The sequence below is a fragment of the Drosophila albomicans genome, chromosome X (assembly GCF_009650485.2).
Source record: "Drosophila albomicans strain 15112-1751.03 chromosome X, ASM965048v2, whole genome shotgun sequence".
Lineage (NCBI taxonomy): Eukaryota > Metazoa > Arthropoda > Insecta > Diptera > Drosophilidae > Drosophila > Drosophila albomicans.
In genome coordinates this window covers 4,842,850-5,088,194 of record NC_047627.2, presented here as the reverse complement: position 1 = coordinate 5,088,194, position 245,345 = coordinate 4,842,850, and the positions used below count along the sequence as shown (strand labels likewise).

The window sequence follows — 245,345 nt, the reverse complement described above, 5'->3', positions numbered from 1 at the left end:
TGTCGTACAAGTCATGTATGTCATACATGTCACTTTAGTTATTTAATAATACTTCAATTATTATATTCATATATTTTAAAAATTTAACATAAGTTGCGTTTTCAAACAATATTAACATAAGTTGCGTTTTCAAACATTTTCTCGCCGCGGTATGACATACATGACATGTATGACATACATGACCTGTATGAAAAAAGTTCAAACCTTAGTTATTTAATAATACTTCAATTATTATATTCAAATATTTTAAAAATATAACATAAGTTGTGTTTTCAAACATTTTCTCGCCCCGCGATTGATATGCTTGCGATTCGCCTGCGATTCGCCTGCGATTCGCCTGCGATTTTTGAAAAAAAGTTCAAACCTTAGTTATTTAATAATACTTCAATTATTATATTCAAATATTTTAAAAATATAAACATAAGTTGTGTTTTCAAACATTTTCTCGCCCCGCGATTTATTCGCGATTCGCCTGCGATTCGCTGATTTTTGAAAAAAATTCATGTATAGTTATGACATGTATTACATAATAATACTATATGACATACATGACTTGTATGACGTGTACACATATGACGTGTAACATACATGACATGTAACATACATGACGTGTACGAAATACATGCATGTATGACATACGTGACGTGTATGACGTGCACGACATACAGGTCATGTGTGTCATACTGCGATTTACGTGTATATCATACATGTCGAAAAAAATGTTCAAAACCTTAGTTATTTAATGAAATACTTCAATTATATTATATTCAAATATTTTAAAAATACATATAATAAGTTGCGTATTATTCGACCTTAACTTTTAATAATACTTCAATTATTATATTCAAAATATGACATACATGACATGCGATCGCCTGCGAATCGCGAGCGAATTGCAAGCGAATAAATCGCGAGCGTATAAATCGCCCCGCGATTTATGTTATGTTATATTTTTAAAATATTTGAATATAATAATTGAAGTATTATTAAATAACTAAGGTTTGAACTTTTTTTAAAAAATCGCAGGCGAATCGCAGGCGAATCGCAGGCGAATCGCAAGCAAATCGCTAATCGCGGGGCGAGAAAATAGCGTTGAAAACACAACTTATGTTAATTTTGAAAACACAACTTATGTTATATTTAAAATATTTGAATATAATAATTGAAGTAGTATTAAATAACTAAGGTTTGAACTTTTTTTCAAAAATCGCAGGTCAATACAGGTCATGTATGTCATACATGTCATGTATGTCATACACGTCACGTATGTCATACATGTCATGTATGTCGTACACGCCATGTATGTCATACATGTCATGTATGTCGTACAAGTCATGTATGTATGACATACATAACGTGTATGACATACATGACTTGTACGACATACATGACTTGTACGACATACATGTCATGTATGACATACATGACGTGTACGACATACATGACATGTATGACATACGTGACGTGTATGACATACATGACATGTATGACATACATGACCTGTATGACAAAAGTTCGTGTATGACTTAGTTATTTACGAATACATGAATTATACGACATTCATGACATGTTATGACATACATAACGTTACGTTTTCATGACATTTTCTGACATACGCGATGTATTCGCATGCGATGACATTCGTGACTGCGATTTTTGACAAACATGTCAAACCTTATTTATCATTAATAATACGTCATGTATGTTATACACGCGTATGTCGCAGGCGTATCGCACGCGTATCGCAAGCATCATGTCATGTGTATGTCATGGGCGAGAAATGTTTGAAAACACAACTTATGTTATATTTTTAAAATATTTGAATATAATAATTGAAGTAGTATTAAATAACTAAGGTTTGAACTTTTTTTCAAAAATCGCAGGTCATACAGGTCATGTATGTCATACATGTCATGTATGTCATACACGTCACGTATGTCATGTATGTCATACACGTCATGTATGTATGTATGACATACATAACGTGTATGACATACATGACATGTACGATATACATGACTTGTACGACATACATGTCATGTATGACATACATGTCATGTATGACATACATGACGTGTACGACATACATGACATGTATGACATACGTGACGTGTATGACATACAAGACATGTATGACATACATGACCTGTATGAAAAAAGTTCAAACCTTAGTTATTTAATAATACTTCAATTATTATATTCAAATATTTTAAAAATATAACATAAGTTGTGTTTTCAAACATTTTCTCGCCCCGCGATTGATGCTTGCGATTCGCCTGCGATTCGCTTGCGATTTTTGAAAAAAAGTTCAAACCTTAGTTATTTAATAATACTTCAATTATTATATTCAAACATGTTAATAAATCGCTCGCGATTCGCCTGCGACCTTAGTTGTTTAATAATACTTCAATTATTATATTCAAATATTTTAAATCGCAAGCGAATCGCGAGCGAATTGCAAGCGAATAAATCGCGAGCGAATCGCGCGCGAATAAATCGCGGTTCGCATGGCGGACACAGCGGACATGGCGGACATGGCGGACATGGCGGACATAGCGGACATGGCGGACACAGCGGACATGGCGGACACAGCGGACATGGCGGACATGGCGGACATGGCGGACATAGCGGACATGGCGGACACAGCGGACATAGCGGACATGGCGGACATAGCGGACATAGCGGACATGGCGGACATATCGGACATGGCGGACACAGCGGACATGGCGGACATGGCGGACATAGCGGACATGGCGGACATAGCGGACATGGCGGACATGGCGGACATAGCGGACACAGCGGACATGACGGACATGGCGGACACAGCGGACATGACGGACATGACGGACATGGCGGACATGGCGGACACAGCGGACATGACGGACATTGCGGACACAGCGGACATGGCGGACATGGCGGACATGGCGGACATAGCGGACATGACGGACATAGCGGACACAGCGGACATGGCGGATATGGCGGACATGGCGGATATGGCGGACATGGCGGACATAGCGGACATGACGGACATGGCGGACATAGCGGACATGGCGGACATGACGGACATAGCGGACATGGCGGACATAGCGGACATGGCGGACATGGCGGACATGACGGACATAGCGGACATGGCGGACATAGCGGACATGGCGGACATAGCGGACATAGCGGATACAGCGGACATGGCGGACATAGCGGACACAGCGGACATGGCGGACACAGCGGACATGGCGGACATGGCGGACATAGCGGACATGACGGACATGGCGGACATAGCGGACATGGCGGACATGGCGGACATAGCGGACATGGCGGACACAGCGGACATGGCGGACACAGCGGACATGGCGGACATAGCGGACATGGCGGACATGGCGGACACAGCGGACATAGCGGACATAGCGGACACAGCGGACATGGCGGACATAGCGGACACAGCGGACAAAGCGGACATGGCGGACATAGCGGACATGGCGGACATAGCGGACATGACGGACATGGCGGACACAGCGGACATGGCGGACATAGCGGACATGGCGGACACAGCGGACATGACGGACATAGCGGACACAGCGGACATGGCGGACATAGCGGACATAGCGGACATAGCGGCCATGGCGGACATAGCGGACATGGCGGACATAGCGGACATGGCGGACATAGCGGACATGACGGACATGGCGGACACAGCGGACATGGCGGACATAGCGGACATGACGGACATGGCGGACACAGCGGACACAGCGGACACAGCGGACATAGCGGACATGGCGGACATGGCGGACACAGCGGACATGGCGGACATAGCGGACATGGCGGACATAGCGGACATAGCGGACATAGCGGACATGGCGGACATAGCGGACATGACGGACATGGCGGACATGGCGGACATAGCGGACATGGCGGACACGGCGGACATAGCGGACACAGCGGACAAAGCGGACATAGCGGACATGGCGGACATGGCGGACACAGCGGACATAGCGGACATGGCGGACAAAGCGGACAGAGCGGACACAGCGGACATGGCGGACAAAACGGACACAGCGGACATGGCGGACAAAGCGGATACAGCGGACATGGCGGACATGGCGGACACAGCGGACATAGCGGACATGGCGGACACAGCGGACATGGCGGACATAGCGGACATGGCGGACATGGCGGACATAGCGGACATAGCGGACATGGCGGACACAGCGGACATGGCGGACACAGCGGACATGGCGGACAAAGCGGACAGAGCGGATACAGCGGACAGAGCGGACATGGCGGACAAAGCGGATACAGCGGACATGGCGGACATAGCGGACATGGCGGACATAGCGGACATGGCGGACATAGCGGACACAGCGGACATAGCGGACATGGCGGACATGGCGGACATAGCGGACACAGCGGACATGGCGGACATGGCGGACAGAGCGGACATGGCGGACATAGCGGACACAGCGGACATGGCGGACATAGCGGACATGGCGGACATAGCGGACATGGCGGACATGGCGGACATAGCGGACACAGCGGACATGGCGGACATACATGGCGGACATAGCGGACATGGCGGACATAGCGGACATGGCGGACATAGCGGACATGACGGACATGGCGGACACAGCGGACATGGCGGACATAGCGGACATGGCGGACACAGCGGACATGACGGACATAGCGGACACAGCGGACATGGCGGACATAGCGGACATAGCGGCCATGGCGGACATAGCGGACATGGCGGACATAGCGGACATAGCGGACATAGCGGACATAGCGGACATGGCGGACAGAGCGGATACAGCGGACATGGCGGACATGGCGGACACAGCGGACAGAGCGGACATAGCGGACATGGCGGACATAGCGGACATGGGGGACACAGCGGAAACAGCGGACATAGCGGACATGGCGGACATGGCGGACATAGCGGACATGACGGACATAGCGGACACAGCGGACATGACGGACATAGCGGACATAGCGGACATGGCGGACATAGCGGACACAGCGGACATGGCGGACACAGTGGACATAGCGGACATAGCGGACATGGCGGACACAGCGGACATGGCGGACATGGCGGACACAGCGGACACAGCGGACACAGCGGACATGGCGGACATGGCGGACACAGCGGACATAGCGGACATGGCGGACACAGCGGACATGGCGGACACAGCGGACAGAGCGGACATAGCGGACATGGCGGACATAGCGGACATGGGGGACACAGCGGAAACAGCGGACATAGCGGACATGGCGGACATAGCGGACATGGGGGACACAGCGGAAACAGCGGACATAGCGGACACAGCCAGTGTTGCCAAAGTTTGTTGAGAAAAAAAGCTGTTTTTGACGGGAAGAACGATGCAAAAAAGCTGAAAAATTAGGGAAAAAAAAAAGCTATAAAAAAACTGATTTTTGAATTCATTGGATTTTCTATATTTTGAAACATATTTATGGAATTTGTACAGCAGCTGCTCTAATATTCACAATAACATATTTGGAGAATTTCATTAAAACTATTCTCATTCTCCTAATTTTTATTGTCATATGTTCATCCAGTTCCTATCATTTTTAGGAATTTATTAGGAAGGTTATACTATATCTATAGCAGCATTTGTCAAGTCTGTGCAAGCCATAACTGTAAATGCATGATTTAGAATAAAATGTATTTCCATTTTAAGTAGAAAACAACGAGTAGAAAAACGAATAGCGCTGTCGTCTTCAAAGTATTTAACTTTTGCTTTTTGGTCAAAATCAAATCAGAGAGTTGTGTGGTGATAGTATATTTGTAGTAACTGTCTTCCGTGTCGTCCGATATTTTTGTTTTTTAATACAATTAAAACACACTGATCTTAAGATCAATTCACTTTCGCCTTTAGTGACGCTACGATAAGAATTGGCGCGTTCTTAACAACACTGTACAATCGATTTGACACTAAAAATGTTGGCAAGCATCGACAGAACAGCTACAGCAAATATTGTCCCATAATTTTGGGCAAATAGAAAAAAAATCTAAAAAAAGCATTTAAGTAAAAAAAAGCCAGAATTCCCGCTGCCCGTTTGCTTTTTTTTTCAAGTAAATGGTATTTGAAAAAAGCCAGTATTGACGGGAAAAAAGCGACTCTGGCAACACTGGACACAGCGGACACTTTTGGTACAAATGTACCAAAACTGGTACATTTTTTATGCGTTGGTACATTGGATCACTTTTTTACATTTTGGTACATTTTTAATATGCCTGTTTTAGTATTTAAATTTTTCATAAAATTTTATGTTCACATATATTATTTTAACAAATGGCTCTGTTCCACCAGACACAAATTTTGTATCAGTTAGAAATTGAACTATGACTAACACTGGAAAATATCGCATACAGTCGATTTGCGATGACAATTGACAGGATAATTGAGAAAATATGTATGCGCCAATGTAAGGCCCACTACGTAAACAGTTATTTATTGTGAATCACAATTTGTGAAATATAAAAAATCTTTCGTGTGGTACATTTTTGTGAAATACAAAAAAACTTTCGTGAAAAATGTTTGGTACATTTTTGCTAAAATTGGTACATTTTTTTCAAATTTTTGGTCCAAAAATTTTTTTTGGAATAGCAACCGTGGTGGTAAGTTATCAAATGAAAAGTTTTTTTTATAAAGCAAAACAATAATACAATTTAATACATAAAAATACAAATTTGAAATATGCATACTTAACTTAAGTCATTAAGGAATATAAACATAAAATCCGTTATAAAGTTTAACGTCTGTTGCACTGTTATTTTAAAGAACACAGCTGTAGTTTCTTGATTGCTGCCATTTGTAATGAAATACTTAGACAACAAACTCGAACTTAATGACCACTTAAAGTTTATGTTAAGTTGTTAATTCAATGATTGAGTAAATCATTTCAATAGTGTGGCTCCCTCTACAGTGCAATCAATGCTCTCAATTTTAAGTCTGCTCATTAGCGCCATCTGCCGTGGAAGTAGCCGAAGCTTAAGCAAAGCTTTAGTTGAAAGCACTAATCAACGATTTTAAACAAATCTGGCAACGCTAAAAAAGCTAAAAGACATTTGCCGCTTGGATTCAAATCATTTATTCGGTTATCAAGCTCATTTTACATTTTCGCTGTTTGCATACAAAGTATGCTACACTTAATCGTTCCACCAGCCAGCACCACCACGAGAGCCACCGGCACCGGCACCACCATGGTTCACAGTGTAATCGAACTGGGCCGGTGGACCCCAGGCATTAGCGCCAGCGCCAGCACCAGCTCCAGCTCCCTGCCAGCCGCCAGCACTGCGTCCAGCACCAGCACCGCCTTGCCAGCCACCAGCACCGCCACCGCCATAGGCACCAGCACCGCCGCCATAGCTGCCAGAGCCGCCAGCGCCAGCTCCTTGCCAGCCACCAGCACCGCCGCCGCCATAGCCGCCAGCACCTCCAGCTCCTGCGCCTTGCCAGCCGCCAGCACCGCGTCCACCGCCAGCACCTCCCTGCCAGCCACTAGCTCCTCCAGCACCACCATAGGCACCAGCACCGCCGCCATAGCTGCCAGCACCAGCACCGCCGCCTCCAATGTGAACCTTGGTGTTGCCATGGGCCTGAGAGACATGAGAGACGAGGCCAGCGCCAATGCGAGAGCCACCGCCAAAGCCACCGCCAGGCAAGTAGCCGCCACCGCCAGCACCACCGCGTTGTCCAGCACTAGCCATGGCCAAGGTAGCGAGCAGACAGACAAAGACCTGCGGAAGAAGGATGAAAGGATTAAATTCGTGGCTTGCAAACTTCAAACTCTTTAATCCCTAAATTACCTTCATGTTGATGTAAAGTTCTTGATTGAAGTTTTGAGTTGGTTGTGTTTTGTTTTGTTTTGGTTGCTATCGGGGCGCAGCTCCAATTGCTTGTGATGCTTCTGGTCTGCCACACAGCACAATTTATAGCTGAAGAATTTCAGCCACTTTTCGCTAATGATCTGTTGACTCTCGAAGTGAAGAAGCGAAGCAATAACAAAAAACACAAAAAACCTAAAATCCAAAACCAAAAACAAAATAATTTAATAACTTTAAACTAAAAAATTAATAAATGAAAAACACGAAAAACATTAACATTTATTTTGTTATTGTTTCGTTGCTTAACGCTTCATTAGATTCTGTGCGCACGCCACGGCTAAAGCAGATGATAAAGCTCAAGCAGTCAGACAGACAGGCAGCCAATCGAACAGGTATTTCCGAGTGCCTTTTGCGTTGCCTTTAATTAAAATGCGAAATCAAATTAATAAATTAATTGCAAGCAATTATACGTGGCAATTTGCCTGCGGCACGCTTAGCTCTTTGTTTAAAAGCGACAACGTGTGGACGCATTGCGTCCAGTTCAACGCTGCTGTCGCCAGCGAGCGCAAAGTTCCGGCTTCGCGCACATTGCGCATACGTCGTGTGGGCCGTAGACAAACAGCTGAGCTGCCCATATTTTTTTTGTTTTTTTTTTTTTTATTTTTTTTTATAGTTATACCCAGTTTTTTTTTTATAACAAATCGTACTAAGAATTGCTATGTGTGAAGCTGCCTTTCACACTCACAAAATGTGCAAGTTTTGTAGGCCCAAAAGCTTGGGTATCTTGTAGCCAAGCCCTATAAGCTAGACCTACTTTTTACTCACTATTTTTTTTTATTTATTTTGAAAGTGAACTCATCACAATGGCAGCAAACAGTCTGCGCCTGGTTTATGCAATTAAAACTTACGCAACGAAGTGTTTAAATTTGTAACACCATCAACACATCAAGAGCGAATGCAGCGAAGGTTGCTCAGCATATCCCTAGTCTGAGATGGTTGAAGCACAGTCAGGTGCCAGGTGCCAGGTGCCAGGTGCAACGGCCAACCTGCCACTCCTTCAACAACTGGACAAACAAAGAATGTGCAATTCGAAAGTAATAAACTAAATGCTGCCCTAAAGCTATGTTAGGTTTGTTGTTTCCAGTTTTGAGTAAAGATGACTCTTTATTTTTTTAAATGGTAAACGAATTCAATACAAATATTTTAAACATAGTGAATGAGACAAGTAATTATTATTTGATAATTTATTACCATCAAATTATTATTTTATTGAAATAGCGAATACAATTCCCTATTGGAATAAGATGAGCTAAGACGACTAAGGCCTTCAAGCTGTAATTTATATTTTATTATATAAAATATATTTATTATATAAAATATGAAGAACATTTTACCAAAATTCAAAATAAATTATGATCTCACTTTTAAGCTAAACTTAACAGATTGCTTAATAAGCTAACCATAAACCAATTAGCTCATTTATTAATTAATCAATAATACATACTTCAAAGACACCTAAAAATACGTTTTTTAATAGCAAACTACAAATTTGAAAAGTATATACATACATAATAAAAAATGATAAAATAAATAAAGGAGAATTAAATAAGTGACAAAATAAATACATCAAAAATTAAATAAATATATATAAATGAAGAAAATAAGTTTACTAAATAATAAATTTACTCAGAAAGAAAAAACATTCTAAAATCAAGAATAAAATCTTGAATCGTAATAATACATATGATGTAGAAATTGAACCAGATTCAAGATCAAAATTTAACAAAAAATCTAGGTTGCCCATTCTTAAAAATTCTAGATTATAATCTTGTGTTTCAAATGTTGAAAAATTTCCAAATTCAAAGTTAAACCAAGAAGCAAAATCTTAAATAAAGATCGAGACCGACTAGAGTTTAAACCCAAGACCAACGGCCACACACATAAATTGATTTACGAAATCTTTAATTACTGAACTAACAGCAACAATACCAAAGATTAAGTTCTTATTTTAAAGAAAGTGAATGCCAACATTTTAACAAAAATGTACAAAATACTTTCTTTTTAGGATCGAAAAGCTTTTCTTCTTGCTCGCAATATTCATTCATATTGAATCAAGATATTAATCTTGAAATAAGATGTTTTTATTCTTAAAAGGCAAATTTAATATAAAAATCATAATTCATTTTTTTAAACTAAAAATCTTATTTGAATACTTGTTTTTAAGATCGAAAAATCGACTTTTCATTCTAAATATTTTATTTTTGTGTATAAATAAATTGAGAAGAAATGTCAATCTGTTATGCCAATAAAAATGAACAAAAATAGTTGGGAAACATCAAATACATAAATAAAATAAGTTTACTGAATGAAAAAACTACAAATCAATGGGGTGAATTGCTAAGCTTATACGCAGACAATCCGTTAGCAAAAGACTTATGGTGTACAAATGAAAATAAGTGCAAATTGTAATACTGCACAAATTAGCTAAGAGTTTGTCTCCATTAAAGTTTGGCTAATGATTGTGAATTGCGACGAGTAAATGCATTGATATATGAGCAGAAAGTTGCCGAAAGCAGATCAACTAAATTAAAACTGTGTTTCTTATCAGCCAGGCAAATATCAATCGTATCTCTCTAATGGAACAAGTGCCGAGACTGATGAAACCGAAATGCAAACAGTAGCAGACAGATCTAGCATCGATCTAAATTGTAATGGGGTGCGAGTTGTGAGCAGACTTCGACTTCGACTTCGTCGCTCATCTCTCGACTTTCATGCACAGCAGAGCTGGAGAGAGAAAGAGAGTGAAAGACACTCTCTCAATCTTTTGGTTGCACCTGAGCCATGCAAAGCCGGCTTTATGCTCTTTCTCTCCAGCTGACAATTTCTCTCTTTCCTCTCTCTATCTGAGCTGCGTTTGCCTTCGCTGTCGGTGGCAGCTTCAGAGCTGCTGCTGCAGATTTGGCCAAATCATTCCGTTGGGAAGTTGTAACTGGGAAACGTGTTTGACGGATCGCTAACCGTTCACCGGCTTCGCGTTATCGTCGCTACTCGTCCGCCTCGTGCTATCGCCCAAACTTTAATCTTCAATCTCTAATCTCCATCTTCAACTTCATTACAAGCGCGCGCATTTTACACATTTGCATGTTGTGCGCGTTAACAAGTTAACGCCGTTTATCCACAACCGACAACCGACAACCGAACGAATCCTTGAACCCAAAACCGTGTCTGTGCGTGTTTACCATTTTATTGGATTTTTGTTTTTTTTGCTGTTGTTTTTTTTCGTTATTTCTCTGATGCTGCAACATCATTTTTCATCTTTCGAATATTTTGCGAAAAATCTGTAAAAATTGTTGTGTTTTGTTTTTTGTGTGTGCGCTCACTCAAAATAGTTGTTGAGCAACCAAAAAAAAAAAAAATAAAAAATATAAAAGAAATACGAAAAAACGAAAAACGACGACAAGGCAACGACCATTAAAAGCAGTAATTAATTTATTATTTGCAAACATTTGACGCAGCTCAAATTAAACGTCGAAAAGTTTAGTTAATCACAGCATAAATAGTTATTGTTCAAGTGGTGAGTGCTAAAAATAATTCTATACTAAGTTTAATTGTCCCCAAATGATTCTATTTAGCCTGGCAAATGATTAAGTGATTAGCCCAGATCTCTGTGGATCTGACATTAATATGTATTATGATAATAAATTAAGCTCGAAAATTGTGAGAGCGTCTAGCTAGCGTCGTGTTCATGGTCTATTAATTGTGCATTTTCTTTTTATTATAACTTATATTGGGCTCAGTGCAGCATATATATATATACACATATATTTCGTATATATCGGGCAAGTCAACAGAAGCAATTACAAACTGAAAACGAAAATCGTAAATTGAATTCAGTGTTTGCTGCAAATTCTTGGCAATAATTTCACACATTCAACGCGTTCATGTTGTCAGTTACAGTTTCCAGTCGCTTGTCTTGTTATTGTTTGTTGAATGTGGTTTTATTTTGCGCGTTTTACCGCATGCAGAACAAAAGACTTAGGCAACGAACTTGAACTAGCATGCAGCTCGCTTGGTACGTTGCGCTTGCGGTTTTTTGGGCAAACATTACACACATTACATTGCGTGGCTTTCTCTCCCTGACAAAACCAATTCTAAGTGCCATCGCTAATAAGCCAAACAGCAGCAGCCACCAACAACAGCAACAATGTTGTTGCAGGGCTCTAGATGAAGTTGACTGAAGTTTGCTCACTTGGAAAAGAGTTGACTGCGTCGCCTGCGAAACTAACTGAAATGGTATTAATTGCCACACACACACACACACACGCACGCATACACAATACTTGACTTTCATTGTCTTTGGCGTTTGCGGTTCGCCGTTTGTTGTTGTTGTTGTTGTGAGCTTATTATGCCGTATGCTTTATGTCTAATGCTTGAATGCTTTTGTCTTTGCTGCCGCTGTCGACGATGTCTTTGTCTTTGTCTCTTTTGGCTCGCAGTTTTACATACGCGTCGAGTTAATCACACTTTTAACTCCATTTCACATAATACTAATTTCATAATTTGCACTTCCATCGCCATCGCCAACGCCACCCAACGCATTTTCAAACAGCTTACTCGCTCGCCTGCTCGCTCGCATTTTCACTTTTTGCTCCACAATGTCGACGACAATGATTAAAATAAATCTCCGCCGTATCAAGCGCACATTTAATTTAGCCAAAGCAAAGTGCCCCCAAGTGCATGTTATTTGATACAACTTCATATAGACTTTTGCTCGTCTCAAATATATTTCTGCGCTTTTCCCAAAGCAGTTTCTATACCCGCTTTCCATAGGGTAGAAGGGCTTGCTTTGTGTCTGCAGTTAATATAACATAATATAAAAAAGGATCCGACCCCAGATAAAAATTGTAGAAGTTATATAAATATACAAAATATAGCCTTTGGTATTTTGTTTTGGTATTTTACGGTATATTAGTTTAGATATAAAATGTTGATATTACTATAAACCAAATATAGCCGTTGTTATATTTTAGAAGTTATATCAATATACCAAATGGTATTTGGTATTTTTTTGGTATTTTACGGTATATTAGTTTAAATAAAAATTGTTGATATAACTTCTAAAATATAGCCGTTGATATATTTTAGAAGGTATACCAATATACCAAATATAGCCTTTGGTATATTTTAGAAGTTATATCAATATACCAAATATAGCCTTTGGCATACTATAGAAGTCATATTTATATACCAAATGTAGCTTTCGGTATATTTTTTGGTTTATATCAATATGCCATAGCCTTGATATATATTTTTTTAGTATTTTACGGTATATTAATTTAGATCAAAATTGTTGATATTATTAGATCAATAAACAAAATATAGTCGCTAGTATATTTTAGAAGTTATATCAATATACAAAATATATACTTTAGTATATTATAGAAGCCATATCAACATACCAAATATATCATTTGGTATATTTTAGAAGTTATATAAATGTACCAAGAATAGCCTGTGGTATGTATTAGTATTTTTCCAATATTATTTTGGGTAAGTTTTAAGAATAATACCGAATTATATTGCGCTTATTCAAAATGGTTATCGGGTATCTCACAGTCGAGCACACTCGACTGTAGTTTCTTTCATCTTATTTTCGTTGTTGTTGTTTTCTGTTTTCTGTCTCTGTTGATGTGAAAACACTTTGGGGGCGGCTGCTGCGAGAACATTGCAAGCTTTCTGAGGCCCCTTCCTGGGCGTACAAATTGCCCCAATGCGCTGAGCAGCGAACTGACATCCAAAAGCTAACGGATCGTCATAATTGCAGAGCACCCATGCCAACTATCGTGTAACCATAATCGACATCACATTCAGTTCTGTCTTCTAAGCTCGAGGGTATCACGATTCTGGTAAGCGCTAGAAAACAGTCTGAAATATCTACTTTGCCTTTGTTTTATTTTATTAATTTCAGAGGAAATGTAGTAAATTCCTTAATTTTACTTTAATCTATCGCCTCTAAGATTAGCGACTTATAGTTCAGAATAAAAAAAGAATTTCTATGTTATATGCACATATTTACATATTTAATCCTAAGGTAAATGCTGCTAAATATCTGCATATATTAAATTGCTTTTATAATGACAAAATTTATGCTTCTACTTCAATTGCTTGACATTCTTCCGGCCCTTAAATAAATTTCAAAAATTAAATAACACAAAAGTTGAAGCATTTTAAGTGCAAAAAAGACTAACCAATAAAAATAATAAGAAATAATCGGGCAAAAGTGGATACTTTCAATATTTTTAAATACAAAATATAAACAACAAACTGTTTGAATATTTGTTCCTCTTATGGAGTGTAGAAATTAATAAAGATTATTGGAAAAAAAAAATTAAAAGGATTAATATATTCAGAAGTGACAAACATGTATTTATATATTCTTAGATTTCTTCGGTATTTGTTATGTGTTAAAGAATTAATAATAATAAAATTGTTATTTAATGCATTTCACAAAAATATAATAATAAATGTTAAAAAGTTATATGTTATTTACCTCAATTATTTTTTTGTTAGTAAAGACTAATATTTATAAATTCTATTTATTTATTTATTCATAATGGTTAGCTACAATTTAAATTGGCTATAATAATAATTTGCAAAAGTTTTTTTTTTTTTATTCTATTTACAAACTATCTATCTAAAGATAATAAGTAAATTCTATGACGAAGAGAATGACACAAGAATTGCAAAAGATGTAGCTCGTAATTTTATAAACGAAAATTATTTTAATAATTTAAATAAATAGAATTTTCTAATAAATACCAACTTTAAATATAAATTTTAAATAAAATTTTAAATACTTTCAAAAATAAATATAAACATTCAGAAATAGAATAAATATAAATATGAAATACAAATTTAGGCATTCCAATAAATACTTAGAAATATTCTTAAAGTTTTCTTTGCTGCTGCAAGGTATTAACGCTTCGGTGTTTGCTCGTTGTGTCACTTGTGAGGTTGAGATGTCTGTTGTTGTTATTTTGTTGTTCTTGTTGTCGCCGTGACTGTGACTGTGATTGTGTTGTACGTACGTGCGCACAACTGACAGCAAATGAAACAGTATCTACCATATAATCAGAGCGCTGTGGCAACCCAAAAAGCCAACAACAAATGACAACAAGCAGCAAGTGTTGAGGCAACGTTACAAAAAGGTATCTTTATCAGAGAGAGAGAGAGAGAGAGAGAGAGAGAGAGAGAGAGAGAGAGAGAAAGAAAGAGATACCAAGAATGAAAGTTAGTTAGTTACTCTTGTTGTTTCTGTTGTGAGTACACACAAAACGCAAACTAAACAATATTTGTCACTTTTTTTTTTTTTTTTTGAGTAGAATAGACTTTCATCATTCGGCACCCGTTTCAGTTTCAAAATAGATACTGTTTTTCTTCTTTTTTATTTTTGTGTGTGTGAAAAGCAATGCGACAATTTATTTATTGCTGCACATTTGTCCAATCCACACCTCGAGTTGAGTCGCAGCCCTTTTCATAATATGTATTCAACAATTCGGCCAGGCAATTAACATAATTATCAATGCTCCACTGCATTTCTCACTCTTTTTTCGTTTCGTTCAGTCTTTGCATTTGTCACACAAATTATGCATAAAATATAATAATAATAGTCATAGCTTCGTCTCTGTCTCTGTCTCGCTTTCGAATCGCATTCGAATCGAAATTGAAGCTGAAGTTGACATTTTCTAGACAAATGCCTCAATCTGAATTGTCTGTTGGCCGCCTTTTTGTTACCATTTCAACATCGCAACAATTCTTGATGCCCCTTTTGTAGTCCTCCCTTCACCTGTGCCAGAAGAATGAATATGCGTGGAGGCTTGATCATCATTATCATTTTGGGAATTTTTTAGTTGGAGCACAATAACAAATCGATGGCGGGCAACAAATAAATATTGTGCCACAAATTTATACACACCAAAAAATTTGTATCGTATTTTGTTGTTTATTTTTGTATTGTAACTGAAGATCGCGCAGACGCGCAGATCGAAAGTGAAATTTCTGGCTGCCATTGGAATATATCGCATTGTGTTCAGCCGAAAAGCAGAAAAAAAAGCGAAGAAATAATCATAATAATAATAAATAAATAAGCTGCGGCCCAATAAGTCAGCACAATGCCAAAAACTGATGCGAGCTGCGCTCAACCAGACTGAAAACTGGAGGTGGAGGAGGAGGAGGAGGTGGAGAGCTTAGGTCTCTTAGAGTAGGTATTAAACCTTGGCTTATTATTTAAAAAACGCGGCATCAACTTTCCAACTATAAAAATCACACACACACACAAACCGCAAGCCCATTAAATCAGGGCCAAAGAGACGCACTCAACCTGATGAGGGATTTGTTTGCCAAGCATAACCTTTCGATTTTCGAACACTAGTCAAGCCATTAGATAATAAATCTCACCAACTGATTGCAGAGAAGAAAATACAAATCTGATTAAATCCAGATTGAGACTAAATCGCATATGAAATAAATAATAAACTAATAAGCATTTGTATGGAAAAAGAACACAGAGAAGTTTGTCTGAGGTACAAATTTATGTTCGAATATATTAAGTTATTTTTCCAGGCTTACTTTCAGCCTCGCAGAAGATTCGTTTCCTCACAATCATTTTAAAAGTTGTAAGCTAAAGTTACTATTGACGTATAATTAAAATGATGCATCGAATTCACATGCATAAACCCGTTCACCAATCCTTAAAAAACAATTAAGAAATTTACAGTCGAGTGCTCGATTGTGAGTAGTAAATTTACAATATGCTTTATGTATCACTGAAGGCTATATTGATATATCTTGTAGTACATTCTAGTACATTCAAAATATATTATAGAGTACTAAACACACCAGATTTTCAGTCAGAGCAGCTAAGACTCTACTGCTGTGGACGTAATTTGCCATACAGAAGTATTTCTTAAAAAAGTTATCATATTTATTTCATAATAAAAACCTGTAAAGCTTTGATGAGATTCATTTTGGACACAATTGATGCACAGTGACAAAGCGGGCTGCTGTTAATTGTCGAATAATCTTATCTATGTTATATAATATATTCTTGAAAGTGAAAAATATGTACCAAAGCATTTTTTTATTTTTAGTAAAGATAAATCTTATAGCTCTTGATTAGCACTTTAATAAGAGCTAAGAATGATTTTGGTATTATTTCTCTGTTTAAGATAATTGCTAAAATGAACAAATTCGCACGAAAACCAAAAAAATAGTCGAATTTATATGTATATATATTTTATAGTAAAACATAAAAGTTCCTAAAATGAATCTTAGCTTTAAATCTAGTACCAATTCAAAGACCTATAGCTTTACATATTTCTAAATTAGTTTCTGATTATGTAACTTGTTTACTGCCAGAGAATTACTCAATTGCAAAGCTTAGACTACAAACATCTGGTAATCGATTTGCTTAAAATTATATAAAAATGGGTTGCTAAAAATTTGGCTTTGTGTATTAAATTTGTATGGGTATGTTTTTAGAATGAACGAATGTGCAAAGTAGTCATGGAAGGTAGTAGAGATTAACAAAGAGTGACAAGTTTTCTAGGGTGTGTGTTTAGGGCTCTTTAAGTCAACGGTTGCTAAACAGTTGTGGCTATTACTGAACACTTGTGCTGATGATACTAGATTTAAGTGAATGACTGAAAAAGCCCTTGCCAAAAATTTGTACGTATGTCCCTCAAATGTTGTCTGTGTGTTTGACTAGGCGGCGGACCGAGATAATAGCAAAGAAGGATCTGCTAAGTGGGCGTGGTTAAGCAGACGAGCCTTATTAAGATTTTCCAGCTTGCTTAATGTACATTTGATGAACTGTTGCTCAACAGTTGTGCAGAACTGCAACACGTATGTAGATACTGGCTTAGCCCAGCAAAAAGTGATTGCCAAAAATTTGTCTCGATCTGTTTCATATTTTGTAGGTGTATTTGACTAGGCAGCGGACCAAGATTATAGTAAGCGCCAATCGGCCAAATGGGCGTGGTCAGGCAGGCGAGCTTCACAAACACTCCTCAACTTGCATGTGCATGTATTTGTGTGTATGTGTGTTCTTCTGCTTGACTTCTTCTATGAAAATCAGTTCAATAGGAATGCCAAAAACACGCATACACACACACACATGCACATCTAACCCAGCTGAACTTTTCTGAACCCCTTCTGTTTGACCACGCCCACTTATCCAGTACGCCTTCTCTAATGTCTCGGTCCGCCGCCTAGTCAAAGGCATCCACATACATTTGGTTCACATATTGAGAAATTTTTGGCAACCACTTTTTCACACTTTGCTCAGCTTTGTGAACTTGTTGCGATTCTGCACAACTGTTGAGTAACTGTTGTTCAAAAGCGCACCTAGGCAGGTTTGATAATCTTTGTGAAGCTCGAATGTCTGACCACGCCCACTAAGCCGGTCCCCCTTTACAATTTTCTCAGTCCGTTGCCTAAACTAAGGCACACGCCGCATAGAAAATAGATCTAGAACACATTTTTGGCAATCACTTTTTTACACTTGTTGATTACCTATCTCTAATCTGTCTCTGCTTTGAAATTTCTCAAATCCATATCAGAAGAGGCGATTGGTACAGCGTACAGCAATCATAATTTCAAAGCCAAGTATAGAAAAATTAACAAATCAAATCGAGGCAACTGAAATCAAACTTTGTATAAAAAAAAGGGTGACGCAACTGGGCAAACTATTCAAGTAGTAGATTTTATACTAAATAGAACAACATCAGCTCAAAAGTAAATATCGCAAAAAATAAGACAGTGCTTTAGAATAACACGTTAATATTAATTTAAATAATATTTAGCCTTTTTAAATAAATCCCCAAATATTTAAATATTTCTGAGTTTTATAGCTCTTAAATTCAATTTATAGTATATAACAATTTTTTTATTGAATGATAAGATTTTTGTGATTTATAGTTCGTATGTTATGTTAAATTCATAGTATACAGATTTTAGATAAACACTCAACATACTTTCAAGTAAATAGCACAACCTATTTTCCTCTTTTATAATTAGAATTTTCCAGTACTTGCAGATTCAAAGTAAAAGTGTAATTAAATATTAATTAACAACCAAATTAAGCAGTTGCCAAAAGAAGCTTTTGACGTTCTTGCTATGCTAAGCAGAGGATAATTCTGAAGAAGGAAAAACTAATCTCAGTTTCTTAGTCTTCCTCCGTCTCTTTCTCTCTGTTTTTAACTATGTGCTACTCAGTGTTTTGTTGGCCAAGTCTTAGTTGACTTTAATCTAACACATTTATCATGTGGTGGCTTTAATGGTTGCTTCATTCATCACTTGCCCCTCTGGCAAAGCCTGACTGATGTCTGGGCTACTCTTGCAACTGTTAATTAAAAGCGATGTGCTGAAGAGGTCAGCATCAGTGAGTTGATTGCGACTATGATATCATATTTATACACATTATATACGAGTATGTTATATAGTGTGTGTGTGTGTTTGCTTGAACTCTGAGATGCAGCTGCCAAAGTGGACGAAGATTTTGCTTTGTGGGTTGTGGACCCAAAAAAAAAAAAAGATAAACTTATAATAGTGTTACATAATGACGATTTGATTTGATTTGTTGCCCACTGCCAAAACGGAAAAGAAAAGAAAATAAAAGAAACATAAAATACACAATTTTTACAGTTGCTCTTTTGGCATTTTAATGGCCATTCGATTTTGCGACTAAACACAAAATAACAACTAACAAAACATCAACAAAAATTTCGCTGTCAGCAAAACGAGGCAACAAAACGACTGCGAATAAAATGGAAGACCCAATAATGTTACGATCGATTTATATCTACTTATGCATAAATAATTTGCTTATTGATTGATCGTTATGCGACAGCAGCAGCTTCCGCAGAGGCGCCCCAAAATACATCTCTCTCTCTCTCTCTCTCTGTATTTGTGACGTGTTGCGGGTCATCGGCGTCAGAGATCTCTTGCGCAATGTGAAAAGCCTTGGCTTGACTTTCCGGTCATTTCCGGCTCCTGCTGTCATTGGCCAAATACGTGAACGTTTATGCTTCCATCCAAGTCAGCCAAGTCAAGCACGCTAAGGCGATTGCCAGTTACGGACTTACCACACACTTGTCTCGCATCGTGTCGTCTCGTCTCGTCTCTTGTCTCGTGTCGTGCTGTGACTTGTTTGCTTGCCATCTCGCTCTACTTTTTTGTGCTTTTACTTTCGGCCAGATATTTGGCCAATGTGGTAAGTGGCAAGCGCGCGAGCAGCTCGCACAATGCTCAGCTGCTTCACTTTTACCGCTGTCCAAAAGCCTTTCGTCATGCGCCAACGAAAGCAAACAGCCAAACACTTTAACAAGGCCCAAAAAAAAAAATAACAGAAGAAAAATACATACAAGTGGCAACTGCTCTCTCATGCTCATGCTGCAGAGGGCAACAAGTCGAAAGCCCTTTTCACGGTATTGTTTGGTGATTTTTACTATCTACAAACATGGAAACTCGTGATGGGGAAAATGTTTAGCGTTTTCAGTTGCTGCATTGATAACATCTTGTTGGAAATAGTCACTTGAATTCTAATTCAAATTATATTTTAAATATTTGGAACAATATCTAAAATGTATTTAATAACATAAACCAATGTATTTGAAATATTCATAATAACTATATTTATTATTAATTTATATTCAATAAAAATATTTAGAGTCGATTTTTTAATGTTTCCGTGATCTATAGCTATTGTAATGGTTTCAAATATTTTTATTGCTCCTTTCGAAATATATATTTAAGAATTTTCTCATTTAATATAATGCATCCGAAATCTTTTAATAACTTCGTTATGGTTAAAAAGAATATATGTCTTCTTCATTCACACTTTATAGGAACTAATCTTTACTTTAAAATCGTTCGTTAAGGCAATAATTTATACGCAATAACGATTGCCAAGCAACACTATTAGCATCATCTGTTTTTATAAATATATGTAACTTATAGTTCCTATATATCAGAATATATAGTTCCTATATATCCTATATATCACATCAAGCTATTGCCTCATTGAAGTAACGAAATTAAGACTTAGACAGATATAGAATTTTTTTTAATAATAACAATTTATTTAGTAGTATAAGAATTTATTTGAAATGTAATAATCACTACAATTGTTATTAATTACCTTTCAAATTTATTAACATCTTTGAAGAGTTTTTACTATTCCATTATAATTTCATTTAATTTACACTCTTCTTAAATTATACCCAAGCCAACGCTCTGTTTATGCAATTTAATATTTAATTTATGCAAATTTATCTAGCACAATCCATTTTTTTGACATGTAAACTCTTTTTAATAATTTAATATTACAATAAAAAAGGTAAAATAAATAAAAAGTAAAATAATATTACAATTTAAATAATATATTTTTATATAATATTGGAATGCAATTATAATTTTATTCAAATGACACTATGCTTAAATTATATTCGTAGCATTGAGTGTAATTCACTTATTAATAATTTTTTAATTTAAATATAAAAATAAAATTAATAAATAAATACAACTTCAATTTATTTATAATATAAAATGAATACAGAAAATTGTAATTATAATATATTATTATTATTATTATATATTATTATTATTTTTGTATAATTTTCGAGTGCTTGCTTAATGAATATAAAAACAGTTTAAAGACTGCAAATTTAGTATTAAAAATGCCAAAAACAAAACAAAAAACACATCACTAATTGTGTGGCAATCTTTGAGTTTAATTATATTGTGCATATTGTGGTTTAAATTATACATTTTGTACAATCAAAACATCATTTGAGTATGCGAAAATATTACTTTAGCATCAGCTAAGTACAACTAGTGGTATACGTTATATGCAAACGATGCAAGTTTGCTTGATTATATTCAGTAAATGCATAAACATAAGAGTCATGAATATTCGCATTTACTTTGAAGCGCATTTAAAATGATTTCTTCTGGAAATTCAGAGAGTCTTGTGGAAATAGATCAGCGTTCGCTTTACGCCATTGTATTATACTCGTAGCTTAGATCATGGGCATGTTAATGAGTGGCTGAGACTCAGCCTCACACTCAGAGTTAGAGTTAGACACACACCATGATTCACAAGTATGTGAGTGTAATGAATCGCAGCAGAAGTTTCGACAGCGTGTTCATGGAACGCATAATCGTTGAAAATGCTTTTAATGACATAATTAGGCGTTGCTTTTGGAGGCAGTCTGCGAAATGGGGAAAAATGACTCAAAAATGATGTATGAAAAATTAATTAGCCGGCAGTCACATCAAGAAAAAAGTAAAACGCAACGCAACGAAACGATAAAAACAACAAACAAAACAATATGAAATCAAATGAAAAATAACTTATGAGGGAAAAATGAACGAACAACTTTTGGCATTTGGCCAGGTCGCCGCCCAGGCTGATTGATTTGACCCAGCCAAGACTTTCACCGTTGCACGATGCTTTGACTTCAACTTCGACTTCGACTTGGAGTTCGACTTTTTTATTTTTGCTGGGCATTTGCTCTTAATGCAACAACCGCAGGCACGTTGCTTATGTGTTTGGTTGGCGTGACAGACAGATAGAAAGACAGGCACAGGGTAAGCCTCTCGCTCTGTGGCTTGGCCAGGCCATTGTCTGCTGTCTGTCTGCTGTCCGTCCTCAGTCTCATAGTTGCGCCTGTTCATAACTTACTAAGTAAGTATTATGATTATTTTCAATTTTTGGAATTACCAAAACGCATTTCGTGCTGCAGCTTGCCACTTGCCACTTGCCACTTGTCGCTCTTCTCTCTGCTCCTCTATCTTTTTTCTCCATCTGCTGCCTGATGTCATCATCTTTGGTGATGGCAAAGACACCCGATTTTTTGGGAGCAACTCAGCACCGCGGGCCTGTGAAATCAATTTTAGTAATTATGTAACTGTAACTGCTGCTCCAAGCCACACACACACACACACACACACACACACACCAACACACACACTCTTGAGGCATATTTTCACACATACAGCTGTCCATCAATCAATTATTGTTGTCGTTGGCTCATCAACTTTAGTTGCTTCATTAACACACACACACACACACACACCAACACACATATAGTATACATATTTCTATATTCATTTTCTTTTGCATCCGCAGAGTTTACAAAATATAGTTTGAGCAGAACTGTGATGAATACACTCATTCTGCTATTCGCATGATTTGTTGCAGTTGCCAATTGCAAAATTCTTTTCTTTTGCAGCACAACTTCTACACTAGTTAACAAAATTTTGTTTCATTTCATATATTTTATTATTTAGTATTCGAATATTCAAAATGAAGCAATATAATGGCTTAAATTTAATTGAAATCGAAAACTAAAACTAAAACTAAATATTATCTTTTCCAATTAAATATGGAACAACGTAGAAAATCAATATTGTGCTGAGTGAAAAATACATCTTGCTTCATTTTACTTTTATTTGCTTTGTGTAATGTAAGTAGAACAATTTTTATACCATACCCATACCATAGGAAAAAAGATATTATAATGGCAAACAGGCAAAAGAAAGCATATATATATATTCTTGATCAGAGTCAACAGTCGAGACGATATATCCATGTCCGTCTGTCTGTCCGTCCCTCCGTAGGAACACAGAGATCTCGAAGACAATAAGAAAGAGAGATATCATTTTTCTTTATAGCACTTGTTATGTTTGCACGCAGATCAAGTTTGTTTTAAATTTTCGCCACGCACGAATAACAAGCTTAATTTTGAAACTGGAGACTTTTGGTTGACAATATGGTATTTTGAGTATGGTATATTTCGAATATAGTACTTCATCGATTTACCAAATATGATCTTCGGTATATATGTAGTTTTTTATGGTATATTTTAAGAATAATACCGCACTGATTTGCATTTATTCAAAATGGATAACGGGTATCTCATAATCGAGCACACTCGACTTCAGCTTTCATACTTGTTAATACTCATTTTGCAAATAAAATAAATTATTTTAAAGAGATGAAATGAATTCCAAACTGAATTTAATTTAAATGCAGAAAAATGGGGTAACAAGTAGTCAACATTCTAGTAAAATAAATTTGAATTCTAAGTTAACTTAAATTTAATAAATAGCTGGAAATAAATTGAATATCGTTGGTAATCAGCACAAATACATTTTGGAATCGAATACAGAACTGTTTAAAATGTTTGCAGAGTTGTGTAGACAGCACACAATAATACGCTGGCTGTGGCTTGTTCTTGGCATTATAATTTCATGGCCAAGAGGCCTCGTCGGTGAGCCTCGTCATTGGGACTGGCTCGAATCGGAGGCACATGCGACTACAGTTAGCTGGCGGCTCTCTGCAATTTCGGCACGGCTAACAGCCAATAAGAAACCGAAGCTGAAGGTGAAGCCGCAGACGCAGTCGGAGTCGGAGTTAGAGTTGGAGTCGGAGACGAAACGAAAAAGCGAAACCACAAAAACCAATACGCAATTGAGGCATGCGTCCATCATAGCAAAAGATTGATGATTGTCAAGAAGGAGGAGAAGGAGGCAATAGAATAGTAGACTTGGCCTAGAAGCTGGCCTGGTGTCTTGGCCATGGCCATTACACGTCAATCTGCTGGCTGAACATCATCAATTTGCCGCGTTTGCAATGAGTGTCAATTGTGGGTAATTGAACCGAGGCGAGAGTTCAAAATCAAAGTCAATTGCAAAATGCCGGCATTTATTCGCACAACACTCGGGCATGGCATTCACAAGCACTCATCTCCGTGCATTCGAAGAGCACTCAATTGAGCAGTCAATCGCAATAAGCAACATCAACAACAACAACAGACAACAAAAACAGACAACGGCGAGAAATTTGAATGAAATGCAAGGCGCGCACTAATGGCTGGACAATAAACTTGGCTAACAAGTGGAAATGGTAACCGGCATTTTCTGTTTACCAGTTGCCGGCTTGAGTTGAATGAACCACTTGAACCACTCGAACCACACCACAAACAGCATCCATCGTTATTCAGTTATGCAGTTGTGGGTCAGCTGCGGTGACAGCGAACGGACAACAACCAAATGAACCATGAACGTAACGAGTCTTATCGCAGATTCAATACCAAATCTATTATTACTTACTGTTCACTTGAACTAGTGCGGGAAGAACCAGTTTGACAAAGTTACATTCGCTGTTTTTGATTAATAATCGATTCATTAGAAAGTACATTAGTAGAGTACTTTACCTACTATAAGTTAGCGTGGAACTAGTTCTAGTTCCAGTTCGTGATTGAACTGAATTATTTGATAATTATGTATATACAGGCATGCTTAAGTACTAAAGGATGTATTGAAAATTATCACATCCTTCCTCTGTAATTCTCAAATTGTTAACTTTGTCAATTCATTTACCAAATGGAACTGGAACTGAAAACTATTATTACTTACTGTTCATTTGAACTAGTGCAGAAAGAACCAGTTCGTCAAAGTTACACTCGCTGTTTTGATTAATAATTGATGCATTAGAAAGTACATTAGTAAAGTACTTTACCTACTTTAAGTAAGCGTGGAACTAGTTCTAGTTCCAGTTCGTGGTTGAACCGAATTATATGATAAGTATATATTAATATACTTATCATATAATTCGGTTCAGGCACTCTTAAGTACTATAGAATGTATTAAAAATTATCACGTCTCTCCTCTGTGGTTCTCAAATTGTTAACTTTGTCAATTCATTTACCAATTGGAACTGGAACTCAAAACTGTTATTACTAACTGTTCACTTGAACTAGTGCAGAAAGAACCAGTTCGTCAAAGTTACGCTGTTTTGATTAATAATCGATTCATTAGAAAGTACATTAGTAGAGTACTTTACCTACTTCAAGTTAGCGTGGAACTAGTTCTGGTTCCAGTTCGTGATTGAACTGAATTATTTGATAATTATGTATATACAGGCATGCTTAAGTACTAAAGGATGTATTGAAAATTATCACATCCTTCCTCTGTAATTCTCAAATTGTTAACTTTGTCAATTCATTTACCAAATGGAACTGGAACTGAAAACTATCATTACTTACTGTTCATTTGAACTAGTGCAGAAAGAACCAGTTCGTCAAAGTTACGCTGTTTTGATTAATAATCGATTCATTAGAAAGTACATTAGTAGAGTACTTTACCTACTTCAAGTTAGCGTGGAACTAGTTCTGATTCCAGTTCGTGATTGAACCAAATTATATGATAACTATATACAGGCACTCTTAAGTACTTAAGAATGTATTGAAAATGATCACGTCTCTCCACTGTGGTTCTCAAATTGTTAACTGAGAATTTTTATTACTTACTTTTCACTTGAACTAATAATCGATGCATTAGTAAAGTACTTTACCTGATTAAGATCAGTGTGGAACTAGGTCTAGTTCCAGTTCGTGATTGAACCAAATTATATGATAAGTATATACAGACACTCTTAAAAACTAGAGGATGTATTGAAAATGATCACGTCTCTCTTCTGTGATTCTGAAATTGTTTACTGAAAACTATTATTATTTAATGTTCACTTGAACTAGTGCACAAAAAACCAATTCGTCAAAGAAACATAAGCTCGCTGCTTTTGATTAATATTCGAAGCATTAGAAAGTACTTAGTAAAGTACTTTACCTACTCGTAGTCAGTATTCTGGATACAGTTCGTGATTGATTGAATCTTAAATTGTTAACTTCGTAAATGAATTTTCTAAATGGAATTGGCACTGAAAATTGGAATTGATTAGCGACTTTTAGAGGCTCTTCTCGGCGATTCTCAAATTACTTTTCTCATATATGAGAAGTTTTTTTAGCTGTTACTTTCAAAGTCACTCATCAAATATATATTACAGACTTTAAATGTAAAAAAGTTTAAATATTTCCTATAGCTTTAAATTCAATTATTTCTGAATTCTAATAAAGTACTTTACCTACTACGTACTATGTGATTATTTGATAACGATCACGTCTCTGCGATTCTCAAATGGCTAACTTCGTAAATTAATTTACAAAACTTAAAAGGTAAATGGCTTTAAACATTTCCTAATTTCTTTGCTTTGCTTATATATGTTTTATTTATAAATACTTGTTTTTTTTTTGTCGGTTACATGTATATAATAGTTTAAAGAAATTAAAAGAATTAATTTCATTGACAGAACCTTGATGGCTTCACACTATTGAAGCTTACGATGAAGTTGTCTTCAAAGTTCATATCAAGTTCATATTAGATTCTGTTCACTGATAGTCACTAATGAAGAATATACTATACAATATACAATATATCCGGTAAAAAAATCTAAACATATCATCCCAAATTAAGTATGTAAACTTTCCAGTGGTTCTTAATTGTGTAAAATATACTTTAATAAAAAAGAAATATGTCCTCATGATATGAGCTTGAGGCTTTAATAAGTTGCGCTAAAGTCTGTTGTCATGTTGCTGCACTGGTTGCTTAATAAATCTAAAAGTTAAAAAAAAGAAAACCTGATATAACAAATTTAATATTGCAGATTGGCAGTTCAATTGCTTTACAGCTAGTTCGAGGTCTTATGATCAAATCACCCGATCGATACCAAAGAGTGAGAGAGAGGGGGAGTGGGTGTGTGAGAAAGAGAGAGAGAGAGAGAGAGAGTGAGAGAGTTGGACTGAGCTGATATCAAAGACAGTTGAAAGGCGCTGGCAAAGCTGAACTAAACAATGGCAATGATTGCCCATATCTAAGTAGAGCAATACTTGTGGGTACTTTGGAAACCTGCAACCTGCAACCTGCCACTTCAACTGCCACTTGTTGCTCGCAACTGAAAGACAGAGAGAAGCAACAACAACGATCAACAACAGCAGCAGCAGCAGCAACAGAAAACAAGTAACAAATTAATTTCACTTTCTTTGCTGCTGTTGCACGTTGTCTTTATGCATCACACACAAAATTGCCTGTCTTGCCATTGTTAAGAGATCAGCTAGAGTGAGAGAGAGACCGAACGAGACAGAGAGAGAGGGAGAGGGAGAGGGAGGGAACGAGAGTCGCAGGTTTATTGACTGCGCGCATGCGGCAAACGTTGCAACGTCGCCTCTATGCAATTAACTCCGTTGTACTCCGCATATATATGTACATACTATATATAGAGTCTGTACAATAAATGTATACAACTATTTTAATATTTGCTATGCGCCTCAATGGGCTGCACTTGGCCCTGGAGGCGTCCAAAGCATGCGGCACAATGCCAGCTCTCTGTGGCACTTGTGGCACACATATTTTCACCCAAGAGATAAAAAGAAATAAAGTACACTTAAATATGTCCAGTGCTTTAAGCACTCGTTTATTACATGGTAACTAACATCGAGAGTTTGCCAATGACAACACGATCGATCCTCACACACACATACATACATACGTAGTATAATACTCCAAGTCTTTTCGTCAGCCTCCATTTAGATCGCAAGTGACAGCACAGATACATAAATATTATATACTACAACTACTTTATTTACATCAATATACAGTGGATCACAGATTATTTAAAAACAATACCAACAGACAACTTTGAATAATTATGCTGACTAAACTACGAAAGATATTGAATTTATATAAACGCAGCATTTTAGTTTAATGTTTTCACATAAAATGTACTATATCATTTATTTATCAAATATAATAAATAATTGAAATAAGCTGTGATCCACTATATATATATTTGATCTTGTTGTCTTTTCTTTCACAAATGCTGTGCAATAAATAAAAAAAAAAAATGTACATATATGACTCGAATTTTTGTTATCACAAAGGAGTACTACACATAATATATAGTATATAGTATAATAAAGTAATTTCCAATACTAAAATCCTGAACAGCCATAGATTTCTTTGGATTAATACTAGAGTATTAATTGTACTTAGAATACACTCTCTTTCTATATATATAGTATACATGAAATATGTTGAGTTTTGTTGTACATTCATTTTCAAATTCATTGAGTATTTCTCTTGATAGATGGTTTCTTCACTCCACAGCATAATAAATCTCTTCTAGTCTAATCTAATATTCAATTATCAGTTGTGTACATAATATTTTCACACAATACTACTTACAACCCAATATCCTTTGAAGACAGACCCGAACTGCTCGCATTTAGTTCGAGCAGCGTCTTCACATGCTCCGCGCTGGGACAGCGATCGACGATCATGAGACGCCCCTCGACCATGTCCATAAACTCACCGGCCAAATGTTGGCGCAAGCTCATTAGCTTTTGCCCCAATTTGCTGTCGACCAGCACACGTATCCACGAATCGATGTACAGCAGCGATTTCTCAACGCGTTCCTTCGGCTTTTCTTCCGCGTCCGCGTCCGCCTCCGTCTCTGCCTCATCATCGTCGCCATCTTCTTCTTCGTCAGATTCATCTGTTTCCACTATCAGCGGATTAACGACCTCCAATCTGGCCACCTTGCCACACTGCAGTGCCACCATCAGAGTACTGATCAAGGTGACCTGATCAATGTTCGTAATATGACCGCCATTGCGCGACTTCTCGTCAAAGATCAGCCAATCGGACAGATCGCATTTCGGCTTCTTGTCAAAGCACAACGTCATGCCCGAGTTGCGGGACAGCTGCACCAGGGGATCGCCCTCGGCGATGAAGCGACGACGGCCATTAAACGGACGATCGATGTAGCAGATCTTCGGATACAAACCGGCAGCCAAACACATGCGCAGCACATTCATGTCGCGATCGTTGCGCGAGACGAGTCCCATATCGTGGCATTTAATGGCGCGACGCAATGAATTGCGCACCGTTTGCACCGTGGCCACAAACAAGTCCATCAGCTTGTAGGACACATAATGCTGATCGCAATAATCCTCAGCGGCGCGTATGCCCATCGACCGATGATGCACATACTCCGTGTAGAGCTGAAGCATGCCCAGCGAATCGCTGCAGCCATCGAGTGAGAAGAGCTTGCGTGCCTTGCGCTGTTCGTTGCGTGCCCCACGATCGACGGGCAACACAAATGGATCGCGTACAGAGTAGAAGGCAGCAATGATGCACATGCTGCCGGCACAGCGATAATAGACGCTGTACACCAGACACTTGGCCAGCGACACATTCAACGGCAGCTCGGCAATGATGCGTCCCAGCTCCGTGACACTTTCGTCCTCGTTGAGCACATGCAACAGCTTTAGGTTCGCACAACTCTTGGCCACCGCAGCCGTATCGGGAGGATCGAGTGCGAGTGCCAAGAACTGCTCCAAGCGTCGCTGTGGCATCGCAATCTTGGCCAGCAGACAGATCTCGTCGAGGGTGGTGCGCAGCATTTCGGGCACAATGAAGCGTGTGAAGCTGTTGAACTGCTCGCTGCTATACAGACGATAGCAGATGCCATTCGTGCGACGTCCGACGCGTCCGGTGCGCTGCATTGCATCCGCTTGGGAGATCCACGCACAATCCAGCTGCGAGGCGCCCGTCTGCACATCGTAGTTCTTCATCTTGGAGCGTCCCGTATCGATGACATACAACAGATCCGCAATCGTAATCGACGTCTGTCCAATGTTCGTGCTGAGCACAATTTTCAGCTGCAAATCGGGATGAACGCGAAACACTTCGCTCTGCATGCTGCCTTCGATTTGGCTGTGCAGCAGCAGCACTTTGATCAGATGCGACGGCAAAGTTTCCTTCAGCTGATCGCGCAGCATTGTCAAATCCTGATAGCCAGGCAAATAGACAATCACAGCACCCTTGACGCCCTGATGCAACAGCATCTCGAGCAGCGACACAATCAACGCATTGTCAATGTTCGCCTCCTGTTTGAGCTGAGTGCTCAAATACGCATCGAGCAGCTGCTCCTGTGTCGGCTGCTCAACGTGCGCCAGCAGCTGCAGCATTTGCGGTGTGCGATAGCCCGTCTCGTGGAGTATGTGCTCCAGGGAATAGACCTGCACATTGAAGCTACGTCCCTCGACATAAAGCACCGGGGCACCATTGAAATAGTTGGACAATGCCTGCAGATCCATGGTAGCGGACATCAGTATGACTTTGAGGCGCCGATTGCGCTCCAACTCCAGCTTGACGGCGAGCAGTAGAAAGTCTGTGTTGAGATCACGATCGTGCACCTCATCGATGATCAGATGCGTGGTGTTTGCAAAGAACTCGTTGCCATTCATGGCCAACGAACGCAGCAAGCAGCCGCTGGTGGTCAACGATAGCACAGTATTGTTGCTGTGCTGGCCTGCAAAAAAGAGAGAGAGTATTTCAGCATTCGTTGTGGAAATTTTAAGAGATTTACTACTCACTCTCCATGCGTATGATGTAGCCCACAGTGTCGCCCAGCGACTCGCCGCGTTCCTCGGCAATGCGACCCGAGACACTCACAGCGGCAATGCGACGTGGCTGACTGACCACAATGCGCACCGGCTGGCCACGATCTGTGGCATGCTGCAGTAGGAACTGTGGCACTTGCGTCGACTTGCCGGAGCCAGTTGCGCCATTGATGATGATGACCTGTAACAAAAGGCGACATCATATATCTAGTTATAGTATCGATAGTTGCAACTACATTTAAATGCACACCACAGATAATTGACTAACTTACCATTCAAACAAATTCTACACAAATTTAATTACAATTAAATTTCATTACTCATTACAGTTTGTATTTGAGATTCATGTGTAGTTTGCAGCATTTTCTTGTACCTGCGATTTGCAGCTAAATGCAACATATTTTAACATATATTTTTGTATAGCTAACTGCTGTTGTGCACTTAAATGCAAAAACCAAAAATTCAATCGTTCCATATTTTAGTCTATTAAGTAGCGTCTTTAAACACCAATTATGCGCTTAATTGCAAATCGTATTTCAATCATATCAACTGCAGTTCGTATGTATAATTAATTTATGTGCAGAACGGCATTTGTGCGCTTAATTGCAAATTGTATTTCGCACAAACGAACTGTATTTTGTATATTTATTTTATGTGCCATGAAATATGGTTACACTTATCGACAGTATAATTATTATCTTGGATGCTACTTTATAAATACAATTGCAATGTATCTATCATATATCATTCTATATCTTAGAATGATATCGTTTCGTATCGTATTTTTCTGCATATCACATCTTTATATTTACCTGCTGCGATTGGAGTAGCTGCATCAACTCGTCCCGCTTGCCGTAGACGGGCAGCTGCCGCTGCTCGGCGGCCATGGCGCGATTGGGACGTGGTTGGCGCGGCACACGTGGACGGGCCACCAGGCCGCCACCTGGCAGAGAGAATTCGCCCTTGTGGCGCGAGATAGGTGCCAGCTGGCGACGGTCGAGATCCTGGAGGGATTGCTGCAGCGTCACTTGAAGGAGTGGCGACACTTGCAGCTTAACCATGACCGCCAAGTGGCGCATTTCGGCGCCGTAGCCACTGGCGTCCTTGCGACTGATTGTGAGCACACGGTCGCCGTTGGTGCTGCGACTGCGCGTCTTGAGGCCGTGCTGGCGGGCAAAGAGATGGATCTCTTTGCGCTGGGCATTGGTGAGGCCGGTGAACTCTTCGGTGAGCGCGTCGCCCTTGAGAAACTCGAGAACACGATCCTGCATTACAATTTGTTCGCTAAACGTCAGTTTGCTTTTCTCGTTGCTAGCCTTTGATTTGGTTTTTGGTTTTGCTTTGGCAACTGTTGAAGTTGACAGCAGTTGTGCGGCGCCTTCGTCGTTTTTCTTGTTACGGCGCTTACGTCCGCTGCGTTGTTTGCCGTTTGCCATTTTATTTTGTTTTAATTCAAGTTTTTGTTCGTAAACATGCACAATTCAACAAATTTTGCGAACGACGCTAAACACAGCCAGCCAACAGCTTAATGTTGTTAAATGTGTGCAGAGTGACGTATCAGTTAGCTTTAGGATAGCTTCAAAGCGATTATATATATTCGATTACGCTCAACAGCAATTTCACCATCATTTTAAATTCAAAGCTCTGAGCTTTGCGAAAGCTTGCGTGCGATAGCGTTTGTTTATTTTTTACCGCTGCTGATAATCGTTTTGAAATGAAAGAAGTCAGTTTACGATATTCAAAAAAAAATATATGTATTAATATATTAACTAGTGTATATGTAAACAAATAAAGCGAAGATGGGTGTTATTTTTTCGCAGGCAGATCTTTTGTTTTCACTTTGCTAGCCACATCACTGTCGGTGTCGTCGGAATCTAGTTCCGAATCATCGTCATCGTCATCATCCTCCTCGTCATCGTCATCAAACTCATCGTCGTCATCGAACTCATCGTCATCGTTGCCCTCTTCAGCTAGATTCAACTGCTTAATCTTCTCGAGCAACTCTTCTCGCGTGTGACGTACTCGCGTCGCCTTCTCTTGTGCCTCTTTCGCTTCCTCGTCCAGCGGCTCCTCTGCCTCAGCTGCCTCTTGTTTGCGACCCTTCTCCATAAAGCGTAAAAACGCACGACGTTTGCGCTCCGAAAACGATTTAATCAAACGATCCATCTCCACCTGCAACTGTTGCTCCTCCTGCGGTGTTGGCTCCGGCGCCTCAATCGCCACCTCGTCGGCGCTCTTCAGGCACTTCGCGCACACATGATCCTTGACCGCGCAGTCGCGACAGATGACATGATACGCCTTGCGAACCGTGCGTTGTTGACAGCGAGCGCAGGTCTTGGCCTGTGTGAGGGGCTTGTACTTCTTGTATTTGATCTTCCACTCGATGACCTCCTTACAGCGCTGGCACACCGTCGAAACATGCATCTTGTTGAGGCGCATTTGCTGTGGCGTCTTGTCGTGCAAATCGTTCTTGAATACATGACGATTCTTGTGTTTTTGCGCACGTGTGCGACTCGCGTTTCCACGCTGCGTGCTCATTTTCCCCGTCTGTGTGTGTGTATAGTGCTGCAAGGCAAACTGTGAGTGCAAGCACATGTATAAGTTTATTTTATTATACTAACCTTTTTAACAATAACAAATTAATTGCTCGCTGTCTGTTCAGAAAAATAAAGATGTTGCCAAACAGCAACTCGGTTGGAAATGAATGGCAAATTTATCGATAACTGTTTTACTCAATTTGGTCAACATGTGCGTGGCTGCGTCTGAAAGCTGCTTGCTATGTGAGCATGTTATATACCTTAAAATGCCAAATGTGTACTTTGCTGTAGCACACGCTAATAAACAATTGAGAAGTTTTATTTTTTATTAATTTTATATTTGTATAAATTTATGAAATTTAAACTTGTCATCGATAACACTGCTGAAAGCAATATTCAGAAAAGTACTCATACACAAGCTGCCTGCTATGTGCGCATGACAAACAGCTGACGCTGTGTTGAAAATTAAATGGCGAGCAACGACTGTGGTGTGTTTTTAATTTAAAAATACTATACAATTATTAACTTTTATTAATTGTTGTTAAAAATTTGTGTGCTTACAGATAAGGCGCTGATGCAGTCGCCATGCGCGATCTCAAGCAGCGCTTGTTCGATCTGTTGCGTTCTGGCGGCATTTCCGTTGGCGACAACAACAATGCCGGCGGCAACAGCAGCAGCAATAATAACAACAACAACAACAATGGCATCTCTCACCCTCAGCTGCTGCAGCAACAACAACATCAGCAGCAGCAACAGATGATTTATTCACCTCTGCAGCCGATGCCCAAGCCCAAGAAACTACATGAATACACGGCCGCCGACTGCAATGCGGCATTTCTTCGCAAATATCACGATCTGAGCATTAGCAGAGAGCGCGACAGAGACAGAGATAGAGATGCCGACAGGTTGTTGCGCGAACGAGATGGAGAGATGGAGCGTGGACAGCGGGAACTCAACAACGGGGCTGCCAACGTGATTTATTTCAACGAAAACTTATCGATGACCAGCAAATACAATGTACGGCAATTTCCCCTCACACGCTACCCCTCCTGCCCACTGAGCAGCTTCGGCATTTCGCCCCATCGCCAAGGGGGAGAGGGGGGCAGTGCGGGCAGCAGTTTGGCTGAAGAGGACACGGAAAGTGACCGTTATAATTTTTGCTCGGACGAGGATCAAAGCAGCAATGCACAAACGCTCAAGCTGCGTTGCCACAAACTGTTGCATCTGGACACCGAACCCGACGACGATGATGACGAAGATCGGATGCCGGATCATGATGGATGTGAAGGGCATAACGAGCGGAACTTGCAGCACATCGATGACGATGAGCAGCCCGAATCCGAGTCGCAACTCGACTCCTTTTGCACACTCTGCACCTCGACGTTCAGCTACAACAAATGTTGTCGCTTCTGCGACAATTCGCTGTGCGGTTCCAAGTGCAACTCGGAACGTGGTTCGCATGCCAGTCGCCTTAGCTGCAATCTGAATGGATCGCAATATCCTGGCGGCGACAACAACGAACTCGATTGCAATCCCCAGCAGTTGCAGTTGCAGTATCATCATCAGCAGTTGCAGCTGCAACATCAGCAGCTCCAACAACAGCAGCAACGTTTTGGCGGCAGCATGAGACTTTTGACTGCTCAGCAGCAGCAGCAGCCCAAAATCGCCGCATCGGCAGCTATCAGGTATGTTATTTACTATATCTTGCAGTTATATCTCGGACGCCTTCATTTTTATACCCGCTACCCATAGGGTAGAAGGGTATTATAACTTTGTGCCGGCAGGAAATGTATGTAACAGGTAGAAGGAGGCATCTCCGACCCTATAAAGTATATATATTCTTGATCAGCTTTAACAGCCGAGACGATCTAGCCATGTCCGTCTGTCCGTCTGTGTGTCTGTGTGTCTGTGTGTCTGTCCGTCCGTCCGTATGAACACCTAGATCTCAGAGACTATAAGAGATAGAGCTATATTTTTTTTTCGACAGCATTTGTTATGTTTGCACGCAGATCAAGTTTGTTTCAAATTTTTGCCACGCCCACTTCCGCCCCCGCAAATCAAAAAAAATCGAATAACAAGCGTAATTTTAAAGTTAGAGTTGCGAATTTTGGTATATATAATAATAACTATAGTAGTTATGATTCCTGAAAATTTGGTTGCGATCAGATGAAAATTGTCAAAGTTATTAAAGAAATACTTTTGTATGGGCAAACACGCCTACTTACTAGGGGTCTTAGTTGCTTTAGATGACAATCTGGTATATTGTGCCGTCTATGGTATATTTTGAATGCGGTACTATATCAATATACCAAATATACTATTTGGTATATTTTTAGTATTTTTGCAGTATATTCGGTATATTTTGAGAAAATTATCGCAAAATATATTTCTTTTATTCAAAATGGGTAGCGGGTATCTCACAGTCGAGTGCACTCGACTGTAGCTTTCTTACTTGTTATACCCGTCGCCAACATTGTGCCTGCAGGAATAGCAAGCGTAATTTTGACTATCTGGTATATTTTGTACTCTATAGTATATTTTGAATGTGTCCATACACCAAATACAGTCTTCGGTATATTTTAGTATTTTTATACCCGCTACCCATAGGGGAGAAGGGTATTATAACTTTGTGCCGACAGGAAATGTATGTAACAGGAAGAAGGAGACATCTCCGACCCTATAACGTATATATATTCTTGATCAGCGTCAACAGCCGAGACGATCTAGCCATGTCCGTCTGTCCGTCTGTGTGTCTGTCCGTCCGTCCGTATGAACACCTAGATCTCAGAGACTATAAGAGATAGAGCTATAATTTTTTTTCGACAGCATTTGTTATGTTTGCACGCAGATCAAGTTTGTTTCAAATTTTTGCCACGCCTACTTCCGCCCCCGCAAATAAAAAAAAAAATCGAATAACAAGCGTAATTTTAAAGCTAAAGTTGCAAATTTTGGTATATATAATATTAACTACTGTAGTTATGATTCCTGAAAATTTGGTTGCGATCAGATAAAAATTGTCGAAGTTATTAAAGAAATACTTTTGTATGGGAAAAAACGCCTACTTACTAGGGGTCTTAGTTGCTTTGCCTGACAATCTGGTATATTGAGCCGTCTATGGTATATTTTCAATGCGGTTCTATATCAATATACCACATATACCATTTGGTATATTTTTAGTATTTTTGCAGTATATTTGGTATATTTTGAGATTAATACCGCAAAATATATTGTTTTTATTCAAAATCGAGTGCACTCGACTGTAGCTTTCTTACTTGTTCATTTTTATACCCGTCGCCCATTGGGTAGAAGGGTATTCCAACATTGTTGGAATAGAAAGCGTAATTTTGACTATCTGGTATATTTTGTACTCTATGGTATATTTTGAATGTGTCCATACACCAAATACAGTCTTCGGTATATTTTAGTATTTTGGCTGCATATTTTTGGTATATTTGCATAATATGATTTTATTAATAATGGATAGCGGGTATCTTGAAGTCGAGCACACTCGGAGTTTTCTTACTCTTTCTTTTTTTATTAAACAGCAATACCGCCAACAATATCTTATGTATCTGTCCGTCTCTCTATCGCTTTTAACATCTATATCTTAGAGATACAACATTCAAGTTTGTTGGTAAAAAAACAGAAAAAGTGTATTTTAGAATTAAATCATCCGATTTCCATGCGAAGTTCGATTTCCATAATCAATTTTGTGATTTGTTTTCAAACAATTGCATGATTTTCTTGCATGCTAGATTATAACGTAAATTTCTCTCACTAAAAAATTGGCAATATTTAATTGCAGTAATTTTAAGTGTAAGCAATTTTCAATCTTGTAAAAATCGCCCCAAAAATAGTTGCCAAATGGTATTGCGATATTTTTATTAGGTTTTTGGGTAATTTCTCTCGATGATTGTTTTCAAAATTTGAGTCAGTCACGTGCTCCAATGATCGAAAGAGACGCTGCCAATGACCAATAATAAGATACGAGTTAAAAAGTTTTTCATCATCATCATCGATAATGGCGTTGCTAATGAAGTGTTTTCATAACTCTATTCAATCAAATATGCGACTAATTAGCTGCACTCTTGATTGATGGCATTTAAATGAGCTTTTCTCGGTGTCAATGCACAGAAAGCTTAGTTCAACTTGACGAATCTCAACTGAACTGCGCTGAACTCAACGCAAAGCAACTGAATTAAAGCCAAAGCTATAATCATGCATAAGTATCTTAAGCTGACCAATATGCGACTTAAGAGTACATTCACATACACACACACTCGCACAGTATGTGTGTGTGTGTGTGTGTAGTAAAAGAAAAAACGTCATTACCGTTAGAAACCTCAGCGAACAAAAGCTGCTGCCTAGAAGCGCATGACGCGGCAGCCATAAAAACATCAACAAACACAAGCTCGATTGAATAAAATTAAGTAAAAAATAAAAAAATCTGACTCAAGATAAGAAAACGGCAAAAAATATGTGTAAAAAAGGGAACGAATATTCCCCGACCATCGTATACTCTTTCCATTAAGTGAACTAATTACAGGAGAAACTAAATTTATAGTAAATGGACTAAGAGGGAATGTAAACTATATATGTATATGTTTAAAAACTTCAACATGTATAATTTTTGCTTTATTTACTTATGCAATTTTATGTCACTTAAAATGTTAATTAATGAAAATGAAGCTGTATTTATTTATGCAATTTAATATCACTTGAAATGTTTAACTACTTTTTGAATAGTTAGACCCTAAACTTATTCTTATTTCAACCGCAAGGAACAAGAATAATTGAGGACTGCAGAAAAAAGAAAGAGTATAGGCGATACAAAACGTTAAGAGCGAGCGAGCCAGAGAAAGAATTCAGCAATGCGCAAAAAGCGCATCGGAAATCAACCACGCACTCACACACATACATACACACAAGCAGAAAATAGAAACAGAAGACAGCAGTAGCAACAACAACAACAACAGCAACAACAGAAGCAACTCGCATGTAAACAAATAGGCAAAAGCTTAAAGCTTTCTCGTCGCTAAATCGCTGCTGATGGCTTTGCGCTTTTGAGCGCGCCAACCAACCAACGAACGGTAAGCAGCGACGTCAGCAGCAGCAGCGACTGCGGACTGCGGACTGCGGCTTTAACATTTCTTTGGCGACCGGTGGCCAAGCAAAGTCGAAGTCCGAGACTCGAAGACCGCAGACTGAAAGAGTTGCGGCTCAAACAAGCGTCGACCATTGTTCGTGTAGCACGTGCCACACACCAGCCGCCTGTTGGTTGTGAATTTTCTGCGATTCTTGCGCTAAAGAACAACTACAAAAACAACAACAATAAACACAAATTAACTGTTGTTTTACATTGTGCACAAAGCTTGAGCAACACACTTGTAGTTTTAAGTTGTGCTTTTTTTTCTTGTGACTTCTTGTACTCGAGTTTGTAATCAGCACAATCGATAACGACGATAACGATAACAATGTGTGCGTGTGTGTAGTGTTCGTGTTGATTTTAAAGTTAAAGGAAATGCTTAATGCATAAATCTCGATTGCAGTGCGCCATTGGATATAACATACTATCTGTAAAAGTGTAAGTTATAAATTAAGAGTTTGGATATTTGATATTCGGAGACAATTGCAAAATAGCAGACTTCTTTTACTTTCTTTCCCTTCTCTTTCACCCACTCACCTCACCTTTCTCATCTTCCTATCAAGTTAATAACGAAAGTTTGCTTTGAAATAATTTCTCAATTAAAACAATTCAAATTATTAAATTATTTGATGATTTCTATATTAAGGGTGTCGAATTGAGAGATTTCTTCATGAGTTATACAATCCAAAATGAATTTGATTAGGCTGCTTGCTGCGATAAATGCAACCGACACAAGAAGATAAGCATGAAGGAGATGGTGAGAGTTGCAATTAATAATTAATTATTTACAATTTCGGGGCAGAGCAACGGTCGTCGTAATGTGTTGTAATGCACACTATATAATATTATACTAGGCTTACTTACGGTATTGCGGGAGATACCAGACCTGGTCTATATGGTCTATACCACTCCATTCCATTTTGACTATAATAAACGAACGAACAACGGGCAGCTATCCATATCCATGCTTACTGATGTGATCACAGTTTGTGGCTCTTGTAGAATTTGAGAAGCGCATTAAATTGTACGAGTATTTGGTTTCGGTGTTGCACACACCTCTTTTTCATACCCCTTTCCATCGTCTCCTCTCCCCTCCCCTCCGGCTAGATAGCTGGCGATTATTGCCTTAGACGTTGCTATAATTATACTATTTCTTTGCATTTCTGTTTCTCTTTCGGTTTCTCCTCTTTATCGCACTCCCTCTTCAACTTGTGCTTCTTTTCTTTTTTTTCTTTTTGTTTCTGCAGCAGATTTTCATATTGTTGTTAGCACAAGTCGCTGAAATCTAGAAAAATTACACTAACATATAATAATTAAGTTTTATTAGCTAACATATGTTTCAAATTTATAAACCTTTAGAGATAAGAATTTAAATATCGGTTAAATTTGGAAAACCACGTTTCATTGACTTACATAGATCTAAAATTCTATTATGCAAAAGTTTTTGGAGTCATAGTTAAAGTTGATTAACTTATCAGAGCTTTAACAACATGTTTTTTTAGATAATACTTAAAGTTGATTAACTTATGAGAGCTTTGCTAAAAGTTTTTTTTTTAGATAATTGTTAATGTTGATGAGCTTATCAGATTAAAAATTAAAAATTTTTAAAGTAATAGTTTATGTTGATTAATTCAATAGAGATTTCACTTTATATGATAAAAGTTCTTTTAGTAAGAATTAAAGTTGGTCAGAGCTTTCATTGTGGTTTATGTGATTTACAAATCTTTAGAGATAACAATTTAAATGTCGGTTTAATTTGAATGAGCACGTTTTCGTTGATTTAGAATCAAAATTATATGAAACAAAAGTTGTTTAGGTAAAGTTCATGTTGATTTACTTATCAAAGTTCTGGCATACGTTTTTGAATTAAGAGTTAAAATTGATTAACTTATCAGAGCTTTGATTGCATATGCCAAAAGTTCTTTAAGTAATAGTTAAAGTTGATTAACTTATTAGAGCTTTGACAAATATTTTTGAATTAAGAATTAAAGTTGATTAAGTTATCAGAGCTTTGATTGTATATGACCAAAATTAATTAAGTAATAGTTAAAGTTGATTAACTTATTAGAGCTTTGGCAAACGTTTTTTTTAGATAATAGTTAAGGTTGATTAACTTAATAGAGATTTCATTTTATATGATAAAAGTTCTTTAAGTAATAGTTAAAGTTGTTCAGAGCTTTTATTGTAATTTATTTCATTCATGTTGAACATGTTCTTGATTTCTAAGATTAAGTTGAAATACGTTTGTATTCGCTTTTAAAAAGCAGCGAAAGGCAGCAGAAACATAAAGAATGAAACAAAAGATAATGCAGTCGGGTTAGATAAGATGCTGATCATGTTGCATGTTGCATGCTCTGCATCGAAAGTCGCAAGATCTTGCAACTCAGTGGCATCGCGTGGCATTGCGTCGCCGTACATTCAACTCGCGTGTCTGCAACAGCCAAAAAAAAAAACAGAAAAAAAGAAGGAAAACAAAACTAGAGAAGAAAAAAAAAGAGAGAAAATAAATGAGATGAGGATTAAGCAAACCGCAAAGATAAATGGCCAAAATCGCCCAAAATGACCAAATGCAATTGCGGCTAATACGAGGTATTTATTCGTATGTATGTGTGTGTGTGCTTAAGTATTTATTTTTATTTCTATTTATCTATTTATTTTGTTGATTTCGCATTACCTGTTTGCCTTTTGCCTCTTTACGTTAATTAGCGACGCTTTCTGCTCGAAATCTTTGTTGGCATTTTAGAAATGAATGAATCTTACAAACAACTCAATATGTTTGTGCGCAAGAAAACAAAAATAAAAAAAAATTAAGTTTGCTCGCAAGTTGCGAAATGCGCAAAAGAAAAAGTGAAATTTCTGGTTGGCCAATTGAGGCGGCAACTTGCAACTTGCAGCTGCAGCAACACGTTTCCCATGGCCGCGACGAACCAAAAATCAACAGAAACGAATTGAACAAGCCCAAAATACAAGCCGCTGTTTAATCTCCAGCACGAGACCGATCCCTGGTCCACTGTCATCCTTTTGCTTTCGTTGAGACTTTGCGAAGGCGATGCCGATGGCTATTAGCGGTGTTAACCATGGTTAACAAATCTCTCGGTCAACAACCGGCCCAGCTTTGCTGCTGCTGTTGCTGCTGCTGTTGCAGTTGCAATTGCAGTTGTTGTGGCAGTTGTTGCCGCTGCAACTTTCCACCAATGTCAATTAAGTATTAAAGGCAAAGCGTTTACATACGACATTTTTAACTCGACACTTGACTAGAAATCGACGCGACGAGACGAGACGTCAGACTTTTTGATTTTCATTTTCCATATTGAAGCGCAGCTCAGATGCTCAACTGGTTTTTCCAATCTCGCCGCCGCTCTTTTGTTATTGCTTTTGCCGTTAATTGGCCATTTGTTCAGTTGGTCTTCATAATCTCCCACTGAACGACTTCGGATCTGTCCATTTGTTGTGACTGATATGAAATGACAGTGTCAAAGCTGTATAAATTTAATTAATAACAATCAATATTGGATATTACAAATCATAATAGTAATAAGAATTGTTTTTCCAAACAGCAATTAAATTCTTCTCAAATATATACGCAAAGTTTTCATAAGATTTATAATTGCATGTCATTAGTGAAAAACTAAAATAATAATTACTTAAAAATACGTTGCAATCTGACTGGTTACATAATGTTTACAAAATTCACTTGTATTATTACAATTATTAGCAATTACTTGCGTGCGAAATATCAATTGAAATGAGACTATCATCAAAATTGTTTCAACTCTAATTACGTATACGTGATTAATGTCAATTGCAGCAAACCTTGCTGCTTCCTTTCCCCTCTTAATGTTCAGCTTGTTTGAGAGCCAGGATATAACATTTTAAATAATAGCCAAAATATTATTATATTAATTATACAGAAAGTAAACTTTAACTATCGGATGTTGGGGAGAAGAGTATTATGAAGTAGAAACCGCAAATCGAAAAAAAATTGGATACGTAAAAATTGTAGAAGTTATTTAAGACATACTTTTGTATGGCAATAAGTTGCTTAAGTATATTTTTACTCTATGGTATATTTTGACTGTATAACAACATATACCAAATATAGCCTTTGGTATATTTTAGTATTTTTGTGTTTAAAAATATGTAGTATCTCACAGTAGAGCATGCTCGACTGTAGCTTTCTAACTCTTTGGTTTTCATTTTTTACAACTTTTAAATAATTTCTCAATAATGTTTTCTTACAGTAAGGACAAAAAATGTATGATTAGTTTAACTAATCTAATACCCCATGAAAGCTAGTGCATAAAAACTAAATATTTTTGTTCATTAAGGGAATAAATAAAATAAAAGAGATTCTTATAAACATCACACATAATCATTTTTATTTTAAATTTTTATATATTTATCAAAAGTTATGATTATTTATAAAATTGCTTCAAACTAATCGTTATTAATGAAGAAAAATTAATACATAATCATCATACCATAAATTTAAAAATAAAACCTATAATGATTACGATCTTTGCATTCTATTTTTAAAATTTGAAGCTGTTTCGTAGCAATCTTTTCTGTTTTTCATGAATTTTGATTGGATGTTGATATTTTCATTTCAATTCGCATGCAATGAGGACTTGTTTATAAAGATTTTCGTAAACTGGGTCTCCGAACTTTGTTTACATAGAAATGTTGCCGCAACTCGTGGAACTCGCTGTGTCACATTCAACAAGTGCCACCTATTGTTGCACGTTGCACGTTGCCAGTTGTTTGTTGCAGTCTTTGCGGCATCTTCGCTTATCTTATCCACATTTGAGAGCTGTGCGATTCTGCCGAGTATATCAAGAGAGCGCTTGTTAGTCTTGATGTTGTTGTTAGACAAATGTTTTGTTTGCTTTGAACTTTCACGGCATTTGATGGATGAACTGATTGAATAAATGAATGCATATACATATGAATGATGAGTGCTTGACTTGGGCTGGCTTATTTGCAAGCGATTGGTCAAAAGCTTTTGGCCCGAGCTTTCGTGAGAGCGGAAGCGTTAACTGTTTTCAATGGAGAGAGAAAGAGAGCGAGTCAAAAAGAGATAAAGACTCGAGTCTGTTTAAAATTTGGCGCATTTTCATTGACGAAAACTTCTCGTTAATCAATCAATCACTTCCTCCCCGTTGTGCGTACACAAAAAAAAGTTCAGTTTCTTTCACTTTTGCTTTCTTTTTGTATGCGGAAAGTGAAAATTTCCAACCCAAAAATACAAAATACGAAAAAAACCTAAAAACGTAAAAATCAAAGAGCCACACACACAAAAAAAAAGAAGAAAAAAATGCTACTCGATTCTAAGAGCTAATTTGAATGTGAATGCCAGACGCGGATGGAAGAAGATGGATGGGGAGAGCAAAGAAGAAAGATGGTAACTCTATTGCTGTTGCTGACATTACCGTTAGACAGCTGGCCATGCAAGCTATGTAGCTAGCGGTGTTCTGCTTTTGATAACAAAGCAAAAAGTAAAAGTGTTGAAGAGAGAAGTGCAAAAGTCTCAGCCATTGTTGACGATCGAATCACAAATGGAGAAAATCGTAGATATTTTTAACTATAATATTTCTTATATTTTTTTTATTGATATTGCGCGCTAAATAATCTTAATTCTTAATTTAATTCATATGATATTTAATTAAATGGCATTACTGCAAGATCTTGCTATCTCGCTCTCGCTCTCGTATACGATTTTAACGACTTTGGTCAAGTTTTGGAGCGCTCAGTTTTTTACGAGCATCTTCATCAGTCAGCAAAAAAAAGTTGTAATAAAACCATTTCCAAAACAGTTAAAGAAATTACTCGTCTATCTCTGTGTGTTGCTGCACCCAAAATCACTGAAGCATTTGATATTGTTGTTGTTGTTGTTGCTACTTTACTTTTATAATGATCTTGTTAGGGTTTCGTTTTCTAACAGTTGCAGTTTAATAAGATTACGGGATATTGGGCTTATTTGGGTAAAGAGATTTGCAGTTGATAAAGCTTTAAACCATGTTAAGAACGAAAGATTAACTATCGTATGCACTATCGATAGTATTACTGGTAATAAATATACATTATTTTTAGTTTAAACTACATAAACAAAGTTTAGATCTCATTCGAAATTTAGTTTTACCGAAGATATAAAATGTGTTATATATTTTGAAAAACGTGATCTTATTTTGGAACATGGTATCGATAACAAATTTTGAGATAATAGAAAAGCACCTTAATTACATCAACTAATTCATATTTATGGTTATTTTATAAGAATAATTTTTATCCTTATCTAACTAATCACAGTTTAGCATGTTATATTTTTTTTAATGAAATGGTCTTACTATCGATTGTGCTATCGATAATAAATGTATAATTAAATTACTATTATTGTTAGCTTTTATCTTAATATAAACAAACTTCTAATGAAAATGAAGAATTTATAAAATGTTATATATATATTTTCATATTTTTAATAACGTCTGCTTACTATCGAGCAATATTATTATCGATACATTTAGAGCGAATATGTAAGAAACTCGATTGCATCATCCATTATTCATGTAATTACGCATAGTTTAACATATTTGTATATTGTTCTGAAATATGTAATATATACATATTTCAAAAGAAGCGATTTTACTATCGATCATACTATCGATAATACATTTAAAATCAATTATTATTATTGTTAGATTACATATTAATCTAAATCAACTTCTATTGAACCATATTTCTATATGAATGCAGTATTTAAAATATGATATAACGTCTGCTTACTATCGAACAATGTTATTATCGATACATTTAGAGCGAATATCTAAGAAACTCGATTGCATCATCTATTATTCATGTAATTAAATACGGATTAACATATTTGTTTATCGTTCGGAAATACGTAATATATATTTTAAATGAAGCGATTTTACTATCGATCATACTATCGATAATACATTTAAAATCAATTATTGTTAGATTACATCTTAATCTAAATCAACTTCTATTGAACTATATTTCTATATGAATATATTTATATTTACATATTATATATACTCGTATATATTTACATATTTTGAATAACGTCTGCTTACTATCGAACAATGTTATTATCGATACATTTAGAGCGAATATGTAAGAAACTCCATTGCATCACCTAAACGATTGTTGCACAAGAGAGTTTCTCTAAACTTTAAAATGTTGCTGCAACTGCTATGAGTTTGTACTTATCAAATAATAGACATAGCTTCCACTCATCAATTATTCATGTAATTACACACAGAGAGGCATATGGAAAATGTATAAATATACAAGCATTGTATACTATGTTATATAGTAACGAAGTATCAACCCTTGATCAAGTTGCAGAACTTTTGCATGTCGCTCAACTCAAGCGAAACGCGAGTTCTTCTTCTACATACTTGAACAGAAGAAGAAGCAGACAGCGAGACATTTAGACAGTCAGTTAGTTAGTTAGCTAGTCAGTTGGTCAGTTACTTAGTCAGTCATTTAGTTAGTTAGTCGCTGGAAAGAAAAGCGAGCCTCAAGTGTGTTCCCATTGACTGAGCTGGTTCAGAGAGTTAGTTAGTTGGTTAGGTGCAATGGTCTTGAGCTGATTTCGCGCCTGTGCCTCATAAATAGGCCCGGAACTTGTTCCCTTCTACAATTCCCTCCTCCTCGAACGTGAGTCATGCTCAAGCAGCGTAAAGAGTTTTCGTGATTTCTGGTTCAATGGCGCTCGGTGAATGTCACCGCCCGCATTTCGAGCCCTGACGAAACTTCCGCTTTGGCTTTTCATCTGCATATTATACATATATAAAACTATATATACACTTTATACTATGTATGTATGTAGATCTGTGTGACAGTCCTCGACCTTCGGTGGCTTGACAATCGTTTCATCTCATTTTCATCGCTTGCATTTCATAATCGTTGACTCATCTCGACCCCCAAAATAAAACACTGAAAATGAAAATGGAAATGAAAATGAAAATGAAACTCATATTCATACAAAACAGAAAATGTCAAAGATGACGTCCATTAGTTTTTAGGCAATCTGTTGACACTTGAGGTCTGCAATTAAGGTCTGAGCTTAGAAAGGCGACCATAAATGTATAATGCAAATACATATATGTATCTATAACAAAGTCTATTATACTTAATAGATTTGTTTTGATTTCGTCGTTGTCGCGTCTACCGCATTTCACATATTTCTTTTATATTCAAATCAACTCGATCTCGAAGGTTGTCAAAATCATCATCAACAGCATCAGCATCTCGCTTGCAGAAATCGAATCCGATTTCAATCCAATTCACATGCTATACAAATCACATATTCACACTTGTGACACACATAAAACACACACTAAAAACATGGCATCAATCACCTATTGAATATAACTCGCAAAATATAGCTAAAAATAAAGATCACAATATCGTTTATTGCTCCTCTCTCTCTCTATCTCTCGTAACTAACTATTTAGTCAATGTAACTAGCTGTGATCATTGAAATAGCAGTCTTTGTATGCAGCATTTCAACTATTTTCACGTTGGCAAGCATTTTACTTAACAAGATGTTGAAGACTAAGCTCAGTTTAATACAATGATGATGTCAATGTTTTTGATAATAATATGTGCAAGTTAAATTGCAAAATTGAACTATACTTGTATTATATTTTTGTATCCAAAAGTTTTCTTTTAATATTGAGTGCTTTTTTATTTGTGGCATAAAATATTGTCGCAACGTATTGTATTAGTTTTCGGTAATGTTAAGTTAAATTGCAAATTAGAGCGACTACATTATCAAAAAGAATTCAAGTACACTATGTGCTTAATATAATAATAATTTGAATATTAATAAGTACAAGTAAGTAAGGTGCAGTCTAGTGTGTTTGACTGTGAAATACCCGCTAACCACTGTGAATAAAAGCAAATATACCAAATTAATATACCGAAAAATACTATACAAATATTTGGTATATTGTTATATGATAGTTCTGCATTAAAAATATACCGGATTATTAGCCACAGCAACTAAGACATGGGTCTTATAAAGTAGACGTTTTTGCCCATTCAAACGGACATAACTATATCATATTGAATGTTCACGCTGATCAGGAATATATACACTTTATGGGGTCTGAGATGCCTCTTTCTGTCTGTTACACACAAAGTTATAATACCCTTCTACACTATATGGAAAGCGCGTATGAAAAATATCGCAAAATAATGTTGTAGATGGAAAAATACTTTGATCATATTATAATATATAATTTTAATCATTCTTATTACTTTAACAAATTTTGAATTATTTGTTGTTCATTAATCTATTTAAAATGTAATACTTAATGAGTCTTAATGAATTTGTTACTTGTGTCAATAAACTGCTGTAAAAATTTTAAGAATATAGTGAATTGAGCTCATAATATTATTTAAATCTTTTTGAAATTGTATTTATTTATTTATTACTATTTATTAACTATTATTTATTATTTTTAATACTTATTTATTTATTATTGAAATATTATTTATTGATAAACCAATGATGGAAGTCTATGAAGTCTTATCTAAGGCTAAGGCTTTTTTGGCAATTAAAAAATTTGTAAATTTACAAGGGAAAATGTTGTTTCTAGATATTACGAGTATATGCAGCTGATGCCATATAGATGTATAGTGTGTGTGTGTGTGTGTATGTGTGTGTGTAGTTTGTAATGCGATTGGCTGAACATTTCAATGGGCAGCGAGCTGTCAATTAGCTGAGAATAGAACTGTGAACTGTGAATTTTTGAATGGGGCATGCAACAACAGCAGCAACAACAGCAGCAACAACAACAACAACAACAGCAGCAGAAGTAACAACAACAATGTTAATCGGCCCCCAACTGCGGCCCTCATTGAGAGTTGTTATTGTTATTGTTGACGCGTGCGCAGCCAAGTGAAACATTTGAAACGAGGCAGCGCAGTCGCAGTTGGCGTCGCAGCTGGCGTCGCAGTCGAGAGCGTTGGTCTGGTGACATGGCAGTAAGCGTGAAAATAAATAAATAACAATAAAAGCGCATAAAATACTCTGATGTTGCTGCTCCAATGTTGAGCAAACATGACAACAACAAAAGCAACAATAATAATAATGTTTTTGTTGCTGTTGTTGTTGTATAAACTCAGCTCAAGTCAGCGCCGCTTACATACATTTAATCATCGCAGTCGACGTCGCCGTCGCCGTTTTGCATAGGGCATTCCCTTCAGCTCACTCCACTTCACTCCGCTTGCCTCAGACTCGTGAAGTCGCAGAGAGTCGCAGACTCAGAGTTGGGAGTTAGATTTGAATTTGAATTTGGCCAGCAGCATTTGCGGCGACGGCGTCACGGCGCGCAGACGTCGACGGCAGACGACGGGGCGACAAAACGAAAAACGCGACGCGAAAAACGGAAACCGGAAAATATAATATTAAAAAGCAATCAGCGAATAACAAATTTCGTGGCAAATAACACTAGAGAACACTAGAACGAACTCGACTAGAAAAGTTCGCCAGCAATTATGCCCAGCGGCGAGTCACTGTCCGCGGATCTGTTGACGCGACCGGTCATCGTGTGGAACGGCGCACAGTTTAACGCGAGCAGCAGGGAGCTGGAGCTGGAGTTGTTGCGACGCGATTACGGTCTGGATGAGCGCATGCTGGAGGCGACTCTGGTGCCGCGTTACAAGCGCCACAAGCCGCAGGCCAGCGCCCGCAACGCGCACGTGCGTCAAGCGAGTGTTGCACGTGCCACATCACAAGTGCATGTCACCGTCTCCCCCTCCGTTGCCACCAACTCCTCTTCTTCCGATTGGATTCTGCGGCAAGGCAACAGCGGCGTCTCTCAGGTGAATTTCCATCCCTGGACTGAGTTGGGCGAACGCAAGTTCTCTCACTTTGATCTCGTTCCCTGGCGACGCACACGCAGCGCCTTGGATCTTAGCTCAGCAGTGGATTACAGCGGCAGCAACAATAACTCAGGAGCTTCAGCAGCTGAGAAATCGCTGCGCGGCCTCGAGAAACTCGAGTTGCGACACAATCGTCGCCGTTTGCAGCGTGCACGCTCCACGTTGCAGCAACAGGGATTGCGGCGTCTGGTGCGTGTGCGTCTCATCTTCTCCATCGAGTTGCGGCACAAACGCATGGAGCTGTTGCGTCAGAGTGCGCTGCCCATGCGCGTCTTCGAGCAGCGTTTCGCACTCAGCGAGAACGAAAGCGCCGCCTACGAACGGATTCTGCTCGATGCGAATGCTGGCGTCGAACAGCACGTCGGATACTTTAGCAGGCGACAGTGCGGCGGATCCACGGGTCAAGAGGATGATGAGCAACTGGTTGTGGATTTTGCCAGCGAAACGGAGGATTTAGAAACTGAATTACCAGAGGCAGAAGCCGAAGCACAATATGCCACAATTGTGACGGGGACACAAGAAGAGACAGCTGAAAAAGTAACCGAAGAGGAAAATGTGACAGCCAAGAAAAGTGCAGCTGAAACGGGGGAAGCAAACACTGAAGTGCCATGCGTCAAGTGCCGCGAAGTTGCCATCAAACTGAGGTAAACAATCGTCATCAGGCAGCGGCAGCGATAACCCGCCAACTATTTTTTATTTTTTTTGTTATTGTGTGTGTGTGTAGAAAAGTGAAGCAAAAGTTTCAAGAGTGCTGCGCAAATAATTGTGTTGTTATCACTTTAATTACTATCAATGTAATTGATAATGATTTGTGGACACAGCTCGACAATTTGATTAGGTTTGTCTTTGTGTCAATTGCTGGTGAACACTTAAAGTCTCAACTCCTTGATATCACCACAAAAATGTCGTTTACTTAGTCGCAAATTGTTGTTAGGTCGCGAACTTTATGTAGTTAACAAAACCCATTAACAAATTTATAGCAGAGAAATTGTTGAAATATGTTAGTTAACATATTCGTATAATAACATGCCATTTATTTTGTTGGCAATAGAATTTGCACAACTGAATCTGCATTCTATTGATAAACTGAAAGTAAAAACTTGCTTAAATCAAGAATAGCATCTTGAAGCAGGTTTATTCTTAAAGCAAGATCAAAATTCTACTAAAATTTTAGATACCCCAATCTTTAAATTCAAGATTATAATCTTGTTTCAAGAATGGAAAAATCTAAAAATTTAACCAAGAAGGAAAAATCTTAAATCCAGATCGAAAAGCTTTTAAATCAAGATATGTAATATTCTTTTTAATCTGTAATAAAACATTCTTGAAGCAAGATTAAAATCTTCAAATAAAATGTTTTTAATCTTAAAATTTAAATTTAGGATGCAAATTTTGGTTTAACATATTTTCAACCCATAAATCTTATTTCAAGACTTTTTAAGATCGAACAAATCTGAAATCAAAATATGCAATCTACTTTTTAATTTAGATTTTACTCTATCTGTGTAGGAAACTGTATTAAGTACATATAATATCAGAGATATAGAATGTACTTTATAGTGATGATCATATCAATCTTTACAATGCAATTTTGACTTGCTTATGAACTAAGTTGAACTACAGTTCTCAGTTTACTTTTCAGTCTAATCATAACAATCTTTAATATTGAGTTTCGTTTTGCTTTAGAGCAAAGTTGAACTATAACTTTCAGCCTATTCCCAAAAAATTGCTTAGCTATCGTTCAAGAAGTCACAGCTGTTCATAACCTAGGATATCAGCTAGTCGGGCAGTGTGCGTTACAAATGTTGTCACTTTTTTGTGAGTAGGTTTATTATGGTGATTTTTGCACAAAAATGTCAGCTACGTTTTATGTGACAAACTGACCAACTGGCCCCCATTCAAGTGCCCAAATTGCGTTCTCAGCACCTCTTGAAATGTGTGCAGCACTCGCACAACGCCCTCTTGCTCGGCACCTGCTACAAGCACCTCATTTCGGGTAAACTAATTTCAGCGCGTTGACGCAATAAATTTAAAGAAAGTGGCTGTGGCATTTTAGTTGCTTTCTGTCTTCTTTAAAGCTGTTTGTCAGAAGCGCGCAGACAAAACAGACCAAGAAAACACATCAAAAAAGCAGCAGCTAAAAGTCAAGTTTGTCGGTTTGTCAGTTGCGTCGCTTTGGCCTTTCTTCTTCCCCCTCTCCGCACTCTTCCACCACTCACACTCTTCCGACCCAACGCTTTCCTCACTTTGTTATTCAATTAATTTGTCGTCGCCAGTTTACAATGTGAAGAGTCCAACTTTATGAGTTTTGCTCGACTTTTGTGTGTTTGCGGAAGCGGCGCCCGAATTCCACATATGTATGTGTGAATGTTCGTGTGTGTGTGTGTTTACCACATGGGGCAAGTGCCGCAGTTTGATGTTGATGATGTTGATGATGTGAGTCAGCAGCTGCTTATGGACCTGACCCGGTTAACAGCAGCCAAGGGCCAAATTAACCTAGCGAAATTCAGAGATTTTCACAACAAGCCACATTTGTGTGTGTGTGAGTGTGTGTGCGTGTGAATTTATCGTTTATAACTTCCATTTTTGTGAAATAATTAACAACCGCAACGCAAGCGAAAAGTGTTGTCTACTTCAGCAGGTTCGTGTCTTAAGTCTTTCGTTTGTGGCTCCTCAAAGGCTGCTATACTTTTTTGGACTTAAGCTTTAAATTGGGCGCGCAAAAGTATGCAACGATATTTTAAGAAATATTATGCGGATGAAACTGCAAAATTTGAGCACTAACCAAAGTATACAAATAAGATTAAGTTAAATAATGTAACTCTAAAATGAATTGAAACATTATTAGCTAATTATGAATGAAATTTTTATTTTTTCTCAATTTTTATTTACAATCTGTCTTGTGACAATAAGTAAATTTTATGACTAATATTTACATTTCCAGTGAAACCTGATATTAAATATATATAACTTTTCGTTTACTTAAATTTACCTTTCAGGGAGATCAAGAATGTGAAATCTTTTGAGTCTTCTATATGTTGAGCTATTGTCTAATATACCTAGGGCTAAATTATTTACATATTTCTTACTATCTTTGTTTATCTCTTCTTTTATAGTTGGAATATATTAATGAAATTGATTTAATTTATTTGCAGAACCATTAACGACTATGCGCTCAACTCGAATCTGCACTTGAAGCACAACAACCACAACAACAACAACAACAATAACAAATTGAACAAGCTGTACAACAAAACGAACAATAAGATAAACAACAACATTAACAATTCGAACAACAACAACATTAAGAACAATCACAACATACAGAACAGAATGCACGCCCATCAGCTGGACTCGTATCTGGCCGGGATACCGATGACCATGAACATGGGTGGCCCAATGCATCCGGGCAACATTTCTGGCAACGAAAGGCCCAATGGAGGAGCATTGGCATTGCATTATGCCGCTGCCAGAGGCTGTTTGGATTGTGTTCAGCTGCTGGTTGCCGCGTCTGTTGACATTTGGTAAGTGCAACTCGATTTTGCTTCTTGTTTACAACTGAAACCAAAAACCTCAATAAATTAAAAGCAAAAGTCGCACAGCATTCGCATCTGGGGTGAAAGCTTTGTTCTTTATCACTTTACCGCGATTTGCGAAAACGTTTCAGGGGGCGGTGGGAAATGCGAGGGCGACAGAGATAGAGAGAGAGAGAGAGACAGAGAGAGGAATTAAGTGGTCCAGTCCGGTGGAACGGTGCTCATTTAAATGATTGCGACAAGTGTCGACACGAAATCAGAGCGACTTCTCTCCCCATTTTGCTTGGCTGGCTGTCTAGCGGCAGCAGTTGGCTGTTGGCAGTTAGCAGTTAGCGTGATTTGCAGCTCTTTAATGCAATTTTATTGCATTCACTTGCCCCACATCATTATCATCATCGACAAACAGTTGACATTTCTCAATTGGCCATTAGCTGGAAATACTGGCTCAAAAGGCGGAAAAAGCTCAATTGCATATCCAGTCTTCACTTGCTTTCAATATCATCCATTCATTCACATCCAAAATGCAGAGACATGCCATTAACCTTACAGATAAGCAAATCACAAATCATCGATATCAATGACAGGTTAAATCTCAACAACAAAAATGCATAAAAAACAAGTACGAAAGATAGTCGAGTGAGCTCGACTGTGAGATACTCGCTACTCATTTTGAATAAAAGCAAATAGTGCGGTAAAATATACTAAACTATACCTAAGACTTTATTTGGTGTATAGAAAAAGTATTACTTTCGAAACATACCAACAGGCACAAAGTTCAAATACCCTTCTACTTTATTGGATGCGGGTATAAAAATAGAGAAACTATTCGCAATGACAAAAATCAAAGGAAACTTTGTGAACTCTCTTGCTGAAATCTGTAGTAATAAATGAATTAATAAATTTTTAAATGTACAGTAGCTTAGTCGCTTAGTTTTTAGTTTTTTAATGTGGAAAGTTAAAATAAAATAAATCTTTAATGTTGAGTTTATTTTAATAATTGTCAAGAAACTAATTCATACAATTTGCTTAGCGAAGTTCATTTAATTTTAATTTGTTTATTTGTTTCTTTAAAATCGTAAAAAGCATATCAATCATGAATCAGATACAGCTAGAGAATACTTTAGTATTGAATTATAGAAAGCGAGGAATATAAACCTTGAAATTAGGTTCACGAAATTGAATTCCATAATTTGTACATAAAACTAACCAAAATGCCAATATTTACATTAATTGTGTGCTTCGTGTTGATTTAAACCTGCTGAGATTGATTGATTGACGACCTGAGCTTGGATTCAACTCTCCACACTTTGCGTTTATGATAAAGACATTAACCCGGTTCCGCCTCTCATTAAAAGTTGTTAAATTTATAAAATCGCGACTGGCGGCAATCTCTCAAAAGACATATACAAGATCGAGATCGAGATCTCTCTCTCTCTTATAGTCGAGTGGCGTTTAATGAGCATTGGCCGACTTCATCGATTGCTGCGGTCGTGGCAATTAAATGTGGCAATTAAAACTGATGAGATCATAATTAGAACTGCAAAACAATGGGAGATCCAGAGAGAACAAGAGATTGCCATCTGCCATCTGCGGTGGCAAATGATCCACATGCTGCAAACTTCAGCTTCAGCTTCAGCGATTGAGATCGCTTTCCAGCCCACCTGCTGAGCAGCCTTAGTTGGCGCTAGCTGCCAGCTGTGTGCTCGAGTTGGCAGCTGCTTGGAGTCACCTAAATACCACAAAGGAGAGCACGCGTTCATTGCGCATTGATTCATGCGCCAAGGCTAGCGAGAACCTAGACCCTGAGCCAAAGTCAGAATCAGAATCAGAATCAGAGTCAGGCATCAAGTTTGCCTGGTAACCAGCTAAGCATATAACCAGATACTTAGATAGCCATGTGGTTGGTATGAAGCATCCAGGCGTGCTATTTTTATTCGATTGCCAGCAGGAGGAAAAGCAAGTTGCAAGCTGCTTGCGATTCCAGCACAAAGCACCGTTGCAACGAGTTGCAATTGCAAGTGGAGCAACTGCTGTTGCTGTCGAAGGAGTCCAGCAACCTGGACTGGCCTCGTCTTTGGTCTGGTTTGGCCAGCTCTTTGACTTCAGCTAAAGTTCTGGCTGTGATTCTACTTCTGCATCTGCTTCTGCTTCTGGTTCTTGTGGCTCTCTGTGGCTTGCTTGAATTCTCTTCTTCAATTCATATTTATTAAACACGCCAGTTCAATTGCCATGACAACTGACACAGTAACAACAACAGCAACAACAACAGTAGAGTGCAATACGAGAGTTGTTTAATAAATGTGCAAAAGTCTAAATGCAATGATTTCTCTGTTGCATAATTTATAAATATAAGCAAATCAAATTAGCGTGAATAAAGTTAAATAAAATATAATGGAATAAAATAAAATAAATAAATAAGAATAACAGAAAATAATATAAAATAAAAGAAAATAAAGAAAGAAATAAAATATAATGAAAAAAAAAATAAAATAAAACAAAAAAATAAAATTAAATTAAATAAAATGATATAAATATAATATACAATACAATAGAAAATAAAATAAAATAAAATAAAATAAAATATAATAAAAGAAGATGAAATGAAATGGAATGAAATAAAATGAAATGAAATGAAATTAATCGACTTGATTTGAAAATAAACTACATGCAATGAAATAAAGTTAATGAAATTAACTTAAATTTATTAAAACAAAATGCAACGAAATAGAATGAAATTACATAAAATTAAATTAAATGAAACGATACGAAATGAAATGAAATTAAATGAATTGGAATATAATTCTTTTTGCACCAAACCCCAACTTACTTACTTAGTGTCTTCGATCAACAGAAATATTTATTGAACATCTCAATCGATAGTAATATAATAATATGTACATACATTTTAATATATAATTATAATAATAATACTAATATAATCTATGTTTCTAAGCAACTTTCTTCAGCTGATCAATTTATCACTGAGCATTGTCAAAGTGAATATGAAAATGTAATTCAGATAGAATACTATCTAAATATTAGATAATTTTTTGTTTGGTTACAACTATTTTAACTGCCCAAAAAGTTAATTGTTGTTTTGATAAATCCCAACATTTATTTTTAGCCCTCAAACCTTAATGTGTTGTTGTTGTTGGTAGGTGACAATATGTCAAAATTTCAAGCTCTGTTTATGGCAAATTAGCTGTTGGGTTATTCTCCATGGAGTGTAAGTTAACCGTAAAGTTGATGATCGGGGAATTCGTAGCTTGGTCGAGCAACCCATGCCATGAAAAAGAAGGAGAGGGAGAAGAAGCAGAAGCAGAAGCAACAACAGAATCATTGGATAATATCGTATATATGAGTATACAAAACATTTGATGATAGGGGCTACACACAACTTGTGCAAGAGAGCTGAGCTGGTTTCTTAGCTAGCTTTTGCTTCTTGTCGTTTTCCTCGTTTGTTGTTGCTGCTCATGTAGTCGTCTGTTTGGTTGTTGGCTGTTGGTTGTTGGCTGTTGGTTAGCCGCTGGTCGCGTTCGCGTTCGCTTCTATTCGCGTTTGGCTACTCGAAGCGAACGGTGCTTTCGTCGTCATCGTCGTTGTTGACTTCGTCTTCGTCTTCGTCTGGCATCAGCTGCAACAGTGTCGTGTCGGCATCTTTATCCATTACCAACGCCAAAGCATTTCCATCTTCATTTCCATTTCCAACGCGGACTGGGCAGAAGCGTTGTTACCGTTTTTTTTTTTGTATGTTTGTTGTTGTGTTTCTTTTTTTTGCCGTAGCGCGCTGACCGATCGCATAACCGTTATACCGAAGCAACAACAACAACAATGGCAGACGAATTTGAATTTTTGAATTTGTTTTGATTTTGTGTTTCGTTCGTGAAGTTTTAACGCTCAAATGCAACATCAGCAACACCAGCAACAGCAATTGCCGTGTTGCCGTTGTTGCCGTGCAGCCACGCCCACGCCGCCTCCATGCCGTTGAAAGCCTGCGCCGCGCCACGTTGGTCAGCAGACACCAACAACAACAACAACAACAGCAACAGCAACAACAAACAAAATTTCGCGCTTCAAAGTGTTTCGAATGCAGTTAACGAATCGGAACGCGAATTAATTAACAGTTTCAGTGTACCAAAGAACTGCAAGCCACAACAATAACAACAGCAACAACAACAGCAACACCAACAACAATAATAACAATTGCAGACGGTAGCAGCAACAATCTGTGTGCTGCTCAAGCCGCAACCATGAAAAGGTAGCCTAGCCCCACATCAGTTACAATAATCAATTGGCCAAGCGAAGGCAACCGAAGAACCGAGCCAGCCAGCCACCGCAATTACAACCGCACTTGGAATCACTTTTTTGTGCTTTGTTTTCCCTTTACAATTATATACACTCTATGTACTTTTTTTTGTTACCTTTTTTTACGGTGTTAACTGTGTGTGAGTGTGTGTGGGTGTGTTGAGAGGTCACACCTCCAAAAAAAGAAAAAAGAAAAAAACAAACGCATTAAACGCTAAAGAATAATCCAAATAGAATGTGTTAAGTGTGATCAATTCAAGTGTCAAACTGTGTGAATACGCTGCGAAAATACTGTGCATGGATTAACGAAGAAAAACCCCGGAAATAATATAAATATAAATCTTGAAACTAGTTGAAAATAATATAAGATCGAACTGATAACACAAAAATATAATCAATGACGGCTTGGCGACTAAAATTGTATTAGAGTGATGAATGAAATGTATTTAATTTTGAAATGTATTTATTATAGAGGGTAATAAGAAATATGGTAAACACTTTATTCTGGCATAGAAGATGAATGAAATGTATTTAATTTGGAAAAGTTACGAAATTATATTAAATATATTAATAATAAGGGAAGAGATTAATTGAGAAGAATAAGTACAGAAAATTTGATTAAATTACTATATGAAAAGTACGTTGCAGTAGAGTAAAAAACTTGCACCATAAACTGTTAGAGAAATCGGCGAAAATCTTGTCAGAAATAAGATCAGTTTAAAGAGCTTCTTTATAGTCTTCTGAAATCAATGTGATTTTCTTGCTCATCACAAAAGTGGATGCCACAAATAAATGATAGAAAAAAGCGCATTGGAGAAGTCAAACTCATTAGAGAAAAGTTATTGAAATGCTTTGCAAATCTAATCGCATATTTATGCTAGTTATAATTGGAGTAAGAGGCATCTAATTGGTGGCGAGAAAGCAACAAGAAGACGCGATTCTTGAATTGTTGGCGTATTTGTGTCGACAGTGGGGCATTAATTTGGACTGCTAAGACTGCGACTGACGACTGCGACACGCAAATGTTCAATTAAAAGAAAAACAAGAAAAAGAAATATCAAGATCATGGCATTCTCATAACGATCGCGACGACGATAAAAAGATAAACTGGCATAACTGTCAACAGCGATCGCAGCAGACGCAGTTGAAGTTGGAGTTGAAGTTGGAGTAACGAGGCTGCTCTCTACAATTATCGGTCGGTGTTTTGAGATTTTGCTTTTGTGCTAAGCAGCCAAATGGATATTAAAAAAAGAAAAACAAAAAGTATTAAACAAAAAGAAGAAAAAAATATAATTATTAAATTGCAATTACAAAATGGGCACAACAAAATTGGGTATACGTACTCGCGATTTACAGTATTTTCACCTACAAAGCCAACTTCAGAGCTAAGCTGAAGACGCTCCGAAGCTGAAGCCGAAGCCGTCGAGGCGAATAAAAAAACACGCGACTCGCAAATCGACAGACGGGGGTTGTCCACAGTTTATAGCAAAGATAGTGGCGGGAGGGGGGAGGAGCAGGTGGGCATCTAGTGGGGCAGACAGGTGTGCTATAAACTTTACGAGTGCTAAGCAAGCAAAAAAAGAAGTTGCTGTAGAAACATGAAGATGAAAAATCAACTTTAATTGGTTTACAATTCATTTCTGCAGCGAAAAGCTGGAAAATGTAGCAAGTCGTCAAGTCGTCAAGTCGCCCAACAAAGAAAGCAACTGGAGCGCCAGCTTCATTCCTCGATCTGGCCGAGACTCTCAAGATCGAGTCTTGAGACGAGACTAATGCTGGAGATTGCAGAGTGTGTGTGTGTGTGTTGTGTATGTGTGTGTGTGTGTGTCTGGTGTGCAATATCCATGAAGTGGCCGCCACTCACTGAGCAGCTTAGTCAAAGCGCGATGCCAACGCCAGCGCCGCCAACGTGAATTAGGGAAAGCACAGTGGTGCAAGAGCGAGCATAACTGAGTCAAATATTTCGAGAATTATTTTTCCATTCAAGTGGCTGCAACTGACAACAAAAATACAGAAAAATTAAGCAAGTTCAATAATCATTTTCGTTCAAGAATTGTATTGAATCAGTTGAAAATGTTTTTTATATAGATTTTTGTTTTCAAATAGAAATAGTTTTTTCATAGTTGATATAATATATTTCACAGTATATTTTAAACAGAAATAAATAATAAGTATGCTTAGAATTGCAATTACAAAACAGAAAAATATATAGATATATTTATATTTCTAAAAATATTGTTTTTTTTTTTATTTATTCCTACAAATGCAATGATCCCTTAAATTATTGAAAACTGAAATTTGTTTTATGATTTCATTGGCTTTTTCAACAGTGCAATTTGTAATGTAATTTCTTAGGCTAGACTAGAATTGATATGATAAAAAATCAAATATACTATATTATTTCGATCTATATAAATTTCAATTTTTGTTGGCTGAGCAAATTTCGATATAATTACAAAATTCATGAAAATAGATTCTTAAACTAAGTTTGAGGTTAGATCAGAATTAATAAAATAGAAATCTCAAATATATTTTTGTCGAAATATATTTTAATTTTCTTTGGCTGAATTGATATAAATTTTTCAAATATTAATATATAACAAATTTCGATTTAATTACAAAATTAATGAACATAGATTCCTAAACTAACTTTGAGGTTAGATCTGAATTAATAAAATAGAAAAGTCAAATATATTTTGAATAGATTGCAATTTCTTTTAGTATTTTTGGTGCAACATTTCAAACAAACTCCTCTATATTTCTGTATAGACCGTAGGTTAGTTTCCAATGTTTTTGTTTTTAATGACTACCTTGCTTTTGAACCACTGTGCGATTGATGCTTACAAATGCAGAGTGATGCCCGCGGCATAGACCAGCGAGACAAGAGCTGGCCGGGCGTAACACACAGAGAGAAACGTCTCCCGTTTGTTGTGCTGCGAAGATCTGCTCTGCATTTGCAGTGTTTTTGTTTCTTCGTGCATTTTGTTGCTAATTTCACCCCGAAAAAAAAAAACGACAACACGAAAGAAAACAAAACGTGTGAAATAGACGGAAAATGCGCTAGAAGTTTGCCGAGTCTGAATGAAGTCGCAAGCAAACAGATTGCAGAAGAGATACTTTAATCGCGTGGCGGCCACTTGGCGAAACAGTTGCAGACGCACTGCGTCCAGTTGCCCCAAAACAAGGTGTCACTTTCCTGGACTTTCGGTTTCGGTTCGAGAGAGAGAGAGAGAGAGAGAGAGAGAAAAAGAGAGGGAGTGCGAGAAGTCGATTGATTTAGATTTATGTGTGTGCTCGGGATCATTTGAAAAGACAAACTTGATATGCAAATAAACGGAAGCATTAAACAGTAAACGAAAATCGAAAATGAACGAAAACCAAAACGAAAACTATTTTGGAATATTAAAGTGATTTGGTTTCTTCGTTTTATTTTTATAACAGTTGCGTGTGTGTGAGTGTGAGTGTACATTAACGGTATTGGGGAAAAGCAGACCAAAGAAACGTTGAAGTGGATTCTATAAACTGTATTATCGCATTGTGATAACCCGAAAAAAAAAACAAACTCGAAATCGAAAGTCGTATACGTAATCCGTAGGTAAGCGAAGGGAGCCAAGCATCATTTCAAACTAGCACAACAAACTGCACTCTGTAGCACACACACACATACTTAAATGTATATCGTATATTTGGTTTAGTTATTATACATACCACTTCCCCCGATACCTCCTACTACTGTTTGGCATTTTAGTCTGTCGTCTCGTGTCGCAGCAGCGTCTCTTCTCCGTGCACAGTAAATCACGTCGTACACAGCGTCACACTTGTCCAATCACAACAAAACACAACCACACACACACACAATCAAACCTTCCCCCAAAGAATACCCACGAAAAAAACAAAAAACAAAAAACGAATATCCATTCCCAACTGTAGCTACTTTTCGACCATCAACGTTAAGAAGGGCCTGCTGGGCCGCATGACCACAAGTCTGACTTCGTACCGTCGCAGCAAGCAGAAGAGCAAGTCGAACAATGACATTCACACCATCATCGCGACGGAGGTGAATTGTGTGACCACAGCCATTCTGAGCAGCAGTCATCGCAGCCGAAGCCGGAGCAGAAGCAGAAGCAACAGCAGTGCCAGCAGCAGCAACAGTCACGATCCGGATGCAGTTGAGCACGTGGCAGACACAGCCGCAATCGCAAACGCAATCGAACACCACCAAAATCACAATCACAATCACAATCAAAATCAAAGCCAAATCAACAACAGTAACAACAACGTCAACGTCAACAGCAGCAGCTGCAGCAATAGCAAAAAGGATCACAAAGAGGAGCTGAGCCATCTCAGTGAGCGCATGATGGAGGCACATCAGCGCAAAGTCTCCGCCGCAGTTGCCGAGTCAGTGCAGCTCCATGGTGACTCCAACGATGATGATGAGCCCACCACAATGATGGCCAGCGGGACTGGCGGTCAGGGTCGCAAGGAGCAAAACAATCGACGCAGCGTCGTTAGGTGAGACAGCTGTGCTGTGAGCAACTTCTGTTTCTCTGTCTCTCTATTCAAGATGAGCTTCCTATTTTCTTTTGTATTTTGTTTATAAACTGTTGATAACTGCGAATAGTTTTTCTGTTTTCTGACTCCACTCTATGATATATTTTGTAGTACTGTATAATGCTCTATATAAATATACCAAATAATGTAAATAATATCAACTTGGTATTTTAAGAACTGTTTGCTTTTACTCCAAATGGTCAGCGGGTATCTCACAGTCGAGCACACTCGACAGTAGATTTCTTACATGTCTTTAGTTACTTGTTTTCCACTTGTTTTCATTTAGTGTGAAAATGAGTTTATTTATATCAAATATGCTCTGTTATTACCGAAAATATTTCGACATATTGGTGAATATCTTCTGTGATTTCTAAGTACGTTAAGTCTCTGTATGTCGAATGTTGTTTGTTTTAATTGAATATCAAACTTATGATTTGCTATCCGACTACAAATTTCCACTACGTTCTGCAGGTTTTTCTCAACTAACATTACTATTAAATGTTATCTTTTTACACTCTTGGCCAAATATTTACCGGGGTCAATAATAGCAACAAGAAATAATATAAAAAATAATTATGTTAATACAACTTAGGATTTTTGTACAATAAATATATTTGATTTCTAAGTTCAAGCAAACTATTTTTGAAATAATCACGCAGTATCATTTATTTATTTATTTTATTTAAAAAGGTTAAATATTAATAAAATGAACACTAACTTATTTCTAAAGCACTGGCTGCAAAGGCTTTCGGCTTATGGTATCAATTATTTTTATTGAATTCTATTGAAACAGATAGTTATAATACATTTAAGTATTAGACTAGTCCATCAAAATAAATAATTTTTGTATTATTATTTATTATTATGTTATTGAAATATCAAATTGCCATGAGATGAACCTTATTATCCTTATTGCAATCAGGCAAAATTCAGGCTTCAGGCACAATAAATAATTAAACACTTTGGTACTTTAGTTTTTTATGTTCTTCTTTATTGTCGTCACTCATTATAAGATCACTTTACTTACTTTCTTAAAGTCGATATCAGTTCCGAGTTATCATTAATCGATATGAAATCATATGATTGTGACTTTTGCTAAGCAATTTCCAACAAATTCTTTGTAAACGTAGTGGAAGCAATACAGTTATAGGACATTTTTTCATTGTGAAATCATTGTAAAATCAATATCAAAATCAATGAGTAATAAATTTATTGATTTGGAACTACCAAAATATGCACAAACTTATTATGAACTAAATTAAAGTTGTGCGTTCAATGATTTAATGTCTTTAATTAAATTATGAAACATGAATTGCTATTATACATTTCTAACATTTATTTTTAAAATAAATATCTTAGAGTGATTTAATTTCGTTTATTACAGTATTATAAAATCGAACTTCTATCGCTAAATAGCTTATACAAATTTAATAAATAATAATGTGGATTCAATATTTCTATTTTCCAGTTGCAATAACACAAACTGCATAAACAAAACTCATCTTCATTTCAAGTTTAAGTTCTAGAAAAATGCACAGAAAGTGTCAGCTTGATATCGAGTCTTCTCGATATGGAAGTGTTTAGTCTAGAATGCTGAAGATTTGTGTTTTTCATGCTGTGATGTGATATTAGAGAAGGAAGGGGGTGTTGAAAAACAAGTTGGCTAATGGAGAGTTGCGGCCCTAACGCAATCTGTCAACTTGTTTTCTGTTTTCTTTTTGTTTCTCCACATGTTTTTTGTTGCTGTTGTTGTGCTGTGTTTTCACGCTGGCATTGATGATACTTTAATTAGTATCCACATATCTTTATATCTTTATATGGTAGCCATTAGCATTTTTTGTTTTTGTTTTTGTTTTTTTCCTTTTGTCTTGTATATTAGTGCGTTTGTTTGTCTTACAAAATCGTTTTCACAACTGCAATGCGATGCGATTCGAATGTTATGTGGTCGCTGCTGTGTTGACTTTTTGCTCATTAACCCACAACACTTTGACTAAATTGGTGGCTTCAATTAAACAAAAAAAAAAGGCAACTCTTTTATACATTTTACCTTAAACTAAAACAAATACTAATTGAATGACTTTGCGTTGTGGCTTGTTCTATGTGCTCCTTTCATATTTGCAGCGCCAATACGCAAATGGACAATGATGTCACGCCCGTTTATCTTGCCGCCCAGGAGGGGCACTTGGAGGTGCTCAAGTTTCTGGTGCTTGAAGCCGGCGGCTCGCTTTATGTTCGCGCACGCGACGGCATGGCACCGATCCATGCCGCTTCACAAATGGGCTGCTTGGATTGCCTCAAATGGATGGTGAGTACACGCTCAGGGTTGCCAACTATTCACTAGAAATTAAAAAGCAAAGTTGCAAAAAAAAAAAACAAATCTTACAAAAACTTGATTCAAGAATAGGTACAGATTGGATGTGTGTAATGCTTAAATACATGAAATTATTTGAAAGTTTTAATTTGTTTAAAGACCGAAGAAAATTCGGAATCTTAATAGATAGAATATAGAAAAACTTAATTCAAGAATAAGTACAGATTTGATGTGTGTAATGCTTTGAAAGAAATAACTAAATACAATAAATGATTTTAATTTATTTAAAGACCGAAGAAAATTCGGAATCTTAATTGAACATAAGTACATATTTTATTAGATAGGATTTGAGTATTTTTGAAAGGCGAATAATAAATTTGTTAATTATAGTTAAGAGAGACTAAAGGAAATTCGAAAGCCAACGAAACAAAATATAATTTGTATGCACTTAAAAGTTTATTTAATTATGCAAAATATTTGAGTGTCAACATCCGTTTCCAAACAAAGTACACAACCTCGATTTAGTTTTAAATATATATAATGAATTGATGCTGCGTCTAATCACACCGAATGAACAGCCAAAAAGACAGTTAAGATCAAGTGTGACCATACACAATTGTGAAGGATATTTAATACTAAATATGGACACGTTTGTTATGCTAATTATTATACAAGTATATATAATATGGGCCCATTTACAACACAAAACAATTACATCAATTGATTGTTTTCCATTTCTTTTTACTAATGCTTAAGGCGAGCATTTTAACTCGATTTTAACTTAAAGTATAAAGTAATAGAAACTAGACCTGAAGCTTAAATTAATCTGCCTGAAAATTCTCGCTATTGATTCAAATTCAATTGTCGATTTGCTAAAGAGTTAAAACTAGAATTTTCTACAATAAATGTAGATTAACTAGTAATAAACCAGCTAAGCAACTGCTTGTGCCCCAAACTTTTGTTTGGATTCATTGTTTGGCTCAGTCTCCAATTAAAGGTAATATCTATGGCCAAAATGTAACAGAATTTGCCGAATTGCTGAATCGCTGAAACTAGGCCAATGTGAGGTCGACAACAGCAACAACATCGCGTTGCATCGAGTGTTGAACTTGTTTTAACCGCAAGGAGCTTGGCACTCGGCTTCTGAATGTTATTGTCCTGGTTTTTGACTCCAAACACCAACGTCGTCATGGTTGCTCTAACGGTGCACAGTCTTTCGACCAGTTTGTCGCATGGACTATGCAATTTATCAAGCGGATTAAAATTCTCCTCAGCTGCAGTCTCAGTGCCAAGGCAATCGTGGAGAGTCAACAATGTTCTATATACTCAGAATTGATGAAGTGGTTTTCTTGGCATAGGCTCGAGATTCCATCTCGCTCTCTTTCGCTCTCTGTCTTCTTTCTCTGTTACGTCTTCTGTGGCTGTTGCATTAGGCGAACGCTAAGACATTAACTGGACATTGTGGCAGGCCGACTTTGGGTGCCAGTTGAAAATCACCTTTCTAAATTGAACTAAATAGTTTTGCATTGCCGATGTCGATGTTCAATCTCAAGCTGCAGCTTCAGTTACAGCTCCAGCTCCAGCAGGCCACTTTCCACACACAAGAGAGAAAGAAAGAGAGAGAGAGAGAGAGAGACAGAGAGAAGTGGCCACTTAGCTGGCTATGCAACAGCAACCAAGTCAGGCAACAATGTTGACAGATCACGCTTGACACTTTACAGTTGCAACTCGAATCCTTGTAGAGCATGTGAAAACGAACTCTCATTTCATGTCAACGCGTCACAGAGAAAAGCTGACAGTCCATAAAAACTGGCTAATAGATTTGCCTTTGTCTCTTCACTCCACGACAACCACGACAGCACGTGACGACTACACTGCTTCAACAAAAGCCAATTCACTGTTTAATATCAAAATTGCAAAATAATTGAAGCTGTATTTAGTTAAAAGTATTTTAATTCCAAATAATGTAAAATAACATAAGAGTTTTCTTCTTACTATATATCTATTTATGAGATTAGATTATTTAGATACTTTAAGATATTATAAATATATTATGAGTTAAATTACGTATAATTTGCATTCATTAAAGTGATTCTAGTCAGAGTCATTTATTTACAATTTTTCTTATTTTTACATATAATTTTCCCATTTTATTTATTCAATTAAGCATTTTTAGTATTATTAAATGAAACATCAATTTATTTACGTATTTTAAATTTCCAAATTAAATTCTCAATCTATGTTATTAATTTAAATTTTTATCTATTTTTTAAAGTGTTTCCAAATTTAATATTTAATCTGCAAGCTATTATTATACATTTTTATTTATGTATGAAAGTCTTTCTGGTGTTATTTAATTATTGAACTATTTATTGAAGTTTTTCTTATTTTCAATTTAATCTTGATTTTATTATTCCTAAAAATTAATTTTTTAAAGTTATTATTTTTATACCCGCTACCCATAGGGTAGAAGGGTATTATAACATTGTGCCGACAGGAAATGTATGTAACAGGTAGAAGGAGGCATCTCCGACCCTATAAAGTATATATATATTCTTGATCAGCGTCAACAGCCGAGACGATATAGCCATGTCCGTCTGTCTGTCTGTCCGTCTGTCCATATGAACACCTAGATCTCAGAGACTATAAGAGATAGAGCTATAATTTTTTTTCGTCAGCATTTGTTATGTTTGCACGCAGATCAAGTTTGTTTAAAATTTTTGCCACGCCCACTTCCGCCCCCGCAAATCAAAAAAATCGAATAACAAGTGTAATTTTAAAGCTAGAGCTACGAGTTTTGGTATATACATTAAATACTGTAGTAGTTATGACCTGAAAATTTGGTTGCGATCAGATAAAAATTGTCGAAGTTATTAAGGAAATACTTTTGTATGGGCAAAAACGCCTACTTACTAAGGCTCTTAGTTGCCTTGGCTGACAATCTGGTACATTGTGCCGTCTATGGTATATTTTGAATGGTGTACTATATCGATATACCAAACATACCATTTGGTATATTTGTAGTATTTTTTAAGTATTTTCAGTATATTTTTAAAATGATACCGCAATATTTTGCCTTTATTAAAAATGGGTAGCGGGTATCTCACAGTCGAGCACACTCGACTGTAACTTTCTTACTTGTTTTAAGTTATTCCTATTTTCAACATTTTATTTCAAGTTTTATTTAATTTTCAATTTCAATTAAATGCTTAATTTTATATAAGCTTTAGTAAAACAAAATTAAACTTGAATTATCAATTAATAATTTATAATATTTATATTAATTATTGAAATAAATATGTTTTAATAATTTATAACGATTCCTAGATTTAAATTTGATCAGATATTTTAGTTTTTTAAATCTACTTTTAAATGTGTAGAAAGTATATTTTGAATGCAAAACAATCTTACACAAAATTAGAATAAATGTTAATCACATGAGTATTGAATATTTAAATATTAATCACATATACAACAATTAATATTCACAGGTGCAAGACCAGGGCGTGGACCCCAATTTGAGGGATGGCGACGGGGCAACACCACTGCACTTTGCCGCCTCGCGTGGCCATCTGTCGGTGGTGCGTTGGCTGCTCAATCACGGGGCCAAATTGTCGCTGGACAAATACGGCAAATCGCCCATTAACGATGCGGCCGAGAATCAACAAGTTGAGGTGAGTTGAAATTTTAAAGATCGAATAGCGAATCACTTTGATTGCAAACTGATTTGTGTTCGTTTGATGTTGTTATCGACAGTGTCTCAATGTGCTGGTGCAACATGGCACCACAGTGGACTACAACAACAAGAATAACGCACAGCGTCACAAGTCACAGCAGCATTTGCAACACCAGCAACAGCAACAGCAGCAGCAGCAGCAACACTTGAGCAGCAGCTGCAACTCGAATACGAATTCGAGCAAACAGACAAGCCGCAGCAACACGATCAAATCGAAATCATCCTCCACGCTCAGCTCCGATGTGGAGCCCTTCTATCTGCATCCGCCCGCAGTCACAGCGGCTGCTGCTGCCGCTGGCGTTGGCATCTCGCGTAAGAACAGCGATGCCTTGTACTCGCAGCAATCGCGCAGCTCATCGGAGAAGCTCTATGGTGCAAATGGCGGTGGCAACAGTGGCACAAGTGCCACGGCCAGTGCTGGCGGTGGCGGTGGCGGAGGCGGTGCTAATGGCGGTGGTGCATTGCTGCCCAACGATGGCCTCTATGTGAATCCGATGCGTAATGGCGGCATGTATGCGACGCCATCGCCAAATGGCAGCATCTCGGGCGAATCGTTCTTTCTGCATGATCCGCAGGAGATTATCTATAATCGAGTGCGCGATCTGTTTGTCGACTCCGATTGCAGCAGCGTGAAGCAGCATCAGATGTCCACAATGCATCCAATGCATCAGCACTCGCACTCGCATCAGCATTCGCATCAGCATCAACATCAACATCAACATCAGCACTCACATGGCTTGCCATCATCAAAGTCGGGCAATGCCATTATGACCATTCAGGCCGATGTGCATTCGAGCTCCAGTGGCGCTGGCAGCGGCTCCGATGAGTCTGTCTCCATCTCGTCCAGCTTCAATTCGCCAAAGAGCAGCAGTCATCATCACAACAGCAACACAAACAGCAACAGCAGTCATCATCACAACAGCAACAGCAACAGTCACAGTCACAATCATCAGTTGCGCAGCCAGAGCTTCAATCGTCATGGCAGCAGCAGCAATATCAATGGCATTGCCAACAACCACAACAGCAACAACAACAGCAACAACAACAGCAGCAATAATACTGCCAAAAGCAACAACAGCAATACGAACAACAATTACAAACAGCACAAGAGCAGCATTGTCAATGGCAGCAACAGCAACATTAGCAACATTGGCAATCAGAATGGCGATCACGACTACGAGGACATTTATTTGGTGCGCGAAGAGTCGCGCAAGCAACATCAGCATCATCAGATGCAGCAACAACATCAGCAGCAGCAACAACAGCAGCAGCAACAACATCAGCAGCAGCAACAGCAACAGTTGCTGTCACAGCAACAGCACAAATACAATGTGGGCAGATCTCGCTCTCGCGATAGCGGTTCACATTCCCGCTCCGCCAGCGCCAGCTCTACACGCAGCACAGACGTCGTGCTGCAATACAGCAACCATGTGAGTACACTGCAACAAATTTCCTATATAGTGTGTGTAATAATATAAAACGAGAGACATTTTCAATTGAATTCAAAAAGTAGCTTTCATTTGAGTACAGAAACCAAAGATATCACCATTAAATAATTTTATTTATAATGTTGATCACAATATTGAATAATCTAACCAACTAACTATCAAGGAAACAGAGAACTGAGCAACTTTATTAATATATGTTATTCACAAGTGATGCTTTGATTCGTTTTAAGTTGATTAAACAGATATTTAACGTAGAAATTCAAATTTTAGGCAACATTTATTATTCCTAGTTTGTGAACATATAATTTTTTTTTAAAAATACTAAATATGAGTATGCTTTTTAAGATTTAATAAGCACGCAGATGAAGAAAAAGAAAAACTAAGAATGCTACTGTCTGTGAGGTACTCGCTACTCGCAATGTATCATAAAATACTAAAAGTATGCTACCGATTATATTTGGTATATTGATAAAGTAGAGCATTCAAAATATACCACAAAGTGGAAATATACTAGATTAATATAGCAAAATATACTAAGATTTTCCGAACGATACAATTTTTTTTCCAAATATACCATTGAGTATAAAATATACTAAATTGCCAACCAGAGTTGAGCTGGAATATCAAGAATATCTGCTTTATAAATATAACGAATCGGCTGTCAAGAATGAAAGTCAAATTATTACTAAGTTGAAGAAGTTTATCACATAATAATTACACTTTTCTGATAGAAAGCGACAACTTTGTGGCTCTCGATTTTGTAGTTTCTCTCAGTGTAACATAGCTACGATTCGAGTGAGATGCGAGCCAGTAAATCATTTGATACAACGAGTAACGACAACTTTCTCTTATCCTCTGTCACAGCATTTGAACAACAAGCGCAACAACTATAACAACAACAACAGCAACAACAACAGCACCGGCAACAACAACAATAACAACAATAATAATATGAGCCTGTTGAATCGCAACAAATCGCATTCAATGATCGGTTTGCACAGCAGCAAGTACGAGTCATCGATCAAGGACAACTACAGCGGCAAAAATGTGAATTTGAATCTGAATCAAAATCAGAATCTCAAGAATCAGCTGCTGAATGGCGGCATCAAGAGCGACACCTATGAGAGCGTCTGTCCGCCCGAGGATGTGGCCGAGAGGACAAAGCAAACGCACAAGAACTCGATGATACGCAACAATCTGATGGATGCAACAATGCTCAGCAGCACGCCCAACATTGCCACCCACAACAGCAACAACAGCAGCAGCAACAACAACATTGGTGCTAACAACAACATCAGCAACAGTAACAGCAATATTGCTGGCAGCAATAGCAACAGCAGCAGCAGCAACAACATCAATCAAATCAATGGCGCCGGCAGCAACAGGAATCTGAAGCGAGTCTCCTCCGCTCCCCCTATGCAGAATCTGGCAGTGGGTAAGTCACAAAGTCACCTTCCACAATCTCTCTGAATTACTTACTCATACAGTTCTCTATCCTCTGTGCCTTACAGTTAATGGACCACCGCCACCGCCTTTGCCGCCTCCGTTGCGTGCGCCCGTGCAACGCAACAATCTGAATGCAGAACACGTCAACAACAACAGCAACAACAATAGCAACAACAACAGCATCTACAAGAAGAATCACTTTAGTGCAGCAGCAACAACAAACAGTGCAGGTGGCAACCCTGCGGCAAGCACAACCACAGCTGCCACACACGACGCCGTCGACTCGGACTCTGGCCTCGAGGTGGTCGAGGAGCCAAGTCTGCGCCCCTCGGAATTGGTGCGTGGCAATCACAATCGCACCATGTCCACCATATCAGGTTAGTGCCACAAAACTATATATTTAACTGTTTTCATTTCCTTGGGCAATCATTATGCCAATGCCCAGTGAATTAATGCTTTGCTCACGCATGTGATTAGTATTTGATTTTGGTTAAATTGTCTTTAGCTTAACTTCGTGTCTTCTCTTCTTATAAATTCTTGTTTCATTTTCTTTGCTAATTTATGTTTAACCAAGATTGTTTGTGAAGAATTTATTTTGTTTTAATATTGACAAATATCAGCCACATTTTATGAAGCGTCGTTGTTTGTATTGTCATCGGAATTCAATTAAAAACAAGAAAGAAATCTACAGTCGAGTGTGCTTAAAACAGTGCGGTATTATTCCTGAAGTGTTCAAAATGAATATATCGCAAAATGTAAAAAAAAAAAATATACAGAATGGTATTTTTGGTATATTGATATACATAATACCATAATAATAATATACACGCCCGCTATCCATTTTGAATAAATGCAAAACAGTGTGGTATTATTCCTAAAGTATTCTAAATTAGTATATGCCAAAAATAATACAATATGCCAATTGCTATATTTGATATTTTGATATAATACTACACTCAAACAAGTAAGAAAGCTACAGTCGAGTGTACTCGACTGTGAGATACCCGCTACCCAATTTGATTAAAATCAATATATTTTGCGGTATTATTCTCAAAATATACCGAATATACTACAAAAATACTAAAAATATACCAAATGGTATATGTGGTATATAGATATAGTACCGCATTCAAAATATACCATAGACGGCTCAATATACCAGATTGTCAGCCAAAGCAACTCAACTAAGTAGGCGTTTTTGCCCATACAAAAGTATTTCTTTAATAACTTCGACAATTTTTATCTGACCAAATTTTCAGGAATCATAACTACTATAGTAATTATTGTATATACCAAAATTCGCAACATTAGCTTTAAAATTACTCTTGTAATTCGATTTTTTTGATTTGCGGGGCAGGAAGTGGGCGTGGCAAAAATTTGAAACAAACTTGCGTGCAAACATAACAAATGCTGTCGAAAATTATAGCTCTATCTCTTATAGTCTCTGAGATCTAGGTGTTCATACGAACAGACGGACGGACAGACGGACATGGCTAGATCGTCTCGGCTGTTGACGCTGATCAAGAATATATATACTTTATAGGGTCGGAGATGCCTTCTTCTACCTGTTACATACATTTCCTGTCGGCACAAAGTTATAATACCCTTCTACCCTATGGGTAGCGGGTATAAAAATACCCTAAAGTACAAAATACTCTAGATTGTCAGCCATAAAAAGTATGATCCGTAGTAAGTTGGCGTTTTTCCCCATACATTTTCTTTTATAATACGCTTCTATCTTATGGGTAGTGAGTATAAAAATGAAATAGAAAATAGCTAATAAAAATATACTTCACCTGCAAATATTTCTCTTTCAATACTAACCATATTTTGACTTAATTTGTAATCAAACAAACTTACGAAAAGTTCTGTTATATTTTTTACTCTGTTCCGATTGAAATGAATATTTCTCATTTGGTTTTACTTCACATCGTAGTTCACTTTCAAAATTTTCAATCGAATGAAATTCCGAGTTGGCTTCTCGTCATTGCCAATTCACAAATTTCAATCACAACATATTTTCGGCCACAGAACATACATTTTTGGTTTCCAACACACCAACATCAACAAAATTCGCAAAAGCCTTTCGAAATTCGATCATAATAGCTTAGGACTCGATTAGCCGTCGATAAACGGCAACGGTGAGATGAGTACGGATGGATCGAGTTTGGGTTGGTCAGATCTGGTGGAGAGCAGACCATTGAGCAGCAGCAGCAGCAGCAGTAGCTCTGATAGCAGCAACAGTTCAAGCAGCAACAGCAATGAGAGCAGCAGCAGCAGCTCAGATGCTGCAACGGTGCACATGTCACCGAAGCAGACGCAAACACAGCTGCAGCACAGCGAGCAGCTGACCACGCCCCCAATGACAAATCTACCCAATTTATGGGACGATCCAGCCGAACCCAAGACGAAGGACACATACATCATTTACAGCGCAGGCAATGCGACGCTCTTTCTGAGCTCCTTGGATCCCCAGCTGGCCAACGATCGTCAACTCGAGCTGCTCGATCGCCATCTGCTGGACGTTAAGATTGCCGAGCCGTTGGCACCGCTTTGGCCCAATCCCTCGGTGCTCACCATTGGCATGCGATGCACGCCACCCGATACGCTGTCCGGCTCCAGTTCGATGGCCAAAACGATGTCGGCGGCGATGGCGAAGCGGAAGTTGTATGCCAAGTCCAAGTGCCTCAAAGTGTTTGGCCAGAAGAAGCGCATCAATCGAGTGCAGGCCAAATAGTTCTGTATTACATCTCTCTATGTATTATGTCTCTCTATCTATATACTAGTTGTATGTTCAGCGATTGTAGCTGTGCATACTTGTATATTGATATATTCGTTTGGGCTAGTAAAATCGGCCGTTGACCCGTATTCCACGCCACGCATCGCATTCATTATCGCCGAGGTCTTTGACATTGGGGCATTCCGGGGGGAAAAAGAGCGATGGGAACAGACTGATTGATCAATTAGTGGCAGCTCGACAACTGAAAACTGGAATTACCCTCAACGACGAGCGGACGACAGCAATAGCCAACACGTTTAGACCAACTGGCAGCGTCAGTCTGTTAAAGTTTCGGGCAAATTGATTGGCCAGCAGTGTTATTTAAACACTTTACATGCCACTTAAGCCACGATGCAATGCGACGCCAACGACGACCACACACGAAACCAGAAATACGCCGCGAATTCGCAATTGGTTTTAGCATAAAGAAAACAAAAAAAAAACTAGTGAAAAGTGGAGGAGTTGAGCTAATAGCAAGCCAATTTCCTGGTATATGTTTTTCATTGCTTTTAAATTTACAAGCTTACACAAAATTAAATCCTTAATTCGATTAAGCTTTGAATACTGTTCAGCTCAGCTTAAATAGTAGTCAAACCAACTAGGATTATATTTTTATTATTAATATTTGCAATTTAATAACTAAGTAAGCCGTGATGTTGGGTTTCTTATCTATTTTTTGTCACTTCTACACATCATGTTTAGGTACGGTTAAAACTAGCATTTAAAGCACTAAAATAACATAGTTGGAATGTCTTTTTGTTTTTCTGCTGCTGGAGTGGAATAACCTGGCAATTGGCAAAGACAATGCAAAATATGCGAGAGATATTTGACATGCGTTGATCCATAATATACAATTTATACTATAGTTAAATGCCATTTGCAATTTTTTCACATTTTGTTTTTGGTTGGTTTATTTTTTTGCGCCACAGAGAATATGTGAAACGTATACAAATGGGTAGAAAAAAAGTTCACACACAGCAGACACAAAGCAAGTATTGTTAAACAAAGAAGTGGAAGTTGTTGTTTAACAAAAGTAACAAACATCGGGAAAATAAAATGGAAAAGGGGCAGACAGAAAGACAGACAGTCGCTGCGATTGTAAATGGACATGAAATTGAGTGAAATCCAAGTCTAGATTATGTGATCAGCTATCAACTGATCAACTGATCAGTGATCAGTGATCAGCAATCAGAAGCTATCGTTCGTGGTTTTTTTTGGGTGCTGTCATTGGCCAGAAATGTCAAGACAAGACATGCCAAGACAAGGAAGTGAATTCGTTGGGCAATTTTCAGACATTCCCCGCGCACTGCAAAAGGTGCACAATGCCAATTATGGCCTCATGTGCCTCATGTGCCTCATGTAGCAAGCGGCAAGCCACCCGCGCGTTTGCAGCACTCTGCGAAACTTTTACCGAATGAAAGTGAACGTGTTTCGCACAACAGCGACGACTGCAACTTGTTGCAAGTTGCTGTCGTTGTCGTGGTTGTTGCTGCCGCTGCCGCTGCTGCTGCTACTGGCGTTTTGGGTGAATAACTTTGGCGATCGCTTGAACTTGCATCAGGCTGCCAGCGACGCTCGCCAAGTCAACATCGTCGTCATCGTCATCGTGATTCCGCCGTCGTCATTCGAGCATTGAAACGCATAAACAACGCGAGTTTTGAATATATATATTTTTTATATTTATTTTTCTTGTCGTATCATTGAGAATGTGACTTGTTATCGATTAATTGTGCCTTGTGTTTATCGGTTCGCTGACTCGTTCTTCCTCACTTCGTCGCACTCCTTCCGTCTCTCCCCCGCGATCATGAATATGCCGGGTTCGGTGAAGATCCACAAGAACTCGCGACGCAATTATTTTACACTTAGCTTTCAGCGCTTTGACATATTTCGCTGTAAGTGGTATCGATAATGGATTCTATGTTGCTGCTAATATTATAAATTTGCATATAATTTAGTTCATTAAAATCATAAGAAGTGCAGTTAAAATAAATGCATGATGAATATCTTTTTTCTTTCTTAGTTTTGCTCAATTTCAATGTAAATTTTTAAGTACATATCTTTGAATGATCTGACTGGTTTTTTTAAATTTACTTATTCTATGTCTTTCCTTCAGGAAGTTTTGAATTTGCTTTCATTTCGATGTAGATAAATCTGCTTCCAAATTGAATTTCACCCAAAAACTGTCAGTTTCCTAGTCAGTCTTACCAGCATTTCAATCTCATTCCAATCCATTGCAATCCAATTCAAAAGCAAGTTGAGCCACTGATAAAAATGCTTCAAATTGTTCAGTTTGTTTGCTTTTTCTTGTAATTTTCTGTTTTTCGCGTTTAGTTTGATTTGTTGTGACTTCCAAAATCAATTGGCCAAAACAGGATAGACTCGATTCCATGCACTTTGGAGTGGCTCTGTCCAAAATGCTGTGGCAAATGGCGTCAACCTGACCACGTAATGGAAGCTGTTGCCATTGCCATTGCCATTGTCGATTTCCAGATCTGTCGTTAGTTCAAACAAGTTGCCAGTTCGCATTTGCCGTGAAAGTTGCTTCACCGTTTCGAGGATTCGTCATGGTTTTGTGGTTACATTAACAGGCGAGCGAGAGAGGGAGGAGGGACAGTTTCAGCGGGAGCGGGAGCAGAAACGATGGTCAATTAAGTGGCAACATGTGTATCACTTGCTTCAACAGCTCCATCTAATCATCTCATGTCATTTTCGGGTTTGGGTTTTTTCACGTTTTCAAATCGCAAAACACACTTCAAAAGTAGAGCTGCTAATGCCGCTCTGCAGACTCGTTTCAATGGAATCGAAAGCATTTTGCCGTCCACTTTTCACTTTCCAAAAGGATTTTATCTCTTCATAATTTGATTATTACTGATACGCATATTCTAAACTTCTGTGATGCTGAAATACTCTTGGAATCAAATATGTGTAGATGATGTGTTTTCCTAAACAACGCAAATAATTTAAATTTAATATCATACATTTTTATACTCGCAACTCGTTAGACGACATTTTGCATTTCCTAAAATTCTTTATTCTCAAAATATTTTGTGAAATCAAGCAGACTATACATGAAAGTGTATTTTAAATCGATACAAAATACTTGAATTTTTATATTCATTTTCAATTTTATTATGTTTTAGAATATTAATTATTAACAAATTTAATTTGAATTTTGTATAATCATTTTATGACTCATAAGTAGATTAAATAAGGTTAACCCTCTAGTGCCCAAGACTGACTTTAGAAGGGCTGAGTTTTAAACACCCTAACTCACTTTTCCAATTGCTTTTTATCTAGAAAAAAGTCTATAAATTATGTTTCTGACATTTGCAATGGATGTCAGAGCTTTCAGCAGCTGCTGCAGTCGTTTAAAGTTGGAAAAGTGTTCACGCGACATAAACAGTTTTTTTTTTGTTTTAATATTTTAAGAAGCTTGTTGTTCGAAACAAAATTTCTGTCGTGTGGCTTAAGGTTGAAAACAGCAAAACCCACACCAAAAAAGTTTTCGTTAGTTTTTTATTGATTTTGTAATGTCTCGACTAGCCAAGGTTTATGTTCTATAAATCTTAATTCGTGAAAAAGCCAACATTTTTTTCAGAACAAACCTTTACTTTTTAATTGGGATTTAGAGGGTTAATTGATTAGATTTACAAGCAATTCTTTTCTTGGTAATATAATGTTTTGTACTTTAAGTATTTATTTATAATATTTCTTTTAACTCGCAGTAGTATTACAGTAAATTTATAAGATTAAAATAAACATGCCTAATATTTCAAATCCAATTTAATGTATTAAACATTACAATAGTTATTTATCAAACTTTGATTTTAGTTGCTTGACTAAAGTCGTATTCAAATAATACGCTATTTCTTTACTAAATACGTTCTTATGATATAAATCTGAGGTTTGGCTAGAATCAGTTTTCTCTAGAATGTGTTATGTACTTTATTGCTCTACTGGCTCAACTACTTAATTATTAAAATAAAAATATATTTATTAGGCAGTTTAGTTAGCAATAATTCTATTTTCTGGGCTGTAAGCAAGACTCTTGATAATTGTGATATATCCCAAGGCAAGACTCTACTAAATGTATATATATAATATATAATGTGTTGTACTTAAAGTATTTATTTATTTATTTCTTTTAGCTTGCAATAGTATTAAAGTAAACTTAGAAGATTAAGATAAACATGTCTAATATTTCAAATCCAATTTAATGTATCAAACATTACAATAGTTATTTATCAAACTTTGATTTTAGTTGCTTGACTAAAGTCATATTCAAATAATACGCTAGTTCTTTAATAAATACGTTCTTATGATATAAATATGAGCTTTGGCTAGAATCAGTTTTCTTTAGAATGTGTTGTTACGATACTTTATTGCTCTACTGGCTCAACTACTATACTTAATAATTAAAATAAAAATATATTTATTAGGCAGTTTAGTTGGCAATAATTCTATTTTCTAGGCTGTAAGCAAGACTCTTGATGATTTGTTTTTAATTGTGATATATCCCAAGGCAAGACTCTACTAAATGTATATGTATGTATGTATGTATGTATGCAGTATTTAGTATGTGGGGCAACACTCTCTTTAGGCTGTCTGCTTAGTGATGTAGTTGTTGTTGTTGTTGTTTGGTGTGTGTGGAAGAGTGTGACTGTGCTGCTGAGTGGGTGGTTAGTGGCTGCTTGTTGTGTGTGCATCATTGTGGTTGCGTTTTTCGACGTGCTTCGCAGCTGATTAAGACGCAGCTTCGCATCCATTAGCGCCATTCTGCATTCGGCTGGTGAAAGGCGTCGCCACACACGCTCCATACGCAATAAGTGTCTTTCTATCTGTCTATGTGTGTGTGTGTGTGCAAGCTAGCGTGACCAAAGAGCTGGGATAACTGCTAACCCACAATAAGTAGTTAACGCAGACAAGGCTAAAAAAAAAAAAAAAATCTCATAAATAAATTTGTTCAATTTCAGCGAACAAGAAAGCCAAGCTCCTCAATGGTAACAACATTGCTGGCAACGGCAACAACAGTAATGCTAACGGTAACAACAACACTGAATCAGCAGCCGCCGCCGCCGCTGCTGGAGATGGGCATTATCAGCCAGCACCAGGGGCAAGCCAGCATCAACAGCATCATCCGAATGCCAGCAGCCTCTACGGTTATGCGGAGGGCAAACCGCGTGGCAACAGCAGCTACTATCAGCAACCACAGCAACTGCAGCAGCAGCAGCAACAATCTGTCTATGGCGGCAGCCTCTATGCCGTTGGCTCCTCCGTCGAGGATCACTATGAGCTGCAGTCACAATCGCAGTACGGCGGCAGCTACAATGGCGAAGGAGTTGGCATTGGAGTTGGCGTTGGAGCGTCTGCAATGCGCTCGGGTGGCCCCAATTTGGTCAACAAGCAGCTGGTGCTGCCATTTGTGCCGCCCAGTTTTCCCAATAAATCACAAGACGGCGTCACGCATCTCATCAAGCCGTCCGAGTATCTGAAGAGCATTAGCGATAAGCGTTCGTGTCCATCCTCTGCTCGGTAAGTTGAGAAAGCCGTTGCTGCTGCTTTAATTTGGTTGCACATCTCGTGCAGCGGCAACATAAGTAATTACCACCAAAAGTGGCAGAAGTACAGTTGCCATAATTAAGCAGTAGACACAATACAGCTTGCAGCTGGCAATTAACAGACAGGCAGAGAGAGAGATAGAGAGAGAGAGAGAGAGGTAGAGTCGGAGGTAGTCAGCTTGTAAGCAGCCACTTCCTCAGCGGCTCAAGAGTGCATGAAATTTTATGCGTGCTGCGGTTGCTACTGCTACTAGCATGTGGCTTGTGGCATGTGGCATGTGGCATGCTGCATGCCACCGCACACCACACAGAGCCAGAGTCGAGAGACGAGCGTTCAGCGTTTCAGTTGCAATCCAAAGATGATACTGCGCACACGACACGCCTGGCGCAGGTCCGACCGCCGCCTCTTGCCTCTTGCCTTCATCTCTAGCTCTCGCTCCCTTTTGTTTTTTACGCTAGTTTACAACTCTTTTTCTTTTGCAGCTCCACGGATACCGAGGACTACATGCAGATACAGATTGCTCAGCAGCAGCATCCACATCCACATCAACATCCACATCATCATCATCCGTTGCCGCATCAGTTGCAGCATCAGTTGCAGCATCAGCCGCATCATGGGGGCATGGGCGTGGGCGAGCAGCCGCCATTGCCACCGCCGCCGCCACCATTGCCGCACATGATGCCGCCACCGATGCCGAACATGATGCTCTCGAACATGTCCGGCGATGCCGGCAGCAGCACCAACACCAAGTCACAGAAGCCGAAGAAGCCGGGCCATGGGGCAGCGCCCAGCAGCCAGGATACGGCGACACGCAAACAGCATCAGCCGCTGTCTGCCATCTCGATTCAAGATCTGAACAGTGTGCAGGTGAGCTTCTATCTACCGATCGGTAATCAGTAATCGGTAATCACACACACTTGTCTCTTTAGCTGCGTCGCACGGACACGCAAAAGGTGCCAAAGCCGTATCAGATGCCGGCGCGCAGCCTGAGCATGCAGTGTCTGACAACGAGCACGGACACGTATCTGAAGACCGATCTGATTGCCGAGCTGAAGATCTCCAAGGATATACCGGGCATCAAGAAGATGAAGGTCGAACAACAGATGGCCAATCGCATGGACTCTGAGCACTATATGGAGATAACCAAACAGTTCACAGCGAACAACTATGTGGATCAGGTGAGTGGCGATCATTTAGCATGTGTAGTGTTCGTTGTTGTCATGCGGGGGCAAAAGATCTACTTGCAGATACCAGAAAAGGATCAGGCGGGCAATGCCATACCCGATTGGAAGCGCCAGATGATGGCCAAGAAGGCGGCGGAGCGTGCCAAAAAGGACTTTGAGGATCGCATGGCTCAGGAGGCTGAGTCGCGTCGTCTCTCCCAGATACCGCAATGGAAACGCGATCTATTGGCGCGTCGCGAAGAGACTGAGAACAAGCTGAAGTAAGTGTGGGGTATTCTTTTGCTGGGTTGTGGGGCGGGGCGAGGACGATGGTCGATGGTGGTTGCCCAGCTAGTTGCTCTGGCGGACTCCCAATCCCCACTGACCTGTGCGCCAAACTTTTCCAGAGCGGCCATCTACACGCCCAAGGTGGAGGAGAATAATCGCATTGCGGACACGTGGCGTCTGAAGAATCGCGCCATGTCCATTGACAACATCAATCTGGCCAGCGTTGGTGGCCTCAATGTCGAGCAGCATTACCAGCAGCTGCAGCTGCTCCAGCAACAGACACTCCAATCGCACTCCCAATCGCAGTCACAGTTGCAGCTGCAACATCCACAGGGCAACAAGGAGAATCACAGCGAATCGAAGGCTAATCATGATCAGGAGTCGCCACAGCAGCAGCAGCAACAGCAGCAGCAAATGCAACAGCAACAGCAACAGCAGCCAGATGGACTCGAGCATGGCGAGGAGCAGGAGCAGGATGACAATGACAACATCATTCCGTGGCGTGCTCAGCTTCGCAAGACCAACAGTCGCCTCAGCTTGATCTAAACTTGGGCATCTGTCTGCAGCTCTCTTCATCCGTGTTTAAGTCCTCAGTTTGTAGTGCATTTTTTTTTTCGTTTCTTTTTTTTGTGTGGCAATATATAACTAAACGATTTGTGCAATTCTAAAAAGAAAATATGCGATATGCGAGTGAAATACATTTAAATTGTTAACCTTAAGTATCTTTAATATATAATTCGTTAAACGCTGCTCTTCACATTCAAGGCAAGCTTTAGAGAAAGAATGAAAAAAAAACGAAAACGAAATCGAATCGAATCAATATATGTACTATATAATCGATTAACATTGCGTGTACTATATATAAAAATTATTAAACATTTATTTTTTTTTTTGTATTTTGTTAGAGCATAACCATTAATCGAATGTATGGCATTGATATTCATAATTCATATTTAAATATTGCAATGAAATCAATTTTGGTGTTGTGCGATTATCGATTATTTGATTATTATGATTAATATTATTATTATTTTTATTATTACTATCATTATTATTATTATCATTATCATTATAATTATTGTAATGCATTAACGATTTTACTTAACTATCGATATGAATTTTCATTACATTGATCATAAATTAGCCGGTTAAGCTTCCCATTTTTTTTTTTGTCATTGTTATTTGTTTTTATACTTGGCTCAATAATATTATTAAAATACATATAACTACAACTAATAACATCTAACCATCTGTGCATCAAATGGGACTCTTGAAGGTTGTTTTGCATCTTATAGATACATAATAATAAACTGAGATACTTTTGCATCTTTTGTGAACTTAGAGGATATTAATTTATAGATATTTTTAAAATACTTGCTTGTCTAATCGCTTTTAACTTTAGTATCCTCAACTTAGATTTGAAGTTCACATAGAACCTTTTTTGTTTTCAATTATTTTTGCGAGTGTCCGGTGAAGAAATCAGCAACAAATGCAAATCAACTGCAAGAGATAAGTTAAGGCGATATTTGAATAATATATTCCACACTGGGTTTTTTCTGCAATACCAAAGTCTACCTATTTCTTTTTTTAATCATAACGCTCCCAGCGCTCACAGTATCTTTAACATATTTTGACCGGCTGATAAAGTCAATTGTCAATTATTGATTGCAAACCAAGTGTTCGATCAGTTTAAAATAAATTTGTTGTCACTTGAGGTTGCTTTGAGGTTCTTTGATTGGCTCTCTGGACTTGGGGGAGATTAATTAAAGGTATTCTATTTGCATTGTTTTTGCGATAAACAAGCCAAACAGTTTTAAAGTCCTAAAATACTACTATAAGTAGAACATGAGATAAATAACATAGTATATATAGTATACATACATACATACGTTTAATCGCGACAAAGAAAAATGAAATCACTTCACGCGTGAACACTTCACAGCGATATCGCTAATTGGAGGAATGGGGATCTTTATAAAAATGCGAAACCTTTGCCGGTAACATTCATTCAGTCAAGTCAATTCTGATCGTCAAGCAATATGAAAGTAATCACACTTTGTCTCCTGGTCCTCGTATCCGCCAGCTGTCTGCTTAGCGTCAATGTAAGTGAAGAAGAACTTGTGATAACCCAAAACGTTGACTTGATTCTCTCTCTCGATTGAATGCAGGCCAATGCAGGAGGTCCCAATGCCGTCGGCTTTGAGGATTTCGACCTGGATGAGTTCGAGGCTCAGCTGGATGATGAGTACATGGATTTCGAGACATTCGGTTTCATCAGATCCGTGCGCAAGGCATTGAAGAAGGCCCTCAAGACAGTGCGTGGCGTCAACTGCATTATTAAGGAAGTGAATGAAATCTTGTCCGCATCCACCGGTTATGTGGATGCCATTGATGCCTGCGGCACTGCAGTGCCCAAGGATGTTCTTGCCATTGTCAACTCCTGCAAGACCATCATCAGCTTGTGCAACGATATCATCAATGTGAACACCAAACTGTGTGGTACCTCTGAAGATGGCACCAAGACGACTTCTAAGAAATGCTTCTGGAACCTATTTAAGACTGTCATGAAGCTAACCAGAAAGATCAACACGACGCTGAAGCAAATGGCTAGCCTGCCCTCTGATACAAGCTCCTGCTTTGTGGATGCCACAAACAGCGTGAAGACTAGCTACAACAATTTCTTGCCCAACATCGACACTTGTGTGGATTCCATGTAAAATGTGTCACAAAATTATAACGAACATTGACTAAAAATAAATAAAAAAAAAAAAATAATGCAACTTTAAACATGGTTCAAGTTTTGTAAGAAAGCTATAGTGTGCTCGACTGTGAGATACCTGCAAAACGGTATATTAATGGCGTACTACATTCGAAATATACCATATAGGTTGAAATATGCATGTTTGTCACACAAAGCAACTAAGATCCAATTGTAGTAGGCGTTTTTTACAATGCAAAAGTATTTCTTAAATAACTTCTAAAGTTGTTATTCGATCACAAACAAATTCTCAGGAATCATAAATATTATTTGTTATAGTCTATACCAAAATTTAACCGTAGCTTCAAAATTACTCGTATTAATCGATTTTTGTCGATTTGAGGGTCCGTGTGCTGGCAAAAGTTTGAAGCAAACTTGATCTGCCTGCAAATATAACAAATGCTTTCGAAAAAAAGTTATATCTCTATCTATCTCTATAAAGAATATATATACTTTATGGGGTGTATACATACATATTTACTTAATGCCTCCTTTTGCCCGTTACATACATTTTCTGCAGTTTCAAAGTTATAATTCCTTTTCAGCGGGTAGCGGGTATAATTAATAATTCTAAAGAAATTTTGGAAGTAGTAATGGAAAACAAGACAAATTAACGGATTGCGATATATTTATTATGTGTACATTATATATACTATAAATCAAATGGTTTGTCTTCACTGACTAACTAGTTGTTGAACACGTTCTCTGACTAATCTCACAAATTGTAAGAGCTGTGAGATTGTAGCTTAAACGCCATTCACATTTTAGTTCAATGTTGAAGTAATTTGATTATAAGAGTCTTAATTGATGTATTAAAAGTACATAATGAAGTTGCTTTCATTTGCATGTTGCGCCGTGCGCAGAACTTAAAAGACTCTAACTTCAAGGGAATTGTATCGAACTTTCGATACTTATTGACTGACTGTGTGCCCAGATGAACATTACTAGGGCTGCTTATAAAAGTAAGTTTACTCTCACACAGAAATACATTTTATATCAAAATCGATTACTTTAAACGCTATTTAACCTATTCAATAAGAATGGAATCATTGAAGATTAGATAAGTTTATGATGAGTTTATTTTATATATAGTTTGTTGAGTTTATTTTACATATAGTAAGCGAACTGTGCGACACCCAAGAAACAAACATATAAAACCTTATAAATTTAGTAGCAGGAGCTTTAGATTCAAATTATTTTTGAGGCATTTCGAAAATTAGTAACAATTGAGCAGGAATTTCTTTAAAGAGACTTATTATTTTCTATTTATTAAAAACTGTTAACGTGTTGTATTGCAGTAATTAATATTTATTGAATATTAATTTAAAAAAAAAATAATTGGAAGCAGATAAGATATCACTGTTTAGGAGGTGAGTTTCGAGCAGGACTTGATGTTGCTAGGGAACTGTGTGTAGTAGTTGGTGAGGGTGGTGGTGGCATCGGTCACACACTGGACAGCATTGGGTCCGGTGGTGGGGATTTTCTTGGCCAGCTTGACGGCGGATTGGACCTGTTTGTACAGCTGGAACACTTGGTACAGAGTCTTCACAACGCATTTGGTGACTGGCTTTGACTCATCAGCACCGGCGCAAATGTTTGACTTCAGGTTGATGATGTTGTTGGCAGTGGAGATGATTTTCAGATTGGCATTGATCAGATTGGTCACATCCTGGTTGGCGGTAACACCGCAGGCAATAATATCGGAGCTGTATTGCAGAGCGCTGGCTTTAATGCCAACCACCCACTTGATGAGGCAGTTGAAGCCCTTGACGCTGCGAAGTGCGACCTTAATAGCATAATAGACTCCAGAGAAGAGGAAGAAATCGGCCTCAGTATCGAGATTCTCGAACTCATCGATCTCGAATTGTGTGCCCACATCTGGGGACATGTTCAGAGGCTGCCAGGTGCCAGCATTGGTCTGTTGAAAAGAAGCCAAAAATAAGATTATCAATTCAATATTTATTATTATTCCAAAATTTTCCAACATACGCTGAACACGCAGACGGCGACAAGCAGAGCGAAAAGTGTGAACTTCATGTTGCGATTTCTTAGAGCTTTCTCTATCAACTGTCTTCGGTCTTGGACCTTTTTATAGCATTTGCCGTGGACTTCTTGGCTGCCGCTCTTCCCGCCGATAACGGACAATATATGTAGCTAATCTACCGAAATTGTTTTTGGGCTTTTGTCTTTTCTGTTCTTGTCTAATTGTCTATCTATTCACATATAGCCTAATTGAATTGGGGCTTAGTAATGATTTTGGGGCCTACCTCGCTGTCGCTATCAGCTGATGAATTGATAGCAGCTCAATTGTTTAAAGTTTGGCCAAGTCGCAATTAAAAGTGCTTATCATGCTGTTCATTTTAGAAATAAGCCACAAAAATAAATGAACACAACATTGACTGGCATCAACATAATATTATGGCAGACTTTTAATTGCCAATTTCAATTGCAAAGTCAATGTACCCTAGATTGTGCATTATTTTTTATATTATATTTGCATCCTAAAAGTATTCAAAATAATTAGATATTTAATTTGTTGCGTATGCAATTCAAGTGCGAAAAGGTAGAGAAGCTTTTCCTTTGCAAACGACATTAAAACTGTTTTTAAAATTTCCCAAATATATGGCGCTACTAATTTGATGAGTGAGTTACTGTAGTTCTGCTTGCTGCTGACTTCTGTTCTCCTAGTACTTCATTTGCTGACTGGAATGTTTTCGCCATCATCTGTTGCAGCACTTGGCCACTTGAAGCAGCCGCGACCGGCCAGAAAAATACTAAGTCAGCAGATGAAAAACCAGGCGAACATAAATCAGTAGCAAGCAGAAATACAGCAAGTTACTTGTTTTTTTGACGGCGACAATTTTCGATCCTAAAAGTATGCTACAAAAGTTGAGGCTTTTGTAGAGGAGCTTACGCGCTAAATGCAAATAAGTGTAGCATACTTTCAGGCTGCACAAATTAAAACACTTGTTATGCCATGACACCATAGATGGCGCCACTAAGCAGTTGGTTACGAAGTTACCTATTACAATTTAATATAAATAGCCTTGATGGTCAATCATTATAGCTGGTTACCCTAATTACAAAAATGTAATATCCTTCACAAATTGGCAGAGATTGTCAGAAAAATAAAAATATTATTAATAAAAATTATGTTTGAATTTTAACGGATTGGTTTTTTGTCGGTTACTTTCATATCTAAAATTGACGCTAAAACAGATGGCTTACAAATTTAGGATGTGACAGATTTATTTCTGCTTGCTGCTGGCTTCTGTTCTCCTAGTATTTCATTTGCTGACTGGACAGTTTTTGCCATCATCTGTTGCTGCACTTGGCCACTTGAAACAGCCGCAAATGGCCAGAAGAGTACTAAGTCAGCAGATGAAATACTAGGCAAACATAAATCAGTAGCAAGCAGAAATACAGCAAGTCACTTTTTTTTTTTGATGGCGGCAACGTTCGCCCCTGAAAGTATGCTACATAACATTTAACATTTTTGTAGTGTCGTCTGCGCGCCAAGTTCAAATAACATAGCATGTGCAGCAAATAATGTTGCATAATTTCAGGCTGTGCAAATTCAAATACTAACTGCGCCAACGAACCATAGATGGCGCCACTAAGCAGTTGGTTGCGAAGTTACATATTACAATTTAATAGAAATATCCTAAATATCCTTGAGGGTCAATCATTATAGCTGGTTACCCTAATTACAAAAATATAATATCCTTCACAAATTGGCAGAGATTGTCAGAAAAAAAAAAAAAAAAAATAATAAAACTTATGTTTGAATTTTAACGGATTGGCTTTTTGTCGGTTACTTTCATATTTAAAACTGGCGGCCAAGCAGATGGCTTACAAATTTAGGATGTGACAAATTTATTTCTGCTTGCTGCTGACTTCTGTTCTCCTAGTACTTCATTTGCTGACTGGACAGTTTTTGCCATCATTTGTTGCTGCACTTGGCCACTTGAAGCAGCCTCATATAGCCAGAAGAGTATCAAGTCAGCAGATGAAATACCAGGCGAACATAAATCAGTAGCAAGCAGAAATACAGCAAGTTACTTGCTTTTTTGACGGCGTCAATTTTCGATCCTAAAAGTATGCTACAAAAATTGGGCTTTTTGTAGTTGACCTTGCGCGCTAAATGCAAATAATTGTAACATACTTTCAGGCTGCACAAATTAAAATACTTGTTATGCCATTGAACCATAGATGGCGCCACTAAGCAGTTGGTTGCGAAGTTACATATTACAATTTAATAGAAATATCCTTGAGGGACAATCATTATTGCTGGTTATCCTTATTACAAAGAGGTAATATCCTTCACAAATTGGCATAGATTGTCAGAAAAATAAAAAAAATTATTAATAAAAATTGTTTGAATTTTAACGGATTGGTTTTTTGTCGGTTACTTTCATATTTAAAATTGGCGCCCAAACAGATGGCTTACAAATTTAGGATGTGACAAATTTATTTCTGCTTGCTGCTGACTTCTGTTCTCCTAGTAATTCATTTGCTGACTGGACAGTTTTTGCCATCATCTGTTGTTGCACTTATCCACTTGAAGCAGCCGCTAACAGACAGAAAAATACCAAGCCAGCAGATGAAATACCAGGCGAACATAAATCAGTAGCAAGCAGAACTAAAGCAAGTTACTTGCTTTTTTGACGGCGTCAATTTTCGATCCTAAAAGTATGCTACAAAAATTGTGGTTTTTGTAGTGGACCTTGCGCGCTAAATGCAAATAGTTGTAACATACTTTCAGGCTGCACAAATTAAAATACTTGTTATGTCAATGAACCATAGATGGCGCCACTAAGCAGTAATGACGAAAAGCCGAAGTATGCTGTAAAAAGTAGGCAAAAGTTTGTCAATTTAAAAATTAAACCGTCAAAAATTTAAATCCTTTAGAATTTGAAAAAATTTTTTTTCTGTAAACCAATTTTAATGCGATTGAGTAAATGAAAAAAGCCAGTTTTAAGTTGAAATACCAAAAAAATGTTTATTTCTTTTGTAATAGAGTGTCCGAAAAATGTATTGATTAGCAACTTTGTTGATGATAGTACATAATTTAAGTTAAGTTCTTTTTTGTCATTTGTATATTTTTCGCTTGTCAAATATTGTAAGAATTATCATAGATGCTTTACATAGGTGACCAAACGATGGTGTTTTTTTTGGGTAGAAAATTGAGTTTAGCTTTTCGGGCAATAAAATGGAACTTGAATTATTAAGTAGTTAAGCTTGTTTACATATTGAGTCATCGGTTAATGAATTTGTTATGCAATGCGTAATTTTCTCATTGATTTTTCTCTGTGTGGTTTCTTCATTTCTTTTTTTTTTTTGTTTACAAATTGTCTGTCTGTGAGTTTCGGTGCGAAAGTCGGCGTAAGTGTGTGATTAACTGGTAATTCTGCCTTTAATACAGCTTAATTGAAGCATAGTACAATTTGCGATAACACATACACATGTATATTGATATATTGTGTGTGTTTTTATGTGTGTGTGCCGTGTGGGATGTTGTGCCTGTTTCTTATTATTTGGCCTATCGATTTGACCACGTTCTGCTTAACAAATCCAATTGATATTTTTCGGCTCATTCAAAGCTTGCCCATTTGCCCCTTCCAGTTGTTGTCGTTTTTTATTGGGTTTTGCTGCATCGGATATTTTGTTTTTCATATCTTTAATTTTTGTTTTTAGTTGTTGTATTTAGCTTGTTCGAAAATTAATTTTAAATTTTAAATAGGTTGATTTTCTGCATTTGTTTTTGTCTTGTTTTAATATTAATCATAATGCCATAATTTAAATTTTAAATGCTACTTCAATTTCTCTTTTCGTTTATCTTAAGTAAAATTGAATCAAATTCCTCAGTGCTTGCAGTGCATATCGTACTTACTTTTGTTTTTTGTTTTTTGTTGTCTGTTTATGTTTATGCTTAAGAACTACCAAAAAATTGTAATAATATAGTATGTATATATAAGTAGGTATTATTTAATGTGTGTGTGTGTATATTACAATTTTGCATGTGGTGTGTGTGTGTATATAAGTATATACATATATTTATATATTTATGTATAGCGCTAAGTTGAAGATCTTTAGTTTTACACAATTTACAGTTAAGCAGTTTAGAACTCTTCGATAGAAATACTTTCAGACTTGCATAAGTTTCATCTTCTTTTTCTAAATATTTATAGCTTTTTATTTTTTTTATTATAATCAACAAAAATTGATAAATTCAGCTGTGTGTGTGTGTTTTTTTTTTGTTCGTTGCCGAGCTGGAAAAATGTTTAAGGAAAGAACTTGAAATTCAGTCGAAAAACCAAAGAAAATTATTATTCAATTATTTACACACTAAAAAATTGAAATCATGCATTTGTTTTATTTGTTGTTTGTTTATTTTTGAAAATAAAATAATTATTTTCTCAATGTTTGGGTGTGTATTTATGTGTGTGTGTGTGTGTGTGTTCGTTTAAGCATAAATAAATAAATTACAATTAATATAAGTTATTTACTAGGCGCATAAAATATTTATATTTGTATTATAGTTAATTATATTATTCAATTAAATAGTAAATAGTTTTCATTTCTTTGTTTGTTATATTTTTTAGTTTTGTTCTTCTGCTTCCCTTATGGTATTTGTTTTTGTTTTAGTTTCGGTTTTTTTTGTTTGTTTTTTATTGTTTACTGTTTTTGCTTCCTTTACAATTTCAGTTGCCTTAGATTCTAGGTTTTCATAAGACTTGCGTTTCATGTTGTTTACCATTTGTTCAACAATTCTCTTATATGCTTAGAAAAAAATATATGTATGTATATATAGTATATGTATGTATATAATATTAATGTATAGCTTCTATATAGTATCTATGTATATATATGTACATACGATACGATACGATGTATGTGTCCAATATATTCACATGCTTCTATGTACACACATATACATAACTATGCAGCTTTTATGTTTATGTATTTTTGCTTAAAGAACATTCAACAGATTGTGTGTGTATGTGTGTTTCTCTATCCTTATTGGTGTCTGTGATTTGCAATTGTAACTTAGTTTCTGTCTGTGTCTGTATTTGTGTCTGTATTGTATGTCAGTGTGTGTGTTGAGGCGTCTGGTGATTGAGTGTAAGGCATTGGAAGTAGTACAGGTATTTATGTGATGTATGCCATATTTATGTATGTAAGTTTTCTATATATTTCATCTTTCGTAATGTACACAAAATACACGAAAATATATTCTTAGTTTGGCTTGGACCCGGTTGTTTTCCGAACAGGTGAATATAACCTCCATCTACAAACGTTCTTTCAATTCTATGTTTGTTTCTTTCTTTGTTCGTTCGTTCGTTCTCCCGACGGTATTTAGTACCTTTCCTCTTAGTACTAACAACACTGTCATAGTAATTTATTTCTTTATTTGTTTCAGTTTTGTCAATCGTCAATCGTCAATCAATCAATCGTTGCCACTCATTTTGATTTCACTTGTTCATTTCAATAATTCCTCAAACTACAATTTCAATTTAGAGATAGATTTTGTTTCAGTTGTGTTGTGTTTTTTAATCGATAGTTAAGCGATAGTAATGCGGGAATAGTTGCTTATTAATAAATATTATTAGATTTCCTTTTTTGCTTGTTATTTATTATTAGTTGTACTTTGTTTAGCAAACGCATTTTGTTCTTTGCTAAATTCACTAGATTGTCATTTGCTAAATAAGACTTGCAGCTTCTTCAATAAATCTTCTTCTACTTCGATTATCGATTACTATTACTGCTTCATACGTTGCTGAGGCGATCACATTGATGCAAATTGTGGCAGCTGCTTTGGGTGCACGTTTGCGGGGCATTTAGCTGTGTGCCCCCAAAAGCTCTGCCACAAATCGTGCTCTCCCCGCAATCGCCTCGGACTTGCTTCTTCTTCTGCATTGTGTTACATTCTTTCCTTTACATACGCGAAATCCAAAACATAATTTTCTTTGCTTAACAAATCTTCGTAGTTAATCGAAAAGTGTCTCAAAACTCGAGTGATCATCGCAGCCCGATTAAAATGCTCGAGCCAAGAGCCAAGGGCCAATCGCAGTTCAGTCGAGTTTTGGCCGCTAATTACACTTAATTAATTACAATTACAATTACACTTACAATTACATTTAGTTCAGAGCTTTGTGTAGTGTGTTGTCTGTGTGGTTGTCGTTGTGTAAGGATGCTCACTAAATAGTTAATTACGTTATGACTTATGTTCAATAGTGAGATTTTCTTTTCTGTTTTGCCATTTTCTTTATTGCATACTTCGTATTTGCTTAGAACCGAATATTGGAAATTTTTTTTAAAACGTAATTGACTTTTAGCGCATTTTCACATTCGAACTTAGAATCGGAGAGTGAGACAGACAGAGAGAGAGAGAGAGAGAGAGAGAGAGGGGGACAATGAACGAATCTAATGCAAAAAATTGAACTATTCTACACATACGTACACATACAAGTAAAACAACACATATACATATGCATTTGTTGTTGAATAATACCGAGATTACGCGTAATTAATTTAGCACTTAATCAACTACAATATTAATCTGTGTTTGATTTTGGTTTCTTGATAAAATATATATATTCATATATGTAGTAGATAGTTTATTCTTATCTTTAACTATATACACACACATAAATATATGTATGTATATATCTTTGTTTGTTAAGATTATTTTCATATTCTCTATATATTCCTGTTGTAGTCGTAATTCTTGTTGCTGTGGTAGTAGTTGTTGTTGTTGTTGTTCTTTTTTGTTGTTGTTATTGTTGTTGTGTTTTAAAGTCGTTTAGAGTTTCCAATAGTCTTTACAAGTATATATGTATATATATGTATATAGTACCTTCTAGAGTCTACACTAAGTAAGTATATAGTTTTCACTTCACTTGTTCTTGTTCTTATCGGTTGTTGCTTGTTGGTTGTTTGTTTATTGAGGGTTGGGCGGGTGAGGACGGGCGCTTAAGTCTCTGTGAAAGTCTTTAATTCAATTTGAAACACATTGAGAGTGCGTTAAAGAGCTAGTAGATATATAGAGAGGAGGGGATCGAGGAAGATAGTGAGAGATGGGAGAGTTAACCAGAGAACCGAAGACTTGAAAATACGGAACTTTTTCTGGGTTGTGCATAGCTTAGATCAGAGTGTGCGCATGGGACTGTGTGTGTGCCAAGAGTGTGCCGTGTGTGTGTGTGTGTGTGTGAAATACATTATGCTGTCCAGTTAGAATATTCATTATCTTTTCTGCCGCTTGCTGCTGCTGCGCTGCTTTTCTTTTGGCTTGTATTGCAATTTACAACAGTTTTTTACATTTATTTCTCTTAATCGAAATTTTCACAAAAAAAAAAAAAAAAAACCATATGTATATATACTTATGTGTATGTGTGTGTGCTACTATATAATTTATACGTGTGTGAGTGTGAATAAATATTTAGAACTTGCTGTTATTGTTGTGGTTTATCAATATTCTCTCATACTTCGTAGTATATACAGCAAAAAATGTCTTGGCTAATATCAACATCAATCATACGCCTCGTGGGCCTCGGTTTGCTTTCTCTTGCACTTTCTCTCCAGTCCAACAAATTGATAAGTTGCTTGCATTTTATTATTATTATTATTAATATTATTATCAGTATAATTAGAATGCGTTCTTATTTAGTTTTTTTTTTAGTTGTAGATTTTAGTACAATTAAATTTAGATATCACAATATAATCATCTTTTAATTTTGTTTGCCAAAGAATTCAAAACAATAGTTTAACACACACTTTTCTTAGGTGTGTGTGTGTGTGTGTATGTGTGTGTGTTTTATATACGTGAGTGGAAATTTGCATTTTGTTCTTGTTTGCTTTCTGTATTTTTGGTTTTTGTTTTCTTGCTTATGAATTGAGTAAATGAATTGTCACTTAGTTGCTAAAAACAAAAAGACCAACGCCTAAATGTGTTGTGTTGTTGTGAATTCGTTGCTTAACAATTAAATTAATTGTAATTCTTAAAATTGTAATTATTTATTTTAATTTTTATAATGCATGTCTGCATTCGCTCTTTAATTGCTACCAACAAAATCTGACCAAAAACTATAGACAATATAACTAACTGGACTCAGTTTTTGTTTTTTTCATTTTGTTTTTCTTTTGAATTTTTGTTGAACAATAAATGAAAACTTTCAAAAGCGAAACGGGAGTGAAATGTTTGCAAAACATTTTCGTATTTGGTTTTTGAGATTTATGTTTTTGCTTTTCATTTAGTGGTGTATTTTGATTAATTCGATAAACATTTAAATTCTGGTTTGCACCTCCAAATGCATGAAACGCTCTTGACCTTAGGTGAAAGAAGCAGTTTGTTTCATTTGTTGCACATTTGTCGTTTGCATTGGAATGTTGTTATTCGCATTGGGTTTGTTGTTTTATTTACAATGTACATTTTTGTATTTTGTTTTTGTTTTTTGTTGTGAGACAATTTCCATTTGGCGTGAGAGCGAGAGCAAAAAAGAAGGAAATTCGCTGATTAGTTAGATAATTACCAGATGGAAACGGATTTGAAGCAGCCAGATGATTTCATTTGTTAGTTTTTTGTTTTTTTTTTTTTTTTTTTTGGGCGTTGGCTTCACTACGATTAATTATTTATGTTATAATTATATTAAAATCTGATGGATGTTGTTGTTGTTGTTTGTGCACAGCTAGCGAGATCTCTACAGTGGATCAATTGAAAAAATCATTTTGGTGTTTCTCTTTTGCGGGGGGTTTTTACATGGAGGTGGCCGACGGCGATGTGGAATCTGAATTAGAATTCGAATTGGAATTGGAATTGGACCAGCCGACACCCAGCTGCTGTTGTTGTTGATGTTGATGTTGTTGATGTTGTTGTTGTTGTTCAACCAGCTTACTTTCCAAATATGTTGCAATCTCGTTGGCATTCTTGTTGAATGCCACCATCATGGCCGTGTTGCCGCCGGCATCGCGAGCCTGCAAATTGGCGCCAGCTGCCACAAGCATCACGCAAATGTCGCGGCGATTCTGCTCAGCGGCAATATGCAGCGCTGTCTGACCGCTAGAAAGGGAGATAAACAGAGAGAGGGTGAGAGGGAGAGACAAATAGAAAAAGGATTAGTAAAAACAAGTAAGAAAGCTACAGTCCAGTATGCTCGAAAGCAAAATAGTACGATATTATGCTTAAAATATACCAAATTAATATACTAAAAATAAAAAAATATACCGAAGGCAGTATTTGAAATATTTTTATACATTACAATGCAAAAATATTTTTATACATTACAATGCAAAAATATTGATATACATTAAATATATCAAAGGCTGTATTTGGTATATTAATATACTATTACAATCAAAATATTCCGAAGGCAATATTTGATATATTGATATATTAATATATTCAAAAAAGGATTAGTAAAAACAAGTAAGAAAGCTACAGTCCAGTATGCTCGAAAGCAAAATAGTACGATATTATGCTTAAAATATACCAAATTAATATACTAAAAATAAAAAAAATATACCGAAGGCAGTATTTGAAATATTTTTATACATTACAATGCAAAAATATTTTTATACATTACAATGCAAAAATATTGATATACATTAAATATATCAAAGGCTGTATTTGGTATATTAATATACTATTACACTCAAAATATACCGAAGGCAATATTTGATATATTGCTATACTGCGGAGTACAAAATATACTAGTTTTGAGTAATAAAACCGACACAAACTGTCATTATTTTTGATAAAGAAATATACTAGCTCGCTTTGCTAATAATTGTTTGCAATTGTTTTGTGTTGAAAGGATAACTTAACATTTTTACTACGACTACAAAGGTGTAATTTTATTTTTTGGTATTCAAGCATTTTAATTTTTTTGGTTCAGTATATTTTGTATGTTTTTTTCTATGCAATAAACATGTTTCTTTCTTTAAAAACTTAGGATCATATTATTACACTGTTCTTAAACTTACTTTATGTAAGTCTACATTCTAACTTATAAGCTGCGCTACAATTATTGCAAAAATAAATGAACTGCTTAATGGAAAGTAGGTTATCAAGAATATTAAGTATACGCTTAGGCCCAATAAATATCTTTATATGAAAAACAAATAAGAAAGCTACAGTCGAGTGTACTCGACTGTGAAATACCCGCTACCTATTTTGAATAAAAGAAATATATTTTGCGGTATTTTTCTCAAAATATACCGAATATGCTACAGAAATATATACCAAATGGTATATTTGGTATATCGATATAATACCGCATTCAAAATATACCATAGACGGCACAATATACCAGACTGTCAGCCAAAGCAACTAAGACCCCCAGTTAGTAGGCGTTTTTGCCCATACAAAAGTATTTCTTTAATAACTTTGACAATTTTTATCTGATCGCAACTATTTGAATCATAACTACTATAGTTATTATTGTATATACCAAAATTCGCAACTCTAGCTTTAAAATTACTCTTGTTATTCGATTTTTTTAAATTGCTGGGGCGGAAATGGGCGTGGCAAACATTTGAAATAAACTTGATCTGCGTGCAAACATAACAAATGCTGTCGAAAAAATATATAGTTCTATCTCTTATAGTCTCTGAGTTCCAATGTTTCATACGGACAGACGGACAGACACACAGACGGACAGACGGACATGGCTAGATCGCCTCGGCTGTTGACGCTGATCAAGAATATATATACTTTATAGGGTCGGAGATGCCTCGTTCTACCTGTTCATTTCCTGCCGGCACAAAGTTATAATACCCATAGGGTAGAAGGGTATAATTACAAATTATATATGATGTTTCTTACAATGTTTTTTTTTTCGAAAAATTAATCTGTTTACATTTCACGTCTCTTTAAACAATAATACTGGAACATATTCGTATTTATACCCTTTACCCATAGAGAAATTAATGTCAATCTGATGTACTTGTCCTCTATTTTATATTTTGAATGCATAACTATAACGATATACCAAGTATAGCCTTTAGTATATTTTCGGTCTATCTTTGGTATATTTTTAGAATATGGTTTTATTGAAAATGAGTAGCGGGTATTTCACAGGCGAGCACAATCCTTTTCATTTAATTTAATATCTTAAAACGTATATATTTTTAATATTGTAAATATCGAGAACCGATTCGAACCGAATTAAAGTTCTGAATAGAATCGAACTTACCACTCCTTGTCCGCCATGTTGATGACGCGTCGCGTGGCACATGAAATGATATATTTAACAATGTCCTTATGGTTGTATTTGCAGGCAAAGTGCAGCGCCGTCTGCCCGTTCTTGTTCACTGATTGTAATGAGTATCCTTGTTCATGTAGTGCACGTAACTGAATCGGATGGAAAGAGAGAAAGTCAGGCGTGTTAGTCAAATAATTAAACAAAAAGGTGCAGTAACAGTGACAGAGAGGAAGAGACGTAACGTTGGTTCGTATAAAGCGCGTTGAATCACAAAATGGAAAATGGAAAATGGGAAATCAAAAGTAAAAGGTAAGGTAAGGTAAAGTAAAGAAAGAAGTTAAAGCTACCATATTGAGATCGCCGCTCTGGGCTGCTAGTAGTACGGCATCGGAAGTTTGCTCCAGTATAGGGCTGTTATGTGTATGCGATATAATGCATATATAATAATATATTGGTTGGTTGGTGTGTGTACAGTTGTGTGTATGGTGTATGGTGTGTGCATTGAAAAATAGAGAAACAAAAAGAAAAAAAGTCAAGCATCAGTTTCGATTCGACAAGTTTCAGATGGTTCTGTAATATGATACGAATACGATCTCTGTTAAGACACAGTGAGAGTGAAAAAGACAGATAGATATACAGTAAGATAGAGATGCAAGTAGTTAGAATAGTAATAGATTAAAGAGTAGTGTTGAAAAGCGCTATAATACAGAGTACCTGAATCCATAACCAAAAACATCTTCGTTAAAACTGAATAAACGATCTTTGTTGCTGCATGCGTTGAACAACAGTAAATAAAAGATTAAATAACGGTTAACAAAAGAGACAGTCAAGAAAGACAATTCGAAAAGAAAGAGACAGCGAGAGAGATAGTGATAGAGCGAGTGAGAAAGATAGAGAGTGAGAGAGAGTGTGATGTTTTTTTTTTTTTTTTTTTGCAAATGGACAAGTGACTGAAGCGCCAATCGTTAGAGCAGGACAACCAATGGGATTTGCAAGCCAAGTGAGACAGAGACAGAGCATAAAGTTGTTGTTTGTTTGTCTCGCTCATTTGGCTTTAATAGAATTTCGCATTTTTTTGATTAATTTTTGACTTGTGATGCTCGTGAAACATGAAAATTGTGATTGCTGTGGATTTAGTTGACTTTGGCGGTTTCTTTGGCGGTTTTACCTCTTCCACTTCATCACTTTAATGGGCTTCGAGCCAATTTGCAAGTCCTCATCTTTGTATGAGATACGCGCGTGTTGATGTGTGTGTGTGTGTGTAGTTGTGTGCGTGCGTGTTTAGGTGTATATTTTAAAATTAAAAAAAAAGAGATTTACAAAATTGTTAGTACGCCATTTGCAGAAAATATTTACAATATGCATTTGGGTTGGGCAACAAAAAAAAAATAGAAATAGAAAACTTAAATATAAAGCTACAACGATAAACGATAAATTGGTTAATCGATAAATCAGTTAAACTAACAGACAACCTACCCGTCACAATATAACTCTATTCTGTCTTTTGTTTCTTTTTTTTGTGTTCGGTTAGTTGGTTAATTGACTGATTGATTGATTGATTTGACTGGTTGGTTATTTGCTTGGTTGATTGGTTGGTTGATTGGTTGGTTTATTGGTTGGTTGGTTGGTGTTGGGTAATTATTGGAGACGAGAACGGAATACGGTTTAGTCCTTGTCACTCTGTTAACGTAAGCGGCGATTATAAACCAAATACAACAGATACTCATATATATATTAGGGCGTTACTTACATGCGGGCGTGGCAAGGACTAAGCTGTATTCGCTCCCATCACAGTTATAGGTGTGTGTGTGTGTGTGTGAGTATTGGTGTGTGTGTGTGTGTGTGTTTGTGTTCATTATTTTGTTAGTGCCAAAACATGCAAAAATTACAACGCAAAACGCAAATCAACTTGGACAACGAGAAGAGTTACGGACACCGCAATAAAAAAGGCTTGCTTCAAGGCAAAGAGGATAGAGGAGTGTTTGGGTTTCGGTTTCGGTTACGGTTTGTTTTTTTTTTTTTTGGGAGTTCAGGCGGCAAACACACACTCAGAGCACACAAGCTCAAATCTCATAGCGCTTCTTGCGATATTGCAGATGGCAAAACATGCGCCTCTCTAAATACGGCAGCGGCTCTGCGACCTGCTGCTGATAAATTTGCAAACGCTGTTCCAGCGGCAACTCGGCAGCGTTGCTTTCGGCAACACTGTACGTTGCCGCCGGCAATCGCCGCAATTGCGACCAACAGTCAGCTAACAGAAGCCTACCCGTGCTGCCATTTCCGCGTCCCTGCGCCTGATCCATTTGCCGTCGCTCGTTCTGCGCCTGTCGCTGCGAGAATGCCGCAAAGGAACGCTCCTGGTCCGGTGTCTGTGGCATCGTGGCCGCCTCATGATCCAGTATATACAACTCATCGATGGCAATGTCGCAGATGTAGTGCAAATGCTCCTGGGCGCGATCAATGCGAAAATAATGCTCAGCAGTGCAGGCTAATGAAATATATCATAATTTATTAACATTATATACACACTAAGATGTATTTTTGTTGGCACTCACAATCGATGAAACACCAATCCTGCGAGACCTTTGGATACGAGATGGACTCCTCGAATTTGGCATTCAACAAATTGCGCACATGCTCCAAATCGCACTGCGACTCGATCTCAATTTGTCCCAGTTTGTTGGCCAACTTGCGCAGCATTTCCTTGTCGTAGTGATATTGTTCATATTGCTGCATTGTCACTCTCAGTATGGCCAGCTGCAGCTTCTCCAGCGGATTGATTCTACGGAGATAAATGTGAATTAGGTGTTGGAAAATTGAGCAGTCAGTAACTACAAAATGTATTTGTAGTCCTAAAATAATGAAATTTTCTAAAATAACTAACTAAAAAATGTATTTTTAGTCCCAAAATAAGTAAATTTTCTAATATTTTTCAACTTTTCTTATTCGTCTTTAGTTAACTGATATTTGGATTCATAGGTATTACATATTTTTAAATTTCTATATTAAGTAAGATTACTAGGATATCACTCGCTTCGTATTTTTTCATATGCTTTTTGTACCATTAAAAAATACAACAATATGCCAAATAATCTAGAGCAAAAATACTAAAACATACCAAAGGTCATATTTAGTATATCGTTGAAGTATTAAAGAAATATTCGGTATATACCATAAAGGTCAAAATGTCTGTCACAGCACTACAAAGTTATAGTACCTTCTACCCAGTGAGTAAAAAAGCAAATTTCTCCTACATATAACTAGAAAATTTAATTTATCTTTCAAACAAATAACATTTAGTGCTTTTAAAATATTATTTAATTCGCTACCATCTGTCAATTGCATAATAAATAATAAACTAATACAAAAATCCTTTTAATTCTTTTTCTAGCTTCTAAATTAGGTGAAAAGAACTTTAGTGTTGTATTCTTTTCTTAACTTTTAAATGAATAGTAAAGTATTATTCAGCTCTTTTAATATTCATTACTTATTATGACTTTTTACTCAAGTCCCTTTGAAAGTAATTTCTAACTTGCAAATTCAAAGTCAGTTTAGTCTGAACACATTAGCTGTCTAAGAAATTAATAGAAGAGAGAGAGAGCGATGAGGCGTAAAATAATTAACAAATTATTCAATTAAATTGAAATCCTCAACCTAAAATGATCTATCGAATTAGTTCATATGAACATTTTAAACATTTTCTATGCCAACTTCTAATCTCTCGTACTTAAATCTCTTGATATTATTTACCATTAAATTTTGAACACTTGAAACACCTCACTTTTAGCATTAAAGAGAACAACGTGCCACGGGTCGTATACTTACTGGACATCGCCGCGTCCGTGCTTGCGCTTGGACAACATCAGAGCCTGATTGAGCAGCTCAATCTCAATGATCGAGGGCTTGACGCGGCAGGCCTCGCCATCGACCTGCATGGGAATGGTGCGTTTGGTGATGATGCGCGCCTTGCGGCACTGGCAGATGCAGGTGCCGTGCATGCCTGCCTGCAGCATGGGCAGCTGGTAGGTGGTCAACCCGACCACCTCCATGAGGCCATCATCGATGGCCGGTTTCGTCTGGCCAAACGAATCGCTCCAGGGATGCGTGCCGCCGCTATAACTGTAGGTCGAAGTCGAAATGAAACCCAGTGAGTAAGCGAAAGCGAAGATGGGACATTGAATCTTACCTGGGTATGTTTAGGAAGAGCACGGCATGACAGCCAGCGTCGCGTAGCTTGCCGGTGAAGTCCTGGCCATCGCATTCGAGCGTCACCCACTGGGAGAGGTTGCGATATTGGCGCAGTATCAGATCCTTGCCGCCCATCTGGCCGTAGTACATCTTGTTGCGGAGACGCGAATTGAAGCGTTCCGGATGCGCCTCGCGAGCCTCGTGGAATTCGAGTGCGATGTGCGCATCGACGCCAAAGCTGAAATAGTTGTTGATCACATTCAATGGGACATTCGGTTTGCTGCGATCCACATGATCGTCGGTCACATCATCGTTGGGCGTCACTCGCACTCGCCAGCGATCCATGAGCACGCACTGCGACATTCCAATCTCGCGCAGTATCTTGCCAATCGGTTCATCCGTGTAGCCCTAGAGAAGAAATCATGTTGCAACTTCAAGTGTCAACAATTGTGCAACCATATTACTCACCCCACCCCAGCCCAGCGAGCGAGCGAGATCGTTGCCAGTGCCAAGAGGCAGCACGCCCACAGCGGGCACCGGCTGCAGCGGCGGATGGATCTGGTCGAGGACGGAGAGCACCCAGCCAACAGTGCCGTCGCCGCCGCAGGCCAAGACACGTAAATTCGGCGCCTTGCGGAACATGTCAAGTCTGCACAGAGAGAGAGAGAGAGAGAGAGAGAGAGAGAGAGAGAGACAAAGAGAGAGAGACGAGAGGTGTGAGAAAAAACAAGTAAGAAAGTTACAGTCGAGTGTGCTCGACTGTGAGATACCCGCTCTAGCTTTAAAATTACGTTTGTTATTTAATTTTTTTGATTGCGGGGGCGGAAGTGGGTGTGGCAAAAATTTGAAACAAACTTGCTCTGCGTGCAAACATAACAAATGCTGTGGAAAAAAAATTATACCTCTATCTCTTATAGTCTCTAAGATCCAGTGTTTCATACGGACAGACGGACAGACAGACAGACAGACAGACAGACAGACGGACATGGCTTGATCGTCTCGGCTATTGATGCTGATACCTTATAGAGTCGGAGATGCCTCCTTCTACCTGTTACATACATTTCCTGTCGGCACAAAGTTATAATACCCTTCTACCCTATGGGTAGCGGGTATAAAAACAGAACTTTTAACACTAGAAGTACACTCTAAGCTTCGGTAAGACATGAGCTGGTACTCTGCTAACTGATGTGTTCTTCAGTAAAAATCAACTTAAGCAAGACTGCAGGCTAACGCAGGTCACTGTTTGTCGGTTGTTTGGGTATCACGATCAGTCTGGAGTTAAGGAAACATTGGAACATCTCCTCTGTTATCCCGACTCCGGCTGAAATACCTTGAATCGCTGTGTTTAAACGATCTTCTTGACGTTTTACGGTTATCCTCCATGATGCCACTGGCTTTTCCAAAAATGCATCACATTACTGTGCGACTTTGCAGAAGAAGAAGCTAACAGGACTTCCACTGGTCTATGCTCTTCCAGGGTTCTATCTACCTACCCATTAACCCTAGATCTAAGATATTTGCTTCTATTATATGCCAATAAAGTATTGATTATGATTGTTAACAACTAAAGTAATTTTAAATACTATTTATACTTATTTCATTTTATTTAATTATGACTTTAAATTATATTATTGTATTTAATTTATCAACAACTTAAATTTAGTAACACTCTATTCCATACTAACAGGAATTCTTTACTCCATTTATTTGAAAAGTATTAAAATAGTGAATAAATTAGTTTGTAAAGAAATCAACTGACCACACATCTTGAATGAATTCATCTGAAGCCTCATTTATTGAGTTTTATAAAATCAACATTATTTTGGCTATATCCTCATAAAAAGAGTTTTTGTTTTAGATTACAATTATGTAAGAAAAATATTAATAATGAAATGTTTATATATTTTTTGAGTTAACCTATGTGTCAATTATGTTAGAATCTCTCTATTAGCTTCATAGGTAAGTGCCTCGTCATAGAATATTGTAATCGTTATCTATTTTTGGTTGACTGTACTTGTATTGATTTACTATCGAATTTATTAATGATAAAAATTCCGAATATGTATAGAAATATTGATAATTTAATTATTGTAAATTGAAACCTTTTGCAATAAGCCTACATTGGAATTATTTAAGTACTCGTATAGCTCTTAGTTTGCCTTCTATAACGATTTAAATAACTTTGCGTGCTGCTGGTTGAACTAAGCTGAGAGCCACTGTACCAACATACACGTATGTGGTATATAGTAGACATGTGTGTGTGAGTGTGTTCAACTTACCCCATTTTGGGACCACCTTGTGTCAGATCAAACACCTGACGTGGATTGAGCAGATGCTGGAACTTGCCGAGCAGCTTGACGCCCTGATTGCCACCGGACTTGGGATTGATAAAGACAATGACCGGTATTACATCCGGCGATGGAATGGGCTTCACAATGAATGCGCGCGGCTCCTTCTTCTCCTCCTTGCCCTTCTGGCGTTTCTGCAATTGCTTTTTGCTCTTGCCGCCAGCACCGCCGCCACCACCGCCACCGCCACCGCCTCCACCACCGCCGCCAGCACCGCCTGCAGCGCTATTCTTGTTGCTCACACGAATCGAGGACTTGAAGTTGCCCTTGTTGGGCAGCTTGACAATCCACGATGGTGGCACAATGATGGGCGCATAGTCACCTGTGTGGAAGAGAGATGGATGGAGAGTTAGAGTGAGTGAGAGGAGATAACTGGGTGTGTGTGTGTGTGTGTGGCTAATTGAGAGTGCTGTGAGAGCTGACAGCAAATTCCATTTGTAGAGGAGCCAAAAACGCAAGCGACCGGGATAAGTTAATATCATAGAAAATATGCGAAAAGTCTGCTGCGAGACTCTGCTGGCCAAACAAAAGAAATTGAGATGATGCCGCATGCCACAGCAGAGGCGACATGCCGAAGCGCAGACAGACAGAGACAGAGACAGAGAGAGAGAGGGAGAAAAAGAGGCAGACTCGAAGTGCAATTATGAATGCCACAGGAATTACAGATAAGCAGACAAAACAGCAAGGCTGTGTGTGCTGTGGTAAGAGTGAGAGAGATGAATAAAGAGCGAAAGAGATAGATAGAGAGAGAAAGAGAGAGAGAGAGTAAGTAGGAGGCTTGGGCAAAACAAAAGGCATCAGACAAGCTGACAAAGTTTAGCGACGCATTGCAGTAGGTGCCAGTCATCAGAGGGACAAAAGGGGAAACACATAGACAGACAGACAGGCAGACGAGGAGCAGGAGCAGAGAGGGACAAGGGAGCAAAAGATTGGGTCTAGGCCTCACACAGATGCCAGCCTGTAATTGTATTTTGCGCCTTATTTCATTGTCTTGTGGCCCTCATCATTGTCTTTCCGTCATTGTTTGTGCCTACTTGTGTGTGTGTGTATGTGTGTGTGTATTGGTGTGAGTAATGCGATGCTGGAGAGTGTGTTAACAAGTCGCCCATTGAGACACTTTATAAAAAGCGGACATAGTCCAGTTCAGTACGCATTTCCTTTGCACACTCGATGAAATGGATAAACACACCGTTTGAAGAAAGAGATGGCAAGACAGCAAGAGAAAGAGAGAGAGAACTAGAACTGTTCATGGTCGATTGTGCTGAGTGACATTCACAGCTGAGGCACTGCTAAAGTACTTTCATCTGGCACTTGACGCAACTTTTTGGCATCTCGGAATTAACTGTTCCATGCAGCAGGCAGCAGGCGGCAGGCGGCAAAGATGACCACAAAGTGCAACAGCCGAGTGGCCAGAAACTTTGCGTTTTGTGCAACAATTTTTGTCGGTCAGCCAATCCACTTCACAAATCAACTGCTGACAACTGCTCAACTCTCGCAGTTCTCTCTCTCTCTTTGCTGACCTTCGAGGCATCTCTGACATGGTTAACATTTGACTAGAGAATGTCAACTAGAGAAAGGAATCCTTTGGAAAAGTCAACGGGAAAACGAAAAGTAGTTTGCAGAAATTACATTTTCCCCAAAAAGGAATGAATTTCATTGCTTCATATTTATGTTATATTAAACTTTCTGTGCAGCATCTGCTCAACTCTACTAATGAAAAAGTTGAAAGTTCACAACACAAGAAGCAACCGAAAAATTGCGAATTTCAAATGCTGTATCAATCATGCCAATTGAATTCAATTCTGTGTGCTTCCACTATTTGATTTCATATTCATGCGAGTACTCGAAGTATACTATTGTTATCTGTTGTTTTTCTTTTTTGGCACGTTTTTCGTTGACACTGACATTGAACGTGTTTGCTTTCTAATTAAGTATTGTTTTGCCGAATTGTTTTCGTTTTCGGTTCGACAAAATTTTCAATTTTTCACTATTCATACATATATCGAAGTTTTGGTTTACGAATTGTTATTGCGACTAATTGCCTATTCTTTATTTTCGATTTTTGAATGGAAGAAATACAACTTGTGTTTAATTCTGAAATAAAGTCTTAGTGCTTACTCGTATATTTAAGACGCACTACGCATTACTCAGTCAAATTCACACTCCCATAAGATGTCAATCAATTTTATGGCACACAATATTTCTTAGCAATTTCGAAATTAACTGACTTCTGTTCTGAATATTGTAGCAAATTTTCGCTGTCTCGCTGTCAAGGCCCTTCAATCTTCGTGTATTTGGGTGGGTTGCATTTGAATTTGAATTGAAAACGAGCAAAGTCAACAGACGTCCGTCCATCCGCTTGCTTAATTTCCATTCAATTGTGACGTCACAACAGCGTCAGTTAGTCAAAAGAAAAGTTGCCTGAGCACTCGACGTACACGTATTACGCTCATCTATTGACTTAGTGCCTGAGACAAGAACTTGACAAATTGTCAATTCCGCGAAATAAATGCTAATGACCTTAGAACTTGACCCAAAAAGCGTAAAAAAAAAACGAATAAAAAAAACTACAAAAAGCTGAGAAGCGAAGGCGCTTCAAATGAGCAGCGAATCTGTCAATGTGATGAAGGAACCTTGAGATACTCTTTAAAAAATACTTCGAGCACTTTGATGAACGTGGACTGTGGGGCAAGAAATTTAAATGTGTTTCCTAAATTAACATAGAATGAAATTCTTACCGAAATATTTATAGAATTCTAAGAATAAAACTTTTTATAAAATCATAATTTTTTGGGGAAATTATTTGATAATAAAAAATAATAAAATTTAATGTGTGGCGTCCAGACTTTAAATTTAAATTAAATTGAAAAAAATTTATAATCAGTTAATTTTAATGGTAATTTCATTACAGAACTGAAGTTGACATAGTATTAATCTTAATTGTAATTTTATTTAAGAATTATATAATGAAAATTTATATTTTATTTATTTTAATGACAATATTATCACAAAACTTAATTTGAAGTAGTTTTGGTTTCAATGGAAATCATGAATATTAATATGTTTTTATTTAAATTAATGACAGATTGTAAATAAAAGTAGAGAGAGAAAAAAAAAATGACAATTTTATCATAGAACCTAATTTGAAAATAGTTAATTTAAAACGAAATTTTATTACAGAATTCTAATTTAAAAATGTAATTTAATTTAATTTTATAGCTTCATTTGAAATAGTTAATTTTAAACGAATAAGAATTATATAATAAACATTTAAATTTTATTTAATTTAAAGACAATTTCGTCAAGAAATTTTCATGTGCCATAAAATATAAAATGCACAGCAAACTGAAATTTTGACTTCTAAGAAAGAGTATACAAAAAAGTGATTTAAAATGAAAATACACAAAAAATATGCCGAATGAGCGAGCGACTGTGCAAATTAAGACAATATGTGAGAGATAGAGAGAGAGAGGAGAGAGAGATAGAGAAAGTGAGAGATTCAGAGTGAAAGCGATAGGAAGAGAGAGAGAGAGAGGGGGAGAGATTGTGGGGTAAAAAGGTCGAGAGGTGTGTCGAAATTTACCTGGCGAATAAATGGGATTCGTTCTGGGGTCATACAGACACACACACACAGAGAGAGAGAGAGAGAGAAAAGGGTTAAGCGTCTGAGGGGCAAGTTCTGAGCTCTGTTTTAATGCACAAATTTTAATTAAGTTAACGGGCCGCAATTTATTTGCATGCACGTCACGTAATTAATCAGAGGACAATGGTGAATGGAGGAGGAACAGAGAACGGAGAACGGCAAAAGGAGGAGACTGGATAATGGAGAATGGACAATGGGTTTCTCTCCTTTTGCTGTTGTTGTTGCTTTCGGCCATGGCTGTGTGGTCATCGATAACAGTGAATGGAAGAGGATTCACAACGAAAGAGAAAGACAGAGAGAGAGAGAGAGAGAGGGGGGAGTGGCGAACTTACCCAGGCGACACTCTTCGCCAATCTTGGCCTGATTGAAGCACGACTCCTTGTTGTGGTAAATCTCATGGCACCAGGCACAGGACAAGGCGACAATCTCCTTTGAGCCAAAGAGCTTACTCTGCACGGCCTATAAATAATGCAGATTTGTTAATACGTGAATCGAAAGGGATTTGTTGAGGAGTGGGGGGGGGGGGATTAATTACCTTGCCACACTGCTTGCACTTGCCCTTCTCCAACTTGCGATGCACCCAATGATGATGGGTTGTTGTCTGCTCCCGATACTGCCTGATCCCGACATCTCGATATGTTGGCTTACACACTAGTTGAGTCTTTTCATTCACAATTGGAATGCAATTCTGATGGGCAATCAGCTGGCATGCCGAGCACTTCATTCGCTGTCCGCTCTTCTGCAAATTGAGAAAGCAACAAACAACAAATGAAAAAAAAAACCCCAAATCAAATTGAGAAACATAGTTGGATTGGTTAACATCACAAGCACAGACAGATTGTTTTGACTTTAGCAATTGACCCATCGATTACTCTCCTCTTAGTGTCCAGTCTACTGCGACTTCTCGTATTCCAATTTATTTGTTTCCCCCTTCTCGTGAAAATAAACTAGTGTCATTAATTGTATCTCTAATTCATCTGTCACTTGCACACAGAGACAGACAAAGAGTTTTGCTCTGTTGTCTCTATTCGGTTTTGGTCTTTAACATGCAAGCTGAGTATTAACATCGAAATGGTTGAGGAATGACACATTTGTATTTAACTTTGAATAATATTTGTAGAACTATTAAAGTTTTCAAAAGTCAATATTCGTTTACTTACATTACAAGCACAATTAAAATGGAAATTGAATATTTTCAATATATAATAAAATAACATAATATTAATAAATTCAAATTTAAATATGGAACTTTGAAAGCATTTGATAGACTAGAAACGTTTCTTCTCAATGAAAGTCGAGTATGCTAAACTGTGAGATATCCGCTAGCCACTTTCAGTAACACCATATTCTAATAATATACTATATATGGAAAATATACTATATAATACTAAACATACCAAATTGCCAGAAAAAAGAACTAACACTCTATTGGGCAATGCGTTTCTTTTTTACATACAAATACTTTTGTTAAATATTTTACTAAAATTTCATAAGAGACTCTAGATATTATTGTATGTACCAAAAATCTCAGATCTAGCTTGAAAATGACGCTAGTTCTTTAATATTTTTCAATTTACATTGGCGGTAGTGGACGTGGCTAAAATTTGAAGCAATCTTGAACTGTGTGCAAACATTACATTACAAACAAGTGCTGTCGAAAAAATGATTGCTTTACCTAGTAAAGTCACTGAGATCTAGGTGTTCATACGGATGGACGGACAGACGGACAGACAGACGGATGGACAGACGAACATGGCTTCATCATCTCGGCTGTTGGCGCTGATTAGGAATATATATAATTTATGTGTCATATATGCTTCCTTCTGCCTGTTACATACATTTCCTGGAGGCACAAAGTTATAATACCTTTCTACCACGTGGGTAACAGGTATAAAAATGTAAATATGGAATTTTGAAAGCATTTGCTAGAGAAGATAAATTTGCTTTTATTGAAGGTACAAAAACTATTCCTCACTAAAAACTGCAATTTATATCTTGCTTAATAACTTGTCTGTTTTGAAGTAAACAGCTTTCGAAGTATTTGTTGTTGAGCCTCTAAAAAGTGTGCCTCTAATGAGTAACTGCTCTCGCTTAGAGCTAGTGCATAATGCCTGTCGTTTTCAATAACTGTCGGGTGCCGTTAGAGTGACAACTGAATTAGAGGCAGTGACAAAACTTAACCCACAGGCAGGACAAAGTGAGTGTGCATGCGTGTGTGTGTGTGTGTGTGGGGCACTTGTTGAGCGTGGGGGTACAGACGAGGCAGTTAAACTCATGCCACAGCAGCCAGTCGTCAGTCAGGCATATGTCTACGTTATAGTAACTTATATAAAAACAAGGTTGTGCTCTGCTAGCGTGACTTGACTTGCCACACACATGCAGATAAGCTGCCACATATTCACTCTCGCTTGCCCCCCACTCTCTCCACCGACGTGCAACAATAAAGTACTTGCAACAACTTTTGGACAGCAAACGTCGGGCCAAAAACTTTTAGTTGCTGGACACAGAAAGCAGGGCAAAAAAAAAATAAGAGAAATACACACAGCAAGTTGAGGAAAAACAAAACACGTTCCTGCTGCGTTCGTGTGGACGTCGCACAGTGCGTGTGTGTTTGTATGCGGCCACACACAACACTGGCCGACGAACATGTCGGACAAGCACGCAATAAATAAATTACACGATTACACGAAATTTCATTCGTTTTTCTTCTTTTTTTTTTTTTTTGTTTGTTGGCTTGTTGTCGACGACGACGACGACGTGGCTGTAATTGAATTAGATCTAACCCCAAAGACCTGTCAAATGCCGTAAATCGAAAAGAAAGAAAATATTGTATATCCTCGCGTGTACTTACGATGCACTCCTCGTTGAGGCAGCAGAGATCACCAGAGGCCGAGGTGGGCTTCCAGTAGTGCTCGCCCTGCACCGCATTCTCTGTCCAGTCCGGCACAATGCGAATCGGTCTACGCGCATTGCTCGACGAGGCCGTGCGTCTGCATGGAACATAAGGTTCAAATATTTAATTACTAATTTTGGAAACATAAATCATTATTAGATATATTTAAAGTTTATCACAGTACTTAAGATTTATTAAAAAACTTATACTCATTTAGCTAGAAAATAAATTCAAATTAAAATTTCATTTTTTTACTGTCTACTGTCCACATTCAAAATTTATATTTTTGGAATATCGTCAGCAGAAAACTATTAATATTTTTTTTTTTGAATATATGACATTGAACTTCTCCGAAACTTTTATAATTAGAAATGATTTATATATTTCTAGTGAAATGAATGAATCAAAATGAATGTAAGACAGCTTTGATTCATTTATTTTAGTTGTTCTTAGAGACATATAATTTAAATGATGAAATTCCTAAATATGTTTGTTATATGGCATGTAAAAATGTCAGATAAATATGTAATAAATTTATGTCTTATATATTTGGGAGTAAAGCTGCACTCGATAAGTACCAAAATGTTTGTGAACTCTAAACTAATTAAAAAATAAGACATATATGATTCATTTGTTATAGTAATTTTAAGCCTAATAATATAAACTCCATGATAGATTAGTTAGGTAATATCATATCAAACATTAATGTTAGATATGACATTGTGTTTAGTATTTTGTGTTGCACTCGATAAGTACCAAAATGTTTGTCAACTCTGAATGAATTTAAGACATGATTGATTTATATGTTTTAATAATTTATAAAGTAAACTTCATAATAAATTAGTTTATGAAATGTTATATATTATAACATATAGTAACTGGATAAATTATAAAAGAAATTCCATAATAGATCAGTAATTAATTATTATATATCATAAAGTAACTTGATAACTTATAAAAAGCAGTTTTATAATAGATAAGCTAGGTAATTTTTATATACATTGTATCATATTTCTAAATCAGATATTGTCTAGAAGAATTGTCTAGTAGAATTTTGTACTGCACTAAACTTGTTGAACTTTGAACTAATCAAGCAGACTAAATTTAAAGGCATATTTAATTAATTCATATAAGACATATTTGTTTGATTTGGTTTCAATTACTTATAAGAGAAATATTCTTAGTAAATCAGTTAAATATATATATTATTGATATTATATTTGTAGTATTTGGTGTTTCACTTCATAAGTTCCAACATATTTGTTAACTCTGAATGAATTCAAAGCGTAATGAATTTAAGACATAATTGCTTTGTTTTAGTAACTTATAAAATAAAATTTCATAATAGATTAGTTAAGTAAATCATAATAATATAGTAACTTATGAAAGTAAATCCTTAATAGATTAGTTAAGTAATTGTCATATATATTATATCGTATATCTATATCAGATATTGTATTTGTAGTATTTGGTGCTTCACTCGATAAGTTCCAAAATGTTTGATAACTCTGAATGAATTCAAAGCATAATGAATTTAAGACATAATTGTTTGATTTGGTTTCGATAACTTATAACATAAAATTTCATAATAGATTAGTTAAGTAAATCTATTATGTGATATTAATATAGTAACTTGATAACATATGAAAGTAATTCCTTAATAGATTAGTTAAATCGTATCGTATATCTATATCAGATAATGCATTTGTAGTATTTGGTGTTGCACTTGATAAGTACCAAAATGTTTATAAACTTCTATGCAACCGCCTTTGTCTTGTCGCTTGCTGAGTTATTACTGCATTTGCCGCACACACACACACATACACATAAACACACACAGCTGAGTGACGCCTGCCCCCCGGTTTGCAGTAAAGCGTAAACTGCACATAACTTACCTCTTGCGGCGCCACGCCCCCAGCGAATCGAGTTTCCTTTGGCGAAACGCCGATTTGCGTTGCATGCCAATCGATGAGCGACGAAAGCGACGCACTGTGCCCGCCCCCGTGCCCACATTTGTTGCAGCCACTGTGGCTATGAATTCGCTCTGCTGACTCGACGTCGACGTCGACGACGACGCTGACGATGATGCTGACGATGACGACGACGTCGACGAGCTGCTGCTGCTTCTGCGACTGCGATGACGTTGGCTTTGGCTTTGGCTTTGGCTTTGGGTGGCTTCCTCTTCGAATTCATCTTCCGTTTGGAATTCCTCGCGCACCGCGTGCAGCAGCCGCTCCATGTTCAGCAGTGGCGTCGACGTCGGCGTCGTCGTCGGCGTTGCGACGCTGGCAGCGCTGCCGCTGCTACTGCTGCTGCTGCTGCTACTGTAGTTGTTGTTGTTGTGTTTGTTTGTTATGCTGTTGTTGTTGTTGTTATTATTGTTTATGTTGTTGCTGTTGTTGTTATCGCTGTCACAGTTCAAATAAGATATGAACATGGCAACGAGTCGACTCACAACTTTTGCTGCCGCGCTATATTGAAACTCGCACCGTCAACGATTTGTTTCCACTTCGTTTCACTTGACTTCATTACACATTTGATTTTGATTTTCAGATTTCAGATTCCGATTCTGATTCTGATTCTGATTTTAATTTTGATTTAGATTTTGCATTTGATTTTCGAGTTTTAGTTTAGTGTTTGTCTTCTGCTTCTTCGCCTTCCTTCCACTTCCACTCTCGCGTCCCGCATTTTAGCATAGCAATCACAGTTACACACACATATACATACGTATATTGTAGGGTTCTAGCCCGCCTCGACTTCGACTGCCGATGCTGCTGCGGTTCCAAATTGGCCAGTGCCAATGTCTCTGCTGCCGCGAGCTATCATTATGCCGACCGAAAGATACAGTTGCAGCCTACTATATGTATAACTGAAAGTATTTATATGCTACATACATACATATGTAGAATATAAGAACATGAGTACGCAATGCCCTATCTTTGTGCTGTCTGTTAGCTGCGGTAAACAGTTTATGCAGGGAAGAAATTGTATTATTCAATGCTAGATTTTGACTAGTCAAACATTATTATATTTTTATTTTATTCTAAACACACACGTTATTCATTTAACTCCCATTAGATGTGCGCATACTTGATACGTATACTTAATATACCAAATATGTATATAAGCGAGTATAATATTTATAACCCTATTTGAGTATACTCAATTAGTATACCTAATATACCAACAAAATATACTAAAACTTCACATTGTTGGGTATTTTATTTGTAATATGAATTTTTCTAAGGTTTAACACTCATTTTTTGATTTGCGCATACTTAATACGTATACTTAATATAGAAAGAATACATATAAGCTAGTATTTATGCAAACCCTATTTGAGTATACCTAATATACCTACAAAATATACTAAAACTTCACATTGTTGGGTATTTTATTTGTAATATTTTTCTAACTCTCATTTGATTTGCGCATACTTATGTTAATATGTATGTTTAAATGCTATGCATTCAGTTCCCTTTTCATACTTATGTAATATTCGTAGTATACCAAACAAAATATACTAACAACTTTACATTATTGAGTATTTTATTTGCTACAGAGCATTTAACTTCCATGTGTGATGTGTGCATACTTAATACGTATACTAAATATACCAATATAATATACTAGCTGTTATTCATTCAGTTCATATTTGAGTTTACCTAATTTCCACATGTAATACATATATAAATAAAATGTAGTCATAACTTTACATTATTGAGTATTTTATTTGCAACATTGCATCTTTTTAAAAATATATATAAAAAATATATATTCTTATTAATTATTTCATACAGTTTTTGAATAAACTTTTTGAGTTAATTAATTAGTATCTTGAGTTTATTATTATAATATTTACTATTACTTATTATACCCTCAAAAGACTCCCTCGATCGCTGTGATATGAATTATCATAGTTAGAAAATAAATTGAGTCGAGTGAATAATTTGAATAATACCAAAATTAATCAATTGAAATTCACCCTAAAAAGTGCGTTCATTTCGAAAATTGATTAATGAAACTATTGCTGGAGTACAACTTTGATATCAATTAGCTAGATTTGTATCAGCTGAGCTGCAAGCGTATTGAATATTTGTTGCAGGTATCGCTTGACATCAATCCCCCCTCCTCCACCCTCCGTCAGTCTACTTTCCCCCCCTCCATCCCCAACGCACGCATGCCGTAGTATTCAGATGTGCGTGTTCAGTTCAGTGTTCAGTTTCAGTACAGTTCAGTGTCTGTTCTCCCCTCTAGAGTGTATCTGTGTGTGTGTGTGTGTGTGTGTGTGCGTGTGTGCGTGCTTAATACATTTGTATACAGTTTGTACATTGTGTGCATTGTAATTAAATTCTTATCAGATTGAGATGAAAAACAAAAACAACAGAGGAGAGAAAATAAAATAATAATAAAAAAGAAGGCAACAAAAAAAAAAAAAAATAACAAAATAATAAAAATAACAATAAGCTCGGTGACTCTCTCAAGGCGAGGCAACTTAGTAAGCAACGGAAAGTTGTTGTTGTTGGTTGCTGTTGCTGCTGCTGATGATGATATTGGCCTGGCCAAATTGCTGGTTCTTGTTGGCAGGATTTGCATGACAATTGTCAGCGTTTAGTCGCATCATCCACGCCCTCGACAATGTTTCGTGTCCAATGCAATATTCGTTGTCAGTGGCTCAGTTCTTTCCTATGTCAGCATGCGTGTGTTTGTGTGTGTGTGTGGGCGTGTTCTCACATGTGTGTGTGTGTGTGGGTGTTTGATTGCTGCTTGTTGTTTGTTGTTTGTCCGGATGTGGCTAGTAGAGCCTCAAATTTAACCAGTGTTTTTGACGCATGGCAAAAGTTGTTTGTGGTTTTTTTTATGCCCTGCACTGAAACTGCATTGCAAAATGTGGCAAAACAAGAAAAATGCCAGCTGACATCAACACACAAATACTCTAGCAACAGCCAGCCATAAACTATTCCATAAAGTACTTGAAATATATCTTGTTCAAATTACAGAGTATTTGAGCAGCAAACACATTTGCATAGCTCTCTCTTTTTTATACCCGCTACACATGGAGCAGAAGGGTATTATATCTTTGTGACACGCAAAAGGAAGCATTATATATTCTTGATCAGCGTCACCAGCAGGGATGATATAGTTACGTATTAGTATATCGATATACCAACTATAGCCTTTGGTATTTTTTCACTATTCCTGCTCAGCATGAATAGCAGAGGCGATAAAGCAATGTGTTAGTATATTAATATACCTAATATATGCTTAGGTGCAATTTAGTATTTTTTAGTATATTTGTGACAACCTCATAGAGTTTATATATTCTTGATCAGCGTCACCAGAAGGGATGATATAGTCACGTATTAGTATATCGATATACCAACTATAGCCTTTGGTATTTTTTCACTATTCCTGATCAGCATGAATAGCAGAGACGATATAGAAATGTGATAGTATATTAATATACCAAATATATGTTTAGGTGCAATTTAGTATTTTTTAGTATATTTTGGTATATTTTGAGAATAATACCGCACTGTTTTGCTCATATTCAAAATGGATAGCGAGCATCTCACAGTTGCGCAAACTAGTATTTTTTATTTAGTATTTTTTCAGTATATTCATTTGGTATATTTTGAGAATAATACCACACTGTTTTGCTCTTATTCAAAATGGACAGCAAGTATCTCACAGTTGAGCAAACTAGTATTTTTTATTAAGTATTTTTTCAGTATGTTCATTTGGTATATTTAGAGAATAATATCACACTGTTTTGCTCTTACTCAAAATGGACAGCAAGTATCTCACAGTTGAGCACACTCAACTGTAACTTTCTTACTTGTTTTATCTCTTTTTGTAAGGAATTTTGATTTGTCGTAAAATATTGCATTTGTCTGCAAGTGTATGTGGGCGTGCGTGTGTGTATGTGCGGGTGTGTGGGTGTGAACCAGCATATCTGCAATTGACGTCGTTTTTACCCATGACCTGCCTTAAAAACTGCAGCCGGGCACTTTAGATATTCTATGTATAGCATTCAAATTGATAGTGCGTTTTTTTTTTTGTACATGCTGCTGCTTTTTTATGGCAATTATTGCGTCAAGAGTATCAGTGTGTGTGTGAGTTTATAATTATGCCTAAGACTACTGACACACTCACAACTAGTCAAAGCAACTGCCTCCAACTGTCAATTATAATCAAGGAGGTTGAAAAATATATAAAAAGCTGACATAAAAAGTGGCATATAATTGCATCAGAATTGGCAGCCAAGACAGCTGCAAATTAAACAAATTATGAATAAGCGAAGAAAAATAAACCTCATTTATAATTCATAACAAAAGCAGAAGAATTCAAAACAAAATTAATTGATTTCCTTGTTAATTGATCGATGCAATTGAAATATAATTTATTATCGAATGGCTCAAGTAATAAATTGAGCAAAAGCAATGCCTGAATTCATTTGGAATTCACAAGCAATTTGAGCATAATTTGAGATAAAAAAAAACAAATGATTTGCTCGTCATTCAAAAGTCAACATTTTGTTTTTGGCTAATCAGATCGAAATGTGAAACAAACAATACAATATTTAAATATCAAATCGAGTAAAAAAACAATTGACAAATAATGGCGACCCCAAATGGAGAATTTGAACCGAAATCATTAGCCGCATTCTCTTTTCCCCTCCCCCCCCATCACATTCCCTTTCTACCAAATTGGTCGCAGCCCGCAAAACTTGAAACGCAATTTCAATTCAAATGCGATTAATTTTGATGCCTGCCTTTGAAGCTGCTGCCACAGCGGACACAAAACCCAAAATGAGAATCGGAGAGCAGCAAGGAGCATGAAAATGAGAAGCAGAAGCTGAATCACAATCATTGAATACGAATACGTTAATCGAGTGGAGGTGGGGGAGGGGAGGGAAAACTGGGCAATGGGCAGGTGATTAGGTGGCCAGATGAGCCGCTAATGAATGGCAGACTGGCGAATTGATTCATTGCCTTCGATGCCCTCGTTGCGTCAACGCTGTCACAACAATCTTGGCCATTCTCCCCTTTCCTCTCTTCCTCTCTTCCTCTCCTCCTCTTCTATTTCATTTCTCTACTCGGCCGCAACTCAATGACAAAATCAATAAAATAAAAAAAAAACCCTGAAATATTCTCGCTATAATGACGTTTTGCAATTAACAAAATTATCTCGCTCGTTGGCCACAATAAAAATATTATTATTAATATATTTTTATTTCACAAATTGTCGTTTTTGCGCAACAATTGTAAAAATTGTTGACTTTCGCCAATTTTCCAACAATGTGGCAATATTTTAATGCACTTTTCTGCGCTCAAAATCATATCATATTTCGTTTTACTATGGCAACAAATTTAGCTAGCAACCATTTTATAAATAACATTAATTTCCTTTATTTTTATTAAATTTGCAAAGAGAAAAAAATATATAAATTGTATTGGCTAAATTTCAAAGTCGAGGAATTTGTTTTATTTTTTTGTGTGACTTTTTGATAATTGCAGAAGTTATTTTGTGTCAATTGACTGAAAATGGCGAGCTTCTTTCTCCTCTTCGACTCTCTCACTCTCTGCTGTCTTTTTTCATAAAATTGCGTATACGCAGAGTCGTTTTATATTTGTTTCTGACTGCTATTAATAACTGACCGGCAAACTATAAAGAGTTATATAACTGAGAAAATCAATTCGAGCTGCGCAAAATGAAAAATTATCAGCACGTCGTCTCGTTTGTGATTGCGATTAATGGTGCCTGGTATTCAATTGGTACAAGGAAAATGCAGAGAGAACCGAAATCGAAAAAGGATTTCGAGCTAATGAATATTAACAATGGCAACTGGGGGCTGTTGCCTGTTAGCTTTTAACTGTTTCTACCCCTCTCAAAAAAGAGCGACAGCGATGCAACTGCAATGTCAGCAACGAAAAAAAAAAAACCGAAAAACAGCCAAGAAGATGGGCAAGAAGATGAAGATGAAGGAGATGAATGGCCCAAAAGGAAGAGAGAGAAAGAGAAAGAGAGGAGCATGTTTGACAATAAACGAGCATCGTCTGCCTACGACATTAATATTCTTAATTGGCATTAAGCGTTTTGCCAGCCAGAGCATTTGAAAATGAAACGCTGAGCTGTCCAAACAGCACACAACAAAGGCAACACTCTGCAGGCGGGAGGAAGGGACAGGTGAAGGGACAGAGCAATGGGACGTGTCCAAGGACAAGACGGCAAAACGATTGCAAACATTTCAATAAGAAAATACGGAAATTTGCGTTGGCGACTTGACGCCCTCTCCAGCTAAACTCAAGTGGGTAAAAAGAGATGGGGCAAGGGGATGGGTGGCGGGGGTTGTTGGGGTAGGCGATTGCGCAGATTTCATCAAAAAGTTTGCAGACAACGCAAAGAAGCAGCGCAAATGATGAAGAACAGCTGTCGGTGGTGACGGTGACAGAACTGAGACTGCGACTTCAACTGCGACTGAGGCCAAAAAGCTAAAGCCGAACCTGAGGGCTAAAAGCCAAAAGAGGGAAAGGGAGGGAAAGAAGTCGAAGAAGACGACATTTTGATTTTGCATTCAAATGCTGATGCTGATGTACTTACTGGCTTTTGTTGTTCTTGTTTTAGTTGTTGTTGTGTTGCCAAAAAGTTATACAATAATTAGTCAAACTCAAGCAAAATTTGACAATGCTCGAGAATGAGCAAAGGGCTTGAGGACGGAGACAAAAGCTGAAGAGCAAGGGAGAGAGTTGCAAAGTCAAAGGCCAATACCAAGTGGCAAGTTTATACAACGCTTTACGAAAATTTGTTGTTACAATAAAACTTTAGTCAACATTATCGGCTGACAAAGCATTTAGAAAAGGGTTTATTTGATAGTGATGCATGGGATAATGTTTCACAAGCCCATTATTAAATCATCAGCCTCAAGACAATGCACAGAAATTTGATATCACTGTCAAAATGATATTAGTATTTAATTAAAGTCTAAACTATAATTTTAGTAATTTAATTTCATTAATTGAATTTAGCATTTTAATGAAGAAAGCCGCTCAAATCATTGCTAAAAATACTACTGCAATTCTCATATATGTTACATATGTGCTCTCATTTTACTATCATAGAAGATAGTTTTATCTTTTGGGTTTTATTTGCTTGGAAATCTGTTTGATAACCGACAACATAACGATTGTTCTCGCTTCTGATTACAATGCCACAAATAGTAATCTCACAAAATGCCACAGATAATAATCACCACAAGCCCTAAACAATGTTTTAATTGTTGTTGTTGTTTTTATTGTTGTGTGTGTGTGTGTGAGAGTGTGTAAAGTAGAACATAGCAACCGTTTTCTAATCTATTGCACAATGAATTCTTTTTTTTATCACAGGCTGGGAAATTTATGAATGAATTTTAAGCATCAGGCAAACAAATCAAACAGCAGCAACAACAACCAGCGACAGTTTGTCTCGTGACTTGCTATAAAAAGAGACAGTAAAACAGAGGCAGAGTGGGATAGAAAGAGAGCTTATGCTTTGCAATAAAATAAATTGATAAACGGCCAGCATAAAATATTACACAAAATCCTCTTTTGGATGCAGCAGCATTTTGCATATTGTCAGAAACAATGTGAGCAGCTGAGGCAACAGCAACAATAACAGGAATAATAACGAGTCATCTAAGTAAATTTCGTTGAACTTAGATATGCATATATATGCAGATATATACCACATATCGCTATATACATGTCTGCATATATGTACATATATAATACACTCTCTTTCTCGCCTTTTTTTTGGCGCGTTTTGCAAAATTTTGGTTCGCGACGTTGAATAAAATTTTATTTTATTTTATTTTTTTTTCTTCGTTTTTTTGTTGTTTTGCTTTGGCTGTATTTTAATTTACGTTATTCGTATTTTAATTGAAATACTTTATGTGCCTTTTTTCTGTTGTTGCTTTTGCTGCTGTCGTGTTTTGTGCCGACGTCGACAACGTTGCTGCTGCTGCTGCTGTTGCCGCTGCCGCTGTTGTTGTTAATTTCTTTGCTAAAAATACTTAAGTTAATTATAAGAAACAGCAGCAAAAGCAGCAACAGCAGCAGCAGCAAAACAAGTTGAACATCTCAAATCTAAAACATGTGTGTGACTTGATATTTATTTTTAACATAATTTTTAGTCGTATTCGTATATTCGCGTTGTGGTTGATGTGCTGCTAAGGCAGCGGCAACACACAGGTGCAGGTGGGGCCGTGCCTCACGCCTCACGCCCCATGCCTTTGCTTCTGCTTTGTTTGTTGATTAAAATTAAATTTAACAATTTGCTGCAGTCGTAAATTGCCACTGGATATTAGTTGGCCATAAATTGCACATTTACAATTTTTGGCTCACTGGGCGTATGCGCAATGTGCGCCGTGCCGCCTGTGTGTGTTTGTGTGTGTGTGTGTTTTATTTTTCAAGGGGCTTGTTCGACTTGGCCGGCTGCCCTGTGATGTTTTCTTGGCGCAGCTGCCATCATCATCGGAAGCAATTACAGCAACAACAGCAACAAAAGCAACAACAACCAAATCTGACGCTAGCAACAATCGGAGCCAAAAAAACAAAAGTGAAACAAAATTTGCAATAAATCAAACAAAATAGACGAAGAAAAACGCGACGTTCAAAATGAGTGCGAAATTCTTTAAATGTCATGGCTGGCAGTTAGCCTTTTGGTTCACATGCCTCACTCACACACACACACACACACACACACTATTGCGACTAGTAGTTGCAACACGGCTGTGCAACACATCACATATCCCCCACAAAGAAGACAGGCATCAATTCGCAATTCGCAATCTCACTTCTCAATCTCAATTAGTTCATGATCTTGGGCTCAATTAGAGCTCATTAAACACATTTGATCATTTTGGCAATATCGCAGTTGGCATTTAATTATACCCGCTCGCTATAGGATGGAAGGGTATATAACTCCTACCACATAAAGTATATACATATATACTGTCCGTCTGTCTGTCTGTCCGCTCACATGAACATCCAGATTTCAGAGACTCTACTAGGTGGAGTTATAACTTTTTTCGACAGCACTTGTTTCTAATTTTTGCCACGCCCACTTTTGTCCTATGGTATAATTTGAATGTAGTAATATACTAATATACCGAATATCATATTTTAGTATTTTTAATACATTATTATGGTATATTTAAAGAATGTATACCTTTGGTATGACACAGTATTTTTTCGGTATATTTTTAAAAAAATATCGCACTGCGTTGGTTTTTTTTTTGCAAAATGGGTAGCGGGTATATCCCATTATTTATTAATTTGGTATATATTATAAAAATAATACCGCACTGTTTTACTTTTACTCAAAAATATATCAATATACTAAATATGACCTTTGGTATATTTTATACTTGTTTGGTATTTTAATTTGGTATATTTTAAGAATACTGCAGCACTGCTATGTTTTTTTAAATACCATATTTTAGTATTTTTAGTACTTTTTTGTATGACACAGTATTTATTCGGTATATTTTTAGAAAAATACCGCACTGCGTTGGTTTTTTCTGCAAAACGAGTAGCGGGTATATCCCATTATTTATTAATTTGGTATATATTATAAGAATAATACCGCACTGTTATACTTATACTCAAAAATATATCAATATACCAAATATGACCTTTGGTATATTTTAATACTTGTTCGGTATTTTAATTTGCTATATTTTAAAAATACTGCAGCACTGCTATGTTTTTTCAAATACCATATTTTAGTATTTTTAGTACTTTTTTGTATATTTAGAGAATGTATACCTTTGGTATGACACAGTATTTATTCGGTATATTTTTAGAAAAATACCGCACTGTGTTGGTTTATCTCCTCTTGATTATTAATTTGGTATATATTATAGGAATAATAACGCACTGTTTTACTTTTACTCAAAAACATATCAATATACCAAATATGACCTTTGGTATATTATAATATTTTTTTGGTATTTTAATTTGGTATATTTTAAGAATAATACCGCACTGCTATGTTTTTTTTTTTTAAATCGGTAGCGGGTATCTCACAGTCGAGGGTCCACTGTAGCTTTCTTATTTGTTTTATTTTAGGCGAATGCTGAGTGAAAAGTGCACTTAATACTACACTTGAATGCACACAATACATATGGTCGCCATAGCAACGCCCGAAATAATCGCAGATATAGTAGAGATTAGATGGTGGGGATAAAGGGATTAGCTTGGTGTTGCCTCTGTTGAGATGTGTGTTGGATAAACGATGAGATAACGTAGCCTAAAATTTCGCCTTTTGTGCAATTTCTTGTTTACTATTGATGATCAACAAAGAATAAATAAAACGTAGCTTCTTGTTTGTTTTACTATTGATTATCAACAATTGTGCGAAGTTCTAATCATTATGATAAAAATAGAAAATAGCAAAGGCAATTTGAAAGCATTTTATTCTAAACAAATGATCTACGCATGAAAAGGTTTTTTTTCTTCGTTTTTTTGTGTAACAATATATTTTTATAGTCAGCAATTGCAACACTTTAGCAAATAAACAAATCGTGGTTGATTAATTAATCACAACAATTATCAAATCATTTGACTTGTCACTTATTTTGCTTTATCGATTGCTGTTGATGCAAATTTGCAATACTTGAAAGTGCAAATAAACTAATTGCGTTGCTTTGCAACACTGATCTTGCTGCCCCTCATCGGGGTTTTGTTTACCATCATCATCAGCAACGAATTTGTTGTGCGTGGGTGTGTGTGTGTGGGTGTTTGGGATTCTCTCTTTTGTTTTCAAGTTCATCGATCAATTCAATTAAACGTCGTAAATTCAATGAGCACACACATTGAATGACTGAATGAAAGTTCTGCGGAATATCAAATGCTGGATATGCCAATTAAAATCCCCCCAATCTGTCCCTCCCTCCCTTTCCTATGCCGCACTCGTAACTGCAACCACATGGGGCGGCATCTTTGACATTTTTTGTCGTTGCTATTGTTGTTTTGATTTGCAATTTTCGCATTACGTATTATACGTTGCATGCAAATTTCGCATTGTTGTTGCTTATCTCTTTCTCTCTCTGTTTGCCACAGCACAGCACAACACAAAAAAAAAGAAAAAATAAATATAATGATAGAAAAACAAACACAAAATGTTTCCAACACACTTTTTACTTTTTTACTTTACATTTCCCCCGCCTTCTTCCTATGGCTTTTCCATAGTATATTAAATTTTTTTTTGTTTTCTCTCGGCACGCGGGGTAACCGGCGGGGCTGAAGGGGGTGAGAGCGGAGATTCTATTTGTTTGATCGCGTAAGCGGCGACGACGACGACGACACAGACAACGACAACGACAACGACTCTTTACGGTTCACGTTCACGTTCTTTTTGCTGGCTGGCGGCGTCCAACCACACACGGCAACTGAGGCAGCGATCAGCCTCGACCGAGCAGCAACAGCAACAGCAGCAGCAGCAGCCTCTGTCGCTGTCGCCGTCGCTGTCGCTGTCGCTGTGGGCAGCAGCAGATCGCTAAGTTGGCGCTTTGTCACCTCCACAATTGTGGTGAGTTTTGTTGCTGTTGTTGTTGTTGCTATTTAAGTGTGTGTGTATGTGGGGGATTCGATCTCTTCTTACGCGCGCGTCTGCTTTCATATTTCCATGGTGACATTTTTAGTTCTGCTCCCAGCGACTGCGACGTCGAGAGCTACGCAGCCTTTTTGCTTTTTGCGCTGCTTTGTTTCGCTTTGATTGCTCGCTGGCATTTTTTCGCTTTGTGCCTTCAATTTGCATTTCAGTTTTGTTTTTTTTTTGTTTTTTTCGTTGCCGCTATTGTTGTTGCTGCTGTTGTCTTTGTTGCTCTTGCTCTCACGAACACATATGACTGACAGACCGACGATTGACGATTGTCGATGACGTAGTTGCGAATCGTACTCTAACAATGCAAACAGACAGCATGCTCAACTAGCACATACCCTGCCCAAAAAGTTCAACTTCAAAACAACAAAGCTACCCAAAGATAACAACAAATAATTCTAAATTCTTTTAATGATTTCTTGACGTTAGCAATTTAATTGAATATTCACAAATTATCGCTGCCAAATACGCTGCGAACATAACACACTCCCCTAAATGGCTTTCAGTAGCGAGGGTATGGCAAGAAGGCAAAAAACTGAATATTGCGGTTGTTTTAGCTTGTAGCCTCTTGTTGCGCTTTCGTGCGTCAGCAATGCGGAACTGGAACTCCTCTAGCAGCTGCCCCACAGCGGACATGACACACACAAATCTCAATAGAGAAAGACATAGAGACAGAGAGAGAAAGGGATCATTTTAGCGATAGACATTTTTATGGTGTAGCTGAACAATTGAGTGGGCATCATAAGTCAATCAGAGTTCTGCACATTTCTGCCGCATTTCTAGATCAGATCTGCAACAACAATTTGTACTAAAGTCAAAAGTGATTGATTTACATGAATAGATTAGCCGAACACCAATTGAAAAGCGGCAAAAATATTCCACAGGAAATCATAACCACAATCTGATGGCAATTGAATTGCGATATATATATATATGGAATATACAAATGTGATTTTGTATATTTTTGTTTCTATATTGAATCACATGATGAAAGCAATCAAAGCATTTGACGACTCATTAACCATTCAATCGAATGCAGAATATCATTAAGCCCATTCATGCGAAACCCATAATTTATGATTATTGTAGCATTGCTCGTCTATGGATTTGCTATTTTCTATAATGGTCACTCATAAGCTGTATATTTTGATGGGCTAATTATTTTAATTTCACTCTAATTTAAGGGTCGATTTAAGTTGTGCACTTTTAAGCATTCATTTCTCATTTATTTATGTTCAAGTTTTATGCTTTTTTATGGCATTACGTGTCTCGCCCCGCAGGACTTGGCCACCGACTGATTATTGAAGTTTTGTGGCACGCGGCGTATGATTAATGTGCACGCGCCTCAACTGAGGTTGCTCTAAATATTTACAGCCAGGTTCGAGCTCCCTTATCACCCTGTTCTCTCCTCTCTCATCACTCTCTCTCTCTCTCTCTCTCTCTGTGGAGTTTATGTTAATTTAGATGCGGTACAATTCTTTTGCTACTCCTGGGAACGCTTTCATAAAATTATTTGCGCCATTGTCATAAAAGTGAAGTTAAGCTTCTGTTTTTGTTGCTATTACCGTTTGCCAACTGTTTATTGTCGTTCTTGTTGCTGTTGTTGTTGTTGTTATCCCAAGGGAGTCGAGGGCAACAAACAAACAAGAAAAAAAAAAAAAAAAACCGCAATAATGGGCGTCGCAAATCGCATGAATGAGCCGCACACTCAAAACGGAATGGAAAGGAAGTTGAAAGGCAGCAAAGAGTTGAATGCTTCGCTGGCGTTTCACTGGATTGCTGGCATGCGATGCATGATTGAATGATTTTATAATATTTTCCATTTTATTGAGCAAAAGGTCAAGCACAAAAAAATTAAACATATCATTCGATGGTTAATGGTTTGGGGCATTAAGCCATCGATAGCCGCTGATAGAGCAGCGTTCTGTTGCGGTAGTGAGTGCCAGGGTGAGTGCCGGGTGAGTGCTGTTTGCCTGCGATGCTTGACTCGACTCGACTCGACCCCTCGATAGACAATAACATGTCACGCTTGGGCATCGTAAATCAAAAATCAACTTTATGATGCCCATTGGCATCCGCTTCGCTTTGGGGCGCAAACCGAATGCGAAAGCCACTTGCTAATAGACCCAACAAAAGGAATCGTGATTTAACCCCCCCGAAAAAACACACACACACGCACAGACAGAGACACACATTAAGAAGGGAAGCGGGGAATAAAATGTGATCATAAATGAACAACCCAAAAAACATCCTTTTGCCATCCCATGCTGTTGTGACCACATGAATCGGAAATTAAAAAGAAAAGCTCTCGTGTGTAAATAAAAGTCCAAAGTTGCCTTGAATCACACACACACACAGAGATACATATACACGCATACAAGAGGACATGGCTTAAAGCTATCAAACATATTTATTTGGTACTTATCTGTGCAAATTGACTGAACTTAATGGCTATAATAATGCAGATAACCAGTGAGTGTGTTTACATACCTGTGAAAGAGAAACAAAAATAGAGTTAGTAAATTTAGCAAACTTTGGTGCATGGATAACAATAAACCAAATTTTTAAGTATTTAAATTATACGTAAAACACATATATAATGCATTATTAATTGACGTAAAGTATAGAAGTCAAGGTTTAAAATAAACTAATTTTAATAGTTGAAATTATACTTAGGTAGATAAATATCGAACAACAGCTTAAAGTATTTAAAATAATTGATTTGTAATATTCTTAAATGTAGTTAGATCATAATTATATCTATATCTATATATTATATATATATTAGTTATATTACATGCTACGCTTTAATAATATAAATTTTTAGGAATTGTATTTTCACTTCTAATGTTAATCTTTAATTTATTCACTCCAATTAAGAACTCTCAACTTTGCAAATAAACTATTAATTTCAGCTTAGTCTCAGTTTAAATATGTACTATTTAAATAAGTTAAGTAAGAAATCAATCATAGCTGAGTATGAGAAACTGTCACTGTAATTGCAAATGCAACTGAGAGTGAGGGGAATGCGAATTTCAAATAATAATAAAAATGCGAGAATAAAAGTGAACGCTTAACATTGCCATCCATCAGGAAAGTTGTATCTTTTTCAGGCTGATTAACTTGCACTTGGCTGTCACAGAACTCATATTCATCCATCTATATAAAAAGGAAGTTTTCGGACAAGGGCTTAACCATATTTGGCCAAACAACAAACGAAGGCGACAGCGAACGGGAACGGGAACGTGAACGAGAAGAAGAACAAATTGCCCACAATTGGCCACAGAGGCGACACTCTGAGTGAAGCTCAGCTCACAACGCTTGAATTGTCCAACTGTCCAACTGTTTGGCTGTCCGTCCGTCCGTCTGTCCGTCTGTCTGTCTGTCCGTGTATCTTTAGTCCGTTTGTCGGTGCGTACGTTCGCTTAGCTGTCATTTTGGGCAACAGGACACTTTGTTTGAATGTTATTTATGAGCTACTTTTGTTGTAATTCAAGGAAATCGCTTGGCTGAGCCTCTTTTTCAACAACGGCCCGCCATAATTTATGCATGCGCCTTCCACTCTCTCTCTCTCTCCCTCTGTTTTTCTCTTTTGCTGGCCCACGCTATTTGGTTATTTGGCATTGCAAAGGACTCTGACAGGATACTGACATACTGACAACACCCAACCAACAACACTCTCAACTCTCAGACTCTCGCTCAGCGTCCAGCTTCCAAGTCAATGACCGTGCTCTGCGTGCGAATTATGAAAACGTTGAACGTACTTGGCTCAGCTACAACTAGATGTGATTGTGGCCATGGCTCTGACTATAACTGTGACTGTGGCTGTAGGCTGAGTTATCTTCTAATTAGAGCTAAAGCCGCGAGCCTTCTTCCTCCATCTGGATTTTTGGGCAACGCATCACATGTCGCTCCACTTGATGCTCCACGCGCAACCAATCATGGCCTAAAACACACACACACACGCTTTTGGCCAAATAATAATAAGCTCAGCTACTATGTTACACAATGTCAGTGACTCGAGAGAGAGAGAGTCGAAACGGTGTCACAGTGTGCAGAAGACCACAATTTGAGTTGAGAAGCTTTTAACGTGTTGCCTTGAATTTGCAGCATTTTGAAAAGTCAGCAAAGAACAATCTGACTCAGCAATTTCGTTTAATTAATCAATTTAAATGTTCGAAATTATTGCTACAGACTGCTGACATAATATATTTATTATTATTCCTTGCGAATTCATATTAGTTTTACATTTTGCTAAATGTGTTTATATAATTGCATAATTCTTATTTTCATCGCATTCCACCTAAGTTTAATATCGTCAAATTAAACTTAAAAATAAAATCAAAGTTAAGTATAAAATTCTGATATGAAGAATTTAGTTAGAATTAGAAATAATTTATTGCTTTAAGAAGAAGCTTAACAGAGTTTTACTAAATTTAAGTAAAATGATATTAATTCATTTTACTCTAAAATAAAAACAAGTAAGTCGCATGTGCTCGACTATGAGATACCCGTTACCCATTTTTAATAAAACCATATTTTTTAAATATACCAACAATATACCGCAAAATTACTAAAATATACCAAGTACTATATTTGATATAGCTGTATCTAGTCTAGACTGCTTTAGCTGACAATTTGGTATATTTTATTTTGTACCAAAATATACTATACCATATTAAATATACCAAATTGTCAGCTACAGGAGTTTATAGTCGATTTATATAATCGCATCTTAATTTTCCGGTAGAATTTGATAGAATTCTTAACTTAATTTATTTTATTCTTATAAGTAAGAAAAAAATGTTTTATAATAATACGATATATAAGTAAATTGAATTCTACTGTATACTTAAAATTATTGTAAAAGTTTTAATAATGAAATACAACAAATTTGGTAATTGCAGTCATATTTTTTCCTAAATAACATAAATTATTGTGCCTAATAATTGTTTGATCAATTATTACAACTGTTTTATTTGCAAATCTTGTTTTATTATGTAAACCTATTAATTGCTCTCAATTTTAAGTAATAGCTTTAGCCATAACTATTATATATGAAAAGCATTGCAATTTTTGTAAAAATCATTATTGAAGCTATCTTGTTTTATTTAGCATTTTTCTTAATTAAAATTTCCAAATAAATAAATTAGTTATTAAGCAAAGTTGGTTGCTTAAATTGCAAAAAAATTAGGTAAAAGACAAATAAAGAAATATTATAATTCACAAATATTGCTGGCAACCCTCGCAGACAGCAGCAGCAAAAAAAGAAAAATATGTGAGACGAACACAAGACAAAAACAAACAAAGCAAAACAGCAAGTAAAAGAGAGAGAGAGAGATTGTGGTTGCTCAAGAGAGGGGGAGAGTTGAACATACCCGTCGGCTGCATAGAGACCAGCGGCTGCTCCACCGCTGCCGGTCATCGCCAGCGCCTTGTAGCGCGCCTGCTCATCGGTGGGCAGGACAATGTCGACGGAACGGGAACGCGTCGCATTGATGTTGGGCACGGCCAGGAAGCAGCCATCGCCGGAGGGCTGCAGCTCCTCGGTTTTGCCACCCGAGGAGACCTTGGAGAAACAGGAGTCCACCGAGGCGGCGCGATCACGCTTCAGATCCGGCACGGTCAAGTAAATGTCGCGCACCACAAATGCAGCATGATGTGCCGCAGCGGTGGCACTTCCAGCTCCACTTCCTCCTCCACTTGCTGCTTGTGCCATGGGTGAGCCACAGGTGGCCATGGTGGATGCTTCCTCTAGGGAATCGGCGGTGTCCATCGATGATTTGTGCGCCCCACTGTTGTTGTCCACCTCCTCATGGGACACATTCTCCAGCGAATTGCCCGTGGGCTCCACGAAGATGGCCTCCTGCCGCGATATTGAGCGACGTCTGGCCCGCATCGGCACGCCCATCGCAGCGCCCGCATCTTCGGCATCGGCGCTGGCACAGGTGACGCTGCTTGCAGCGCTGCCACCGATGCCACCGCTGCCACCGGTGGCAATGGCGGGCAGCGTGAGTGCAGCAGCTGCTGCCACGGCTGTGGCGCCCAGCTGCAGTTGCCCGGTGGCCGAGGATGAGGGCAACTCGAGCGCTAGATTGGAGCGCATTAGCGACGAGTTTGGTGTCAGAGGCGGAGAGCTGGGATCGATGGGGAACGCATAGCTGGGCAGCGGCGGATAGTCGCCGTTGGTCGGCGACAGCGTGAAGGTGATGCCACACGGCGTTGCAGGTTGCGGCGGCAACAGCGTGTTGCCAAAGTGCGGCGAACCGTGATCAGAACCCTCGAGTCCCTCGTCCTCGGACGTTGTCACCGAGCTGCCAATGGTGTGGCGACGCATCTGCCGTGGCAGGCGGGCCCGTGACTCCTCGATGCTGCTGCCCATGCTCAGATTGGACATGCGTATGTCCATCTCGACGGCCGCATCATCGTCCATCAGCTCTCCGCCAGCGCTGGCATCCGCCTCGGCATCAGCTTCGCCGCCAGGGCCATCGGTTCGGCCATCATCCGGCTCCGCTTCAGCCTCGGCCTCCTCTTCGTCCTCCTCGTCATCGTCATCATCCTCGAGCGCCTCGGTAATGTCCTCGACATCATCATCATCGTCGTCGTCGCTCACCTCGGAGCTGGTGTTGCTGTAGCTGAGCGTCGTCAGCTCGCGATGATCGATAAAGTAACGCTGCTCGGCGCTCATCTGCTTCTCATATTGCTCCACATAGTAGCAGTGAATGCAGGGCGGCGGCGTCTTCGTCGATGAGCTGCGACGTGTCTTTAGCCGACGCGGCACCTCGAGAAAGGCGCCCGAATCGTCGCTGCCCACCGACGCCGCTGCAGAATCGAAGCTGTGCGAGCGCTGAGCATGCGCCGCCTGTGGCACCTGCAGGTAGCCGCCCTCCGAGCTGCGTTCCTCGGCCGACGAGGACGATTGCTGCTTCAGCAGATGCGCCGACACGCGCTGCGCCTCCAGCTGCATCTCGTCAAAGGAAGCGGAGCGCACCTAGAAGGATTGAGGACACCCAAGAGGAGAGAAATAATCGATCACGTGTCTGACTGTTTACACACAATTTGGGGACAACAACAAAACTAAAGAAACGGAAGAGATTAAAAGAAGAGGTTTGTGCACTTTGCAGTGTTATCGATCAACATGCGTTGCTATGCAATTGATCGATTCTAGCAGCAAGAGCAGCAATTGCTTCTGTCATTTAAACATTGACAATTAGTTTCATCTACTAATCTATAGAGTAAGATGCATTGATTAACGTCTGTTAAAGTATCATGCACATCAACTACTGAATAGTATGCATAGATCGATACACACTTTGTAGACAATGCAGCAAGTATTATCGATAAATATACGTATCTAGTATATGCAGTGATCGATAGTAGTTATTGTACTAGCAAGAGCAGCGACTGTTATCGTTAGCAATACATATCAACTATGTACTGAGAAATATACATTGATCACAATATAGACTTTACAACTGATTTGTTGAGTGTTATTAATAAACATTAACACTGATCGATAAACAAGTGATCGAAATAGACATCGTGCCACCAAGATCAGATTGTATTATCGTTTTACTGAGAAATATGCATTGAACGATATATCTGTTGCAGCTAATGTGTTGAGTGTTATTAATAGATATTAACACTGATCGATAAACAAGTGATCGAAATAGACATCGTTTAACGAAGAACAGATTGTGTTATCGTTATACTGAGAAAAATGCATTGATCAATATATCTGTTGCAGCTAATGTGTTGAGTGTCATTAATAAACATTGACACTGATCGATAAACAAGTGATCCAAATAGACATCGTGCAACCAAGATCAGATTGTGTTATCGTTGTACAGAGAAATATGCATTGATCGATATATCTGTTGCAGCTAATGTGTTGAGTGTTATTAATAGATATTAACACTGATCGATAAACAAGTGATCGAAATAGACATCGTGCCACCAAGATCAGATTGTATTATCGTTTTACTGAGAAATATGCATTGAACGATATATCTGTTGCAGCTAATGTGTTGAGTGTTATTAATAAACATTAACACTGATCGATAAACAAGTGATCGAAATCGACATCGTGCAACCAAGATCAGATTGTATTATCGTTGTACTGAGAAATATGCATTGATCAATATATCTGTTGCAGCTAATGTGTTGAGTGTTATTAATAGATATTAACACTGATCGATAAACAAGTGATCGAAATAGACATCGTGTAACGAAGAGCAGATTGTGTCATCGTTGTTTGTACATATCGACCACAACAATTGTCAACTAATAATTGATCGATAAACGCTTGCCAGTTAGTGCGGCGCATGCATTTTGTTAAACAATAAACAAATCAAGCATGCAGCAAAGACAACAAAAAAAGAAATTTATCGAAAAAAGGAAATTATTATATAAAAACACAGAAGAAATGGGCACACACAACAACGAAAAATCGATGAAGCAACATTGAAAAACAATAAGTTATCAATAGCACAACGAGATCGATAACACATTGATAGCTTATCGATATTGGACGGCATTATACCTGCTTGGGCACCTCGAGACTATTCTGCATTTTCATTTCAGCTCCCGTCGGAGTTCGCGATCGCGTGAATGTTGTACGTAGACGCTGCATGGTTCTTGTTTCTATTACTGCTGTTGCTGTTGCTGTTGCTGTAGATTGATTGATTGTTAATCGATGGTTGCTTGTTAGGAATATGTCACTCTATTGTTGTCTGAATCTGTTGATTTTGATTTTAGTTGTTATTTTTGTTTGTAATTGTTACTGCTGTCTAGTTGTTGTTCTGGTTGCTGCTACTGCTGTGGTTGTTGTTGCTGCTGCTGCTGCTGCTGTTGAATGGACTGACAGCTGCTTTTTGGACGGTTGCTTCAGCGTTGTGAGCAATGGTTGCAGTTGTTATTGCTGCTGCTGCTGCTGCTGTTGACGCTTTGTCGCTTTGGTTGTTGATAAATATTGTTGATGTTGCTGAAGTTGCAGTTGTTTCTGCAATCGTTGTGCTATGGTTGCTGCTGCTGTTTTTACTGTTGCCGTTGCCGTTGCTGTTGGTTGTTGTCTGTCGCTGTTTGTCGTTGTTTTTGTTGTAGCTGCTAAAGAACTGTTTTTTATAACACTCTGTAGATTTGTTGTTGCTGCTGCAGTTGTAATAGTTGTTGTTGTTGCTGTTGTTGTAGTTGGCTAAATGCTTCAAAATTGCGATGCTCAATTCCATTTCGATGATTTGCTGCAAATGTTGTTAGATTTTCTTTGTTTGGTTTTGATTTGTTTGTCTTTCGAAACGATCTTTGCACAGAAAAAAACTTCACAAAGTTGGTGCGTTTGTCCTTGATGTCCTTGCTGTGACTGTTGTTGTTGTTGTCGTTGTTGTGGGTCAAAGCGTTGGCTGCGCGTCGCCAACGCTCGACAACAACTAAAGTTGTCGTTGCTGCTGCTGCTGCTGTTGTTGTTGCTGCTGCTATTGTTGCTCTCGTATTGTTTTTCCTTTACTTTTAATTAATCAAAGTTTTTGCCATACATTGTAATTTAGCAAAAGAGCGAGTAAAACGCGCCAAAGAAAAACGAGAAAGAGATAGAGATAAAGGAAGAGAGAGCAAGAAATGATTACGTTAGTTTTCACACAATGTAAAGCATATTACTTTTTCTTCATCAACGCAAAAATAAGGATTCCCCTTTTCCACATTTAAAATTTGCTGAGCAATCCTCGCACACACACACACTCACGGACATACACACAAAGACACAGGCAATGAGCTTACAATTTTGTAGAATGGAAAAACATTTAATTTCAGCAAGTTCAACAAAGTTGAGCACAAAGTGCAAGAATCGACAAATTGAGCAAACATTTGCCATCGCATTGTAGATGGAAGCAACTAATTGGATCTATTTACTAGTTCTCTAAATAACAAAACAAATCCATACAAAAGCACAATTCAAGCATTGTGCAACACCCAACTGTAAATACCCTGTAAAAGTCCATTCACAATGAGAAGAGTATCGATATTTGTGTTACTAATTGATTAATAGTTTATTGCGTGGTATTTCAAGTGCCAGCAAGTGGCCTAAAAAATAAATGCACGTTGCCTTTGAAGAACAGAGAAAAAAAAAGTACAGAAAGGAAAGGAAAGCGAATGAGGACAACGCAAAACCCGTTACGGTTTCATTTTACAGACAATAGGTGCAAAAATCTATTATGGCATACCTTTGGCATGTTAGCGCGGCAACGACGAGGTCAACTAGACAAACACACATAAATAGGATGGGTAAAAAGGAAATGAGTGAACGAGTCGGAAAAAAGGATGCGACGCTAGGTCAATCTGAAGCCCTCCTCCCTCCTCGCCCCACCAACTTCTGAGGCACAACGGTAGTGTTTAGTTGCGTGGGCTGTTGTCGTTGGGTTGGCAAATTGAAAGCGTGAAATTAAATGAAAATGATATAGCTTTGAAATTGAATTCCGCAGAAATGCCGAAAAGTTCAACCAACACCCAACAAAAAAAAAAAAATAAAGAAGTAAAGGGTATAGAATGGGGAGAGCGAAAGACACAAAAGAGCCAGTGAGTGCGAGTAATTAACACGTCGGATTGTTGGAATTGGATTCAGTTTTCCCCAGCAGTTTATAAGAAATATATATTTCATAAAAGTGTTGCCTGCTTCTAGGCTGGCTTCGATTTCATTCCGTTGCCTGCTTTCCGTCGGCAACGACAATTCCTTTCTCGACAAGCAAAAAGTTGCGCATTTTAATGGATTTCAACTTTAATTAAATGACACAACAATTGCAACGAAATTAAAGTGTGCATTGCAATTCATTTGACAGCACGTACAACTCATATATTTGAATTAACCTTTTTGCCCGTTATCTGATTTATGTAGAAATGTATGTAAATCATTTTTGTAGCAGTTTCATATTTCAGTTGATTCATTCAATTTCCAACACGCTTGGCTTTAAGTGATTTGTACCCTAATTGAATCATTGGCGGCTCTTTGGCTCTTACTTCTTGATCTCGAATCACTGACATTGCTTTTGCTCTTGCTTTTTCGCTCGCTCGTTGTTTTGTGTTTATGCTCTGTTGCCTTAGTGGCTCCCCTTGTCGTTCAGCATCGTTTAAAAAGGCAAATCAAATACTCAGCCTGCTGAACGCGCTTATTACAAACACATAATTTATTTGCAGTTACCACGTCCTGCTCTCGCCCCCATTTGCCACGCCTACGCCCACTACACCACGCAGCCAGCAGCCAACAGCCAACAGCCAACAGGCAGTAGCCGCATTGGGCATTGAGCAGCCATGCAAAACGTTTTCCTGTTGCCCCCCCCCCCCCTCCTTCACCCGCTTGCCACTGGCCTCGTAATTGTTCAGCGCCGCGCGCACTAAGTAAAAAGTTTTGTATAATTTTTCATAAAGGGCAGCAGGAACAGCAAAAGCAACAGCGGCAGGGCAAACAATAACACAAACTAAATAGCAACTACAAAGGCAACAGAGCTGCTGTTGCTGCTGCTCCACCGAGGACAACAAATGGCACAACTTGGGACTCGGTGGCGTATGAGCAATATGCCCCTTGCCATATTATGCGCCTAGAGAGCGAACGCGTCAGCCCTCAGCCCTCTGCTCTGCTCGCTCTGTTCTTTGTGCATCTGACCTGGGAATTGTGGGAATTGAACGTAAAGGAATCTGAGCTCAAATTGAAACGCGAAGCTAAACATAATAAACGCCAGAGCCACTAAAGTCTGAGTGGGCCACCAAACAAAAGGCAGCAGCAACTCAGTAATAGAAAGCTCAAACATTTCATTCCAAAATAAATGCCAACATCACACAAATATTAGTAGCTTAAAGTGATTGCTTGACTTACACGCACGTTGGATATTTCATAGTCAACTAGTTAAGCAGATATTTAAAATAAAATTTGCTATTGATAACACGCAATTTGAATACCAATTGATTGACATTAGAGAGAAAGGAGCTGCTGGTGAAGTCAATTTCCACAAAAACCAAAACACACACGCCATCGATTGAAGTCGCTGAGGAGCTTGACTGATAGGCGTGACTGTGGCCACGCCCATCAAAAACTTCATCCCCCAATGCTGCTGCTGGTGTAGGTTGGTTTTTGTGGTAACGAGAATGGAGAGGGAGAAAGAAAGCGAAAGTGAAAGGGAAAGCGTGAGGCTGTGTGGAAAAGTATGCCCAGAACTTGGCCAAAAAATGAAAACTTTTCACTGGCATGGAAATCAACTTGACAGCCCGAGTTATGAGGCAGGCAGCGGGGGAAGAAGTATGGAGAAGTGGAACCCAAAAAGGTTGGGCTGGAATTGGGAAGCAGTTGAAGGAAAAAGGGTGAGTTGCCTGATAACTTGCCTTAAATAAAAGAAAAATATGTTAATTTCAATTAATTGTTAGCGGGGCCGAATAGCTAAAAAAAGAAAATTGCCCCAAAGTTTTATTTCGCTGTGTGGGGAGTTCACGGTTTTTGCGGGTGGGCGAACACCGGGAGACGAAGGCGGGGGTGGCGGTGGCGGAGAAAGCTGGAACTTCATAATTTGCTGCCATTTGTCGCTGCCAAAAACGGTTTTGTTGCAGTTAATAGCTGTTTGGGAAATTATTTAACACGAAACGTTTTGGAATGAGATTATCAAAACGAATACAAGTTGAACTGAGAAACACACATACACACACAAACACACACACATAAGTGAAACTTGTGAGTGTGCGAGTGTGTAAAGAGGATGAGTGGAGTTTTTGGGTTGACTTGCTAATGCCATTCGAGTTGCCAAAATATTTAAATGCAAAACATTGCGCCAGATATTTTTGGGTAAAGCTGAACAGACAACTCCAGCCAGACTCTCTCTCTTTCTCGCTCTCTCTCTCTCTCTCTCTCTCTCTCTCTCTTGTGCTCTCTCTGTCAAGTGTAAGTAAAAGGCAAAGACTTCAAGTGAAAATAAATTTGGAAATCAAATAATTCGACGAGCCGGGCGCTTCAAGAAAAGCAGCAGATGGGAAGCAAAACTTTTTCCTTTTGCGCCTTTTCTTTTTCGCATCTCTCCTACTCTTTATTATTATTATTATTATTTCTTTTTTTGCTTGGTTTTTTCTTTCTTTCTTTTTTTTTAAAGCGAGGCGCCACGTGGACACGTGTCGAAGTCGCAGTCGGACGTGCAAAAGACAACAACAACAACAACAACAACAACAATAACAATTTGCTTTTCTTTTTATCAATGAGCACACACAACACAACCGAGAAGAGAGCGAAAGGAGAGAACTTCAAGAAATGTCAACAAAACGGAAAATTACCCAAAAAAATGTTTATTGTCCGCATTCTTGAAGCATATTGGCAAATTGATTGGTTGGTTGGTTGCTTGGTTGGTTATACCAAAAGCAGCTCGTTGTATACAAGTAGTTACATAGCAAGCCCCATAAAAAGGTGACAGTGATGTTAACTGCCTCAGAAAGTAGGCTACACTTGTCCCAAAAAAATTTCAATTACCGCACAGAGCCAGAGACCCTAAAAGCCTCGGGGCAATTTATGTGCTCGAGTGAGAGAATTTAGAGAGCTGAATTAAAGTGCAAAATAATAAAGGTAAAAGGAGAGAAATAGAAAAAGAAAAAGAATACATCGAGTTAAAGTTGTCCTTTCTATATAGTATACATATATGCAAATAAGCCCCTTTCGACCCGCAGCTTGTGATGTAGGCTTTTAAAACCATACTTGACCGGATTTTGCAGTGGACTTAATCCAAAGCTGGTGTCTGTCCTATGTGCGCACGCGTGTCTGTATGTGTGTGTGTGTGGAAGGAAAAAAGGATACTGGACGTAGACAATACGCAATACACTCGATGAATGCGAAACATATGTACAAAAGGCGAGCGCATGGCCCAACAGATTGAGGTTGCATTCTCCGGCACACAAACAAAAGGAAACGAGGACCCCAAAGAGCTGCCACACTTCCGCCAGTGGCATCCACACACTTCAACAGAAGCTAGCTACGTACGAACGTACGTACATACTCGTATAAAGAATCGATGCCAAGCTGTGGTTGTGGTTCTTCTGATTGTACTTCGTTCTCTTTGTTGTCGCCTTAGTTGCTGTTGTCTGCTAGGCAGCTAGGCTGCTAGGCTGCTAGGATAGCTGCCTGCATGCCAGCTTACTGCTTGCTGGTTGCTAGTGGAGCAGGTTAAGTGTGAAATTTTTGTGTCGCCATCGATTTGTGTATGCCACAAAAGGGCAGCCAAGCGAAACGTTGCGTTTCATTTGCGTTTCACAATTATCGAAACTGACTGCCAAGACACAGAGACAAAGAGAAGGAGAGAGAGAGAGACGAAGGAGAAGGCAACGTGTTGAAATGCTACTAAATTTACGATATGTTTTAATTATTAATAGAAATAGTCAATGCCGCTGACAATTCAAACTGACACAATTGACACATCATTAAGGACTCTTTGAAGCCGATAAACGTTGGTAATATTTTCATCAAAGGTAAAATAAAATATATGGATTGAAATGAAATTAATGTGAGAAACTTAAATTCAATTGAAAATTATATTAAATAAATTTTTAATTCGCTTAATTAATTTTTAATTAATTTTAATTATAATTAATTTAATTTTTAATTTTTATTATAGAAACTTTAAACAAGCCATAAAGCTACAGCCGGGAGAGCTCGACTGTGATGTACTCGATTCAATAAAAGCAAAACAATGCGGTATTATTATTTAAATATACTAAAAACTCGAATAATAACGAAGGCTATATTTGGTATAACGTTATACGATTACATTTAAAATATACCGAATCAATGTACTAAAAATACTAAAAATAACGAATGTTATATTTGGTATATTGAAAATATACCGAATTAAAATACTAAAAAATGCTAAACATAACGAAGACTATATTTGGTACATCGATATACTATTATATTTCAAATATACCAAATCAATGTACTAAAATACTGAAATAACGTATATTATAAATTTAAAAGTATACCAATATATTATAAAATACTAAAAAATACTAAACATAATGAAGGCTATATTTGGTATATCGATTTACTATTACATTTTATATATAACGATTCAATATACTAAAAATATCGAAATAATGAATATTATAAATTTAAAACTATACCAAATTATTATAAAATACTAATAAATACTAAACATAATGAAGGCTATATTTGGTACACCGATTTACTATTTTATTTCAAATATACCGAATCGATGTACTACAAATACTGACAATAAGGAATATTACACATTTAAAATATACCAAATTGTTATAAAATACTACAAAATACTAAAAATAACGAAGACTATATTTGGTATAACGATATAATATTACATTTTAAATATACCGAATCAATTTACTAAAAATACTGGAATAACAAATATTATAAATTGAAAATATACCAAATTATTATGAAATACTACAAAATACCAAAAATAACGAAGACTATATTTGGTATATCGATATACTATTGCATTTAAAATATACCGTAGAGTATATGCGTCTGCAGTAGCCATTGCAATAGTTTGTCAAATAAAACTATTTCTTGAAAAACTTCCATTAAATGTTTAGTGTTTGCCTTAAAGTGAGGACTACTTCAGTGACGGTTAATGCAATTTATTATTGTTGGCATCTTGAAGACCATTGCTGACATAGTCTAGTCTGCTCTATATTCTATATTCTATGTTCGCATTTGGCTTAGTTTCATTGCGCTATTTTGTTATTCTTTCATTTCGTTGCTGCTATTTTTGTACACTTTACAGCTGTGCCCCTTTTGCGCTGTCAGCCTGAAAGTATGCAATGTGTGTTCGGCATGGCGTGGCATGGTGTGCCGTGGCATGGCACATTGTCGTGCTGTCCCCGAGTTAACCCAAAACTGTGTTGCGCTACCCAATACAGCATTGGCATCCCTGATCCAGGGCAGTCAAGGCAGTCGGCGAGGCAGCCAAAGGCAGCTGCTGACCGACATTTCATTTTGTTTGCCTTATGAATTTCGTGTTTGTTATTTCCTAAGCATCGACAAACACGCACTGGGAAATGGAGGAGCCGGAGTCGGTGCTGGAGCTGGAGCTGCTGCACAGTGGGACCAAGAGAAGGGTATGACAAGGATATGACTGGCATAGAAGTAGTGAGCGAATGGTGGAGAAATGCTTACAATGCTTACCCTTTAAATATTCAACAACATTTTTATTGAAATTGCATGAAACCTTTTCGTTTCTATTTTTAATGCTTTCCGCCCTTCCCTCATTGCGGCAAGAAGAAACACTGATCGATTTTCTTCTTTTCGTTTTTGTTTTTTTCAATTATAGACAATTACGTATTCAAGTATCACATTTTTCTTAACTTTCGCTGGCATTTTTGAATGGAGCCTTCAGCTCTAAGTGGATAAAATGCTGTCTGCTCTGGAGAGGAGAGAAGTGTGTGCCTACTTATATTGATGCGTGGCTGTGGCGCGTGTGTGTTTGTTTTTGACATCCTCGTTGATTTGCTCAACTTAGGCAGATCAACAGGCATTTACCTCTTTGCTCTCTTTGCTCTCGCTGTCGCAATCTCTCTAGCACTTTTAGTCTGCTGCTGGCAGCCTCTCAAGTGCCAGAGCATTAGACATTAGCTACTGCATCAACATCAGCTTCAGATTCAGCTTCAGCTACAGCTTTGGCATCAGCTTCAACTTCTTAGCAAAGAGCTGCTCATGTGGCTGAAAGGATATATAGTGAGACATATAGATTCGAGGCAAGCACTTGCAATTATGACAGGCACGAGGCACGATTGAATATTGCGGCCACTGAGTGTAACATCAACAAGAAGCTGCCAGTTGCCAGTTGGCAACGAGGTGCTAAAGCTGACTCTGACTCTGACGCTGACTCTGACTCTGACGCTGATGCTGACGCTGAAGCAGCTGGGCAAAGTCACTAGACAAGAAATTAGGCCATTTAACATGCGGCTGATAAAGAACAACAACAACAACAACAAACTATGAATATTGTTAAGGAAATATGTTAACTGGTTGCGGCAATAAATGGAAACTGAAACTTGGCAACAAAAAATCAAAAAAAAAAATATACCAACCATCAATTGAAATTCTTTAACAAGCCAAAAAGATCTATCTATCCATCACTCTCACTCTTCCCATCTCTCTCTCTCTCTCTATCTCTCTCTGTCTTGCTCGCTGGCTGCTACCTGTTGCACAGGCGCTAAATGCTTCGGCAAACAACAGCATCAATAATAACAAATGGAAAACGAATCGTCAGTTAGACGCCGTTTGGTAATTTGAAACTTGTTATAAGCAAAGCGTTAATCAATTTTTAAGCAGCACTTACAATAACAAAAATCCCTCTCGTCACTTTGCCTGTTTATGTAAAATATCAAGAGGCAGCCGCAGCAATAACAACAACAACAACAATCAAGAAAGAAACCAATTCACAAGGGGAACTGAAACTGGAACTGGGAAAGAGGAAGAAGCAAGAGCAAAAGCTAAAGCTAAAGCTAAACAAACAACAACTCTGTCTGAACTGAAATTTCCACTGACTCGACTGCAATTCGGTTCAGTTGTGCCGCAATTTTCAACTCAAACGGTTCGAGACAGATAAAAATATATTTTCTCTACTCCTCAGCTCTGCTTTTTTTTTTAAGTGCACTTTCAAGTGTTTCAAGTGTCCTTTTGCGAGACAAATAATGAATTTGGCAAGATGTCGGAATAGCTGAGAGCACAAAATCATAAATTCCAGAATTTCTATTTTTGTGTATTTTTTATGAGTATCAGCGGCTATGCCTCATCTAGTCAATTGCATTAGTTTGACAAAACCAGCAATATTTAAACTGCAAATGAATTGATTAAGTTAAATGAAAACTAATGTTCTCCATCGAATTATTTGTGAAGTGATAAAAATAAAGCACCAATAGTATCTTAAAAATGCTGATAAAACTCTTTTCAAGTGTGTTCAAATATGTGAAAGAACAAATTTGTCAGTAGTCAGCAAAGTTTATATAAAACATATATTCATAATGGTCAAATTTATTGAGCAACAAGAAAAATATGTATTGATTGAAAATATTTAATATTAATATTTTTAATTTTGTTGCAGCTTCGATTACAATTTAAATATTATTATTGTTTACTTTTTAATTTTCAGATTTTTGCTGACTCGTTTTATCAATGTTTTTATACCCGCCACAAGAGTTTAATAACTACAGTATTTGATAATTTGATTGAGATATGACATAAATTGTATAAGTTTTTTACGTTTACTGCCATCGGGTCTTCGCTACTTTGGCTGACAATTTGATATATTATAACCTTTATTGTATATTTCAAATGTAATACTTCATCGATATACCAAATAAGGCTTATAATAGTAGTTTCTATGGTATATGATTTGGCAAGTTTTAAGAACTGTGATACTTTTATTTAACAGATAGCGGGTATCTTACAATCGAGCACACTTGACTGTAGCTTTCATACTTGTTTACGCTTGTAACATAAAAATATCTGCTGCAAGCAAATAATTGCTGTTTATTTATAGTAATGTTTTCTTAATAATACAACCATTTAAGTACGCTAACAAGAAAGGCTTAAGTTCGAAAAACAGCGTAGTGCAAAGGTTCTTTTCAAATAGTTCAACTAATTATGTTAGTTGGCCTTATTAGTTTATGTATTTTTCATGTGAATTCCTGGGAATTTCATTGGCAATCGCTAGCGATACTCTATACGCGATTCATTATACAAATTCAATGGAAATTGTTAACAATTTGTTCTTTTTATGCGGAGGCGCACTCTAATTGTGTTGCAAGTTTCTCGAAATTGTTGCAGTTTTGTTGAATGGCAATTGGAGGAGGGAGAGGAGGAGGAGGCGGAGAAAACGCAACGCTTCACTCGTTATCTGGGCGCCCAAGGAGCAAGGACCAACAATGAGCTGTAGTTTATTGTAATATCTATTGGCCAACAGCGAAAGAGCCGAAGTTGTAATGCAATCAGCAGCAACAGGCAACGGGCAAAACGAATGCGACTGGGCGAAAAGAGGCAAGCGAAAAAAGCAAGAAAAAATAAAAAAAAAATAAAACATGCTGGCAGCAGGCTGCTAACTTTTTCCATTAACGCACAAATGAAGCAAGGCCAACAATGCCACACACCCACACTCACACGCACACACGCATACACACTTCGATAGTGTTGCGTCAATACACAGAAATGTACATAAACTACTTGTATATTTATGCGCTCTCTACTTGTGTGAGTGAAATAATGAGCTCTCCACTTGAAATGTAGTTGCATTGTATTTTGCCTCGTTCATACTTTCTGCATTCCTCAATACACATGCACACACACACACACACACACACACACATTTGCAGTCAGCCAGCGTGTGTGTTAAATAACTCCAGAAATAGAACGTTTCATAAGTTGTTGCTGAAGTTAGTTAGCACATACTTCGTTAGCAGCCAGCAAAATACACTGTGCGAAAAATGTGTGGTTGCTTGTCGTACACAAAACGAATCTAAGAATCAATTTTTAAATCAAAAACAATAATTTATACAATTAAAAAGTGCATCTAAATTGTATTTTTATGGCATAAAAGTGGAATTCTTTATTAACAATATAAAAATAAATAGAAAGAAAAAAGAATTGAAACAAGAATTTCTAAAATTGAGAATTGCTTTTTAATTCAATTTTTATGGCATTGAAATGTAACTGTCTATTTATAATAAATGCCAAATAGATCTATATGAAAGGCAGTAAAATACACTTAGCAAAAACAAGCAGTTGCTGGGACATATCAGTAAATAGACAAATTAAAAATGAAAATTGATTTTCAAATGTTATTTTGATGTCCTAAAATTGAAGAAATTCTTAACTAAAAATAAATACAATGCAATTGCATAATTTCTAAAATATTTCAAGTATAAAACTTGATATTTTCCTAGCAGAGTTCTATAAATATTGTTATTAAATAAAGTTCAGCCGCAAGGGAACAGTATTGGCAGCTTTTGTATGCCATTGAAAACTTTGCCTTTATACTTTTTATACACGTTTGCGACGAGCAACTGTGGCTGGCAGCCACAATGCAAAAGGAAAACAAAACAAGACGAAAGAGCGCAAAAAGAAAAGAGAAGCGAAACACAAAAGAGAAAAGAGAACAAAAAAAATAAATAAGCAGCAAGAAAAGTAGGCGGGTAAAAAGGCAACAAAGTCAAAGCCAACAATTAAGCGCATAAAATGAGGATAATCCGGCCGAAGGGGCAACATAGTGTGAGAGTGTGTGCCAGTGTGTTTGTGTGTGTGTGTGTGTGTGTGTGTGTGTGTGTGTAGCAGACGGACGAAAAACAATTTCCATAAACATAAACAACAGTTTGAGCGCATAATCAAGTGGAAGAATGTCCTGTGGCAGCCAAAGGCAGGCCACAATCTAATTGCAAATTATGCGGCACACAGTGTTGGCCAACTACACACACACACACACACACACACACACACCACAGCGAACGTTTACCAACACTGAAACGGACACGGCGTATTAAAAGTTTCCGCCTCGGTTTCTATTTCCATTTCGCTCTTAGTTTTGTTAACTTTATCTTCCCTTTAGATTTTCTCGCTATTTTTGCATTGCAAAAAAGTTTCCTCGCGAATTATGCACATTTTTAATAGTTTCTTGGTTTCGGTTAGACAAGACAGCGCCAATTTTTTGGGCTGATGGAAATAAAACACTTCAATAAATTGGTACGCAAAGCGAAAGCAAAAGTTGCAATTTATAAACAAATTGTTTGCCACTTGTTTCACTGCAGTTGCGGCAGCTGCAGTTGCATTTATTTAGCTACAAATGCGAGTTTACCTTGCGCGCGATTTCTTTTCAAATGTAAGCTGCATTGAAGGCCAATTACGAGAGAGAGAGAGAGAGAGAGAGAGAGAATGAGAGTCAGAGAGAGAGAGAGAAAGATTGATAATCAAATGCAACAAGGAAGAAAACTACAGTCGTGTGTGCTTGATTGTGAGATACGCGATACCTTATTTTAATAAAATCAAAACATTGTGGTATTATTCTTCAAATATACCAAATAAGTATACAAAAGAAATACTGACATGTATCGAAAACTGTCAATCTGACATATTTTCCACTGTGGGATACGGTACTTAATCGATATACCGAATAAATATACCGAAAAAATACTATAAAAAACTGAAAAATATCGATGAGTAACAATCTGGTATATTTTGTTATATAAGGAATATACTACCATACTGATATACCAAATTTACTCTTAAGATATACCAAATATATATACCGAAGAAATACTGACATGTGTCGAAAACTGACAATCTAACATATTTTCCACTGTGGGATACGGTACTAAATCGATATACCGAATCAATATACCGAAAAAATACTAAAAAATACTAAAACATATCAATGAGTAACAATCTGGTACTATAATGATATACCAAATTCGTATACCGAACAAATACTAATATACATATATCAATATTTTATTCATCAATGGTACATCAATATAGTACTACATTCTAAATATACCATAAAGCACCAAATATACCAGATTATCAACCAAAAACCTGTTTTCAGATCCCCCCTATGTGTAGCGGGTATAAAAAGTGAGTTGACTCTCACACATTTGCAGCACGTACATAAATGCGAAGCCGTCTAAAAGTGTGTTGTAATTTTAATTTATGAGCTTGCCTTTTAACACGCACTGAGCAGCGCATCATTGCGGCGCACAAAAGTATGCAATATTAATTTTTCGCATTACAGAGCCTCGCAATTGCATGAAGTGTTTGTTGGCAGTGTGTGTGTGTGTGTGTGTGTGTGTGTGTGCAATAATTATAATGAATTAATAATCGCACTCAAACACTGCACTAACTGTATTGCGGATGCACTCAAATCAGGGTCTGGGGCTTGGACTTTGACATATCAGAGCACTCGATAGAGCAGAGTGTGTGACCTTCGCGCCGCTTCACGCTTTCCACTCCAATGCAATGCAATGCAATGCGTGTTGACAGCTGCAGCTGCAGCTGCTTTCGTGTTCGTATATATTTTAATTATTCATTCAGTTTGTGCGAAACAAGGATCCTCATTATGAGCATTGGTAAGCCGCAGCTCAGCTCAACCTAATAACGTTGTTAACTCAACTTCGCGAGTGTCAAAGCTAACAAGTGGTCTGTCTCTCCGTCTGTCTGTCTGTCAAGCGAAACAATTTGCAATTGCTAAACTAATCAATCGCCCGACAATCACAGCAACACCGCAGCGATTCAAACCAAATTGTAAAATCTGGCGACTATTAAAAACTCTTTCGCTAACGAAAAACTCAATCACAACATAAATTGTTGATGAAATGAAAGTCAGGTCAGTTCAGTTCAGTTGCACTTGTTTATATCCTTTGAGCACTTAAAACACAGAAATTCGACAGCAACTGTAAAACTACAAAATGCACTCACACACACAGGCTTTGCCTCAAGGGAGAGAGAGAGAGAGAGAGAGAGTTTTGCGGTTGCACTGGACTGCAAACTATGGACTGTGGACTGTTGGCTGGACTTGTTGACGTTTGTTGCTAATTAAAGTTTGTTCCCACACAAAAACATACTTTTCGCAGCGACTGTTGCAATTAATCTCAACATAAATTTGCACTTGCAACACACACACACACACACACACATAGAGCAACAGGCAGCCAGAGAACGGAGAATGAAGAGAGAATTGCGACCGGCCAGCCATAAACAGAATTGACCTTGCCCAGCTTCTCGCCCTCTCTTTCTATGGCCTAGCTGTGTGTCTGCCTCGCTCGGGCACAACTGTTGCAATGCTGACCCAATTTTTCACCTGGCTCATAAGCAACGCCAATAAATTGTGCGCCTCTTATGGACAAGGGCCAAGCCATTTAATGGCCATGTCCGACAGTTTGGACTTTAATATTTTTACGTACTACATCAAAGTCGGAAGGTTCGAGTGATTAAATGAAATTTACGAGTGCCCCCCCCCACACTCAATTCAACGCCCCAGGAGACCCAGAAGGCGCCACGCATACACACGCACACACACACACACACACTTACACACAGAGAGATGTTGTGTTTTGCATAGGCGCTGTCAGAGATTGATGGGCCATGTTTTGTCTTGACGGCGGCGCGGGAATTTAACAAGACCAACAAGGCAACAGCAAGAGCAACAACAACAACAACAGCAGCAACAAATAGCAGCACAGCAACTACAGCTAAAGCCAGCAGCAGCCATAACAATAACAAGCTGATGTAATGAAGTGTTGTACGTGGCGAATGCGTAATATTCATATACTTGTGTATATGAACCCTCCTCAACACAATACGGCGCTTCGGTATGGGATAATGGCTGTGGCCATCCACAGGACACACACTGTTGTTGTTGTTGCTGCCGCTTGCTTTATGAGCAGCAGCAACAGCAGCAGCGGCGGCAGCGGCAATCATTTGCGTTGCATATATGCAATTAAGTGGTTAGATGAGGAAATCGCGACAAAAAGCGTCGCTGGCGTTGACGATGACGACGATGACGGCGCGGTTTTAAGCTCTTGTAATTATACACAGGCAATTTGCCTCACACACACACACACACACACACACATTCCAGCGAAGCAACACACACACACAAAATGAGCAAAGTAAATTGAAAGCCGCGAAGCCTAACAACTTTTAAATTGCCAAACATACAGTTTTTCGTTGGCTTAAAGTAAAAGTGCTGCAAATGGAGGTGAAACTGCAGCGAAACTGAAGACGAGAACACGGCGAATGATGTGCAACAATTATGCAAGGCAATGTGGCAAATGGTAATGGCAGCGTCGCATTCGTATGGATGGACTGGAAATAAATATGACGCGATGATGGGCCAAACAACAAATGACAGGTCTACCCAGGAGAGAGAGAGAGAGAAGGAGAGACAGCACAAGGCATGCTAGTGTTGACAAGTGTGTGTGCAGATCTGCCATCGAGCTGTGGGAGTTCCTTCAGCGAGAGTTGTTGTTGTTGTTGTTGTTGTTGGCCCCAAGTCCTGAGCCCTCAGTCCTGAGACTGAGACTGAGTCTGAGTTGTGGCAGCAGTTGCGCTGCGAGGAGCTGGGCGCCAAGGGATGCCATAGACGACCCTCATGTTTATGAGCTGCAATGGCGACGCGATGACAGCTGACAATGCCACCGCCACCGTCACCGCCACCATCACCGCCACCGACAACACACCCACATCATCGCTTGACTGCTCCCGAGACGGGGCTTTGCTTATTTTACACTAACGTCAAGCTGCGTCTCTATAAATCGATCATTGACAAGAGGCAACCACAAAGTAGCACCAGCACAAAATAAAAAGCGACAGCTTTCTGAGAAATATTATTGCTGACTATATTGGAAAATATATAAATATATTATGCGAATTTTTTTTTTATTTTAATGTGGAACTATTTCTATTTCTTTCCGAGAACTCAATATTATTTCTTTCCGATAAATATTGTTGTTTGTTATTGGGAAATATAAATTTATGTTATAAATAGTTGATACGAATTTTATTTTATTGAATTGAATTTATTTAATATTTTTTAGTTTATCAAATATATATATTTTGCAATTAGTAAATATTTTAATTTATTTGATATGTTTTAATGCAAATTTCAAATTATTCCATGTGTTCTAATTTTTAAGAAAATATCTATTAACATTTTATTTTGTATTTGTTATTATTTTATTTTGTTCCATTTGATTATAAGTACTTTAATTTACTATATTTATTTATACAAAATTTCAATTACTATGAATTACTATTACTGTATTTAATTTATTGCAATGAATTATCAAAAATAATGCAATAATGTTAAATCTCTCACCTAAATAACAATCTAAGTGTAGTTCCTTCTTTTCATTATTGTAGTTTATCGTCAATATATTAAAGTACTGTATCAATTTTAATATTTTTAAATATCTTAAAATGTATTTTTTTATCTTGTTATCTCTGTTTTAATGTATTCGACATATTTTACTTTGTTAGAAATACTTTAGTTTATTGCAAAAGAATTATCAAAAATAATATAATGAACTTTGAAATCAATCTTTCGCCTTAATGAGAATCCAAGTTAAGTTCTTTCTCTCCTTCATTATAGTTCATCGTATATATTTTATATTTATTAAAAATTATGTAATATATCTGCTGATCAATCTTTCACCCTAATAAGAATCTAAATTAAGTTCTCTATCTTCAGTTGCTTGACTTATTTTCCCACCTAATCAACTTCGTTATTCCAATAGCGTATTTAACATTCGTTGAGCTCTCGATTGCTATAAATTGTTATACTTTTTATATGATACACATACATCTACATATCTTAAAAGACTGTGCGAAGATGCACCAAGCATTTTCGTTTTAACTCAAGCGTATACGTGAGTGCATGTATGAGTGAGTATATGTGTATGTGTATATATGTGTGTGTAGGTTCGTTTTTATGAGCCAACAGACATTTTATTGCATGTGCTGGGCAGCGCACTGTCTGAGGTTATTAAAGTTTCAACATTGGTGTCAAGTCTCATTGCCTGCGGCTGCTGCTGACGATGCCAACGAGATGGGAGTCGCTCTCCCGCTCTTCCCCTCCCTCACACTCCCTCGCTCTCTGACTGAGTGTGTGTGTGGGTGTAAGTGTATGCTTTATTTTATTGCTGAAAAGTGCAATCATAAAACGTTCAAGGCCCCCGTGCAGTGCAGCGATAAGCAACAGCAAAAGCAACAGCAACAGCAATGGCTATAGCCTCATACATATATGTTGGCAATTGGATGGAGAGGAGACCGAGGGGGGAGAATGCATTAAAGTTGGCACTTATGTGGCATACTTTTAGGCGCATTGGCCCCCGCTCGACACTAAAAATGGCATATCTGAATATTGGCATTTTTGTGACATTTCGTTAGCCTCGCGACGTCAGGCGAATCAACAAAACAAACATCAAAAAAACGACTGTGAAATCGCCTTGGAAGCAGGCAAAACAATTTGAGCCACCAATCGACCAACTAAAAGCCCATAAAAGCTTATTGAAACAAATCAAAAACAACAGCAACACCAACAACAACAATGACAACAAGCACTCAAAATGTAAAAGAAAAGCAACCCAAATAGATAAATTTTACACTCGAAAATGATTGGGGAGAAGGCAGCAACAGCAACGGGAGCGAGCTCCGCTCTAATAAAGCTGTAGACCATCAAATCCAAGTAATAGACAAAAAAAAAAACAAAATCAACGAAGGACGCGCCTCACTCAAGGATGATGTTCAACACAAAGCAACTGGCAACAATCCACGCAGGCAATAAATGCTAAAATGCTGCTGCCTGCTCTGCTGCTGTTGTAGTTTGGGGCAAAGGTCACAGCACGACTACGAAAAAAACATTTGGCAAATAAATGCAATTGTTTTTCTTGCGACAGACACGCAGCAAGTTGAAGCAAATACTCGTATTTGTGAAAGTGCCAAAAGTACACGACTTTGTTTTTTATTGTCCAACACATCAAAGCTGAGCGATGAGAGCTTTGATTGATTGTAAAACACGTTCAATTAAATAGCAATCAAACTATCTAGTCGTAGAACTTTATTGCTCTTAAGTACATTAAGCTTTGATAGTAAATTATAACTGAAACGATTGGCATTATAAATGTGTAATATTAGATTGTTGATTGCAACTACTTTAAAGCTTATTTTTAATAAATAAAAACAAGTAAGAGAGCTACAGTTAAATGTGATTGACTTTGAGATACCCGCTACCCATTTTGAATAAATGCAAAATATATTATAAAAATAAAATATCTTAAAATATACCAAAAATACTACAAAAATACTAAAAATATACCAAATGACATATTTGGTGATAACAATCTTTTAAGTTATTTAAGAAATACGTCTGTATGGAAACTTACGCGTAGCTGCTTTCGCTAATAATATGGTATATTTTTATCCCTATGGTATATTTCGAATTTAGTACTACATGGATATACTAAATATGACGTTCAGTATATTTTAGCATTTTTGCGGTTTATTAGGATTTACTTGTTCTCACTTTAGATAGTTTCGCAAGAGAATATGGTATAATTTTATATTTTATACTTTATAAATTGAATATATTTTAATTCTTTGTACTAAAATGTTATTTCTATAATCGTTCATATTTGCATATGTATAAAGCTATTCTAATTTTTTGCAACTAACCAAATTATTGTGTTAACATTATTAAGCAAATTTAAATTAATTGCGCTACATTAATTACATGTGGAATAGCTTGCTGTTTAGCAAAATGCAAAATTGAAGCTTTAAATAATGACATTAAATCCCATGGAAAGCAAAATGTTCGCTGCCCATTGGAGAGCAATAGATTTTAATAATGTTGTTGAACTTTCGCAGCGCGCTGCGAGGCAAATGCCGATTGAGTAGAAGCTTAGCATGTGGTGTTCGCCCTCTTAACAAGACGTCTAACCCTTTTTTTTTCTGTTTGCTGCCTGCCAACGAAATAAATGGCAAATGTAAGAGAATCAAAAAACCAAAAAATCCACACAAGCAAGAGTCGAAACAGTGGCAGAAGCACAAACCCATAAAGAGATGGAGAACAGAGCGAACAAAGAGGGAAAGAGAAGGAGACAACTCGACGGCCATTTGCATTACTTATATGTGTGTGTGTGTGCAGGTATTTGTGTGTTAAATTGAATTGAAAATTGAGTGAAGCAGTTTTATGATGTTGCTTTGTATTATAAATCAACAGAGAAAGACACGCGTAATTTGTGTTGCTGTTGTTATGTGTCTGATAAAGATAAAGTGGCAACAGCAACAACAGCAACAACTACAATGGAGAAAAGAGATAAAGGGAGAAGGGGGAGAGCCACAAAGCTTGCTAGGCAAATGGGAAAATGTGAAATGAATGTGAAAAGCCAATGTCATAGAGACTGTTGCTGCTGCTGTGGCTGTGGGTAAGCAAATGCAAATATTTGCTGGAAAATAACCCGTAAGTAAATATGAAAATTGAAGCGACAACGGCAACAACTGAGCTGTGTGTGTGTGTATGTGAGTGTCAACAAAGACATTGCATAGAATATGGCAGCTGGTGACAAAAGTGGTCATTGTTGTTACTTGAGTTGCTGTTGCTATTTCTATTGTTGTTGCTGTTGCTGTTGTTGTTGCTGTTGTTGTTGCTGTTGTTGTTGTTGTGGTGTCACAGCAGCCGACACTTTGCATGCTCAATGTGCGAGGAGACACTCGCTAGCGCACACACACACACGATTACAATGCTTGTGAGAATGCTGAGCACACCGGAAACCGGATAAGGGCATAACGGAAACGTATGCTAGACGTAACTGTAACGGAAATCTGTTATAGATATGCGCCCAAAGCCTGACTAAGCGAATCGTAATTAGCTATATAAACAAATAAAACTTTAACAATTACCCAAACAGCCACATCACTCTCTCGCTCTCGCTCTCGCTCTTGTAGTGCTCTCTCTTTCATTCACTGACAGTCTGTCGCTGCTTGTGGCAGCTAATGATGATGACGTTGATAATGTGCTCGACGATGACGATGACGATGATGATGATGATGATGACGCTGCCAGCTGACTTTGATACTTGCCTTCACTTTTATTACTCTTGTTGCTGTTATGCTGCTGCTGTTGTTGACTGAAGCCTAAGTAAATAAGTCTTTGCTCCCACAACCTTCTCTCTTTCCCCCCCTACAAAAGTCCCTCTCAACAGTGTTGGTTTTACTTTTTTTTTTGTTGTTTGAAAAGCTGTAGATTTTGGTTTTTGGGATTTGTGCGAGAGGTCAAGCGTTGTAATTACAATTTACAACGTTTTGTTGCGCTTCCCTTATACCCTATACATTTGAACGCGGAGGATATCAGTCACTTTTGGTTTACTATTCATTTTGTATATCTACTATCTATATTTTACTCCATTTAGTAGTAGAATTTTAGATGACAACAAATATCTCTGCTCAGCTAGTCGTGCATAGCCCTCAGCTTTATTGTCGGCAATTAAATAATGACAGCTCCAATAACAGAGACATTAAAGTCCAAACGCGACAGATTTAACACAAAATTAATGGCATCAAAAATCACTTAAATTATCATTAGCGCTGAATGGGACAACACGTTAATTGAATACTGTATCAATATTTAAATATATGTATATCTCATCTCCAAATTCCCCGCACATTTGTCTGCACATTATGAAAGACAATAGACGTGTGCTTCAAGTGCTGCTGACATTGCTCGCAACTCTGCAGCTGAGCAAGCAGGTAAGTGAGAGGCTTCAAGACTATTGCAAAGAATTTTGTGTTTAACTGGTAAACCTAAGTCAAAACACAACACTAAAAGATTCAAATTAATAGAGTTTTCAGCCAGCAGAATTGCATTCAAATTAGTTCATTTGAACATTCATTGGAGAAGTTTTTAGCTAGTGAAGTGATATACAAATGTTATTTTTTTTAACCAATTCTTTAGTATGTGTTCAAGTTATTCCAAATTAATGCTTAATAAGCTTTTAGTCTTTTATTTAGGTTATTAGAAATAGATATTTTCCTATATAAAAAGTATGTGTTTAAGATATTCTAAATTATTGCCTAACAAGCTTATAGTCTTTTATGATATTCTCTAAGCAAATAAAAATTATGAATAGATATTTTCCTATATATCCAATCTTTTTTTCCTACAGTTTAAGTCTATTGCAATTACACCTACGAAATTCAAAATTTTCCCACTTTTTATATTTCAATTTGCTTGGTTCTTAAAACAAATATTTCAAAAATAATTGTATTTTATATTCATAGCTTAGTTTTATCCTAATGTCACAAAAGTTGAATTTGGATGTTGTGAGAAGTGTTTTTTTTTTTTAAGAATTTTTAAAAGTGTTGCTCTAACCCTAAATACATCTTATTCACTTTTATTTCCCTCACCCGTTGCAGTATTGCTATCTAATGAAACCCTTGAATTTCACGGTGTGGGACACGCCCAACTATGGACTGGAGATGAAACTGTATGAGAAAAACAATTCGTTGTCATCGGTGACAACGGTGCGCAAAGAAGTCCCCATACCACTGTGGCATCTGGTGCTCGTCCAACATCCGAGCAGGCGACGCGCCAATCGCCTCGAACAGCCGCGAACTCTGTACAATTCATCGGTGAAGACCTGCGAATTCTGGAAGTACATACGACGTGTGAATGCGTGGAATAATGCGGCAAAGCTGATGCTCTCCGGTGCGGGGAGCAACATGAGTTTGGCCTGTCCGCTGAAGACGGGCGTGTATACGATGAATGTGATTCAGATACCGCCCGATACGGCGATATTGAAGTTCATGTATCAACCGAACACCATCTATTCCATACGTGGCACTGTCCATTCCCTCAATCCCAAGGACGGCGTCAGTCGTCATCCCATCTGTCATTACGAGGTGAACGCAACCATTTACAAGACGTGTTGAGCTGACGTGACGTGCCCAAGCGTGTGATTTGCTATTGAAATACCCTAGCTTTCTCCCACTTGCTGTACATAATATAGTTTACTGCTTTCATACATAATTTGTACCTTAAGCAATGATTCATTTGCCAGAGTATTTTTCTCTCTCTCTTTTTTTTTTGCCACTCCCTGAAGATAATTGCACAATTTCTTGTTGTTGTTTTTTTTTTTTTTTTGAGCTTGTCTATTTTTTTTTTCTAGTTTGTAAAGCTGCAGTTAAAACGGACAGCGTACAAAATAAAATGCAACGTCTAATTGTCAGTGTGATGTGATGAAGTGGGCGGTCGACGGAGGTGAAATCCAAGTGGGCGATGGATGTGAGGGCAGCAGGTGCGGCCGCATGTGCGTGTCACACGTCAGCAAAAGATTTTTTAATTAAGTGCGAAATAAAACGGAAGAGTGCGCAAAGCAAAGCAACGCAACAAAACAACAAAAAAAAACACATAACAAATGTTAAAAATTCTAGAAAAAAAAAAAAATGAAAACAAATCACAATGCTTCAAATGAATGTCTGTTTTCATACGAAAGCACAAGGCAACAACGCAGACTTGTCCACGATTGAATTAAGAGTTCTTTATTTAGACACTCGGTGTGTAAATAAACTAAATCATAAAGAAAACTTCACTCCACTATAAATATCAAGCAATTCTCTCTTAGACACATAGCTTTTTGGTAGCGGAATAATTAAAGTGCAAAAATATTGCAGCATATTTAATGCTTGCCGCTAATTGAGCTTAAAATTGCATTGAAATTCAGATCTCATGAAAATTGTGCAATTATAGAAAGAATTTTTATACCCGCTACACATAAGGTAGAAGGGTATTATAACTTTGTGTGATCGACATCAACTGTCAAGACGATAAAGATTTGTTTGTCTATCCGTCTGTCTGTCTGTCTGTCCGTATAAACACTTAGATCTCAGAGACTAAAACAGATGTAGATAAATTGTTTTTAAAGACACTTCTTATGTTTGCATACAGATCACATTTTTGCTACGCCCTAAATCGAATATCATGCTTAATATTCAAGCTAGAGTCAATTTTTGGAACCTACAATAATAACTATAATATACAATTTGTCGAAGTTAGTTGCTGGTATATTTTTTACTCTTCAGTATATTTAGAATGTAGTATTTAACGATATACCAAAATCAGCATTTGCTATTATTTAGTATTTTTTGGTATTTTAATGTGGTATATTATAAAATATTCTGGTATATTTTGAATGTAGTCCTTTATCAATATACCAAATATATCCCTTGGCATATTTTCAGTATTTTTGGTATATTAATTTGATATATTTAATACTGCACAATTTTTTCTCTTATTCAAAATAGTTAACGGGTACCTCAGAGTCGAGTACACTCGGCTGTAGCTTTCTCACTTGTTTCGACTACATTGGTTAAGCTTGAGCTTAAATTAATAATCAATTGAAAACAGTTGATTGTGTTCTTTTTTTTTAATATAATTACTGCAAGGTAAATATGAATAATTTACCAGTTTGTAAAATAAAGTTATCTATAAATAAATAACACTTTAATCTTATTAACCAACAAAAAATAATGCTTATCATTTTTAGCTTATATTGTAATTGTAATTTTAAGCTGTTCACTAACAAAAAACAAGAGCATTTAAATAGTCAGGAAAAAGTTGTGTAGTTTAATTAATTTACAGATTTCATGTTGAATTCATAGCAAATGCAGTCGAGAGTTTCGTATCGTGAATAGCTGTCAAAAGCAATGAATTTATAAGAGATGAAAATCGAAATAAATTACACAAATTCTAATGGCATGGCTTGCAGCCACTTGGGTCAGCTAGCAACTTGGCTCTTTGGCTCTTTGGACACGCCTAATTGCAGCAATCATATTTTATGCAGCATTTGCATTTGCATTTCCATTTGCTGTCGTTGCTGTTGCAACTCGCATGAGGCACGCACACTGTGGCTAGTGCAATAAACTGACGCACGATATGCGTGATCTATTTAGTTGCCCCTGCTGGGCAAATACTACTCTATTTTTATACACAATTTATGCAAACAAAACATAGATTTATTTTCTTTTTTTTAAGGAGGCACCGGAGTTGCAACAAAGTATGGCAATAAAACACAATTAGGAGCGTGACTCAAAAAAAGAAAAAAAAAAAAAAAAAGAAAGAAGAAAGAAAAACAAGCAAGTAACACAATTGGGTTAAAAATAAAGAAGTCGCTGTGGGGCATGTTGCACACGCTCACGCTCACGCACACGAGGCGAAACGGCCCAAAGCTAACGTCAAAGCCAAGCTAAGGCTGAAGTCAAATCCAAATCCAAGCACCACAGTCACAGCCAGAGCTAAAGACAAAGACAAAGACAAAGACAAAGCGAATTCCCTAAGGCACCCACAAAAAAAAAAAGAAAACCAAAAGGTTGCCCAAAAACTTGTGCAGGGAGACTTTAAAGGATGTGTGTGTGTGTGTGTGTGTTGGTGTGTGTTGCAGGGTTGGGCCTGAAGCGTGGCACGGCAATTGGCATAAAATATGCGCCGCTTGCATGCCACAGACTTGTTATTAAAACATAAAATTTGCATGCAGGCCGCACAACAAAAAAAAAAACAGAAAAAAGCTAAGCGCCGCTCCACGTTTGTCGCCCCGCATGACCACGCCCATTTGAGGCACGTCAAGACATAAATACGTGCCCACAAAATACTACGTGCAACTAAGTATACATATATACCATGTATATAGAAATATATAGTCAGGTGTATCAATGTAAGTGAAGTTGCTTGATGTGGCAGCCACAATTTTTGACTGCTGAATTATGCACAGCGCAACAGCAACAACAACAACAACAATAAAAGCAAAGGGCATTAGCTTAAATTTCGTCAGTTATTTACGTAGGTCCATGCCACACGCTGTGTGGCAAGTAACTTCTGCTAACGGCGATTTGTTTGCACATCTTCTTTTCTGTTTCTCTTTCTTTTTTTTGCGATTGCCACAACTTGTGGCAATTGTTGTTTGGTTTCGGGTGTTAAGCTGTGTGTCCTGCATACAATAAACGCTGCTCGCTGCTCGCTGAAAGTTGGTTAGTTAATGCGATACAAACGCAGCAGCAGCAATCAACTGCGAGTTGCCTTTTGGCCTCTGCCATGGCAACAACACAACTTTGCCACAACATGCAACATGCAAGCTACGAACTCTGGTCAACTGCAGATTGCATTGCAGCATCATCGTAAGCGTAACCTTTGCCCCTGCAACATGAGCATTCCGATTGCAGCACCACAAATTGCTGCAGCTAATCCTGGACTCAACCTTTGGGCTTCAATGCACACGTCATTCAAATGCGAATCACACACGATGACACTTTTAATTAATACATCTGAACGTCAAGTCAAATTGTGGCAATCATAATTCCTCACTTGATTAGCTTGATTGATTTGAATTAACTGAGCACTCTCTTAAGCTTCTTTCAATTATTTCTCACTTGCACATAGTTTCGCTTTTATTTTACATTTTCCACAATTTTTTTTTTTTGTGCTGAGCTGTGCAATAGTGAAAATCCGCTTGAGCTGCTTAAATTGGCTGCACACAAGAACTTCACTCTTACGATGCGATGGCGCAGCACTTTGCAAGCGAAGGCGGAACGAAAAAAAAACGAAAACAACGAAAGAAAAACAAGTAAGAAAGTTACAGTCGAGTGTGCTCGACTGTGAGATACCCGCTACCCATTTTTAATAAAGGCAAAATATTGCGGTATCATTTTCAAAATATACCGAAAATACTAAAAAATACTAAAAAATATACCAAATGGTATGTTTGGTATATCGATGTAGTACACCATTCAAAATATACCATAAACGGCACAATATACCAGATTGTCAGCCAAAGCAACTAAGACCCCCTAGTAAGTAGGCGTTTTTGCCCATACAAAAGTATTTCTTTAATAACATCCACAATTTTTATCTGAACGCAACCAAATTTTCAGGAATCATAACTATTACAGTAATTATTATATATACCAAAATTCGTAGCTCTAGCTTTAAAATTACACTTGTTATTCGATTTTTTTGATTTGCGGGGGCGGAAGTGGGCGTGGCAAAAATTTGAAACAAACTTGATCTGCGTGCAAACATAACAAATGCTGTCGAAAAAAAATTATAGCTCTATCTCTTAAAGTCTCTGAGATCTAGGTGTTCATACGGACGGACGGACGGACGGACAGACGGACAGACGGACAGACGGACAGACAGACAGACGGACATGGCTATATCGTCTCGGCTGTTGACGCTGATCAAGAATATATATACTTTATAGGGTCGGAGATGCCTCCTTCTACCTGTTACATACATTTCCTGCCGGCACAAAGTTATAATACCCTTCTACCCTATGGGTAGCGGGTATAAAAACGGTTTAGCATACGCCTTCGCGTTCGCCTAAAAGCATGCAGCACATTTTTTTACACTCCCATGCGCTTATTTTTAATTATCCAGTGCAATCCATGGACAAGAATTCAGCGACCGCAACAGCGCGAGAAAAATGAAATATATGATGTGAAATGAAAGAAAAGCAAAATGGAAGAAAAAAAAAATGAAATATAATAAAAAGGGGAAATGAAAATCATAAAAAACCGCAGCTCAAATAAAATGCAATCTAGAATAAAAAAAAAACCGAGGAGCAAAGCAAGAGCAGCGAGAAATGTCTGACTGACCTGCAAAATGAACACATAAATCAGGATAATTTCAAAAGAGGGGGAGAGAAACAAGGAAACAAGGATAAAGGACGCTGTGTAAAATCGCATTAATGACCCACGCTTGGCGACTTGACAAAATCATAATTCCCTCAACCCATTTGCCAGTGCAAACCAAAAAAAAAAAGGAGAGCGAAGAAGAGCTACAATTCCATATGATAAATAACATATGAATAAATATGAAATGCGATTCCGGACAGAACGCAATAAAATGCAATAAATGCGAGTCCAGCGCAATGCAAATATTAGCATTTCTCTACGTGTATTTCTTATTGCTTATTGCATTCATTTCATTTGAAAAACATGAAATATATATCATATATAGACATACATATATGTATGTATGTATATTGGTCGACAGTCGACAGTTGAGTGGGCGAAAAGCGTGTACAGCAAATAGCTTGAGCCTCTAAATGAAGTAAAGCCATTTTGCCGGAGCTTAATTGCAGCATTTATATGTGCTTTGGAAAAATTCCATAGCATGTCTATGCTGTCACATTGTGATTTGTGCCAGAGCATTTCAAATGGAAATGAAAAATGAATATGAATAGTGCCCATTTGTCGTCATTTTCTCTTTTCTCGTTTTTTTTTATTTTTTAATTTCAATGTGAACACGACAGCAGATGTCATTGAATGCGACATGTTTGAATATTGGTTCATTCAGGCGCAGTCAAATGAAAAGTAATAAAGAATGAAATACAAAAATAAATCAAGCTATGATATTAATAATGAGCCAAGCTCTGAATTGCACATAATTTTAATTCAAATTAATCTCGGCTGCCGGAAAAATCAAAATGCTCAATAATTGTGCCCTTTTTTTTTATGTGTTTTATGTTGGCCAACTGGCATATGAAAAATGTGCAACAACTGTCATTAAAAAGGTAACAAACGGCACAAATATCTAACGTCTGTAATTTCCACACACACACACACACACATGGAGAAAGAGGAGGGGGGAGGTGAGTTACGCCCATGACAAATACGCCCGAAAGGCAGCCATTACATTTAATTTCCCCATGGCATATTTTATGCCAACCATCCGCAGCTTAACCCTTTGGTAACTGCTTTCATTTCGCTGTCGCTGTCCAGAACAGTTACAACACACACACACACACACACACACACACACACACATACGCAGAGAGTTACACCCACTTGATATGTACAATTTGAGTGTCATTAGGCGTTCGTTCGCTGCTGCTGCTGCTGGAAAATTAAATGCACATTAAACATTTACGAGTCATATTATGCAGATGACGTTTTGAACGAAGGCATGCCAAAAACAAAAAAAAATTATGATGATATCCAGGCCAACGATCTGGCCAAGATTCCTCCATTCAACTCCCAAAGGAGAGAGTCCGGAACACGACTGTCGAACATTAAGCAAACATTCTAATGACAACCAAATGTGGCCTGATAATTGAACGTTTTGGTGTAGCTCCCCACTTAACTGTTGTCCAGTTGCTTATCTCTCTCACTCTATCTCTCTCTCTCTCTCTCTCTCTCACTCGCAGATTGTATAATGTCCACGTGCTTGGCTTGGCGTTCTCTAAATCCTGTCCAGGTGTGCTTGTGTTTTGTATGTATTTATTTATTTACTTTTCGCTGTTGTTGTGTTTCCTTTTTTTTTCTGTGTTTTTTTTTGTGTATGTTTCTTTTTGGTAGCCTCTTTTCCTGGTAATTAGAGTTTCATGTTTCGCAGCCAAACAACAAACGGAAGTCGCTCGCAGGCGTTGGCAACAATAACAACAACGGGAACAGGCAGAAGAACGTGCTGCTTAATTACAGGCCATTACCAAATATCACACATACGCCATGTGGCCAGCGGCACAGCAAAAGCAAACGAAATCCCAACTAAGCTAAATCACAATAAAGCATCCAGACATCACACACACACACACTCAAGTAAAACGAAACCAAAAACTAAAAAAAAAACCGCAGCTCCAAACACCCTTTTGCTATTAAAGCCAAAAAATAACGAAATGAAATATAGTTTTTAATTATAATTGCTATTCAGCGCAGGTCTTATAAAAGTAAAAAATTACAGAGACAAAAATGAAATTAATAGCTAAATTAAGTTGTCGTAAACATAAGAGAATGCAAATTTATATTTCGAAATATTTTTAGTGAGAACAAAAATATCACAAGGAATAAAGTAACATTCCATGAAGATACAATATAAAAGCAGAAAATAACACAAAAAAAGGAAATTAGTAACTAAATATAGTGGTCGTTAAAATAAGATATATTTTTAATAAAAACAAAAGTTGTGTCAGAAGAAAAGAAGTAACATTCAATGTAGATTGTTAAATTTCGTGTTGTGTTTCGACAACTTTCGGCAGCATTTCAATAATATAAATATAAATTCTCTGGCAAATTTCTTTCAAAATACTGCCAAATTGTAAATGTATTTTATTGTGCAAAGAAATGTTTGTGGAATTTGAACAAGATTTCAATTTGAGCGCATATAAATTTGATTGAAAATGACGAGAGAGAGATAGAGAGAGTAAATATTTATTAGCTTTTTACAGTGAATGTTGTTGTTGGACGATTTGCTTTCAATTTGTTTGCCATGCACAATTTGATGTGATTGCACTCAGTTTGGTTTGACACGGGATCAATGACACAGACATGTCTGCATGCCTAATGGAAATGCTCATAATACACACACACACACACATTGAATATACTTATGTATATTAAATATATATATATGCATAGAGCAGAGGAGTCTTTCCTTTGGCTAAGTTTTAGTGCTTCGAGAGTGAATCGCGCGTCGTGTCGATAACCCAAATAACAGCCCCAAGCAAATGCAATTTAATAGCGAACAGTGGCCACTGCAACGAGTCACGGCAATATTCAGATTACACAACACACACACACATACACAGAGAGAAAGAGCGATAGAAAGACAGGAGTGTGTTGGCTATGTGGCAGCTCGCTCCTGTGGGGCCATCGCCTTTGGAACTGGCTAGCTGGACTCACTTTAATGGCATGCCAGAAACCGGCACGAAATAATTGTTTTCCGTTGAGCAATAATTTTCTATACCAAGACCCTTGGCATTTCACTCTCCCCTCCCCTCTATTCTCACACTGTCCCGACACCTCCATAAAGGTGCCGAGTGGTCGAACCAAAAGCTGCCATAGCCACAGCCACAGCTACGACCAGAGTTAGCTAAAGCTGCCATAGAAGTCTCTCTCTCTCTGGGTTTCACTCTCTGTGAATCCAGTGGACAGGGGAACATGGAATGTTTTTCTTTCTGTGTTTGTGTGTGTGTGTGTGTGTGGCACTGCAAATTGAGTTAAGTGTAAAAAGTGCCAAGCCCAGGTGAGCGCCTCAGCACCTCAGGTGCCTCTGGTGCCTTAGGGGGCGTATGTGTAATATTTTGTGGTGCCCCTCTAATAGCTGATTAGCTTTTTAGCTGGCAGTGATATACGTACGCTTAAAGCCAAGAACGAAAGCAGCCACTGATTGCCAATCAGTTAGCTGGCTAGCCAACTTCTAACCGCAAATTCATTAGCTGAGACAGCGTTGTTGCGTCTCAGTTCTGCAGTTAGTTTCGCAATTTGTTTTGTTTTATTCAATTGCGCATAAATCTCGTTCAGCTAATGAGTGTGGCAAGTGATATTAACGATATTAACACAACTTTCTTTGCAGGAAAATTTTAAGTTAAGAACAAAACTTTAAATGTTTAAAAATGGCATTTTCAAAGGGGTTTCTTTCTTGAGAAAATATTACATTCCAAGAAAAAGAAAACAAATTGGGAAATGCGCACATTGTTTTATCAAATCAATAGCTGGCATTTGAGCCGAATAATATTCGTTAATTATTTGTCAAATTCCAAGAAAAAAGCCTACGCAAAGAGTGTAATAATATGCGTTGAAACTTTAACTTTAAAAATGTGTAGGTATGTAATTTTTGTGGCATTCAAAATGATGCAACATTATTTATTTGGTAAATGAAGCCACTTAAATGACAACAACAAGGAGAACAACAACAACTGGAGCAACAAGTAAACAATGGCTGGCGAGCAAATATACATTTATGTGCTGCTCATCCAATGAAAGCGATATCCCCATGTTATTGTTGGCTTTCATTCCACTCCATTACGGTGGTCAGTCAGTCTGGCAGATGGGAAAGGGGAGACGGGGAAAGGGGAGACGGGGAAAGGGGGAAAGGAGCAAGTGGCACTAACAGTTTACATTGTTGCGTTGCTTGCCTCATTTGTGATAATTTTATAGAACCTGTAAACTAAAGCACCAAATGATGGCCCGTTTTGTGCGCGTAACAAATGGCACGAAAAAACACACACACAGGGGCAACAATAGGGGAAAAGTGCACAGTACACGCCCACATCAGCCACGCCCTCCCCACTGCTATTATTCTCATCATCAATCCCTCAAGCTGCCACAATGTAATGCAGCCAACAACAAGCGAAGCAAGAAACACAGCGAACACGCTAAGAAAGTGAAAAGTGGAAGGCAAGAAAAAATAAAAAAGAAAACAACAAAAAGTTTCGTTTTGCTTTTTCCAAAATGTTTGTTAACGTTTTTCGCTTCCTTTTGTTGTTCGCATCGTTTACCTGCTTTATAACTTTGGTTTCCTTACTTTAAACACTTTCCCCTTTCCCCTCCACCACCTTGAACGGACTGCAAGTGCAAACTTTGCGCGCCTCCCAAACTGAGTGACACAAGATTGCCCAAAATGAAAAGAAAGCCACTCGCAAACACAAAGAAAAAAACCATTAATAGCACAAACATGAACTTCTGGCGAAGCGGTTGAATATTCTCATTGATAAAGCAATTTTCATTTCCCAAGAATCGGCCTAAAACTGTCAATTGAAGCTACTTTTGAACTTGCTCACAAAAATGTGGTAGAGTTCAAAACAAATATTATTTTGTAGTCTTCCTTTTGAAGTGCGGTATTAATTGTAAAATATACCGAATCAATACCGTAAAAATACTAAAAATATACCGAAGGATATAATTAGTATATTGATATAGTACTACATTCAAAATATACCAGAGACTATAAGTATCATATGGTATAAATATTGCAAACAAAAATACCAAACGCTATATTCGGTATATTGATATAGTATTATATTCAAAATATATCATTGAGTAAAAATAGGATTTAAATATTGCATTCAAATTTCTAAAATACATTTCAGGATTTTTTGTAAAACTTTTAATAATAATGCAGTCATAATTTAAATTAAAAGAATTTGCTAAAGCATAGGCACAAAAATGGTTCAATGTAAAAAATTCAAAATCCAATAAATAAATATATTTCTTCCCAAAGTGAAAGTTTTTTTATTATGATTAAGTTTTCAAATAATTTGAAAGAAAAATCTAGGTTTGATATATGTATAAATTAAAAGAATTCACAAAAAATGACCACAAATTAAAATAAGATAAAATTTATATATTTTTAATCATAAGCAAAGCTGTAGAAATTAAATAAAAATATTGCTTTCAAATTTGTAAGCTTTTTTTATAATTTAGTTGAAAGTCTAGGACTTTATCAGCTACAAATATTTATCAATATTTAGTTAGCGAAAAGTTTCGATTTAAGTTTTGCAATAGCAAAAAACTTTGCTGCTCTTGCATTTGACGCGCACTTTATTTACATGTAGCTCATTTATTATGTGTGCCTCATTATCTGGCATTTAGTCAACGTCCAAACGTCTTTGGGGCATTCAGTTCAGTTTGCCATCAGCTGCGATGTGCTGCGCATTGTGTGGATGCGTTGTCAAGGATCTTAGTGTCATCGTATGGATAATGCATACCACGCTCCGGCTGCTGAGGCAGGCTTCACTCGTTCTCTGTCGCTCAAAGTTGTCTCTCTCTCTCTCTCTCTCTCTCTCTCTCTCTCTTTCTGTCACTCCTTCTCCCCAACTTTGACTGAAAGCAGCGTTAAGGCCATGCCATGGCTAACACAAACGCAAAAACAAAGAAAAAAAAAATTAATGCGAAATGGCGCAACGCGAAAAGGACTTTGATGATGGCAGCCAATGAGCGAAGCTAAGCGACAACAAATTGTTGTTAATGACATTTTAAGCAGTCAAATGAGGCGACTATGTGGCAGACAACGAAGACAGCTCAAGCAGGATGAGCATGAGCTAGCTAGCTGCTCTCGCTGCTTGTCAACAACATATTGAAAACTAAGCACAAAATGTTATAAATATTTGAAATTCAAACGAATTCACAGAAAAGAACAAGACACACTCGAAAGAGAGAGAAGATTGTGGGAGAGTGAGCAAACAGACAAGTGATTTTAATTGTGCTTTGTTGCTCCTCTCTACTTGTTTTTGCCAGTGGATAAACAGAAGTAAGCCGCCACACACGCACAGAGAGAAAGATACAATTAGTGTGTGTGTGTGTTGGTGTGTGTGTGTGTGTGTTTATGCGGGCCCTTGCCACATGCTGTTGCCACCGCAGATTGTTGTGCAGTTTTAAAATTTAATTTACACCTGCCCCCACGAAATTAATTTATGCAGCTGCACTGCAAACAAACGCATAGAAAATGGAAAATGGAAAAACTATTGTCAGCCGCAACACAAAAGCATTCAACTACGTACATTTATTCAATTGTTGACCTGCAAATGCCGTAAAATACGCTTTTGAATAAACCCTTATGCCACACACACACACACACACAATGCGAGTCCTTGATTAGTTTCACATTCTTTGGCGCTCCAAAAAAATACTAAATAGAAATTAATCGAACATGCCAAAAATGTTTTCTATTATGTTTGCGGTGTTTCACATAAATTGCAATTAGCGAGCAAAGTGCCAAAATATCGATTAGTTTGAAAGGGGTTTTCGATAATTAATTCTAATGTTTGTAATTTATTAACAATTGTTTGATTGCATACCAAAATTTGTATACCAACTATCCATAGGGTAGAAGAGTATTAAAAAAGGCAAAAGGAGACATCTCAGACCCCATAAAGTATATATGTACATATATTCTTGATCAGCGTCAACAGCCGAGACGATATAGTCTTGTCTGGCTGTCTGTCCGTCCGTGAGAATAGCTAGATCTTAGAGACTATAAGAGACAGAGCTATAATTTTTTTTCGACATTACTTGTCATGTTTGCACGCAGATCAAGTTTGTTTCAAATTTTTGCCACGCCCACTTCCCCCCCCCCGCAAATCAAGAAAATCGAATAACAAGTGTAATTTAAAAGCTAGAATTTCGGTATATACAATAATTAATGTAGTAGTTGTGATTCCTGAAAATTTGGTTGCGATCAGATACAAATTGTCGAAGTTATTAAAGAAATACTTTTGTATGGGCAAAAACTCCTACTTACTAGGGGTCTGAGTTGCTTTGGCTGACAATCTGGTATATTGTGCCGTATATTTTGAATGCGGTATTATATCGATATACCACATATACCATTTGGTATATTTTTTAGTATATTTGCAGTATATTCGGTATATTTTGAGAATAATACCGCAAAATATATTGCTTTTAATCAAATTGGGTAGCGGGTATATCACAGTCGAGTACACTCGACTGTAGCTTTCTTACTTGTTGGTACATACAATAGTAACTACAGTATTTATGATCTCTGAAAAACTAGTTGCGATTAGAACAAAATTGTATGTTATTTAAGAAAAGCTTTTCTATGGGAAAAAACGGTCTTAGTTGCTTTGGGTGACAATATGGTATGTTTTGTATTCTATAGTATATTTTGAATGGAGTACCATATCCATATACCAAATATAATCTGTGGCATATTTTTATATTTTTCGCTGTATATTAGTTTGGTATATTATAAGAATAACACCGAACTGCTTTGCATTTATTCAACATGAGTAACGGGTATCTCACAGTCGAGCACACTCGACTGTTGCTTTCTTACTTGTTTAAAATTCCTTTTGGCTTACAATCTGGTATATTTTGATTGTAATACTATATTAATATACCAACTAAAATCTTCAATGTATTTTAGTATTTTTGCAGTATATTAATTTGGTATTATAATAAATTATACCGCACTGCTTTCATTCAAAGCTATCATGAAACATTATTTTCTTATTTCTCATTTTGCTTTAACTCGTGCTGCAGAGTATTGGGCAATTAAGTTGTATATTTGGTTGTCTGTTCGAAGGTTTTTCTTTTGTTTTTCTGACACAGTTTCCTGCTGCTGCCAAAATATTGTGATTCTATTTTCGGCTGCCAATTTTTATTTGCCACAACGTGTGGCATGGAAATAAATTAAAACCAAATAAAATGAGAGAATGAAACTGAAACTGAAATGGAATAAAATAATAATAGAGACAAGAAGCAAGCTTCACTTTTGCTCTACACAGAGTAGAATCTCAGCCAGCGGCTTCAATTCTTATATATGCTGAGATAAGTGAGAAAATTGAGTGAGAAGGTAGATGGAATATTTACGTACAGGGGTCTATTGGCACGTTTAGCATCGCAAACGAGCAACCGTTAAAGACAAAGCGAAGGGAGCAGAGACAACAACGAGGAGTCAAGGAGTCAGTTGCCAATGACTCAAGGCAGCAGGTAGTCCACGAATTAGGGAGGCGTGGGGGCGTGGCTAGTGATGCGTTGCCATCAAACTCGCTGAATAGCTAGCAAATCCATACAAATTGCTATAGAAATTGCCGTCAAATTATTGATAGGAGTCGCTTAGAGCGGATGTGTCTCTGTTATCAAGCAGCTGCCAAACTATATATATATATCGTATATATATAGTATGTATATATGTAGATATAGAGGAGAGCGTGTTAATCAGATTGCTGCCTGGCAATTTGTGTAGCGACATTCAATTTGATGTTAATGTTGCGTTTCTTTTTTTTTTAAGTGTCGCCGCCACACACATCGTTTTGCACTTGTAATTGCATGATAAAGTGCTGCAAAATGACGGTCGTGATTTGATGAACACAACATGGCCACACACACAAAACGCACACACACTTGCAACATGTTGCAGCACCACTTGCACTTGCAACAATTGCAAAAAATACGAAGGAAAGGACACAAAGCAGGGCAAAGCAAGCTCGTTAAAACCCGTGTGAAGCTGCTCCCATTTCTGCCTTAAGCTAAGTCCCACACACACACACACACACTCTTACCCCTGGCACCGCCCCTGCCCCCGCCCACACTCATCGAGCTTTTATTGTTTCCCATTTAAGCATCTCTTGAATGTTACGAGCGTTCCCATAAAAAAAATGAGCAAAAAACGTGCAAAAACAACAACGACGACGGTGATAAAGCAGAAAGAGCCAAGCGGATCCTTTTTCCGCAAATGCATTGGTATAGGTGTGTTGGCATTTTCCACACTACATGTGTGCATGTGAGTGTGAGTGTGAGTGTGTGTGTAGAGAGCGCACAACACGAGTCGCCGTTTAACTGGCACTGCATGTTGGCTTTTTTTTTAATGGTCCATATAAGTATGCCTGCATATGGAGAAGGAGGAGGAGGAGAGAACGAGTCGCTGTGTGTGGCATCTGAAACCCCATAAATGCATATATATATACTGCACACTCATACAAACACACCCACACATACACACAGATAGAGAGTCGCGTTTGTCGGCCATATCGCTGGCAGGCTTATTAACCCATTTGCCAGGCAGCTAATTTGAAAGCAGACCTTAAAACCGCAGCTAAACTGCGACCACAACTTTTAAAAGCACCCCACTCACACACACACACACACACACACACACACACTCACAGCGAGTGTACTCTATATATAGCATATTTATTCTTATGCTGCATGCTACTTTTGAATGCGGCAACAATGTTGCTCTGTAGCAAACCAATTTGCGCTCTTTGATGGTGAAATACATTCATTTGCAGCAGTTGCATTAATAAGCTGCCAAGTGGCAAAACTTTGATAACTTTGAGCTTATTTTATTTAGGCGCAAAATATTATGAAAATAAAAATCATTAATAATATTAGAGACTTACTTTTAGGCCATGCAATAGCATTTAAATTAATTTTTGGATATTATTTTCATTGTGCGATAATTTTGTATATTTAGTACACTGTGAAATATTTTCAATGTAGTACTATATCAATATACTCGTACCAACTACGATATATAATAATATTATATACTTACTTTTAGGCCATGCAATAGCATTTAAATTATTTTTTGGATGTTATTTTCATTGTGCGATAATTTGGTATATTAAGTACGCTGTGGTATATTTTCAATGTAATACTATTTTAATATTTGTTGGTATATCAACTTGGTATATTTTAAGTACTGTTTTGAATAAAAGTAAAACTGTGCAGTTTCATTCTTTAAATATACCACCGAAATACTAAAGTATACAAAAAATCTATATTTGGTATATTTATAGAACTATATTCAAAATATACAGTAGTATAATAATAAAAAGATTGTACTTAATTCAAATGAAATATAGATAAAAATTAAAGAATAATTACGCTCAAAAAAGTATATATTAATGAGCAATAGCATAAATATATTTCAAGTCGATGGCGTTAGTAGCTAGCACTCTCTTTTTTCAGTTATTATATTATTTTGTATAATAATTAACATGTAAATAAATAAATAATAATAAATATACTTCAATTTGAAGAAAGTCCACATCAGCAGAAAGAAAAATGAAAACCTTGCGATCTTTAAAAATTACAAATTGCCTATTATCACTAGGCAGCTGCTGGCAAAAGGGGGCAACAGATAAGGCGAGAGGCAAGCAAACAAACAAACAAACAAGCCCTCGAGAACCGGATCGCCAGACTGAACCTGAGCGAACAGCTGTTGTGTGGTGGTCTGTTCCAAAGCAAAGAGCAAAAGCAAAAGCTAGCGACACGTCATGCTGAGATTAGAGCTGCTTAGAGCTGAGCGCGTGACACGAAAATGCACGATGTAGAGCAAACATTTGTAAGCAAATAAATTGAATATGCAGCATAAGTTATTGATTGAACACTTTCTCAGCAAATAAGATAAATACAAGTGTAAAGAGAAGAACAAACATGAGATGAAGCAAATTTAGCCTTTTTATATAACAAGTACATTACTTAGGAACAGAATCAACTACACGCGCTCATCTCTCAGCCAAAGAGCACGCTATAAAAAGAGTAAAACAATTGATAAGCGATTGCTATAAAAATAAGCTGAATGTTTCTCAATTGCCGACAGTGGATCATGGAACGTTGGCAGAATCGTGTGGCTGTGATAACCGGCGCCAGCTCAGGCATTGGAGCTGCTTGCACGCGACTTTTGGTTGCCGCCGGTCTGCAGGTGGTTGGCCTTGCACGTCGCACCGAGCGATTGGAGCAACTGCGACAATCGCTGCCCGTGGAGCAGCAGACACGTTTCCATCAGCGGACCTGCGATGTCTCCGCCGAGGGGCAGGTGAACAGCGCCTTCGAGTGGATCGAACAGCAGCTGGGCGGCATCGATGTGCTAATCAATAATGCGGGCATTGTGCGCGATGGCCAATTGCTCGATATGCCGGTGCCAGAGATCAGCCAGATACTGCAGACGAATCTGATGGGTAGCATTTACTGCACCAAGTTGGCAGCGAGCAGTATGAAACGCCGTGAGATGGCCGGACATTTGTTTTTCATCAACAGCACGGCCGGTTTGGCAGGCTACAATCCAGGACCTGTGGATCCCAGTCTCAATGCGTATACGCCTAGTAAATTCGCATTGACCGCTGTGCATGAGATCTGCAGGCAGGAATTGATCACAGCCAAGTCAAAGATCAAGACAACGGTAAGTGAAAGAGGAATATAAACAAGGTTTGGCTAAGATATCTTTTTATTTGGCAATTTGTTTAAATTCGGAGTAGCTTCCAATTTATTTTCGGAGAGAATGAATGCAAAATATGAAGTATTTTTGTTTTGGCAATTAGTTTCAATTCTAAATTATTCTTGTAGAGAATGAATGTTAAATATTTGCCTTAATCTTATACTCTAAATGGTTAGTTTAAAATGTTGTAATGATAAGATAGGTTTAGCAGAAAATGCGATTGTGAACTAGGGCCAATATATTATATTAGGATAGACAGATGCGAACGTATTTTCATTTATACAAAGCCAATCGCAAAGACCCAATTAAACATTTATTACATAAAGAAATATCTAAATGATATACCACAAAAGTCATGCATCATTATTATCACTTTCTGCTTAACAAATTCACTAAAGAAATGAGTAAACACTATTATTAATGTTTATTCTATTTATATGAACCACAAAAAAGGCTAAAAATAAACATTGTTTTATCTGAAATGCCGCAAGTTTACATATAAGTTATGCCTCTATAATTAAGCTATTAATAATTATTACCAATTTCATTATTTTTTCTTCAATTTCCTAACAGAGCATTAACCCCGGCTGGGTGGCCACCGAGATTGTCTCGGATGAGATAAAGGCGCAGCTGGGCGATGTGATCCTACAAGCCGATGATGTGGCCCAAGCGGTGCTCTATGCACTCTCCTCCTCGCCCAATGCCCAGGTGCAGGAGATAACGTTGCGGGCAGTGGGTGAATGGTACTGATAACATTCTACAGTCTGTCTCTCTGTCCGTTTGTCTCTCTGTCCGTCTGTCTGTCTGTTTGGCTGTGTGAAGTGAGCACGTGTTCTGGGGCTTGTTGTTTTTTCCCTTTCCCTTTCGCAGCGCGTTTGTTATTGTTGAAATGAAGTAATCAACACCAAATAACAATCAAATGAAGGCAAAACGACTCTCGCACACTCACTCTTGCCTTCTCACTCTCTTACACCCGCCATCTCTCTCTCACTCACAGTCACATATTGTGTGGCTTTTACTTTTCCTTCTCTTTTTTTTTTGTGGGCCTCATTTCGTTTTTATTGTAATTGTTATGATTATTGTTGTTGTTATTGTTGGTTTGGCTGTTACAGTTTAACAACAACTCCCCAAAATAAATAATTCAGTTTTATAAATTAATAACCGACTGTGAAAAACAGTTATTTGGGGGCGGCACACACACACACACATACACTAACACACACACGCAGAAAGCTGGCAACTGGGAACACGATATTTACGCTGGGTCAACAACTTGTCGTCGGGTCATTTTTAATGCAGGTCAAATCGATTTTTCAATTCACCTTGAGCTGAGAGCTAAAAGACACAATTGTCGTGTTAATATGCGAGCATGTTGTAATAATAATGCCACAGCACAATAACCGTAACGTAACGTAACGTAACGTAACGATTGAAATGCTTCCATTAACGGATAAGCTCTGTATCGATATTGAAAATCATTGCGGTTGCATATATGAAATGGAAAACATTTACTCAAATAATTCCCGATGGCATCTGAATGATAATTAATGTCAATTAAGCTGATGTAAATTTAAAGAATTGAATTCACTGTTTATCAGATGCGCGACTATAATTAAATAAATTTGTTTATTTGACTACACTGAGATCGTAAATTGTGCTAAAAATACATTTTATTGGTCAAATGCTAAAATGCAAGTCACAATTTAAGGTCTTTGCCTTCTGCAATTAGACTGAGAATACACGATGTACTATATTTACAATGTGCTATGTAAACTGTGGCACTTTCGGGAGCGATTTTGAGGTTTTGTGTTTCAAGTCAAGGCGAAAATGCGCAAAAACAAAAGCGTAAGCGAAAGCGAAAGTGAAAGCGAAATAAAAGTATCTCTCTCAGACCCGGGTCTCAACACGATTTGCTACTTAGGCCGCCATTGGGCCATGTAATTGCACTCGCTTTACGAGCGAGAGAGCGATGCTTAATTAACAAATTTTCAACATTAGCTGCACAAAGTTGAGAGCTTAATCCTAAATCTGAGCTCTCTGCTTTCCATCCATCTAACCAACCCACACATACATCTAATTTTTCTGTTCCATTTTTTTCTTTTTTCTTTTTTTTTTGGCTTTTTTTTTGCGTGTAAAACGCCGTCAGCGACAAGCCAAAAAGAGAGAGAGAGGAAAAAAAACACACACACACACACACACACACAAAGAGGAAGAAAAACTCGCCTGTTATTTATTTATTTTTTGTTCACCCGCTTTTTATTTTGTGTCGGTTTCGGCGGAAACCGAAACTTTTTGCGAGCGAATCCTTTTAATAGCAGCCACTGAACATACTATAGTTCTTCTTCTATTTCACTTTCACCCCCCCACCTCCCCACGTTTCCACTCTTCTTGCCACTCAGTTTGCAGCCATCATATGGGGCAACCCTTTGAAAAGTTTTGTGATATGCGAGAGTCTGTCTGCAACTTGGCTGTTGCTGCTGCTACGTTGTTTTAAGGCACATGAGCCCAGCACCTCTCTCTCTCCCTCTCTCTCCCTCCCTCGTTCTCTCTCGCTCGCTCTTTATGTCAGTCTACCCGTCTATCTGTCTATCCGGCTGCATGTCTGTCTGTCAGGGCTGCCAGCCAGTTAGACAAGTTTTGTCAGCCCCAGCTCTGCACTTCACTCGTTTCCGGCATTTTGTTTTAATTAAATTTATAACAAATGTCATATACTGACACACATACACATCAACACATACACACGCATATCGGATAAACTTTTTACTGGATGAGACGAGAAAAAAGTAAATAAAACTAAAACACAATTTGCATTCAACACTTTAACGGAATTGCAATATCTTTAAACATTTGTTAAGCCATTCGACGAAGTTCGAAGAAACCACCGAGAGCACAAAAGAAAAGTTTTCATCTCCAGGGCTCGCGAGCTTCGTTAAATTCCAAGAAACACCCAGAGTCAATTTTGTATGCAAAGCACATACTTTTTGGGCGTATTAACTAATAATGAACCATTTTCTAATCCCCAACTTAGAGCCAAAAGAACGTAGATTGCATGAAATGGAAAATTATCGAAAGTTGCTCCAAAAATTAACCAGAAAATATGAAGCTTTAATTATTCCTTATTATTATACTGCCAATACTTTGCAAGGTTAAATTTGGATTGTCTTAATTTCATATAATTTTAAACCTATAATTATTAACAGAAAATATATATCGATTCAATTCTACATTTGAGTGCTTCATGTACGTCAGCTCGCTTTCTACGAGACTCCTCTTCGATATCATCGATATCCCATCTGCTATCGATCTATCGTGCTATCAGTATATCGATATGACATCAATATTTAGACAAATTAACATAAAGAAATTTTTAAACTGTTTCCCTTTTCAGATCCATTATAAATGATATTAATTAAAACTTTAGGAAACAAAGTGCTTAAAAAAACGCACTTTCATTTCAGTTTTGAAAACTTTTCGCTGGCATTTAAGAGGTGAACTTCCGAGTATTTTGCCTTTATTCATTTATCAGTACAATTGGATTTGAGCCAAGGCAATAAGAAGAAAGATTTTTAGTCATGGCAGAGTTGCTTTGCAAGGCGTTTCTGTAATACCTCTTTTTGCTGGCCAAAATGGAATTTTTGCGATGACCTAAAAAAGAAAAAAAAAAATCGCTTAGGCGCTGTGTGCTTGCCCACGTGTGCATGTGGTCAAATGTTGTTAGCCTGTTATGGCCCCAGGGCCACACTCACTGTATGTGTGTGTGTAAGGATGTGTGTGTGTGTGTGTCTCAACAATTTGGCAGGCAGAACAAGCCCAGTCAGTGTTGTGTATGCGCCTGGTCAGCAGCACAGCGCTGAGTGCAATGAAGCATTTCAGTATCGTTCCCTGACCAGACGAAGTAGTTGCTCTTGTGGCTTCTAGTTGGCAGTTGCTGTTATCGACATACAAGTACCGTATAACAACATTGTGCACACCAGCCAAATAGCTGCAAGTTATGCTACAGACAGAGACAGAAGCAGAGGAAACCCAGCAACCAGCAACCAACAAGCTTGGCCACTTGCCACACACACACACGCAGTTGCTGCATTGCATTAAAGCTAAAAAATAAATATGAGAAAATTTGATTTGCTTGCCATTTGAGTATGCACTCAAAACGATCAAGCATAAGTGCGGGCTAGGCGAATGCTCTGTAATTAAATATTATGTTAAAAAAGGACAACAACAACACTTTTTCTATAATATGTCAATTATGGTCAAAAGTTTTAGACAGCCTCTTTTGCACATAACATAAAGTAAAAGTCGAGTTTGTGTAAACAAAACCGATACCTTATTCATTCTATTATTTATTTAATTGTGTTATTGAAACGTTTTACAGCCAATTAAAGTGAAAACCACTCAAAAATTTCAAAAATAGAAAGAAAGAGTAAATAACTCTTTTTTAAATACACAAAACTGAAGCTTTATTCTTCGTATTATTTATTCAACTGCTTTGTTAGTACGTTTTACAGACAATTAAAGTGAAAAGCATTCAAAGCTGGCAATAAACTGCACCTGCAGTGAATTGCTTGAATGTTCAAAGCACCGAACAGAAGTAAAACTGCCATCTGCCTTTTCACAAAATTCCAAATTTCCACGAACTGAAAATGCACATTGCACACCGAATGACAGCAACACACGCTTTGCTTAGGGTAAAAGGACAGACAGAGAGACTGCACAAATGAGCTGCACTTTGTTGATTAGATATGGGAGCATTTTTTTGGGGCACACATTTCTCAATTTTTGCCAAAGTTTAATAGACCAAAAAATTGTTTGTGGTTTTTTTTTTTTTATTTTCATACCTGTACATACATAAAGTAGAAGGGTATTATCAATTTGTGACTGCAGAAAATGTATGTAAAAGGCAGAAGGAGGCATACCATAAAGTATCAAATAGCTATCTTCAATAGCTGAAATGATATAGCTATGTCTGTCTGTCTGTCCGTCCGTATATAAACCTATGTAGATCTCAGAGACTATAAGAGATAGACATAACATTTTTGGTACGTATAATAACAGCAATAGCCTTTATAATTCCCGAAAATTTGAATGAGATCACATACAAATTGTATATGTTATTTAAGAAAACTTTGCTTTAGCTGATAATCTGGTATATTTTGCACTCTATTTATAATATAGTACTTTATCAATACTTTGAGGTATATTTTGAATGCAATATTCCAAATATATCCTTTGGTCTATTTTTATTTGCGGTATATTATTTTGGTATATTTTAAAATGAATACCGCACTGTTTTGATTTAGCACAAAATGTGTAGCGGGTATCTCACAGTTGAGCACACTAGAGTGTAGCTTTTTTACTAGTTCTATTTCTATTTCCATGCAACTGTCTCCATTTGTGCCAAGAAAAGTACTTGGGCTTTTGGCTTTTTGTCGATAACCAATCAAAAATTCCTTGTTATCGGTTTGCTGTGTCCAAAAGGGCAATTGCAAATACCCGCCTGGACTTGTATGTTGCCGACCAGAACAGGCCAGCCCAGACAGACAGACAAATCCCACAACAGCTACCGTTCATGACCGCAAAACCCACGTAAAGTTTTCCAAAATACATTTCGAAGAATTCCAAAAACGGCTAAGAACAAACACTTTTCTTACCCACACATACACATACGTTTAGCTAGTTTAAAAATAGAATCTAATGCAGAGTTGCACACAGATAAATTGACTTTAGGCCCTCTGACCTTTTTCCCACCTCACCCCCAAATTCATTATGATGATGGACAACAGTTATAAATAACAATCGCAGCAGGTTCATAATGCGCTAATATCAATTAACGTCAATGTGTCAGGTGGACAAAAACTGAAATGTTGCCATTTTTAGCACATAACTGCAGCGCAACGGCCTGCATTGGTTGATTGGGAAAATTCAATAAAACTTATTGGAGGAGTGAAGGAGGGAGGGAGGGAAGGTAAACTGCCACGGCCATGTCAGCGTTATTGTCATTGTGATTGTGATTGTCAATGCCATCCGCAACGAAGTCGAGTGCATTAAATCATAATGAAGCACTCTGCACAATCAAATTGTATAAATACATACATATGTGGATGTCGATGTGGATGCGAATGTGAATGTGAATGTGGATGTGGATGCATATTCATATATTGTCTCTATACTTTTTGCCTTCGGGGAGTTCAGTTATATGGAAAACTCTTGTAAAAACATTGACAATTGGCCAAATTGGCTGAAAAGTTTCCCTCACATTTGCATAATGAAGCAAACTCTCTGTGTGTATGTGTGTGTGTTTGACCTGATTGTTGGCCAATAGATAATATTTAAATACTCTGAGGGCATTTCATAATTGAGAGTGAGCAGCAGAGAGATCCAAAAATAGCACACTTAACTGCCAAGCCAAGCCAAGTCAAGCCAACACAAGAAGAAGATGGCAAAGTTTTGTGCCCCAAAAAGTTAAATGGAAATTAAAAATACTCAACATTTTCCCCAATGCTGTGTGGCTCCAGCTGCCATCTATTGTCTAGTTCTCGGGTGTTTTAATAATTGATTTTTTTCTACATTTTGTGTGCTTCTCAAGAGAGCTAAGCAAATTTTGTAATTTGCCGGAAAATTGTCATTGTAATGGAAATTAAAAATGAACTTGATTTGAAAGTTTTGTAACTAATTAATTGATGCTCGTTTATTATGCATATTAATTGTGCATTTGTTTGGCAATAATGGAGCATATCAAATATTTATTGCACAATAAATAAGATTTATATGTGAATATTTAATTGGCTAATGGCAAGAGATTGAAGCAGTTCTTTAGAAGCACGCAATTCGTACAATGATTATCGCAATCAATGCAATTTATAAATATTGAATTACATTTGCAATAAATGGCTATTGACTCCACTAATGAGCACATGTCTACCAAAAAGAGAGCAAATATTCGTATGCGCATGTTGTGAATTAATTTTCAGTTTGCAACTGTTTTAATTTACCTCGCATATATTAGAATTAAACATTATGTAAACAGCATATTGAACTAGTTTGTCGTTGCTCCTTTTTGGCTGAAATGTAAACAAAATTTCCTAGCTCCAAGCTCCAAGCTCCAAGCTTGGCGGCAACTATGCAAATTCACGCCCACAGAAACCGTGCACAGCCCACAAAGAACATCAAAGTTTTGTGCACCGCCGCACAGCTCCTTAATAAGTTGAAAGTACTTGTCCGTATAATAGTGAGAAACTTTTTGTGTGCCGGAGAAAGGAAAAGTTTTCCTTGTTTCTGGCATGGTTTCTTTCCTTTTTTTTTGTTTTGTGTTAGTCAAGTGTGTGGTAAAGACCTTTTTTTGCTGTATTCATTTCATTCCTTATGAGGGCGCAAAATTCTTCTTTTTTTCATAAATAGGCGAACATATGTTGTTGCAGTATGTTAATAGCTTATAAAATAGGGAAAGAGCTGAGAATGGTCCATTAGTAAAAGCTATCAATATGGCGGAAGTGGAACAATGGAAGGCGAAACAATGGAAATGAAATGCAATAATGGAGCCAAAGGCTTAGAAATGTACCAAAGAAAATATCGGCAAAGTGAGAACAATGGAATCGAAACGCTATAAATTAAACAATGAAACATAATTGAAAAAAAGAAAAGATTGATGAATTGTATTAAAAAAATAATTATAATATAATTGTGGATGTATTATACTTGATATAATGTCTAATAAGGTAAATTTATAAATAATAAAATATGGCAGTTGAAATATATTTTCCTCGTTTTATTATTGTGACCAAATGAAAAATATTGAAAAGATATTGTAAACAAGTAAGAAATCTACACTTAAGTGTTCTCTTTATAAAAATATATTCTACAAATATACCAAATATATGTTACTAAAATAAACCGAAGGTTATATTTGCTATATCATTATTGTACTACATTCAAAATATACCATAGAGTTATTCTTGAAAAAATTCTACAATTTTTGATCGCAACAAAATTATCAGAAATCATAAATACTGTAGTTATTTTTGTATGTACCAAAATTCGCTTTAGATTGAAAATTACGCTTGCTATTTAATTTGATATTGCAGTAAAGTAATGTCAGAAAAATCAGTTGTGAAACTCTAACGAAAGTTTAGAAAGGAAATGGAACAACGCAGTTGAAACATATTTTCCTCCTTTTGTAATGTGGCCGAATCGCATTTATCCGCAGCACACTCAAAGTAAAACCCCTGTATGAGTGCTATCAGAGTGTGTGCATCTGTAATGTGTATTACCATATCAGCATATGTACTTACATACATATATATTACTCCTCTTCTTGGTAATGTCCTGGGGTTTCGCAAGGCTAAGCAGCTTACTGAGCACACGCACACACACACACACACCTGCAAGAAGCAACTTTCACACTCACAGCAAATACACACACACTCAGAATCAAGTCAAGACAGCGAAAGGTAGCTGGTAAATGGCAAAAGAAATGCAGGAGAAATCGCTGTTGAACGACTAAGCTTCCGCAAACAGCAAGCAGCATGCAACGTCTGCCTTGCAGCATCCTGGCCCAGACAATGGCATCATCTTTTAAATATAATAAACTTGCAACACTATTAGTAAAGTGTTGTCAGTGTGGCAGTAACTGCTGCTATTGCTGCTGCTGCTGCTGCTATTGCTGCTGCTGCTGCTGCTGTTGCTGTTGCTGCAGCGACAACAGTTGCAACTTCCCGTTCTGTTGTCATAGTTGCTGCTTCACGTTTTCCCTTTGTGTCGCAACTCGCTCGTCGCTGTGGTTTGCCATCTTCCGTATAACTTTAACCAAACTTCAAACATTTTAAAGCGACTTGTATATTTGCTTTCTTTATAAACACACATAAAATGTTTAATAATGAAATAAATATGAAAATGAATATCAGCAAATTAAATACTAAACAAAATCTTGACGACAGACTTAACAAATATGGAAAATATAAATATAAATACATAAAAACTAAACTTTATTGAAAGTAAAGACTTTTGAATTGAGACGAAAGAAAATAAATAAAATAAATATATGGAGTTTACAACTGAATGAATTCAAAATAAAATGTATTGAAATAATCAACAATATAAATATGTGCATTTAATACCTTGAAACCAGAAATTTTGAAAAAATGCCAAGTAAAGCTTAAACTGTAAACATTAAATTTATTGAAAGAATAAGAAAATAAAATTCAAATAAAATCATGTCACAAAAATGTTAAAATTTGAACTAGACTAGAAATTTCAGCAATTAAATAAAGTGTACTCGCTGTGTATGTAAATAAAGTTGTCAATGAAAACCTCTTAGTTTTCTATTTATAGGAATTTCCATGTACTAAAAATCTTCTCTAATCAGCTGTTTACTGATTGCAAATTGCATTAGATAGAATGGGCAATATCGATGCAGATTTAACGGACTGAAAGGGAACATTTTCGAATGAATTTCTCAAAGCGAATTCTCAGCTCATTGCCAGATGAGGCGAACGGATATGCACGGCTGATGCACACACAAACACACACACACACATAATATATACTACTTATGTGTGTGTATGTGAGTGTGAAAAGAAGTTGAGCTGTGTGGCAGCATTCGATTTGTGGCGCTTCGCTTGCTTGCTTGCTTGCTCGCCGTCTTTGGCATTTGTTGCACATAGTAATTAAAATTGTGCATACGCCGCGTTGTGCGCAAATGTAATCAACATTACGCATACGACCCACGAAACCCCTCGCATATTCGCACATATGAAGTGCGCTCGATTAATGGAAAAACGCGTTGCACGCCGAACTATTCAGGCGCAATGAAGCTGTCATCGGCAGGCAACAGTTGCTTACAATTTTGCCCACACGGCGACACTACAAAATACATTGCACACAGCGATATATAGTGCAAAAAAGCGAGCGGGCGAAACATAACAGCTAAAACAGAACGAGGTAAAAGTAACACACACAAAAAAAAAAAAAAAGTGAAGAAGCAAAAGCAAGTTGCTACCGATGAAGTGTCGACGCTGCCTCCATCTCCGACTGTCTGCATGCCTTTGCCGCAAGCCAACGCACTCTCAAGCTCACATTTTTTTTACTTTACTTTTTGTTAAGTGGCTCTCAATGCCACGCCCATGAAGCGCAGCAGTAGCACCACAGAGGCCCACACACACACACACACACACACGCAGAGAGAGAGCGCTGGTTTTCATGCAATTTATTGAGCTAGTAAGCCAAAAGGGAAAACACGACGTGTGGCATGCGACATGCGGCTGCGGCATGCGGCATGCGGCAGACGACGTGCGACGTGCGGTGCGTCGTCAATGATGGCCTGTGTTTCGAGTGCATGCCATTTTTGAGGCTTAAAAGGTTGTCTCGCTTTTGCACTGGTTACGGCTCTTTGTCACAGCAAATGCAAAAGCAAACCGCTCACACTTTGCAACGTGTCGCAATATTTTTTCCACTCTTTTTACTTTCTACTGCCTTTTCACTATTTTCACTTTGGCCTACACCTGTTTTAACCGACTGGCAAAATGGCAAAATTCACAATCTTTGCTGCTTTGCTGCTTTGCTCTGAGGTCTGACAAATTGCACACAGCTTGCAAATGGAGAAATGAAACGAAAGATAGAGCGAGATTTACGTGTGTTTTTGTCAGCTCTACATTCAAAAGCTTACGAAAGGGGCAAGAAGAGAGGAAGGTATCAATAAGACATGTCTGCAAGTGGATTACAGATTGGGGAAGCCAGAAAGCAGAACTTCATAATGCTCTTTTAACCATACATTTCGTATATTATCTCGTCTCCATTTCAAGTCACTTTCGGTGATAAAAAAAAAACAAGTAAGAAAGCTACAGTCGAGTGTGCTCGACTGTAAGATACCCGCTATCCATTTTTAATAAAGGCAAAATATTGCGGTATAATTTTCAATATACTGCAAAAATACTAAAAGTATACAAAATGGTATATTTGGTATATCGGTATAGTACACCATTCAAAAGATACCATAGACGGCACAATGTACCAGATTGTCGACCAAAGCAACTAAGACAACTAACTAAGTAGGCGTTTTTGCCCATACAAAAGTATTTCTTTAATAACTTACACAATTTTTATCTGATCGTAATTAAATTTTCAGGAATCATAACTACTATAGTATTTATTGTACATACCAAAATTCGCAACTCTAGCTTTAAAATTACGCTTGTTATTCGATTTTTTTTGATTTGCGGAGACGAAAGTGGGCGTGGCAAAAATTTTAAACAAACTTGATCTGCGTACAAACATAACAAATGCTATTTTAAAAAAATTATAGCTCTATCTCTTATAGTCTCTGAGATCTAGGTGTTCATACGGACAGACGGACAGACACACAGACGGACATGGCTATATCGTCTCGACTGTTGACGCTGATCAAGAATATATATACTTTATAGGGTCGGAGATGCCTCCTTCTACCTGTGACATACATTTCCTGCCGGCACAAAGTTATAATACCCTTCTACCCTATGGGTAGCGGGTATAAAAACCGTCTATCGTTTACAAGGAAGCAGCCGAATGCAGTGTCCAAACTTGTTAAAAACTTGTTAATTTCTAATAATGAGAGACGAATTGTGCTGGAGCTCTTCGATGGAATTGTCAAAGTTCAAAAGTTTTGCGACACTCACTCGAAGAGTTCCAAGTGTTCTTCTCCCCTTGCCAGCTGTGGCAGCTATAAGTGAATCATTTCGAGTTGTACTAAGTGTTATTTGAGACTCGAATTAATATTTAATATGACAATTCCAACAGTTGGTTCATTATGAGTCATTTGATATTCGACAAAGACTACAAATTAAAGTTCCTCGATTAGAAGTTGATTCACTGAAGAAAAATACCTGTTCATAATAATCTATAAATTCATTGTGTTCATAAAATAAGACCAAAACATACTATTCATTTGGTTTGATATACAATATTGTTATAATACAAAATATACCAGATTGTCAACCAAGTTTAAGTACACGTTTTTCCCCATACAAATAACTTCCACAATTTTAATCTGCTCACAACCAAATTCAGTATTTGCGTTCATAGCTTCATTGATATGTTTTCTAACTTCAAAATGTTTTCATGCTCTTAAAGCACTTTTTAGAAGAAATTTCTTACTTCTTAGACATAAATCTTGATTTGAAAACTTTATTTTTCCAGTGCTTTTACCAATGTACAAACAATGTAGAATTTTGCAACTTTATTGCATTCCTTTTTGGCACCTGCAAAACAAAGTATGCAAAACCACAAGCAAGCATTTCATTTGCAATTAGACAAATTGTGGTGTCAAAGAATTTATACAAAATTGTCAGTGAACAGTTTGAGTTTGTGGGAAATGACAGTAAATATTGCTTAAGATAAGATTAGCTTTTCACATCTAACATAATTGTTTGAGCGATAAGTGATTATAGTTGATTTAATCTGATAAGCGCTAAAAACATTGATTATGATAACCGAATTAATTTATCGCTAAATAGGGACAAGCTGATAAAACCTTTAATCAGCAATTAACAACTACAAAATACCCTGCACAATAATGCTATTGTGCAATAATAATAATAATAACAAATGCCAGTTCAATTTGTTCAACTCAATTGGCCAAACGAAGCGCACAACGAGTATGACACAAATTGAATATGAATCGAATGGAAATTGATTGTATTACGATGTGAATTGTTAACCCAAACGGAGCGAACTAAAACCCCAAACATAACATAAAATGTGTCCAGTCAGCACAGCGTTTTGCAACATCGGTCAGTCGTCGTCGTCGTTTTCATCGTTTTGGGGGCCACAAGCTGGAAAACCACTTATGACCCACTAGACAGAAATTAGCTTAAGTACCCCATATAACAAAGATGCTCATAAAGGCGTGTGTCTGTGTGTCTGTGTGTGTTAGTGTTGTTTGTGCTCATCTTATAAACGATTATATTTATAGGGACGCCAGCCAGAATGATTTCCATCGCCTGTGGCGTTATTAGAATTCAAATATTTATGTGCCAATTGGCAGCAACTAGTGTTGTGTGTTCGTTCGCCTGATCACTATAAGTTCCCCAATTCAGCTGCTGTTTATTTATTTATTTATTTCCAATTTTCATTCCATTTGACGTCACTGATATGCGTGTGTTCGGGCATTAAGCATACGACTCGTATTCTTTCCACGGTATCTCCATTGGCTTTATGTTATTGTTTGTGCTTTGTGTTTTTTGCTGCTGTTTTTTTTTTTTTTTTTGTTTTTTTTTATTGATTACGCACATTTGAAAATCAATCAGCAAGTGTGTATCGTGTCGGGGCACATTTGACTGAAGTTTTGTTTATTTGTTCATTTTGCAGTTTCTGTTTTTTGGCAAAGGCGCACAAACACTTTGCGCTTAATGCTCAAACATCAAGTGCCAAATTGCCAGTGCTCATGCTTCAAGCTACAAACTGAAAACTGAATGGATTTTCCACTTGGAAACGTTACAAATTTCCCCATAAATAAAAGGAACTTTTAAATACTATATTTCGTTTATTTCTTTTTTATATTTGATATTAAATTTTAAGGTGATCTATTGTAAAGGAAATTAATTTAATAGTCAAATTACTTTATTTTATTTGTGATACGACAGCTCTTGCTTTTGATACCCGCTACCCATTGGGGAGAAGTTTGTTGTAACTTTAAGTATACAGGTCTGAACTAATGCCTTGGCTGAAAATCTGGTATACTTTGCACTCGTTGGTATATTTTGAATGCAAGACAGTATACAATATAAAAAATATATAATTTTGTATAATTTTAGTATTTTTGCGGTATACTAATGTTGGTATATTTTAGAAAATAATACCGCATTGTTTGGTTTATATATACAATGAGTAGCTAGTATCTCACAGTATTATTGTTTAGTATTTTTGTGGTATATGAACTTAGTATACTTTTAGGAATAATACCGCACTCCTATTCAAAGTAGATAGTGAGTATCTCAAAGTCGAGCACAATCGACTGTAGCTGTCGTACTTGTTTTGTATGCTCTTGCTTTTTTACTATATTTCCTTTTTTAGATTTGATTATATTCAATTTTGAGGTGTTCTACTTTAAAGAGAATTAATTTAATAGTCACATTACTTTATTTTATTTGTATAAGATGCAACTTTTATGGACAACTTCTCAGCTCGGCATCTAGCTAAATCATCTTTAGCTTCAGCAACTCACACAAGCGTCCATCAAGTTGGCAAACGCACTTAAGCTAGTAAAATGTGTACTGGGCAAACAAAATAAACTAAAAAGCAGAAGAAAAAGGCACAGCAGCTTGTCAACAATTGCGTTTAACTTCAATTTACTTGCACTCAAAAGGTCAACAACTGACAAGAGGAGGCAGAAGAAGTTGCTGTGTGTATGTGTGAGGCAGGAAAAACAAGCCATGTAACTGAAACTTCTGTTAACCGCTCTTAATCTCAATCTAGCCGCAAAGTGGGTGGACTTTCCCACTCTCTTTCTTCCTCTCTCGAACACAACCCCTTTCTCTCTCTCTCTCCCCCCTCTCTCTCGTTCTCTCTCGCTCTGTCCGCACGCAGCTAACTGCAGGCAATTTTTCTATTTTCCACATCATTAGTTTTCAATGAATATTGTTCGTGTGGTTATTCCAACAGTTTTTCTTCTTCTTCTACTACAGCTACTGGGTTAAATGTCCAGGGCATAAGAAAATTTCCCTCTGTCTGTGTGTGTGTGCGTGTGTTGTGTTTGTTGTGTGTGCTCTCGGCCCGCATAAGCAAATAAACTTACAAATTGGCCAGTGTCAAAACAAAAACCATACAAAGCAGCAAAAGGAACAGCAGCAGCAAGTTCAATGGCAGCCATAAATCAAAAACAGCAGCAATTTAATAGGCGGGGTCATTCGAGACATTCGGGTTGCTTGTTTTTTTTTCTCTCTCTCTCGTTCTCTGGTTGTTCGCCACCTGCAGCCGCCGTTGGGCAATAGAATTAGTTTTCTTATTTGACTTTAGTCGCAGGGCAACGGCAACGCGTCGCATGAGCAATGTCCCCAAATGCTATATAAAAAGTGAGGATGGAGGGGGTCACAGAGTCAGGGGTCGGAGGGGCAGGAAGAGGGACGTCTGGCATTCATGCACGAGCGACGCAAAGGCATTTGAAGTGCCTGCCACACCCCCCTTTATTTTATTTTATTTTTTTCTTATTCTGTTCTTATTTTTTTTTTTTTTGTTCATATGCCCGGGGACCTGTCATCATCATCAGGCAACAGCAGCAGCCGAGAATATTGAGAGAGCGAGAGCGAGAGTAGCGTAAGTGAGAGCAAAACACAAACAGGAACAATTACGTGCAAACAAAAATACAACAAGAAGTACACGAAAAATAAATAAATAAAAAAAGAATCAGAAAACAAGACCAACACAAAAAAAAAAAAACCAAATAAAATTATTTCGTTTTCGTATATATATTTTTTTTTTGGGGCAGCCAAGAAGGCAAATCAAGCAAATCAAAATCAAAGCGAATAGAAAACATCAGCGCCGCAGGCTCATGTTGTAGTATATATTTATGGACATCCTCACATCCTGCCCAAAAATGAGATCCCCTCGCTGGCCCCTTCTCCATATCTAGCTATCTCTATCAACACGGTCGAGGCGTGGCAAGTGGCAAGTGGCAAACTAAGTTGTTTGCAACAGAGTGTAGCAAATATTCAATCGTTCGTTCGTTCGTTCGATTCAGCCACTCGAATGCACATTTTACAATTCAAATGGCTGGCAATCATTCACATTCACATTCGTATTCGCATTCGCAAATCACAATCTGAGCTGTGAGTGTGAGTCGTCGATGCCATTCAATAATTCATCTTGGGCGTCGGGCAATCGCCTTATTTCCAGGTCCTCATCGCTTTGCCTCTCGCCTCTGCTTCAGAGTCTGCCTTGTTTCTTCATTCCACACTGATTGCATAATTGTCAGAGCGAGAGAGCGCAACAGTGGAAGAGAGAGAGAAAGAGAGAGTGAGCACTTGGCATTATAAAAATCACTTCAACAGCTCATCAACTGGGCAGTTTTGATAACTGAGCGAAGCTACGCACATTTCTCTTTCACTTCTCTTTTTTTTCTCATTTATTCATTCTCAGCTCTTCTCTTATCGCAACGCATAAGTAACTCGGCTAATGGTATTTCCATTTCCAGAGGTTGGCACGGGAATTGCCTCATTATGAGTATTGAACCGTTTTTATTGCAAGTCATTTGACATGACACACAACTTAAAGCTGGTGTTTTTTTTCCTTCCACAGGTAACTGAAATACCAACAAAACACCCAACAAAGAATGAAAAAAAAAGAGAAAATGTTGCGAACAACTCAAGTTGAATTAAATATTCTAATATATTCTTTTTGTTGTGTATCTTTTTCTGCCTGTTTTCAATTCAAGTTTGACTTGGCTTTAGCCGAGATTTAGCATTCGAAATAAGCTCTGCCTATGGCACTTAAATTATATTAAGTAATCGCTGTGAAATTTTTAAAGCATTTTGTTTTGCATTTTGCATTTTTGATATTTCAGCTTGATGTCATTCAAAAATTAAGCTACCGCATTTTTATGCAGAAATATTATGCTAAAGCTGCTAAGAAAAGAAGTCTTTATTTTATACCCACTAACCATAAGGTGGAGCGGTATAATAACTATGAGTCTCCAAGAAATGTATGTAAAAGGCAGATGCAGTATTATCTCTGATTCTATAAAGTATATAAATTCTTAATCAGGGATAGAAGTTTGAAGGTATTCAAGAAATACTTCAGTATGACAAATTACGCCCACTCCAATTGAGTCTTACTTGCTTTGTCTGGCAACCTAGTATATTTTGTACTCTATGGTATATTTTCAATGTGTGATATATGGGATATATTTTTGGTATATTTGTTGAAAATGGTTTTATTCAAAATGCAAACGGGTATCTCGCAGTCGAGCACACTCAACTGTAGTTGGCTCAATTACTTCATATTTATTCATTCACAAACGAATTCAGATATATTTTTCTTAGTTGGCACATAACATTTGCTGGTATTAAAAGCTTTAATAAAGGCCGACTTGGCTTTTTGAATTGCATATATATTTATTTATTTGTCTACATACAATATTTGGCAAATTATATTTTGTTTCTTTTAAGAAAAATCAACTCTTTGCCAGGAGCAAATAGCTGAAAGCTAGCATTCGAATATGTATTCTGTGTGCGTTCACTTACGTCAATCACTTAAGTCTTACATTTGACTAGTTTTATGCGAATGTAAACAGCAGCTGTTCATAATTGTGTTCTTCAATTGTCTGAGCACGAGCAACAAAATGCAGTTTTCAGTTTTGTTGTTGTTTTCTGCATTTGTGTATTTTGCCTTGTCATGCAAATATTTGAATGTCATTTGCAGTTATTGTCCTGTTAGTCGTTGTTGTTCTTGTTGTTGTTGTTGTTGTTGTTAAAGCACTTTAACTAATTGATTCAAGTTGCAATCAAATTGAAAGTTGCAACCACAATTCATCAAGTGGGCAAAATTAATTTCAATGGCATGTAATTAACTAATTTACATTAGGCAAAAACAAATAAACCGAGCGCACACAAATCACAAGAAACCAAGTCCCACACATGCACACACACACACACTCAGTCACGCACACACATGGCACATGGCAGCCACACGAATGACCGCAAAAAAGCATTTGATTTTATAGCATACTTTTGTGGGTCTTTGAACTGTTTTCGGCCACAAGCCGCAATCCCAACCACATCAGTAACAGTAAATGTGTAACTGTAACTGCAACTGTAAAAGTAACTCTAACTGCGGCTGTCTGTAAGTTAAGCTCTCCCCTTACCTACACCCTACACACACACACACACACACACACACACACACACACACAAACAAAAAAAACTGACTATTTAGTTGGCCAAGCGAAGTATTAACTGTTTTATGTGCCACTTGCATAACGGAAATGGAAAATTGCGGTTAAGTAAAAGTGTCAAGCAGTTGCTCAGCCTTTTTATAGATTTATGCGATTTGAGCTCTGGAGTTTTATTCTTAGTCGGGCGACACACTCGTTCCATTAAAATAATGAAATTCTGAACTGCCCGTCAAAAGTTCAAACCAACGACGTAATTTCTAAAAATTCCAAAAACTCAAAGTATTTCACAGACAGACGTTTCGTTATCCTTATGCCTTGCCGATGATCCATTAGCATTATTTGAATATTATGCGAATTGTTAATTAGCTGAGCGACTGCGACTTTAAAATGCGAATGACTTCTTGAGAACTTGGCATCTTTTTTTTGTTCATCTGGTAAATAAATCGATAGCATATATATATTTTCAGTCCGGCTTTCGTTTAGTGTTATCCATCGACTTATAAAACAAATGCTAATGGCCAACAACAACAACAACAGCCAGAACAGCAACAAGAACAATGACTTCCACATCGCTGAGGCTGAGCCGTTGCTTTAACTGTGGTCAGAGACCCACCGAGACCCTTTATCTGCCCCACACTCCACTCCCCCCTCTCGTTCTGAACGTTTGCCAGCCTCCGCTAGTCATTTTCCACTGGCCCACTGTCAGTTGTTTCAATATATTATTTATATTTCATTAAATATTAATGCGTTTGTTTCTGGGAGTTCGAGTTCAGTTCGTTCTCTTGTTCGCTCTACACCCTCGACCACACACTCATCGATGGGGTCGCTTATTGCCCAAAGTTTGCAAAGCTCTTCAATTGTTGTCGTTATTTATTTATAGCCAGCATTTTTGCAGGGTATTCTTTTTTTTTAGTGAATGGAACATTTGCTTTCTTTTTCTTTTTTTTTTTTTGTTACTTTTGTGTGTTTTTTTTGTTTGGCTTTCAAGCCATAATTCCCCCCGCTGAACTGTTCAAAAGATGCGACGCCATGAGGCTGCCCAAAAATGGGTTGGGATAGATTGTTGATGCGGCTCTGGTTGCCCTTTCTACAGCTGCTGCTTTGGCTTTGCTTTGCTTTGCTTTGGTCTGGCGGGGTATGATGTGGTCTGGTCTGGTTTGGTCTGGTCTGGCGTGGTCTGGTGTGGCTTGGTCTGGTCTGGTTAAACAAAAGACGAAGGACTTACAAAGAGAAGTCAGCGAAATGAGCAGCCACTGGCAGCACCAACAACAACAATACACATGCCACCCACACCCAACCACACACACACAGATACCCGTAGACACAACGGCAATTATAAAATAACAAAAATGTGGCCTAGCCCCCGGATGGTTAAGAAGAAAAAAAAACGAATACCAAAAAAAAAAAAAAACAGGGAAAAGGGGCAAGAAGTTCGTCTCTGGCCTTGTTTTGGCAGCAGTTCGCTTGAAGCGCTGCCAAGTTAATTTGAGAATAAGCCTTGTACAACAACAACAACAACAACAACAATGGAGAAAAGCAACGGCAATTTTGTGCCTGTTTTCCAGTTGGCAGGCAATTAGGAAAATTGTGTTGATTATGATGTAGACGTCAGCGCGTTTCTTTCTGTTATTTTTACGTTGCATTTTTGCAAATTGAATTCGCAACAAAGTGGTCAATCAAAGGTATTAATAAACAATAATGTTGTGCCCCTGCAATTGCAACAAGTTAAAGGATATATGTAGTTTTGAATGATCGACTGCAAGTTATCCTATCTCCATAGGATTGCAAAATGCATAAATATTTAAATCCCCAACTACATTGCAGTGTGTATTAAAACTAAAGAATTTAGTGTTGCAGCTCATTTCAAATATTTCTACAAAAGTTGAACACCCTTTTTTCCGCTTACTACTTTTCAATGGGCAGACAAATACTACACACTGACACACCTCGAAGCAAGCCTTAAAGCCATCGACGCTGCTCACCCGGAAGTTCTTGGCGCCATCGCAAAAGTTCAGTGACACGCAATCGAAGAAAAGTTAAAGCAAAGCAAAGCAAAGCAAAAGCAACAACTATGTACAACAACAAGTCTATCAGCAATTGCCTATTTTCAACGAGTTTTGCTTGCTTCCTTTCATTTGGCACATAACTGCGGTTAGCAGGCCACTTTTTCTACTCGATTGCGTGTCAGTTATAAAGCCATAAGACCAGTCAACCAACCACATTAAACCCCGACTCCTCTTCGTTCAAAATGCCGCCACAGAAAAAAAGCTAGTATAAAAACTACTCGAGTATGCTCGACTGTGAGATAGCCGGTACCCATTTTTAATGAAAGTTAGACATTAAAGTATTAATTTTAAAATATACCAAATAAATATACCGTAAAAATACTAAAACATACCGAATGCTACCCATTTTAAACAAGAGCACGCTAGTTGGATATTGTTCTTAAAATATACCAAATTAATATACCACAAAAATACTAAATATACCGAGTAGTAAGAAATAAACCGCAAAAATAATAAAACATAACTACCCATTTTGAATAAGAGCAACCCCGCATGGTATTATTCTTAAAATATACCAAATTAATATACCACAAAAATACTTAAATATACCGAGTAGTAAAAAGTCAAGTGTTTATACAAAATTAATATACCGCAAAATACTAAAAACCATACCGAGTACTACCCATTTTGAATAATAGCAAGTCAGTGTGGTATTTTTCTTAAAATATACCACAAAAATACTAAAATATACCGAGTAGTAAAAAGTCGAGTGTGACCTGTATTACTCTTAAAATACCGTGTACATTCCGTATACCGTATACATTCAAAATATACCATAGATTCTTCGTGGATTCGAAGATTCCTCCTTTCTGCCTGTTACCTACATTTTCTGCAGGCACAAAGTTATAATACCTTTCTACCCTATTGGTAGCGGGTACAAAAACAACATTACGAATTCCGTTTGGCCATAACTTGAGTGCCATTGACACTCGTGCCTATAAGTTGAGCAATTGTGAAAGTTATTTATGGGTGTGAGAAGACCTTGAAAATGTTATAAGTTCGTTTAAAACGAACAAACGAATAAAATCCTAATTCGAGCAACTTGATTAACAATGCATAGTGTTTTTCAACTCCCATTAGAAAAACAGTTGCAGCTGTCACTGCTGACATTTATATTATTTTTATTTTTTCGCGCATTTTTTCTACTCGCTCGTTTAATTATTAACTTGTCAAATTGAGCTTAAAATTGTAAAACATTTGCAAATTCTTCTTGAACATGAAAATCGTTGTTGGCTAATTAAATTTTCCAGCTTAACATGCAGCTCGCAGCTCGCTATAATCGAAAACTACATCAATTATGAATTGTTTTCTCTGCATAAATTATGCTTGCAAGCAGTGTGAGTGAGAGAGCGAGAGATTATCCTTAGATTGCGCATACGTCATGTTGCTGCCGCACAAAGCAAACAAATTGAAACAGAGAGAACGATAATGGAAATGGATGGAAGGGGGAGCGAATGAAAATAAAAATGTAATTTGGTCAATTCGTAACGCTGCGCAGTTTTTTGTCATTAATTATTAGCGCACGTCAGCGTATTAATTATTACAAGGCGTCGAAATTAATTACGCTGCGCCCCCTCTCCATACAAAAAACACAAGTCCGTCGAGCTGGTTCCAGCTAATTACGCCAGAGATTGAAAGATTGGCGACTGCCAGAGTGAGTGTCTCTATCTAAGGACGATCGGCTTGTTATTTGATGTTTACATTTCCGTTTCCGCTGCCTTTTCGACATTCGCTTATTTGGCTTAGTTTAAGCCGTCTCTGTTTGCGTTTTCTTTGATTAATTTATTGCCTATTGTTGTCAATCGACAAATCATCAAATAATTAGTTATGCACAGCAGCAACAACAACAACAACAATAACAGTGTATTTACCTTGGAATCAGGCTGTCGTGGTTATACGATTGGCCATTGCCAATTAGTCGAGGTAAACGTTGCTGGTTTCTGATCGAATTTCAGTCTGCATTGAACCATTCTTAATATAGCAATTAACTAGTTAGTTAGTTTGTGCAACGAAACTCGAGTGACCAAAGACCCCAAACCCCGAAAACCCCGAGACCAAAACCAAAACCTCAAGACCAAAGACGAAGTGCGAGGTCAAGAACAACATCCATTGCCATTGCCAATGCCAATGCCTCAGGCTTTGAGGTGCATGGCGGCGATAAGATTTCTGATTAATTAATTATCCAAACACTGCACATGCTTTGAAAGTCAATGCCACAAACTGCAACTTCTAATGAGTTGCGCACGCTGTGGCAAATGTGTGTGTTCATCATCATCATCATGTGCTTCTATTTCGGTCAGTTTGCAATTTGATAACCAATCGTTGCACCTGCTTACACTATTGTGTGTGTTTACCTGTACATATTTCATAACTCTCTTCTGGGTAAATTTAGCTTGAACATCATTAGCGCGACTACAAGGAAATCGAATATCGTGTTATGCAATAAAGCACATAACAATATATAATGATATCAACTAAATACGAGTTCTTTGCCAATTGTAGTTTCGTATTTAAACGGAAAAGTATCAAGTATAATTTTGGCAAGCTAGAAATACATATTTTCATTGATTTGCTGTAAGTAGAGAAAACGATAAGTTAAAGCATACATATGCACAAATCAGTCAAAGCTGAATCTGAGATAGATTCTCATAAGCATAAATAGTAGCCACGAAAGCGATTCGAAGCTGTGGATAAGAAGCTACTAAGCCAGGTAAGAAGAAAACCCAAATAAATTCATGTTGACATATTCTGAAATTGGGTGTAATAAGCGCACGTGTTGCCCATTTGTATGCAATGACAGTCGACTAAAGTCAGCCTGTATATCATTTTGCAACTCTCTCTCTCGCAGTCTCTCTTTCAGCTGTCTGTCTCTTTCGTTAAGTGTGTGCACGTCAAGTGCAAGTGGTGGGCAATTAAAACGAAGCGCTTGCCTTTGCATATTAAAAAGCAGCGACGCCGCTGCACGGAAAATTAAATTGCCGGCCAAGCCAATGAAGAGCGTAACCACTACAAAGCGAATGTATGTATCTCTTCCATTTATGATACGAGCTACCAATACATCAGCAACAGCAACAGCAACAGTGCGAATATGAATATCGCCTGCTTGATTTTTGGTTTTTGAGGTTTGTTCTCTGCACTTTTGCTTTTCTGCCTGCTTAGCATATACCCTCTAAACTTTTTTATATACCCCTTGTTTTTATACCACAAATGTACATCCACATGGCGTATACGTAATTATTACAGGATACCTTTTAAGCTGTGTATGTTTGTTCAATATAGAGTTTTTTTAATTCATTAATGTGTTCACAAAGTGAGGCTGATTGTGTGTTTCACTGAGTTATAAAATCATATCATTAAAATAAGCGTGGGTCGAAGAGAACGATGAAGAGCAAAGTTATAAAGAGCGAGGAGTTTAAGCAAAAGTTATTCACGATAAATCGAAATTTGTAACTAATCTATATAAAAGTATGCACTTACAAACTTCATTCAAACTCAAACGATAAAGACACAGAAGCTTCATTCGCACTATATGAGATGAAGTGAATTTAATACGGACTGTTCGATACAGTTTAAATTATATATCCAATTAAGAATATTACTTATAAAATTTTAGTAAATTTAAGCAACAATATTTGTAAATTATTAATTAATTAACAGCAGCTTACTCAAGTATCAAAAGTGTTGCATTTCTGCACAATTGTTGAGTAAAAGTTGATCGACCATTTATCAGATCCGGCTTCACCAGTATCTCCATCATGCTCATACGAATATAACATACAAACAAACATCGTCAACTTTATAACACTCCATTTTTACACAAAACATTTATACACTAAACGCTAACCATATGCTTACCTGCGGCTTAAACTGTCATTGCATATTAAATGCATTCGCTTGATTGCCTCACTAATTTTAATATAAACGCACTTTTGTAGAACACCATTATGTGCAGAAAAAATATTTTTATTCGTTTAAATGGAATCGAATGCTTAAATTTACTTTACTCATACATAAATAATAAACAAGAATTCAGTTGAATTTTTTGCGAACATTATACAGCTTTAACTTTCTGATGTTCCTACTTTTTTGCTACTGAGGGAAACACTTAAAAAAATAAATTCCAATTGATGCTTTCGTAATATTTACCATTTTTTGCTGTATGTAGTTACTTAACAGATCAAACAGTTGTTGATAATGATAAATTGATTTAATGCAGCAGTAATGTTTGCCAAAAATTTAAATCTCAGACAGCAGAATTTGAACTGCATTGCGAATCGCAGTATTATAAATCAGCATTGAAAATATTGTTATTTGAAGACGCCGCTGACATCATATGCCATGTTGAAGTCGTTCGAAACATGCTTGCAAAATCACAAAGCAATAACTCGTAAATTTTCAGTTATTTTTCATTCGTTGTACGTCTTTGCTTTTTATCGGCGATTTGCAATCCGTTGATATGCAGTAAAAAATCAGCAGCAAATGAAGAAATATGCATGAACGTTTGTGTGTATGTGTTGCGACATATGAGCAGAGTATCAACTGTATTTATGACACCCCTAAGGACGAATACATATACACGATATATATATTGCCCTTATACACACACAGACATGCAGAAGCAATTGCAGGCAGACGAAATCATAATTCGATTTGAGTTTCATGGCACTCATGGCTGCCATCAAAAAAATATTCGATTTATGTGTATGTCATCATCCAGACAGCAAGCAAGCAAAGGAGCAAATGTTGCAAGGAAAGAGTGAGAGAGTGAGAGAGAGAGAGAGAGAGAGAGAGAGACAGCAAGTGCTACAAAATAATCAACTGCCAGGACACACAGAGCACATAATTTCAGTTTTTTTGCATAATTTATCAATTATCTGGACGCGTACAAAATTTCATAGCATACTTTGCAGCTTATGCGCTTTTAATATGCCCAACACGAAGCGAGCGACCGCCGCGACATGACTGTGTGTGCTGCTCTCTGTGGCACTCTCGTATTGTTGTTGCTGCAACACACAACCGTAAATTTCTTCATTACCGAAACATCAGCAACATCAGCAGCAACGACAGTGCTTCAATTTTTTTTTTCGGGGCACTGCAAAATCAAGTTAAAAGTTTAACCGACCGCAACAGGTGCGAGCGTCCACGCCCACGCACAAACACACACGCCCAGACGCCCATGCGAGAAACGACAACGATGGCAACGAGAATGGGAACGACAACGACAAAGCGAGACGACGTCGACAACCGTTGCCATAATGACCAAATTAGTGGCCTTTTTTGGCCGCCAGCACAATATTAAAGTCGCTACCTCTGTCACTCGCTCTCTCTCTCTCTCTCTCTCTCTCTTTTTCTCCCTTTTTTAAATGGCTCCATCTCGCACTGAAAGTTAAACGAAAGTGGAGACCCCGGGCCAAAAGTAAACACTGTCTAAAAATCGACAGTTGTTGTGTTTGGCTCGCTGACAGTTTCGCGACTTTGTTACATGTGCAAAACAAAACAAAAAGAAAAAAAGAAAAGCGGTGCATGCATCACCAACTTTTCAATACACTGCAAACACTCTACCACCTTGCCACTCTTAATGTCAAACTCAGTTATAGCAACAACGTTGCAAATGCAGTTAACACTCGCCTCCGATCAAGCTTCACTTCACTTTAAGTTCAACTGCACTTAAGTGTATTACGCATTCGCATTGCACGTTTTTTATACCCGCCACTTATAGGGTAGAAGGGTATTACGACTTTGTGCTTGCAAGAAATGTATGTAACAGGCAGAAGGAGGCTTACCCGACCCCATTAAGTATCAATGGTATATTTTGAATATAGTACAACACCAATAAAACAAAAGTAGCTTTTGGTATATTTTAGTATTTTTGGTGTATATTATTTGATATATTTAAAAATACAGAGCATTCAGCATTTGGTATATTTTAGCATTTTGTGGTATATAAATATACCAAATATATAGTATATATACCGCACTGTTTGATGTACCTTATTTGGTATATTAAAAAATACAGCGCATTCAGAACTTGATATATTTTAGTATTTTTGTGGTTTATAAATATACCAAATATATAGTATATTTTAAGTATAATACCGCACTGTTTGTTGTACCTTATTTGGTATATAAAAAAATACTGCGCATTCAAAACTTGATATATTTTAGTATTTTCGTGGTATATAAATATACCAAATACATAATATATTTTAAGTATAATACCGCACTGTTTGTTGTACCTTATTTGATATATTAAAAAATACATCGCATTCAGAACTTGATATATTTTAGTATTTTTGTAGTATATAAATATACCAAATGTATAGTATATTTGAAATATAATACCGCATTGCACTCAACTTGGGTTGCGGCTATCTAACACTCGAGCACATTCGACTGTTTAGTATTCAATATGATTTAGTATATTTGTGGTATATTAATATGGTATATTTTAAAAATAATTCCACACTCAAAATGGGTAACGGGTATCTCACAGTCGAGAATAGTCGAGTGTAGCTTTCTAACTTGTTTTGTTTGGCTTATTTTTTTGACTTTTCATATTTACGTTGCCGTTTACAAATTTAACATATTTCTAATTTGGCCGCAAAGAAACTTTATCCGCTTGTTGCGTCGTTGTCATTGCCTGCTGTTGTGGCTGTTTAAAGTTGCAGCGCTCAAGACATTTTTAGCAGCAACCAAAAAGTTAAGTTCCAACGTTGAATGTGCCGCCATTTGCAATGCAACTTTTCGCCATTGCGGTCCAACGCCAAAAAAAAAAAAAAATGTATATTGAAACGAGGAAAAAGAAAAGAGAATTCAAAACGTGTCGAGTTATGCGACAGTCAAAAGTTATTAAAAAGTCTGACAGAAGTCGAAAAGGTGCTTCCAAATGCCATTTGAACACTGCTGTCTCCCCCAAATCTACACTGCCTGCAAAAAAGTAGCATGACAGCGCCGTGAAATATCAACAACTAAGGCCAGAGAGCGAGAAGCCTAGAGATATTGACAGCATAAAATGCTACGTGCACGTATCAAGTATTTTGTCGCGTGTGTTTTTGAGCGTCAAATTAAAACTCTAGTTTTACTTTAAATCACAAATAATAAAAAAGATGCAAACCACAAAGAGAAAGTCTCCACCCACTTTGTTTGCGACATATTAACACCTTGGGGAGCACAGTTTATTAAATAAGAAAAAAGCGAGTCCAACACAAAGCGAACAGTTTTCAATAGAGAAATTGTAGTCAAGGCTGGTCGAGTATCAAAGCTAAATAAAACTTCTTTAATATAAGAAAATATTGTAAAAAAAAAAATGAAAATGGATAATAAAACTATCAATGAAATAAACAGCCTTGTAGAATTTCCTAAGTGAGTTTGGTAACTAAATCTAACAAAATAAGTCTAGGCATATTTAATAAAATTAAAAACTGAGAGTCTTTGCTTTGCTTATTTCATAAAAAGGCATAATGTTAAAAAACTTAATTGAATAAAGACAATAAAATATACTTTAGTTCATTAAAAAAAATAAATTTGATTATATTGAAGTGTCAATTTAATGTACATAATAAATATAATATAATTCATTTAAAACATAAAATGTACAATATTGAAAAATAACAATTAAAATGAAGGATAAAAGTCATTCCATTAATTTAAATAATTAAATTTATAATATTAAAAATTGTCAATTCAATAACATGAAAAAAAAAATAAATTTATTTAATAAAAAGTAGAATTTATAATATCGAAAACAGTCAACTAATAAAAAAACAAAAAAATACTTTCATTCATTTAAAAAATCGTCAATTAAAAAAAAAGAAAAAGACTTGTAGCTTTGCCAACTTGTTTGTCTACTCGATGTCAAGTGCTGCTGCTGCACAAAAGAAACTATGTGGATAATAAAAGAAACTGTAATAAGAGAGCGGAGATGACAGCTTGTCTAATTAAAGCAAGGAGCTAGTTGTTGGACAACAGGTGCTGTCAACTCCATAGAAATTTGCATATCTCTGTGACGATGGTAAACAGTTGCTCTCGAGTACTGCGAGAACTCAATTAAAAACAAAAAAAAAATACATAAAACCGACATCGAAGAGTTGTGTTAAATCAAAAAATATGGTTTATACAGAGAGCAATATGTGTGTTTTGTGGCTGTTGACAAAAGTTGATAGAATTTTAAATTTCATTGTGGACAATTTGATATTAAAAGTTATTTGCCGCTGCTTTTGCCTACTCGTCGCATCATATCCTGGCCATTGTTTGTCCTTGTGGTTGTTGTCGACGTCCTTGTTGGTCGGTTGGTCGTTCATTCGTTCGTTCGTTCGCTTGTTCGCTCGTTCGTTGTCGTCTATTTTATGCTCAATTGTTTGGTAGCTTCATTTTTATAGAATTTTGATATGCAGCCAGACAAATAAGCGTCAACCAAATTGATGTTGCGGGCATTGTGTGTGTGTTCCAAGAACTTTGCCTGGGGCATTTGCTTTGAAATGGAAATGTGAAAAGCGTGTGCACAATGCACACACCAAATACGAGAGAAAGGGATAGAAATGAGGAAACGCTACCCAGCGATAGCTGTGATTGGTGGCTACCTGCTGTTGCTGCTGCTGCTGCTGCAAAAACTGCAGCAAAAAAAATAGAAAACAAAACCCAAACGAAACTATTCTGGTAACAAACACACACACACATTCAATAGTTCATTTCATGCGTATGCATTAAGCCGTGTGCCATGACGTTAAGAGGTATTTTCTATGCATTCACACACATTTGATTAAACATCAGCATTTCAATGCATCAACCCACAACTTTAAATCGGATTAGGTTTTATGCAAAATTTTAGTTACTCTCCTGGCAGCAGCCAACAACTGATTTGATTTATTAACTAATCAAGAAATGTTTGATGTTTGTGGCATAAACAAAGTTTGGTTAAAATTGAAAGCTTTTTGATTTCCTTGGCCATTTGTGGTTGTCATAAATTTGGCTTTAATAGCCTTTAGATGTTATTACAACTAAACGACTATAAAAATAGTGAGCATATAACATAAAATACACATAAATGAGGTTAACCAAAGTAAAGCCTAGTATAAAAAGGATTTGATGATGCATTGAGTGTTTATCGAGTTGTGTTGCTCTACCTGTAAAGTTTTGAGCTTGGATTCAATGTTGTTGTGCAGTCATATTTGGAGTAAAGTATTTAGGCATTAAAATGCGGCACAGTGCCGCAATTTACAGGCAGTTAACGAGCTTTATTTATGGCGCAACACTCGGCGAGTTGGCCCGGGGAGCAAAAGTTGAGTTGCGTGTTGGCATTAGCAAAGAAATTAAAGTACAAATCCCTTTGGGTGACACAGCCAACCGCAGCTGTGACGAAGCCCAGACAATGCCGAGTCAATGCCAGAGCAAAGTTAAGGAACGAGACGAGAGAGAGAAAGATGAAACGAATAAGAGCTGATTACACACACACAGCGCAAGAGTGAGAGAAAATGGAAGGCAGGCAAGAAAGTACATCGACTCGGCTTGGTGTAAATAACAAAAATTAAAATACAATAAAATAGACAACGAACTGTGCACACACACACACACACACACACACTTGCCAGCTTGTTCTGGCATTGATTGCCATTGTTGTTGTTTATCTAGTTGTGTGTGCTGAGAGTTGAGAGTTCGTTGCGCATTTGGCGCACAGAGGCCAAAGTGAATGACTCCTAAATTGCAAAACAAGACAAAGTGGCAGCATTTTTATGCCCCACTCATACTCGCACACACACACACTCAGACATTGTTAGTTTATGCGCCAGTTGGTGGCAATGCTGTTTGCATGCCATTAGCAAAAGGGTTTAGCCTCGGGACTTACGTTCGACTCTTGCAGCATAAACAATTCAACAACACCAACAGAGCGCCCGATTAAATGGCAAATAGCAGACAATGCATATAGCTACAGCTAACATCAACAACTCCCAACTACAACTAGAGAGAGCTTCCACACCTGCGAGCAAACAGCTGAATTTATGCGTTTTTTGCTTTCGAACATTTTATATGTGATTTCGCACCCAAAAAGTAAAGCAACTAAGTAAGCAGTCAACCAAATGACCACGATTGCAACATACCCGGTAACTATAGTTGTAAATTATCAAGTTAATAAAGAAGGGAATGTAAAAGAAATGTTTCTATTCAATCCAAGCACCCAAGTTAAGTGCTCATAATCTAACATTCTTATTTCGATAAAACGAATATTTAATAAATTTTATATAAATTGCAATATCTTTTGTTGCTTAACGTTAAGTGTAGAAAGTTTCAACTTAAAATAATGATTTTTTATTGAAACCATTTACAGGTAAGTTTGCATTAAAAGCACTATAAGAAACCATGGAAAATTTTTAAGGAACATTCAATAAATTTTATGAAAGTATTAGTAGTATTTTTGCTCAGTGCGAAGTGTAGCAAGTTTTAAATTTAAATGTATGATGATTATATATACATTAAACATTAAAAGCACTTTAAGAAAGCCTTGATAATTTTTAGAGAATATTTAATAAATTTTATATAAATTGAAATAGATTTTCCTATTCAATTTGAAGTGTAGAATTTTATGATTATGTGTGTATATTATTATTCGAATTATTCAAAATTATTCAAATTATTCAAACATTTTTAAAGAATATTCATTCAATTTTTAATGAAAGTGTGTGTATATATTTATTTAAACTTTTTAAAAATGAGCTTCCATCGAAAGCACTTTAAGAAATCATTGTAAATTTTTAGAAAATATTTAATAAATTTTATATCAATTGCAATAGCTTTTGTTGCTCAAAATGAAGTGAAGAATTTTATGATTATGTGTGTATATTATTATTAAAATCATTTAAAACTAAACCTCCTCTATAAGCAAAATGATGAATGACATTAAAAGTTACCCTTGAAGTTCATACAAAAATAGTTACAGACATTGTAGACAGTCAATTTAATCAAAATTTCATTTACGTTCCCCACTGATCAGCAATATGTTTATTTCAAGTACAAAGTGTAACAGCCAGCAACATTGCTGCAACTTATTATGCTCTTCAATCATTTTATAGGGCAGCATATACGAGTCGAGAGAGAGCAGCAATGGCAACTATTAAATATTGTAAGCGTCGTTGTTCGTGGCATTGTCGTTTGTCTCTGTCTCGTGTTTCGTGTCTCTCGCTTAAATGGATGTAGACAGCGCGATAAACACACAAAAACACTCACACATGCGATGGCATAATAAAAGCAGGTAAAAAGCTAAAAAGGTGAAGTCCACAAAATGTGCGGAAAGAGCTTGTAGACAACAACAACAACAACAACAGAGTTCGCCAGGTTAACTTACTTGATTTACAGGCAAGTGAATTTAAAGTTTAGTCATTTGACTAATAAATGAGTGCCATCGAAGTAATTAAAAAAAACAAGTAAGAAAGCCCCAGTCGAGTGTGCTCGACTGTGAGATACCCGACACACATGTTGAATAAACGCAAAATAGAGCGGTATTAATTTTGAAATATACCGAAGAAATACTAAAAATATACCGAATGATATATTTGGTATATATATATAATACGACATTCCAAATAATACCATAAACTTATCAGCTAAATAAAAAATATACTAAATTAATATACCAAAAAATACTAATATATACACTGAGGCCTATTATTCGGTATATTTATAAAGTTCTGCATTCAAAATATAGCACAGAGTTCACAATAAACCCAATTAAGTCACATAAAATATACCGAAATAATAATATAACAAGTAAGAAAGCTACAGTCGAGTGTACTCGACTGTGAGATACCCGCTACCCATTTTGAATAAAAGCAATCTATTTTGCGGTATTATTCTCAAAATATACCAAATATACTGCAAAAATACTAAAAAATATACCGAATGGTATATGTGGTATATCGATAAAAGTACCGCATTCAAAATATACCATAGACGGCTCAATATACCAGATTGTCAGCCAAAGTAACTAAGACCCTTATAAGTAGGCGTTTTTGCCCATACAAAAGTATTTCTTTTATAACTTCGACAATTTTTATCTGATCGCAACCAAATTTTCAGGGATCATAACTATTATAGTTATTACTGTATATACCAAAATTCGTAACTCTAGCTTTAAAATTACGCTTGTTATTCGATTTTTTTGATTTGCGGGGCGGAAGTGGGCGTGGCAAAAATTTGAAACAAACTTGATCTGCGTGCAAACATAACAAATGCTGTCGAAAAAAAATTATAGCTCTATCTCTTATAGTCTCTGAGATCTAGGTGTTCATACGGACAGACGGACAGACGGACAGACGGACAGACGGACGGACGGACAGACGGACATGGCTATATCGTCTCGGCTGTTGACGCTGATCAAGAATATATATACTTTATAGGGTCGGAGATGCCTCCTTTTACCTGTTACATACATTTCCTGTCGGCACAAAGTTATAATACCCTTCTACCCTATGGGTAGCGGGTATAAAAATACTGAAATATACCGAAGTCTGTATTAGTATATTAATATAGTTCTACACTCAAAATATACTACAAAATTGCACAATATACCAAATTGTGCGCCAAAACAAATAAAATTCCTGGTAACTAGGACAAGCGGACAGACAGACAGCAGGGCAGACAGATATGGCTACACCGTCTAGATTTTTAACTCTGATCATGAATATATGTACATATATACTATATGGGATCGGAGGTTATACAAAATACCCTTCTACCCTTTAGGAAGCGGGTATAAAAAGAAAGAGGAGAAATTGCTAGCGTGTTAATCGAAAATATGTAGGAGCAAAATGTTGTGCTCATTTCTGGTGACATTTGTCACACGACACAGCGTAATTAATAATGCGACAGTCAGACTGTGAATGTGTTAGATAACATCGAGAATCGAGAATCAAGAGAGCACTTTTGCAGTTGGTTTGACCTTTTGAAGTGAAGTGCACTTGGGAGACCGAAAACTATTATCATGTCAGATACATGTGCACAGTAACAGCAATAATAATCATAAGGCATCCTACTTCTTCTTCTTCTTCTCCATCTTCTTCTTCGACTTCTTAAGACTCTCATGCAGTTGCAGACTACGTGACTTTCTCAGATGGTTGTCAAGAGAGAAAGAGCTAAAGTCCCGTTGCTGCTTCTTGATTTATGATGCGATTTTCACATCTGCTGTCGACCAACTTGAGAGGCAGCAATTTGGTGAAGTTACTTGTGGGAAATTTTGTGATTTTTTTTTTTTGCAAACTACTCCACAATCGATTTACGTGTCGAGTGACTGCGAGAAGACTTTTCACTACTACTCGCTCGCATATTGAGGTCAATTTTTGAAGAAGGCAATTCTACAATGGTGAAGGCCAAAAGCCAGCTCGCAAAAAGTTTCGCTTAATTGGCAAACAGCTGCAAAGCGAGCTTAAGACGCTGTTAATTGCAGTCGAAAAACACGATTTACACACACAACAAAAAAAAAATAATAATTGCGAGCATTTGCAGCAGCAAAAACAGCTGCTTTGCCAAGGGTTAAGACCCAACTAAGCCTTTTGCTGTAAGTTGGCTTCGCTTCGCTTTTATCGGGTGAATGCGCTTTTTGACCTACTCGTGATGCGACCACTTGGCACGTACAGTACAAATCGAAGCTAACTCTACGTGGTACGTACACACGGGGTCGTATACGCAATAATCAAAAACGTACGCCACATTTCCGGTTGCTAAAATCCATTTCAATCATTGATGATTAAACAGCCAAGCGTTGCTTCCGCAAAAACCCAACTCACTCCTCACTGCCTGATGATGATGATGATGAGTTTGTCGAGAGAGGTAGAGGGAGAGAGAGTAGGCAGTAAATTTATTTTGGTTGCTCCATTAAAAATTAAACAGTGCGGCAATTTCCACAACAGCCATAGCCGTATCCTGCTTTATATTTACTTTAATATCAAATCAAAGCTTCGTCTCTCTCTCTCTCTCTCTCTGTCGCTCATTCTCCCTTTACGCATATTTTGCGCTGGATTTTTAATAATTTTCATTAAGCACAGAGTCAGGACAGGAAGGCATGTAAATATATTCATACAGTTATGTATGCACATACACATCAAGAAAGTCGCTTCCCTTCTGGCTGTTTGCTGTCTGTCGCCCTTTGCGCATTTCGCATTTTGTAGCTTGTTGCATACTTAGCTTAAGACGTCAGACAACAACAGCACCGAAGAGCACAAATTAAGCAATAAAGAGCGTTGCTTTGCTTTGCTTTTGTCTTAAAAACTCCCGATCTTTGTCTAATCGAAAATAATTTTTCAATTTCCAGTTAGACTTGCAGCTTAAAGCTGGCTGGCAAAAGAAATAAATAAATAAATTGGCAACAAAATGTGAAAATGCTTACACAAAATTCATTCAAGCGTTAACTGCCTGCCAGCAAAAAAGACACAGAGAGAGTGAGAGAGGGACAGAGACAAAGAGAGAGCGGAAGCAAAGTATGAACATATGAAAAATTATATATGCACATTACAACGCAGATTTGCCACTTGACACAGCAGCAGCAGGCAAACATTTTGTTGTAGCAGCAAGTGAAGTGAAGTGAAGTGAAGTGAGCTGAAACTGAGGTGAAGTGTGTGTGTGTGTGTGTGAGTATGAGTGCGAGGTAAAGTAAGACAAGCCATGGCCACGACGACCAAGATGCCGGCAATTTTACCCAGAAATGCTCTATAAATAATTTACGCCGGTGAGCCAAAAGTGACGGGCGAAAAATTTGTGAGAAATTGAGGAATACATATAGTTTTTTTTTTCTTCGGTTGCGGGGGAGAGGGGGGAGGACACCCATGACGAGGCGCATATACAAAACAAAAAAGGTAAAGCCTCCGTTTCCTTGGCAGAAAAGGCGCCTAATCCCCATATGAGTTGTTAACAACGTATTAAGAAGATTTCACTTAAGTAGCGCGCACAAAGGACTAAAGACAAAAGACGCTAAAGACACAGCTAAGGCCAAATGTTAATGATGCTCTGCTAAGCACACACACACACCAACACACACCAGCACACACTCACACATGTTCTATGCGTGTGAGTGCTGGGGGCAAATGTTTGCCCAAAAAAGTAGGCAACACATTTTTTCTTCTATCGCTTCTCCTTTTACTGTTTCGCGTAATAAAATGAGTTTCAAATTGGCCATAAAAGCGTAAGCAGGCAGTCAGCAGCAAGCAGACAGCATGTGTGTGCTCTACAACAATAACAACAACAACAACAACAAGAGTAACAACAATACAATAATTTTAGAAAGCAAAGTCATTACACAAGAGCCAACGAGCCAAACTGCAAAACGAAACTTCAATGCTCTAGCCCATTAAACCCCGAAACTACAAAACTCAACTCGCAGTGAAACAGCGAACAAGTTTAAGCAGCATTCAAATAAATAAACTAATATTAATGGGCTATAAAAGAGCATAAATATATTTTGGATGCCGAACTCGATGCTGGAGAAGAACAGCGCTTCAACGCATAATTTCAACGGCTTTAAATTGTGCACAACTTTTAAGTATTTAAAATTTAATTTACTACGCATTATGCGTTAAAATAAATATTCTAAATATCTATGTGGTATATGAAGTATTCCATTTATTTCGACTTATAGAAAACTGATGAATATAAATTTAAATATATCTTCATTATAAATAATGTTTTAACCTCTTTATTTAGGATTTTAAATCATCGAAAACTTCTAAATAGAATTTAGTTTAACCTTCGTTTCATTAGTTCTGTTTTCTTTCGTTTTTGTATAAATAATTTGTATGTAATTTCCAAAGTCGAATTTGGCAATGACTTAAAATAGTCGTCTATTAAACACTATTTTAGCAGATATTAATTAATAAATACATTCTAATTCAACTTTCTTTTCATTCAATAGCTTTTCGCTTTCCGTATTTTTCTTTCCCCGCATATAAAAACGAATATCGCTGAGCTTCATTGTAATCATGGGGCCTATAATGACATCAACTTTGTAAGCGTATTGTAACATAAACGTTTCGCAAGTCCAATGGCAATTGATTATACCCTTTCTCTCTCACAGTTTTAGACGGAAAGCAAAACAACAATAAGAAAAAAATAAAATAAATAAGGAAAGCAGAAGCGAAACGAAAAAAGCAAGAATGAATACTGTTGTGCATACATGACATGACATGAGGCAGCATATTCATAAATGAGTTCCCGCTGCTGCGAGTGAGTGTAATGAGTGTGTGAGTGAGTGAGTGAGTGTGCGAGTGAGTGTGAATGCGTGTTCATTTGCGCATAAAGTGCGTGCTACTTGGGCGTGTCTTAAAGGCAACTGCTCATTGCTGACTGCTGACTGCCGCCTGTCAGTGAGGCAATGAGGCAGCTACGTCTATACACAGGTACTCGCACTTGAATGAGTACTCATGTGTGTGTGTGTGTGTGTATGTGTGTGTGTATGCTCTTTAAATTGAATGCCCAAAAAAACGAAAAAAGGCAGAAACAAAAATGTGGCTGAGTGGGCAGATTTCTGGCATGATTTAACACTTAATTAGCAAAAAAAAAATTTCGACTTGAGCGCCGTGTCACATCATTGTCAACATAATGCGACGTCACATGCGGCGTATGCGTAATATTCATAAACATTATAATCAACGCAGAGGCTATATACCGTACCAGCAGCAGCAGCATAAAGTGAAGCATAAAAATGGCAATTGCTGTTGCCGATGCATGTGAATTATTTAGCACACAACATGTCAACCAAAAAGATTTGCTGCTGCTGCCATGTGTCGACTCTCCTCTTCTCTCCCTCTCTCTTCCATCACAAGCTACATTTAATTGCTCACACACACACACTTGTGTGTACTTCTCCGTGTGTGTGTGTGTGAGTAAACTGTGTGTGACCAGCACATCTTCTTTGATTAACACCCAAGTGCTCAGCTCTTTTTCTTTTGGCGTTGGTTTTGGCTTTGACACGCCGTTAATGAGCTTTAACCGCAGCTTAAATAAATAGTTTTCAAAATGAGCTTTACGAAAATAATTAACACTCTTGGCGGAGCAAATATAATGCGCATATTTAAACACATCTTAAGCATGCTTTATAAATACACAAAAAAAAATGTCAACGATTTAATTTAACTTTGCTTTTAATTTCTAAATATATTCGACACCAAAAAATCGACTCATTTGAGTAGTTTTAATTTGTTTCTCAATTTTGTAAAAATAACTTCATCAACTTTTACTTTAGTTTGAACTTATAGTATTCATAATGAAACTTTTTGTAATGCATTTTGTAATATGCAAAATTTGATTTTTGAAGTTTCGACACTCTAAATAATCGACTCCTTTGAGCTATTTGACTTTGTTTTCAATAAAATATTTAAGCTCATTTTCATATATCAATAACGATTGATCATTCAACTTGTTTTTAAGTTTTGCTTACACAATGAAATCCCCTATTTCTAAACATTTTCAATATCTTCATAATATTTGTATTCATTAATTTGCGACACTCTAAATAATCTTGATTTTTACTTTTGGTTTTAGAATGAAATTCTTTTTACTTCTAAATATTTTCAACCTTCTGAATAAATGACTTGACTTTTAAAGTGTTTATTATGCAATTATTTTGTGAGACGTATGTATTTTACTGTTCAAAATGTTAAACACAATTTTAGACTGTCTAATAAATTGACTGAATTAATAACTACATCAACTTTTAGTTTGGTTTTATAGCTTTCATAATGAAATTTTTTTTTAATGTGTATTTTATTGAACAGCATTTGATATTTTAAGCAATTTGAAACCTAATTTAATTAAATTATTCAACCTAATTAAGTTGCAGCTATATCAAGAGCATTCAGCAGTCGAGCAAATGCATTGAGCAATCGTTAATATCAATTTCAAGTTTGTTGTATTCTTTTAGCATTTTTTTTCCGCTCGCCTATGTAATCGAATGCAAATCGTCGTTTTCAATTTACCCTTTGTCCGTTCAAGCTAATTGTTAATGCATTTTGCTTATTTCACTTGCTGTTGCTGTTGTTGTTGTTGCTGTTGCAACAGGAGGGGCAGCTTAAAGGATTTCTTTGTCATCATCTCGCTCTCTACTCACGAACCCATATGTAAGTTGAGTGTGAGTGAGACTGTGAGCGTGTGTGTGAGTGTGTGTGTATGTGGCTATAATAATTAAATGCAAAAATCTGTGCAATTCTGATGCTGCTGCTGTTGCAGAGCAGAGCAAACGGAAATGGAAAACATAAAACGGAAATGCCAAACAGCCATCATAAAATGTAATGCAACAAATGTGCATTAAGAGCCCGTTGGGTACCATCACACACATTCTCCAACCCTCCCCCTCTCCCCTTCTCCACCCTCTCCCCAAGGCTGCTCTTGGCTCGTTTAGTTGCTTTTGCACTCTCTCTTTCTCTCATTTCATGTTGTTGTCTTAAGTGAAAACTGTGCTTACGGCCAGCTACTGTGATCCAACTGCTGCTGCTGCTGCTTCAGTTCCCTGCACTTGACCCAACAGTCACGCCTCCCCCCGCTCCTCCGCTTCCTTTTCCCCCACCCAGTCTAATTAGCCGAGCAGTTGAAATTTGCATTCGAGAAAGAGAGAGAGAGAGAAAGCGACTGATGTGAGGTAGATTGTCTGCATATCTAAGCACATGCCAGAATATTGCTTATTTATAATATGCCCTGCACATATTTTGTCATATTTTCTACCACACACACACACACTCACATACACACACGCACTCAAAATAAATAATTTCATTTGACTTGCAAATGTGGGCAAAAGGAGAGGCGCGAACTGAACTGAGTTAAGCTGAAAACACTGAGCAGAGTTTGAGCTCACACACACACACACACACACACAAAAGTCACACAGCTGAGCCAGCCCACAACAACAACGATAACAATAAGGTTGCCATAACACCAACCAGCAACCAGCAGCAGCAGCAGCAACAGCAGCAACCATGAGTTAAAACAACAACTATAAGAAAAGCAAACAAAGCCAACAATGAAGCTAACAAAACAGCAACAACGATGAAGCTGAAGCATTCTCGTTGTCGTTTCCATTGCTGTCGTTGTTGCTGTGTTGCTGTGTTGCTGTTGCCATTGTCAGCGTCACTCACAAAAAATGTTTGCAAACAAACGCAACAATAAATTTGCAATGTCGAATATTTAATGCTCTGCTCTTTAAAAAGAAAAAAACTAAACAAATTCAACAATTGCCTGCTGCAATATGGATGCAAATTCCAAATACCATTAAATATGAGAAATTACGAGTGATGAGGGATCGCTATAAACAATTTTTGCGCCAAGAAAAGTACTCATAAAACTTTAAAAAAAATCTGCCACTGTCTAAATTCCATATCATTGCAAAATGTTAAACATTTTGTATTTATTACATATTCAATTTAAATATTTTCTATTGAATTTATTTATTTTATTTTATTCTTACAAATAAATATGAAAAATTGCAATTGATAATCAATCGCTCTAAAAAAGCCCTTGATATATTTTTGATATTTCTTTGCGGTATATAAATTTGGTATATTTTAAGAATAATACCTCATTGTTTTGTTTGAATTCGAAAAAATAGTAAAGGCTTTATGAATATTTTAGTATTTTTGGTATTTTAGTATTTTTGCGGTATATGAAGAATATGGTATATTTTAAGATGTCATCGCACTGTTTTGCTTTTATTCAAAATATAGAAAAATCTTTATGAATATTTTAGTATTTTCCGGTAGTTTAGTATTTTTCGGAATAATTCAGTATATTTTAAGAATAATAACGCACTCTTTTGTTTGTATTCAAAAAATAGTAAATGCTTTTTGATTTTTTTAGTATTTTTTGGTATTTTAGTATTTTTGCGGTATACGAATTTGGTATATTTTAAGAAATCACCACAATGTGTTGCTTTTATTCAAAATATAGAAGAGACTATATAAAAATTTTAGTATTTTCTGGTATTTTAGTATTTTTCGGAATATTAATTCGGTATATTTTAAGAATAATAACGCACTCATTTGTTTATATTCAAAAAAAAAAAAAAAAAGTAAGAGCTTTTTGAATATTTTAGTATTTTTGCGGTATCTGAATTTGGTATATTTAGATAGATTTGGTATAGTATAGATAAGTATTGAATATTTTAGTATTTTCCGGGAGATCAGTATTTTTGGAATATTAATTCGGTATATTTGAAGAATAATAACGCACTGTTTCGCTTTTATTCAAAATGGGTAGCGAGTATCTCACAGTCGAGCACACTCTACAGTAGCTTTTCTTGTTGTTTCTAACCTCAACGTAAAGTACATATTGATTCCAAGAATATTCTGTCTTAAAGTGCAGCATTTATTCTTTGGCTTGTTATAAATATAACCTGCTGTTTGAGCTGCCTTCAGGTCGGTGGTGACAATAACATTTTTCGCATAGTTTTGCTGGCAAACACACACTGACACACATACCCACACACACACACACACGTAGCTTCTTAACCGTGTCACACATCAGCAAAGTCTAAGGATTTTAGCAGCTATTCAAGCGTTACAGCCCCCTTATCTCCGCTATGTATACGCTGTGGCATTTCATTTTTGTTTTTGGTCTTGTAATAAACGACCTTAGCCGACACTCAAGTGCAACACGCCTCAAGCGTGCTCATAAGCTTTTTGTGCCATTTCCCCCCAACAAGACAAACACACTAAACCAAAAATAGACAGCGACATGTAGTAAAAAAAAGAGGAGAACACAAAAAAAACATAAACTGTCATGCAAATTTGCAACTATAAAATCAGGCGAGCACCTCATAAAATGCTGATTAACTACCATTGAGCAAAACAAAAAAAAAAAAAAAGAGAAATAATAATAATTGTAATAACGCGGGCAACCAACCGAATATGTTATGAGACCCCCTTCACAGAGAAGCCGCAGGTATTTAATGCATTTTCAATACATACTCATTAAAAATTAATTATTGTTTCGAATCGCGAGCACGAGCAAGCGACGCAGTTTTAATGTCCTTTTAATTTGATAGTCACATCCGTAGGTCAATGTGGGCACAGCAATTGCCATCCATGTTTGCGTTTAATACATATACGCTTTTAATGTAATTAACACAAAAAATAATAAAATATAAAATACGTAAATCAAATGAACGAAAATATCTTGCCGAAGGGCATGAAAAGGTGGGGGGCTGGAGGACACTTAATTAGTTGCAACGTGGCCACGTTTTTCGCGCTGCAGCAGCAACTTTTAATGATGTGCAACAATTTGCAGCCAAAGCCAAAAGTGGTCTAGCTGTGGTGTAGGTGGTGGCCTAACTGGCGCAAAAGTCTAACGCCTTGCAGCAAATTGCATCCTTAAGCAAATAAGTCGCTCAAGTTGACAGTTGCAGACGACGACGCAACGCAACGCAACGCAACGCAAAAAAAAAAGGACGACGCCAGAAGCAGCAGTGCGATAAGACGACTGACAGCCCAGCGACAAAACAGACAAATGGACAGAGCGAAAGAGAGAGCCAGTGAGAGAGAGAGCGAACGACAGGCAAGCAGACAGAAACATGACAAAGAGACAACATAGACAGCAAACATGGCAAAAGCAACAACCACAACAGCAACAACAACAGTTGCCAAGTGGGCGGCACGTCATTTGCTCGCAAACAGCTCACAAATTTAATACTCTTCACATTTACATAGTTGCCATAATGAAAATATATCTTGGCGCGCACTTCAAGCTAAAAATAGCTGCGAAACCTAATCCAATATTAACGAAGCAAAAACTTTAAAGCCAACCAAGTTTTGCAGCGTCCGCATATTACTATTTTCGGAAGAAGACAAAGTTAAAGTTGCCCCAAAATGCTAGAGTTGACTGATGGCATAATCCCCAATCAATTAAGGGAGGAAAAACAAAGTTAAAGTGCTCGAAGATATACCTAAATCGATCTATTGTTTATCTTTTTGGATGTCTGATAACTTGTAGCAATAATTGAATTTGATACTAATTCAATTTGAAATCAAAATAAATTCTTTATATTTCGATGAATTTTTACAATATCTCAAATACTTTTGAAATAAAGAGCTTTTTATATAACTATATAAAATCTGTAAATATAGTATTACAAATAATTTCAATTACATATATAAGGTATATTGCATGTAAAGTCAAAAATGATTTAATATGAAAAAAAAATAATAATACAGTAGAAATAATTCACTATGAAAACAAAATTTAAAACATTTAAAAAATCTAAAATGCTTTCGATAATTAAAAATTACGTAGCATAACTTCCGTCATATTAAATAATGCAAAATAATATTTAATTCTTACAAAACTAACAATACAAGATTTCAAATTCATTAGCTACATTTTAATATTATAAAGAAAACAAATAAATACTACCTATTCAAACACAAAAATAATTATAATTCAAGATGAAAACAAAATAAATATAGTCTAAATTGAGCGGGAAATTCTGTTCTTTCTGCTGAATTAAGCCAAAATAATATGTGTAAGATAAATACAATTTACTTGAATATTTAAGAATTCAAAGAAAACTATCTCATCATTGTTTTAGTGTAACTAAAAATATGAAATTATGTGATGAAAACAGTTTTTCTGCTAAATTTAATCATACAAAGTAAATTAAAATGGAAATGTGTTTGCAATTTCATTAAAATGATTTATCAACATTCTTTTAGTGCAACTAAAATCATTAAATTCAGCTAAATATGTTAAAGTTAATTTAAATTCTCAGTTGCACTTGAAAAATAAAAATGTCTCAACATTTAAGAATTTTGTTTTTCTGCTAAATTTAACAAGACAAATTTAAATAGAATTCTCAGTTTGCACTTGAATATTTCTTAAACGCAAAAGAAAAATATTTGAACATTATTTTAAGTGTAACTATGCATAAACTCAGGCCACAAGAAGAGATGTTGCAACTGCTTGCAGTAGAGCTGAGAGCTGAGATAATATGTAGTCATCAATTGTGAATGCTTGCTACTTGCTGCACATTAACTAGGCCAAGTTGCATGCGCTAGTTAATGTGCAACAGCAATGTGGCAATGTGTTCTGCAGCCTGCAGCATTCAGTGTTCAGTGTTCAGCGTTGTCATCGTTGCTCAACATTCGTCACCGTCAACTTAACGGCGACATTCGTCGTCGTCGTTGTTGTTGTTGTCATCGTCGTAGTTTTAGTTGTAGTTGTAGTCGTCCTTCTAATCCAGAGTCGTTCATCGTCCTGAGTCTTCTGCTGTCTGCTCTGTGCTCTCTTCTTTCTTCTCTCTTCTCTCTTCTGTCTGCTGTCTGCTGTTTGTACCTCGTCTTTAGACCGTCGCTCATCTCGGCAGCTAAAGCGCCATATTTGTGGCTCAAGTGCAGCACTTTGTTATTTTTAGCATTGTCCTTGTTGGCCGTTTAAGCCACATTCTCACTGACTGCGACTAAACTAATGATGCAAATATAATATCCTTGTTGCCAGGCACATCTTAAACTGCAACTGCAGCCAAGTATTTAATATGTTTATCACTTTCATCTGCTGCTGCTGCTGCTGCAGCAAGTGTTTGTGATTAACAGTAAGCCCCTCAAGGCGAAAAGCAGTCGAGACATCATCAACAACTCCACCCAAGAGCAACAGCAATAAACAATTGCAAATGGAGAACGTACACAAAGCTAAACGAATTAACATAATATATAAGGTATTTACAGTAAATGCCAATAACAGAATTTCAGTTTAGATTTCAGCTGAAGACACGGCAAAGGTAATTGAATGACCCAAAGGCAACGCAGTTGAACTTTAATATTGCAAATTAATTTCGATAAATAAATTAATTTGAATCCAAATTCATTTCAAGATTTAAATAATTTCAAATTAATTGAATCTATATTATCCATATATTATTGTATACAAATAATTAATGTGGCTGATTATTAATTTGTGATTGTAGTACATATATATGTATATATATTCTTGATCAGCGTCAGAAATTAGAAGTTATTTAAAAAATACTTGTGTATGGGAATAAATGCCTTTTTACTGCAGGTCTTAGTTGGTATATTCAGGTATAATTGGTATATTTTGTACTCAATAGTATATTTTGAATGTAGTATTTTATTGATATAGTAAATATATCTTTTGGTATGTTTTAGTATTTTTGTGGTATATTTATTTGGTATATTTTTATTACAATATCGCACTGTTTCGCTTTTATTAAAGATGGGTAGCCCACACTATACCATATATAGGTTTCAGTATTTTTTCGGTATATTCATTTGGTATATATTAATTATTATATTATGTTTGTTCTTAATTCACAAAGGGTAGCGGGTATCTCACAGTCGAGCACACTCAACTGTAGCGTTCTTACTTGTTATAAGTAAATTTGAACAAATAAAACAAAACTAATGCTAATTTAATTTTAGTTATTAAGCAATAAATTTTGCATATATGCAATAAAATCTGTGGCACAAATCTTTGTTAAATTGTGGTAATCATATGTGGATGATTAATCAATGATTAGCCGTTTTGCAAATGATTCAAATGGCGTTGCGTTTGTCGATTTGTAATCACATTACAGAAACTTGTGGCACAATTTATGGCTATTTCATTTAGTTTTCTTTCTTTTTTTTGTGTTTTTGTGTTTCGTTTTGTTTTTGTGAAATGGCGAAAGCAAAATAAATTCCCCCAAAAACAGTGCGAGTATTTGCTGTTTAATTATAGCCGAAATGGGCAATTAATGCCGCCCCATAAGACGTCACGTGCGCACATTTGTAGCGCCTTCAATCAATGTTCGGCCAAATCCCATTTGGTTGCCCTCCCGCTCTCTCTTTCTCATGTTGTCTTACTCTTGTATCGTTTGCTTTGTGCATGGCAATCGCAAATTCTAATACAAATTCACAAGCACCTCATTCCCATTCCCATTCACATTCACATAGCCCAAAACCCATTCTCATTCCCATTGCCCCATTTTCCCATCATCATCATCATCAGTCGCTGCCACACGGATTGGATGTGTGTGCCCCATGCCCATGCCACACAGCCACTACACACACACACACACACACTCATCATCCATCATCCTAGCCACAACTCAAGCGATCTGTCTGCATTGTTTCGACTAAAAATAAAGCAGCCCCATGCGTTGATCTTCCAAGAGCAGTGGAAACAATCGAAGCGCATCTGACCCAGACGATGGCATGTTTCGCATTTTCCATTGCCTCTTCATCTGTGTTCACCTTAAATTCAACCACGTCACAAATTCAGACACCTGGCGGCATCTTTTTTTTTTTTGTTGTTGTTTTGGCGACCATTATTCACATTTCTTTTTGGGCTTATGATTCAAGTTCAATATCAAAACGAAATCGAAACAATACACAAAATAATTTGTTGTTGTCCACACAGATTTAGTCTTCGTCTTATTTCTGGACCTTATTAATTTCATGTATTGTTTTGGTTATGTTGTTCTGTAAGCCAATTGGCTTATTTTTAGCCAAACGAAATATTTTATTTTGTTGCAGCCAAAATATTTCACAAAATGAAATTATACTAATGGATAAATCAATTGAATATCGGAAATATTTAGCAAAGCAATATTCTCTGTCTTTTACGTATACACTTTAATGATATTTGTCACTGAAGCGTGAGTCGATACCGTGAGAATGATTATGCGATGGCGAGCCGATTTATTGGGCGTGTGAAGATTAAAGACATCTTACAAAATGCCACAACACAATTTTTGCCACGTAAGAGAAATCATTCGACCTATTTCGTGCGAAACGAAGCATCATTAAAACTAATTACTAAATACAGGTGAGGACGGAATGAGCATTACGTATACGTAATTTGTATTTTTATAAAGGTTCAGCATGTGTTATATAGAATAATATAGAAAACAAGTAAGAAAACGAGTGTGTTCGACTGTAAGATACTCGCTACCCAGTGCGGTATAGTGATTAATATACACCAAATTAATATACCGAAATAATACTGACACCTATATTTGGTATGATATGCGCTACCCATCTTAAATAAAAGCGAAACAGTGCAGTATTGTGAGGAAAATATACCAAATAAATATACCGCAAAAGTACTAAAGTATACCGAAGGATATATTTGGTATTTATTGATATAGTACTGCATTCAAAATACACCAGTTTGACTATCAAAATTAAGAAATATTCTATTTCTCATTTGACACAAATATTCATTGGTACAAAGTTATATTTATGATAATGCAAATGTCAAATTGCAAACTAAATATTCATTAATTTCTACATCGAAATTATATTTGCATCAAGTTTAAATATTTGCTTAATGCAGTAGTCTTCACAATAAAGTAAATTGAAAGTGGTTTCTATGTAAACTAACTAATAATTTAATTTATTTGTGCCACATACGAGTTCAGTTCAGCTTTGAATACAATATTAATATCATAGCTCGTAGTATAATTGCCCAACTTTTACCATCAACGTCTCGGTTTCTCTCTCTCTCTCTCTCTCTCTCTCTCTCTCGCTCTCTCTGTTTCTTTGCTGGCAAAAGTCAACAGCATGTGCCAAAAACGGAAACTAAGTGGGCGGCACAAGGGGGCGTAACTGGGGGGGCGGGACTGACAGTTCATAAAATGTAATAAGCAATGATAAATGTGGCAATCTTAGATAAACTCCACAAAACGATATTGAATCTCGCATAAATTCAAGTTTATCTAAGAACTCTTGTTTCCGTCCAAGGGCAGAAGAGAGGAGAGGAGAGGAGAGGTCACAAGAGTCTGTCTGTGTCTGATTGTGTGTATATTTGTCATGAATTTCCATCAAATATTGCAAATCAGAAAACGAATTTTCGACTCATATTTATTCATTTGCATAACTTTTTGTTGGCTGCACAACAACATGTCGTATGAGTAATTTATTAGCCTAGCAACTTTTCTGTTTTGCTTTTTCTCGCTCTCTCTCTCTCTCTCTCTCTCAATCCCTTTTTCCCTTGCCTCTTTGCAAAATGCGGTCAATGCACGCTAAAGTTGATGATCATATAATCATCATAATAATAATGCCAATCATGATGTTGCTGTTGCTGTTGATGATAATGATGATGGCGCCGCCAAATGTTACACGCATTTAAATAAAAAACACATTTATCATTATGCGCCAGCTATTGCTGTCTCTGCTATTGCTGTTGCTATTGCTGTTGGTGTTGCTGTTGCCACTGTTGATGCTGCTGACATTGACAATCAATGGCCTGGACATATTTGTGACGCCAAGCTAAAAGCTGGGAATGCCTTGGCCGCCCGCTGATCCTCCCAACTATTTACTCAAGAATAATAATAAAGGCGACACCAAGAACAACAACAACAACAACAACTATTAGCAGCTAAACTTGGCAGCGCTTCTTTTCTTTTTGTGTTGCAGCAACAGCAATAGCAACAGCAACTCAACTCGCTACGGTCGATGGCCAGCAAAGAAAAATACACTCAAACCGTTTGCAGAAATTTCCCTCGTCTTTAGATTGCAAACAAAAGGTATACACGATTGTACTGATAATTTCAAAGCAAATTGAAAGCACAAGTTAAGTAAATGCTCATTAGAAAAAGCTTAAGCTATGATAGAAATATGTTTTACACAATTCAGTAGCTACTATTAACATATGCTTTCCTTTTATAAAATAATCTTATCATTCTTATATTCAACACATACAAAATTTTGTTTTACAATCCACGAAGAATACCAAAATTATAATATTTTTTCAACAAAAACCTTGTACATAAATAATCTTAATAGTCACGACAAGTCGTACATTAAATATTGTTTTAGAATTGAAAAAAGAAATTGTGTTTTCATAAAGAATATGTGTGGGAATTTAGAATATTTTGTCAACGAAAATATCATATCAAGATATGATATTCATAATATTACAAAATATATATTATAAATAAATATTATAAAGAATTTGTTAACCAATTAATATACTATTATGTAAAGGAAAACATTACAATTTTCATATAAATTAGTACACAAATAATCTTAATAGTCACATCAAGTCATATACTAAAAATTGTTTTACAATCAAAGAAGAATTATAATTCCATAAGCATTCCAAGATATCCGCTAGTGCATCAGCTTATTAAGCTTTAAATAGCATGCTGTCTTTGCTTTATCTTTATATTTTCTATTTTCGTTTTTTTTTTTTTGTGCTATGCTGTGCTGTTATTTATTCACCTTATATCAACTTTGATAAATTGCATTTGAGTTTAGTTTTTACTCAGGCCATGGGGCGAAAAGAGTGCGCCATCTCATTATTTTGGCATCCTGCTCGCACAGTTCAATGTCTCGTAAATCTTTTCGAGTTTACGACTATATAAGATGCCAGCAAGCCATCAAATAGTGTCAGATAAAACAAATACATCAACGCGCACACACACACACACACACACACTGCCAAGCATAGACAGGATCTAAATGTGTGCCATGAAGTACAAAATAGAAAAAGACAAGCGAGAGCGTAAATGGTGATAATAAACAACAAAAGAAAGCTGCCATTATGGGTAAACCTCAAAGTGGATACGCTTCAAACAAGACTAAAGAAACTACATACATACTCGTATATAATTTTATGCTTGCTATTTTTATATTTCAACATAAAATTAATGCAAATATAACCATTTTGCTTGATTGAAATTATGTGAAAATGAATTTAGTTAGTATAAAAAGATTTTCTCGAAATCAATAGACTTCTCTCGTTAACTAAATGAGATTTAAGTTTGGCATCATCATCATCATCAAGTTGAAATCGTTTAGTCTTTAAACAGCAAAAAAAAAAAGGGGAAATCGCAAATCGATCTCATCTAGTGCCCATTACAGCTCATTAAATAAACAACATTGACTTATGCCAAGATTTTAAAGCTGAAATTTAACAAACAACAAATTTTTGGCTGAAGGTTTTCTGCACTGCAGCACTTTGTCCGTCTATTTATAGCAATAAAAGCGACGACATCATTGAATTGTGCAGACAAAAACTGCAGCATCGATTGGCCCAAAAGGGCACTTATAAGCAGTGCAAACAGCGACAAAAGCAGCTCAACACGAATGCCGAATGTGAGTCATTGAAGAAGACCCAACCAAAAAAAAAGTTTTGACCCTATTATAAAAATAAATTGTTAAGCCGATTGAATGACAAAAATAAATTGAGAGCCAAAGCCACAAGCTTTACAATTACAATTGAGAAAATGAAGTTGAAAAAATTGAAAATGAAAATAAAATAAACAATTTGCAATAAGTACTTGATATTTGTGCTTGTTCTGCATGCATTTGTCTAATAAATTTGACTTGACTTTCTCAGGTGTGCTGTTGATTTTGCGGACAACGCACAACACACACTCTTGGCTTGCCTTGTTTTCTGGGGCTATCAATAAACAAATTGCTGAAAATGAAAGTGCCGTTTTAAGCCTATTACATGGGAGCAGAACAACTGCTCTGAGTGTAAGTGTTGGACTACAAGTAATCCAGTTTACTGCCTATGTGTATGTGTGTGTGTGTGTTTTTGAGTCCAATGAAATGGCAAAATTGAATGATGAATTACTGCACTAGTCTGTGTGTGTGTGTGTGTGTGTGTGTGCGTGTGTGTGAACATTCTGGCCAGCATTTGGTAGCTGTCTGTTAACAACCTGCGTTGACCATGTCGATTTTTGCATATCTTCATCAAAGCAATTTATATGCACATGTTCTTCTGTCTCTCTCTTTCTCTCTCTCTCTGTATCTCCCATCTATCTATGGCTTTCTCTGCCCATCTCACTCCCTTTTGCTGGCCTGTTGTTGTCCTCGTCTCTGTCTTCATGAACTGTTCCTTAATTGCATAGTCTCAGTCAAACACACACACACATGCATTTGTCCTGTACGCACACACACTTGACCTTTTGTTGCTATGCCTACTTCAGCTTCCCGTCGTCCCTCTGCCCTTTGCCACGCCTTCTTCTTCTCCTGCAGTCAACCCTTTGCCATTGACGCCCAGCTGCATGAATAATTGAAGTAAAAGTGTTGAGCACGTAATGCCTACAAAGAGTCCGAGGCCACTTCTCAGGCTATCAGCGTCTCTGTCTCCGTTTCTCACTTTCTTTCCTCCCACTCTCTATCTCTCTCTCTCTCTCTCTCTCTCTATGTGTGTTTGCGACACACTCGTAAAAACTTGGCTTAAACATGAGACAAGTCATTGCAATGTTGACAGCTCATCAAATTTGCATATAGACTGCTTAAAAACAGCACACATACAAAAAAAACGAGGGAGAAAACTACAGTCGAGTGTGCTCGACTGCAACATACCCACTACTCATTTTGATGTGAGGTATATTTCCTAAAATATACCGAAAACATATGAAATGTGCCATTAGTTATATTTGGTATAATACCCGCCACTAATTTTTTATAAAATCTGTGAAGTATAATTCCTAAAATATACCAAATTAATATACTGCAAAAATACTGAAATATACCAAAAGTTATATTCGGCATGTCAATATACTCTAACATTCATTGTACATATCAACATACCAAATATAGCTAATAGTATATTTCAGTATTTCTAGTATAATAATTTGGTATATTTTACTCTATAGTTTATTGAAATACTCTCTCAACAATGTAAATTTGTCAAATGTAAAAATAAATATGCAGCTTAAATCGAAACTAAAATATACCAACTAAATATACTGAAAAAATATTGAATTATACCAAATATATACTGAAATATACTCTAACATTCATTGTACATATAATATATCGACATACCAAATATATCTAATAGTATATTTCAGTATTTTTAGTATAATAATTTAGTATGTAATTTAGTATATTTGAAATACTCTCTCAATAATAGAAATTTGTAAAATGTCAAAATAAATATGCAGCTCAAGTATTACAAATATTTTTAAATATTTTATTGCAATTTTAAACTCTTTGCTCAACATCTTAAGAACAACTTTAATGAGTATGTTGAACACTTGGCTGACACCCCAAGTTACTAATGACCTTGTTTACTAAGTAAAGTGTAGCGCAACATCGAAAACTACAATGCTGAACAGATTCTTTAATGAGTCTATTTATCATAAAAATGTTATTTTTTTAATTAAAATCTACACCAGAATAAATGCACTTAAAGAAAGTTATTTAATTTCAGCTTGCATTTATTTTTGGCAAAATTTTAGCATTTCAATTAGACTTAAAACCACAAGACTTCACATTCAGAATGCACGAAGTTGTTTGCTAATAAAGCGAATCAAATGAAATCATCATGAAATAAATTACTCAACTAATTATAAAGCAACCAATTTCAATTAAGAGCTACATAAATGAATAATGCCATTTCAGCAGTACAATTTTAAAGTTTTCTCTTGTCTACCAAAATACTATATACTATATATAATATATAGAGTCATTTATAGATACTCTTAATGTATGTGCATACATTTTTGCACTATTATTTATGAAGCACAGTCGAAGTTCGTTTCTTTTGGCTTGACAGTTTACAGTTGCTTTACAAAAGTTCTTTTTTTTTTGGCCAAGCTAATTTACATTTGGCAAAACTTTTGGCCCTATTTCAAGACACAGAGACATTGGCTATAAAAAAGTAAAAAAGAAGTAGAAGGAGTCATGAGTTTGAGGGTTCTTGGCTTGGTCTTGTCTTAGGTCAAGTTCAGACAGACGACACGATGGTAAAATAACAAAAGCCACGCATGTCAATGGACTTTCTAAATAAAACTAAGCAAAATAATAATAATAACGCCGCCGACTGCACTACAACTACAACAATATTGTCCAATAACAACGACAACAACAACAAAGCAGGAAAAAATAAGAGAACAATGAAATAAAATTGTATATGCGTCGTCTGTCGTCTGTCCGTTGTCGCCCATCGTCCGGCCGTTGATCACAGCCAAAATAACAATGAAAAGGCCACGCGACAAATTCCCCAAAGTATTTCTTTTGGTTTTTTTTTACGTTCTCTTCATCTGTTATTGTTGTTGTCAAACACACACACACAAACACAGACAAAAGCGAAAAGTAGAGCATTTGTCTGCACATTTGTTATCGTTTGCTTTACGCCATTTTTTTTTTTTTTTTGCTTTATGTTTATTAAATAAATGCGTTTTGTGTATTTGACAAAGGCAAACACAGTGAAAACGCAGGCTTTCGACAAGTTATTCGATTAACGATTAGCGATTACAATTGCGTGACCGTTGTGCACTTAGTAGGCAGACAGACAGACAGACAGACAGACAGACAGACGTCTATTTTGTCAGCTCGTCGTCAGTCAATCAGGCAAACTTATGTTGGGCAATGCCAAGGCCGCTTCGATTTTGTCAAACGTGTCGTATGCGTAATATTTCGCTGCTCGCTGCCTACGATTTGCATTTATCATTGGGCCACGAGCGCAACAGCAACTGTTACAAACACTCCTGCATGCAAATAGATCCAGACATCGCTCTACCTCCGCATCTTCAACTCTCTCCTCTCGCTTGTCGCTTCTCTCTCGTTCTCCACTCGATACCCTTAAAGCATGCCGACAGCTGCAGTTAAGCACATGTGGCACATCCTGCCTGTCTGATATGCTTCTTGTGATATCTCCTGACATTTTCTTGCCGTCTTGCACAGTGACACACACATACAAACAACATGCGTTGCCATCAAATATTGTCAATCACAGTTGCCGTCTGACTATTAAAGAAAACACTTTAATTGAAGCACAAAGCAGATGCATCTCATTTTAAATGTGCGTTCGAAGATTTATTCAAACTAATTATTTTAAATTCAAAGAATTCTATTGTATAATGAATTCGAAATTAGATAAAAGCAATTGTTAAGAAACTAATTTATAAGAACAGAAGTAATGCTTCAATATTTTCATAATTATTTTTAATGCTTACTACGGGTCTTAGTTGCTTTGGCTTATGGTCAGGTATATTTTGCTCTCTATGGCATATTTTGAATATATCACTCTATTTATATATAATTTGGTATTTATTGTTTTAAAATATATACCACACTGTTTTGCTTTAATTAAAAATGGGTAGCGTGTATCTCACAGTTGAGCACTCTTGACTATAGCTTTCTTAGTTGTTTAAATTTTTTCTTATTCGTTAAGTTTATCTGTTTAAGTAGAAAATGTCAAACTGGCCTCAACTCTTATAAATCTCTTGTTTAAACAGCTTTAAGTATTCTTTTATATATTCTAATAAAATGTTTACATTATCAAATATCAATTATATAGAACTGAAGCAACGATTTAATTGGTAAAAAATTTATATAGTATGTCTTTCTCATCTAGAACTATCAAATTCTCATTGTCTACTCCTTCATTTTATTAATTTTATAAAGTGTTTAGATTATCAATAAGAATTTATAATAAGCAATAATGAACAATATGTTAGAAATTTTATATTGCTTCTTTTCTCATTAGTTTGCTTAAGAATAAAAGGTCAAATTGGCGTTTTCTAAATTTGTTAATATTTTTTCATAGTTTTTAATAGTGTTAAAATTATCAATTAACAATTAGTTAAAATGTTCAGAAGCAACACTTAACACTGAAGTAATAGAAGAAACAGAATTGTAAATTTTATTCCTTGCATTGCCTTTCTTATTCATTTGTTTATGTATAAAAAGTCAAATTGTCTTTTTCTACACTTGTAAATATTCCTTCATATATGCATACTCATATTTGTGATCAAATTATAAATTATCAATAATAAGGAAGCAACACTTAATGATGTGAAATGACAGAAGCGACAGAGATTATCAAAGAGAATTTATCACCTTTACCTTTCTTATTCATTTATTGAAGTATAAAAGGTTAAATTGTCTATTTCTTTTTCTTTTTGTTCATTTAACCCTAAGCCCTAAGTTGCTCTGACTCATCTAATTGAAATAAGGAAATTGTATTTGTTATTTCAATAAAATAATGATAATAATAACTTTAAATTTTCTAATAGTGTTCACATTATCAATAAACAATTATAAGGAACAGAAGCAAAGACAGAAGAAACAAATTGCAGTCACTGTGCGTTATGAATTCCAAAATTGTCATCGATGTATGGCATATCAAAGGATTGGACCCACTGTCAGTTTGTGTGTGTGTGTGTGGCAAACAAGGTTGAGTGGCTGTCTGGCGCTGCAATCGATGTATACTCTATAAGTGTATATGTATGTGTGTGTGTGTGTGTGTGTGGTATGAGAGTCACATAAAGCGCACAAGTGCCAAATTGCTTAGGCAAACTACGTTAGTTATTACGGGCAGCGGTTGCTAGGTGCGGAGTCAACTTGGTTACTTCGTTGCTTCGTTGCTATGGCCTGTTAAAGACTCATAACTGCGTTGCGTTCCCCGTTCGCCGCTGTTGTTTTGTAGAATTAATGTTGGCGCATATAAAGCATACGCCATGTGTGTGACACCCACCCAATAATAGCCCATGAAAATGGGTGAAAATGTTTGTCGCTGCCCCAAATAGTGTGTCGCAACAATGTAGCAGATATTATAGAAGAGGAGACACAAAGCAACGAAAAACATAAACAAAGCCACCTCTATTGCCTACAGGGCAGAGCATTAAAGTCACGGCACGATAGCAATGCAAAAGGCAACGGCAACAGCAAAGGCAATACCCAAAGCCAACTAACTAACAACAACTAACCCCCTAAACAGCAATCACTTAACTTTATCCAACCAGCTACATTCAAAAAAAAAAAAAAAAAAAAAAAAAAACAGCAACTCGACAGTTTTTGCCAAGTTCTGAAATATTGGTTCAACACTTCAGGAAAGCGAAGCACGAAGTGGAGTAGAGTAAGGGAATCGAGTCGAGACCGAGCAAACAAACAAACAAAGTTGAAGAGTGAGGAGAGGAAAGGAGAGAACCCTTGAGTAAGGCTTAACTGATTGAAATGAATGAAAAATAGAGTTATATTTGTACGTTAATACTCGAGAACTTGTATTTATTTCGATATTCAGATACCAACAAATTCAATTTGTCGAACAAAAGTTGAGCCAAGAAATTGCAAATAAATAAATGCCACATACGTGAGTTGTACAACTTAGATTCGAGGTTTTATTGTCAATACAGCAAAACAGATAAAACTAAAGTGAAGACGCTATCGAAATGGGAATATATTGATAGACTTCTTTAATTGAGTTCGCAAATTTATATCGTAAATAACAACTAATTCCAGAGTAAATGTTTCAATGTTTCATTTAAATATTTTATACGCATTAATTAAAAGTATCTTAAATACAAAATAAATATTCAACGACAATTTGAGCATGTTTTTCTTCATCGGAATGAAAACAACTGTGACATAATTAGGCAAATATGAAATGTTGACAAAACGCTGATAACAATCATAATAAAAACCAAACAGAAAAAGCATCAAAATGCTGTCGAGCACAAAATAATTGAAATACTCGCAATGAATATGCATTTGAATAGTGTGTGGCATACGAATGAATAGTTCTGAATCAATTGCCAAATAAATTTGTAGGCTTATTTTGATTGATTTGCATTCATAACAGAGGCGAAGCCAAAGTGGAAATGGAAATCGAAATGGAAATGGAAATACCAATGAGAATGGAAATGGAAAACATTATCAATGAGCCGCAACTATTGCGTGTTATCACACACAAGAGTCCAACATTGTTTTCCACTTAAGCTGTCAGAAATTTGCTGACCGATCTGACAGCCAACAATATACATAGAGTTAAATATCTATTCACTCTCTCTCTCTCTCTCTCTCTCTCTCTCTCTCTTGGGCATACATACGACTATTATATATATAAAAAGATAGATAGATAGATAGATATTGTATTTATCTAGATGAGAGCTTAAAATCGTTTATCGTTGCTTCACAATTTGATTGATGCACACAGTCTATAAATACAAATGCGCTACAAAGAGCGTGACCGACTAGCAAATACTCTGTTAAATACTTTCATAAATAAAAAATATGATAACTATAATACTTCAACACATTTTTATAGTTTCGACTGAGACTAAAAGAAGAAGAAGAGAAGATTCAGTCAATAAAATTAAAATGGAAAATAAAATATTTTCAGCCTTAACTTCCAAGTAAACAGTTAATTAAAATAAATATTATTCACAAATAAAAAAAAATGATAATTATAGCACTTAATCATATTTTATTAGTCTCAGTCAAAAAGGACGATTCAGTAATTAAAATTTAAATTTAAAATATAAAATTTTGAGTTTCAACTGCAATATTTAAAAAAAGGAAGATTCAGTAAATAAAATTTAAATTTAAAATAAAAAATTTTCAGCTTCTACTTATAAAAAAGATTGAATAATATAATTTAATTAAAATTAAAAAAAATGATTAGACTTAACTTCAATCTTTAAAAATATTTGATTAAATAAATAATTCAATTCCATTAAAACAAAATATTTTAGCCTTAACTTCAAAACATAAATTGAGAAGATTAAGTAAATAAAATTTAATAAAAAAAGTATTTTTAAATGCAACTTAAATATTTAAAAAGAGAGAAATTAATATCGCAAATAACCTTTTTTCGACTTAAACTTCAATCTTTAAAAATGGATGTAAAAAAAATAAGCAGTTAATTGAAAAAATATTAAGAAATTACTATCATTTAATGCTGACAACAAAAGCAGAACAGTTGTGTTCACGTTAATTATATCCAACGCTTTTACAGCCATTGAAAATATATTTTTACACGTGAAAAGAATCAAGAACACAATGAATATTCTCTGGGTATTATCTGGGGAAATTGCGTGTTGAACTTTCAGGTTAATTTTAAAATGGTATTAATTGGTTTTATTTCCATTTTCTGTTTTTTTTTTTTTATAATTCTATTTTTCTTCTTTATGTTTGTTCGCTTTCATATTCTCTTTCTCAGTTTTGTGCGCTCTCGCGCTCGCTTGGCGGACAAATTTTTAGTTGTTCTGCAACGTAAACTTTTTGGCACCGGTGCATGTTGCAACAACAAAAGCACACACACACATAGATACACACACACACTCACACACTCATACGCAGTACAGAAGTATTTTATTTTGTACGAAACACAATCTGCAATCAAATGCGCTGCATGTGTTTTTACGCCTCGCCACGCACCTCAACGTATTTCCCACATCACACACACACACACACACATACACTCTTTTACCTCCCCGTTCTTGGCAGCACTCTCTCTCCGCTTTCTCCCTCTTTCCCCTCAGGTCGCAACAAGCGAAAATTTGTGTTTTGTTTTGAATATTCTTGCGTGTCTGTGTGTGTGCGTATTTTTATTGGAGTTTCGCTGTTTTTTTTTTGCTTTTTTCTTTGTTTTTAGAGCGAACGTAAAAAATGAAAATTGAATATTTTATGTGCATTTTTCGCAAACTCAACTCAACTCAACTTCCAAAAAAACAAAGAAAAGAGAAGAGAAGAAATCTCAAATAAAAAAAGAAGCAAATCCTTAGACGTATAGAAATCTTCATATATATAGCTATATACATCAGATGTCGTAAAAAGGCGCAACGCTAAACTTGAGTAACAGAGCTCAAGAGTTCAAGTCAAAACTTTGCCAGCTGGTGTTGTAGGGAATGCACGACTATCGAGTGATCAAAAGCACAAAAGCATATTTATAACAATAAATTATTTCACTTACAATTTTCCACTCAATCAAATTCTATTTAAAAGCAAAATCATAACTCATCTGCTTGATGCGAGCGAAGTGCAATGTTAATTGTAGCATTATAGCTGCATGACTTCAATGGGACGTTGATTGAATGATTTTGAATAGCAAATGGATGATAGGATTAATACAGAGTGTGCCTGTGTGTGTGTGTGAATACACGAACACATACACACGCACAGGAAAAGGGTCAAGCTGTGCTGTGAGGGAAAACACGCACAGGCATCGAATGAATTGAGAATCAAGTACATATATTATACCAAATACTATATATATAGTATATTTGTAGTATATACTCAGTTAAGGATTGCATTCACAGATGTTGCCATGACAAACTGTGATTCATCTTACAAAGGTCAGCGCATAGAATTTAGAGCAGCTGCTTCGCATTGCTTTTCGAGCCACGCGCTTCTGACATTCATAATATTGATAATTTGTTAAAAGATTGAGACAGCCAAACACACACACACACACACACACACACACACACACACACACACACACACACACACACACACACACACAGCGAGTCATTTATAAGACTTCTTTCGTTTCCTTTTACTTTCTTTTTTTTTTGAGGGGCAGCTGCTTTGCTTCACATGCTAGTAAATATTCGAGTAATCAGTAATCGAGATAAGCAGCCGGTAAAATGCATTAAGAATTTAAATTGAAAACTCAAGCAAAATACTTATGTGTGTGTGTGTGTGTGTGTGTGTGTATTTGTTTGGCAAAATACCTGAGTTGACTTACAACTCGTTACGACGTTGCTCTTCAAACGCACTCATGTTAATACTTCATTAGTTTACAAAAATGAAATGACCTTGCTCGGTACATGTTTAGTTTATTTTTCTTTCTCTTCTTTTATTTTTTTTTTTTTTTTTGGCATTGCATTGAGTCAAGCATAAAAGGGGGGAAAATGCCCAACATTCAAAATACTATGTGGTATATAATATATACTGTATATGCAAAAGGTGAAAAGAAACCACACTCAAACCGCAGGCTACACAAAAAAAAAAAAACTGCAGTAGTCGTAAATTGTGGCCAAGGAAAGAGAGCGTAACGAGTGATGACAGTTTGGAGTCTAAAGAAACAAAAAAATAAAATAAAATACCAAGAGATGGCTTGTAACCAATATCACGTATACGCCACATACTTTCGACAAATGCGTTGGCAAATCAAAGATCGCTCTCTTTTCACTATATTCTATTTTCTTCGTACTCTTCTCCACCCTCGCCTTTGCTTTTGAATCACGCGCCAAAAGCGACGTTGCACCTTTTCTTTCTTTCGTTCGGTTTTTTTTTTTTTCATTCAGCACTCTGAACGCAGCGATTAGCAAAAGGACACGTACGGTATGCACACACACACACACACACACACATACACACACACACACACACACACACACACACACACATACACGCGAACTTTGGTTAACGAGACAAACCAGCGGCAAACCTGAGAAGCTGCTAACAAAGCCTGCACACAAACATCGCCACAGAGGGCTGCTCAAAGAGTTGCCATAGAGGGAGAAAATCTCGAAGCAAATGAAATAATTTCTTTTGCCTCTAACACTTTAAGAAGTGTATTTTGAAAATTCGAAATATGCATTTTAGTGTCTTAAGCAAACCTCTTCAATAACTAATCAAACTTCACAAGCAACCTTCGCTCGACTCGTGTGTCTCAATGTGCGTTAATGTTTGCTGCTGCTGCTTCTATTCCTGGTGTTGGCATGCTTTTTTCATCCTGTTGCTATTTTTCTGCAATTTTCATTCAGTTTGCCAATTTGCAGCGCCGCTGCTACGATTCCATTTAATAGACGCATGCGGCGTATACGTGATGGCAGGCTGGGGAAAATGGCAAAAAAAAAACACACAAGCACACAGAAATTCCAAGAAGCAGCTTCTGCTTATGGAACTCTCAAGCGGATCTTTCCACTTTCAATTAATGTTCGGCTTTACAACATTTTCATAATGCACATAACATATGCACATTAGAATTAAGCGAAATGCTAAAACACAAATTCACAAAGACCTTTCTTCTACATCTTCTTTTATCAAGTTAATTTCGAAGTATAAAATGAAAATTGTTCTAATTAGATACAGTTGAAACCTTTCAATTTACATATTTTAAAAACACATTTAATATAAAATCAGTTTTTGTTTTTTTCCACAGAAATTGAAATGCAATTGCAGCTATGCAATTAAAAGTGTAACTGAATACAACGACTGCCAAAACTGGAAATCCCCAAATGAGATATTTTGGAAAATACTGTTTGAAACTTGCATCCATTTGTAATACACACTCACACAACAAACAACAAACAGACACACAGACACACACACTCAGTCAACAATTTAAAACAATTTTTCAACAAAACTCGAAAAAGTTTTTCAAATATTTCAAAAACGTTTTGCACCCAAACTTTCGACTCCCATCGGACAAGCATTCATACTATACGCATGATATATTACAACACATACGAAAGTGTATGTATGTTGCTAAGTAACATATACATATACATATACATATATAATAAAATGTTTTTTAGGAACTTACCTTCTCACAAGCAGAAAATTGTCCTGAGAACGACGCACTTTTCAGTCGTTCGAATCCGATGAGAATTTTGTGCACATTTTGTGCGATAAACAATCAAAAAATTCTTACACCGAAAAAAAATAAGACTGACACACAAATCAAATTGTGAGATATGAAAATATAAAGGATTTGTTTTCTTATATTTTGTGTTTTCTTTCTTTCCTTATGAATTGATTTTGATTTTTCTTTTCGGTTTTTGTTTCGTTTCAATTAAAATTTTCCAAATTGTTTTGTATGGTTGTCTTTTGTTTTGATTTCGTGGTCTAAAGTATTTTGAATTGTTGTTTTTTTTTATTTTTGGTAGATCTTCAGCACTGCACTTGCACTTTAGTGTTGAACGAACAAACAATAAAAAAAAAGAGTTGTTGATAGCAAAGTCTCTCTGATAAATGTAAATGTTGTTCTCACTATTTGTTGTTTGTTATTATTGTTGATGTTGATGTTGTTGATTGGTTTTAATTTGTGAGCAACATGAACATTAATTGCGAATAATTTACAAAGAGGAAGATATATTGCGAAGATGTTTTCGAGTTTTGGATGAGTTTTAAAAGTTGTTGTTGTCGAGCTCTTTGCTTCTGTGTATTTTGATATTTTATTTGAGAATTGTGATTCTGACTATGTTCTTTCAAATGTTGCTGTTGCTGCTGCTGCCGCTGCTCGCTGCTGCTGCTGTTGCTGCCGCCGCTGCTGCTGCTGCTGCTGCACAACTCGCCTTGTCGAGCGTTTAAACGAAACTGATGCGATAGCGCGTCTGCGACAGGAATATAAAGCTTCAGTTAGGCCTCAGCACTGAGAGTGTGCTATAAAATCAACACAAGGCAGAAGAACAAAAAGAATAAAAACGAACGAACAAGCGAACGAACGAGAGCCGAACATACGAAACGACCGAAGCGAGCCCCAAACGAAGTGAGTGAGACACACACACACCCATACACACACGTAGACATGTGCCTGTGTGTTGATACAAAGCAAGACAAACACCTGTAAGCATAGCCAACGACGCTGACGTCGGCGTCGCAGTTCGGCATTCGGTATTCGGCTTTTGGCAATTCGGCACGATGCCGGCAACCAAGTGAAATGCGAGTGAACGAGAGCGAGTGCAGAGGATGCAGCCAAAGAGAGAGTGAACGACTAAGTGAGAGTGAGACAGAGAGAGAGAGAGAATGAAGAAGAGTAGCGTGGCGCCTTCGCTCGCGGAAGCGGAAGGAAACTCAACAGTTGGCACATTACGGCCACGGCTACTTGTTGTTGCTGGCTTGCCATAAACTTTATAGCAAGCTCATTTATTGCATTTCTTCAACACATACACGTCCATACATAACATATATGTATACAAACTTAATTTGTATTACTGAAGCGCCGCATTGTTTATCAATTCATCCAAGCGACGCAACTGCACCGGATCCTTGCTCAGTGCCGTCACCACAGTTTTGGAAAGATTCTCTTCCAGCAATCCTTGCTTTTCCAACACCTTTTTGATCGACTCTTCTAGTTTTTTTTCCTCTGGTGTTAGGTCTTCACTGAACACGCCAGAGGAGAACAATAACAGCAGCAGCAGCAGCGACAGCAATGAGAGTGGACAACGCATTTCGTTTTGTTTTGATATTTTCACGACTGCTGTTTTGGGGCAGGCTGCTTGCTATTTATACAAAAACGCCGAAGAACGTGTGAACGTGTCACTGATAAGCACTGATTCATTTGCAGCTATTTTAATTAACTAATTCGCTATCTCTTGCACAATTCATCATATTCGTGTAATTCGTGTAACTCTTTATGACTGTCTGTCACAGTTTATCTGTCTGCGTCCCGACTGTCTCTATTTATATACAATGTCTATGTCTGTCATTTTCTCAATCTGTCTGTAAATCTATTGATTTCTCTCTCTGTCGGACTCCGTCTGTCTGGTACGTTTGTTTATCCCTTTCTCTGTCTTTCAGCCTTGCTTCTTTCGATTATCTATTTCCATTAATGTCGGTTAATCTATATTTCACTCTGTCTGTATATCTTTCTTTGCCCACCTTTTCGCTGCTTGACTTCCTCTTTCTGTCTAACTTTCTTTTCACCAGTCTGTCTTTGCGTCTTCATCTGTCTCTATCGCAGTCGGTTAGTTTTGCTATCTCTTTTTCTATAAGTTAGACTATCTCTTTCTCAGTAAATTTTCTATTCTGCTTATTGTTATCTATCTGTCTGTCTTTATATTTTTTTTCTATTTAAATTTCTCCATCTGCCTCTATTTATCTGTCAGCCTGTTTCTTTTTTCTCCATCTTTCTCTTTCTCTTTCTCAAGTCTCTATATCTTAGTTCACCTATCTTTTTCAATCTGTCTCTCTCCGTTTCTCTCTCTCTCTTTCTCTCTCTCTCTGTTTCTCTCTCTCTTTCTCTCTCTTACTCTCTCTTTTTTCTCACTTTCTCTCTCTTTCTCTGTTTCTTTTTTTTCTCAATTTGTCTTTCTCTCTCTATTTATCTTTCTTTCTGTCTCTCTCTTCCTCTCTTTTCCTCTCTCTATTTATCTCTCCCTCTTTCTCTATCTCTCTTTCTCTCTATATCTCTTTATCTCTCTTTCTCTCTCTCTCTCTATTTCTCTCTCTCTATCTCTTGTATCTTTCTTTCTCTCTCTTTATCTATCTCCCTCTCTCTTTCTCTCTCTCTCTCTCTCTCTATCTCTTTATCTCTTCCTCTCTTTATCTATTTCTCTTTCTCTCTCTCTCTCTCTCTGTATCTCTCTCTCGTTATCTCTTTCTCTCTCTTTTTCTTTCTCTCTCTTTCTCTTTCTCTCTCTCTTTTTCTCTCTCTCTCTCTCTTTCTCTCTCTCTCTCTCTCTTTCTTACTTTCTGCCCATCCCTTCGTCTCTCTACCCTCTCTCTTTCCCCCACCTATTTCTCCCTTTTCCCCTCTCCCTCTTCTTCTTCCTCTTACACTCCCCTACAATCCCTTGTCAAGCGCCATTCGCATGGTGCTCAACAATTCCGGCAAAAGCGTCACATATTTGTCCACACACTCGACTGAACATCGCTCGGATCTTCCGCCTGCATCGTCGTCGTTCGGCACTTGGCACTGACGCATGCAATTCTCCAGCTGCGTCTCGAATTCGGCCAGCTCCTGTTGCACATAGCAGCGAGCGCGTGTCAGCGGCAACTGGCAACGATCGACGCAACGTTGCACGGCCTCGGCGCTGGCATTCGTGTCGGCGCAACAACGTTTCGCACAGCCGTGCATCGTCAGCTGCAGTTTGCGCAAATGCTCGCGATCGATGTCGTCGACTGCACTGATCAATGCGTTCTCAATGCGTTCGCGCTGCTCTTCCAAATTGGTATTCTCATCCATAATGCTAAACAGCTTTGCTTCAATATTTTCGATATATGCTAGCAAGAAAAGCAAAAGCCGACTACTTTGTTCAAACACAAATAAGGTTAACTGATCGATATTTATCGATTTGACATTACGATGAAAACTCTTTGAAGTGATCATATGAATAAGCCTTATATATATAATTCTGATAATATTCATTATAATCCCATTTAGAATTGTAAACAAATAAAAAAAAAATCAAACAGCTAAAAAGTATATCGATATTTATCCTTTTGCAACTGTGATTAAATTAATTTCGAATTGCAAACACAATAACTTTATAGATCTAATTCTAAGAATAATAGCAAATTAAGAACAAATTATTCAGAAAAAAATTCAGCAAGCAAATAAAGTTAGCTGATCGATATTTATCAATTTGAATTATGATAAAAAATGTGTAATTATTATTTATTCTTAATACATTTAGTATTAAGAAAATTAATAACAATTCCATTTAAAATTGAGAACAAATTGGAATACTCAAAAAGATATCGATAATAAATTACATTTGAAATTTACCAAGTTTTTTACTGCAATTATACAGGTTTAATTCAAAATTTATTAACAATAATACCATTTAAAATTGAGAATGATATATAATTCACAAAAATAAAATTACCTGATCGATATTTATCGATTTTATCTAAATGGTCAAATTCATATTATATTTTCTATGAATATCAATAATCTGTCATATTTACAAAATGTATTTAATATTTATGCCATTTAAAAACATAAATAGTGAAAATAAATCATATTACAAATAACGATAGCTGATCGATATTTATCGATTTGAAGCTATGATCAAAAACTTTGGACTTTATTATTTATTTTTAATACATTTAATATTAAGAATATTAATAATAGTTTCATTTAACACTGAGAACGACTTAGATAATTCAAAAAGTCAATAAGTTAGCTGATCGATAAGTATAGATTTGAAACTATGATGAAATGCATTTTAAAGGTTTAACAATTTTATATATTTCATTTTAAGAATTTTATTCATTTCATAATTTTACCAGAAAGGAAACTCTTCGATTAAATAGCATTGCTCCGACTCAATTGTACGCAATTTGTCATCGCCGTGCATCGGGCTGTGATTTGATTTGCGATTAGCGACGCTTATCGATTTCTCTCTCTCTCTCTCTCTCTCTGTGTGACAAGTTAATTGCCCGAGTGACCACAAACAGGCACAAACACGGCACCAATAATTAGCGGTCGGGCCGAGAACTCTTTGTGAATCAAACGGAACGTCAGGAACGTCAGCAGCACGTGTCTTGAAGCATAGTCAATGCATTGAGTGCCAAATTCAGACACATACAAACGTTTATCGATCACCTATTTAGCTAATCGATTATGCGCCACACAAATATGCTTTTTCAATAAAGTAATTATTTGTTTTGGGTTAACAGCTGCGCGACAGTTTCGGAGCACACAACACAACTCAGACCCGCCCCCAATTCCAACCAATATCGAACTCGAACACCTCAAATTATTCATATATGCTCCCAATTGATAAACGACAATACAGACAGAGACATACACAATAAAACATATACTACAAATGTGTGGCATACTTTTAGGGGCAGCGCAAAGTTGGTCGAAAATGAAACGAAACTCAAACAACTGTTGACACCGATACAGAAAATACACTTTCAATAGAAGCAAAACATAAATCATTTATGCAAATTGTTGAGGATTTGTTAAACTTTGAACTTATTCATATTTTAGGTGAAAAAAGCAGAAACATTTGGTTGGCAATGTGACTTTATTTTTGCCCAGAAAACTATCGAAATAAAAAAATTAGAAATTAATGATGTTGCCAAGAAAATGGAAATTAAGAAAAATATAAATGTAATTCATAAATTTTGATTTTATTTTGCTATAAATATTCCTATTTAATGTACATTTCATTTGAAGTATATCTATAATTATTAAAACTATTTTTTGGCTACTTAAAATGTTTATAAAATATTTGTTTGCTTTTCATTTCACCAATATGTCATCGACCAATCTATTTAGTTGGCAATACAATATCGATTTTCACATATTCATCAAGATATATTTATTATAATCAAAATATAATTGAAATGTTGTGAATTATGCATGCTGAACTTAATTCGAATATAATCCCCCAACGCGTTAGTTAGCTTGTTCGAACTTTCGGTCATAGGCCCCGAATAAATATGCTGTTAGTTACAAGGCTATTGGGCTAATGGCACAATGACCATGTCATGCTATCCGTCCGTCCGTCCGTCCGTCCATCTGTCACTCTCCGTCTCTGCTCCGACTGTCTGTCTGCTATCAATGGGCAATCAATGCAGAGTGTGGGCCAAAAAGCAACAGATAGAGCGACTAAAGCAGATATACGACTATATGGAAATGTCTGTATGTAAGTGCGTGATAGAAAGAGATAACGAGAGAAAGCACAAACGAGGAAGGGAAAGAGAGAGAGAGCGTGTCGGCCGACGTCAGTTGAGCAGCAGTTTTAAAAAGGAGGCGGCGGCAACGTTGTCTAACAAAATGTTTTCACATTATTCAAATGAAATGCTTTTTATTGTCTTCCCACAACACAGAGTACACCAACTACAGCAACAGCAGCAATAATAAAAATAATAATAATAATAATAATAATAGTAACAACCAGTTGCAATGATCGACTAAATAGTTGCGCTGCAAAAATACTTTGCTTTGGCTTTGCTATTTTTGCAAAAAGAAACAATTTAAGAATATACTAGGAAATACACAATGCATTTTAATACACTTTTAAGAATGTATAAATAAATATATGAGAATATATGAGAAAAATGTAATGGAAAAGAATAATTATTAAAAATATTACTGAAGAACGCTTTAAGAATTCAAAAAATATATAAATATCCATTAATAAAATAGTGAAAAGTTGAAATATATTAAAAAGTTAATGCGTAAGATTCAAACATAAATGAATGAATTTTTAAAAATTTGGAAGACTATAAATAAATATAAAAAATAATTATAATTTTCATTAATTTCCTTATTAAAACTCATTAACTATTATCATCCAAAGATTTTTATAGATCAAAATCTGTTCTTTATTTTCAACATATTTTTATTAAGTACAGGGTATACGTAGAAACACACACAAAGCGCAAATGAGAATGAAACAAAAAGTTGCTGAACAAAAAAAAAACGACTTTTCACTCGCAAAAGCGTGTGCAAAAGAAGGAGAAAGCTAAGAGAGTGAAAGAGAGAAAGAGAGGGCAAAAGATAGAATAGAAAAAAATATTACCTGCATTCGAAGAATGAAATGAATCATTGGGCGGAGGCGGCAAGACGAGGTGGAGAGAGAGATGGAAAGAAAGAGAGCGAGAAACAAAAGGGTGAAGGAAAGACAACAAAATGGCGCGACAAGCAAATGAGGCAAAGGAAGGGCGTTGGAAAGTGCTTGAATGTTTGGGCTATCAACACGATAAATGCAATTTCAATTTGCATTAATCTGCGTGGTTTAAAGGCATGCACACAAATAAACAAATGCACAAACACACACACACACACACACACACATACAGTTGTGTGACAACTGTGTCATGTGTCAGGCGAGCGCAAAGAGTTTTGTGAATGGCGAACAAAAGCAACGCCAAGCAATTGTATGTGAATTGAAAGTTGTGGCGCTGCGCTTATCGCTAACTGTGAACGCAATGCATTGAGCAATGTGCCAGATATGCACAACGTGATTGCAAACCGAACAACAAACTGTGCTAAATTATTTAAAGTAAAGTTTTGCAGCAGCAGCTTTAAAAAAAAAAATGAGGGGTTTCGCTTTTAGCGATGCCATTAGATTCATAAGAGAGCACACACGGACATTCCTTGGCAGCAAGAATGTGATATGAGCCATGACGTCTCTCGGCGGGTTTGTTGTTAGCCAACACACAAACACACACACACACACATACACACGCAGCCAAACATAGGTATGTCACACACAGTCAATGGGCCAGAAGTGAAGGTTTGGTTGCCTAGGCCTAAGTTTACTCTACACACACCGACATAAGTACATATGTATATATAGTACTATATATGGTTGCCTTGGAGTCAGCAGCTCAAAGTGACAAGTCAAGCATAGAGAGAGAATGAGTTGAGAAGCAAGGACAGCGACTACGACGAGTGCGGCTTGTGTGATATGTTAATTTGGCCTAAACTACGCGGAGGCCAAAACGGAAGCGACCTTCGCATCGCCAACAAATCCCCAAAGTAACAACAGCAGCAGAAGCAGCAACACCAAGAAAACCGTGTCACACATTCGCCTGTTAGCGCAGGATTTCACGTTTTATTTTCTATATATTTTTTTAGAGCTCTCTTTTTCACTTTTTTTTTTGTATACTTGCTACTTATAGAGGAAAAGGGTATTATAATGTTGTGGCTGCCTTAAATGTATATAACGGACAGAAGCAGGCATATCCAACCCTATACCCTAAGTATATACATTCTTGATTAGCGCCAAAAGCCGAGACTATATAGCCAGTCTGTCTGCCTGTCTGTCCGTCCGTTTGAACACCTAGATCTTAGAGACTATAATAGATAGAGATATAATTTTTGATACATACATACAATTATAACTATAGCTTTTATAATTCCTGAAAAAAATTCCTAAAATTTTATAATTTATTTCAAAAACATTTGTATGGCAAAAAACGTCTTCTGCAATTGGGTCTTAGTTGCTTTGGCTTACAATCCGGAATATTTTGCACACTACGGTATATTTTAAATGCGGTACTATTTCAATATACAAAAAACCTACATATAATTTGGCCTATTTTTGGTATTTTTGTGGTATATTTTTAAATGAATACCGTATTGTTCTGCTTTTATTCAAAATGCGTAGCGAGTATCTCACTCCACTGAAGCTTTCTTACTTGTTAGTATTTTTGCGGTATATTAATTTGGTATATTTTAAAAATAGAACCACACTGTTTTGCTCCTACTTAAATTGGATACCGAATATCTTGTTTGTAGTACTATAAAGTTTATGGTATATTTGTAATATTTTTGCGGTATATTTATTTGATATATTGTAAAATTAATACTACACAATTTTTTTTTTGCTCACTTAACTGTTGCTTTCTTACTTGTTTGTCAATATACCAAATAAAGCTTTTGGTATATTTGTAGTATTTTTGCAGTCTACTAATATAATATATTTTCTACCCCTCTACCTTTCTTACTTGTTATATATATTAATATACCAAATGAAGTCTTTAGTATATTTTTAGTATTTTTGTGGTATATTAATTTGATATATTTTTCAATTAATGCCGCGTAGTTCTGCTCTTACTCAAAATGGGTAGCGAATATCTGGTTTGTAGTACTATGAAAATATACCAAATAAAGCTTTTGGTATATTTGTGGTATTTTTCCAGTATATTAATTTGATATATTGTTAAATTAATACTTCACTAATTTGGCTTTATTCACAATATGTAGCGGGTATCTCATAGTCGAGCACACTCAACTGTAGCTTTCTTACTTGTTTGTAATACTATGTAAATATACCAAATAAAGCTATTGGTATATTTGTAGTATTTTTGCAGTCTACTAATATAATACATTTTAACAGTCAAGCACACTCGTATCTACCTTTCTTACTTGTTTTATATATCAATATATCAATATACCAAATTAAATCTTTAGTATATTTCAAGTATTTTTGCGGTACATTCATTTGGCATATTAATACCACACTGTTTTGGCTTTTATTCACAATGGGTAGCGGGTATCTCAAAGTCGCGCACACTCGACTGTAGCTTCCTTACTTATTTTTTTGTTGGCTTTTTCATAATGAAATTTGTGACCCAGTCCCATTGACACGTGCGAGAACTCAACACGGCGGGCGTTCTGTCGTTCTCGTTGTTGTTGTTGTTGACTTTAATGCGGTTTGCTATTTATTAGATTTGCACAAATGGCATTTTGGGGCAGCCCAAACACAACGCGCCTCTTCTTATCAACAGCCCAAAAAACAGCAAAAAAAAACGAACACGAAGCAAATCGCTTGTCGTCTATCTGTCAGACAAGGCGTTAAGTGCTTGGGCCAACTCTATCGGCTGCGAGCGAAGACACAAAAAGAAAATATGGAAAAAAAAACACCAAGCGAGCAGCTCAAATTATTGAAAATTCATTTAAATGTCAGCAGCCGCAACAGCAGAAGCAGAGAGCGTGGAGCAAAACTGACGCAACATGTCGTATGCGTAATATCAAATATTTAAGGCGCTTACATTTTTAATGCCAAACGTCGAGCTGGAGTTGCCTCAAGAGAAAGTCAGACAGCTGAACTGAATATGTGATGGCTGAGGCACACTGAAAATTGTGTGCGATGGATGCTCACGAATTCACGAGATGGGAATCGTAATTATTATTGCACTGACTCCCACTGCCATCATTATTCTCTGCATTCCAAAGAGTTTTCTACTCACTAACAACAGAGTTTGTTAGTGGCTGCTGGCATTAGCGCTTAACGCGGGCTTAAATCAAGCAATCACTTCAAGTAATTTGCTCCAACTGCGCATAACGCTAAGCCCCGCCATTTCAAAGCAAAGATAACGCAGCGCAACAATATACTATATATACATAAATAAAAGAAAGGTAGAAATAAAGCTGCTTGTGTACAGGTTAAGCGGCTGCACGAGCTCCCACTCTAAAAGTCTTTATGTATTAAGTATTTCATTTTTTTATATTACCTATTTGTTTAACTTTGCTGCTAATGCTAAGTAGTTGCTAAAATGTCGCACTACACATTCAACTAGACTGAAAAATACCCTCTGTGTTCTTAAGACAAAACATTACGTATACGCAATGTGCATCGTGATAATTGAGTGTTTAAAAAATGTGGCAGGTACTACAATTAAAAGTCTCTGCGATGCTCTATGCTTATAACTAACAAACAAATATTACTTATACGCATTGTATGCCACTAAAAATTACTCATACATAGAAATTGCGCATATGGAACGTGTTTTTTTTTTAAGTAAATTGATAGAAACGTAGCAGTTACTATCTAAGAGTAGTTACTAACAAACAAAAATTAGTCATACGCAATAGATATCTTATAAAATTGTTCATACGCAGCGTGTTGCGTGGCAATTAAGTGTTAAACAAAATACAGTTTATACAAAAAGAAATTCAGATTCCCTGAAAATAACAAATACAATTACTTATACGTAGTGTATACCCTCTGCTTAGAAGAAACATAAAAATATTGCTCATACGCAGTGTTTTGCTTGGTAGTTGAATGTTAAAAAGGCGACAGTTTGAATGTTATTTGAATACCCTCTACTTATAAACAAATTAATAAAATCACTTATATGCAACAATAAAAAATTACGCAAACGCAATGTTGTTGATAGCCTCAAAGATGTTAAAGTTGAAACTGTATTAATATGACAAAAATTAAGTCTGTAGCTGTTTTCATTATTATTTATTATTTCAGAATAAATCGAAGTGTTCCAAACAATTGATACCTCTAATAAATGTTGTCTTTAAAAAAATATATTTTATTTAAAATGAAAAATAAAATAAAATAGTCGAAAATACCAGTGTGAGCAAACGAACAGCTAAACAAATGCAGTGCAAAACAGCGAAATATTGTCAACAATAGCGAGCAGCAGAGAATAATCAGTGTCGGACAGCAAATACATAATGTATATAGTATTTTGATTGGCTTTCGCCATTTTACTAGTTATTGTTGGCTATGCAATTTAAATCCAATAGAACAACAAAACAGAAGAGCAGCGGAAACCGAAAAAAACACAAAACACAAAACACAAAAACAAAACAAGCTCGCTGACAATGTCAACAACAAATACGAGCAACGAAAAATAAGCAAGTTGCTGTGAGACGCAACTTTTCAAATTCCCACACACACAGTAATAGAGAGAGAGAGAGAGAGAGAGAGAGGGGGGGGATAAAAACAACTCCCTCAACACCTCATTTTTAGCATAAAATCAGCATAGACTACAGCGCGCTCGCGTCTCTCATGCTATTGGGATTTCAGTTTCGTTTTACATTTGATTTGAGCTGAGTTCTGAATTCTCGTATCATGTTTGCTGCCCATAAAATAAACGCTCATGGTTAAATGTTCGTTACGCTACTTGCTTCCTTTTCTTTTTTTGCTGCACAGCAGCAGCAGCAGCAATTTGTGGGTCACAGGGAATGACAACAACGATTATGCAATAATATCAATTTCATAACGTCACGTCCTCAACGGCGCGCGCTCGTCCTTGGCCTCTACAAGTTATTGACATTGCGTCCCAATCCCGCAATGGGCTCGCCAAAAACAAAAGCAAATGTTACACACACAAGCACACACACATATTTGAGCAAACGCTTTAAGTCGAATTTCAGCACCCGTTTTTGTGTGTGTCCTGTGCCAAGTCACTAAGTAGACGTTGCCAACCCCCAAACAATAATAATAACAACAGCAACAGCAACGGCAATATCAACAACAAAATCCTCAACGTCAATGCGGCGTATGCGTAACGCAAAAGCCAACGAAAATTGACAACTTTAAATGACGAACATTATATACACTAAATGAGATTAAAATCGAAGCCAAAACTTTGAACTTTAACTCTTAACTCTATTGAAAGCAATAACTTGAAATGCTTTCCGAATATGAATTATGTTTCGACAAACGAAACGAGTTAAATAGCTAAATAAATATGAGTAGACTAACTGCTGGCCATCTTATAAACAACATCACGTCGTAGTTAGTATGTCCTTCCAATGGAGTGTGATGAAAAGGAACAAAAATTTAAGCGATTTTCCGTTGAATTTCTATACAGTTATTTTCTTTCTTCATTCTTTTTTTCTCTGTTTTTTTTTTTGAGTAAGTCGCCCGCCTTGACGCGTCGTCTCAATCCTCGCATAGTATTGTTGGGCGCCTAACGCATTCGGACCCCATAATCCAACAACATCTTGAGCGCGCTCTGAGAATCCCAGCTGCCTTTTTCACTTTGTATTATGCGTTGTTATTGTTGTTTTGTAAAGAGGGAAATATGATTACAATGGTTGACACACAACGTGCCGTGCCAGGTGGAAAGGTTGTCACAATGCTGTCTATGTGTGTGTGTCTGTGTGTGTGGGCGTGATTCAATACACATATACACGCATGTGTGCGTATATCCCCATATATATATATATATATTATGATACATTTGTAAGTAGAAAAATCTATATAAATACAGAGAGAACCTCGTATACGCATCAACAATAATAGCTGCTTAATGTAACACAGTTTGCAGCTGTATAGCCTAAAGTTGTTCTACGATATTCAATACACTCACAAAGTGAAAAGTCCAACAAAAAAACAGATAAACAAATATGAAAATTCGCTTTATTTGTCAGTGCAAATTTTGTGCAAATAATTTAAAGTTGAACCGAAAAAACGAACAATTCAAATGCAGAAATTTGATCTTAAATTTCAAATTATTTTTATCTTTTAGAAATCAGAAAAAGATAAATATTAAATGTATGTCAGCAAATCTCTTTCAATTTAAAGTGAAACTTAAATATGGTAGGCTAATAATTATATATTAAAAAACTAAATATCAAAATTCGTTCGTAAAGTTCAACTGAAAAAAACGAACAATTCAAATGCAGAAATTTGATTTCTTTCAAAGCTTAAATTATGTTACTTCATTTTGTAATTCTATTTTCACATTTTTAAAATAAGGAAAAATAATTTAAAATATATGTTTATAAATCCAATTCAATTTAGAGTAAAACTTAAACATTCCTAATTAATAATTATATATTTATAAAAAAGGAATTCCAACTTAATCTTTTAAATTCCAATTCAACTTCATATTATTAATTTAAATATTTTTACCTTTCATATGAAACAAAAAAGAAACTATTTTATTATATTTTGTGTATATTTAAAATTAAATTCATTATTAATTAAGTAACTTAACATAGTGTATTTAATGCTCGACTTTTGACTTAACAATTTATTGTATTAATTTTGATTTCGTTTTGTTTTTTTTCTTTGTTTTTGCTTCGAGCGCTTTGCTGTTTTTATTTGTAATTGTTTTGGATTAAGTGCTTAAATTTTCATTAAATTTGCACAATGCTTAATTAATTACTATACTGTTGCAATTGTTAACCTTGTTTCCAAAAAAACATAAAATTTCCGTTGTCATTTTGGGCAAAAGCACTTGAGGACTTTGGTAAAATAAATAAATGAAATAAACGCATGTTAACGGCGAACGTAACAAAAACACAAACAAAACAAAATCAATTGCAAAAATCGTTTGGGGGCATTTAAATTTATTTCGATTGTCATGGTAAATACCTGATATTTCGATATTCTATTTGACTTTGCTTCTTGTTTTTGTATTTAAACGATGATTGCTTAACGTTATGCTGTTAAAGAATTGTGCGGAGTACTCACGTATCACTGAAAAGAAATAAAAGCAAAAATGAAATTAATAATTGAATGCAAAGTGAAAAAATATTGTGTTTGATGAAATAAAAAGTATATTAACAAATTTTCTACTTCTCTTTGAACAATTTCAAGTACTTAAAGCGCTGCCCCAAAAAGTATGCTACACCGAAATTTCTTAAGAATTACTTTAAAAATATAATGCCAAAAAGCATTTTTGATGACAAAGACAAAGGCCACACTGTCAAATATTTATGCAAGCCAGTAAAATGCACAAGTTACAATGACTACTAAACATATAAAACTATATATATATATATATATATACTTGTATATATAATACACACACACACATTGTTGTTGAGTCAAAGGAAATGATGAGGCGAAAGTATTTGGCGTTCAGAGCTTTTGTTTAACAACAATTTCTAAGCGCATATTTACTTGAACATTTTTGGTCAACCTACTGGAAACTGTGGTTGTTGTTGTGTTTGTTGAGGCATTCTGCATGTTGCAATGTTGCAAGTTGCTTTCTACTTTTTAGTCCTCATTTTCATTTAGTATTTTCCTTTTTTTTTTTTTGTTGCATTTTCTTTTGGGCTGGGCAACAGATGCATTTTTTCTGAATTAAAGGACTTGCCATACTTTTGCCTTTTGTGCTGCAAATTTATGCCGCAATAACTCATTCACGGTGGGCGTTGAGCTTAATGTTTTTAATAGCCAAGAGTGAGCCATTACAGCAAAAGCAGAATGTTGAATAGATGTTTTAAATTGTGGACTTAGCTTTAAGCTGTTAAAAATGCATAGCTTTACGCTTTTGCTTATGCAAAGTTTTTAAGAATTTCAC

The 245,345-nt window shown here is 36.9% G+C and overlaps 11 protein-coding genes across 27 annotated transcripts; 4 read left to right on the top strand and 7 right to left on the bottom strand.

Moving 5' to 3' along the window:
• Positions 1-7,096: 7,096 nt before the first annotated feature.
• Positions 7,097-7,972, bottom strand: LOC117568240 (uncharacterized). The gene is made up of 2 exons (XM_034248721.2): positions 7,820-7,972; positions 7,097-7,750 (listed from the first exon to the last, which is right to left on the bottom strand). Exons 1-2 carry the CDS (start codon positions 7,823-7,825, stop codon positions 7,160-7,162), a joined length of 597 nt encoding a protein of 198 aa, XP_034104612.1. The 5' UTR covers positions 7,826-7,972; the 3' UTR covers positions 7,097-7,159.
• A 20,232-nt stretch (positions 7,973-28,204) lies between these two features.
• LOC117576930 (3'-5' RNA helicase YTHDC2) lies at positions 28,205-32,728 on the bottom strand. The gene is made up of 4 exons (XM_034262077.2): positions 32,013-32,728; positions 31,174-31,381; positions 28,979-31,109; positions 28,205-28,925 (listed from the first exon to the last, which is right to left on the bottom strand). Exons 1-4 carry the CDS (start codon positions 32,634-32,636, stop codon positions 28,916-28,918), a joined length of 2,973 nt encoding a protein of 990 aa, XP_034117968.1. The 5' UTR covers positions 32,637-32,728; the 3' UTR covers positions 28,205-28,915.
• Positions 32,729-32,928: 200 nt separating this feature from the next.
• On the bottom strand, positions 32,929-33,983 carry LOC117577786 (uncharacterized protein C9orf85 homolog). Its single transcript, XM_034262711.2, has 2 exons — positions 33,822-33,983; positions 32,929-33,765 (listed from the first exon to the last, which is right to left on the bottom strand). The coding sequence occupies exon 2, from the start codon at positions 33,736-33,738 to the stop codon at positions 33,007-33,009; it is 732 nt and encodes a 243-aa protein (XP_034118602.1). The 5' UTR covers positions 33,739-33,765; positions 33,822-33,983; the 3' UTR covers positions 32,929-33,006.
• A 225-nt stretch (positions 33,984-34,208) lies between these two features.
• On the top strand, positions 34,209-81,913 carry LOC117577544 (homeobox protein 2). 9 transcript variants are annotated; one of them, XM_052001914.1, is made up of 13 exons: positions 34,209-34,225; positions 34,301-35,422; positions 52,956-53,324; positions 64,314-64,497; positions 67,995-68,177; positions 68,260-69,669; positions 70,552-71,122; positions 71,199-71,510; positions 78,886-79,444; positions 79,954-80,338; positions 80,401-80,649; positions 80,707-80,915; positions 81,042-81,910. In XM_052001914.1, the coding sequence occupies exons 2-13, from the start codon at positions 34,323-34,325 to the stop codon at positions 81,466-81,468; spliced, it is 5,958 nt and encodes a 1,985-aa protein (XP_051857874.1). In that variant the 5' UTR covers positions 34,209-34,225; positions 34,301-34,322; the 3' UTR covers positions 81,469-81,910. The 9 variants fall into 9 exon arrangements, with proteins under 9 accessions (XP_051857874.1, XP_051857875.1, XP_051857873.1 ...); XM_052001919.1 differs by lacking the exons at positions 34,209-34,225; positions 34,301-35,422 and adding exons at positions 50,375-50,444; positions 61,572-62,153 and having other exon boundaries at positions 80,719-80,915; positions 81,042-81,911; XM_052001915.1 differs by lacking the exon at positions 34,209-34,225 and having other exon boundaries at positions 34,270-35,422; positions 80,719-80,915; positions 81,042-81,913.
• Positions 81,914-82,915: 1,002 nt separating this feature from the next.
• LOC117569705 (uncharacterized) lies at positions 82,916-83,703 on the top strand. The gene is made up of 2 exons (XM_034250973.2): positions 82,916-83,024; positions 83,091-83,703. Exons 1-2 carry the CDS (start codon positions 82,962-82,964, stop codon positions 83,637-83,639), a joined length of 612 nt encoding a protein of 203 aa, XP_034106864.1. The 5' UTR covers positions 82,916-82,961; the 3' UTR covers positions 83,640-83,703.
• A 1,257-nt stretch (positions 83,704-84,960) lies between these two features.
• On the bottom strand, positions 84,961-85,773 carry LOC117570104 (uncharacterized). Its single transcript, XM_034251563.2, has 2 exons — positions 85,670-85,773; positions 84,961-85,598 (listed from the first exon to the last, which is right to left on the bottom strand). Exons 1-2 carry the CDS (start codon positions 85,715-85,717, stop codon positions 85,044-85,046), a joined length of 603 nt encoding a protein of 200 aa, XP_034107454.1. The 5' UTR covers positions 85,718-85,773; the 3' UTR covers positions 84,961-85,043.
• Positions 85,774-90,989: 5,216 nt separating this feature from the next.
• LOC117578096 (eye-specific diacylglycerol kinase-like) lies at positions 90,990-132,257 on the bottom strand. Of its 9 annotated transcripts, XM_034263266.2 has the most exons (17): positions 132,141-132,255; positions 128,977-130,589; positions 109,913-110,051; positions 107,597-107,800; positions 107,394-107,520; positions 103,350-103,740; positions 101,539-101,719; positions 101,069-101,478; positions 100,708-101,001; positions 99,438-99,664; positions 99,149-99,370; positions 98,051-98,102; positions 97,597-97,650; positions 97,230-97,293; positions 96,874-97,031; positions 94,576-94,739; positions 90,990-94,010 (listed from the first exon to the last, which is right to left on the bottom strand). In XM_034263266.2, the coding sequence occupies exons 1-17, from the start codon at positions 132,228-132,230 to the stop codon at positions 93,967-93,969; spliced, it is 4,434 nt and encodes a 1,477-aa protein (XP_034119157.1). In that variant the 5' UTR covers positions 132,231-132,255; the 3' UTR covers positions 90,990-93,966. The 9 variants fall into 9 exon arrangements, 7 of the variants coding, with proteins under 7 accessions (XP_034119157.1, XP_034119155.1, XP_034119161.1 ...); XM_034263264.2 differs by having other exon boundaries at positions 90,990-94,739; positions 132,141-132,256; XM_034263270.2 differs by lacking the exons at positions 128,977-130,589; positions 132,141-132,255 and adding exons at positions 111,850-112,840; positions 123,132-123,356 and having other exon boundaries at positions 90,990-94,739.
• Positions 132,258-132,260: 3 nt separating this feature from the next.
• On the bottom strand, positions 132,261-231,642 carry LOC127565774 (dr1-associated corepressor homolog). The gene is made up of 2 exons (XM_052006160.1): positions 230,695-231,642; positions 132,261-133,094 (listed from the first exon to the last, which is right to left on the bottom strand). Exon 2 carries the CDS (start codon positions 132,823-132,825, stop codon positions 132,388-132,390), a length of 438 nt encoding a protein of 145 aa, XP_051862120.1. The 5' UTR covers positions 132,826-133,094; positions 230,695-231,642; the 3' UTR covers positions 132,261-132,387.
• Positions 152,805-154,062, top strand: LOC117564881 (uncharacterized). Its single transcript, XM_052003579.1, has 2 exons — positions 152,805-152,873; positions 153,540-154,062. Exons 1-2 carry the CDS (start codon positions 152,805-152,807, stop codon positions 154,053-154,055), a joined length of 585 nt encoding a protein of 194 aa, XP_051859539.1. The 3' UTR covers positions 154,056-154,062.
• On the top strand, positions 169,958-171,735 carry LOC117578100 (farnesol dehydrogenase). The gene is made up of 2 exons (XM_034263275.2): positions 169,958-170,538; positions 171,148-171,735. Exons 1-2 carry the CDS (start codon positions 169,966-169,968, stop codon positions 171,322-171,324), a joined length of 750 nt encoding a protein of 249 aa, XP_034119166.1. The 5' UTR covers positions 169,958-169,965; the 3' UTR covers positions 171,325-171,735.
• Positions 231,643-231,972: 330 nt separating the features above from the next.
• On the bottom strand, positions 231,973-234,108 carry LOC117578101 (protein FAM136A). The gene has a single exon (XM_052006163.1). It carries the CDS (start codon positions 234,055-234,057, stop codon positions 233,656-233,658), a length of 402 nt encoding a protein of 133 aa, XP_051862123.1. The 5' UTR covers positions 234,058-234,108; the 3' UTR covers positions 231,973-233,655.
• Between the last annotated feature and the right edge of the window lie 11,237 nt (positions 234,109-245,345).

Coding starts and splice junctions, on each gene's coding strand:
- LOC117578096 (XM_034263264.2), bottom strand. CDS start 132,230: ATGCAGCGTCTACGTACAACATTCACGCGATCGCGAACTCCGACGGGA. Junction 101,720..103,349: donor CAAGGTGGTCCCAAAATGGG/GTAAGTTGAACA, acceptor CTCTCTGTGCAG/ACTTGACATGTTCCGCAAGG. Junction 98,103..99,148: donor ACGCGGAAATGGCAGCACGG/GTAGGCTTCTGT, acceptor TCTCATACAAAG/ATGAGGACTTGCAAATTGGC.
- LOC117564881 (XM_052003579.1), top strand. CDS start 152,805: ATGAAAGACAATAGACGTGTGCTTCAAGTGCTGCTGACATTGCTCGCA. Junction 152,874..153,539: donor CTCTGCAGCTGAGCAAGCAG/GTAAGTGAGAGG, acceptor CACCCGTTGCAG/TATTGCTATCTAATGAAACC.
- LOC127565774 (XM_052006160.1), bottom strand. CDS start 132,825: ATGGAATTGAGCATCGCAATTTTGAAGCATTTAGCCAACTACAACAAC.
- LOC117578101 (XM_052006163.1), bottom strand. CDS start 234,057: ATGGATGAGAATACCAATTTGGAAGAGCAGCGCGAACGCATTGAGAAC.
- LOC117577786 (XM_034262711.2), bottom strand. CDS start 33,738: ATGAGCACGCAGCGTGGAAACGCGAGTCGCACACGTGCGCAAAAACAC.
- LOC117570104 (XM_034251563.2), bottom strand. CDS start 85,717: ATGAAGTTCACACTTTTCGCTCTGCTTGTCGCCGTCTGCGTGTTCAGC. Junction 85,599..85,669: donor TCGCCGTCTGCGTGTTCAGC/GTATGTTGGAAA, acceptor TCTTTTCAACAG/ACCAATGCTGGCACCTGGCA.
- LOC117569705 (XM_034250973.2), top strand. CDS start 82,962: ATGAAAGTAATCACACTTTGTCTCCTGGTCCTCGTATCCGCCAGCTGT. Junction 83,025..83,090: donor GCTGTCTGCTTAGCGTCAAT/GTAAGTGAAGAA, acceptor GATTGAATGCAG/GCCAATGCAGGAGGTCCCAA.
- LOC117577544 (XM_052001914.1), top strand. CDS start 34,323: ATGCGCGATCTCAAGCAGCGCTTGTTCGATCTGTTGCGTTCTGGCGGC. Junction 79,445..79,953: donor TCGTGTCCATCCTCTGCTCG/GTAAGTTGAGAA, acceptor TTTCTTTTGCAG/CTCCACGGATACCGAGGACT. Junction 80,650..80,706: donor CGAACAACTATGTGGATCAG/GTGAGTGGCGAT, acceptor CGGGGGCAAAAG/ATCTACTTGCAGATACCAGA.
- LOC117578100 (XM_034263275.2), top strand. CDS start 169,966: ATGGAACGTTGGCAGAATCGTGTGGCTGTGATAACCGGCGCCAGCTCA. Junction 170,539..171,147: donor AGTCAAAGATCAAGACAACG/GTAAGTGAAAGA, acceptor ATTTCCTAACAG/AGCATTAACCCCGGCTGGGT.
- LOC117576930 (XM_034262077.2), bottom strand. CDS start 32,636: ATGGCAAACGGCAAACAACGCAGCGGACGTAAGCGCCGTAACAAGAAA. Junction 31,382..32,012: donor AGCTACTCCAATCGCAGCAG/GTAAATATAAAG, acceptor CTTTTGTTACAG/GTCATCATCATCAATGGCGC. Junction 31,110..31,173: donor CTACATCATACGCATGGAGA/GTGAGTAGTAAA, acceptor TCTTTTTTGCAG/GCCAGCACAGCAACAATACT.